Source organism: Gorilla gorilla, chromosome 8 (genome assembly GCF_029281585.2).
Source record: "Gorilla gorilla gorilla isolate KB3781 chromosome 8, NHGRI_mGorGor1-v2.1_pri, whole genome shotgun sequence".
Lineage (NCBI taxonomy): Eukaryota > Metazoa > Chordata > Mammalia > Primates > Hominidae > Gorilla > Gorilla gorilla.
In genome coordinates, this window is record NC_073232.2 from 109,735,598 (window position 1) to 110,017,147 (window position 281,550).

Below are 281,550 nucleotides of genomic sequence, written 5' to 3' on the forward strand. Positions count from 1 at the left end.
CGGCCTCCCAAAGTGCTGGGATTACAAGCTTTACAGGCGTGAGCCACTGCACCCGGCTCAAGCAATTCTTGTGTCTCAGCCTCCCAAGTAGCTGTGATTAAAGGCGTATGCCACCACACCTGGCTAATTTTTGTATTTTTAGTGGAGATGGGGTTTCACCATGTTGGCCAGTCTGGTCTTGAACTCCTGACCTCCACTGATCCATGCGCCTCGGCCTCCCAAAATGCTGGGATTACAGGCGTCAGCCACCATGCCCAGCCTAATTTTTTTTTTTTTTTAATTATTTGTAGAGATGGGTTCTTGCTATACTGCCAGGGCTAGTCTCAAACTCCTAGCCTCAAGCGATCCACCTGCCTCAGCCTCCTGAAGTGTTGGGGTTACAGGCGTGTGCTACTGTCCTGGTTACCCTGAAAAATTTTTGGCCAATCCCTGTCATTGTTATTCCAGTGACGCCTCTGGTTATATGAGGCATATGTGGGGTGGGGGAAATATCTGACAGCCCTATTACCAAAAGAAATCTTTATTCTTCAGCAGGTAGACAACATCTGCCAGCCCTGGTCCTCAGGCCCACACTCATATGCACTCACCTCTCAGCAGCATATCGCCCCTTTTCTGACATATAAATGCAAGAGACCCAGGACCCTAGATCTTTCTTCAAACACAAGTGTCTCACACACACTTATTTTACAAATCCACTAGAAATATGGACTCTTATGTTCCTTGTACAGCCATGCAACAGAGGCCTAGCATTTGTGCTGTGGGAAAGGCAGTCAGAGACCAGTGGTTTCCCTGCTTTGGGGAAGATGGCTCAACAGTTAGTAATCCCAGGTTAGATTGTCAGAACAGTCTAGGCCAGGACTGAGGGCTCAGCTGCCAGGGCTCCCCAACAGAAACCTGTAGGCAAAAAGAAAGTTGGCAGCATTAGTGATGAGGCTCATCTTGGTCCCATCTCTCCCCACGACCTAGAAACTCACCACTCCCCTCTGGCTGACACTGCTTCCTTGCGCACCAGTCTCTTCTTGTCATCCAGGGGTTTGGCTAAGGCCCGAATCACCTGTGGTTTGTACGGCAGCAGCTGTGGAGTCAGAGGATATAATCAACCTTGCTCATCCAAGGCAACTGAAAGTACCGCTTTTTTGATTCTGTACAACTAATATTCTGAGGAAAGCAAAACATCTTTAGTGATTCCAAGGGATGTTAAGTGGCAGGATGGCCATTCTGTTACCTTCTGGGCCCAAGGAAAAGAATCCTTGGGCCCAGAATTACAAGATCTGTACCTTGTAATTCAGATCTCAATTACACAGCAGGGTGGCCAAGCCCACCTGACTAAGGCAAAAAGGTACTTATGTGTCTCTTGAGATGTTCCCAGGCCAGGGAAGGACACCTGAGGTACTTACCACAGGGGTGGGCAGGCGAGTGAGAGCATGCATGCACTGCAGTGCGGCGATCCGGACAGCCTGGAACACAACCACAAGGAGGTGAGAGCATGCCCAGGGAGAGATGCTGGTGCCTAAGAGTTGCTGGGGCTCAACGCACCATGGAAGGGCTAGAGCTGAGGTTCAGAAACTTGGTGACGAGGGTGTCCACGTGAAGACTCATGACTTGGGGTGCTTCCAGTAGAAGAGGCTGAAGGCAGCTGAGGGTGGAGAGCTGCACCACACAGTCAGGGCAGGACAGGGCCTCCAGCAGCAAGGAAAGAAGCTAAGGGGCAATGGGCAAGGTGCTAAGGGGCAATGGCCACATCATGAAGATCCTGGTTCTTGTTCCCTCCCCTTTCTAGCCCCATCTGGGGAAGAATAGCTTTGTCCTTTGCTTAGAAGCTCTGCCTGTGGGACTTACCGTGGGCAGCTCTGGCAAGAGTACAGGCTTGGGCAGCCTGTTAAGTACATGAGAAAGACCCTTCAAGTAGTTTGGCTTCACATCTGTAAAAAATGGAAAGGCTTAGGGGAGAAATTGGACTTAGATATATAGCTTGAGAATTCAATTCCAATCTGTGGTGAGGCTGAGACATCAGCCTACAAAGGGGTGAAAGAGCCCTTCACGCTCAGAATAAGCAAGATACGCCCATCAAAGAAGAAGTGGGACAAGAATCTAGAAGTTTAGTCTTCTAGGCACAGACCACAATATAGCTCTAAAGAAGCAAGCGGGCCCTAAATTATCTTAGGGAATGTGGCCAAGCAAAGGAGAGATGTGTATATGTGGGGACCTTCTTTCAGACTCCTCACCTTGGGGAGCAGCATGGAAGCCCTGGACCAAAGCAGGCACATTATCTGTGAAGAACCGCTGGCGGAACATGATCCGCACTTCAGCATGGCCAGCACGAGTCAGCACATCAGTGCAGTCAGACATGAGCAGAGAGAAGCCATCAGCTGCTGCTGGACCTAATTCTGGGTCACTCAGGAGGCCCATGAGCTGGAGAAAAAAGAGCCTTTGAGGTACATCAGGGAAGAAGAATCTTAAGTGCCAAAGATGAGGATGGGGCCGGGTGTGGTGGCTCATGCCTGTAATCCTAGCACTTTGGGAGGCCAAGGCAGGTGGACTGCTTGAGTCTAGGAGTCTGGGCAACATGGCCAAACCCAGTTCTTACAAAAAATACAAACATTAGCTGGGTGTGGTGGGGTGCCCCTATAGTCCCAGCTACTTGCGAGGCTGAAGTGGGAGGATCACTTGAGCCTACGGAGGTTGAGGCTGGAGTGAGCTGTGATTGCACTACTGTACTCCAGCCTGGGTGACAGAGTAAGACCCTGTCTCCAAAAAAAGAAAAGAAAAGAAAAAACACACAGGGGAGGATGGAAGTCCTTGGGAGGAATAGGAGCAACAAGAAAGTTTGTTTAGGTCCTGGGTTCTTCTGTCTCCAGAAAGGACGTACCCGGGCTGTAAGGCAGGAGCTGAGAGGATGGTATCTGAGCACTAGGGCCTTTGTTACCTGTAATTGGAGACAGAGAGAGCAATTGGGGAATGACACTCAAACCTGAGAACCCTGAGACATAGATGTTTATGGTTTAGGGTCAAACAGGGACATTTTATTTAACCAGACATAATTGCTTCTCTGGCTAACCAGACTCCACTCCAACTCCTTACCCAGAGAAGAAGAGTGAAGGCCTGACTACGACAGGGCCCAGAGCCCAGGCCAGCCTCCACTTTGTCCACAGCCAGCTGTAGGAATTCATCCAGCTGCTGCCCTAAAAAGGAGAGAGGAAATGCTGACATAAAGGCTACACATTTTCCCTTTAACAATGAAAGATGCAAATCACTTTAAGTGCAGAGCTCCCTGAGAAGCTGTTAGAAAGGGAAAATATCATTTTTGCCTGTGGACAAAATGATTGGACACCTGCATAAGAGCCTGGTATTCTCATAATACAGAGGTGCTGCCATTTGAAAAGAGAGGGTCATCTACTTCCAATAAAGAATTATCCACACTAGCCCCACTGTAGGGAGTAGGATGGCAGAACTAGACTCTTTGTGCTCCCTTCTCTTAGGTACTATAAAGCTCTGCCCAACTGTGGTCTTGACGCTTTTCCCACGGGCAGTCCCAGGACAGTGGTTGAGCAGTTGAAACCCTATTAATGTTATTAGCAAGCTCCTTTTAAAAAGAGAATGAGTACTGAGCTATAAGATTTCATGGGTAGTTGATTCTAGGAGGCTCCTTACATAGTCTGATCTCAGTACCTGCAGGGTGCTTGTTGAGGAGTCCTGCAAAGCACTTGGCAGCAGCGGTGGAAGAAAAGGGGCAGCTGTGGCAGCAGCTCAGTTCCAAAAGCTCCCGCATGAGTTGGTTCAGCTGAGGGATTTCCACCTACAGAAAACCTGGCCATGTAATGGACCCAGAGAACACTTGAACTCCAAGAGAACCAGTACATAGTGGCAGCAGGGACCGGGACGGATGAGAACTAACTTCTCTGGTGGGGGAAGTAAAAGATCAGCTTAGCCTGTGGCAAATTTCAGCCCAGAGTCACCTTGTCAAGGTTAAATAACAGTACTTCCCAAATGTGCTCACTTACATTTCGAGGCAGGGAGCAGACAAAGGCCATAAGCAGTGCAATCAGCCGCCTCTGCCCTGAGGAGCCATCCTATAAAGGAAGGAGAGCCCGATCAAGCCTGCCAGCAATAAGCTTGTCTGCCCCTCTACCCATTCCAGATTAGCCCTAAAAAAAAACCAGCTTGAAGGATGTAAGTTCTAAGACTGTTACCTGGAATGGCTGGAATCTGCTCAGGAAGCTGTTTTCAGGCAGAAAGGAGACGTTGCCATCCAAGAAGAGGGGCACAATGTGTGTCACACTCTGGGCAGCTAACCTGGGGGCAGAGTACTAGGTATGACCAAGGAGCTAGGATTCTAAAGCAGCCCTCTCCTCCACAGACGTGCTTTTCAACCTAGGGTTCGAATTAGGATCACCACGTCAATGGGACATGCCCTGATCATTCATGCATTGAACAAATATTAATTTGGCACATATGTGCCAGTAATCATTTCCATTCAGGTTCCCATCTGGGAAGTCAAGGTATATTTTAAAATGCTCTACAGGTAATTCTTAAGCACATCTGCGGCTAAGAACCACTGGCCCTGGCTTCCCACCCTCACAGTCCATGGTGCTAAGAGCCCCTTCCTTTTGTTTTGTCAACAAAACTTACAAGACAATTAACTGCACCACATTTACATATAGGTAAAAGGACAGCTGACAAGGCAGCTACCTGTTGCTTCTTCCCAAGAATGCTATCCTCCCTGGGTTCAAGCCACATCCATGATTATACTTACTCAGGGCTCAGGTGGGTTGTAGCAGTGCCAATGACAGACACCATGGCAGCCAACACCTCATCCTCCAACAGTACTTTTCTCAGAACTGAGGGCTCCTTCTCTGCAAAACACACACAAATGCACACAATCACAAGACCATTGACGGGTTCAAGAAATGAATGATTGGGTTCTGTCAGCATCACTGACTCTGGGGCTTGACTCTAGCCACGACAGCAGTTCTTAATCTGGTCTCTGGTAGTGCTGTAGTCCTGAGAATCAGGGCACCAGAAACAGGAGTGGTCTGACCTGGGGCCACAGAGTGCTCTTGAGAACTCTGCACAGTCCTTAGACTAGGCCAACAGTGGGAAAGAGGGATAGCTAAGATGAACATTCTTAACATAAGAAATAGAAATGTTGTCCTGGTGTCCCTGGAGATGCAAGGAAAAAAAAATAGTAATGTTGGTCTCTGAAAAAATTAAAAACATAGATTTATCTTCATGGGTCCTTATTATTTATAGCAACTATCATACACTGAGTACTTCCTATGTGGCAGGTACTATACACTATCTTATTTAATCCTTACCAACTACCCTGTGAAACAGTTTTTTTTTTTTTTTTTTTTTTTTTGAGACAGGAACAGGATCTTGCTCTGTCACCCAGGCTCCAGTGCAGAGGCACAATCATGCCTCACTGCAGCCTTGAACTCGTGGGCTCAGGTGATCCTCCCACCTCAGCCTCTTGAGCAGCTGGGACTATAGGTGTGCACCACTATGTCTATCTGTAGAAACAGGGTCCCCTGTGTTGCCCAGGCTGGTCTCAAACTCCTGGACTCAAGTGATCCTCCCATCTTGGCCTCCTGAAGTGCTGGGATTACAGGTGTGAACCATGGCGCCAGCCTAGACGGTACTCTTTATCTCCATCTTACAAGTGAGGAAATTGAAGCATGGAAAGGCTGAATATCTTCACCTAAGTTAGCAAGTGGTAGAGTTGAGGATAAAATCCAACCAGGTGGGCTTGACTCCAGAGTCCAATTCTAAGTAAACTAATCACATAGCACTTCATGGGGAAAAGGTGTGCATTCTTTTGAATGTTGCTAACACTAGTGGATTTTGGTTCCTGCCATTGTTCAGGGTGGCACCCTTTGCTATGAAGTGAAATCTCACTCTGAGGACAAAGGATTCAAAATAAACCTGATGGTACAAAATACAGTACCACCAATACCCGGAGGGTGGTGCTGTTCAACACCAGCAGAGGGCAAAGTTCCCAAAGGCCAGGAAGGAGAGGTGGACAGTTACCTGGCATAGAGGCCTGCACAGCCAAGGCAAGCAGGCAAGGTATAGCTGTCTGGTGGAAATACCAGCAACTCTCAGGGTCCTGCTGACATTTTTCTGCCATCTGTCTGAGGCTCTGACAGACAGCAATAACGTCACTGGATTGTGCAACCATATTCCCTGTTGATGAGAAAGTGTTCTCTGTAAGGTTTGCTTAAAAGCACTTTCAGGTGTTTCCAATACACAGCAGATGAGAGGAACAAAGAAGAGTGACTGAAGGGACCAAGAGTGCCTTATTAAAAAGCTGAGTCACTTTATTCTCCTGGCTGTTCTTTCTGATCTATTCAGACTTCATAGTTGAGACTTGCTCTGTCCCAGGCTCTGCAGCAGAACCACTTGTATATATTCTCTCCTTATTTTTCATAACAACCTTAGAAGTATCATTTCCTTCACTCTATAGAGAAGGACATGGAGGCACAATGAAATACATGATCAGTGGCTTTTCCAGGGTCACAGGAAGTGCAAAGTCAGGAATCAAGCCCAAGTTATAATCCAAGTCTAGTATTCATTCTACTATGTAACAGCTGCTGGATCAACCACAGTAGGCCTGAATCTACCCACAGGGCAGGCTGCTGTCACTTTTGCATTGGAGCAGTGCTTCTCAAACTCAACGGTCTACGAGTTACCAGGGTACACTGTCAAAATGCAGATTCTGGTCAGTGAGGGCCTGAGATTCTGCACTTCTAACAAGCTCCCAGATGTCACCCATGCTGCTGGTTAACAGACCATCTTTTGAGCACCACGGCCTTAGGGTGATGCCTCTCAATTCAGATCCCACATGAAAATTACCTAGGTACTTTTTTTTTTTTTTTTTTTGGAAACAGGGCTTCACTCCTGTTGCCCAGGTCAGGCTGGAGTGCAATGGAGCGATCTCAGCTTGCTCCAAACTCTGCCTCCCGGGCTCAAAGTGATTCTCCTGCCTTTCTCCTGCCTTAGCCTCCCAAGTAGCTGGGACTACAGGTGCATGCCACTGCTCCTGGCTAATTTTTGTATTTTTTGTAGAGATGCGGTTTTGCCATGTTGCACCGGCTGGTCAGGTCTCAAACTCTTGAGCTCAAGTGATCCATCAGCCTTGGCCTCCCAAAGTGCTGGGATTACAGGCATGAGCCACCACACCCAGCCCGGCACTTTTTTTTTTTTTTTTTTGAGATAGAGTCTCACCCTGTTTGCCCAGGTGTGAGTGCAATGGCATGATCTTGGCTCACTGCAACCTCCGCCTCCCAGGTTCAAACGATTATCCTGCCTCAGCCTCCTGAGTAGCTGGGATTACAGGCGCCTGCCACCATGACCAGATAATTTTTAGTAGAGACGGGATTGCACCATGTTGGCCAGGCTGGTCTCGAACTCCTGACCTTGTGATCCACCCGCCCCAGCCTCCCAAAGTGCTGGGATTATAGGCGTGAGCCACTGCGCCCAACCCTTTTTTTCTTTTGAGATAGAGTTTCACTCTATTGCCCAGGCTGGCCAGGCTGGAGTACAGTGGCGCATGCGGGTTCAAGAGATTCTCCTGCCTCAGCCTCCCCAGTAGCTGAGATTACAGGCGCATGCCACCATGCCCAGCTAATTTTTTGTATTTTTAGTAGAGACGGGGTTTCTCCATGTTGGCTAAGTTGGTCTCAAATTCCTGACCTCAAGTGATCTGCTGGCCTTGGCCTCCCAAAGTGCTGAGATTACAGGCAAGAGCAGCGGCCCTGGCCGGGTACTCTTAATAGTACTGTTGCCTAAGTCCCATCCCTCCTCAGAGACTGATTCAGTTGGACGCAGGCATCAGTATTTTTTTTTTTCTTTTAAAAGAGTTGATTCTGTTACTCTTATGTATAGCTACAGCTAGAACCACTGCCTTAGAGACTACAGCTCCCTATTCAGCCCAGTCCCTTGGTGGTTATTCCTAGTAGTTACCTCTGTTCACTTGCCAGAGATGCTGCAGCAGCAGAGGCAGTGTCTCCTTGACGATGCTGGGATGTGTTGATACAGCTGACAAGGCTTGCAGACAGCACAGATGCCGGGAGCATTGGGTGGGCTCATCTCCATTAGTCAAATTTGACTCCCCTGAAAGCAACCCATGAGACGAAGGTTTACTGTGTGATAGCAAGCACGAAGGCCCCAAAGCCTTGCTGGAAAGGGATGGGCCACAGAGGATTAGAGACACATACCTACACGCAGCTCCTCAGCGAGCTTGGGTACGAGGTGGCTGCTGAAGGCCACAGGGTAGAGAGCAGCCAGGGTTCCTGATGCTTCCAATGCTGCCACCCTGCTGGAGGCGCAGAGCAGATAAGCATTGGCTGAGCCTGGGCTCACAGCTCTCTTGCCTACGTCTGATATTAGGCAGATTCAGGAGTGTGAGCTCCCAACGCCTCCTTGCTAAAGAGCAGAACTCAAGTACCTACACCACTGAGTTGGACAGGGCTTCTTAAAGCCTAAGGAGAGAGCAGTCCTACATCACTCCAACTGGTTAGCAGCCAGAGTCTAACACAGAGCTCACCTCCCCTAAGGAGAGCCAAGGGTCAGAAGCACAGAGCCCTGGTCCTAGCTTGATCTGTTGCTGCCAATACAGAGGCAGGGAACAGCTTGCTCTATCTCACTGCTTTAAATTCTCACCAACTCTGGGAATCCTCCTTCAGGAAGCTCAGTCTGTACAGGTGACCCACTGCCAGCTCCAAGTCCTCAGAAGATAGGAGATCTGTAGTTAGAAGGGAACATGAATCTCATCTTTCTTCCCCTGCAGCCATCACAACCCTTCTAAGCTCTTATTAGAAATCCCAAATCATCCAGAGTTGCAGTAAGAAGAGGATAGTAAGGCTGCTTTTCACCAAGGCAGTCTTACAAGAAAAGGACCAATATTTTCCTCTTCTCTCTTTCCCTTAAGATGTACCTGGCTGGGCACCCAAGACTGTGAGTGTACGGATGCCAACAAGCTGAAGCTGGGTGCTGGGGTCCGTTAGAGCCATGAATACCAGTGAGCACAGCTGGTCCTTGAAGCCATTCAGAGGCCTTTGATCTAGGGAAGAGACAGAGGCCAGGTTAGAAGGAAGCCACTGCATTCCATATCCCTGACTAAGCTGTGATACACAGCCAACCTGGCGTAGATTTTTTTTGAGACAAGGCCTCTGTTGCCCAGGCTGGAGTGCAGTGGCGTAATCTCGGATCACTGCAGCCTCTGCCTCCCAGGTTCAAGCCATTCTCCTGCCTCAGCCCCCTGAGTAGCTGGAATTACAGGCATGTGCCAACAGGCCTGGCTAATTTTTTGTATTTTTAGTAGAGACAGGGTTTCACCATATTGGCCAGGCTGGTCTCGAACTCCTAACCTCAAGTTTTCTGCCTGCCTTAGCCTACCAAAGTGCTGGGATTATAGGTGTGAGCCACCATGCCCCGCCTCCTGGGGCAGATTTAAAGAGCTTAATCCATTGGGTATCCAGAAAGCACACTGAGAAAAATAAACAGATCTCATCCATCTCATCTGTTAAGTGTTCTCTTGTGCTACAACCTCAGAATAGGACCACTGTTCTAGACTACTTTTCCACAGCACTCTTTGCCCTGCTATCCTTTATAGGCTGAAGTGTTCAACAGTCCCCAGAGCACTGCAATGGAAGGCAACCTCACCTTTGTCTTCATAGCTCCATTTCTGCTGCAGCTTCAAGAAACCCAGGAGCATTTCAAGGATTGTCCGCCGCTGGCTACTCTGTAATGTTTCAAGGGGTACTAGAGTCAAAGAATATTTTAAAGGATTTCAATCCTGCTACTCTGGATATAGGGAAAATCCTTTCTTTCTTCCAAGAGATGGGGGTTTTGCTATGCCACAGCCAGGCTGGAATACAGTAGCATGATTATAGCTCCCTGCAGCCCCGACCTCCTAGGTTCAAGTGATTCTCTCGCCTCAGCCTCTTGAGTAGCTGGGACTACAGATGCGTGCCACCTTATCCAGCTTTTTTTTTTTTTTTTTTTTGTAGAGATGTGGTCTTGCCTTGTTGCCCAAGCTGGTCTTTAAATCCTAGCCTCAAGTGATTCTCCTGCCTTGGTCTCCTAAAGTGCTGGGATTACAGGCATGAACCAGCATGTCCTGCTTGGCTAATTAAAAAAAAATTTTTTTTTTTTAAGAGATGGGATCTCACTTTGTTGCCCAGGCTGATCTTGAACTCCTGGCTTCAAGCAATCCTCCTGTCTTGGAAGAATGATCCTTTTATGTATGAGACAGGGAAAAAGTGAGTAAGGGAAGCAGCAGCAGCAGCTAATGGGAGCAAAACCCAAGGTCTACTATGTTGGCCCAAGCTAAAACTTAGCTCACTCTCTGAGAAAGGGAACCTAGCACACAGGTCCCATCATTTCCCCCAAAGATTCTGCTCCCTTACCTGACTGTGCTTGTGGAACTGTTCCAGCAGTAAAGGCAGTACATTGCTGGTGACAGAGTCACAGGCCCGGGCAGATGCACCTGCAGCTGCCTGCAACAGCTTGGCACTAGGCCACACCAGTTTCATGTCCGGTTCACACAGGTGGTGCCTGCAGTCTAGAGAAGCAGCACATCACAGAGCTGGGGAGGAGGCCAAATGGTGCCTGACTCCCCTACAGTCCACAGAGGTTGGAGACTGAGACCCATGACAGTTTGCAAGCAGTTAACACTCAAATTGTTTTCAATTCAAAGTAGGGCTATCACCCCCAAATCACCAAATATGTTGGGGCTAAACAATAAAGGTCACTGGCCCTTAAGGAATGTCATTTGTTTTTTTTTTTAGAGATGGAGTTTTGCTCTCTTTGCCCAAGCTGGAGTGCAGTGGTGCAATCTCAGCTCACTGCAACCTCTGCCTTTTCAAGTGATTCTCCTGCCTCAGCCTCCTGAGTAGCTGGGATTACAGGCGTCCACCACCACGCCCGGCTAATTTTTGTATTTTTAGTAGAGACGAGGTTTCACCATGTTGGCCAGGCTGGTCTTGAACTCCTGACCTCAGGTGATCCACCCGCCTCGGCCTCCTAAAGTGCAGGGATTACAGGCGTGAGCCACCGCACCCAGGCAAGGAATGTCGTTTCTATTGTGCTCACTCCCCTTCCTGGCTGCCACGGCCCCATTACCCTGTAGAATGTTGCTAAGGAAGGAGTCAAGGAGGTCCTCAGCATCAGCCCTCAGCACAGAGCGAGACAAACACGCAGTCAGGGAGTGGAGGGCCGCCAGGCCCTCTGCCTCCACCCGCTCACTTGCCGTCTGGAACACCTGTCAGGGAGGGATCCCATGGCTACTGAGGTGAGCCTGCACCAGATGAGACCCCACCAATCCACTGCCTATTTCCTTGTTGGAGAGGGGAGTGAGAACCTCTAGGACACAGAAATGGAAATTAACACCCCAACTGAGTGTCTTCTCAATTGGTGTGTTCTTACCAAGTCCTTAGTCACACTCAGGACAGAGACACATACTTTCTGAGAAACAAAAAGCCAACTCTGAGCAGTGGCTCTGCTCACCTTTCTATTCACCATGGTGCCAAAGGCACCATGACCTGCACTCCTTGCCACAGAAGGACAAGAAGTGGGTAATGTGCAAAGGTGATCAGCTGCTCTTACCAAGCAGCTGACCGTCACATAGGGACTCTCTCTCGTCATTCAACTAGAATTATGTCCCCCTACTTGCCTCCTGAATAACCAGGCATTATATCTTGGCCCTGGGGATGACAGAGGGAAAAGGACAGGATGTATTATTTCCCCTCATGCCTGACAATTGAAACTTAACAGTAGTGAGTTTATCTGAGTGACACTCACCTCTCTGCGGATAGAAGCCCAAAGGCTGGGGAGGAAGTCCTTCAGTTCCTTCTGTCCATACACAGCACAGCAAGCATTCTGCCAAGGAAACCGCTGCTATCAGTTATGTACACACTCAGACACCCTAGGATGTGCAGGTACCTCAGCATAATGGCACCTGAAGGAGCCCTGGTCTCAGCAGAAAAACCAGTTAAGATTTTTAACAGTCCTACTAAGGGAACAGAGAAGTAGGAGATAACTCTGGTTGATAAAATAGAAGCCTAAAGAGGGAGTCCTGGTCAGCCTTTCCTCAGTTACTATGGGATGGGGGATGGGACATGACGATTTGCAGCTGGGGGCTTCAGGTCGACACAAAGGCCCAAATCCTGGGTATCCTCTTCTGAGGCCCATGAACTGTTCCTTGGCTATCCTAGAATCTAGATCCTTTAGTACCCCTAACTTGTCAAAAGGTAGCTGGGTCCTGCAAGGAGAAAAATCACTCACCAGAGTCTGTAGAGAATCCAACTTGGCACTCAGAACCTCAGAATCCACTTTCTCAATCAACAGGGGCAGCAGAAACTGCGGGACAGAAGGAAGATCTTAAGCCTGAGATGGGTGGTGTGTCAGTCACATCAAGGTCAACCCTGTCCTTGCCATCAGTCCCCAAAAGCAGGTACTACATCAAGGAGCTGTACTCAAGTCAGGAGCTATGATTGTAAGCTAACCTTCCTGCCAAGCAGTGACCAGAGCCCCACTACCTCAAAAACAGTCAAGTTGACAAAGTTACAGGATTTTAAAAGACAGCACCATATAGGGATTGGGTTTATTTATTTTATTTTTTTGTGTAGCGGAGACGAGGTCTCCCTATGTTGCCCAGGCTGGATTTGAACTCCTGGGTTTAAGTGATCCTTTCCACTCAGACTCCTCCTGAGTAGCTGGAACTATAGGTGTGTGCCACTGAATCCAGCTCTGGATTATGAAGAGATGGTAAAGTTTTCTACATCGAAGGTCTGAAGATACCTGCCACACAAGACACTTGCAGGGTGTCATGCCCTAAAATGTATACCAGATCTTTTTTTCTCCATGCTTTTACTGCTCTTTCTTCAGAGCCTTCTATGGGCAGAGGCTATATACCCTAACCTTGGCTAGACCCACCTCAGCGAATCGTGGTGTAGAAGCCAGCACAGCTCGAAGACTCAGGATGAGGTCTTCTCTCTGGATACCATGGGGATCATTAGGTGGCTGGAAAAGGGAGAAGGGCTGTGGGTTTGTGTAACATTTCAGACCACCTTGAACACAGGCTCGAACCTGGTAAACCTGCAGAACAGGGTGATACTCATACCCAATCAGGGAAGATAGTAAGATAATGAGGCCCCAGCAAGAAGACTTGCTTGATCTTAGGTACTCCTTGGGAACTTTTGTCTTTAGGCATTTTTAAAAATCTGATTACACATTTTCTATCATTTCACCACTCAGAAATAAGCATGCTTAACTTTCTGGTGTATTCCTTTCTTCTCTGATATATATTGTTACTATGTGCTAGTATATACTGTTTCCATATAAAATATATATATACTTAAAAATCATTTTGTACATGTGGTTTTTAATTTTTTTCACTTAACACATTAAGAACATTTTTATGGTATTATTCTTTCATAGCATTAGTTTTAGTGGCTATGATTTCATTTTGTGGTTGTACCAGTTTATCTAAATAATTCCTTGTTGATGGACATTTCCATTTTTTTCACCCTTATAAAAAGCTGTAATTCTGAAAACAGAAAGCCTTGATGGTTTCTGTACCAAGACGACAGACTGAAAACATATATCAGGTTTTCCTTTTCCTCTTTGCAAACTCCACCAAAAACATAGTAAAAGAAGGGATTTACTATTTTTTTTTTTTTTTTTTTTTTGAGACAGAGTCTCACTCTGTCACCCATGCTGGATTGCAGTGGCTTGATCCTGGCTCACTGCAACCTCCACCTCCTAGGTTCAAGTGATTCTCATGTCTCAACCTCCCAAGTAGCTGGGGTTACAGGCGCGCCAACACACCCGGCTAATTTTTATATATTTTTTGTAGACATGGGGTTTCATCATGTTGGCCAGGCTGGTCTGGAACTCCTGACCTCGAATGATCCACCCGCCTCAGCCTCCCGAAGTGCTGGGATTACAGGCGTAAGCCACCGAACCTGGCCTGGTTTCTGTTTTCATGACTGGACTTTGATAGAAAAGATAAAACTGTGGAATTCTCTTATAAAGTAACAAAAAGACAGAGGTACAAAATAGAAAACAAAAGGTCAGAAAATCAGAGGTCCAACAGAAGATTAATGAGAGTTCCAAAATGAAGGAACAGAGAAAAGAGAGAGGAAGAAATCATCAATTAAAGAATTCAAGAAAAATTTACAGGACTAATGGACATGGGTTACCAGATTGACAGGGCCTACTAAGTACCCAACACAGTACATGAAATAGACCAATACTAAGGCACATCACTGTGAAGTTTCAATATATCAGGGTGAACCAAACATCAGTTTATAGAGAGGAAGAAAAAAATGGTAAATACAAAAGTTTATGAAACAGAAGAAATTCAGACTTCTCCACAGCAAATGAAAACTAGATAACTAGGCTTATTTATTTATTTGAGATGGATTTTTGCTCTTGTTACACAAGCTGGAGTGCAATGGCATGATCTTGGCTCACTGCAGCCTCTGCCTCCAGGATTCAAGCGATTCTCCTGCCTGTCTCCCAAGTAGCTGGGATTACAGGCTCACGCCACCACGCCCAGCTAATTTTTTTGTATTTTTAGTAGAAATGGGGTTTCACCATGTTAGCCAGGCTGGTCTCGAACTCCTGACCTCAGGTGATCCGCCTGCCTTGGCCTTTCGAAGTGTTGAGATTACAGGCATGAGCCACCACGCCCAGCCAATAACTAGATTTAAATGTAGCAATGCCTTCAAAATCTTAGGAGAAAATAATTTCCATTTTGTTTTTGTTTTTGGTTTTTTGGTGACTGAGTCTGGCTCTTTCTTCCAGGCTGGAGTGCAGAGGCGTGATCTTGGCTCAATGCAACCTCTGCCTCCCTAGCCCAAGGCATCCTCCCACCTCCACCTCCCGAGTAGCAGGGGCTACAGACTCGACCACCACGCCCAGTTAATTTTTGTATTTCTTATAGACAAGGTTTTGCCATGGTGCCCGGGCTGGTCTTGAACTCCTGAGCTCAAGCAATCCACCTGCCTCAGCCTCCCAAAGTACTGGGATTACAAGCATCAGTTACTGCACCTGGCCTCTTTCTCAGGTGCAATCATAGTGCACTACAGCCTCAAACTCCTGGCCTCAAGTGATTGTTCTGCCTCAGCCTCACAAGTAGCTGGGACTGCAGACATGTACAACTGCATCCAGCTAGAATTCCTTTTATTTATTTATTTATTTTTTTTGAGATGGAGTTTCACTCTTGTTGCCTAGGCTGGAGTGCAATGGCGTGATCTCGGCTCACTGTAACCTCCGCCTCCCAGGTTCAAGCAATTCTCCTGCCTCAGCCTCCCAAGTAGCTGAGATTACAGGCGCCTGCTACCACGCCTAGCTAATTTTTGTATTTCTAGTAGAGACGGGATTCCACCATGTTAGTCAGGCTAGTCTCGAACTCCTGACCTCAAGTGATCCACCCGCCTCGGCCTCTTAAAGTGCTTAGATTACAGGTGTGAGCCACTGCGCCCGGCCTAGAATTTCTATTCTTGAATTACATGCCCATAATGTCAAAAATGAGAGACAAGATTGAAGACATTTAAGGGTTACAAATCTAAAAAATTCTCACTTCTTCATACATTCTCTCAGGAAAATACTAAAGGAAGTACACCATCAAACTGAGGGGGTAAATAACAAAATGAGGAATATGTGAACTCAGGAAACAGGAGATCTGATCCAAGAAAAAGGGTAAGGGAATCTAGGATGACGGTGAAGGAAGATCCAATATCTACTCTGCATTAGGAGTAAAAATCAACCTGTTGACATTGTTTGGCTAAGAATGGTTTTAACATTTTTAATGTTTCAAACAAACCAAAAGAATATCTTGTGACAAGTGAAAATTATATGAAATTCAAAGTTTAGTGTTGATAACAAAAGTTCTATTGGGATATAGCTACTGTAGCTGTTCCTGTGTCTAAGGCTGTTTTTGTGCAGTAACAGCAGAGCTGAGGAGACCATATGACCCACAAAGCTACTGTCTGGCCTTTTATAGAAAAAGTTGGCCAGGCATGGTGGCTTATGCCTGTAATCCCAACACTTTGGGAAGTCGAGGCAGATGGATGGCTTGAGCCCAGGAATTCAAGACCAGCCTGGGCAACATGGCAAAATCCTGTCTCTATAGAAAAATACAACAATTAGTTGGGAGTAGTGTTATGTGCCTATGGTTCCAGCTACTTGGGAGGCAGGGGTGGGAGGATCACCAGAGTACCAGAGTCCAGGGAGGTGGAGGCTGCAGTGAGCTGTGATGGTGCCACTACACTCCAGCCTGCCTCAAAAGAAAAAAAAAGGGGAAAGAAAAAGTTTGCCAACCTCTTCTTAGAGTGAGCATATAAGCATAGTGAAGAAACTGAACCTTAAACTCATCAGATCCACTATGATGGCACACACTACTGATTTGTGGCTGGATATGTGGCTCACACGTGTAATCCCAGCACTTTGGGAGGCCGAGGCAGGTAGATCAGTTGAGGTGAGGAGTTCGAGACCAACCTGGACGACATGGCAAAACCCCATCTCTACTAAAAAATATTAAAAAAAAATTAGTCGGGCATGGTGGCACGTACTGTAATCCCAGCTATTCAGGTGGCTGAGGCACAACAATCACTCGAACCCTGGAGGCAGGGGTTGCAGTGAGCAAGGACTGTGTTACTGCACTCCAGCCTGGGCAACAGAGTGAGACCCTGTCTGAAAAACAAAACAAAACAGAATAGAACCAACAACAATAAAAACCCTGATTTGTAAGACAATAAAGAATATTTGTAACTCAAATAGTTACACTAAAGCCAAGTGCCTCTGTTTTAATTAATATCTTGATAAGAGCTTTCTGCTTCTGATAGACTGCAGTGTAGAACAACATACAAAAATCTGCTTGAATGAGAGAAATCTTCCTAATATTATCTGTAAGTTTATTTTGCCTAGATTATCTCTGTGAAAATAAACAGCTGTGAACAGTGATTGTTTCTAATGGGAAAATGGACAGTAGCAGTAAAGGGGTATGAAAGAAGTTTAATTATCTACCCTTTAAATGCTGAATCATGCTCATTGTATAACCTTTCAAAAAAATGGATGAAATACTGTTCCTCTCCCCCAAATTATAAATGCACATATTCTTTGACCTAGCGATTTCTTTTAGGAATTTATTCTATCATTATACTCATATGTGTGAAAGTTGTAGCACTGCTCATAACAGCAAAAGATTAGCAACAATCCACAGAGGACTAGTGAAATTAATTCGTTATTTCTGGCCAAAGGAATATTATGCAGCCATAAAGAATGAAAGAGCTAACTTATATACTGACATGGAACACTCTCCAAGACATAGTGTTCAGTGAAAAAAGCAAAGTACAGGAGAAGTGTGCGTGTGTGTGTACATGCCCGCATGTGCACACACTGATTTTAGGAGGGTGGTGGTAAAAGCATTTGCTTACATATAGATGAAAAAGCTCTGTAAAGATACAAACATAACTTATAACTTGGTTGATTATGGAGAAAAAAAGATGGTAGGGAGATTTCTCACCCTTTTGGACTTTGAATCATGTGAATGAATTATCTTTTCAAAACCAACACAAAACACAAAATAAAACAAAGTAAAGGCTGGGCATGGTGGCCCACGCCTGTAATCCCAGCACTTTGGGAGGCCGAGGCAGTTGGATCACGAAGTCAGGGGTTCAAGACCAGCCTGGTCAAGATGGTGAAACCCCATTTCTACTAAAAATACAAAAAAAATTAGCCGGGCATGGTGGTGGGCGCCTGTAATCCCAGCTACTTGGGAGGCCGAGGCAGAGAATTGCTTGAACCCAGGAGGCAGAGGCTGCAGTGAGTTGAGATCGCACCACTGCACTCCAGCCTGGGAGACAGAGCGAGACTCCATCTCAAAAAAGCAAAAACCAAACCAAAACAAACAAACAAAAAACACACACCAAAAAAAACCAAAGTAAAAACAGAAGAATGTGGGAGCTAAATCAGGATCTTTCAAGATTTCAAGGGCATAGGGTTAGAATAAGAATTCTGATTACGAAAGAGATGAAAAGATTCATTTCAGGAGACAGGTGGTCCCCAGTAACATAATGTCAACTGAAATAAGCTGGTAAGAAATTCCCTACAGCAAAGATGGTGGTGTCATTATAAAAGCAGTGAGAGTCAATATGCTGTTTGGCATGCTGCAATAGAATGCCTTTTATTTCTTTCAAACCACTAATGCTTGCAGCACACACACCCACACGGTGATGAAACTCTTGAGTATTTGGCAGTAGAAGGGAACTCAACTGCAGAGTGGGAGGAAGGCCCAAGAGGGTCAGAGCAAATACCTTCTGTACACTGTGCACAATTGTGCCTTCGTTTTGTCACTTTGTTTCTATAGCCTGAGATGCCCTGTCCAACTCCAGAATCATATCTTATGCATCCCTCACAAACCAGCTGAAATCCTATCTTAACTGTGAAGTCAGTTCCTGCCTACTCTAGCTCACACTGAACTTTTGTCTTCTCTGAACAGCTATAGTACTACTCATTTTCCTACCTAATCTCCTATTGTTACTTAAATGTTTCAGCCTTCAAGGCCAGGGACAGTGTTTTGCAATCCTGTAGCCTTCAGCACTAAATACAGTGTTAAGGAGCTTAAGAATTCCCCCCAATACATGCTGCTTTGAATCATTCCTCATATGTCAAATGCTTTTCCACTTCCTAGTTTATTAAAATATAAAATAATGAGGGCAGGGATGTCTATTTTGGTGACCTGTACCCTCAGTGCCCAGAACAGGGCTTGGCACATAGCAGATACTCAACAAATATATGATCAAACAATGAAGGTGCTACTTACAGGGGTAAAATCGATAGGGAAATAACAGGATGTCACTTCAAACAACTCCTCCACAAAGGGTCCTGTGGCAACAGAGAAAAAATGAGGTTGGTTTATCAGCTTCACTCATCTGATAAAGCTCCAATGAGCTAATCATGGCTACCACGATATACCCAGGCTATAGTCCCTGGAGATGAGGTCATGGACGATGCGGAAGGCCACCAGAAGATTACGGGGATCCTTTTCCCCATCCATCACCTGGATGAAGCCAAAGGTGAAGTCAGCTCCGAGGCTCTTTAGCTCTGGGAAGGAGAGAATAAGGTTACTATACTGTCCCACAGCACAGAAAGTGTGGGCTTTCTCCTAGCCTGTGTTCTCCCTCTGCTATCACTGCTTCCCCTTTCTCTTCAGGGCTGACCCTTTTTCCATTCCAAGAAAGTACTCAGTGAAGAGATGTGCAACAATATACACATTGCTGTGGAGGTAAGAATTTAAAACACTGGCTCAAACAAACTCTACCCTTTCTTTACTTCACTGGGGAGGGAGCAGACCCCCCCCTTTCCCTTTATCATTCTCTCTCAGGATACCAGCTCTTCTATATAACCCCAGGTAAAATGAGTCCTACTAATAGGAGGAAAAGTAGGATGTGCTTGCTTTTGACATTTCCCAGAAAGCTCTGTCTCTTACCTTCTTCCCGGGTTCGCATAAAATTGGTGATGATATTGTAGACTGTGTGTCGGTCCACCTGTGGCAGGGACTTGGGGGTGGGGGAGAAAGAAGTGAAGAAAATGCTCAAAGAATACCTCAGCTGACACAGCTAGTTCCTGCTTCATACTCTCTAAGTGAACAGTGCTCTTCATACCAGCATAAGATCAATCTAAGAGAAACTACAGAGAAAGGGTATGGATATTGACTCAGCAGCACAGCAGTGGTGCCAATAATTCAAACCTGCCTGACGGAGGGATGCCTTACTTTCTGTAGGTATAAGAGGACACAGGTCAGATCTAATGGCATGCACCCCTCTCCTTGTCCAATAACAAAGATGAGCATATAAACATGCTGAAGAAGAGCATAAAAACATTCATAAGATCCAAAAGAATTCAGAACTTAGAAGGCAATAATTTTTGCTATTGAATCCCAGTTATGTCAAGGGGTAGAGACAGAGGAGAATACCAACATGACTGTTATCCCTCACCTGTACATGCACTTCCTGGAAGATGGCTTTAAGCACAGAAACAGCCAGCCCTGGGGGCAGGGCCACACACAGGCTCTGGGGGAGAGGAGAAGGTATGTGAACGCTGAAGGAATTGCAGCATGGCCTCCAAGACACAACCCTATGACAGGCCTAATTAGCTACTGTAAGAATCACAGCATCCTGGTTGAGGAAGAAGCACTAATAGTGAGAATCTTTCTCAAGCTGATGAGTTCTCTGCAGCTCTTTCCAGATGGCTCTGGTCTCCAGTCCCCCAAAGTACACTTTAACTCTCTAGAGGGAAAACGGAAATAGAGCTGGTAACACTAATTTAGTCCCACACTTGGGCACCTGCTCCTCAGCATGTGAACCATCACACCCAAAGCGCAAGGAGAGAACAAGACAAGGGCTCCCTTGAACAAAGTTATGTAATGAAATGAAGGAGAACTCACAAGTGCCTTCAAACCCTGCAGGACAGATGGGATCACAAGATGATGGTCCTTCAGCCGGTTCTCATAGAACAGTATCAGGTGTACCACTGCACAAACCAGATTCAGCCATTAGTTGACATAGGCACGAGAAGGGCCCAACAGCTTTGTTCCTTCCCTAAGTCTATAACAGTTGTTTCTGTTTGGGTTCCACTACAAATTTTCTCTTTCACCAAAGAGACATGTCCTGTGCCTTCCCATTTGAAGGTAGACACCTGATCAGTCGGGAAAATAGGGGAACATTTCTTAATATCCATTCTCATACAGGTCCACAGTAAAACCCATTCTCAGCCCAAAACTGCCTTTCTACAGAACTAGAGTTCACAAATTTTTTCCTAAAGGGTCAGACAGTAAATATAGGCTTACAGGGTATGGTCTCTATCCCAACTACTCAACTCTGCTGTTTTAACAAAAAAGTAGCATAGACAACAGGGAAATAAATGAGTGTAGCTATGTTCCAATAAAAGTTTATAAAAACAGGTGTATGATGTGTTTTTTTTAATGTGTGACATCTTATACATTATTTTTTCTGTGTATCTATTTTTAAATTTATATAGATGATATTATACTAAACACAAATACCCACACACATATACCCCCAAACAGGCTGTAGGTTGGGCATGTGGTGCTTGCCTACAGGGAGGCTGAGGTGGGAGGATCATTTAAGCCCAGGGGTTTAAGGCCACTCTGAGCAACACAGTGAGACCCTGTCTCCAAAAAACAAATAAAAGGGGTTCCCTCTGTCGGCTTTGGAGCCCTCCCTCCCTCTGCCTCTATACAGGGAAGATTCTTCATTCTCCCTTCCTTCTTGCCCCTTCTTGCCTATTAAACTCTCCGCTACTTAAAACCACTTCATGTGTGTCGGTGTCGTTTTATCTAAACCAGCATGAGGACCAAGAACCCTGGTGTTCCTCCACTCATTGGAGCCATATCATTTTGGTGTGTTAGCTGGGAAAGGAAATTCGTTCATCAGACTGAAGCAATCAAATTCCAAATGGTACTGTAAACTGAACCACACATCGACACGCCATTCTTGTGAGGACCCTTAGATCAACCCCAGAAGGAGCCCTTGCTGCTGTTCCCCATTCGACGCCCCTTTTCAGTAGGAAGTAGCCAGAAGGAGTCATCACCCCAAACCCCGTAACAGCAGTTAGTGTGGCATCTCTACAGGGGGGAGTGTTGTAGGAGTTATTAAGAAATTATTACGTGCTACATTTGCCCCTTGAGCCAGGTGGACGTTTACTGTGTGTTATATAACTTCCTGGCTCCTTCACTGAACATGCCTAGTCCAACATTTTTTCCCAGTCAGTCACATCCTGGGATCCAGTGTATAAATCCAATATCATATGTCTTGTGCATAATTCTTCCAAAGGATCTTATTTTGTGAACTATATCAGTAGTGTACATTACCATATAACGTAAAAACATCTACATATAAACAATGCAACCAACTATCCAAGTGTTATACCAACTAAAACCCCCAATAAACCTTGAACAGTTAAGAAAAAAAAAAAAAAGAAAGAAATTATTTTAGGCAAATAGAGAGGAAAAGGGGTCCTTGGGAAGTTTTTGTTTTTAAAAGCATCTCCAGAAAAGTTTCCTGTAAAGCCCTGGCTCTTAGTGCCAGGCCGCAACCTTTGATATGCAAATGAAAGCCATTAGAAACTGGGTCTGGGTCCACCCAAATATGGCGATTCCCATGGCCTTCCTGCCCTTTCCCCACCTTCCTGGCAACATGGCTGCCCCCATGTATCCCCACATGTGTAGAATATCATGGTGCCCTCATTTGCATATTAAAAGGCTAGGGGAGGAGGGCCAGCTTTTTTGCCGGCTATGTGAATGACATGCCTAGTCAAACCAATCCCCCGAGCCCTATGCAAATCAGACACCGCCTCCTCCAGCTTCTGGATATATTACCTAGCTGGTATCTGTGGCAGGCGGAGTTCCCTCTCTTGGCTTTGGAGCCCCGCTCTCTCTGTCTCTGTACAGGGGAGCTTCTTCCTCCTCCCTTCCTTCTTGCCTATTAAACTCTCTGCTCCTTAAAACCAAAAAAACCAAAAAAAACAAAACAAAAAAACCAGGCTATAGTTTGCCTACCCCTGCTATACAAGATAAATAAGTTGTTGTCCTTTTTCCCCCTCAGGACCTCAAAGCATGCCGATATTTCATTACTTTTCATCTTTACCTATGAAATACTTCTCTGTTCATTTTACGGAGTGGGAAAAATACACTGAAAAAACAGTCTAAGGCTACATTTGAAATCCATGTGTCTTTCTTTTTTGAGATGGAGTCCCGCTCTGTCATCCAGGCTGGAGTTCAGTGGCGTGATCTTGGCTCACTGCAACTTCCATCTCCTGGGTTCAAGCGATTCCTGCCTCAGCCTCCCAAGTAGCTGCAGGCGCCCACCACCATGCCCAGCTAACGTTTTGTATTGAAATCCACGTGTCTTGTGTCTCAATTCTAATCATCTCTGCCACATATACCAGTGAGGAATGAAGACCTTGAATTAGTAGTTCATAGATACTTTAAGCCCTCCCTCCGTGCCTGTAAAGTTGGCTTGAATAGACATGGGAGACCTGGGCTCAGCAATCCAGGAAGACATTCCTATTAGTGACACCAGTACCTTCCTTCTCCAGGAGCAAGGTGTGACAGTGGAGTAGCACCTGTGACAAAAGCTGGATTCCTCGTGCCCGAGTTCGGGGTTCTGGATTCTCTAGAGAGGACCTGGGGGAAAACAGGATAGAGAGAGCCTGCAATTACCCAGTTCAAATGTTTGAAGAAATAAATATTTTACATTAGTCACACTCACCCCCTGGGCATGGAAGCAGAGCCAAGCCCTGTTAAGAGTAAAAACAGCCCAGGAAGGTGTTCCTGAGGTAACGGCATTACAGATACCAGTAAGGACAGAAGGCTTAAGAGCGATCCTCAGACTGATGTGGCATCATTTAGAGGCACACGTGACACCAAGAGCCAAGAGAGGTTTCTGCCTCCAGGTACCCCAGTTTGGCACCTAATAAGCACTGTGCTTACTCTTTCTCCCCAGTGGTATGATTGTGACATTCCTCTGAAATACAGCTTAGCAGCTACCCACAGGGTTTGAGAGATGACTGGCAGCTGCAGCTTCCACCAAAACAAGGAGAATACGTGTATTTTTGTAAATTAATGCTAAGGAAAAAAAATTGCTCAGAATCACCACCAAGTTCCTAGAGTAAAAGAAAACATGAAAAACCAAAACTTTATAACTGGAAGGTTACAAAGTAAGATGGCCAGAATATAGCTTTAACTAGTTAACTAGGTAGGATTATTGATATAGGAGAAGCTGGACTGAAGCAACAAGGAAGTGACTTATCCTCAAAATTGCTCTACGGAGATTATACTGAAACATACTAGAAATAATCTACGCAGGAACAAGCAGAAAGTGGAAGAGTTCTGGCCATGACAGTTGTATTGAACTTCAAGGGTAAGAGTGTATATAACTAAGAGTAAGGGGACAAAAATAAGGTCACTCTTAACAGGATCCCCAGGATAAAAACCTGTAGAAAGGTTTCTACTCAGGAAGTAGAAAACTGTGCATTCAGGTTGGGTGTGGTGGCTCATACCTGTAATACCAGAATTTTGGGAGACAGACGAGAGGATCACTTGAGCCCGGCAGTCGTGACCAGCCTGGGCAACATAGTGGGACCCTGTCTCTACAAAAAATACAAAAACTTAGCTGGGCATGGTGGCACAAGCCTGTAGTCCCAGCTACTTGGGAGGCTGAGGTGGGTGGATGGCTTGGGCCCAGGAGATCGAGGCTGCAGTGGGCCATGATCGCTCCACTGCACTCTAGCTCGATTAACAGAGTGAGACCCTGTCTCAAATAAAAAGAAAAAAAGAAAACTATGCATTTGGAGCATTTAAAAATGGAACAAGGCCCACAAATGCTCATAGCAGCATTATTAGGAATAGCCAAAAAGTGGAAACAATCCAGATGTCCGTCCACTGATAAATGATTAAATAAGATGCATATCCATAAAATGGGAATATTATTCAGCAAGAAAAGAAATGCAGAACTGATGCGTGCTGCAACATGGATGAACCCCAAAAACATGCAAGTGAAAGAAGCCGGCAACAAAGGTCACGTGTGTGATTCCATTTATAGGACATTTCCAGAGTAGGCAAAGCCATAGAAGACAGAAAGTAGATTAGTGATTGCTGAGGGTTGGGAAGAAGAGGGAAGGGGAAATGACTGCTAATGGGCATGGGTTTCTTTCTGGAGTAATGAAAATGTCCTCAAAATGACTGTGCTGAGAATTGCACAAATCTGTAAATATACTTTTACAAGCCACAGAATTGTACATTTTAAAATGGTGAACTTTATGATATGTGAATCATACATCAATAAGGCTGTGTGTGTGTGTGTGTGTGTGTATATATATATACACACACATATATTTTTTGAGATGGACTCTCGCTCTGTCACCCAGGCTCGAGTGCAGTGGCGTAATCTCAGCTCACTGCAAGCTCCGCCTCGCGGGTTCACGCCATTCTCCTGCCTCAGCCTCCCAAGTAGCTGGGACTACAGGCGCCCGCCACCATGCCCGGCTAATATTTTGTATTTTTAGTAGAGACGGGGTTTCACCGTGCTAGCCAGGATGGTCTCGATCTCCTGACCTCATGATCCGCCCACCTCGGCCTCCCAAACTGCTGGGATTACAGGCATGAGCCACCGCACCTGGCCTATATATATTTTTTGATGGGGGTCTCACTCTGTCACCTGGGTTGGAATGCAGTGGCATGACCTGTTTACCACAACCTCCACCTCCCAGACTCCAGTGATCCTCCCACCTCAGCCTTCCGGGTAGCTGGGACCACAGGCGCATGCCACCACGCCTAGCTAATTTTTTGTATTTTTGGTAGAGACAGGGTTTCACCTTGTTGCCCAGGCTGGTCTTAAACTCCTGAGCTCAGGCAATCCACCTTCTTCGGCCTCTCAAAGTGCTGGGATCACAGGTATGAGCCACTGCACCCAGCCAATACTGTATATATATTTTTTAACGGACCAAGGCCACCACAATGTGAGCAGAAAGGTCAAATAGTCTGTTATGTGGGAGAAATGTGTAACAGTGACTTTGTTTTTTAATTTCCCCCAATTTTCTAGTTTTCTATTTTAGAAGACATGCTGTCACAATTAACAACTCTTACTAATAAGACTTGTCAATTTAAATGGTCTATACCAATTATGAAATACGAGGAAAGTAGGCATTAGACTACAAGCACATACTTCCTCTAAATGCTTAGAATCCCAAGCTGTAACACTGCTTTATCAGCTGTTTCCCAAAGCCTTTCCTCCTAGTAGGGATCTGCAGCAGGGTCAGCCTCCTGGGAACTCCCCACACAGGGCCCACAGCTTGTTCTGAGTCAGGTCTAGGCAGGCTAGCATCCCATGGAGGTAGGTGGGTCTACAGATGCACAAAGGAATCAACAACAGCTGATGGCCTTCAACCACGTACCTCATCCCAAAGCCATGGGCTGTGCCAGGAGTTGATGTGGCCTACAGGCTGTGTGCTCCCAAATACTAAAGAAGCCTCAGCCAGACAGCATGAAACTTTTTTCAGGAGAAACAATTCAAACATATAGGCTTAGACTGAGGTACTAATATGGAAGGGGGCTGCTGGGCTACAGGACAAATTCAGGCTCCAGGAAAGCAGCAATGTGCAAAAGTAACTTTTCAGAATACACAGTCAGGGTTGGAGAAGAACATTCTATAGCAGAGGCTCTTACCCAAGGGCTTCCACAACTTGTAACACTGTATAGTTGCCAGATTTCACATCTGCAGGAAATAAAATAAATAAATATGAAAAAAAAAAAAAAAACCTACCAAAGGGTTGAATAACACTAATTATAATGTTTCCTGCCTGCCCTAGGCTTTGTACCTGGGGGCCCACTATATTTGCCAAGAGCCCTCCTAGATGAGAAGCAGCATTGCTGTAACACTTCAAATATGCAGCTTTGTATAAAAATTGAAAAGAAAATAAATATATCATTTGTGAATGACATGAGCGTATATCCTGAAAATCCAAGAGAAATAAAAAAATTACAAACAAAATAATTTGTTAAATTAGCTGGATACAAAATATTATGAAATTTAAAACCTTCATATATATACATATACACAACAGCCTGTAAAATGATATAAGGAAAAAGACCCTGTTTATAATAGCGAAAAAAGAAAAACCAAAAAAAACCTGGATATAAACTTTTTTCCTCATTTTTAAAAATCATGGTAAAATACACTACATAAAAACTTTTGTTTTGGCCGGGCGTGGTGGCTCATGTGTGTAATCCCAGCACTTTGGGAGGCGAGGTGGGCAGATCACGAGGTCAGGAGATCGAGACCATCCTGGCTAAAACGGTGAAACCCTGTCTCTATTAAAAATACAAAAAATTAGCCAGGCGTGGTGGCATGTGCCTGTGGTCCCAGCTACTCAGAAGGCTAAGGCAGGAGAATCACTTGAACCCTGGAGTGCAGTGGTATAATCACAGCCTCCCAGGCTCAGGTGATCCTCCCACCTCAGCCTCCCCAGTAGCTGGGACCAAAGGCATGTGCCACTACCCCTGGCTAAGTATTTTGTATTTCTTTGTAGAGATGGGTTTCGCCATGTTGCTGGTCTTGAACTCATGGGCTCAAATGATCCTCCCATCTCAGTCTCCCAAAGTGCTGGGATTACAGACGTGAGCCACTGCGTGCGACCTAGACATAAACTTAATGAAAAATGTGAAAATCTGAATGATGAAAACTTTATTTTATTTATTTATTTATTTTTGAGATGGAGTTCGCTTTTGTCACCCAGGCTAGAGTGCAATGGTGCGATCTCGGCTTGCTGCAACCTCTGCCTCCTGGGTTCAAGCGATTCTCCTGCCTCAGCGTCCCAAGTACCTGGAATTACAGGTGCCTGCCACCACGCCTGGCTAATTTTTGTATTTTCTTTTCTTTTTCTTTTTTTTTTTGAGATGGAGTCTCGCTCTTGTTACCCAGGCTGGAGTGCAATGGTATGATCTTGGCTCACTGCAACCTCCGCCTCCCGGGTTCAAGCAATTCTTCTGCCTCAGTCTCCCAAGTAGCTGGGATTACAGGTGCCCGCCACCACGCCTGGCTAATTTTTGTATTTTCAGTAGAGACGGGGTTTTGCCATGTTGGCCAGGCTGGTTTCGAACTCCTGACCTCGTGATCCGCCCGCCTTGGCCTCCCAAAGTGCTGGGATTACAGGCATGAGCCACTGCACCTGGCCCTAATTTCTGTATTTTTAGTAGAGATAGGGCTTTACAATGTTGGCCAGGCTGGTGTTGAACTCCTGACCTCAGGTGATCCACCCGCCTCTGCCTCCCAAAGTGCTGGGATTACAGGCATAAGCCACCGCACCCAGACGATGAAAACTTTAAAGCACTAGTGAGATATCACTTCATACCTGCTAGGATGGCTATTATCAAAAAGACAAGAGATAACAAGCGCTGGTGAAGACAGAGAGAAAAGGGAACCTTTGTACACTGTTGGTGGGAATGTAAATTAGTACAGCCATTATGGAAAACAGCATGGAGGTTTCTTAAAAAATTAAAAATAGAACTACTCTGTGACCCAACAATCCCACTACTAGGTACATATCCAAAGGAAATGAAATCAGTATCTGTAGAGATGTCTGTACTCCCATGTTCACTGCAGCATTATTCACAGTAGCCAAGATCTGGTAGCAACCTAAGTGTCACAGATAAATCAATAAAGAAAATGTGACGTGTGTGTACACATATACAACAGAATACTATTCAGCTATAAGAAAGAAGTCTTACCACTTGGTGTTTTTTGTTTGTTTGTTTTTTTCTGAGACAGGGTCTCTCTGTCACCCAGGCTGGAGTGCAGTGGTGTGATCCCAGCTCACTGCAACCTCCACTTCTCTGTTTCAAGCAATTCTCCTGTCTCAGCCACCCAAGTAGCTGGGATTACAGGCGCATGCCACCATGCCTGGCTAATTTTTGTATTTTTTAGTAGAGATGGGGTTTCGCCATGTTGGCCAGGCTGGTCTTGAACTCCTGACCTCAAGTGATCCGCCCACCTCAACCTCTGAAAGTGCTGGGATTGCAGGCGTGAGCCACTGTGCCGGGCCAAAATCCTGCCACTTGGGACAACACAAATGAACCTGGGTGAACATCTTGCTAAGTGAAGTAAGCCAGAAGAGAAAGACAAATACAGTATCCTATGATCTCACTTATATGGAGAATCTAAAAAAGTTTAATTCACAAAAGCAGAGAGTAGAATGGTGGCTGCAAAGTACAGAAGAAAATGGGGAGAAATTGGTAAAAGTGTTTTTTAAAACAAGCACTAATGAAGATCTGAAAAGGAAACTTTATAGAAAGGCATCTCATATCTTTGAAAGACTCAAGATGACAAATTTCCCAAATCAATTTATAATTTTAAGATAATCGCCATAAAAACACTAACAGAATACTTTTGGAAACTAGATAAGCTTATCCTGAAATTAAAGTGCCATATATATATATATATATCAAATTAGACAGGCAAGTTGTGAAAAAGAGTAATAGAAAAGCAGGGAGAAGGTAGCCCTTCCAGATATTAAGAGATTATTATATGGTCACATTTTAAAAGTGTACACTTTCAACAACAAAAAAGAAAAATAAAAAGTATACATTTTTGAATATACTTGTAATTTTCCATAATAAAAATAAAAAACAACCAGTGCAGTTTCAATTCATATTCAAAGAAATCAGTGGTGCAAAAATAGAATGGAAAGTCCAGAGACACAAATACATATGAGAATATGATTTTTAAAATCCTATTTCAGTTAATGGGAAAAATAAAGACTATTCAATAAATAGTGTTAGAATGATTGTCCTGGAACCAATTTGGAAAACAAACAAAAACATTGGCTTTAAATCTTTCACCAAAATACGTTTTTTAAATATGAGAAAATTTCTTTTTTTTTTTTTTTTTTTGAGACGGAGTCTCACTCTTTCGCCCAGGCCAGAGTGCGGTGGCGCGATCTCGGCTCACTGCAGGCTCCGCCTCCCGGGTTCATGCCATTCTCCTGCCTCAGCCTCCTGAGTAGCTGGGACTACAGGCGCCCGCCGCCACACCCGGCTAATTTTTTTGTATTTTTAGTAGAGACGGGGTTTCACCGTGTTAGCCAGGATGGTCTCGATCTCCTGACCTCGTAATCTGCTGGCCTTGGCCTCCCAAAGTGCTGGGATTACAGGCGTGAGCCACCACGCCCGGCCTAAATATGAGAAAATTTCTAAGAACAAGATAAAATTCAGAAGCCATAAAAGATTGGTTTTAAAAAGTCAGATTTTCTACAAGGCAAAAATAATGATCATAAGACAAACTGGGGAAAAAAATCGCAAGTCTTATAACAAAAGGCCAGTTTCCCAATATATAAAGAGTTCCCACAAATCAATGCAGAAAAGGGCAACAATTTAAAATGGGCAAAAACAGGCTGGGCACAGTGGCTCATGCCTGTAATCCCAACACTTTGGGAGGCCAAGGCAGGTGGATTGCTTGAGGCCAGGAGTTTGAGACCAGCCTAGCCAACACGGCAAAACATGTGTGTGGTGGCGCATGCCTGTAAATCCCAGCTACTCGGGAGGCTGAGGGACAAGAATCACTTGATCCCAGGAGGCAGAGGTTGCAGTGAGCCGAGATCGTGCCACTGCACTCCAGCCTGGGTGACAGAGTGACGATCTGTCTCAAAATAAATAAATAAATAAAATTAAAAAAACAAAATGGGCAAAAACAAAAAAATGAACAAGCATTCCATATAAAAGGAACTACAAGTATGTACGAAAAGGTGCTCAACCATATTTACAATAAAAGATGTAAATTAAACTACACAGAAACTTTTTAAGAAAATCTAACAGACTGGCAAAGACAAAAAACTTAGCAATATATTATGTTTGGTCATGATATTCAGAAACAGACATTCTTAAACATTGTAGGTAGGATTATAAACTGGTGCAACCCTATATTGAGGGCAATATAACATCTTTAGAATTCCAGGTACATATAGGCTTTAACCCAGGAAAGCTAGAAATTTATCCTCTAGCTATCTGGTCATCTTTTGGTATATACATGAGAGATTGGCTCCAGGACCTCCTGAGGATACTAAAATCTGTGGATGCTCAAGACCCTTATATAAAATGGTAAGAGTATTTGCATACAAACTATGCACACTCTCCTGTATACTTTAAATCATCTCTAGATTACTCATAATACAATCTAAGTGCTACGCAAATAGTTGTTACATTGTATTGTTTAGGGAATAATGACAGGAAAAAAGTCTATACATGTTCAGTACAGTTGCAATTTTTTTCTCCCAAGTACTTTTGACCTGCAGTTGCTTGAATCAAGGATGCAGAACACACAGATATGGAGGGCTAACTGTACTGTAAAAGTGCAAAATAATGCATGTATAACGTTATTCAATACAGCATTATTCGTAACAGTAAATGACTGCAAACAACACATGCCCATCAATAAGAAACCAGTTAAATGAATTATAGTACATCCATACAATGGAATTCTCTGTAGCTACTTTTATTTATTTTTTAATCTTTTTTATTTTTTGAGACAGCATCCTGCTCTGTTGCCCAGGCTGGATTGTATTTTTAGTAGAGATGGGGCTTTTGCCATGTTGCCTACGGCTGGTCTCGAACTCCTGAGCTCAAGTGATCCGCCTTGCCTTGGCCTCCCAAAGTGCGGAGATTACAGGCGTGAGCCAACACACCTGGCCTGTAGCTACTTTTAAAAAGACAAATGAAGAAAGACTGAAGCTATATATATACTGATAATAAGTCAAGATCTAAAATAACAGTGTGTATAAATAGTGTATATAATATGTGCATAGCATTGTTTTTAAAGGGAGAGGGGATTGTTTTTATTTGCATTTATTTACATCTCTGGAAGATATAAAAGGAACTAATAACATTTGTTGCCTTCAGGGAGGGAAAATGCATAGTTAAGGGTTGAGAGGTAGACTATTGTTTTAAAAGAAATATTTCATTTTGGAATAATTTTACATTTATAGCAAAGTTGCAGTGACAGTGCAGAGTTCCCGTATAGCCATCACTCGGTTTCTCTTAATGTTAACGTCTTACATGGCACACATCTGTGAAACTATGTACAAGTGTCAAAACTAAGAGATTAGGTTAGCACTGATACACACTATTAACTAAACTCTAGGCTTTATTCAGATTTCAATAGTTTCTCCACTAATGCCAAATTTCTGTTCCAGGATCCAATTAAGAATACCAAATTGCAGTTAGTCATCTTGAATTCTTAGTCTCTCCTGGTCTGTGAAAGTTTCTTAGTCTTTCCTTGTTTTTCATGACCTTGATAGTTTTAAAGAAGTACTTTATAGAAGGTTCCCCAATTTGCATTTGTTTGATGTTTCCCTCATGTTTAGACTGTGGTTATGGGTTTTAAAAAAGAATATCACAGAGGTGAAGTACCCTTCTCATCATATATCAGGGATATAAGATAGTAACATGGCTTCTCCATCACTGGCAATGTTAATGTTTATCACTTGGTTAAGGTATGTCTGCCAGGTCTCTGCACTATACAGTTACTACTTTTCTCTTTCTGGTACTCTTTTATTTGTAAGGTATTCATTAAGTCCAGCTCACATTCAATGGTGAGGGGAAGATTAAACTCCACCTCCTGGAGGGAGGAGTATCTACCTATATTATTTGGATTTTTTTTTTGAGGCAGGGTCTAGCTCTGTGCAGTAGTACAATCATGGCTCACTGCAGCCTTGACTTCCCAGGCTCAAGTGATCCTCTCACCTCAGCCTCCAGAGTAGCTGGGACTACAGGCATGCACCACCATGCCCGCCTAATTTTTGTATTTTTTTTGTAGGGACAGGGTTTTGCCATGTTGCCCAGGCTGGTCTCAAATTCCTGGGCTCAAGTGATCCACCCACCTTGACCTCTCAAAGTGCTGGGACTACAGATGTGAGCCACTGCACCTGGCCTTTAAATGCAATTTTAGCAGCACAATAGTAACTCACATATACCGAAGAGAAGCATCTTAGAATGTATTTTCAAGGGAGAAACAGGGTAAAAGGCTAACAATCTTCATAAGGCTTTGGTTCACATTGAACACTTACAGCTAAATAAGGTGTGACAACCAGAGAATTACTTCCAGCAGCCTGTTCTGGGTTCCTAATCCACCTACCTCTAAATGCAGAACCTTAACTAGTCAGCTTGTGCCAATGCTGGAAAAAGTGAAAGAGAGGTCTGAAGAAATCCTAAACTTCCAGTTCTCCTAAAGTCTGTGGTCTCACAGCAACAGTTATGAGCTGAGCTGGACAGAGGCTCACTCTAGCACCACAGTAAGAAGTCGTCCAATGAGACTGAGGAAAATGAGAGCTCCAGTTAGGACTTATAGCTCGTGACTGGCACCAATTTAGACATCAGGCACTCTTAGCCCACTTGTGCCAGGATGTGGAAGGCCCAGCTGCTGCCCCAGCTCCTGAGAAAGAGCCAAGGGAAAAAATGAGCAGACTGTAAGGGTGGGGGAAGGGGTAGCAGCCAGACTAACAGGCCAAACAAACCAAGTTGGGTTCTATACCCAATTCCTTAATGGCAACACTTACATGAACTGAAACACCTATTACTGGGTTACGAACCACAAAAGGGCATTGCAACATTTGGGAAGGTAGAAAAGGGTACTTTCTTGGAACAGCCTGGCTACAGTACAGAAAACTCTGCTGAAACAACCCATCTAAAAACTAATTTCAATAATGGGCACAGAAGGAGTTAACAATTGTACAGATGAAGCCATAGGGGACTAACAACTGTTAAAAGCAAAGGATATCAATGAACTGAATCATTTTTCTTCAGCAATACCATCAAAACCCTCCGTGGATGTCAGGCTACGGTCTATGTTTGGAACGAAGGCTCTAAGACAAGAAGTGCCAAATAGGGCCCATTCGGTACCTTCTATTTTTTCATTTTTTAAAAAAATTGAGGTAAAGGCCGGGCATGGTGGCTCACGCCTTTAATCCCAGCACTCTGGGAGGACGAGGTGGGTGGATCATGAGGTCAGGAGATCGAGACCAGTCTGGCCAATATGGTGAAACCCCATCTCTACCAAAAATACAAAAATTAGCTGGGTGTAGTGGCGTGCGCCTGTAGTCCCAGCTACTCGGGAGACTGAGGCAGAAGAATTGCTTGAACCTGGGAGGCAGAGGTAGCAGTGAGCCAAAATCACGCCTGGGCGACAGAGCGAGACTCCGTCTCAAAGAAAAAAAAAAAAGAAAAATGCTTCTTCGGCATTCTGCATACATTAATATGAAAATGGCTGCTTTATAATTACAAATAAATAGCCATTTGCATGTGATTCCTTGAATCCCAGTATGTGGGTGAACTCTCCTGGCAAAGCCCTTTAGTCTTCATATAGCTTTCACAAAATTCTTGAATTAATGCAGCACAAACATAAAAGTGAGTATAAGGCCGGGCACGGTGGCTCATGCCAGTAATCCTAGTACTCTGGGAGGCCGAGGTGGGCGGATCACCTCAGGTCAGGAGTTTGAGACCAGTCTGGCCAACGTGGCAAAAACCTGTCTCTACTAACACAAAAACTAGCCGGGTGTGGTAGCGCATGCCTGTAATCCTAGCTACTCCGAAGGCTGAGGCAGGAGAATCACCTGAACCTGGGAGGCAGAGTTTGCAATGAGCTGAGATCACGCCATTGCACTCCAGCCTGGGCTACAGAGTGAAACTCAATCTAAAAAAAAAAAAAAAGAGTATAAAAGTAGAAAAAATTAGAGAAAAATGAGGCCGGGCGCGGTGGTTCACGCCTGTAATCCCAGCACTTTGGGAGGCCGAGGCGGGCGGATCACGAGGTCAGGAGATTGAGACCATCCTGGTTAACACAGTGAAACCCTGTCTCTACTAAAAAAAAATACAAAAATATTAGCTGGGCGTGGTGGCGGGCGCCTGTAGTCCCAGCTACTTGGGAGGCTGAGGTAGGAGAATGGTGTGATCCCAGGAGGCAGAGCTTGCAGTGAGTGGAGACGGAGCCACTGCACTCCCGCCTGGGCGACTGAGCGAGACTCTGTCTCAAAAACAAAAGAAAACAAAAGAAAGAAAAAAATTAGAGAAAAATGAGATAATAAAGCTATTACAAGACAGTAAAAAAAAGTAAGGAAGATGGTGGCCAGGCATGGTGGCTCACACCTGTAATCCCTGCACTTTGGGAGGCCGAGGCAGGTGGATTACTTGAGGTTAGGAGTTTGAGACCAGCCTGGCCAACATGATGAAACCCTGTCTCTACTAAAAAAAAAAAAAAAAAGAAAAAAAAAAAAAAAGAAAAATTAGCTGGCCATGATGGCATGGGCCTGTAATCCTAGCTGTTTCGGAGGCTGAGGCAGAAGAGTCATTTGAACCCAGGAGGCTAAGGTTGCAGTGAGTCAAGATCGTGCCACTGCACACCAGCCTGGGCAACAGAGCAAGACTTCATCTCCAAAAAAAAAAAGCCACATGTTTGTTTTCATTCAACATTTACTGAATATTATAAATAGGGTACCATGTTAGGGCTTAAGATAGAAATATGGGCAGGGAGTTTTGGGGAAGTCCATAGTCTGTTGGAGCAGAAAGACAAACATTCATTCATTTATTCATTTTTGAGAGTCTTGCTCTGTCACCCAGGCTGGAGTGCAGTGGTGCCATCTTTGGCTCAATGCAACCTCTCCCTCCAGGGTTCAAGTGATTCTCCTACCTCAGCCTCCCAAGTGGCTGCGACTACAGGCACACCACCAAGCTGGGCTGATTTTTAAAGATTTTTGTAGAGACAAGGTCTCACTATACTGTACAGGCTGGTTTCGAATTCTTGGGCCCAAGCAATCCTCCCACCTCAGCCTCCCAAAGTGCTGGGATTACAGGCATGAACCACCATGCCTAGCCCAGAAAGACATTTAAAACAATCACAGCGGGCTGAGGCTGGAGGATCGCTAGAGGTCAGGAGTTGGAGACCACCTTGGGCAACAAAACAAGGCCCTGTTCGCTACAGAAAAATTAGCCAGGTGTGGTGGCATGGGCCTGTAGTCTCAGCTACTCTGGAGGCTGAGGCCGGAGGATCACTTGAGCCCAGAAGTTCTTCGAGGTCACACTGCACTCCAGCTGGGGCAACAGAGTGGACCCTGCTTCTAAAATAAATAAATAAATAAAACAATCACAGTGTAACAAGTTCTGTGTTACCACAGTGATATAAACAGAGATTGGGTTGGCATGAGAAAGAAGTAAAATTCCTGGGTTTATGGACCATGGGCCACTAACTTTAAGTGATTAATTCTTTTAATGGTGCAAATTATCCAAAATTAAAAATAACCAGGGTTGGCATGGTGGCTCACAACTGTAATCTCAGCACTTTGGGAGGCCAAGGCAGGCAGATCACCTGAGGTCGGAAGTTTGGAGACTTGCCTGACCAACATGGAGAAACCCCATCTCTACTAAAAATACAAAATTAGCCGTGCATGGTGATGTATGCTTGTGATCCCAGCTACTCGGGAGGCTGAGGCAGGAGAATCACTTGAACCCGGGGGGCAGAGGTTACGGTCAGCAGAGATCGCACCATTGCACTCCAGCCTGGGCAACAGAGCAAAACTCCATCTCAAAAGCAAACAAACAAACAACAACAACAACACACCAGTAATACCTGGAAATACTATTAATTATGCACTTGGACTCCTGGGATGAAGAAAGCTAACAGAGAGTTAATTTTCCTAAGGGTATTTTCGCTGGTATCAAGGAAAAAATCAGTGTAAGTTCATTTCCCTTTATAGGAGGGTCTAAGATTTTCCAACACGTTCAAGATTTGCTCTCTAAAAATGGACCTACTAGCACCTCCTAACTACCCACACTTTCCTTAGCAAGGCACCAGTTTGTGTGGGGGCACTGAGAAGTCAAAGGAGTATTTATGTGATCATTGACACAGAATGCACAAACAGATCTCTGTCTGATGGAGTTGAAGCCTCTTGAGAATCTGGACTAGCAGCCAAAGGGAAGTGAGGGGAAGCGGGTAGGGTGGGAGGATGAGAAGGAGCAGGAGAGAGAAAAATCCCAATCAGGACTAAGTTCCGATCAAGCTCTCAAAATGCCCTTTCTGCTGATAATGCCTCAGATATTTCACTAAACTGTACTTTACTGTTCTTTAATACTTTGACTTAAGGAATAGAGGTATTCTTAGGGAATCACAAACATGGAAAAACACAATACAATAAAGACTGAAATGAAGGAAAATCCAAATAACTAAAAGGAAAAAAATTATATCCATCACCTGCAAATTCAACGTGTTCAAAAATCACATTCTCTGAAAATCAGCTCTCGTCCTAATTTTGGACAAAGTATTTCTTTTCCTCATCCTCTGGTTCAAAACCTTGGGGTCTTCTTAGAGTCCTCTATCTCCTTCAAGCCCTATAATAACTAGTTAGAACTCAAATTCCAGATTCTTCCTTCAACATTTCTCATTGCATTCACTCAAGTAGTTTTTATTGTGTACCTACTGATGCCAATTTCAGGAGATTCTGGTGGTACAACTGGGAGGGTAGGATGCGGAGATGTATACAGCAACAGCTACTAAACTAGTCCACTAAATACATGAGTGGTTGAGAAATAAGTGCGTACTACAAAGATTCTGACGTATGAGATGCTGTCTGGCTGGGTTAATCAGGAAACACTTGGGGAGGGGTAGGGAACTCAAGGTGGGCCTTGACTCTCAGGTCTAACTTCGATTACACAGAGCTAGTGAAGGGAATTGGGAAGGAAAGCACTCAGGGAACTACGAATAAAGGTGGCTGCCTGAAATTAAATATCCAGGGAGCAGTGAGAAAAAAAGGCTGGGGCCAGCTAGTGGCAGGCTTTGAAGGCTTGCCCAAGAGGCCTTTAACCCTTAGGCTGCCAGGTTATTTCCCTCCCATCGCCTGCAGCTTCTTTACAGCTGACACTTTCACCAGGAACCCAGGTACAAAACAAAGGTGGCAGCAGCTGCTTTTGTGATCAAAGGGTGCTCCTTCTGCATTTAAATTTGCAGGCTGCTACTCTGAGCGACTGAACAGGAAGCTAGCTGGTCCCTTTAGCGCTAACAAAGCTTGATTTAGGCTGAAGGATTAGAAAGCACATCTTATTCTATAAACGCTTCAACACTCTGTTATCCTTCAACAACCCTAACTAGGGCTGTGATCTAAGATTGACAATATTAACTTAATCCTTGTCAAATTTGTTTTCATTTTATTGCTCCCTGGCTCAAGGATCTACAACAACTCTTAGTACAGATAATAGGTCATTCAAATTCCTCTGCCTGGAATCCAAAGTTATACATAATCCAACCCTACCAAACCTTTTCAACTTTTATCTGTTACTATTCCTTTGTACCAACTTTCTTTTCGTTTTTTTGAGACGGAGTCTCGCTCTGTTGCCCAGGCTGGAGTGCAGGGGCGTGATCTCCACTCACTGCAGCCTCTGCCTCCCAGGCTCAAGCGATTCTCCAGCCTCAGCCTCCTGAGTAGCTGGGATTACAGGCATGCACCACCATGCCTGGCTAATTTTTGTATTTTCAGTAGAGCAGGGTTTCACCATGTTGGCCAGGCTGGTCTCAAACTCCTGGGCTCAAGCAATCCGCCTACCTTGTTCTCTCAAAGTGTTGGCATTACAGGCGTGAGCCACTGTGCCCACCACCAACTTTCTTTTCTTAGGAGGGATAAATTACAACAGGGCTAGTGTTACAGTCTTAAATCAGTTGAGTTGAATTCAAATTAAGCAACAGTTTAGACCATTTTTTTTCAGAAAGAAACAAAAATATAAATTTTGCAAAAACGTTTGTAAGAATTTAGCAGTCCCAGTGGCTCATGCCTGTAATCCCAGCACTTCGGGAAGCTGAGATGGGAGGATGGCTTCAGTCCTGGAGTTAGAGACCAACCTAGGCAACATGGTGAAACCTCGTCACTACAATACAAAAATTAGCCGAGCGCAGTGGCACACTCCCTGTTGTCCCAGCTACTTCGGGAGGCTGAGGCAGGAGGATTGCTTGAGCCTAGGTCGAGGCTACAGTGAGCCATGATTTCACCACTGCACTCCAGCCTGGCAGACAGAGAGGGACCTTGTCTCAAAAAAAAAAAAAAAAAAAAAAGAGAAGAATTTGCAGTCCTTATTCAAGATAAGACATTCAAGATGTCTTTTCAAAATATGTTCTGAATCAAAAAAATCCAAAATTATTGTTTTCGTATCGCATAAATGTGAAAGACTCATCACAAATGACACTGATATAGTAATGTTCTATATCTTGGTAGGGGGTTGGATTGTATAGGTGCATGCATTAGTCAAAATCAGTGAACGTACACTTAAAGGTTAATATATTCCATTTTACACCAAAATAAACCGTCAACAAACTCTAGTCAATGACATGCATGCCAAAGTATTTAAAGGAAAGTGTACAGGTATCTGCAATTTAAATGGATGGATAGCTATATGATAAAGCAAGTAATATTAAAACGTTAATGGTAGGATAGATCCTAAATGATGTGCTCCTTATAAAATTCTTTATACTTGGCTGGATATTCGAAAATTTTCATAATAAAACATGAGGGAAAATGACATTGTTAAGACACTGTACTTGTAAATTGTAAACACTGATAACACACTACATTTCATAAAATTGTAAGATGTTAAGTTTGGTGGCAGCACCAGGTATTTCCTCCTTGATGCTTCCAAACTACGCTGCACACACCTCTTACAGAATGGTTGCCTCTCCCAGCATACTATAAGTTCCTGGTGGGCACAGATCTAACCTAATTTGTATTTATATTCCTATTGCTTTGCATCATGTTTGGGAAATAATATGTATTCAACAATAGTGGCATGATTGAATTAAAGTGGAATGCTGCTAACGAACAAAGTATTATATTTCTAGCAGATTCACTACTCTTTTCTTACATATTCTAAAGGTTAATATGCTCAATTTGCAAGAGAAATGTGTCCTTACTTCTCTCCAAGCATACGAAATTTCCAAAATTTTCTTTAAAAAACTACTCATTAGATAATTTTATATTGTTACTTAAACCCAAGATCTGAAGGCCTCCTAACATTCAATAACTTTTTAGTAGTTTTTTTTTTTTTCCTAGAAGAGCAAAGTCTCAGAACTCCACGGAAGCCTGGAAATCGTTTTATTCTAATTTTAGATAAGCTGTCTGAACTAAGAGATCTCTGAACTGGTCAAAAGCAGGAAAGTGGGGGTCTGGGAAGAAGACAAAAACAAACGCCACATAAAACGTCATGGAGCAAACTAATCAAGAACTTTAGCAAGAAACGGAGAGAAAGTCTTAAGGAGGACACCCAGAACATCTCCAGCTCCTCCTGGCCCGTCTCCTCGCCTCCTCTTAATTCCAGCCAGTCAGAGCGCGGGGCCATCCGCCACTCCCAGGATGCCACGCGACGGGAGCGGACGCTGCGAGGATGCACCTGCACACGTCAACCTCCCACAAACAGCGTGGCTTCGTGGCGTGAGCACCCGGTTCGGACCTGAACGCCTGGGTCCGAGTCCCAGCTCCCCCTCCTGCCTGGTCTGCAGCCCTGCGCAAGTCCTCTTGCCCTCGCTGAGCCTCAGTTTCCTCATCTGTAAAATGTAATGATTCCCTATAATTGGCTACAGGGAGATGAGAAGTGTAAATGGTTTTAAGGAAGACACAGGCAACTCTCTAACTTGTTACGGCTCTGAACCTCGCGGTGCTCACTAACCAGCCTTGAGACCAATCTCTCAAAGTCACCCCGCTCCTCCCTTCCCGCCCGGCGCCTGTACTGAGGCCGCTCCCTCCTGTTGGCCCCCATGCGGAAGGCGCGCGACGCCGTCTGCCGTACCTGCAGCCACCTGGTCAGCGGGGCCCTCTTGCTGACCCACGACGAAGTCGTGCACGAGGCCCCATAGGGCGCCCATAGGCGCCGCCGCCTCCACAGCCGCGGCAGCGGCCATGACGCGAACTAGAGACCGTGGGAGGGGATATGGGCGGTGGCACGAGACGGGCTCTCCGCGCATGCGCCTCCCGAGCCAATCGCCGGGAGAAGGGCAAGGGGGCGGGGCGCCGGGATCACGTGCCTGCCGGCTTCTGCCTAGGCAGTTCCAGGGAGGGGCGGGGCCTGGAATGGGGCGGTGGCACCGAGAGGGAAGGCTGCTGCTGGGCACGCAGCCGGAGGCCATTGAGGGCAAATAATTCCCAGCCCGGCTCCCCGGGAGACGGGCTGCGGGGCGGGCACCTGGCTGGGTGGGGAGAGGGGCGGTACGCACCACTGGGGAAGCCAATGAGAAAATCAGGCCCAGCCCGAGGGGGCGGTGCTGTCGGTCACATGCGCACCTGGGGCGGGTGGTGGCGGCGGCGCGGGCACCGCGAGCCGGCGGAAGGGAGAGGGGCCGGCCTGGGGCGGGGTTAGGCAGGTGAGTGACAGGCTCCGGGGGGCCGGCCCCTGCCTGGTGCCCCGAGCTAGCCGGGAGTAGCTGCGGCGGTGCCCGCCCCCTCTCTCCGCCCCTCCAGCGGAGCTGGTCTCCGGCCGGGCACCGTCGCGGGCCCCCCTGGCCCGGCCACCTGGGACGGTGCTGGGGAGTCTGCCACCTCCCTCTCTCCCCTGGCCCGCAAAGTTTTGGCGGAGCCAGCGCCGGGGCTGAGCGCGCCCCCGGGGGGAGATCGGGGAGCGCCCAATGCCGGGCAGCCGGAGCCATTGACCCGGGACGCCGCCGTCCGCGGAGCAGCCGACCACCCCGCCGCCTCCGGTGCATGGGGACTGGCTGAGGAGCCAGCATGGGCAACTGCGTGGGGAGACAGCGCCGGGAGAGGCCGGCAGCCCCGGGACACCCCCGCAAGCGAGCAGGTAACGATGGGGAAGGGAGCAGGGCCTCGGGCATCCCACCAGTTGTCCCCCTCCTCGCCCGAGTCCTGGGCTTACTGATGGACTCCCCACTGGTGCTGGCGCTTGGGTTTCCCCGATGGGCTGCTCCGCAGCCAGAAGGGGCCGCTCCCTAGCGCCGGGCGGCCGGGGGAGCTGAGTTGGGGCAACTGCGAGCACTGAGCCGGCTGCGCGACCAACTCTCTCCAACTGGGTAGCTCCTGGTGGGGGTGGGGGCAGGAAATGTTTGCAGACCGCAGCGGGGCCGACGGATCGGGAAGAGGCCCGGGGGCGAGGGCGCCGCTGGCCTGGCAGCTCCGGCCGGGGTCGGACGCCGGCCCGTCGGGGCACGGCGCGGGCAGCCAGGCGTCCCCAGAACTCGGAGCGAGCGAGGCGAGAACAGTCGCTCCTTCCAAAGACTGTGTCATTATCGGGCTGCAGATCGTGTCTGCCGGAATCCGACTTGCAAAGCAGCGCAGGACTCTGGGAAAGAAATCTTTATTTTTCCCGCAGGGGTTTTTAGAGTCTCTCGGCCGTCTGGGAGTCTATAAAAGATGCGGTGCGGGGTGAGAGTCACTCTCGGGATTGTTGGGATCCTTCCCAGCTTTGGGAGTGAGATCGCTCGCTGGTGATCCTCCAGGCCCGCGCAACGCTTTCTCACTTTCATGGTACACCCCGCCTGCCCTGGCATTTCGCCCCGGGAAGAGGTCTGTCGGTCATTTTTCTGGGTCTTACACTCACTTCCTTCTTTGAGGGTGTTGCAAGGACCCGCTGGGAATAATATCGTAGACTTGAGAGCTCAAACTTGTCTGGATTCCAGATGGTCCCATCTCCTACTCTGTGTCAAAGCCCAGATCCCGAGAGGTTGAGCACCTTGTCCAAAGTCACACAGCAAGTTAGGAGCTCAGCTGGGGCTAGAACTCAGCCTCCTCTCCCACCCCATTGCCACATATCCCCTTATGTAAGAGGAGCCACAGGCAGAGTTGTTAATGAAGTGGAAACTCTAGTTGGAGTTTCCTGTCTCCCTTGACACCGAAGGTGTGTTGCTTGGGTTGCGGAAACTGGGAAGGAAGATGGGGGAACCAGGGGAAGCAGGGAAGGATGTCTGCATGGTGGACAGGATGACTTGTGGAGGCAGAAATGTGTTTTTATGGGAAAGATGCAGTAAAACTTATTGAAATTCTCTTGTCTGAAGGTAACTCTGACCATTCTTCTGACTGAGGAGAGATGACTCTCAAAACCAAGGGCTGGCTTGCTTTCATTCATTCATTTGTTCAACAAATATGTATTCAGGCCCCATAATTGATTTTGCAACATTTTTTGCTGTTGACAACTCTCTCCTACGAGACATTCCCCCCATTCCTTTCTTGGCATCAGACTGTCTTGGTTTTCCTTTCTGAACACCCCTTTCCACCATCACCTTCTAGGTTGGGGGCACGCTGGTGCTTAAGTTTGACATTCTGTTTTTTCTCTCATTACACTCTCTCCCAGAGAAATCTTGTTCAGTCCCACAACTCTTTGTCCATTGGGAATACCCCTATGCTTAATCTTCAGCTCTTCTCTCTTGAACCCCAGAACCCCATCTCTAGATGCCCACTGGACACTGTGATATAGATATTCCCAGATTTAACACCTCCAAAACCAGGCTCTGCATGGCTCCCTGTCCACCAGCTTTCCTTCTTTACTCTTATGTTCTTCCAGCTGCCTAACTTTAGGCTGTGGAAGTTAGCCTAAACTCTTTCTCTCATGACTTTCTCTGCTTCCTTGTCGCCTGCCTCTCAGCCAGTCAGTCACTGGGGTCTGCTGGGTCTTCCTTCCGCGGGACTTGCAAACCTGCCCCTTGCCACCCTACTTTGTACCCTTCTCATCTCAAGTCAACCCTTGTCTCAGGCTGAAGTGAGGTACCCCCCAAAGGCAACTTCATCTTCAGTCATCATTCAGTCCTACACACAGTTGTCCCCACAGAAGACATTTGTTAAATTAACTTCTTCCAGATTTTATAGTTCTGTGTTCAGAATGTTTCTGTACTTGGCCAGGCGTGGTGGCTCATGCCCGTAATCCCAGCACTTTGGGAGGCCAAGACAGGTGGATCACCTGAGATCAGGAGTTCGAGACTAGCCTGGCCAACATGGCAAAACCCTGTCTCTACTAAAAATATAAAACTTAGCCAGGCATGGTGGTGGCAGGCGCCTGTAATCCCAGCTACTCAGGAGGCTGAGGCAGGGAGAATTGCTTGAACTGGAAGCTTCGCAGAGGTTGTAGTGAGCTGAGATTGCGCCACTGCACTCCAGCCTGGGTGACAGAGCGAGACTCCGTCTCAAAAAAAACCCAAAACAACAACAACAACAACAACAAAACACCTTTCTGCACTTTCCCACTCCTACAAGTACTTTAACTTTCAAGGCTGTTCAAATGTGGGCCAGTCCTTTCTTTTAAGTCCTGATTTCTTTCCCTTCTCTGACATTAAGACCACCAGTGTTTGCTCGTGCCATTTCCTTCTTATCGAGAGTCTTTAATCCTTTGGGTTCACTTCAAGTGCCGTACCTTGTTTGAAGCACCTTGCCTGACAAGTCTGCCATTTCCCCCTCCCTCCGCACCCCACCACACACACCCCATGGAAGTGATTGCTCCTTCTGAGAACTCCTGCAGACACATTATCTATGCCACTTACTTAACAATTATGTACTCTGTATTATTAGTCATGTCTTTGATGTTTACAGTCTTTTATCAGCAACTACATTGCAAGCCTTGAAGACCTGGGTTCTGTCTTATCCTTGTAGTATATGTCTCTCTCATGCACACACACACATTCAGCACTTAACACAATGAGTTGTACAGAAGTAGCGCTCAGTATTTGTTGATTTTAGAAAGCAAACTCAACTTCATCCTACCATCTACATTTTTCATATATCTGCATTTTTTTTTACCTGCTAGTTTATCATTGCTTTAGTTCTGTGGGTCCTACTATGAATAGCTTTATTCATAAAGTCCAAAGCCGAGGGGAACTCTGTAGGATGACAAATTTGGTACAAGGGAAGGAATCCTTCTTAACTCCACAGTGCACCTGGCATTCCTGTAACATCTGTGGCTTTTCCTTTGACAAGGACATAGTTTTATGTTGTAAGACTAATGCCTAAAACTTCCCCAGCGCTACTGTAACTCTTACCTTCCTTTGGCACTAATGTAATGGGAAGAAAGCCTCAACAGGGAGCTAGGACCTGAGTTCTAGTCCTGGGCCTATAACTCAGTGACCCTGGGCAAGTCATCTAACCTTTCTGGGTCACACTTTCAATATTTCAGGAAGGGGGAGGGTTATACAAGATCATTAGAGCTGTTTTATCATCTTCACAAAGGCAGCTGTTTAAAGCTAGAAAGTTATTGAGGTGAAATCTTTATGGCTTGTAATGTCACCCTTTGTCCTTAGTTCTGCCTTCTTAGTCACTTGGTAGATAAAGCAGAGACACAATACTGTCTGGTCAGGGATTCTTGCATTAGGGAGAAGGGAGAGGTCCTCTCGTCTCATCAAGTTTTGTGATTGTCACTCATATGTGTGTGTGTGTGTGTGTGTGTGTGTATATACATATATATGTATATATATATGTATATATGTGTGTGTGTGTGTATATATATATATATATATTTTTTTTTTTTCAGAGAGGGTCTTGTTCTCTCGCTCAGGCTGGAGTATGGTGGTGCAGTTATAGCTCCCTGCAGCCTTTAACTCCTGAGCTCAAGTGATCCTCTCCCCTCAGTCTTCCCAGTAGCTAGGGCTACAGGTGTGCATCACCATGCCCAGCTAACTTTTTATTTTTTGTAGAGATGGGGTCTTGCTATGTTGCCCAGGCTGGTCTGAAACTCCTGGCCTCAAGTAATCTTCTTACCTTGGCTTCCCAAAGTGCTGGGATTGCTGGCGTGAGCCACCACACCCAGCCTTAAAAATTTTTTTTGGATTGTTACTCTTAATGCATCCCCAGTAGGTTTGTGTTTTTCTCCTTCAGATGCTGGGTGGTTCTTGTATGCTTCGGAGAATACTTGGGGATTTACTCCTTTGGTGGGGGCTCTTGCCACCCCATACATATACATTAGGTAGATAAATATCTCTGCCCATGAACTGGGTGAAGCAGCCTCTCCCCCAGCCACTCCAGGGAGAGGTAGAGGTGGTAGAACAGGCAAGTCTCTTGCCCAGCTCCACCCTTTGAGAATGTGGCAGGGCTGAAACCCAAATATCTGACTCTGTGATGTGCCAGGCATATCCACTTACATTCTGGAATCTCAAGCTCGGGGTGGACAGACCCAGGGCCCTGTTTGGGGCTGGTTGGGCTTGGCACTGTGGTTGCAAGAGAGTCTGCTTCTTGTGTGGGCTGTGTGGCTATTCTTGAGGGAGTAATTGGGCAACTTCTCTATTTGCTCAGTAAGTATGTACTGAGTGCCAGGCACCGTGCTGGCTGTGAACAGACGTGGTCCTTGGCCACATGGAGCTTACAGTCTTGCAGGGGGCAGACAGTAAACACATAGTCATGCAAATTACACATGATCATACATAGAATTATGTAGTATTATATATGCTGGTGACTCCTCCCACATTTATAATTTCAGCCCATTCTCTGCAACTTCAGCCTTGGATATTCTGCTGCCTGCTCACCACACCTGCTGTCTAAAAGGCTTCTTAGTTTAACATGTCCAAAACAGAATGAACCCCCATCCCATCCCTGTACCTCCCAAAGTCTTTCCCATCCCAGTTCATGATGATTTCATCCTTCCGCTTGCCAAGGCCCCTAAAATTCTCGTCCCTGACTTCTCCCTTTCTCTCACACTTTACATCCATTTAATCAATAAATCCTGTTGGCTTTGCCTTAAATATGTCCTGAACCTGACTCTGACCATCTCCACCACTTTCACCCTGGTCTGAGCTACCACTGGCCCGTGAACTGACCTTCCTGCTTCCTCCCTTGTCTCCCGACAGACTATTTCCATCCCAGCAGCCAGCGTGATACTCTAAACTGTAAGTCAGATTTCATTACTCCTTTGCTCAAGCCTTCCTGTGACACTGCATCTCATTCAAGACTTCTTGTGTTGGTCTACAAGATATGATATGATTTTCACCTGCTTACCTTTCTTAAGCCATCTCATGCTCTCCATCGCCTTGTTCAACCCCCCATATCTGAATGGGTCCCTCTCTCTCCTTGTCCCAGTCTCCTATTTAAGGAGTCAAACCCTCCCAGGCCATTTCATTTAAAATTATCCCCTTCCCTCTATCACCTGCTCTCGGCATTATGTACCTCCCTTTCCTGTTTTATTTTGCTCCATTGCTTATGTCATCCTCTGATATTGGTTGTCTCCCCTTGCTCCATGTTGTCAGAGATTTTTATTTGTTCACTCTGTGATACCAAGAGCAGTGCCTGGTAAATATTTGTTGGATAAAACTAGAGTTGGTGAAATCTATAGAAAAGCATAAGTGAACACATCTGATTGATCTCCTACCTTAGATGGGTGTTAAGGCAGGTATCTCAATGAAGGGACTTAAACTGCACCCTCAGAGTGGTGTTCTGTCTCTGGGACTGGCTTCTCTCTTGCCCCAGGCTTGGGTAAGTTCTTAGATACCTGGGATATATATGACTCCTGTGGTTTGGGTGCCTCTTGCTGGGAGATACCAGGGCTGAAGCAGGAGGGCAAAGTGAAGCTCACTATTGGGGTCCTAACCAGGCAGTAGCACCTTCTTGCCATTTTATGTGTGCACCTGTGTCAGAGTGGACCCCCCTCTTCCAGGCACACATGATGTTTGTAGTCCTTTACTCGCAGGGCAGGGATAGGGTGGCCTAATAGACTACAAGGGAGGAAGTTAGGTGATGTGGATTCCAGGCATCTCTTACCCATCAACTTGCTGGAGAATTTTTAGAATCACAGAATTTTAGAGCTGAAAAGGAACCTAAAGATTTCTATAACCTCTTTTTTCTTACCCAGCCATTAGAAAGAGAACAAAGGTATGTCTGTCCCCTGCCTAGTTCACAGAAACATGGTGCAACCTACATAAAAACTGCATGTGCTCCTTTAAGTTGTGAGTGTGTGGAGGTCAAGATATTATAGGGAAGTGGTTGAGGTCAAGTGTATTCAAAGGAGAGGAGGTCTAGTCTCTGCCACTTTCTTGAGTGGTAATCTTGGGCAGGTCATTTGTTTCTTCCTCAGTTGATCCTCCATTTTAAAAAGATAATATTTCCAGTTTCCTTCACAGAGATGTTATGGAGATAAAATAAGCTAATGGTGGTTTAAAAATTACTTTCATGGCTACACAGTGTGCTCAGATATGAGGTCCCAACACAGAGTTTCATCTGGCATTGGTGGAAAATGAAGCCTGGGGTCTCTGCTCCTTCCTAGTTGTTTGTGTGACTTTGGACAAGCCTCTTGATCTCTTTGAGCCTCAGTTTCCCCATTTGTGCCATGGGGTGACTGCCACCCTGATCACCTTTCAGAGAGGTTGTAAGATTAAAGTGAGACGCTGGATGAAAAGAGATTTTGTGATCTTAGAAAGTTTCTATTATTCCAAGCTACCAGGATTTTTACACACAAAAGCCATAGCCAGTGATTTTTCCCACTAGATCATTGAAGCTTACTCTTTTTAAGGAGCAAAACTATAAAAGAAATGTTTAAAAACTATTTTTGGATGGGAATCTTTCTGAAACGAATGATATGCTTCTGAGCAAAATATTAATATACAGCTCAGAAAGAACCTCTGGTTTGGGACTAGGGGTTGTTGAGTTTATACCGGTGTGTACAGAGCGCCTGCTTGGTGAGAATGGGACCACAAAAGGTTCTTTCTCTCAAAAGTGTTACCTCCCAAAGCAGAGACCTGGGGTGGGGGAGGGACCTAGTGGTGGGCAGAGGGAAATTGCTGGGGGAGAGCCCATTCCGGGAGTGCCCTGCCTCAAGGTTCCAAGTAGCAACACTGGCGCTGCAGGAAGGCTCTTAAATCCTGTTCAAGGCTCTGAGTGGGAAGAGCCAGTCCTACCCGGTCAGTTACTGTGCTTATAGTAGTGTGAGGCCACGGGGCTTGTGAGACTCTAGGGCAGTGGGCCCCAAACTACGTGGTTCCCAGCTGTTGTGCTTTGGGGGTTCATGTTTCCACCTACAATCATTGCTGTGTCTTCTGCCTGGTAGACAGTAGTCACTTCTCTTTTTCTTTCCTTTTTCTTTTTTTTTTAAGTGATTACCTAGATATGACATAAAATTTACTTGTATGTAACAGCAAATTTTTCAGTCTATAGTTTTGTAGCATGAGTACATTCTTTGTACTTATTGTTGTACAACCATCACCAGTACCCATCTCCAGAACTTTTTCATTTTCCCCAACTGAAACTCTTTTACCCATTAAGCGCTATCCATTTCTTCCTCCCCCCAACCACTGGCAACTGATATTCTGCTTTCTGTTTTATGAGTTTGACTAGTCTGGATACCTCATATGAGTGGAATCATGTAGTATTTCTCCTTTTGTGGCTGGCTTGTTTCACTTAGCATAATGTTGTCAAGGTTCCATGGTATAGCATGTGTCAGAATGTCCTTCCTTTTTAAGGCTGAGTAATATTCCATTGTATGTGTATACCACATTTTGCTTATTCATTCCTCCACTGATGGACCCCTGGGTTGCTTCCACCTTTTGGCTATTGTAAATAATACTGCTGTGAACATGGGTGTGCAAACCAGGAGCAAAAGGTGAATGCTCTCTGAGTCTCTGCTTTCCGTTATTTTGTGTATATACCTACAGGTGGAATTTCTGGATCAAATGGTAATTCTATTTTTAATTTTTTGAATAACCCCCCATAACACTTTCCTCAGCAGCTGCACCATTTTATATTCTCACCAACAGGGTGCAAGAGTTCCTGTTTCTCTACATCTTCACCAACACTTGTTATTTTCTGCTTTTTGTTGATTAGGTTTGGATTGGTTTTATAATAGCCGTCCTAATAGGTGTGAAGTGGTTTATCATGTAGTGATCATTTATGCTGGGCTCAAAGAGCAGTCCCTCCAAATCTCTGGGAAAACAGACATCTGAGTGTGTTAGAATTGTGCATAGAGGCTGGGCATGGTGGCCTACACCTATAATCCCAGCACTTTGGGAGACCAAGGCAGGAGGATTGCTTGAGGCCAGGAGTTCAAGAAAAACCAGGGCCACATAGTGAGACCTCGTCTCTATTAAAAAAAAAAAAATTGGCCTGGGCACGGTGGCTCATGCCTGTAATCCCAGCACTTTGGGAGGCTGAGCCGGGCAGATCACGAGGTCAGGAGTTCGAGACCAGCCTGATCAACATGGTGAAACCCCGTCTCTACTAAAAATACAAAAAAAATTAGCCGGGCATGGTGGCACATGCCTGTAATCCCAGCTACTCAGGAGGCTGAGGCAGGAGAATCGCTTGAACCTGGGAGGCGGAGGTTGCAGTGAGCCAAGATTGCACCACTGCACTCAAGCCTAACGACAGAGCAAGACTCCGTCTCAAAAAAAAAAAAAAAAAGAGGAACCTGGCAGGAAAGGGGCTGGAACACCTTCTGCAAGGTGTGGGGAGGGAGACTGAGGGGACAGGGATGACTCCTCGTTTGTACCTTTTTCCTCTGGAAGTCTTGGGACCAGGAGCAAAGGGTGAATGGTGCCTAGGCAGCCAGTCACTAACCAAGTAGCCTGAATCTTAGTTTCCAGCCTGCGCACTTGGAGTTTTGTTGTTTTTAAAGGCTCAGAGAGATGTAATTAGCAGCAGCTCACCTTTGCAGGGTGTTTGCCATGTACTAGGAGCATCACATGCAGTATTTGGGTTAATTCTCACAACCACCCTATGGGTGGATTCTGTTATCACCTTTTCACAGATGAAGAAGCTGAGCCTTAGAAAGGTAATGTCTGCTGCCTAAGGTCACACAGCTTGTAAACAGCAGAGCTGGGACTGGAACCCAGGTGTCTGATCTCAGAGCCCACGCTTTGGGCCAGTGTGTAGTTTGTCCTCACGAGAATGGGAAGAAGAGAACGCTTTTTTGTTTTGTTTTGTTTTGTTTTTTAATGAGTTTATTATTGAGCACCTTCAGGCACCACTTTGCTGGATCCCTTGACAAACATCATCTCATTTGATTCTCCCTATTTTACCTATGGGAACATGCCTACCTATTTTACATATGGGAAAGCTGATGGCCAGGAAAGTGAATGGATTGCCAGTGGTTATGATGCTAAGAGACAGAGCTGGAACTCAGCCTGAGGATGTTGATTCATTCCAGTGCTCACAGCTCGTTCCATTGTGCTGTGAGCCCTGACCAGCTCCCACCCCACCCCCATGGAAAGAAGCTGGTAGGTCAGCTGTGAAGTCTGCAAAACTCCAAGGACTACAGCCACTGCTTTCCTTTCCCATTGCTGTCCCTTCCTCCTTTAATTTCCCCACCCCCAGACCACCACCTCCACACCTAGAAACCATGTGAGTCCATCATCTTGGATCAAAGTGCTTGGCACATAGTAGGTGCTCAATAAATATGCGTTGAATGTTGTTTGAGGGCTCGGTGTGCTAGAGGCAATAGAATCTCAGCCAAGATTGTGTTCCTAAAGAGAAACACAAGTAGAATGCAAATATTGTTGTTTCCTCCTCCTTCTCCCAGAGCAAACCTCCGCTTTCCAACACCCAGATGCCAGGGACTTGAAGAAAAGATTATCCTTCCTCTGCAAACTTTGAATTATTCCCAAATTCCCAAAGGAAAAGAGGCACAGAGAGTCATGTTAGCAAAGTGCTTGCAGAATCAGGTGTCACTCTTCGTAATTAATAAGATTAACAATCTCTTTCTTCTCTCAGCATTTTGTGGTTTTCAAAATGCTTTCTCAAGTATTAGATATCATTTGATCTCCACAGCCATCCTGTTAGATAGGCAAGACAGGACTCATTTTTCCCGTTTTATAGATGAGGACACTGAGACTTGGTGAGGATGTTAAGATACTCAAGGTTATTGACTGAATAAGTGGCAGAAGTCATAGAGAGGGCAGCGGTTCCACTACTTTCTTTGCAGAGCCTCAGTTTCTGCATCTGTAAAATGGGGTAAGCATACATCATTTAGAGTAGTGAAGCGTGAAATGTGATCATGTGTGTGTGATGTGATCAGCACAGTGCCCACACACAGCACAGCAGATGCTTAGATGGGGAACAACGCAAAGCTCATTGTTCCACTGATGACTTATATTGTACTGACCCTTGTTCCACCCCCACTTTTAGGGGGAGCATAGTATAGCCTCCCTAGTCCTCCCTGGTCACCTTCTGTTCTGGTCACTCTCTGGCTCATCCCTTGGAGTCAGAGTGCAATCACAAGGGCTGGCCATGAATTTCCTTTTTTTTTCCCCTACCCTGAGACGGAGTCCTGCTCTGTTGCTCAGGCTGGAGTGCAATGGCACGATCTCGGCTCACTGCAACTTCCGCCTCCTGGATTCAAGCGATTCTCCTACCTCAGCCTCCCGAGTAGCTGGGATTATAGGCGTACACCATCACACTCAGCTAATTTTTTTGTATTTTTAGGAGAGACGGGGTTTCACCATGTTGGCCATGCTGGTCTTGAACTCCTGACCTCGTGATCCGCCCACCTCAGCCTCCCAAAGTGTTGGGATTACAGGCATGAGCCACCATGCCTGTGCCTGGCCTTTTTTTTTTTCTTTTTCTTTATTTTAGACAGAGCTCACTCTATTGCCCAGGCTGGAGTGCAATGGCACAATCTCAGCTCACTGCAACCTCTGCCTCCTGGGTTCAAGTGACTCTTGTGCCTCAGCCTCCTGAGTAGCTGGGATTACAGGTGTCTGCCACCATACCCAGCTCATTTTTTTGTATTTTTAGTAGAGATGGGGTTTCACCGTGTTGGCCAGGCTGATCTCGAACTCCTGGCCTCAAGTGGTCCACCCACCTCAGCCTCCCAAAGTGTTGGAATTACAGGCATGAGCCACCTTGCCCAGCCATGAATTTCCTTTGATTTGTAAAATCTGAGGTCTGTCAAAGAGAATATCTATAAGATAGTTTTCCTTTGGTGACAGGTCATTATGACAAATGTTTTATTCATTTAGTACAAATTTGCATTTTATTATCCCAGCTCCTCCAACTCATTAGCTATGTAACCTTGGGTAAGTTATTTTGAATTTTGAGGCCTCAGTTTTCTTATCTGTGAAATGGAGATAACAGTATCTACTCCATAGGGTTGTCATAAGAATTAGATGAATTACTGCACATCAGGTCTTGAGAATGGTGCCTGGGAGATATTACCTACTCAGTAAGCATTAGTTATTATTTTTACTATTCTCGCCGTGCTTGATGCTATATTATAGCCAGCTGCCCCCAGCCTTACACTTCCCCCCACGTTGAGATATATGGCCAGTGAAGTTCATGTGCAAAACCTGACTTCTTCAGTGTGTCCTGGGTTATCTACTGTTCGACCCATTTATTCAGGAAGGCAAATCCGAAGCAAATTGTAAGATAGTGTCATTATCATAGAGATAGCCTTGAATCCAGCTTGAATCAACTCTCATTAGTAGCAAATCACTTGCAACACACCCTACATACAACTCTTGCTGATCTCAGCAACAACCAGAGGCTACTTTTCTAGGCTATCTCCACATAGATGGAAACATTTCTTGCCAGTAGGTCAAGGCTGTGAGTGCCCTCTGTGGTGGCCCATCTTCAGCTTGGCAGAACACCTCCGAGTCCCCAGGGCTTCCTTCCTGGAGCTTTGTGCATTTCTCTGATACACATTGTCAGCCGCAGATACCTCCTCTGTGAACTTCCAAGGCACCGCTGATAAACTTCCACATCAGAGCCTCTTTCACACTTGATGAGCATCCCCGCATACCTAGATTCAAAATTGCTGTTCAATTTCTTGTATACTGCTACTGATTGCACACTGATTGTGCAGCAGGCACTATAGTAGGTACTTACACACATCTCATCTAATCCTCCTGATAGTCCACTGAGGTAGAGATTCTCCTTTAGGGGAGAGGTTCAGTGATGTTAACTGTGTGTCTTGGGTGGGTGGGGGTACACACAGTGAGAATGAAATATTTGGGTCATCAGTCTCAGGTTCCTTCCATGCAATACCCACCTGACTGTCAGCTTCAACAAAGGACTCCCTGGGCCCTAAACAGGTATCGCTGGTTTACTGATGTCACTGCCACTCATGACTAGCAAATAGTCTACTTCTGCCAATTCTTGCACTATATATCCGAATGTGCCAGAAAGTGCACTTTGTGACAACTTTCATGGATTTGTCCCTCCTTCCACCTCTTCCTACCTCCCACGCAGTGTCTGGGACACAGACCACACTGTCCTCTGTTATATGGGATACTACACATGACATTGATTTTTTTTTTAACTTAGTGAAAGCGCTCTGTTCCCCCAAAATAGACTGTCACATGGATGAGCATTTCATTTCCCAAGCCTTCACAGCAGCTCCAGGAATTGCCATCACTGAAATCAGTATAATTTATTAATCTCCTACCATGTGTGTGGTAGGCACTCTACTAGATTCTTGACATCACTGTTTACAGTTTTCACATCTACCCTGTAAGGGCAGGCCTAATTTATGTCCATTTTACAGATGAGGAAACTGAGGCTGTGGGGGGAGTGTTGAGACACTTGCTCATGAGAGTGGAGGAGCTGCTATTTGAATCCTGGGAGTTGTATCCTGGAGGCTTACACCTTAGCCAGTATGGGAAGCTGCCTCTCAATATTTACTACATCGGCCTTATCCCAGCTACTGTGTTGGGGAGGGGAACACAGCATGGAGAGTCAGTTCATCTCCTCAAGGAGTTCAGAGTGACGGACTGAATAATACTGGAGTTTCTGTGGTTGGTTTTTATTTTTTCCAAATCTATTTCCACATGTCCCCATCCCTGGCCCCTGGCCCAGGCAGCAGATCCGTAACACACAGAGCCAAGGGCCCAGGGGAGCTGAGGAGGCAGTTCCCGGGGGGACAGCAGCACTTTGTACTGTGTGTTTACACCCCAGGCTGACTCCCCCATTTCCTCTTTGCCCTTCTCCCCTATACTCTCATATCAGATCCACAGAGCCAAGAGCTCATTTAGGTCTCGCTCAGTGTGATAGTCCTGCTGTTGCCTGGTCCATGTCTGGCTACTGAGGAGACAGGAGGCCTTATTTGGCCATAACTTATTGCTTGCATGACTTTTTATAAGGCCCAAATGACATTTCTTAGAAACCCACATGCTGTATGCACTGTTATTTATGATGTCTTCCTAAGGACAGAATGGGTCAGTCTTCAGGGTCAGTAGGCAAAAGCAAAGCTACATTGGGCCCTTGAATCTGCAGCTGACCCCTCCTGTTTGCAGCTGAGCCTAGCTGTGTCCTGCTGTGACACATGTCCCATGGAAGATTCAGGGCCTAGATGTCTGATCCATCACTGAGCACCAAGCAGTTTTTCTGCAGCCCTGGACAGAAGTGTTCAGCCTGCTGCTTTTGACAGTACCATTCCTTGGGCATTTGTCTGTGATGGGGCCATAGCCCAGAGCAAATGTGCAAGGAGAGACTTCCACCCAAAGGCCCTGTCCTTCATGTGTCTGGCCTACCCTCTGGTGCTAGTTTGGGTAGGGATGGATGGGGACCCCTTTTGTAGGCTGCACCTGGGGCCTCAATTCTAGAGATTAAATGATCTCTTTTTCAAAACTTGTGAGGTTGGCAGGCTTGCACAGAATCCTTCCTTGCCTTTTAGGGGAAGGGAATTGGTATTGCTGGGGAATTCAGCTGGAAGAACTTGGGACTGGTTCAGAGGGGTCAAGCCACTGTCTGTGGTCTGCTCTGCACAGAGGTGGTGCTGGTATCCGATCCAGGAAATCTGACTCCCTTTCCTGTGCCCTTTCTAAAATTCTACTCTGCCTCATTCCTGCAAATGTGTGTGCACATATTATACATGTATATCTCATCATCCAGATGGCTTATGGTCTACTTGGGAGAGGAAGCAAAGACAAATAAAGGTGTAATACCACTTCAAACAAGACAGCATGTAGACAAGTGCTAAGTCATACAGTGTAGACAAGTTGAGACAAAGGCAACATGTAGACCCTTTTAACAAGTGTTGGGATGAGAGAGGTCCCTGGGAACTCGAGTTACGGAGGGAAGATTTCTGAAGGTGGTGGGACTCAAGTTGCTCCTTGGGGGATTGGGATAGGACAGATATTGGGAGTAAGTGGGCATAGTTTGTAGAAGGGTTAGTGATTTGAGGAAGTGGTGCAGGTTGGAGAGAAGCAAGCAGTACAGTCTTCTTTATTGTAAAAGTTATGTGTGCTCATGTAAAAAATGTGAACGATATGAGAAAGCTCAAAGAAGAAAATCTTTGTACTCCTACCCAGACAGAGTCTCCATTCTCATTTGGTATTTATCTGTTTCTTTTTATTTAGAGATAGGGTCTTATTCTGTTGCCCAGGTTGGAGTGCAGCGGAGCTATTATAGTTCACTGCAGCCTTGAACTCCTGCGTTCAAGTGATCCTCCCACCCCAGCTCCTGAGTACCTAAGACTACAGGTGCGGACTACCACACCCAGCTAATTTCTGTATTTTTTATAGAGATGGGGTCTCGCCGTGTTGCCCAGGCTGGTCTCAAACTCCTGGCCACAAGCACTTCTCCCACCTTGGCTTCCCAAAGTGCTGGGATTACAGGTGCCTCTTTTTCTTTTCTTTTCTTTCTTTCTTTCTTTTTTTTTTTTAAAGGCATTGAGATCAAATCTATTGTGTCCACCAAGATTATGGAAGGTATCGAATAGTATATGGGGACGCTTAGGTCAAAGGGAGCCTCTGTTGGTTCTTGCTCAAGGGGTGCAGATGAATGTAGTTGTTTGAGAAGAGACACTCAACATCTGTGAGCAGGCAGGATGGGAGCCTGGGACGAAGCACTGGCTTTACCACCCCAGACTTGGGACTCTTTCATTACCCACTGCATGAGAGTCTCAGGTTTACCATTCTCCACTGCTGCCCCAGGGGCTCAGAGAAATAATTTCTCCTGAATTGTCTCAAAAGCTTGTTCCCCACCTGCCACCCTCATCCTTCCCCATCCCCCAAATTCCTCTCTTTTCCATTTACTGCCCAGTTTCTTAAGCATTTCTCCTCCCCTAGAGTTGTTGGGGACACAGCCGGTTTTGCCACACCGCAAACCTTTGCTGCTGCATGAGGTCATTTCAGGGGAGAAACTATATATAGCGGAGGACTAGCATCAGGACAGCTCCACGTTGTTCAGGCCGGTTAGCATCGCCCTTCCGCTGATGCAGGCAGGGTCACCTCGGATTCAGCACTCATCCAGTGGGGGTGTGGTCAGGAGCCCCGAGGAACCGGGGCAAGGTCGTCTTATCTTCATTGCCCTCTCTGTGTAAGTCCATGAATCTCTGGTTCCTCATCTGAGTGATGAAGGAGTTGGTCTGGGAGGGGAATTTTGCACCATTTTTCAAAGCTACTTGAACCCTTTCTGGGGTAAGCTTACAATGTAGCTTGATATGTACAACCAACTGGGTACTGCACTGGTTGAAGCCGGAGAGAATGGCCCCCCAAAGGGTTCCACTTATGTCCTGGGGGTCCTAGAGGGCACACAGTTTGAAAACCACTGAGCAAGCTGATCCTCTGAGGTTTCTTTCAGAGAGTCTGGCCTCGTGCATAGGATCTGGCATAAATAACACATAAGCAGGGTTGCAAGCTGTGTGACCTTTGGAGACATTGATGATCATCTTGGGTAGCCTGGGGGTGTGGCATAGGGACAGATCTCAGGGCAGAGTCTTTGGAGTTGGGGCAGCCAGGCCATAGCACAGTTTGCAGATGCAGTTGGACTTGCTGGCCTGCATGTTGAAGGGCTGTTTCTTTTTCTGCCTGCTCCTGCCTGCCTTTCTTTTTAGCACTGAGTTGCCCCAAAGAAGAGATGAAAATGAGGATTTAATGCATTTCAGGCAAGGAAAGAGCATTTAATTTAAGTTGCCTGTGGCTGAGTTACACATTTTATAGAGAGAGTATTTGTCGAGCACAGTGGTGCCTTTGGCAGATATAGGAAAGCCAGAATGTGGGGCCAGTTTTTCTTCATTCAGCAAGTATTTGTAGAGCGCCAGCTTTGTATTCCTGGAGAAGCAGAGAGGCGCAAGGGAGATCCCAGCTGTGTTAGAGCTCCTTGATTGCAAGTAACAGAAACCAACTGAATCCAGCTTAAGCAAAAAGGGCGATTTATGATAGGGCTTCATGGAGGACTCAGGACCCCACGGCAGGGTTGCTGCCTGGCCTTAAGCAGGGATTAGAAAAACCTTGTTAGATTCTCCCTCTCTCTCAGCTCTGCTTCTCTTTGAGCTTCCTTCACTTCTCTGCAGCCTGGCTTTCCCCTCCTGAGCCCACACGGTCCCAAATGTTCCTGCTGCAGCTCCAGCCACACTCAGATGTACTGAGATCTCCCAGTCCAAAGTCCATATTCCCATGGGAGAAAGACAGTCTGGTTGGCACAGCCTGGGTCACATCTCTACCCTCAGTCTACTCAGCTCCAGCCAAGGGATGGGGTCACACGTGATGAAACAGGTCTGGCAGGAGCCACTCCTGATACCATGCAGGTCGGAGGCAGCTCCAAACAGGGGAACTTTGACAGCCACAAAGCTGGGTGCTCCTCGAGGCTTTGATCAGGAGCTCTGGTCCCAGGGAGGAAACTGGGTTTATGTGGAACATTTAATAGCCACATAAGGAGACAATGAAAGAAGTGACCCTCAGCAGAGCCCACCTGTTGCCAAATACATGGCTTTTCCAGTTGGGGCTGTCAGACCAGCGGGGGCCAGGGGCTCCCCAAGCCTGGTGTCAGCAGGAGCCCCTCCAGGTTCGCTCAGGGGAAAGGGGCTTTGTTGGAAGGATTTTGGCAAGGCAGCCTGGCCTCCTGGGAGCTGGGGCTGGAAGGCAGTCAGGAGTGGAGGTGGCCCTGTCTTTGGGGAGCTGTGTGGCCTCTCTGCTTTTGTCTGAGCATCTGCTTCTGGCCTCCCTCTTGCAGAGGACCCAGGCTTCTCCTCTTACTTGTCGGCGTGTTCCATGGTTGAACACACAGTGCCACCGTGGATGGCTTCTCTGGGTCACAGGCAGCCAGTTGGGGGGCTGGACCTCGTTGACTGGGAGGCTGCCCCTTTCAGGGCTTTGGGCAGGGCAGACATTAGAAATCCATCTCCTCGGCCGGGCACGGTGGCTCATGCCTGTAATCCCAGCACTTTGGGAGGCTGAGGCAGGTGGATCACTAGGTCAGGAGATCAAGACCATCCTAGCTAACATGGTGAAACCCCGTCTCTACTAAAAATATTAAAAATTAGCCGGGCACGGTGGCAGGCGCCTGTAGTTCCAGCTACTCGGGAGGCTGAAGTAGGAGAATGGCCTGAACCCGGGAGGCAGAGGTTGCAGCCGAGATCGTGCCACTGCACTCCAGCCTGGGCGACAGAGTGAGACTCCGTCTCAAAAAAAAAAAAGAAACCCATCTCCTCGCATCTCCTACAGTCAGGGGATGCTGTGGACACTCGAGAGCAACGCCTTAACAGCTGGGGGGAGTGGGGACCAACCTGCACCAAAGCCAGGGTGCAGGGAGGGGAGGGCAGTAAGAGGTGGGGCCTGATGGCACCTCGGATGCTGACTGCGGGGCAGGGCCATGGAGGTGTGAGGAGCCACAGGGAGCCTGTGACCAGGGAGAGGCAGGGCACCTGGGAGGGCACTGCTGGACTCCAAGGATGACAGGGGTAGCTGGGAAAGGAGTAGGGCAGGATAGAAGACAGGGAGACCACCTGGGAGCCTGGTGGCACTCCAGGCAGCAAGGGAGGGTCAGGAGTAGAAGTGCAAGAGGTATGGAAGATGCTTTCAAGAAGGAGGTCCCGAACTTTGGCGACAGTCTGGCTGAAGCAGAGTGAGGATCCAGTGGTAGGGGCTCTGGGGAGGGGCCTGGCACAACTGGGACTTGAGGAAGGAGAGAGATGGGCAGCCAGAGGAGTGGAGCGCCACTGGAGAGCCTGGTGGTGGTGGCTGAGGGTGGAGAGATCTGGGGATGTTTACAGCAGGAAGGGAAGTCCCTGGGTAGAGGAGGAGCTGCTGGAGAATGGGTCCTGGGCCCACCAGCTCTGCCCCTCAGCAGCTGTGACAGTGGCCAAGTTGCCTCAGCTCCCTCATCTTCAACGTGGGGACAGTCTCTGCCCAGTCCCCTTGCCGAGGTGTGGGGAAAGGCTGAGGTTGTGCATGTCACAGGGCTCTGTGTACTGGAAAGTCTCGTGCGGATGCAGGCAGCCTTGTGACTGCGGTCACTCGTGGCATGGCACTGCCCGGTAGCCCTCTGCGGGATCAGGGAGGCTTCTTTTCTGGCCCTGGGATGTTACTGGACACGGGCTCCACTACAACCCATCTTCTGGGCATCTCGGGCCGGTGACCCTGCTGCCAACCATGTTCCCGGTCCCTGGGGGTGAGTAGAGAACAGCAGCTGCCCAGGCCTCATGTCTGAGGGTCTAGGAATGACCAACCGCGTAGGCCTAGGATCCCTTCACCCACACTGGCTTCTGAGATCCCTGGTGGTGCTGTGTGTGTGGAGACCAGCAGCAGGGCCGAGGCAGGAGGGAGGTGGCTGTGTTCTCCTTCCTGGGCAAGTGAAGAGGCCATAGGGGACGTGGTTGAGTGGGGACAGACACACCCCATTTACTTCCTAGTGTGGAACTGGAAGGGCCGCTCCGAGAATGGTGTTGGCCTCCTTGGCCTGTTTCCCAGAGAGAAAATCTTGGAGCACTTGTTTCAAAGATACCAGGAGAGTGGGGAGTGCTGAAACCTGCATCCTGTTTTGCTGCTGGCCTAGGGAAGAGAACCCAGATGGGGACAGTAGATGGTGGCAGAGACTGGAATACTGGGTGCATCCTGGGGCCCACAGAGCTGGGGGAAGCAGATGGGGGTTGAGGCGAGGACCTGAGGTCAACAGGGGAGAACCTGCGGCTTCCTGTTTGGTGCCGATCTTGCTCCATCCAGGACTGCCTGGCAGCCTGGTTCTTTCTCCCTAGCTGCCCCTCCCCGAGGACACGGCCCTCTATCCTCTGCAGCCCACATCCCACTTTTCCTGTATGAGCCATGCCTACCAGCCCGAGGCTGCCTCCAGCTCACCTGCAGCTTCCTTTCTCCAGGAAGGCCTGGCTTCTATGTGTGTCTTCTTTGCCCTCCAGCCCGTTCGGCTATTTCTGTTCATTTTCCCTCCACGGAGCCTCTGGCAGAGCTGCCTGCTCTCTCCCACCCCAAGCCAGATTTTGTCTTCTCCTGCCCGCTCGTTTCCAATCTCAGACCCCTTGGAGCATTATTTTTTCTAAAGTGCAGCAGCTGTGCATCTCCCTGGTCTGCCCAGCTGTTCTTGTCCTTGACTGGAGAGTTTATGTCACTTGTGACAATAAATAGGAAATGAGAATGAGAGGGTTGCCAGACTGCCCTTCCAGCTGCCTGAATTCCTGTTGGGAAACAAGGAGAGAAATAAGCACAATAAGGCTAACACTTAGAAGTACCTCCCATGTTCGCTTAATGTTTTCCAGATGTAGTACCAAACCTTTTCCATGTATTATCTCATTTAATCTTTGTAGTAACTCAATGAAGTAAGTTGTATGATCATCCTCTCACAGCAGGGGACACAGAGGCCTAGAGAGGTTGTGTAATTTGCCCAACATCATCAATGAGTAAGTAGCAGAACCAGACCAGAACCTGTATCAGTCTGACTCCCAGGGCACTCTCCTAACCACTGGAGGAGGAGACGGCCACGGGCCAGGCATCTCCGGAGCCCACTTGAACTTCAAGTTTTCCTTTTCTCTAGTTGTCTGTTGCAAATAATAACGTGCTCAAAGGAGACCTCATAGTGTCATTCTCAGAGCCATCCTTTGTTCTCCTTTCTCTGTATCCCAAACAACAAAAAGAACTTTTGGATGGTAGAGGTTGTAGTATTTCTCTTTGCTTGGAGTCCCCCTACCAGCATCCCATTTTATAGTCTTCCATAAAGCTTTAAGAACTTCACGACATTATCCTTGCAAATAAGGGGCTACAGAGGAAGAAATAATAGCCTAATCTTGACTTTTCTCTGATGATCTTTCCACTTAGATCATGTTCCCTTCTCTCCTGAACATGCTTGAAATGCCGCAAGATGCCTGTTCTACACATTCTGTATTGACAGGGAACATTTCTGCTCTTTGTGGTAAACCTTTTGTGTGCTATTATTGTCTGTGAGTGGTGATTGTCAACTGGGGAGAGAGAGGGAGAATGAATCACAGTCTCTGGGGATTGGGGCAAGTGTGAAATTTGAAAAGCATATTCAGGATCATAATCTCATTTTAGCTTTGGAAAAATATATTGTTTTTTAAATGTAGACAATTAAAGAAAGCGGACTTGCACAAAATCTTGCCTGATATCGCAGTAATTCTCAAGTGAGGCATAGCAGTTTTAGGTGGGGGTGTATATGGGAAGCCTGTATGTTGATTAAAAGGGGGTATGTGCTTTAAAAGGCTAAGAAACTGTCTCCCAACAAGAGACCGTATGTGTCCTGTCATTCTGTCTCCCACAGCCCTGCAGGTGTTTACTGGAGGCCTCTGAGGATGGTGCATACTATATGGGGCATCAAAAAAGACCCAAGGGCTTAGGGCTTGGGGCAAGTGCACTAAACACCACTGGTTTACTAACTGGGACCTTGTAACTTAGTGGTTAAGAGCACAGCTTCGGCTCAGACCATGGCAGAGCTTAAATCCCAGCTTTACTGCTTTGTGGTAGTATTCCTTAACCTCTAAATGTCTCAGTTCCTTCATCTGTTACATAGATAGTGGTAGTACCTACCCTATCATGTAACTGTGGTGATTATGTGGGATAATGCCTGGCACCTGGCTGGTAGTCAGTGATGGTGGATGCTGTTTCTTACCCATCCTACCTGCTTTGTCTCAGTTGGATCAAACCCTCATGGGGCTCTGGGTGGCTGACCCAATGGCTTTGTCGAAATGAAAGTGTTTTGTGGTCCTGGAGGTCCTGGTTCAAGGCTAATCTGAAGCATCTGTCTGCATAAAGCCCAGATGAGCATTGAGTTTCTCCATGCCCAGCGCCGTGCTTGATCCTGGGTGTGCAGCTGAGCAAAATAGATACGGTCCTTCCCTCCCAGGTCCCACAGAATAACGGGGAAACACATGATACTCAGGTAATCAAAATGTAAGACATACTACAAAGGTAAGAATAGGGTACTGGGAGAGAATTATGGGGTAGGAGAAATGAATTATTTTGGAATGGAGGGTCAGGAAGCCTTCCCTGAAAAAGAGACACCTACGCTGACACCTGGAGACTGGGACTGAGGGAGCCGTGTTTGTCTCACGTGTCCCCACCCCTGGCCAGGGCTGCCTGCTGGTCCATGTACCACCTTTGGGTGAATTAGAGAAAGATGCCTCCTCTGGACAGGGGCACAGCTGGAGAAAGAAAGGGAAAGAAGCAAGTGGCCACCCCGGTTTCTGCCCTCATGGGGTAAGGAGGTGTTTTCCCTTTCCAGGAGAAAGGAGAGAGAGGCCATGTCCAGGACACTGTCCGGAGCTGCTAAACTGGCCAGCAAGTGCTCAGAGTCTGGTTTTCATGGGCTGCAGTTGGTGACTGTCTGCTGTGACCTTCTTCCCATAGCAGATATCTCTTCCACAATGTTCTATAAAGAGAGAGGACCACTAGGAGGGCAGGAGGGAGAGAGGAGGGAGATCTGCTGGGGAAGCCGGGCCAGAGACTGAGGCCCTGGGCCTGCCAGCTCCCATCTCGCCTCCCCAGCACGAGTGCCTACTTCATGCTGAGTTCTGAGCTAACCTTGTTATTTAATCTGTAGTGTTTTGTTTTGCTTGCCTTCTCACCTGGGACCCGCCTTTCATTCCACAGGTAGGGGTGATGAACTCAATGCAAATGATGGTTGGTAAGGTGAGACTCTGCTGGGTGGGCAGCTCCCTGGCTGGCGGAGGGCACGCTTGAGGAAGTGGCATTTGAGTTCACTTCTAGGTGCTTGGATGCCTGGCACTCATGAGTGGAAGTTTCCAGGAAGTTACTTTTCTGTTCCCCCTAAGGGAGATCTCCTTTCCCAAAGGAGAGTGGTCTGACGTGGGAACGGGCTGCCTCTGAGAGCCCAGCCTCCAGGGGTGGTGAGGGTCACTCCCAGGGATTCTTGCGTCAGCTGGGGCACACGCTGCAGAGCCTTCCACGACCTCTCTGACTCCAGTGGGATCTGGCTCTGCAAAAGTTAAGCCCTTCTGCCATAGCCTGGTAGAGGCTTTTTCTAAATCAAGCTGGGAGGGCCACCCTGAGGCAGGCGGGAGCAGCAGCCTCCAGACTAACCAGATCCTGGAGCTCTGTGTTCCGGGTCCCTGATCTCCCTGAAGCCCCAGCTACGGAGTTTGGTCCAGATTTCCCCCAGCAGCAGCTGGGCAGCAGTGTGTGCCTGGCCCCCTCTGGAGTGGGTCACACACCCACCTGGCCAGGCTCTGGCATGGAGGCTGGCACTAGGATGGGCTTCAGGGATAGCATGCACCTGTTTTGTGCTGCTGTTGTCAAGTAGCTGGCCTTGGGCTTCTTGGAACTACAGATGTTTGCGTCATTGGGCTGATTGTCCTTTGACTTTTTCTTTGCCATACTGACTTTCTGTGGCCATATGGTTAGCTTTGGATACAGAGAGGTGTGAGGTGGTCCCAGAGTGCCTGCCACAACATCAAGTTTCTATAGATGGGAGCCCTTCCATAAACCTCAGAAGGTGGCAAGAGCATGTCTGACAGTGATTGGAATTGAGCTCTGCAAGACGTAGACAAGATCACCTCTTCAACTCCAGAGTGTTGTGGCAGGGCACCAGAGCTGGAAAAGCCTGAAAGGTCATGTCCCGCTGCCCACGCAATGTGGGGTCGCTCCACTTAGCACCCTTGCCAGGCATTCCGCCAGACTTTCTTTGGGCGAGGCTAGCTTTTGAACGCACTGAATGCCTTGGCCTGTCTCTCTGTAGAGTGAGTGCCTGTGCCCTGTCTCATTGCCCACACCATGGCCTTGTGAGAGCAGCTCCCTCCGATCAGTGTGAACTTGGCTGAGCCCAAGTGTGCTTCCTTTGTGTCTCTCACTCACTGGTTCTGCCTGAGAAGTTTGTTTCCTTTAGGTAAAGTTTTCCTGTTACAGCTCTTGGGGTTTGAATTGCGTGACTTGTCTTACAGAGTGGTGAAGATCGGAGACAGGGTGTGTAACTTGCCCAGGTCATCTCAAATTTGTGGCTAGGCGGGAAACACAACCCCAGAGATGCTTGATCTTGTCATTTTGCTGCTCAGACACATTCTGCCTCCTTTCTGACCTCCAGCATGTTTTATGAGCAAGATTCCGAGAGCCCTCTCTAAACAGCAAGTCAGAGCTTTTAGCTTCCTTTCTCTTTAGATTGTACCTGGCTGGTAGGTGAAGGTGAGGGTGGGGATGGACATGTAGGAGCCATCTGGTGCCAGGAATAAGACAAAGCAGCTTGGAAGAGGGGTCTGGAGGGAGCCAGGGTGTGATGGCTGAGTGCCACAGAGGAGGGCCATAGCTGCAGGGCCAGGGCCACCCTGGCCACTCCTGCCTGCGTCTCCTTTAGAGGCTTTCATCTCCCTGACTCCTTTCTTTTTCCACTGTCTCCTTTTCCTCTTCTGTTGAGGCATCCCTGTGCGTTCCTTCCCCTGCCTACCTGGAGATCTCCAGACCTTAAGATTTAGTGTCCTTGACACAGCGTATTTCTTTATAATGCCTTCCTCTTCGGGCTGTGCACCCATATCACTTCAGAGCCACTCCTGCCTGCACCTGGGAGCTTTAACATCAGAGCCTTAACCAGATGCTCTGGATGCTGCCTGCCAGCCGCCCAGAACACTTAATTATCTTTTGCGGGAAGTGACATCTTACCCCACCGGGACATTTTATAGACAGTGCCTTCACCCTGAAGGTGGGAATTTCATGAATTGTGGCAGGTCAACAAGGTGGCCATCTGGGAGCAATAGAGGGAAATGGGCATTTGCGGAGTGTCTTCCATGCTCCAGGCACAGACTATTATGTTCTCCCAGCACCTGGTAATGTGGCATCATTCATCTCCATTTTACAGATTGGAGAACTAAAGCTTGCTAGGGTCACCGGGCCAGTTACTGGTTGGGGTCAGAATGAGAATCCTCTTCTGCTTGGCTCCAGAGCCCAACTCCTCCTGGTCTTTGCAGCCTGTCTGCAGGGCCTGTCTTCTCCACTGTTTCCTTGCTAGCGCTGAGCCCAGCACCTGGCATCAACATGAAGCGATGGTTGTAGAAGGTGGGCTAGAGCTGGCAGGCAGGGACTTGAGCTTGGTAGAGCCAGGATAGTTGGGAAGATGATTTGGGCACCTGGGGGCTGGGGATGGGGGCGGTATTTGTCCTCTGTCTTTGTACCTTCTTTGGGTGTAACTTGATGGACACCAGAGTTCAGAGTTGAGGTGGTGCAGGGTGTAGCAGACCCAGAATTAAGGCAGGACTGTTGGTCTCTGTGGCCTCGTGAGACTGCTGAAGACCCGACCTCCCTTGTTCCTGCTGCTTCTGTGGCAGCTGGAGCCAGTGAGATGATGCCCCTTCCCCATTTATTGTTTTCTGCAGTTCTGCCTCCGTGACAGCCAGCAGGATGAGTGTGGGGAGACCTGTAAGAGGGGCTAGAATGAATGTTTGTATGCATTTGGTTTTGTGTTCCTTAGCCCTTCTTTAGCAGCAGGACTTGGCTTTTAAACCTGCCATGGGCTCCGAGGCTGCCCTCCCACCCTGATCACAGTGCCCCTGCTCCTTATGGGTTCCTCGCTCTGTCACCCAGGCTGGAGTGCAGTGGCGCGATTATGGTTCACTGCAGCCTCTACCTCCCAGGCTCAGGTGATCCTCCCACTTTAGCCTCTAGAGTAGCTGGGACCATAGGCATGTGCCACCATCCCTGGCTAATTTTTGTATGTTTTTGTAGGGATGGGGGGGTCTCACTATGTTGCCCAGACTAGTCTCGAACTCTTGGATTCAAGCAGTCCACCCACCTCAGCCTCCTAAAGTGCTGGGATTACAAGCATGAGCCACCAAGCCCGGTCCCCCATAGAGTTTTTACCCTGACTGGCACACCTCCTTCTTCTAGCCCCCTCTTCCTGATACTCCCAAATCGTAGGGGTTGGCTGGGAACAGGATTCACCATTCCTCCTGGAGGCACCAAGACAGGTTTTTGAGGACTATGATGACTTATGTCTCATTGATGCTCTGCTCACCCTGTGAAGGCAGGTGCATTTCTTTGTGGAAAGCTGCCCTGCTGCGTTGAAGGGGTCTAATGATACAGTGGCTTAAAGAATGAGGAGTTTGTTTTTCTGTCTCATGTAATGGCCCTGATGTCCTCAACATGAACAGACCAAATGAGGGGGCAGCTCGGCTCCTTGTGGTCACCTGGGATCCTGTTTTTTTGAAGTTGCCTCCACATCATAGGACACTGTTGTTTGCATGGTTGAAGTTGGGTTGCAGCCATGTCTGGGCTCCAGCCAGTGGAGGGGGAAGAAAGGGTGGAGGAGGCCTGCCTACCTTCCCTAGGCCCTGGTCCTCCATGGCCCGTGTGCAGCATAGTCACATGGCCTCCCTGGCTGCAAGCAAGGCTGAGAAATGTCGTCTGCCTGGGCTGTTGTGTGGCCATGAAGAAGGGGAAAGTGGCTTTGGGTAGGTAACTAACAGCCTCACTACAGAAGATGGAGAGTATTTTCACTTGTGTGTGCTGAGAGAAGAATATGCCTCCCTGCTAGTCATGTGCCCACACTCTTTGGCAACTTGCACACGTGCCCCCTTCCTTGGGAAACATCTGTGTGCCAGACTATGCTGCACCAACTTAGGGGACCAGAAGCCAAAGAAGGCAATTTCTGCCTTTTAGCAACTCACAGTGTAGTCTGAAGAGGGTGTGTGTGGAACCCAGACAATCTGTAAATGCCAAAACAGAGAATCTCTTTTGTTATATGCTGGGCACCACAGATAGAGAGCTAAAAGACCACCTGGGGCCTCCATATGCTCGCAGTTGGGCGGACTGGAAAATGGAATGAAGTGCTGAGAGCAGTGTGGCTGAGGAATTAGGAGGGCTTCACAGAAGAGGTGACATTCTAGCTGGGCGCCGACGTTTTCTATTTCAAAAGATGGGGTATCTTTGGGAGAGAAAACCAATAGCAAAGGCATGCAGACTTGGAAGCTCATGGAGGGCTAGTGGCTCAGGTGTGGTCTGAGCCTAGTGGAAGTGAGTGAGAGAACAGGTCCCAGCTGTCTGTGCGGCTCACTTCTCCCTCCACTGGCCTCTGCACCCATCTCCTAATTAGAGGCCTTCCCTGGTCCCCCATTCTCAATTCTAATCACTGTATTTTTCTGCTTAACTTGGGGATGACATGTAAATACCTGACATACTCTAGATGGCCTTGTGTGTTGTCTGTCTCTCCTGCTAGAATGTAAACTGTGGGAGAGCAAGGACTTTGTTTTGTATGGGTAAATACTGGGTCCTCAAATATTTGTTGAATGAATAAATGAGTTTATGGGAATGTGGTAATGTGGACTGAAGATCATATTTTTGGAAAGACTTGATTTCCATGCTAAGGTGTTTGGCTTTTATTTTTAGGTAGTGGGGAGCCATAGAAAGTTTTTGAGCAGGGGAGTGACATAATCACTATTAACAAGGTTCCTGGCAGCAGCAAGGAAGATGGTCAGAGTGGGGAGAGAGTGCCACTTCCCTGGCCCTAGGCCAGCTCCAAAGCAACTTACCCTGCAGACTGATGTGCCATTTGTGTAGTCTGGAAACCTATTCGCAGTCATTGTGTTTGGGGCCAAGCAGAGGATTCGATCTCTGGCAGGTCTTCATCCCTAAGGGTCTAACAAGCACTCTGGTGCACTGCTGGTGGAAGTGAAAATTGATAGTCTTTCTGGAAAGCAATTTGGCAAAAGGTAACAAGAACCTTAAAACTATCCCTGCTCTTTGACCTAGAAATTCCACAACAAGGACTTTATCATAGAGAATGAAGCCGAAGTGTGTGCAAAGCTTTATGCACTAAGTCTTGATTCTAGCGTGAAAAATGGAAAGTCTAAATGTGTGACTCAAGGACCTCTCAAATCCATCCTCTCATCTCCATCCCACTAAAACTCTGCCCGCCATGATAGACACAATAAAATCTGAGTCCAGGCCCCTGTTTTTTCGCTCCTCTTCTAATGCAGCAGCCTCTTAACTGATCTTCCTGCCTTCAGTCAAGACTCCTTAAACCCACTCTCCACATGGATTCCAGAGTGAGCAATCAAAAATGCCTGCCTTACATATCATTTGGGGTCAGGAGTTCAAGACCAGCCTGGCCAACATAGTGAAACCCCATCTCTACTAAAAATACAAAAATTAGCCAGGCATGGTGGCATGCACCGGTAGTCCCAGCTACTTGGGAGGCTGAAGCGGAGAATTGCTTGAACCTGGGAGGCAGAGGTTGCAGTGAGCCAGGATCACGCCACTGCACTCCAGCCTGGGTGACAGAGCAAGACTCCGTCTCAAAAAAAAAAAAAAAAAAAGAAATGCCTCTCTTAGGCCGAGCGTGGTGGCTCACACCTGTAATCCCAGCACTTTGGGAGGCTGAGACGGGTGGATTACCTGAGCTCAAGAGTTCAAGACCAGCCTGGGCAACATAGGAAAACCCTGTCTCTACTAAAATATGAAAATTAACCAGGCGTGGTGACAGACACCTGTAATACCAGCTACTCAGGAGGCTGAGGCATGAGAATTGCTTGAACCAGGAGGCGGAGGTTGGAGTGAGCCAAGATCGTGCCACTGCACTCCAGCCTAGGCAACAAAGCGAAACTCTTGTCTCCAAAAAAAAAAAAAGCCTGCCTTGGCAGGCTGCGGTGGCTTATGCCTGTAATCCCAGCACTTTGGGAGGCCAACGCAGGAGGATCACTTGAGTCCAGGAGTTTGAGACCAGCCTGGGCAACCCTATCTCTATAAAAAATTTCAAAAAGAAAAAGAGTGCCTATCCTTCCTTGGCTTTGCCCCTTCAGAGGCTCTCCCATCCCTTAGGGCATAATGTCCAAGTTGTGTCACTGGCCCAGAGGCCCTCACTGATCTGCCCTTCTTTGGCTTCATTCTGACCACCTCCTGCCTCGTGTGATCTACCTGGCAGCACTGCTTGCAGCTCCACAAACCTGAGCCCAGAGTAGGCTCACACTGCCTCCTCTGTCTGGCGAGCCCAGCCCTATTGCCCTTTTGCCTGGCTAACTCCAGCTTGTTCTTTGGTACTTGGAGCAAACTTTAAGACCTTCTGCAGAGGGGGTGAGACCACATTCACGTGTCCCCCTGATTCCTGTGCATATCACTCCCCTTGCATGTGTGCATTAGTTTCTAACAATCTCCTGACATGTCTGTCTCCCTCACTAGTTCTGACCTTGAGGGCCTTAGTGACTGTGTCCATGTTCCCCAGCACGGGGCCTGGTGCATACTAGAAGCTCAATACATGTTTCTTGAATGAATGAATGAATGAATGAATGAATGAATGGATGAATCGATGAATGAACGAAGAATGATGCAAGCTCTTTATTATAAGAAATGCATCCTGAGCTGGGCATGGTGGCTTACACCTTTAATCCCAGTGACTCAGGAGGCTGAGGCAGGGGGAATGCTGGAGCCCAGGAGTTTGAGGCTGCAGTGAGTTACAGTCACGCCACTGCACTCCAGCCTGGGCTACAGAGTGAGACCCCATCTCAAAAAAATTTTTACAAAAGCATACTTTATAGTGCTCAGCACATATTTGCTCAATAAATATTTATTAGATGATTCTGTGTGAAGTAAAAACAGGATTTTTTTGAAGTGTTATATTTATTCTAGATTTTCTTTATGTCCTGAGTTGATTTCTAAGGATAGAACCTAGGGAAGAGGGGGCACAGGTAAATCCGGCAAGCAGCAGGGGTTGAGAACCACTGGTCCAGCAGCTGGTTTCAGATTAAAATAAAAACAGGATCGTGGACATCATAATGGTGGAAGCTTGTACATGCCATATGATCTCAGCAATATGAATGCTAATTGAGAAGAACAAAAGAAAATGTCTCAACATATTATTGCTGGTTATTTGGGGGTGACAGGATATAGGTTACTTATGTTTTTCCTTTTTATGTTTTTATTATATAATTTTTATTTTTTAAATTTTTTAAATTTTTTAATTTTTTATTCTTTTGAGATGGAGTCTGGCTCTGTTGCCCAGGCTGGAGTGCAGTGGCGCGATCTCGGCTCATTGCAAGCTCTGCCTCCTGGGTTCATGCCATTCTCCTGCCTCAGCCTCCAGAGTAGCTGGGACTACAGGTGCCCGCCACCACGCCCGACTAATTTTTTGTACTTTTGGTAGAGACGGGGTTTCACCTTGTTAGCCAGGATGGTCTCCATCTCCTGACCTCATGATCCACCCGCCTCGGCCTCCCAAAGTGCTGGGATTAAGGCGTGAGCCGCCGCGCCCAGCCTATTTTTTTTTAATTTAACATATGCCATCTTTTTTTTGAGATGGAGTCTTGCCGTCACCCAGGCTGGAGTGCAGTGGCACAATCTCGGCTTGCTGCAGCCTCCACCTCTTGGGCTCAAGTGATCCTCCTGCCTCAGCCTCCTGAGCAGCTGGGATTACAGGCGTGCACCACCATGCCTGGCTAATTTTTGTATTTTCGTAGAGGTGAGGTTTCTGCCCGGCTAATTTTTGTACTTTATGTAGAGACGAGGTTTCACCATGTTGGCCAGGCAGGTCTCAAACTCCTGACCTCAAGTGATCTGCCTGCCTCAGCCTCTCAAAAGTGCTGGAATTCCAAGCGTGAGCCACCACGCCCGGCCTACTTATGTCATCTTTTAAATGTAAAAAATAAGAAAAGTGGTTGGACCAGAGACTCCTGACTGTGCTTGGGATCACTGGGTCATGGAGCCAGTCCCTGAGCTTCAGCCTTTGGTTAGCCCCCCAGGGGCGATTCCAGGTATCGGGTCCATTCCTGACCCTCTGGCCCTTTCTGAGCACCAGGATCCTGGTGCTCTGAGAAACTGTCTCGTGCCCTTGGAAACTGTGATAAACAGTTCCTAGGCCCACAACAGTCTCCCCTGTGGTTTCCAGGTCCCCAGGTGAGGGCGGAGCATGAGGAATGTGACAGACCATGGTGTAATGGGATTTTGCTAAGAATTTACCACCAGGAGGTAGTCTCCAAATGGGTCCCAGAATAGAAAAACTGGCCTGTGGTGTGATGAGGAGTGGGACCACAGACCTGGGGGCCAAGACCAGCAGGAAGACTCAGCAACAAGGCATTGTGATCCTGGGGGCTGGGTAGTTGGCCATCCTGGCAGGCAGTTGGAGGTGGGCAGGGACAGCCAGGTGGGACACTGAGGGTTAGAAAGGTGAGAGAGTCAAGGAGTAGATAGTGGGGGGCTGACTGGGCCGGGAGAGCAGCCAGTGGAGGGAGCACCTTGGGTCAAGGCGCTCTTAGTCTGCCATCTCTTGGCCCTGGAGCAAACCAAGCAGTTGGAGTTGTCTGCAGGGAGATTTGTAAGTTCACTTGTTTGCTGTTTCATGCCATCTTCCTCCCAAAGCCTTTCCTGAGTCTCTTCCTGTATATGTTCCACAGTTAAGGTGAGCTCTTTTTCTCCTCGAAAGCCCTGTTGGGCTGGGTGCAGTGGCTCATGCCTGTAATCCCAGCACTTTGGGAGGCCGAGGCAGGCAGATCTCCCAAGGTTGGGAGTTCAAGACCAGCCTGACCAACATGGAGAAACCCCGTCTTTACTAAAAATACAAAAAAATTAGCCAGGCGAGGCTGGCGCGGTGGCTCACGCCTGTAATCCCAGCACTTTGGGAGGCCGAGGCAGGCGGATCACAAGGTCAAGAGATCGAGACCATCCTGGCCAACATGGTGAAACCCTGTCTCTATTAAAAGTATAAAAATTAGCTGGGCGTGGTGGCGGGCACCTGTAGTCCTAGCTACTTGGGAGGCTAAGGCAGGAGAATCGCTTGAGTCCAGGAGATGGAGGTCGCAGTGAGCCAAGATCGTGCCACTGCTCTCCAGCCTGGGCAACAAGAGCGCAACCGCATCTCAAAAAAAAAAAGAAAGAAAGAAAGCCTTGTTGGTCTTTGGTCTTGCCTCTTATCACCTTCATCACTTTCTAATGTCGTGCTCTTATTTCCGGTGTGTCTCGGGTCCCTACCAAGGGCAGCCTGGAGTCTGGCGCATCTTCGCAGTCCATGTGGGTAGTACAGTGCCTGGCCCATGGTCAGGGTCCAGGGGAGGAGGAGTGCTTTGCATCCACTTTCCCAGCTGGAAAGCTCTGTTCCTGGCCTTGTGGCTGACTCCTGCATGGTGTTTCCCTGGGTCACCACGGCGACAAGATGCTCACTTGCAAGCAAATAGGATCCCCTGCCCAGGGCTGCCAGCCTCAGCAGTTCTTGACCTCCAGCTGAGCTGAAACTGAGAGGATGCCTTTTCCACCAGCTGGGAGCTGAGCCCATAGGGCTCCTTCCCTGACCCTTTGGTGACTGTGCTGAAAGCAGATACCTCCTGCTGCCCCGGGTTTGCTGCCTTCTCCTCCCCACCCACTGCTAGAGCCTGTCTGGCATCTATGAAGGGAGGACGTTTGGGCCAAAACAGGTGGTGGTCTCCTAGCACACAGCTACCAACTGCATCCTGTCTGCAAGGGAGACTTCTTCCCGGGGCTTTGCTTTCTCCTGGGTTTCAGCACCATGGAAGGCCGCCTATATTCTACGCCATGGCGGGTGGGAGAAGGGTACGAGGAGGCTGCTCTTGCCTGGCCTTGGGCTGGTGGAGCGTATCTGAGGGAATGAGGCCTGATCTGTCTGCCCTCCCTCTTCCCAGCATCCCCCTTTGCCCCCCACCCCCACCAAGTCTGACTCAGCCCTTGCTTGACACAGATCTTAAGCTCTGGGCTGGGTGTGGTAGCTCACCCTGTAATCCTGGCACTTTGGGGGACCAAGGCGGGCAGATCACTTGAGGTCAGGAGTTTGAGACCAGCCTGGCCAACATGGTGAAACCTGTCCCTACTAAAAATACAAAAATTAGCTGGGTGTGGTGGTGCAGACCTGTAGTCCCAGCTTCTCAGGAGGTTGAGGCAGGAGAATCACTTGAACCCGGGAGGTTGAGGTTACAGTGAGCTGAGATCACGCCACTGCACTGAAGCCTGCGTGACAAAGCAAGACTCCATCTCAAAAAAAAAAAAAAAAAAAAAAAATCTTAAGCCCTCATCAGACTCACCTTGGGAGGGGCAGGTGATGTGGGCCACAGCCCATCTGCCCTAGGCCGGCCGGGCCCTGAAGCCTTCTACTGCCTGGAAACCTTGCAGGCAGGACCAGCTGCGACCTTTTCTGACCAGCTTCTGCCGCCTTCCCCTAAGACAAAGGTCTGAGGACAGCTTGCCAAGGGTTCCACTGGTTTCTGCCTTTCCACAGGGCTCCTCTGTTGGGCCCTTTCCCACTTCACCCCCTTCCCAGGAAACCAGAGCTCTCACCACCTCCCATGTGGTCCACTCCCTGGTTCATTCTGTCAGCTTTTATTGAGCACCTATTGTGTGCCAGTCATTGGCCTGAGCCCTGGGACTGAGATGGGGAGGGCCCAGCCCTGCCCTTACAGCTTGTTTGTGGTACAGTTTGCACAAAGCGGCTTAAATGGGAGCTTTGTTTGATCCAAGGCAGCTAGAAACAGTCTTTCCTTCGAGGTACCTTGTAGAAGACACTCCAAGTCCTGGCTAAGCTTTCTCCACTTTGTCATGACAAGGATCTTTTATTGCGTTTCCCCCTAAGTCTCAAGATTTTCTACCACACCATATTCAAGCCAAAGCTTAAGGCACTAAGGAACACATGTGCGCGCGCGCGCACACACACACACACACACACACACACACACACACACACACCACCCTTACTCCTAAAAAAGCCAATACATGCACAAATATATATCCTAGAATGTGAAAGGTCCACTACCCCGCTTCTGGGGTAGAAAAGGTGATGTGTGTTCCTCCAGATTTTTTCCCTTGCAGATGCTAACACCGTCTTTACAAACTTGGGCCCATTTGGGAGCTGCCAGTTTGCTTGGGAGGCACACAGCCTCCAAGGGCCACCATCTGACCCCTGGCAGAGACTCCAGCCCACACCTCTGCCCAGAGTAGAAATGATGTCAAGCTCTCAGTCCTCCTTGCCCGCCTCCCCACCAAGCGGCACTCAGCCAGCCTTTCTAAAGCCCTCTGTTGAAAGCCCTCATTGGCCAGGAGGGGGCGGCCTTTCTCCCTGCCACCCCCTTGAGGCCCACACTCCTCTTTCCCTGGAAGAAGAGGGTTTGTGTGGGCAGTGCAGAAATCTCACCTGGACTCTGGAGGCTGGGGGCTTCTGGGCTTTTCTGCCCATTCTTCCTCACTCTGGCCATATCTCTCACCTCCTCTGTCTCATGGCCCCAAGAAACCAAGTCACAGAGGCATCACCATCCAGGTTGGCCAAAGCCTCCTTTCTGGACTGGCCTGCTACCAGCTCCGTGTGAACGGCTAGTTCCAATATGCTGATAAGACATATCAACAGCTAGGTCTTAGCATTTCCATTAAACAACAGCTAGGTCTTAGCATTTCCATTAAAAAAAAAATTATTTGGCCTGGTGTGGTGGCTCACGCCTGTAATCCCAGCACTCTGGGAGGCCGAGGCGGGCAGATCACGAGATCAGGAAATTGAGACCATCCTGGCTAACACAGTGAAACCCCATATCTACTGAAAATACAAAAAATTAGCTGGGCGTGGTGGCATGTGCCTGTAGTCCCAGCTACTCTGGAGGCTGAGGCAGGAGAATCGCTTGAACCCAGGAGGCGGAGGTTGCAGTGAGCAGACATCGAGCCACTGCACTCCAGCCTGGGCAACAGAGCAAGACTCCGTCTCAAAAAAAAAAAAAAGAAAAAGAAAAAAAATTACTTGCAGCTGTAGTGGCTCATACCTATAATTCTGGCACCATGGGAGGGTCACTTGAAGCCAGGAGTTTGAGATCAGCCTGGGCAACAAAGCGAGACCCCATCTCTACAAATTTTTTTTTTTAATTAGCCAGGTGCAGTGGTGCACTACTGTAGTCCTAGCTACTCAGGAGGCTGAGGTAGAAGGATCGCTTGTTGCCAAGTGTTCAAGGCTTCAATGAGCCATGACCGCACTACTGCACTCTAATCTGGGTGACACAGCAAGATCTTGTCTCAAAAAAATAAAATAAAAAATTAATTTATTACCTACATGTAGTTGGAGAGAAATTATTATTATTATTATTATTATTTCGAGACAGAATTTTGCTCTAGTCGCCCAGGCTGGAGTGCAGTGGTGCGATCTCAGCTCACTGCAACCTCCGCCTCCCGGATTCAAGCGATTCTCCTGCCTCAGCCTCCCAAGTAGCTGGGATTACAGGCTCCCGCCACCAAGCACAGCTAATTTTGTATTTTTTGTAGAGATGGGGTTTCACCATGTTGGTCAGGCTTGTCTCGAATTCCTGACCTCATGTGATCCACCTGCCTCCGCCTCCCAAAGTGCTGGGATTACAGGTGAGAACCACCGCACCCGGCCAGGAGAGAAATTCTTTAGAGACCTGAGTGAGGTGGTCATACAAGGTCTTCGTCATGACACAGTTGGGAGTTGTCCTTTAGTCCCCCAGTGGTGGCACGGCTGGTCAGAACAGGAGCCTGGCAGCCAGGGTGAAGGAGACTAGAGAAGAAGAAAATGGGGCAATCTGTGGGTACCCCAACTAGTGTTTGATTTTAAAATGACCCCTGCCCACCATACTGCAGACTTGTGTTCAGACATTTATGTAGACCTGACTTTGTCAATGCAGAATGAAGACCAGTGTCTCGTAGGAGGCCAGTGGGCCCAGGGGCAGGGTGTCCATCAGAACTTGCAGGGTCTGGGCCAACTTATGGGGCCTCAGCCTGTCCTGCCGGCCTGCACACTCTACCCAGCCTGACTCCAGGCCGTAGATGCTTCTGTACCTTCTACTGGGAATGACTCCTACCTCACCCTCTTTCAACGCCAGGATCACAATGTCATTCCTCCTCTAGGAAGTCTCCCCAAATTTGTGCCTTCCAAGCCTTCTGAATCTCCTTTATGCCACTTCCTACTTGTCCAGTGGTAGAGTCATTGGGTCATACATTCATTCATTCATTCAACTCACACAGGAGGAGGCACAGGGTGCAACTGTGAGGGAGAGACCAGGGCCCTCCCTTGGAGGGGCTGACCTTCAGAGAGGTACAGAGAAGTGAGGAAATGATGGCAGAATTGGAGTAGACGTGCATTCGGACAACAAGGGGTGTGGTGGGGACTGAGGGAACCCACTTTAGTTAGGCCAGCAGGGCAGGCCTGTCTGAGGAGGTGCTCTTTAAACCTTGAGACACACTTTAAGGTAATTAGAATTTCTCCCTCATTTTCTCAGCCCCTTGAGTGCCCGGCAGGATCTTAAACACAGTGGGTACGCAGGAATTGTGTGTTGAAATGAATCTAGGCCATGACACTTTTGTCTGGGCCTGAGCACCCTGGTAATCATCACCCTTTCCTGCTGTAGGGCCCCCCAGCCCCACCCCCAGCTGTCATTTGACCATGAAGAATTGGGTTACCTTGGGGGTCGGGTGGCAGGGGCTGCTCCCAGGCCAAGCCCATTAACACCAGGGGTAGGATAGCTAGAGAGCAGGGGCCAGCGATCTGCACATAGCTTGGAGGATACGTGTGACCTGTGCTCTTGCACCTGGATTCTTGATCAGAAATGCCTCACCTGCCCTGTCACCCTCATTATTGCAGAAGGAAACTGAGGTGCAAAGCTTGTATGCTGCCTCTCCCTCCAGCAGCAGCAGAGGCCAAAGCAGGGCAGGTCACTGTATGTGGAGAGGGTGAGTGAGGTAAGAGGTCTGAAAAGAGGGAGGAGGGTGAGGCTTGCTCCCACCTGGGCCCTCCCAGCCAGCCGGAGCCTATTTCCAGAGTCCTTGTCACACAGGGTCAGAGCTGGACATGACCTTAGAGATGAGCTAACCCAGCTCCCTCCCTCCCCTGCAGTAGAAGCAGAAAGGAGGCCTGGTCTTTCAGGGTGTGTGCTTGTAACAGGCTTTCTCTTTTTTTTTTTTTTTTTTTTTGAGACAGGGTCTCTCTCTGTCATCCAGGCTGGAATGAAGTGGCATGATCTCAGCCCACTGCAACCTCTACCTCCCAGGTTCAAGCAATTCTTGTGCCTCAGCCTCCCAAGTAGCTGGGACTACAGGTGTGTGCCACCACACCTGGCTAATTTTCGTAGTTTAAGTAGAGATGGGCTTTCACCGTGTTGGCCAGGCTGGTCTTGAACTCCTGGCCTCAAGTAATCCTTCCGCCTTGGCCTCCCAAAATGCTTGGATTACAGGCACCAGCCACCATGCTTAGCCCCAACAGACTTTCCACATACCTCTACTCTAGCGCATACCAGTTTGCCTGCTTGTTTTGCTTTGTTTTTAAAATTTACATATATTGGCCAGGCACAGTGGCTCGCACCTGTAATCTCTGTACTTTGGGAGGCTGAGGTGAGAGGATCCCTTGAGGCCAGGGGTTTAAGACCAACCCGGGCAACACAGTGAGACCTCATCCCTATTTTATTTTTAAAAAATTAAAAATAGAAATAAAATTTTAAAATTTACATATATTATTTATTATACATTTGTATGTTTTTAAAATGTACCACAGAGTAACAGATTACAAAGATTTCCTAAATTACACATTCAAGTATATTCAAAATAGTGAGCATGAACAAAATGTCTGAGAAAACTAAGGGGGATCCTTGTGTGTATCATTTGTGTGATTCAGCTTCAGCCCAGACAGTGATATGAGCTCGTCTGGTCAGGGACTTGTCATGCTCGTCTGGACATCCACCGTGCCTGGCACTGGTAGATGACAGTGAACATTTTATGAATGACTGTGGGAATGATCTGAGCAGTTTCTACTTTAACAGGGTCTCTGTGGGCTTATGAAAGTCTCTTCCCTCTGGACCTCAAAGCTTTTTTTGCACAGAATCTGGTAACCCTTCTGTGTGTATATGTGTGTGTGAGTGTGTTATTGCACATATGGTTTGCTTTGCAGTTTGGGGCAGAGGCTGGGGATTTTTGGAGGGCTAGGATCTTGCCTTAGCTGTCTTTGTGGTCCTCAGGAGCACTGCACAGGTCTTTCCACAAAGTAGATGTGAGTTGAGTCTTAGAGCTGGAACGGGCCCTGGGAACCATGTTACAGATGAGTGGCTCCAGGGAGAAGACCTGCGCAGATCACATGGTGCATTAGGGCCATGCCTGGCAGTGCTTCTGTTGCCCTGGGCCTGAGGTGTCCCAGTTCAGGCAGCTGAGTTGGGTGCTGCCCAGGAGGTGAAGGCTGTCTAACAGCACAAGCGGGTTTCTCTTGAGAGGCCTGGGATGGGCAGTGTCAGGTAGGAGCTGAAGCTCACATGTCCTCTGGAGCCTGGGGTTTCTGGAGGTGTCAGGAGGGATGGGCAGGGGAACAACAACCCCAACCCCGAACAGCTCCACTTTACCGGCCTCAGATAGGCTTCTTTCAAAGCCTTTCACTACCTTCAAAAAAAAGTTTTGGGCTGGGAGCAGTGACTCACAGCTGGAATCCCAGCCCTTTAGGAGGCTAAGGCGGGAGGATCACTTGAGCCCAGGAGTTCAAGACCAGTGTGGGCAACAAAGGGAGAGACCCTGTCTCTACAAAAATTTAAAAATTTGCTGGGTGTGGTGATGCACACTTGTGGTCCCAGCTACTCGGGAGGCTAAGGTAGGAGGATCTCTTGAGCCCAGGAGGTGGAGGCTGCAGTGAGCTGTGATTGTGCCCGTGCACTCCAGCCTGGGCGACAGAGAGAGGCCCCATCTCAAAAAAAAAAAAAAGAAGTTTTGCTGTTTTTTAAAAAAGTTCAAGACTGGTTGTTAACACCCAAAACAGGCCTCACCTGCCTACTCCCTCAAGCCTTTCTTGGGGGAGGGGACGGCCTGCATGGAGGGAGGTGGGGCTGTGTTTAGTTGGGGGTCCTGCTCTTGTGGCCTGGTGGGAGGCTGGGGATATGATGTGTGGGAGGACGAGAGGCCCTGTCTCTCCCTGCTCCCTGTGCAGACGCCAGGGCCAACTCCTAGAGGCGGCTCTGTCACCGTTAGCTCCCTTCCTTCCAGATCCACCTCCTTAAGCATTGCCAAATCAAATAGCTGGGATGCCTGTGCAGCCCCTGAGGCCCTTCCAAACAACCACCCCCAGAGGGTTGGGTGCAGCCAAAGCCTCTGACCATTTCCGCCCCCTCTCCTGAAGGGCTGACACCTCCCATCTGGAACCTTCTCTGAGGAAGGGGGAGGGGCATGGCACCACCAGAGTTGGGGTCATCCCCTCTCCTCCAGAAATCTGGATCCTGTTACCCTCCTATAGAGGGAGCAAGGAGGCTCTGTTCACTGAGGTCTTGTTTTTTCACATTTTTTTGTGGGTTTTTGCTTTATATTTCACAGGAACTTCAAATAACTCAGCTAGACTGTACACAGAATAGGACTTGTTAATAATAAGTGCTGGAAATGGAATTAGATGGAAAGAGGTTCATTCATTGATTCATCTTAGAACTGCTTCCTGAGCATCGGCTAGACTCCCACCTACGTTCTGAGCGCTTATGACCTACCAGGCCCCTGACACTCAGGAGACACAGTATCTTGTGGGGGTCAGGATGGGAGTTCCAGAGCCAGCCCACCACCCAGCTGTGTGGCCTTTGGATTAGATGATGTAATACATATGAAGTGTTTAGAAGACTGCCTGGCATATGATAAGCACTTAATAAATGTTAGCAGTTCTTGTTCATGTCATTCTTATTACCGTAGTGCTTGTGCTACTCCTGTAAGGTATAGTTATTAGCCCCATTTTCTAGATACGGAAACTGAGGTTCTCAGAGGTTGAATAACATGCCTAAGTCATGCACATAAGTGCAGAGCCAGGGTTCTCTCTCAGGTTTGGAATCTGAGCCTTTTGGCAACCTACTGGTACTGCTTATCTGGTTCCAGGCTAGGAGCTGGGTATCTAGACATCAGCACGAAGGAGACCACCTGCTGCCTTGATGAGCTCACAGCCTGGCATGGAGGCAGACGTGGGCATTGCCGAGTCAATTTCTGGAGACACCATGTGGGTTAGACCCCAGCCAGGCTGTGTGGGCGGTAGGGTAGGACTGGCCAATGGTGTCAGCTGGGCCATGTGTCCTGGGCTGGAGGCAGCGCTGCTTCTCTGCCTGTCAGCTGCGTGTGTGTCCACTAGGGGTTGGTCTTGCTGCCCTGGGGAGTTGGTAGGCATGACGGGGTCTGGAACAGGCAGCAGGCTGGGAGTGAGAGGACCTGAAACCACTCACTGGATTCCTGTCATTGCCTCAGTGTCCTCATCCGTAAAAGAAGAGTAGTCATATTTGCCACACAGGGTCGTTACAAGGATTAAGTGAAATGAAGCATGTAAAAAAATATCTTACCAGGCACGGTGGCTCATGCCTGTAATCCTAGCAATTCGGGAGGCTGAGGCAGGAGGATTGCTTGAGCCCAGGAATTTGAGACCAGCCTGGGCAACACAGGCAGATCTCATCTCTACAAAAAATCTAAAAATTGTCCAGGCGTGGTGGTATGTGCCTGTAGTCCCAGGTACTTTGGGAGGCTGAGACGGGAGGATTGCTTGAGCGCAGGAGGTCAAGGCTGCAGTGGCCTATGATCACACCACTGCACTCCAGCCTGGATGACAGAGCAAGACCCTGTCTCAAAAAAAAGACAAAAAACTCCTTATAATCATAAAACTGGTATTTCTACAACTAGTAAGTAACTGCTACCATTTTCAAGCTCCTACTGTGTGCTCCACACAGCACTGCAGTCCTCACTGCAGTCCCTCTAGGTGGATATTAGGATATTATTGCTCCCATTTTATGGATGTGGAAACTGGTCTAGAGGTTCAGCTGCTCCAGGTCACACCTGTGAGGGGGTGGAGTTGGGAGTTAGACCTAGGTCCTCTCTGATTTTTTTTTTTTTTTTTGAGATGCAATTTCACTCTTGTCATCCAGGCTGGAGTGCAGTAGTGCGATCTCGGCTCACTGCAACCTCCGCCTCCCTAGTTTAAGAAATTCTCCTGCCTCAGCCTCCTGAGTAGCTGGGATTACAGGCGCCCGCCACCACACCCAGTTGTTTTTTTGTATTTTTAGTAGAGATGGGGTTTCACCATGTTTACCAGGCTGGTCTCGAACTCCTGACCTCAGGTGATCCACCTGCCTCGGCCTCCCAAAATGCTGGGATTACAGGCATGATCCACCATGCCCGGCCTCCTCTCTGATTCTTAAAGCCACCTCTCTGTGTTCCAAAGCCTCTGAGTTGTCTTCCCTCCCAGCTCCGCCCCTCACTAATAAGTTCCTGAAGCAGCTGTGGCTGTTCCAGGGCAGGGGTCAGGCTGAGAGTGGTGCCCCAGCCAGGCCCACCACCCAGGCCCTGCATCTGGCAGTGGGCAGGATGCGTCCTCTACAGCCAGAGGGATGGAGGGATGGGCTTTACCTGCCCACAGCCCTGAGTTATGGTGGCAGCAGCAGGTTCCCCTCCCAACCAGTCTGGCAAGCCAGTTTTGTTGGCCTGTGAGTCACACCAGCACTGATGAGTCAGGTTTTTCCCTTCTTTGTGCCCAGAGCAGCTGGGGAGGGAGTGGGGGGTTTCTTAGGAAACAGGACCTCCCTCCCTCTGCTCTCCCACTCATCCCCTTGCCTTGGAGCTGCTCATTTTCTATCTGGAGGGCCCTGGCTCAGCCCTGGAGAAGGAGGCCTTCATGTTCCCACTAAAGAGAGTGTCCCATGGGCCACACTGGGCAGGAAAGACTGGGCCCCAGGCTGAGTTTAGTCAGGAGGCGGAGGGTGAAGGGGCCTTCCCTGTTGGGAAGGAGAGCAGGGCAGCAGTCCCAGGCTGTCTGACTCCGAAGCCTGTGCTCTTGGCCGGTCGGCTTGCCCTCTCCTGTCTATAAAGTGGGATTATCCTCTGGGCAGGGCAGCTGGGTTTCCCTAAGCAGAGGGTCCCCTGAGCCACCCACTTCTTGCCTTTTGACCACCCTGGCTATAAGGGCTGTCCATATGGTCAGCCTCATGCAGGCATAGCACAGGCATAGAACCCTCGCAGAGGCCTCATTAAACCCAGCCAAAGCAGCCAGCCAGCTGGGCAGCCTGGTTCTAGATCAGCACTTCTCGGCCTTGGCCATATGTTGGAATCACCTAGAGAGCTTTTAAACCTCTCTGCTGCTCCCAAACTCCAGAGCAAGTAAGTCAGAATCCCAGGGAGCAGGCTCCAGGAACCATGTTTTTGGTGGACCACACTGGATTGCCTCTCAAGAGCCTGCCCTCCCAGAGGTGACAGTGAAGTTGCAAGCACAGCACAACACCCAGGGAACAGTCATGCTAGAGTGCAATGCGGACCCCGAGGGTCAGAAGAGACACGTGGGGAGAGCGGGGAGCGCCTGATGGGAAGAGGGTTTCAGTCCTGCATCCTGACCAGGCATGGCTTGGGAAGGAAACCAGGGAGGATGCTGGTCTGACAGCTCTGGTGAGTCATGGGCCGAGGAGGAGGAAGAGGAAGGGATGAGTCAGGCACAGCTGCCTGCATGGCCCAAGCCTGGCTTGGGAGGAGAATGAACGTGCTTCTCTGTTGTTCCACAAACCCAGTGTTGTGGTCCTGAGCCATGCCACATGAAGGAGCGGGTGAGCCTTGAAAAGATGGGGTTCCCAGGACTCGGCATGTTAGGCATTTGTGTGTGCACTTCACACTTCGTACAGAAATTCCCTGGAGTATTTTGGCATTTCTGTAAGGCAGACTGATGAGTGGCATTTGCATTTGGCAGATGTGCTTGGACAGATGAAGCCCCGTGCCCCGGATCACACAGCAGGTCCTGATGGAAATGGACCCAGGTCTTCTGACCCCAAGTTCACCCCACTGAAGACACAGACCTGAAAGACAGAAAGACAGTAACCTAGAGCCTGTTGCTGGGGTGTGGACTAAATGAACTATAAGGCTTGCAAGAATTAGGAACCACAACCAGGGTGAAAATTATGTAATTATGAAAATTACGGGGTCTTTTCTAGCTCCAGCCCGAACAGTTGTGGGCAGATTTGCTGTGGAGCAGGGGGCTGGTGCTCAGATGGAGTATGCAGGAGCCCGGTGGGGCCTGGTGCTGGATGGGCCACATCTGGACTGTTAAGTTAGTTGAAACAAGGATGGGTGAGACGGTAAAGAATCTGGAGAAAGGCCAGGCACAATGGCTCATGTCTGTAATCCGAGCACTTTGAGAAGCCGAGGCAGGCAGATCACCTGAGGTCAGGAGTTCAAGACCAGCCTGGCCAACATGGTGAAACCCCGTCTCTACTAAAAAAATTTAAAAAAATACAAAAATAGCTGGGTGTAGAGGCCAGCACCTGTAATCCCAGCTACTCAGGAGGCTGAGGCAGGAGAATCTCTTGAACATGGGAGGCGGAGGTTGCAGTGAGCCAAGTTCACGCCATTGCACTTCAACCTGGGTGACAAGAGAGAAACTCTGTCTCAAAAAAAAAAAAAAGAAATCTGGAGAAACTGCAGGAGGGAATGGGGATCTTCAGCCTGGAGAGCAGAAAAGTGTCAGATAACTCCACAGAAGAGGCTGTGACTTGTTCTGTGTTATTCCAGAGAGCAGAGCTGATGGATTTCAGATCAAAATAATAATGTTAATAATAATGACAAAAGCGACTACAGTTGGCCCTTGAACAACGCAGGGTTAGGAATGCTGACCCCCATGCTGTTGAAAATCCATGTCAAACTTTCTACTCCTCAAAAACTTAGCTACTAATAGCCTAGTTTTGACCAGAAGCCTTACTAATAACATGAACAGTTGATTAACACATATTTTGTATATTATGTGTATTACATATTGTATTCTTACAATAAAGTAAGCTAGAGAAAAAAATGTTATTAAGCAAATCATGGCTGGGGGCAGTGGCTCATGCGTGTAATCCCAACACTTTGGGAGACTGAGGCGGGGGGATCACTTGCACCCAGGAGTTTGAAGCCAGCCTGGGCAACATAGTGAGACCCTGTCTCCAAATAATAAATAAATAAAATCATAAGGAAGAGAAAATATATTTACTATTCATTAAGTTGAAGTGGATCATCATAAAAATCTTTGTCCTTGTCTTCATGTTGAGTAGGCTGAGGAGGAGGAAAGGGAGGGATTGGTCTTGCTGTCTCAGTGGCAGAGGTGGAAGAAAATTCGAACCCATGTTGTTCAAGGGTCAACTGTATGATGACAGTAATAAGTACCTACTCTCCGGCCAAGCATGGTGGCTCACACCTGTAATTCTAGCACTTTGGGAGGCTGAGGCGGGTGGATCACGAGGTCAGGAGATCAAGACCATCCTGGCTAACGTGGTGAAACCCCATCTCTACTAAAAATAAAAAAATAAAAAAAAAATTACCTGGGCGTGGTGGTGGGTGCCTGTAGTCCCAGCTACTCAGGAGGCTGAGGCAGGAGAATGGCATGAACCCAGGAGGCAGAGCTTGCAGTGAGTTGAGATCCGCCACTGCACTCCAGCCTGGGCAACAATCGAGACTCCGTCTCAAAAAAAAAAAAAAAGACCTACTTTCTATTCTCTGGTAAGTATGGGGCTCGTGTGGGTGTGTGTGTGGGGGTGTGTGTGTGTGTGTGTGTGTGTGTGTGTGTGTGTCTTAAGCAAGAGCCTTGTGGGGCTTGGTGCTAGGACATCGCCTGGGCTGTTAGGTGATTTGTTCTGTGTAATAATATATAACACATATGTGTTAGGTGATTTATTAGGATAATCTTCTTGATTATATTTGTGTGTATCTTTAATCCCCCTAATCTCCCTTAGATGTGTGGCTGGGAACACTCCCTGCCTCCTAGAAGAGACTAGAATGCTTAAGGCATTTGCCCAAGGTCACTTAGCGCTTTAGTTAATGATGAAGCTGATGTTCAAGCCCAAGTCTGCCTGAGGACAGAACCTGTGCCTTCAGCACCTGTGTGTCTCTGTTCTAGGCCTGCCAGGTAGCTCAGTAAAGGGTAACTATAATTACTATTAACTTCCTTTTCTTTTTTTGAGACAGAGTCTCACTGTTGCCCAGTCTGGAGTGCAGTGGCGCAATCTCAGCTCACTGCAACCCTAGCCCCAAAAGTAGCTGGGACTACAGGCATGTGCCACCATGCCTGGCTAATTTTTGTATTTTTAGTAGAGATGGGGTTTCACCATGTTGGCCAGGCTGGTCTCAAACTCCTGATCTCAAGAGATCCACCCACCTTAGCCTCCCAAAGTGTTGGGATTACAGGCGTGAGCCACCACACCCAGCCACCATTAACTTTCTAACCATTAGCTTCATCCAACAGTGGAATAGGCTTCTTTGTGGCATGGTGAGCACCTCAGTTCAGGAGGTGCACAGAGGCTGAATTGCCCCCCAGCTGGGGTGACTGTGGGGTAGTTGGTGAGTCTCCATCACTGAGCTCCAAGCCAGCCATGCTGAATTAGAGTCTTGAGCTGGTGCCTAGGTGTGTGTTTCTGTCAGGCCACAGGAGGGCCAGGCATGGTGGCTCACACCTGTAGTCCCAGCACTTTGGGAGGCTGAAGTGGGCGGATCACTTAAGCTCAGGAGTTCGAGACCAGCCTGGCCAACATAGTGCAACCTCATCTCTACTGAAAATAAAAAAAATTAGCCGAATGTCGTGGCGCACACCTGTAGTCCCAGCTACTGGGGAAGCTGAGGTGGGAGATTATTTGAGTCCAGGAGATCGAGGCTGCAGTGAGCCTGATCACCCACTGCACTCCAGCCTGGGTGACCAAGTGTGACCCTGTCTCAGAAAAAAAAAAAAAAAAAAAAGCTGACAGAAGACCAGGGCATGCAGTCAGGTGTGGATAGCACTGGCCCAGCTGTCCTGGGAGGGCTCAGCTCTTAGATTCTGTTCCTCTCTAGTTGGCAATGGGAGGTTGGTAGCTCCTCCCGCCTTGCTCCTGCCACGTGTTTTCCTTGCTGCTTTTCCCATTGGCATATTCTTCAGAGCTGTGCATTCAGCTCCTGATATTTTCATATTCTAGTTATAATTCAGCTTCCACTGATGGTGGAGTAGTTTGGCAGAAAGAATTTACTGTGCCCCACTGCCACCTCACACACACACTCTCTCTCTCTCTCTCTCTCTCTCTCTCTCTCTCTCTCTGTCTGTCTCTGTCTCCGTCTCTCTCTCGGGAAACAGCTGTCGGGTCTGGGACAAGTCGCGTCACCTTTCAGCCTTGGTTTCCTTGTCTGTAAAATAAAGTGGCTAGGGCAGAAGACTTTAAGGTCGCTCCCAGGTTCAGGACTCTGCCATACTCGGGGGACATGCCCCCTTGGAGTGGTGCATGTCTGAGCGCTCGTGGCAGTTGACACCCAGTGGGACAGAGTCCCAGTGTCAGAAGTCAGGCTGTGCCGTTCGCTTCTAGGCACCTGGCTGCCGTGCTGGTGCCCGTTGGGTCCTCATCTTTACCAGCAGTGAGGGAGGTTGGACTGCTATGTCCAGCAGTAAAAAGCACAGTGGCTGAGAAAACCTACCTCCCCTTCCTGGAGTCCTGAGGTAGCAAAGGGAGCCAGCCAGATACAGGAGACCTTTCTAGCAACCTCTGGGGAGTTCCTGTTTTATTTATTAGCCACCATCCTCCCTCTTCTGCCCCAGGAAAAGTGCTGACCCTACGCTGTGCAAGCAGCACAAGGAGGCGGACATCCATCAAGCCCACTCTCTGTCCCTGTTGAGCTTGACCTCATTTAACCCCTGCATTCTGCTGCACCGCGAAGTAAAGACCAAGACATCCCTATGGCAGGAGTTTTCTTTTCTTTTCTTTTCTTTTCTTTTGAAACAGAGTCTTGCTCTGTTGCCCAGGCTGGAGTGCAGTGGCGTGATCTTGGCTTACTGCAACCTCCACCTCCTGGGTTCAAGCGATTCTCTTGCCTCAGCCTCCTGAGTAACTGGGACTACAGGCATACGCCACCACGCCTGGCTAATTTTTGTGTTTTTAGTGGAGACGGGGTTTCACCATGTTGGCCAGGCTGGTTTTGAACTCCTGACCTCAGTTGATCCACCTGCCTTGGCCTCCCAAGTGCTGGGATCACAGGCGTGAGCCATCACGCCCAGCCTCGCAGTTTTCATTTTTCAAAATCACAGCAACTTTATGAAAAAAAAAAAAAGTAACCTTTAATTGTGTAATGGTTAAAGCATTACTGACTCGGCTTGGTTACCAATGACAATAGCTACTGTCTTTTCAGCACTGGGCAGAGTGGTCTCACTTAATCCTTACAGCAGTCCCATGAGGTGGGAGTTACATGCTCTTTTTACAGATGGAAACACCAAAGCTTAGGTTGGTGAGGTCATCCACCCATGGTCACAAAGGTGGTTAGCAGCCAAAGAAAACCCCCACTGTCCATCTCTGAAGCCCACATGTGAGTAGCCAGATTGCAGAGAGAGGCTACAGTGTCTTTTTACACATACATAATTATCCATGATCCAGGTTGCCAGAAAGCACATGTAATCAGGGTTCCCTCCAGAGCTGCTAACGCTGGAACTGCTCGTATTCAAGCCAGGACTCTGGCTGCACTTGAGAGCAAACACATCAGTACGTGGCAAAGATGAGAGTGTGTTGACTGCAGGAAAGGGACATAGGTGCTTAAAACAAGGGAAGTGCGGTAATTCCCACCTATGTCTTACTCCGCTTGTGAAGTATAGTATTCTCTCCAAAGCAGCCTCAGAAAACATGTTAGTTGCATGGCAGGATAGAACCCTAGAGTTAGGCTGGGCGCAGTGGCTCACGCCTATAATCCCAGCACTTTGAAAGGCCAAGGCAGGCGGATCACTTGAGGCCAGGAGTTCAAGACCAGCCTGGCCCATCTCTACTAAAAATACAAAAACTAGCCATGGTGGCACACGCCTGTAATCCCAGCTACTTGGGAGGCTGGGGCAGGAAAACCACTTGAACCCAGGAGGTGGAGGTTGCAGTGAGCTGAGATTGCGTCACTGTACTCTGGTCTGGGCAACAGAGCAAGACTCCGTCTCAAAAAAAGACTAAACAAAAACCCTAGAGTTAGATCCTGAAGATTTGGGGGCTCTGTTTGTAATTGATATCAGATAGGCCAGTTTTCCTCTGGAAATGGGTCGGGGGATGGCTGGTCAGTGCCCAGCTCTGGGAGACCACCCTTCCCCGAGCCCGGCCAGATGTGGCCAGGGCCCCCAGGCTGGACTCACAGACCAGAGAGCAGAAAAAGGCCTGCTCTCCCTGAGCCCAGCCAGGCAGCCGACCCCGTGAATGTGTACGTTGTATGCAGCACCATCAAAGCACACCCTGTCTCACGCATGTGTGCCCCCTTGTCCGTATCTGTGGCTGCCCGCACACTGAGGCCTTGGGTAGGTCTGTTTCTCTTGGCTGCAATTTTGTCTCTCTCATGGCCACAGAGGATCCGGGCCTGCCTCCTCCAGCAGGTTTCCTCACTGTACACCTACCTCAGTGACTGGTTTTGTCCCTCCTGGACTCCCACCTCCACCCACTCCCTTTCTTTCTGCCTCTTCCTATTCAGTGAGGCTTGTTCACAAAACATAGTCCTCTGTTCCCCCTTTGCAGGGGTTTCTTGCAGACAGCTCTGTCTACTCTCCCATCTGATCTGTGCCTCCCCTCTCCAGCTCCTCCTTCTTTTCCTAAACTGCCTGCCCATTTCACTCGCCCGTGCAGCATGCCAGGCATTAACTCTGTCTCTAGGATCAAAAAGATGAACTGGAGGATGTCCCAGCCTCAGGCAGACAAACAAGATCATTGCAGAGAATTTCTGTTGCCATGGGCTGGGCATCATCCTAGAGCCGAGAAGGGGGCTCTCAGGGGTGCCACCCTGCCTTGATCCTTCAGCTCTGCTCAGGACCACCTGGGACCCACTGTACCTCTAGAGATGCCCGGTAAGAAGCCTGGCCCATCACTTAGCAACTGGCTCCACCCCTTTCCCTCCCTGAGCTGGGGCCTGAGAGGAGGAAAGGCCCACAGGCCTGTAAAGAGGCCACCAAATCCCAGAGCATGGGAGGCCCCAGCTGACCAGAGCTGGGCCAGCACTTTCCCTTCAAAAGTTACCTAGGATCTGAGGGTCATCTCTGCTAAGTCTAACTATAAATATCGCGCTTCCTGAAGGGATTACCTGGGCTCCACACCCCCTGGCTCCCCCCTCCCCGCCTGGGCTGATCCTTCTTCTGGGCCCTGTGTTCTTCCTGACCCCTTGTTCCTGCTGCCAGGTGGGACACTTCAGACTACCTGTGTTTCAGCTGTGACTGCTGGGGTGGGAGGAGAGAAACAAGAGATTCGAGTCTGTATCCTGGCCAGAGGGCCCTTGCCGGCCAGCTGTTGGGACAAGGAGGCTCTTGTTCCTGCCTTCTCCCGTCTGGTGTGAGAGCCGTGTCTCTCACACCAGCCAGAGCAAGCCCAGACTTGTCACATAATCGGTACATCTGGGAAGGACACTGTTGGCCCCATCCCTGGAGTAAGGGCCTGGGGACAGAACTTGGTAACCGAGTGTGGAACAGCTTGGGGATTGCCGCAGGTATAAATAGGGCTGTTTCCTGGCTTGGGTGGCCTGACTGGGGAAATCTCTGCTCCCCTTGGCTGATCTCAGATTTGGTGTCACATCCCAGTGGCTCACTTATTCCAGTCCCTGAAGTCACAAGAACCATCTCCTGGGGTCTGAGATCAAGAATTGAAGGAGGGGCCAGCCCGCTGCAGACCTCTCCCCTGCCTCCGCCTGCCTCCCTGCTGCTGCAGGAGCTGTAACTCCTCCACCCCTCCCCACCTGCTCACGGCGCCTCGGTCAGTTCCTTTCTCAATTCAGCAGGTACTTGCTGAGAACCACGCTGGGCCAGGCACTGTGTGAGGCAGTGGGATCTATTCAGCTAGGGTCTGCCATCCTTCCTTGTGTTTTTGGAATCTCCTTTTCTGTGTAGCCATCCTGAGTTCAGCAGTGTGAATTGAGTGGTGGGAGTAAACACACACACACGCATACACACTCACACTCATAGATGCACACCAGCTCTGGGCAACTTGGAGAGGACCTTAAATGCTCTGTCTCCCACTCTCCTTTCGGTGCCTTCCCTTGGGGTGATATCACCAGACACCATTCATTATTGAGGCCAAACCACAGCATCCACCATCATTATCCTCCTCCAGCCCAGACGTAGTGCCCTCTTGCTCTCTTCCCTCCCAAATCAGCTCTCAGTTGCACCTCTGGAGATCATGTGTTGAACTGTTTGTTAAGATGTGGCTGGGCATGCCATTTCCACTCCTTTTTTGCTGTGTTTACAAATAGGTTCTTAAGTCAGATCAAGTACATACCCCAGCCCAGCCCCTGTAACTGGTTCCATGGGTGTGAGGTGGGCCCTGAGAATCTGTCTTTTGAACCAGCACCCCAGGAGATCCTAATACAGGAGGTTTCGACAACTCTTTGGGACCCTAGCCTTTGCCTCTATACACAGACACGTACATTATCTGCTCAATCACAAATGTTGGCCAGGCATGGTGGCTCACACCTGTAATCCTAGCACTTCGGGAGGTCGAGACAGGAGGATCCCTTGAGCCCAGGAGTTCGAGACCAGCCTGGGCAACATAGGGAGACCTCTCTATTAAAAAAAAAAAAAAGTTTAAACAAACAAAAAATGTCTTTTGCTGTCCTCTGCCCAGCACAATTGCGGAAACGCATGCTTTTTGTGGGTGTGTTGCCCTGCTGCCTCCCCGTGCAGGTTGTATGCCTTTGTCAGCTTCGTTAAGGACAGGAACCATTTCTGTTACTCTGTCTTTGACCTGAAGCTTATCTAGGACAGGAGACGTAAGTAGAAGCTACTAAATGCTCCTGCTGCTGAAACCAGCAGAGCCTGCCTGGCCCTGGACAAAGCCTCCGGGAGCTGTCAGTAACTGATACCCTACAGGGTATGGGCTTAGCAAGTCACCACCACCATCGGCCCCCCAAACTCTTCCCACTTTTCCATGGCTGCACCCCAGAACTCCAAGTATCCTCTTTCCTTATTAACAACTTTTATGATATTATTCTTATTATTAAAGTAATACATTCTTATTGTAGAAAACTTGGAAAATATAAACCAAGAAGAAATCATCGGTAACTGCCAATGAAATATAACCACTGTTTACATTTTGATATAAATTCTTCCAGCCTTTTTTCTCTTTTAAAGACCAGGTCTTACTCTGTCGCCCAGTCTGGAGTGTAGTGGCATAATCATAGCTCATCACTGCAGCCTTGACCTTCTGGGCTCAAGTTATCCTCCCGCCTCGCTCTCCCAAAGTGCTGGGGTTATAGGTGCGAGCCACTGTGCTCAGCCCTCCTGTCTTTTTAATATATGTAATTATACAGCTGAGCACTTTGGGAAGCAGAAGAAGGAGGATCACTTGAAGACAGGAGTTTGAGACCAGCCTGGGCAACATGGCGAGACCCCATCTCTACAAAAAAAATTTTTTTAAAATTATCCAGTCATGGTGGTACATGCCTGTAATCACAGCTTCTCAGGAGGCGGAGGTGGGAGCATCGCTTGAGCCCAGGAGGTTGAGGCTGCAGTGAGCTATGATCACATGGCCTGAGTGATAGAGCCAGACCCCGTATAAAAACAAACAAAAAATAATAATTATACACCCCTTTTTTTTTTTTTTTTTTGAGACACAGTCTCGTTCTGTGACCCAGGCTGGAGTGCAGTGGTGCAATCTTGGCTCACTGCAACCTCCGCCTCCTCGGTTCAAGCAATTCTCCTGCCTCAAGCTCCCAAGTAATTGGGACTGCAGGTGCGCACCACCAAGCCTGCCTAATTTTTGTATTTTTGTATTTTTGTAGAGATGGGTTTTTACCGTGTTGTCCCAGCTGGTCTCAAACTCCTGACCTCAAGTGATCTGCCTGCCTCAGCCTCCCAAAGTTCTGGGATTACAGGGGTGAACCACCACACCTGGCCAATACATACTTTTTTTGAATCAAAAGCTGGAGCACTGTGCGCTTGCTGTTTGGGACCTTTTTTCACTGTATGGTGGACGTTTTCCCGTGTTAGCATCCTACCTCGCCATCACAGAGTGGCTGCTGCTGATGCCTCGAGTGGATGCCCATATTTTATGTAGCCTTTCTCCTGGCCATGTGCATTAGGTTGTTCCTAGCTTTAACCTGTTAAAAAGGTGCTGAGTTAAACAGCTTTGTAGATAAGTCTTCACCACACACTTGTGATTATTTTCTTCGAATAAATTATTAGAACCAAATAGGTGAGCCAAAGGGATGGACATTTTTAAGTTTCTCAGTACCTCGTGGAGGCGTGCACAAATTTGTGCAGCATATGAATGTTCACACTTTCCACTGCCCAACTTTTTTGACTCCATACAGTATCTTTTTGTTTTTGTTTTTCATTTTTCCAAGATGGAGTTTCACTTTTGTTGCCCAGGCTGGAGTGCAATGGCATGATCTCAGCTCACTGCAACCTCCACCTCCCGGGTTCAGGCAATTCTCCTGCCTCAGCCTCCTGAGTAGCTGGGATTACAGGCATGTGCCACCATGCCCGGCTAATTTTTGTATTTTTAGTAGAGATGAGGTTTCACCATGTTGGTCAGGCTTTCTCGAACTCCTGACCTCAGGTGATCCACCTGCCTCAGCTTCCAAAAGTGCTGGGATTACAGGCGTGAGCCACCGCGGCCAGCCAATATCTTTTTAAGTAAATGAAATTAATATGTTCATCATCGACTTGTCCATATGCTTAGATGAAAAACTTCCTTTTCTGTGTTTGTCTGTATCAGTGGCTAAGATTGTAAGCACCCGTGTATAGGGCTGCAAATGTTTGGGCATGTCTCCTATACACACTTACCTCTGGGCCTGGAGAACTTGGTGAGTTATTTTTGTACAGCGTTTGACCCACTGATGAAGAGAGCCAACACCAGCCCAGAGGTGCTGCGGCTGCCCTCTGCTGGCTCTGAGGTGCAGTGATGACTGGGAAGGCAACGGTTGGACTCCTGGGCTCAGCTTACATTAACCCTGCCTGCCCCCTGCCCCTCACCAGCCCATTGTAAGATTTTCAGCCACAGAGGCCCTACCTGGAGGGTGAGGAGTTTGTCACCGCTATATCCTGGGTCACTGCATTAATTAGGCGCTGTTAATACTTGCAGAGGCTCACTCACAGTAACTGTCAGTGGGAGAGAAGCATAGAAGTGACTGCTAGCAAAGCTGGCTGCTGTTGTGTAGCGGGGAGGGGACCCTGAAGGCTACTCTGGGGGAGCTCGAGAGGTTTGCAAGCCAAGGCAGCATGCTTCAGGCACATGTGTGTCCTCCTGAGGTGATGACTTTGAAAGGGGCCACCATGGAGCTGTGTTTATTTTAAAGGTCAGTTCTTTAGTCTTCTCAAGAGAAAATGAGATGCATGGACACAGTTACAGCTCAGGTGTCCTTGTAGTCACAGTCCAGCAACCTCACTTGTTGGGCATAGAGCCCAAAAGTGAACATTTTATTTTTTTTGTTTGTTTTCGTTTTTTTTTTTTTTTTTTTTTCTGAGATGGAGTCTCACTCTTGTCACCCAGGCTGGAGTACAGTGACATGATCTCAGCTCACTGCAACCTCCGTCTCTGGGGTTCAAGCGATTCTCCTGCCTCGCCTCCATAATAGCTGGGATTACAGGTGCCCACCACCACGCCCAGATAATTTTTGTATTTTTAGTAGATATGGTGTTTTTCCATGTTGACCAGGCTGGTCTCGAACTCCTGGACTCAAGCGATCCACCTGCCTCGGCCTCCCAAAGTTCTGGGATTACCTGCGTGAGCCACTGTGCCTAGCAATTTATTTATTTATTTATTTATTTATTTATTTATTTATTTGTGAGACAGGGTCTCACTGTGTCACCCGGGCTGGGGTGCAGTGGTGCAGTCATAGTTCACTGCAGCCTTGACCTCCTGGGCTCAAGTGACCCTCCCATCTCAGCCTCCCGAGTAGCTGGGACTACAGGTGCATGCCACCACACCCAGCTAATTTTTTTTATTTTTTGTAGAGACGAGTGGTCTTGCTTTGTTGCCCAGGCTGATTGTGACCTCCTGGCCTTAAGTGATCCTTCCACCTCAGCTTCCCAAAGTGCTGGGATTATAGGCGTCAGCCACCATGCTGGCCAAACAGTGAACATTTTTAAATGTCACAAAGCCTGGTCTCTTTCTTCTGTGGGAAGCCTCTTTTGTAGACAGTGCTGACAGCTTGGTCGTGCCCTTTCTCAACCCTCGGTAGATTAGGAGTGGTCCATGAGCTGGGCCTGCCCTCTCCCCATGTTAGGAGCAGCAGACAGACAGAGACCAGTAAGAAGTGCCATCCGGCAAAGAGGAAGGAGGCAGGGAAACTGTAGAATCAGCTCAAGAAGTTAAAATGCCATTGAAGCTAAACAGCTGTTTAGGGAAGAGGCAGAAGTCCCATACCCAGGGATCCCTGAGGGAGTCACTGTATAATGATTGTGACTCCTGGTGGATCAAAGCTCTCATTAGGGGGTCATCCCTGCTAAATAATGAAAGAGAAAAGGAGTCCAGAAATCATGAAATGGAGCACTTCCTTGGTCAAGGCATAAACACCTCCAGGCTAAACTTCATAAAAATATCTAGATGAAATTGTAACCTTCAGTTTCTTCAGTGTCTCCTTTCTGTCCCTCATACTTAAGCCTTTGATTAACCTGGTTTTGATTTTTGTGGCTCACATGAGGTGGGGATTGGAGTTCATGTTTCCATCATAGTCCCAGTGTAGCAGGACAAGCCACAGACAAAACCTCTCAGACACCGAGTTGTAGAAGGAAGGGCTTTATTCAGCTGGGAGCATCGGCAAGCTACTGCCTTAAAATCCGAGCTCCCCAAATGCACAATTTCTATCCCTTTTAAGGGCTCACAGCACTAAAGATTTCACATGAAAGGGTTGTGATTAATTTGAGCAAGCAGGCAGTACGTGACAGGGGCTGCATGCACCGGTGGTCAGAGAGAAACAGAAACAGGGCAGGGAGTTTCGCAGTGTTCTTCTATACAATGTCTGGAATCTATGAATGACATCGGTTTCTAAGTTATGAGTTGAGTTTTAACTGCTGGGTTTAGGCCAGGCAGGCCAGGCCTGGTTTCGGGCCTGGCGCTGGGCTGCCTGTCTTTGGTTTTACTTCCTTGTTGTTTTTTCTTAAAACAGGTACTGAGTATAAAACCATATAAAACAATATGAGAGGGTCTCTCTCTTCCCTCATTTCCCCCCTTTGAGACTCTCACTTTTTATTAGTGGGAGTTCTCACTCTTATTTTTGCTAGTTATGTCTTTTTGTGCAATAGATTGATAGTGATTTATATAGTATGCTTGTGCTGAAGCATTTTGGTGAACTAAGGTAGTGACGAAGTTTTTTATCATTTGGAGAAATACAGGTATCAGACAAGGGAGCAGTAAGCAGGTTCCTATTACTATTATTACTCTTATTATAAGAGTTTTAAATTCTTCTATTGCTGGGAACCAATTTCCAAACATGGCTCCCAGATTGAGTCTGTGCCACACTTGCATGGGGGCATGTGCCAGTTTTGTTATATCTTTAACAATATCCTCAACTACTTGCCTGTGATCATCTATGTGTAGACAACAATTAGTAAGGTTAAATTTTTCACAAACACCTTCTTCAGCTGCTAGCAAGTACTCAAGAGCTAGTCTATTTTGATAGATAGCATTTCTCATCAGAGTCCTTGCCAGGCAAGAACAGTCAAGGCTTGACCGGTTTTATTAGTAATAATTTCTAAAACAGCTTGTAATTGTGTGATTCGGTTGAGCATGTAGATGGGGGTTCAATATCCCCATGAGCCATCTTGTGCCAAAGTGGCTGGTCCATAGTATTGTATGATTTTTTCAGGGGGCCATTTATCATCTTTCCAATCACCTATGGCTATGCTTCGTTTTTCGCAGGAAGCATAGACTGGGAAGCCCAGAAGTTTACCTGTTTTTATGGGCAGTAAGAAGAAAGATGGCTTAATGGTGCCAATTACACAGCTACCTGTCCACTGATCAGGCAGCTTAGCATAAGCTCTGTGTCCACATATCCAGTATAACCCGGTGGGGGCTGTCCAGTCCCAGTGGAATTCTGGGTGGGCCCAAACAGTCTGCAACTTTGGAAATTTACTGAATGGATTTCTTTCTGTGTAATTGGAACTCCACCATGTAACTGTTTTTGTGGTACCATTTTACAGCTTTTGCCCAAGACAACTAAGCCGCCCTACAGGATGAGTGAATCCTTTTCCTTCTCTAGCTATGCAATACTGTCCAATAATTGAGACTTTTAGAACCCAAAAATTGTCAGGGTGGTTCTTTGGGGCTAAGAATTCATCAGGAACTGGGTCTGTAGGAACTAAGTCTCGGACTTCCCATGGCCATTGATCTCCTGTTACGGTTCCAACACAAACATAACATGAGGTGACTTGTAGAGACTGGGCTACATGTTCGGCTAATTGCAAAAATAAATTTTTAGTTTTTCCTGGAATCTCAAGTATTGGCACATTTAGTTCATCATAGAAAGTCTGAAATACTGTTTCTGGAGAGCGTTTTTGAACCTCTGTTTTTATTAGGATGCTTACACTAGGATCTAGTCCTTTTCCATCAATGCCTAATGTTGCATGTTTTTTTTTTAATTCCACTTTGGGTCTGAGGGGTTTGTGATTATCAATTCTAAAAGGTTGCAGCTCCCACTCGTGCAGGAGGGGCTGACTTTTCCTTTTTGGAGCCAAACAGGATCTTTTTTATCTTCTTTTCAAGTAGCCCAAATGACACAAGACCAGTACTGACACATCTCACATAAATATGATTCTTGACAGATATACTTATTTTTTTTTACTGTGTAACTTTTTTTTCCAATTTAGAGAACCGCATCCTATTCTATGCTGCTTACTATCAATAGTGGCGCAAGCATCAAATTTTAAGGTTACATTTTTGGGACCCCTCTTTCTTCTGTTCTAGCTGTTACCTTACTTGTGTCACCTAGAAAAGGACCAGTCCTTAATTTTATTTTAAAAACTGTGATCATGGGAGGCTTAAAATGGGTCATAACACGCATCAGGTTGGTTATTTCCTGGGCTACATACCTTGGATAGAATAGCATTATACAAACAAGTTTCTTTTAGAGTCCTGGTACACTTATAATAATCATAAAATAATAGGACTGTGGCAATCTTTTGTCTTACCTCAGTGACTTGATATATATACTGGAAACAGTTCTCAGTCTGAGAAAGGTCAGTTGAAGTCCTTACTGTACAAGTCTAAATTTTAAGGAAAATGAGTCCCACGATGAGTTTCCTCATGCTTCGGACATGCGTGGACCAGTCAGCTTCTGGGTGTGACTGGAGCAGGGCTTGTCGTCTTCTTCAGAGTCACTTTGCAGGGGTTGGCGAAGCTGCTCCCATCCACGTACAGCTCCCAGTCTACTGATGTTTAAGGGTGGTCTTGGTGGTTGGGCCTACTAGAATAAACTGAATCCAATACTTCTAAGCAGTTATGTTTAACTGGGCTCTCTGATACCAGGAGTAAGGTGGCGGGGTTAGGGTGTTGCAAACTTCAATGGTTATGCGGGGAACTTCACAGAGCAAGCTTTGGTATCTAGTTAGTCTAGCATTCGTTAGCTAATGATGTCCTTTGGTATTTATTAAAGTCACCACAGCCTGGGCATACTTTATGTTTAGGTTTTGCTTAAGAGTTAGCTTATCTGCTTCTTGTGCTAACAGGGCCGTTGCTACCAGGGCCTTTGGACGTGGGGGCAGCCTTTGGAAACCCCATCTAGTTGTTTTGAGAGATAGGCGCTTGGCTGGCCAGGACCCTACAGTATGGGTTAAAACTCCAACTGCCATTTTTTCTCTTTCTGACACATAGAGTGTAAAGAGTTTTGTCAAGTCAGGTAGCCTCAGGGCTGGGGCCGACATGAGTTTTTTTTTTTTTAAACTCATGAAAAGCTCTTGCTGTTGGGTGTAATAGATGTAGTTTATCTAATTTACTTTTTTATTGACTGTCATTTACCAAAATACTGACTTAAATCTTGTAACTATTTGATTTTAAGCTTTAAATTGATCTGGTATTCCTTGAGGGGCTTCGATTGCATCTAAATAGATGTGAGAGTTGAAAGACCTATAAGGGGCTTCTCTCGCTTTACGATGTCTTATTATTTTTTTTTCTTCCTCTGGTTGATGAAATGCCAGGGTGAAAGGGATAGCCAAATAGGCTAAAGCACAAGTGCCACTCTAGTTATTCAGCAGAGTGCCCAGTAAAGGTCCACCACAATACCACCACGCATCCGCTCGGGGATGAACAAGGGCTGCCTGATTGATAAGCTCTTGAAAATTCTTAAGCTCGCTGCATCCCTTCAGGTCTCCATGGAATGCTAAGTCTCCTCCCTGCCATGAGAGACACGAAGTGAACTTAGTGTTGGGAGACAGAAGCTGGATGGCCCTCGGGGGCTGACCCACAAGGACTTCGGGATATAGCAGAGAGAGCTTGGCGTGACTTATTACTCCAGGCTGTAGAATTCTGGAAAAGAGCTACCATGTAGCCCACGCCTGGTCGATTGGAGGACCACCTTAGTGGAAGGGGGACAATCAGGGTCTCTGGCCTGCCATGTGCACAAGCATAACAATTGTATTTGTTTAAAGTGCAGATGGAATATTTGATCCATTTCAACCATGCATTTGCATCTTGGTGTGCTGTCTTAATTGCCAAAGTTTGTTTTAAGTCTAACTTTTATGATCCTCTAGTAAAATGAATGTTTCCTTTAGCACCAATGTTTATTAGTTTTTAGACCAAAGAAAACTAAACACCATTTTATATTTAATAATATTTCTTGTATGATTTTTATACCAGATAAGCTAAATTTTATCTTTATATTAGTGTGTTATTAATATTAAACTTAATTTTAATAAAACCTTGTAGACATATTTATCCAATTTTTCATGTTTGACCATAAGGTAAGATTTTATAGACTCTTTTTAACCTTTTATAATTTTTGTAAAAGGGCAGGTTGATGCTTTAAGAAAAACCTGTTGCATTTTTACTTTAATGTCCAGTTCACAGAAAAACTGGACGATACCTTTTTAACTTTAGCTAATATGTTTACACACAGAATTTTCTTTATAATTAACGTTTTAAAACTTGCTTAAACTTTTAAAACATTAATTTTTTTAATCTTTTAATGTAGATAAAAATCCACATTTTTATGCCCCTTTATAATCTTTTTACCAAAAGTATATTTTACTTTTCTTATACACCTTGCACATAAACTGTTTTTTTTAATAGTCTTCAGGAGGCCTTATTACTTTTAAATTATACAACATTTTTTGCATAAATTTTTTATAACATTTTTTCTTTCATGACTTTCACCAACAATTCTTTAACATGTCTCAACTTTTTGACTTGTTACAAACATTTTTTTTTCTTTAAACAACCAGTTTATTTCAGGACAAGAATTTACCATATAACACTCTTTACATAAATTCTGCCTCTCCCTTTTTTTGAAGATAACCATTCCTTTTTTTAAAGCGAACTTTCTTTATGTCTTTGGACTAGACTGTCTAAGGCCACAAGATTAGAAGTTACCATAATACATGTTACACTGTTAACTTTTAGCAAACTTCAGTTTTGTTGAAAACCTTGTAAGTTTGGGATTTCAATCATCCTTTGCTATTAATAAGACCTCGTTTAGTCTAAATTAACTTAGAATTGGTATAGATGGCCTTTTTTTCTCTCTGCTGGTCTTTCCTTGCCTCTGCCAGCCGCTTATGCTGCTGTTCTTTTAACTACTGTGGAGGGAAGGAGGTCTAAAACCAGCTGTAACTATGTATGGAAACTGGTCTGGGTGCCTTGGCTTACAGGTTACCTTGTGTCATACCTTTGAAACAAGGGACCTGTCCAGGCTTCCTTCTGATCGCCAACCCACCTCTAATGCTGGCCAGTCTATTTCACACAAAGTTCTAAGTTTTCCTGGTGTCACAGTAGCACTGTAATCTCCCTTAAATTCTTCCTTGAAATTTTTTTTTTTAACATAGTTCCTAGTAGGGTGGGCTTATTTGTGCCTGGCCCATGCTTCTTCGAGACAAAACACCACGCTTAACACCACACACACCCCACAAAACAAAAAACAGGTAAAAAGGGCACACACACACTTTTGCAGTTTACACCAAACCAAAATCAGAGTATCCAGAAATCCAAGCCAGGTCAAAACCAAAACCAAAGTATCACACAATCTAAGTCAAGTCAAAACCAGAACAAAAGTACCAATGCAGGCACGTCGTGGGTGATCAGGCCACGCTTCCACTCAGATGGAGTGGGGCAAGTTCCAAAGACTAGTCTTACCAAGTTTCAGATGTCCGGACTCCAAGTACCAGTTCCTTCCTGGTGTTCATCCACTGTGTTAATCCTCCGTGGGGGCCTGCTACATGCTGCTCTGGTGAGGCGTTCCACCGGGTCTATTTCCTACCCGGGAGCGCTCTTTGGATTGCATCACTCAGGCTGGCCGGAGTTCCCCACAGGGATGCTCCACAGGGCAGGTCTAAGCCGCCTGAGGGGCTGCCTCGGCTGTCCGTGAGTTACCTTGTTTCCTGGTCAGGGAACCAAGAAATGTAGCAGGATGAGCCACAGACAAAACCTCTCAGACACCGAGTTGTAGAAGGAAGGGCTTTATTCAGCTGGGAGCATCTGCAAGCTACTGCCTTAAAATCCGAGCTCCCTGAATGCACAATTTCTGTCCCTTTTAAGGGCTCACAACACTAAAGATTTCACATGAAAGGGTCGTGATTGATTTGAGCAAGCAGGCGGTATGTGACAGGGGCTGCATGCACCGGTGGTCAGAGAGGAAGAGAACAGGGCAGAGAGTTTCACGATGTTCTTCTATACGTTGTGGAATCTATGAATAACATCGGTTTTTAAGTTATGAGTTGATTTTTAACTACTGGTTTTAGGCCAGGCAGGCCCAGGCCTGGTTTCGGGCCTGGCGCCGGGCTGCCTGTCTTTGGTTTTACTTCCTTGTTGTTTTTTCTTAAAATGGATACTGAGTATAAAACAATATAAAACAATATGAGAGGGTCTCTCTCTTCCCTCATGAGCATCATTTGTCACACATAGTCATCTTCCCCTCCCACCTGCAAGAGGAATGTTCCTTCTCACCACAAGCAAGTTCCTGTACACACCTGGATCTGTTTCTGGACTCTCTGTTCTCATTTGTCTTGTATACCAAAAATAAAATTCTAAGTCCTCCAACCAGTTGAATGGACCCCTCTTCTCAGCCAAGGGGATTCCAAAGAAATCTGAAAAACAAGTTCAGGCCATGATGGGAAGGGGAGTCAGGCCTCATTATACTCTCCTCCCTTCGGACTGTGTCTTCAAGCACAACTGACCAGCATTAACATTAAAACGGTCCAGGCGTGGTGGCTCACGTCTGTAATCCTAGCACTTTGGGAGGCTGAGGCGGGTGGATCGCCTGAGGTCATGAGTTCGAGACCAACCTGGCAACATGGTGAAACCCCGTTTCTACTACAGATACAAAAATTAGCGAGGTGTGGTGTTACACATCTGTAATCCCAGCTACTCGGTGTCACGCGCATCCATGTGAAGAGACCACCAAACAGGCTTTGTGTGAGCAATAAAGCTTTTTAATCACCTGGGTGCAGGCGGCCTGGGTCTGAAAAGAGAGTCAGCAAAGGGTGGTGGCATTATCGTTAGTTCTTGTAGGTTTGGGATAGGTGGTGGAGTTAGGAGCAATTTTTTGTGGGCAGGGGGTGGATCTTACAAAGTACATTCTCAAGGGAGGGGAGAATATTACAAAGTACCTTCTTAAGGGCAGGGGAGGATATTACAAAATACCTTCTCAAGGGTGGGGAGGGTGTATCGTACAAAGTAATTCACAAGGGCGGGGGAATATCACAAAGTACATTATTGCAAGGGCGGGGAGGGTGTATTGTCACAAAGTCAATTGATCAGTTAGGGGCAGGAACAAATCACAATGGTGGAATGTCATCAGTTAAGGCAGGAACTGGCTATTTTCACTTCTTTTGTAGATCTTCAGTTCCTTCAGGCCATCTGGATGTATATATGTAGGTCACAGGACATATGATGGCTTAGCTTGGGCTCAGAGGCCTGACATTCCTGTCTTCTTATATTAATAAGAAAAACAAAACAAAATGGTGGTGAAATGTTGGGGCAGCGAAAATTTTGGGGGGTGGTATGGAGAGATAATGGGCGATGTTTCTCATGGCTGCTTCGGGCGGGATTAGGGGCGGCGTGGGAACCTATAGTGGGAGAGATTAAACTGAAGAAAGATTTGGGGGTAAAGGGTAATATTGTGGGGTTGTTAGAAGGAGCATTTGTCATATAGAGTGATTAGTGATGGCCTGGATGTGGTTTTGTATGAATTGAGAAACTAAACGGAAGACACAAGGTCCAAATAAAAGAAGGAGAAAAACAGGTATTAAAGGACTAAGTATTGGGAGAACCCAGGACATCCAATTAGAGAGTGTCCAAGGGGGCTCAGTGTAATTATTTGCTTGGTTGGTGAGTTTTTGGGCTCTATCCTTGAGTTTTTTATGTTGTCATATACCAAGCCAGATTGATTTGGGTAAAAACACTCTTCATTTAAAAATATACAGAGTTCTTCTTTTTCAGCAGTGAGTAAATCGAGGCCTCGTCAGTTTTGGAGGAAAGAGAAATGCAAAGCCAGTAATTGTTTGTTAAAGAAGGATTAGAAATGGCTAGGAGAGAGTGAGTAGATTGATAGTGTGGTGGAGATAGGTAGGGAGAGGTAGAGAGTGACTGGAGAATGGGGGCAAGTGTAAGAGTGAGTAGAAAAGTGAAAAAAGGGACTTCATCAGAGTGAAAGTATTGGAGGGTACCCTGTCAGCAAAGATCATCTATCCACTCCAAGAGGGAGTCAAGAGTGGCGGATTAGGGGTAGTACTAGGAGATATCTGCTATGATAGTTTGGAGGAAAAGTGTAAACTGTCAGTGTAAATGGGCAGGGCATTTATGAGTAGTTAAAAATGGTGAATAGGAGTATGACTAGACAGAAGATAGGAGGGATGACAAGTTTTCGGGGTGCAGTCCAAGTGGGTGGGGGGTGACTGAATAAAGCCTGTTGTAAAGATAGGGTAAGGAAGAATAGACCTAATAAAAATGAAAGGATGTATTAGGCTTATAAGGATTACTGTTATCCTTTAGGAATGCAGGTGAGTTTAAGGAAGTAGGGGTGAGTACTTGTGACTTCCAGGAGGAAGAGGAGAGATCAGGCTGTCTGTCTGATGGACACAGCTTTATTCTGGAACGGTGAACCCAATGGGGAGGGTCCTGCAGGCGGATGGCAGTTGGGCTACTATAGATGACTAGGTAGGGTCCGGTCCATCGAGGTTGTAGAGTTTGAGGGGTCAGATTCTTAACAAGAACTGATCGTCCAGCTAGGGTGTCTTCATATGGCTGGGAATCTGAAGTAGGCAAGAGAAGATTAGCAGCCTGGCGAGTTTCCTGTCTAGCCTGCTGGAGGACTGGAAGATAGTCGCCTAGAGGGCTGGTGTCTGGGACAAGGTTGGGGCCGAGCAAGAAAGTGCGTCCATATAAAAGTTCAAATGGACTGTACCTTCAAATGGACTGTGACGTATTTTGAAATGGCCCTGCAAAACTGTCTCTTATGGGGGAAGTTTACATTTTCTTTATAGAATCCCGTTCCCTTTCCAGGTCTTTTTCTGATCCTGAAGAGATTAGCTAAAAATCTAGCACCTGTTAAAGGTCTGAATAGGAAACATTTGCCATCTATTGCCTCTAAGGGCGGCCACCTGTGAAATTTCATCTACATAATAAGAACCTTGGTCTCCACAACTCCTTATTATTATTTTTTTTTTTGAAATGGAGTTTCACTCTTTGTTACCCAGGCTGGAGTGCAGTGGCACGATCTCAGCTCACTGCAATCTCGGCCTCCCAAGTTCAAGTGATTCTCCTGCCTCAGCCTCCTGAGTAGCTGGGATTACAGGTGCCTGCTGCCATGCCCAGCTAATTTTTGTTTTTTTAGTAGAGATGGGATTTCACAGTGTTGGCCCGGCTGGTCTCGAACTCCTGACCTCAGGTGATCTGCCCACCTTGGCCTCCCAAAGTGTTGGGATTACAGGCATGAGCCACCACCCCCAGCCCACAACTCCTTATCTTAACCCAGACATTCCTTTCTGTTGATTCGAGGACTTAAGATAATAACTCTTTCAACCAATTGCCAACCAGAACATCTTTAAATCCACCTATGACCTTTAAGTCCCCGCCCCTTCAAGTTGTCGCTCCTTTCCACACAAACCAATGTATATCTCACATGTAATGATTGATGTCTTAAATCTCCCTAAAACATAAAACCAAGCTGTAATCCAACTACCTTGGGCACATGTTCTCAGAACCTCTTGAGACTGCATCACAAGTCATGGCCCTCACATTTGGCTCAGAATAAATCTCTTCAAATATTTTACGGGGTTTGGCTTTTTTTGTCCAACAGTCTGTCCCTGTTCCAGTACTGTGCCAACTGTAGCTTTATAATTAATGCTGATCATGGCAGCACAACTTCTCCCACCTGATTCTTTTCTAGGAGCATCTTTGTTCTTCTATATAAAATTTAGAATCAGTTTGCCAGGTTCCTTGGGAAAAAACTGACAGGAATTATATTGGAATTGTATTACATTTATAGATCAGTTTAGGGGGAGTGGACATCTCCATGATTTCTTTGAATGTTGCTTCCTTCCCATTTTCCCTATTGTATACTTCTGGAAATTCAGTTCAAAATTTTAGACCTAGCAGGGCATAGTGTCACCTATATAGTCCCAGCTGCTTGGGAGGCTGCTGGGGGAGAATACCTTGAGCCCAGGAGTTTGAGGCTGCAGTGAGCTATGATGACACCACCGCACTCCAGACTGGGCGACAGAGTGACCTTGTCTCTCAAAAAGAAAAAAGACATCCGAATCTCAATTATATTGTATTTTTCTTTATTTTTATTTTCTTTTTATTTTTTTGAGACAGGGTCTCACTTTGTCACCCAGGCTGGATTTGGAGTGCAGTGGCATGATCATGGCTCACTGCAGCCTCAACCTTTCTGGGCTCAGGTGATCCTCCCACCTCAGCCTCCTAAGTAACTGGGACTACAGCTGCACGCCACCATGCCCGACTAATTTTTTGTATTTTTTGTAGAGACAGGTTTTTGCCATATTGCCCAGGCTGGTCTCGAATTCCTGGGCTCAAGTGATCCATCTGCCTTGACCTCCCAAAGTGCTGGGACTACAGGTGTGAGCCACTGGGCCCGGCCTGTATTTTTAATTTTTAGAAGTTCTATATGGTTATTTTAAGATCTTCTTGGTTATACCTACTATGTACCCACAAAAATTAAACATTTTTTAAAAATCTCCTTGGTCATTCTTTATAATCTCTTATTCATATTTTTAAGGCCCTCATCCCTTAACTCAGTATTTCATAATCTGTCCAAAGTCTTTGCAAATCTGATTCTTTTGTCTGCTGTTTTTGCCAGTAAAGCTCGTACTGCCTTGTTTCCTTGCGTATTGAGATTTTTTTTTAAAAAAAAACTATTACCTTATTTATTTTTCTTGGAACTTTATCTTGGGAATTCTTTGAGGCCTGGTTTGAAGTTGTTTTCCTCCAAAGAGGGTTTGCCTTTCCTTCTGCCACCTCACCACCCCAGGAACACTTTAAATTAAATATTTGGCTTTAGAGTTTTCTGCCCCTACAGGTAACTGTGAATTCAGATGGTGAACTACAGGATTTAGTCAGACCTGAGGTGGAACCCTCACTCACTCACTATGTGACCTGGGGCAAGTCATTTAATCTCTCTAAATCTGTCGTATCACCTGTGAAATAGCAATACTAATACCTACTGCCTAAGGCTACTGCAAGAATGAAATGGGATCATGTATATAAATAAAGGCTTGCCTGGGGTTCTTTCTCAGCGGAGATTGTTGCCTGCAATTCTCTTCCTTGCTTCCTTTTGCCCCAGCCAGTGGGAGCAGCCTGGTGGTGGCCTCCAGCCTCAGTTCTTCCACTCACTGTAGGACCTGAGTTATAGTGGAAGCAGAGTGCTTCACATCTCACTCCTGTGGCTCACTCTGCCTTTAGTTTTGAGATGACTGAGCCTCCAAAAGCCTTTGAGAGATACCTCTGCCCTCAGTCTTGGCTGTGGTTTGGAGTTGTCTTGGAGGTCACTTGGAGCTGGGTAACAAGAAAAATGACATTTGACAGAATTGTTTTCTTTGTCAGATGCTGCAGGAATTTTTTGGGGAGTTTGTTGGTCATGATTGCTTAAAAAATCCTTTTTTTAAGTGGGACATTAGTAACAAGATGTTAAAATTGTTAATAATTTTTTTTTTTTGAGACATGGTTTCGCTGTGTTGCCCAGGATGGAGTGCAGTGGCATGATCACAGCTCACTGCAGCCTCAACCTCCCAGGCTCAAGTGATTCTCCCATCTCAGCCTCCCAAGTAGCTGGAACTACAGGAGCGTGCCACCATGCTTGGCTAATTTTTAAAATTTTTTTGTAGAAACAGGGTTTTACCATGTTGCCCTGGGTGGTCTAGAACTGCCGGGCTCAAGCGATCCTACTGCCTCCCAAAGTGCTGGGATTACAGGCGTGAGCCACCGCGTCCTGCCCCACATCATGTGGGAAGGGTGCGGTGGCTCATGCGTGTAATCCCAGTACTTCGGGAGGCTGAGGCGGGTGGATCACGAGGTCAGGAGTTTGAGACCAGCCTGACTAACATGGTGAAACCCCATCTCTACTAAAAATACAAAAATTAATCAGGCGTGGTGGTGGGCGCCTGTAATCCCAGCTACTCGGGAGGCTGAGGCAGGAGAATCGCTTGAACCTGGGAGGCGGAGGTTGCAGTGAGCCGAGGTCATGCCATTGCACTCCAGCCTGGGCAACAAGAGTGAAACTCTGTCTCAAAAACAAAAAACAAAAAACAGAAACAATGGTAGCATATGCTTTGCTGACACAATTATTTTATGTCCCTAGGTTGGTTATGTGAAGTTTTCTGACTCTTCCCTGCTATTTAGGAAGGGCTTCAGAGACCTGAATACTTAGTAGCCAGTGCAGCAGGGTTTCAGGGTCTGGCCTGGGGAGGGGAGGGGAGGGGGAGGGCAGGTTGCAGCTCAAGTGGCTTTAGAGATGCTGAGCCTCTCCTTCTGTCCTGCCCAGGACGCAATGAGCCCCTGAAGAAAGAGCGGCTCAAGTGGAAGAGCGACTACCCCATGACTGACGGGCAGCTGCGGAGCAAACGGGATGAGTTCTGGGACACAGCGCCTGCCTTCGAGGGCCGCAAGGAGATCTGGGATGCCCTCAAGGCTGCCGCCTATGCTGCTGAAGCCAACGACCACGAGCTGGCCCAGGCCATCCTGGATGGAGCCAGCATCACCCTGCCTCATGGTAAGTGGGCAGGGCCAGGGCTTTATCCCCGCTGGAGCTAGGGGGTCACCAGCACAGTTTGAGGGTGTTGAGGAGTGTGGAGCGGTGGGGCAGGTGGTTACTCACGTATTCATTCATTCAAGCACCGCTTGCTGAGCATGGGCCAGGAGTGGGTACACAAAGAAAAAGAGACACAGTCTATGCTTGCCTAATGACATGACAGAGAGACAACAAACCTGCAAAGCAGTGTCACAAATGCACTTTGGGACCCCAGAACATCCAAGGCACCGACCTTTTTATTTTATTATTTTTTTTGAGATGGAGTCTTACTTGTTCTGTTGCCTAGGCTGTGGCTCAGTGGTGGGATCTCGGCTCACTGCATCCTTCACCTCCTGAGTTCAAGCAATTCTCCTGCCTCAGCCTCCTGAATGCCTGGCTAATTTTTGTATTTTTAGTAGAGACGGGGTTTCACCATGTTGGCCAGGCTGGTCTCAAACTCCTGAGCTCCAGTGATCCACTGGCCTCAGCCTCCCAAAGGCACTGACCTTTTATTGGGTTATTATGTGCTGGACACTGAACTAGAAACTTCCACTGCATTAGCTCACGTAAGTTCATAGCAGTCTTATGGGGCCATGTAAAGCAGAGGGTGACAGTGGAGCCCTAGAATCACAGACTTGAGTTTCTTTTTTTTTGAGACGGAGTTTCGCTCTTGTTGCCCAGGCTGGAATGCAATGGTGCGATCTCGGCTCACTGCAACCTGCGCCGCCTGGGTTCAAGTGATTCTCCTGTCTCAGCCTCCTGAGTAGCTGGGATTACAGGCATGCGCCATCACGCCCAGCTAATTTTGTATTTTTAGTAGAGACAGGGTTTCTCCGTGTTGTTCAGGCTGGTCTCAAACTTCCAGCCACAGGTGATCTGCCTGCCTTGGCCTCCCGAAGTGCTGGGATTACGGGCGTGAGACACTGCGCCTGGCCACAGACCTGGGTTTCAATCTGAATGTTTCCCTTTCCTAACTGTCTTGGCTTTAGCAAGGAGCTTCTCGAATTTAGAGCCTGACTGCCTTACGACTGTAAAGGGGAGATGATTATTAGGATTCAATAAGATACACATAACATCATTTGGTCCAGTCCCAGCACTTAGTAGGTGCTCAAGAGACAATAAACATATTTCTCCATGCATTACATTTTGCCAGTAAGGACACTAAGGCCCATGGAGAGCAGAGCTGTGCTATTTCATTCGTCCCTGTAACCCCAGCACCTGGCACATGTGAAGAAGTGAAAAATAATATGCCAGGATGAACAAGCCAGTACCTGGTGGAGCTGGGATGCCAGCTCAGCTCTTCCTGACTCTAGCCCTGTACACCTGGTCATCAGGCTGTCCTAGGGAGATCTGACTGTGGGGTGGCCATGGCAGGTGTATTAGTCTGCTCAGGCTCCTGTAACAAAATACCACATGCTGGGTGACTTAATCGAGAGACATTTATTTTCCACAGTTCTGGAGGCTGGGAAATCCGGCATCATGGTGCTGGCCGGTTCAGGTTTTGGTGAGGACTCTGTTGCTGGATTGCAGGTGTCCGTCTTCTTGCTGTGTCCTCACATGGGGAGCGAGTGGAGAGTGAGATAGTGCTCTAGTGTCTCTACAAGAACTGTAAGCCAGGGCGGTGGAGCACACCTGTAGTCTCAGCTGCTCGGGAGGCTGAGGTGGGAGGATTGCATGAGCCCAGGAGTTCGAGACTAGCCTAGGCAACATAGGGAGATCTTGTCTCAAAAGAAAAAAAAGAAAAGAACCATTTTTCCCATCAAGGGGTCAGAAGGTCAGGGCCCCACGCTATGACCTCACTTAACTTTATTTATTTCTGTATAGGCCCCATGTCCAAATACAGTCACATTGGGGGTTAGAGTTTCACCATATGAATTTGGGGGGACCCAAACATTTAATCCATGATAGTGGATCCCCAAGCTGACTCTGACAGCCCTGCCTCTCCTACAGGCACCCTCTGTGAATGCTACGATGAGCTGGGCAATCGCTACCAGCTGCCCATCTACTGCCTGTCACCGCCGGTGAACCTGCTGCTGGAGCACACGGAGGAGGAGAGCCTGGAGCCCCCCGAGCCTCCACCCAGCGTGCGCCGTGAGTTCCCGCTGAAGGTGCGCCTGTCCACGGGCAAGGACGTGAGGCTCAGTGCCAGCCTGCCCGACACAGTGGGGCAGCTCAAGAGGCAGCTGCACGCCCAGGAGGGCATCGAGCCATCGTGGCAGCGGTGGTTCTTCTCCGGGAAGCTGCTCACAGACCGCACACGGCTCCAGGAGACCAAGATCCAGAAAGATTTTGTCATCCAGGTCATCATCAACCAGCCCCCACCACCCCAGGACTGATGGGCCCACGGACCCCTGGGAAGAGGCCCCGCCTGGAGCACTAGGCCCCCACCCTGCTGCTGCCTTCCAGTGCTGTCATTTTCTTCAGGGGCCCTCCCCTCGGTGTGGCTGGTGGGTGAGCCGTGAAGGGACCCTGCCTTTCAGGGCACTACGCGCCACCAGTTCCCGGTACCCAGGGAGCAGGCAGCCACACACGGGCCTTGCAACCTTGTCAGAGAAAAGGCGAACAGGGCCCTCACCCTGCCTGTCTCCCGAAGCAGGTTCGAGCCACGAGGGCCAACCAGGAGGCCCCTGGAGCCCAGATCTGTCATCTGGTGCTGCCAGCTGTGCTCACTCTGGTTTTCTGCTCAGGGTCTGAAGCAGCTGCTGTCTCCCTCCTCTGCCCCCATCCCCTGGCTCTCCCCTGGGCACAGTGCCACTCCCTTGGAAGGGAGGGAACCACCCGTGAGCCCCAGGGCTTGGGAAGCCTGAGGCGGGCCTCTGCCTCTCCCTGCCCCCAGCACAATTGGCAGAGATGAGGCGGGTGGTGGACGGCTGGGCTGTCATGGCAGGGTCTGCACAGGGCCATGTCCTGGCTGTAACCCAGGCAGTGGGAGGTCTGCAGCCTGGTCATGGCCTCCACAGCAGGTCCCTGTGGACAGACATATCTGCATATTTATCAATAAAGCCTTTTGCTCCTTCTCGCTTGCCTGGCATTTGACTGAATTCTCCTGCAGCTCTGTGGGGCCCCTGGAGCTGTTCTGGTATGGGAACAGGTGGATGCCTGGCCTCCCCAGCTGCTCTGGGCATGCAATCTCCAGCAGAGTGAGCCTCGAACTGCCAGTCTTCTGGGCCCTGATCCCAGCTCCCCTGGTGTCCTCATGAGTCCTCAGGAAAAGCCACTTAACCTCTGCTTTTCTTTAAAGCAGAGCCATGCTGCCTGCCCTGCCTCCTCCATCAGTTGCTGGGAGGATTAAGCAGGAAGACAGATGTGAAAGTGCTTGCAAGGCGAAGACAGCACCTCAGGAAAGTGGTCTGCTCCTGCAGCAAGAGGGGCTAACTTCCGGCCCCTGGAGACACTGTAGCCATCGTGATGTTAAAGCAAAATCTCTGACAGATTTAGATCGTGTGTCAGAGGTTTGTGTCAGCTTCCCAGCAAGGGAACCAGAAAGGAAAAGGAACCAGTTCCTCATGCTTCCTAGGGGAATGCATGCATATCTGAAGAGAAGGGAATCTTATATAAGGCTGTTTAGCTAAGGGCAGCCACCAGCCAGGTGAGCCTTACAGAAGCACAGGGCTGGGTGTCTGCAGTTCCCTAGCAGGTTAACCTGGGTCACAGTGACTCAGAGCTCCAGCATGCGAGTTCCAGGTGTGGAACTGAGCAAGTACAGATCTGCTTTTGCTCCAGTTGGGAGTAATTTTCCTTCTTAGTGAGCATGGGCAGCCTCCTGGCCAGGGAAGTCTGGCACTGTCTGGGCCTGACAGGGAAACCCTGGGAGGGTAGAAGGATCCAGAGTAGCTGCTGTTCCTCGCTAGCTGGGCTTAGTGCTTTCCGGAGACCCCTTTCTTGAAGCAAGACTCTGTAAGCCCTGCAGAGGTCCCCTGAGCACTTACCAAGAGAGGAGACAGATTGGATAAGGTTTGTTCATGACTAAGTCACCCAGCCAAATGCAGTGATGCTTGACGGGGAAGCACGTGGGACCCCGGAGAGCCGAAGGCCAGCTTGAGCTGTGATCAGAGAGGGAGACAGCTGCCCTTCCTGCTACCACGGCCCTGGCCTGGACAAGTAGAGTGTGACCCTCCTCACAGCCAGCAGGGTCCCCCGTTTGGTTTTCAGGCCCTCTTCCTGGAGCTGGCTGAGCAGGGTTTCCAGGCATCCAGCAGGTGGCACTGTCATCTGGGCTGGAGCATGCAGCCAGCAGTTCCCTTTTGCAACTCAGTTGCCTTGGCTGAGGCCCAACCAGTCCCAAGTGCTCAGGACAGAGGCTGGACGGGCTCCTTCCTGCACCCCTGCTCTTGGGACACAGTGCCCTCCGGCTCTAATAGGCCAGGAGTTGGGGGGGCAACTGGCTCTGCTCCCTGGCCCTGGCTCCCCCTGCTCCCTGGGGCTGCCCGAGGTGAAGGTGACAGGTGGGGGAGGCAGGTGGAGAATTGGGCCAGTGAGCTCATGGCAAAGGCGCCCAGCTGGGCAGGGGTGGGTGCTCTGGCCTATAAAGCCCCCGAGGCCCTGTGGCCTGCAGAGGCGGTTATGGACGGCACCATGGAGGACTCCGAGGCGGTGCAGAGGGCCACGGCACTCATCGAGCAGCGGCTGGCACAGGAGGAGGAGAATGAGGTGCGTGCAGGGGTGGAGGTGCCCAAGGGGGTCTGAGGAGATCCAGTTCTGCTGTCAAGGGGAGGGAGATCCTATCTGCTACACCTGTGGTGGGGAGGGGGGCAGATGTCCCCAGGGGCCGAGTTGGGCCTCATTCCTGTCCCAGGGTATTACTGGCAGGGGGTATTGCTGGCAGCAGAAGACTGAGGCTTCAGCCTTCAAAATTAAGTCAGTGAGATGGGGAGCTGGGCTGGGCTTCCTAAGACTGCTCACCCTCCTGGGCCTTGAGAGACAGTGGGCTGTACAAAGCAGACAGCTGGGTGCTGCCTGGGACTTTCAGGAATGTGTGGCCCTGTGATGCCCCAGTGACTGAGTGGGAGGCTGGGGCAGGGGAAACTCCAGTATTTGGCCAGTGAAGAAGAGAGTGAGGAAGGGATGCTGGGAAATGAAGCATGGATTTTGCCAGCCTGCTGGCCACCCTTGGGGAGGCTTTTGGAGTGTGGTGTTCTGGGCAATTGCATTTTCTCTGGGATAAGGAAGTGGAGCGGCGGCAGGGGGTGCTGGCTTGTCCTATTCTGCATTTTTTTTTTGAGACGGGGTCTCCCTCTGTTGCCCAGGCTGGAGTGCAATGCATGATCTTGACTCACTGCAACCTCTGCCTCCTGGGTTCAAGCGATTCTCCTGCCTCAGCCTCCCGAGTAGCTGGGATTACAGGCATGCACCACCATGCCTGGCTAATTTTTGTATTTTTAGTAGAGATGGGGTTTCACTATGTTGGTCAGGCTGGTCTCAAACTCCTGGCCTCAGATGATCCACCCGCCTTGGCCTCCCAAAGTACTGGGATTACAGGTATGAGCCACCATGCCTGGCCCCTACTCTTCACTTTATTTAAACTAATACTTCATCTAGTGTTGGCTCTGCCAAGAGCCCAGAGCTGTAGAAATGGGTGGACCAATAAGGCTCAGACCCTGCCTTCTTTTTACCAACCCAGCATTCATTTTAGCCCATTTGTTGGTTTCATAGTCAACTAAGAAACAAGGCAAAGGGAAGAAATGACTAAATAGAGGTGTGAGTCAGAAGTGGAGGAACACAAGGGGCTCATGAATTGTTCTGAGGGCCTTCAAGGACTCCTCTGTGGACAGGGCCAGGTGCAGTGGCTCAAGCCTGTAATCCCAGCATTTTGAGATCTGAGATCCGAGGTGGGCAGATCACTTGAAGTCAAGAGTTCGAGACTCGCCTGGCCAACATGGTGAAATCCCGTCTCTACTAAAAATACAATTAGCCAGGAATGGTGTCAGGCACCTGTAATCCCAGCTACTCAGGAGGCTGAGGCAGGAGAATTGCTTGAACCTGGGAGGTGGAGGTTGCAGTGAGCCGAGATTGCACCACTGCACTTCAGCCTGGGTGACAGAGGGAGACTCCGTCTCAAAAAAAAAAAGGGGGGGACTCCTCTGTGGACAGGAGGATACCTGAGCTGGGCCTTCAAGGGGACTCAGTGGAGTTCAGGATGGTGGAGGGTATTCCAGCCTCAGGAAATGCAGGAGCTGAAGTTTCCATGAGTGAAAGCGTGGCTGTCTTGAGAAAGTCTGGTAGTAGGGGCTAAGGCTGGAAAGACAAAAGCCAGAGAGGGCCATGTAAAAGATATTTATTCTGTGGGCAGTGAGGAGCCACTAAATGTTATTGAGTGAGGGAGATTGGTGTCATCTGACCTATTTTAGGAAAGCAGCTCTGATGGCCCTGAGAAGGACTTGTTGGAAAAGGCTGGCCCTAACAGGAATGGAGGGGAGGAGATAAATCAGGTTGGAGGTAGATGCCATTCAAAAAAAGGAGTGTGACTGAATGAGGGGTGAGGAGGAAGGAAGGGTCAAGACCCCAAGGGAAGAAGGGATGAGGTCAGGAAAGAGCTTGGAATGAGCCCTGGCTGGGGCAAGCATCCCTGGATCTCTAGGAATCCCACTTCTCCCTCCCCCAAGGGCGTGTGCCTATGGTCGGCTGGTGCCAGGCAGGTGAGTCATGCTGCTATGCCAGTTCTGGAGTGCTGCCAATAGACACACGGACCTTCAGCAAGGGGACGCAGAGCAGTGTCTTCTGTTCATTCATCCAATAAATATAGCTACAGAGCTGTCAGGACACCAGTGCCAGGCCCTGTGCTAAGCATTTTACAGGCATTCTCCCATTTAATCTGCATAGCAATCTATGACGTAAAGTGGGAGCTTTGTGTGTTTCATGAACTCACATTCAATGCAGCAAACAGCTACTGAGCACCTACTGTGTGCCAGCCCACAAAGACAAACCTGAAATGAAGGGCTGTAGGGTCTGAGGAAGATGTGGGTGAGCATTAGAGTCCCCAGTTGTCTCTACCAGGCCCCAGCCTGGCAGGGTTTTTGGAGGAGAACCTGTGTCTAGCCTGTGCCCCATCCCCAGGGTGGGAGGGGAAAGAGGGCCCCAGAGGCCAGTGCAGGGGCTGGAGTTCCACTGTGGCGAGTTTACTGGGTTAGGTCATCACTGAGAACTTAAGGGTTAGCAGAGATGCTGAGTCTGCTTGCCATCATCCATTCGATCATTCATTCATTCACCAGTCACTAAGCACCTACTATGTGCTAGAGCCTGTCACAGATGCTGGGGACACCAAGATGATTAAGACACAAGCTGGGGAGCCACAGTGGCTCAGGGCTGTTGTTCTGGCGCATAAGGAGGCAAGGCTAGGCATTTGAGGCCAGCCTGGACAACATGGAAACCTCTCATCTATGTGACAACAACAACAAAATTTATAGCCGGGCGCAGTAGCTCACGCCTGTAATCCCAACACTTTGGGAGGCCAAGGTGGGCAGATTGCTTGAGCTCAGGAGTTCAGACCAGCCTGGGCAACATGGTGGAACCCTGTCTCTACTAAAATACAAAAATAATTAGCCAGGCGTGGCGGCATGCGCCTGTAGTCCCAGCTACTCAGGAGGCTGAGGCAGGAGAATTGCTTGAACCTAGGAGGTGGAGGTTACAGCGAGCCGAGATCACACCACCGCACTCCAGCCTGGGTGACAGAGTGGGACTCCATCTCAAAAAAAAAAAATACACAAGCTGGCCCTCTGGATGCTCCCTGAGGAGCCCAGCCAGAGTCCCACATGCAGCAGTAGCTGCAGCCCCAGGTTATCTTTCATTCTTGGAAGAAGATGCAGTGTTTCTGATTAGGCCAGCACTGAGACCTCAAACCATGAAGCCCAACATGAAAGGGAGAAAGCAGTGGCTAACAGAACCTTCAGAATGAAGACCTGGGAAATCGGCTCTCAAAACCACCCTGAAGGAGCAAATGCGGGAGCTCAGGGAGGAATGGGAAAGGGGCCTGAGTGCTCTGTAAGGGTGGCCTCCTTCCCAGCTGCCACATTGACTCAGGACCCTCCAACCTGGGCAATTGTTCCTGGACTCATAGCCACACAAGCTGCCTGGTGGGGACTGCAGAGATGGGAGTGCCAGCACATCACAAAGAGAGAAGAAGCAGTCCAGGAAAATCAGAGGGCAAATGCGGAGAAGACCTGGCAGGCAGTTGGACCTGGATTACAGTGAAAAGAAGGTTAAGACTTAGAGCCCGTTTCAGGCTGAAGGCTGAGGAGCTGCTGCTCCCATCGCCAAGTTCCCCTGAAAGCAATAGTTTCCAAGCTCTAGACTTCACAGATCAGTGAAATCTGAGAGAAAAAAAAATAGTATCTAACAAAGAGTTGCCAAATTTTATATTGCTGAGTAAGAACATTTAAGAAATAATCATCTCTCATCATAATTATTTCATCAAAGTGAATTATTTATTTTTAAAACTTATTTTATTTATTTATTTATTTATTTATTTATTTTTTGAGACCGAGTCTCACTCTGCCGCCCAAGCTGGAGTACAGTGGCACGATCTTGGCTCACTGCAACCTCCACCTCCTGGGTTCGAGTGATTCTTGTGCTTCAGCCTCCCGAGTAGCTGGGACTACAGGTGCGTGCCAACACGCCTGGCTAATTTTTGTATTTTTAGTAGGGATGGGGTTTCACCATGTTGCCTATGGCTGGTCTCGAACTCCTGGGCTCAAGCAATCCACCTGCCTCGGCCTCCCAAAGTGCTTGGATTATAGGCGTGAGCCACTGTACCTGGCCTATTTATTTTTTGAGGCAGGGTCATTCTCTCTCTCTCTCACTGTCACTCAGGCTGGAGTGCAGTGGCATGATCTTGGCTCATTGCAACCTCCCCTTCCTGGGCTCAAGTAATCCTCCCACCTCAGTCTCCCAAGTAGCTGGCACTACAACAAAAGCTACTACGCTTGGCTAATTATTTAAATTTTTTGTAAAGATGGGGTCTCACTATATTGCCCAGGCTGATCTCAAACTTCTGGGCTCAAGAGATCCTCCCACCTCAGCCTCCCAAAGTGCTGGGATTATAGATGTGAGCCACTGTGCCTGGCCTATTTATTTTTAGAGACACGATCTTGCTATGTCCCTGGAGCTGGTCTCAAACCCCTGGGATTGAGCAATACTTCTGTCTAAGCCTCCCCAGTAGCTGGGACTAAAGGCCGGCACCACCACACCCAGCCAAAGTGAATTTTTAATGCCAAAAAAGTAAAGAAAAAAATAATCTTGGTGCTTGAAAGAGTGAATATATTTAATCTCATGAAAAACTCAACTCTGGTGGCCTTTAATGTTGTTTTGCAGGGATCCAGGCCAGTTAGTGGGCAGGTGTCTGAGCTCAGGGTTGGGACTGGGGCTGAAGCTGAGGTGGGGAACTCACTCCTTTTGGGGGCCCCTCCAGGGGCCCTGCTCTTGCTGGGGGCTCCCCAGGATCAGCCGGAAGGGCTCTGAGACCACCCAGGAGGATGTCCCTGTGGGGTGTCCTTGGTGTGGTTGGGGGAGAGGCTGCCTGTCTCCTCGGGTCCTGGAGAAGGTGCCCTCCTTGGATCACCAGAAACTCCGAGGAGACGCACGCCAGAAGCTGCCCATGGACTTGCTGGTGCTGGAGGATGAGAAGCACCACGGGGCTCAGAGTGCAGCCCTGCAGAAGGTGAAGGTAAGCCCGGGAGGATCCAATGTCTGCACCCAGGGGACCAGCCAGGTAGCCATGGCCTGTCTGCACCTCTCCCCACGTGGCCCATGGACCAGCAGTTCAGCACCCCCGGTAGAGCTTGCTAGCCCTGCAGAATCTCCGCCCCGCCCCAGAACTACTGAGTCAGAATTCCCCCAATCTGAGAGCCATCCAGGCCTGGAAGGAGGGATAGACCTTGGTTCCTTCTTTCTTAAGAGGGTCTTCCTGCCCACCCCACCCTCCCCACCAGCTTAGCTCAGAGGTCTCCCAAGCCCCCCAAACTCTCTGCCCAGCCTCGGGGGTTGATGGGCCATCCCGCGCAGGGCCAAGAGCGCGTGCGCAAGACGTCCCTGGACCTGCGGCGGGAGATCATCGACGTGGGCGGGATCCAGAACCTCATCGAGCTGCGGAAGAAACGCAAGCAGAAGAAGCGGGACGCTCTGGCCGCCTCGCATGAGCCGCCCCCAGAGCCCGAGGAGATCGTAAGGGTCCTGGGGAGGACACCGCGAGGGGGCGGAGGCGGAGCCCGGGAGGCTTCGGATCGCTGGGACGGCCCGTGACTGCTGCGTCCACATCTGCAGACTGGCCCTGTGGATGAGGAGACCTTCCTGAAAGCCGCGGTGGAGGGGAAAATGAAGGTCATTGAGAAGTTCCTGGCTGACGGGGGGTCAGCCGACACGTGCGACCAGGTGATGCTCCTAGCCGCCCCTGACCAGCCTCCCTGTCAGTTGCCACCCCCACTCCGTTCAGCTGAACGGAGTCAGCTGTGAGCCCATTTGAGAGGAGGCACGGGTGTTCTTTGGATGGGTGGGTGGCTGGGGCGCTCAGAATGGGTGTCCCTTCCCCGTACAGGAATTGACCTAAATCCTTAAACCCTTTTCCAACTTGAATCACCTGCAGAGCAACAAATGTCACATGTTTGTTTAGGAAAGAAAGAAAAATAGAATCAAATAAAAATAGACCAGGACCAGAAGATGTGGGCTCAAATCCCATCTCTCTCACTCACGAGTTGTGGGACCTGTGGCTGGGTCGGTGCCCTCTCCATGCCTCAGTTTCCTCCTCTGTAAAATGGCCTACTTCCCTCACAACATGTTACGGTGATCAAATGGAATATTAGGCTGGGCACTGTGGCTCACGTCTGTAATCCCAGCACTTTAGGTCAAGGTGGGAGGAGCGCTTGAGCCTAGGAGTTCAAGACCAGCCTAAGCAACAGAGTGAGACCCTGTCTCTATACATATATAGATAGAGATATAGATTTTTTTTTATTTTTATTTTTTTTGGTAAAAGGAAAAAAGGAATATTAGCACCTCAGTAACTCAGTAAGTATTCACTGAATGAATGAAGAAACTATCAAGCATGTGTTAAGATATGATATTTTTGTTTCTCATGGTATAGTACTGTACTTTTTTTTTTTTTTGAGACAGAGTCTCACTCTGTCACCCAGGCTGGAGTGCAGTGGCGCAAAATCAGCTCACTGCAACTTTCGCCTCTCGGGCTCAAGCAATCCTCCCACCTCAGCCTCCCAAAGTGCTGGGATTACAGGCTTGAACCACCACTCCTGGCCTATTTTTTTTTCATGGTAAAACATAACGTGAAATGTTCCACTTTAACCATTTTAAGTGTACAATTCAGTGGCATTAATTACATTCACAATGTTGTGCAGCCATATTTTCTTTTCTTTTTTTTTTTTTTTGAGATGGAGTCTTGCTCTGTCCCCCAGGCTGGAGTGCAGTGGCGTGATCTCGGCTCACAGCAACCTCCGCCTCCCAGGTTCAAGTGATTCTCCTGCCTCAGCCTCCCGAGTAGCTGGGATTACAGGCGCCCGCCACCACACCCGGCTAATTTGCTTATTTTTAGTAGAGACAGGGTTTCAACATGTTGGCCCTTGACAACAAGCTGGTCTTGAACTCATGATCTCAGGTGATCCACCCACCTCGGCCTCCCAAAGTGCTGGGATTACAGGCGTGAGCCACCGTGTCCAGCCTCTTACAGCCATATTTTCTAAATTTTTCATCACCCATCATACTTCTTTTTGTTTTGCCTGAAACTGCCTCTTTCACACTTCCCGGGGTGCTTTCTTGCTCTCGTATCCTGGGATTTGGCACATTAGTGGTTTTCCACCTTTGGCCTGCATTATTGTAGACTTCGACCACATGTCCTTTCTGTTCTTTAGACTCCAAAGTCTTCATCCTCTCAGTCTGTCCAACTACCTCCTACTTCCGAGCACCATGCTAGGTGCCAGAATACAAAAAAACAAAAAGCAAAACAAAACAAAACAAAAAAACAGACCAGGGTTTATTCCTTGGGGAGACTGACATGTAACCAGATCATTAGAATATGGAAAGATACTCACTGTGTGTGGCCTGTAACCAGATCATGAGAATATGGAAAGATATTGTGGCTTGAGCATTTCAAAAGTCCAAGGCAGAAAGGAGAAGGGGAAAAGGTTATTCTTTCTTTGAATCAGTGATCAGTGTCACCTGTTCATTCTGGCCTTGTGCTAGGCACTTGGGGAGTCCAGCAAGACTTGACCTGCCCTCGAACACACTCTCACAGTTAAGGGTCATCTGGGCCCTAGGGAAGCCCTGGCCTAGAGGTTTCAAGGAAATGATGACATTTGAGCTGCATCTTGAAGGAGTAGCAGATTTCATCAAGCACTCCCAGGAAGTGAGGGCAAAACAGGCATGCTTGGCAGAGGAAACCACCTGTAGAGAGGCATGGCTTGATGTGCCTGGGGGGCAGTGAGAAGGTTGGGTTCCCTGGGGCAGAGGGCTCCCAGGCTGGTCTGGATAGAGCATAAGGGAGCTGGCAGAACACAGAAAACATGGGGGCCAAGCACAGGGGTGAGAATCAAGCTGGGGGGAAGGCCTGGGCCTCAGCTTGGGTGGGAGATGGGCTCAGGCCTGGAGCCAGAGGCCAGGCCCTGACAGCCTCTCTGGGGACAGTTCCGTCGGACAGCACTGCACCGAGCCTCCCTGGAAGGCCACATGGAAATCCTGGAGAAGCTTCTAGATAATGGGGCCACTGTGGACTTCCAGGATCGGGTGAGTGAGAGGGCAGGTATTCAATGGGAGACAGGAGGTGGGTCCAGCACTGACAGACACCCTCTCCCTGCCACCTGTGCCAACCTGAAGCATAAACAGGTTGCTCAGGTGCCAGACTCCACCTCAGTGGCTTATGTGACCTTGAGTAAGCCCCTTCTCCTCCCTAAGCATCCTCTGTGAGTCTGGCTTGGACCAGATGGGCCCTGAGTGTTCTTCTGTTCCCCTTGGTCCATTGCCCATGCCCAGGCCTGCTCCCTGTACCTTTCCCCTAGATATCCCTCTGCCTTCCTGGCTGGGGTACATTCCCCCTGAATACTTTCTTCCCTGCAGCTCTGTAGTTAGACCCCATCATTTCCTTCTAGCTGGACTGCACAGCCATGCATTGGGCCTGCCGCGGGGGCCACTTAGAGGTGGTGAAACTTCTGCAAAGCCATGGAGCAGACACCAATGTGAGGGATAAGGTGAGGCAAAAACGCTCAGAAGCAACAGATATTGGGGTGGCTGTGGGGAGAAAGGCAGGGGTCCAAGGGCAGGAAAGCCTAGGGGGCAGAAAGGTAGTGAGCTAGTCTGGTTTCTGGCTGCAGAGCAGGGAAGCTAAAACAGTGTCCTACTGGGCCTCCCAGCCCAGGGATGGGTCCCTGCCATCCACACAGGCCCTTGAGGAACCACCATCTGAGGACAGGAGCAGGAAGAGCAGACAAGAAGGGAAGACAAGAGACTCACTGTCTTGGGGGCTTTGGGACCACTCAAAAGATGCAAGATTTGTTCATGTTATCTGTCATTATCCTTCTATCTACCTATCTATTCATCTATCCATCCATCCATTCCTCCATTTATTCATCCCCTCATTCATTTATTTATTTATGCACCATCCTTCTATTCATTCATTGTTTCACGTACAACCTTGAACAAGTGACAGCCTCTGAGCTTCTGTTCCTCATCTGTAAAATGTCTCGCAGAGTTCTTGTGTAGATTAGGTGGGAAAACATATGTAAATGAATTATTTATTCAACATAAGGCAAATGTCTTGTAAGCTTTTGCCATGTCCATTACATAGTCATCTCTCAATAAATGACATCTATTATGATTATTAAAAGAAGGGTAGAAGAGTGAGCAGCTGGGAGAGGGGAGAATCATAGAAGGCTTCCCAGAGGAAGTGGCATTTCAGGCTTTAGAGTTAGGTCATTGTTAGGATTGTTAGGTTAGAGTTAGGATGGTAAGAAATTGTACCATTCTCTGCCCCTCCAAGGCTCAGGCCTTGGCACTAGGACTTGGAAGAGGGATTAAGCTGGAGTTAGGACAGCCCCCCCTTCCCAGGGGTACCACAGTTCAGGCCCCGTCAACCAGCAGTTCCTGATTCCTCCCACCCAGCTGCTGAGCACCCCGCTGCACGTGGCAGTCCGGACAGGGCAGGTGGAGATTGTGGAGCACTTTCTATCCCTGGGCCTGGAAATCAATGCCAGAGACAGGGTGAGTGCTAGCCTGTCCGCTGCTCACCCGCCATGGGTGTGTGGGCAGCCTGCGGGCCCCTACAGGTGGTGTCCTTCCTCCTGGGGCCTTCAGGACTTGGCTCCTGAGCAGGGTCTCCAGCCCACCTCCCATCACCCTTGCCTCCTCCCACTGCCCACAAGGGCCATAGTGAGTGCCACACTGACTCTAGGAAGGAGATACTGCCCTGCATGACGCTGTGAGGCTCAACCGCTACAAAATCATCAAACTGCTGCTCCTGCATGGGGCTGACATGATGACCAAGAACCTGGTAAGCTCATTCCCTCCCTGATTCAGTCATTGGCGTGAGCACTCATACAGTGGAGGTGCTGTCCTGGTCCCTGGAGCAGCCCCCGCCTAGGGACATGTATCATTGGCTCTGGCCAGCACCATAGTACATAAAGTTGTCCTCTTCCAGAGCACCATTCCAACTGCCCGCCCCATTCTCTATGTGTGTCTATGTCCAGAGTGCAAGTGCAGAGAGACAGTAGGAGGGGCAGCAAGAGGACTTCCCAAAGACCCCCAAGTAGGCCAGAGGGGGTCCTCAAGTGCTGGCCCAAGGAGGCCAGAATCATGAAAGGCCAGAGCTGGAAGGGACCGAGCACTCAGCTGGCATGACAGTTCCTAGCACCCCATGTCAGCTCCTGTGGTCTTTGAGTTTTCTTAGGATCTAGGCAGGAAGTCCTTGGAAGGGGAAGGTGCCCAGGGAACACCTTGGACTAGGGAACACTTAGTCCAAGTTCTTCTTTGGGGCCCAGAGCATTCACAAAAGGAGGGCATGGGAGAGTCCCTCGGGCTCAAGAAAGGCTAAAGGGATAATGAGAAAAGCAGGAAAATATGGAGAAGGTATAAATGAGGGGTTTTCACCCTCAGCATTATTGACATTTAGGGCTGGGTGATTGTTTGTTGTAGGGGACTATCCTATGCCTTGTAGGATATTTAAGCAACATTCTTGGCCTCTGCCCACTAGATGCCAGTAGTACCCATCCCCTAGTGTGACAACCAAAGTATCTTCACACAATGCCAGTTGCCCTCATTTGAGAAGCACTGGTGGTGTCAATGAGGGTACCTTCTGTGAAAGCCTTCAGGACAGTTAACAGATTTTCTCTTGCCGAACCCCCCGCCCCGTCCCGCCCCCCCAGGCAGGAAAGACCCCGACGGACCTGGTGCAGCTGTGGCAGGCTGATACCCGGCACGCCCTGGAGCATCCTGAGCTGGGGGCTGAGCATAACGGGCTGGAGGGGCCTAATGAGAGTGGGCGGGAGACCCCTCAGCCTGTGCCAGCCCAGTGAATGCATGCCCCAGCCCAGCCAGCTACCCAGCTCCTCTCTGTGTGCAGCCAGAGGGTCCTAAGAATGGCTCCCAGAGCTAACTGAGGACCCAGCCTTTTTTCTGCATGATCCAGGAGCACCCACAAACTACCACAATAAAAAAGCTGTTTTTGCTAATTGCGATGTTCATTTCCACTTGTGTCTGAAATCTTTGGGAATGAAGGAAGACTGGGGACAAATGCTGGTTTGGGGAGGAGGGAAACTGGGAGCCGGTTGGCCCTCTGAGCCAGCCCTGCAGCTTCTTTACTGTGGTCTCTTTTCCTTTCCTCCCTGCCACTCAACTTTTCCTGCCCCTTCTCACGTCTCCAGGGCCAGGCTTGGCCCCTGCATGGATTGACTTGGTAATACACTCATCCTGGCCCCCTTCCTGGTGCCTGCTGTCCTGTGGGGCTGTGTGTGGCTAGCACAGGCTTGTCACGTGGCTGCCTTGGCAGGAGGAGCCTGGTAAGGGAGCGGGGCAGGGGATGGACAGCCTGTCACAGGCAGCTTCTTGCCCAGCCTTGCCACACCTCCCACAGGGCAGGGCCTGCTCGGCCAATCAGCTCCACCAACCTCAGAACTGCCCGTGGAAACCTGGCTGGGCTTCTGGCTTCGGAGCTGGGAATTGTGGGAGGAGGGCCCAGATCCCACTGGAGATACCGAAGGAGATACTCTTTAGTATTGGGATCCCAGAAACCAGTCCTGCATCTGGCCAGAGGGACACTGGGTTGTGGCATCTCTCCAGCTGCTACCCAGAAGGAACAGGGCCCCCTGGGGCCTATAGGCCTTGCCCCTGACCCTGGGAACACCCAGCTCAGGCCTGCCCCAGTGGCCACAAGTCAGGGAGGCCGCAAATTTTTAACTAGACACATTGATCATTAATAGGGGGTTAGAAAGAGTTCAAACTAAGTCTCACTCTGGGACATAGACCAATTGTGCCTCAGGCCTCCTGCAGAGATGCTGGGTCCCCAAGTCTGGTCCTCTGTGAGGCAGGGGCTAAGCAGGAGCTTGTCCAGGAATGTGGGGGTCTGGGCCTCAGGGGAGGGGAAGAAGGTGGACATTGCGGGTATCTACCCCCCTGTGACCACCCCGTTCACTGCCACTGCAGAGGTGGACTATGGGAAACTGGAGGAGAATCTGCACAAACTGGGCACCTTCCCCTTCCGAGGTAAGTGGGGCTGTCCTCTGTGGGACCTGGGGAGATGTGAGTGGCCCTTTAGCCAGAGACCAAGGGAGGGTACACAGGCTCTGTCAAGCTGTCCAGGGATAGTCTGGTACTCAGTGGGTCATTTTATTATGGGAGAGGAACAGGGGAGACTGGTCTGGAGTCAGGAGACAGGCAGGAAGCTCCACGCTGGCCTGTAACCTTAAGCTAAACCTCACCTGCTTTAGTTTACCCAGCTGTAAACTGTTAAAGTGCCTTTGTAGCTCCCAGAGTGATTCTGGGGTTGGACTGGATAATGGGTGTGAAAGTCCTTGTCAACCTTGTCACTTGGTGCAGATGTGAAGGCATGTGGCTGGGGTCACGTGGCAGCCCAGCCACAGTCCCAGTTCCCTCCAAAGTTTGTTTGTACATTCTCTTCTGGACAAAGCCTCCTTGCCAGAATTAGTTCTCCTGTGACCCCTTGGCTCCTGTGACTCCTGTTGTGGCTCCTGTGACCCCATCTCTCTTTACGCATGGGTCTCCCCAACTCTGAGATTAGGGACCAGATGATATTTGCGACAATCAACATGTAACAGAGTCCCAGGCGCAATAAATGAAGGTAGAAGAAAATGTCAAATTCTGCCTGCCCTGCTCTGCCCATCCCCATTCCTTACTGCACAATCCCCTGAGGCAGTGCCCTCTGTAGGACCATCCCACAGATGGGAATCTGGGCCTCAGAGTGACATGGTCACTGCCCAAGGTCATTCGGCTAACACATAGCTGAGCTGAGGTTTGCACCTCGTCTGACTGCATGGCCCATGCTCCATTTTACTCCCTCGTTGACTCTCATTATAAACCCTTTGGAGCTGCTAGGCCACACTATTTCAACAGAGTGTCTGGTCAGCACTAGCTTTGTTGTGGCTGCTATTGAGGCAGTATTGTGTAGACTGTGGACTCTGGTTTCAAATCACAGCTCTGGAGTGAGCGCCTGTAATCCCAACACTTTGGGAAGCCGAGGCGGAGGGATCACGAGGTCAGGAGTTCCAGACCAGCCTGGCCAACATAGTGAAACCCCGTCTCTATTAAAAATGCAAAAATTAGCTGGGCGTGGTGGTGTGTGCCTGTAATCCCAGCTACTCGGGAGACTGAGGCAGGAGAATCGCTTGAACCCGGGAGGCAGAGATTGCAGTGAGCTGAGATCATACCATTGCACTCTAGCCTGGGCGACAGAGCAAGACTCCATCTCAAAAAAAAAAATCAAATCACATCTCTGGCACTGACTTAGTGTGGGATGATTGCTGTCCCTATCAGACACATGGGAGTGATAATGCTCATATTATGGGATGGTTGGACAAAAAAATCTGAGAGAATGCAAGTGAAATCGTGTTATAAATTGTGGAGTAATATACATTGGAAGGTACTGATTCCAATGGTAATAATGATTAAAATGACAGCGTGATTGGCATTGCAGCAAAGCTGCTTTGTGACTGTGACCCCTGGCCTGATGGACACGTTGATCATTCATAGCTCAGTACTGAGGGAATGTGCCCCTTCCTTGGGGACAATGAATGCCCTGTGGAGGCCCACGTTGAGCAGGGACACAACTCTTAAGTTTCTGCTGGTGCTTGGCTCGTGGGGCCTGGAGGTTTGGTGAGGTCCTGGTTCTCCTGAAGTGAGAAGCATTTTGAGCCTCTAAGTGAAGACCTTGCTTCAGCTTCAAGGTTCAAGGACGCTCTAGTTCAGGGTGGGGAGGGTGGACTTTGCATCTGGTGTTTGCCTGACACCCAGAGAATCCACAGAGACCCCCAGACTCTTCTCTGGACCCTCCCTTCTGGGCCACCCACCCACTCTTGCAGAGGGCATGGGGTGCCCAGGAGCACAGGCTTCCGTGGATTTAGCAGGCTGTGGGCTGCACATACCCACTTGTCTGTCTCCCTCGCAACCTATGCAGGCTCCAGCTCCCATGTGATCACTCACCCACACACCAGAGAGCCAGCGGGGTGTGGTAGGAAGAGCCCAGCATCTTGAGTTAGAGGACCTGGGCAAGAATCCTGCCACTTCTGCCAGTTAACAGAGACCTTGGGGAAACCACTTAACCTTTCAAATCCAGTCCTCATTTTAGAATAGGAACTGAGCCTTCAGGCTTCTAGCCACAGGGTCAATATAATCCTCCCAAGGCACTGTCACAGAAAACACAGAGATAGAGGGTCCCTTCCCTGCTTCCAGGGTGCAGCCAAAATGCCCAGGAAGGAAGACACAAACAACTTTAGCTCTGAAATCTGTGTTTCTCTTGCCCTGTCCTGGCCCCTGAGGTAGACTTTGCAGCCCAACACTCAGGCTGAGGAGGGAACGTATCACATTGTAAGGGCCTCCTGCAGCCAGTTAAAGGTCCTCTGAAGAGGAGATGAGGGCCAGGCACAGTGGCTTACTCCTGTAATCCCAGCACTTTGGGAGGCCAAGGCAGGAGGATCTCTTGAGGCCAGGAGTTGGAGACCAGCCTGGCCAACATAGTGAGACCCTGTCTCTATTAAAACAAATAAATAGGAGGTAGAAAGCTGCCCCGGATGAATCAGTGAAGAGTTAGAGATTCTTCTGGAAAGCACTCCCTGAAACCGTGTAGCTTTTTTTTTTTTTTGAGACAGAGTCGTGCTCTGTCGCTCAGGCTGGAGTGCAGTGGCACGATTCGCCTCACTGAAACCTCCGCTTCCCGGGTTCAAGCGATTCTCATGCCTCAGCCTCCTGAGTAACTGGGATTACAGGTGCCTGCCACCACGCCCGGCTAATTTTTGTATTTTTAGTAGAGATGGGGTTTCACCATGTTGGCCAAGCTGGTCTTGAACTCCTGACCTCACGGTCCACCAGCCTCGGCCTCCCAAAGTGCTGGGATTACAGGCGTGAGCCACCGCGCTGGGCCTCTTATTTATTTATTTATTTATTTATTTATTTATTTATTTATTTTTAAGATGGGGTCTCAGTCTGTCACCCAGGCTGGAGTGCAGTGGCACGATCTCGGCTCACTGCAACCTCTGCCTCCTGGGACTAAAGCAATCTGCCCATCTCAGCCTCCCGAGTAGCTGGGACCAAAGGTGCACACCACTATACCCGGCTAATTTTTTGTATTTTTAGTAGAGATGGGATTTTGCCGTGTTGCCCAGGCTGGTCTCGAATTCCTGAGCTCAAGTGATCTGCCTGCCTCTGCCTCCCAAAATGCTGGGATTACAGGCGTGAGCCACCATGCCCGGCCCCGTGTAGCTCTTTTTAAAAAATCTTTTTAGCATTGCTAATTTGTACTGATTATTTGAATAGAGAGCATTCTTTTTGTTTTTTCTTTCTTTTTTTTTTTTTCTGTGACGGAGTCTTGCTCTGTCTTCCAGGCTGCAGTGCAGTGGCACGATCTCGGCTTACTGCAAGCTCTGCCTTCCAGGTTCACGCCATTTTCCTGCCTCAGCCTCCCGAGTAGCTGGGACTACAGGCTCCCACCACCATGCACGGCTAATTTTTTCTTTGTGTATGTGTATTTTTAGTAGAGATGGGGTTTCACCGTGTTAGTCAGGATGGTCTCAATCTCCTGACCTCGTGATCGTCCGCCTCGGCCTCCCAAAGTGTTGGGATTACAGGCGTGAGCCACCGCGCCCGGCCAAGAGTATTCTTTTTAAATAAAAATTATGACCAGAGACTAGAGGAAGGGGTCATTACAGAAGGGCTCTATGGCCCTGAACTCACACCCATAAACACCCTCAAAGATGGACTTTGAATTGTTTTTTCCAAATGAGGTTAGCCAACCACAGAACTAGTCCAGCAGGACTGGGAAGATGAGGTTCTCCATAAAACACTTGTGTCCTATTCCTTCCATACATAGAGTGGACCATGCTTTCTTGCAAAGATATAATATTTTGTATATATTAAAACCATTACTCTGTTAAAGAAAATATTTTGTTTAAAGCATCACAATGTTTACAACCCCATTTTGGCATTTCTTATTTTTTTTAAATGGGCTAGATGCTTTTGAGGGGAAAAAAAAAATACAGTGGCCCAGGCCTGTTTATACCCTGAGAGGCCTTGGAGATTAATTAGGCTTTTAGTTGTCTGCACCTATGGAAAGCCTGGCCAGCCAGCCCACCTGCTCACAACCCGAACCATGCCTATTTATGGGGGGGCAAATTCTGGGTTTGTAGGTACCTCACTAAGGCAAGAGGTAGCAGCTACCATCCCGGAGTGGCCCCAGGGATCTAGACCCGATGAAGTCTCCTGTCCACTCTGCCTTCTCAGCCCACTGCTTGCCTCCCCGCCCTCAGCCCATTGTGACCTCATGTTATTCCAGAATGAGCTCCTTCCTGGGTTCTTTTCCCTCTGAACTCTGCCCTGTAGTGAGGCGAGGGGCTGCAAATGAGGATGGAATATGCCAGGCTGGCAGCAGACATGGGCACTGGATGGAGGTGCACTGGTCTCAGATGGCTAGGAATGGATACCAGCCCAGTCAAGGGGATCCTTCTGTCATGGCCAGCCTGACCCAGCATCCTTTGCCCCCTGGGGGCCACCAGATGGGGAGAGAGAGAAACCAAAGATTGGAAGATACAAAGGCCTAAGTTGTAGAATGGATTCCAAGCAGAAGGCAGAAGGACTCAGAATTGGAGAAGCGGCCCTTTCACTGAGCTTGGGGACAGCTGTCAGGGTAGGAGACAGGACCCAGGCCTCAGGCAATGCCTGCCAGGCTAGACATGAGGGATGCTGCGGCCTCTCCCCACCCCACTCTCCCCACCCCACCCGCAACTGCCTTCCTCACAATGGGGTTCATTGTTGAGGTGGTGGGGGGCACCTAGGGAGGGTGCAGCAGGGGGCCTGCCTGTCAGACATCCTTGGGGAGCCTGCCCTTTCAAGCATGAACCATACCACCAGAGATCACCCAGCGTGCTCTTAGCTCTGCCTGCCTGGTGTAGGGTCCTGGAGACCTTCTTGGAGCTCATCCAGCAGCCATCATGCAAGGTGGTGCTGGGGACTGCCCTCTTGCTAGGAGGTGGAGGTCTCATGCTGTGGGTTCAGAGAAAGAGGAGAAGAAAGGAAACCTCTGAGTGTCCACCAGACAAGGACAAGTCACCAGAATCCCATAAAGCAAAGAATGAAAGCTGGATTAAATCCCACTTTAGCCGCCTTTCCGAAGAGAAGCTGGCCCTCGACAACAATGCCAGCGCTAGTGGCAATGCTACCCAGACCGAGAGTGGGAGTGAAGAGGCCAGCTCCATGGTTCACGTAGAGACCTTCACCACGAGGCACGGAGAAGTGGGCTCTGCTCTGCACCAGGAATCCTTCACCAGCAGGCAGAAGACATCTGGGCCCTCAGTGATCCAAGAGATCCACCAGGAGTCTGGAAAAGCCCCATCCACTGATGAGGCCACGTGGGCCGCTGTGGCTGCCTGCACCAAGGAGATTGACACCCAGGGACGGCACCTGGCTCACTCCATGCTGCAGCGGGCCACAGCTTACCAGCACTCAGGTCACCTGGAGTCCAAGGACATCAACCAGGAGGAGCTGAGGGCCCTCGAGGAGGTGGAGATGAAGCTGCAAAAGAATTTCCTCACCCAGCAAGAAAACACCATAGCTGGTGCCAATCACACACACACTTTCTATGGCCACAGTCACCACAGTCACCATGGCCACCCAAGCCACCAGAGCCACAGCCTGCCTAATCGCAGACACTAGATCTGTGACTTCTTGGAAGCCACCTAACCATGGATGGAGACGCCCCTGCCCCCAGCAAGTCTGGCTCACACACACGTCTGTTTTCTCTCCTATGGGGCCATCTATGCAGCCCAGGGTGAGATGCTGTGCCCAAATCCCTACTTTCTTAGGCTCCTCACGGGGATTATGGGCTCTTTAAACTCCATGAGTGGGGTCTGCCACAGAAGATGGCCCCTGTTGGAGGGAGAGCTGGGAGGACACAGCGCAGGTGAGACAGACCCTGAGGCCCCTGAAGACCCACCAAGAGAAGACAGATGGGAGCAGGCAAGAGCCCCCACACTGATGTCATTGCCTGGAACGGAGCCAGTAAAGCTTTGTGTGCCTTCACTCTGAGTCCAGGGGCTCTGTGGGCAGCGTAAGGTCTGGCAGGGATGGAGGGAGGGGGCTCCCTCTCCAGCAGTCCTCTGGAGTGGAGTGGAGAAAAGGCCCCCGACCTGGGGCCTTTTCACTGGGCCTCATTTAAAGCTCCATAAAACAGCTACCCTGGTCTCAGGTTCTGGAAAAGGGGTACCTCCAGACGTCTCAACACCCCCAATCTGATGTTGCCAGGGAAGAGGGGAGCAGCCAGGTATTGGGCTTGGAGGAGAAACAGGCTTTCAGAGGAGAGTAACTAAGCCAGGTGGGAATGAGGGCCCCTGTCGTCTTGGTGCTATCTTTGCTCTCAAGTCATGTGGCATCCTACAAGGCAGTTCTCTCACCAGCCCCACGTGCTTCCTGGGGCCCCTTGGGATCCATGTTAGTACCTCCCCACCACCTAAGTCTACAGCTACTGAGTGAGCACAACACTCTCTTCTTGTTTGTTTTCTCTAATTTAATTTAATTAATTTAATTTAATTTAATTTAATTTTAAGTTCTGAGTTACATGGGCAGGACGTTCAGGTTTGTTACATAGGTAAACGTGTGCCATGGTGGTTTGCTGCACCTATCAACACGTCACCTAAGGTATTTAGCCCTGCGTGCATTAGCTATTTAACCTGATCATCTTCGGTTTTTTTTTTTCTTTTCCCTTTTTTTCTTGTTTTTTATGTATATATACTTTGAGACAGGGTTTCACTCCTGCTGCCTAGGCTGGAGTGCAGAGGCATGATCACGGCTCACTGCAACCTCTGCCTCCTGGGTTCAAGCAATCCTCCCACCTCAGCTTCCCAAGTAGCTGGGACTGCAGGTGTGTGGAACCACACCTGGCTAATTTTTCTTTTCTTTTCTTTCATTTTGTGTGTGTGTGTGTGTGTGTGTGACAGAGTCTCGCTTCATTGCCCAGGCTGGAGTACAGTGGCGCGATCTTGGCTCACTGCAACCTCTGCCTCCCGGGTTCATGCGGTTCTCATGCCTCAGCCTCCCGAGTAGCTAAGGCCAAAGGCACACACCACAATGCCTGGCTAATTTTTTTTGTATTTTTAGTAGAGATGGGGTTTTGCCATGTTGCCCAGGCTGGATTACAGTGGTGATATCATAGTTCACTGCAGCCTCAGACTCAAACTGGCAAAATTCAAATAAAGTCCTTAGTTAATGACATTGTACCAGTGTTAATTCTTTGGTTCTGGTCATCATATTATAGGTAGGTAAGACATTATCATTGGTGGAGGCTGGGTGAAGGATGTACAGAAAATCCCTGTACTTTTTTTTTTTTTTTTTGAGACAGAGTCTCGCTCTGTGGCCCAGGCTGGAGTGCAGTGGTGCCATCTCGGCTCATTGCAAGCTCCGCCTCCCGGTTTCATGCCATTCTCCTGCCTCAGTCTCTCAAGTAGCTGGGACTACAGGCGCCCGCCACCACGCCTGGCTAATTTTTTCCATTTTTAGTAGAGATGGGGTTTCACTGTGTTAGCCAGGATGGTCTCCATCTCCCGACTTCGTGATCCGCCAGCCTCGGCCTCCCAAAGTGCTGAGATTACAGGTGGGAGCCACCGTGCCCAGCCAGAAAATCCCTGTACTATTTTTGAAACTTTTCTGTAAATCTAAAAGTAATTCAATATTTCAAGTTATAAAAAAAGTTTTCAGACAATTTGATTATGAGTGTGTGTCAAAGTTTGATTATGGTTGTAATGCAAGCAAAATGACCTGTAAGCAGCTAACTCAAATATATACTCTTGGTAAGAATATTTTTATTAAAAAAAGAATGGCCAGGCTGGGCGTGGTGACTCATGTCTGTAATCCCTGCACTTTGGGAGGCCGAGATGGGCAGATCACTTGAGGTCAGGAGTTTGTGAGACCAGCCTGGACAACCTTGTGAAACCTCGTCTCTACTAAATATGCAAAAATGAGCTGGGCATGGTGGTGCCCACCTTAATCCCAGCTGCTTGGGAGGCTGAGTTGGGAGGATTGCTTGAATCCAGGAGGCAGAGGTTGCAGTGAACAGAGATCGCTCCACTGCACTTTAGCCTGGGCGACAGAGTGAGACTCCGTCTCAAAAAAAAAAAAAAAAAAGAGAGAATGGTCAGATCACTCACTGTTAAGACTATGTAAAGACAAAGAAGAGTAGTTAACAGCTTCTAGGCTCTTGCCTGAGAGTTGGCTGGGAGGGTGGCTAATTTTCCAGATCAAGTCTTAATTCCATTAAAGTTCATTGGGGGCCGAACACGGCGGCTCACGCTTGTAATCCCAGCACTTCGGGAGGCTGAGGTGGGTGGGTCATCTGAGATCAGGAGTTTGAGACCAGCCTGGCCAACATGGTGAAATCCCATCTCTACTAAAAATGCAAAAAATTAGCCGGGTGTGGTGGCGGGCACCTGTAATCTCAGCTACTCGGGAGGCTGAGACAGAAGAATTGCTTGAACCTGGGAGGTGGAGGTTGCAGTGAGCCGAGACCATGCCACTGCCCTCCAGCCTGGGCAACAGAGCCAGACTCTGTCTCAAAAAAAACATAAAAAAGAAAAAAATAAATAAAGTTCATCACGAAAATGCTTAAGCATTTCATCAGGAATGTAATTTATTTCCAGAGGGAGGTTATGAATTATGTCATGCAAAAAACTTTGGCCGCAGACCAGGGCAGAAAAAAATAAAGAACTTCTTTTTCTTTTGCACAACAAATTGTCAACACACACCTCAACACCTATGCTAGGCACCACACAGGAGGCCAGAATGCATCCAGGCAAAGTAAGGCAAGCACTGGGCAAGGAAAACAGAATGCTGGGTAGCCGACTTGAGCTTGTTGGCCCGCATTTGGAAGGTGTTCCAGGCAGAAGCGAACAACACAAGCAAGGGTGCAGAGGGAGGGAAGTGCAGTGTGTCTGGGGAACCATGGCAGTCAACTTGTTTTTTTTTTTGAGACCGAGTTTCACTCTTGTCACCCAGGCTTGAGTGCAGTGGCACGACCTCGGCTCACTGTAACCTCTGCCTCCTGGGTTCAAGCGATTCTCCTGCCTCAGCCTCCCAAATAGCTGGGATTACAAGCGTGCACCACCACGCCCAGCTAATTTTTGTATTTTTAGTAGAGATAGCGTTTCACCACGTTGGCCAGGCTGGTCTCGAACTCCTGACCTCAAGTGATTGGCCTGCCTTGGCCTCCCAAAGTGCTGGAATTACAGGCATGAGCCACCGCGCCTGGTCTTTTTTTTTTTTTGAGACAGAGTCTCACTCTGTCACCCAGGCTACCGAGCAGTGGTGTGATCTGGGCTCACTGCCAACCTCCACCTCCCAGGCTTAAGCACTTCTCCTGCTTCTGACTCCCGAGTAGCTGGGATTACAGGTGCGCGCCTCCATGCTTGGCTAATTTTTGATTTTTAATTTTTTTTATTTTTTTAAGACGGAGTCTCACACTGTCGCCCAGGCTGCAGTGTAGTAGCCCAATCTTGGCTCACTGCAACCTCTGCCTCCTGAGTTCAAGCAATTCTCCTGCCTCGGCCTCCTGAGTAACTGGGATTACAGGTGCCTGCCACCATGCCCAGCTAATTTTTGTATTTTTAGCAGAGACGGGGTTTCACCATGTTGGCCAGGCTGGTCTTGAACTCCTGACCTTGTGATTCGCCTGCCTCGGCGTCCCAAAGTGCTGGGATCACAAGTGTGAAGCATCGTGCCTGGCCTAATTTTTAATTTTTTTTAGTAGAGATGGGGTTTCACCATGTTGGCCAGGCTGGTCTCGAACTCCTGGCCTCAAATAGTCCGCCCGTCTTGGCCTCCCAAAGTGCTGGGATTACAGGTGTGAGCCACTGTGCCCGGCCCAATTTCTTATTTTATAGGAGAGGTCAGATTGAAAAATTGTGTCTAATCCCACACATGGGGGTGGGGGTGGGGGATTGAAGAGTTCTGGGGACCTTTGTAGATGGGTGCTGTCCATGGGGAAATATTATACAAGGAACAGGTAACGGAAATGCAGAGCAGGGAGGCCCAGTGGAGAGATCCCAGGAAGACTTCTCAGAGGAGGTGGCAATGATGATGGACTAAGAACGCATAATAATGTCTGGGGACACTCCTTATGTGATTCTTTTTAGCCACAGTAAGTCACCATGTTGCTTATGTGTCCCCAGCCGCGAACGCCCACTCCCCTCCCTGCCACCCCAGCTCCCAGAGCAGCAAGTGTAATCGTGGGGGCAGGGGAGAGTATCTTCCTTTGTCTTACAGCTGGAGGGGGCCTTGTACACCCACTCCTAATATCACAGTAGGTGTATAATGAGAGGTCATTGAGAGCAGCCTCCCCTTCAACACCAGCCACCCTCCTGATTTAAGGTTTGAGCACTTTCTCCTGACTCCATAAGAATGACAGCTAACACTTACTGAGCACCAGGTTCTATTCGAAGTACTTTATACATAGTATCTCATTTAAACTTCAAAACAACTCTGAGAGGCTGGGTGTGATGGCTCACGCCCATAATCCCCAGCACTTTGGGAGGCCAAGGCAGGCGGATCACCTGAGGCCAGGAGTTCGAGACCAGCCTGGCCAACATGGTGAAACCCTGTCTCTACCAAAAATACAAAAATTAGCCGGCATGGTGTCGGGTGCCTGTAATCCCAGCTACTCAGGAGGCTGAGGCAGGATAATTGCTTGAGCCTGGGAGACAGAGGCTGCAGTGAGCCGAGGTCGCACCACTGCACTCCAGCCTGGGCAACAGAGTGAGACTCTGTGTCAAAACAAAACAAAACAAAACTCTGAGAAAGGCACTAATATCATCACCATTTTTTAATTGAGTTAGCCTGGGCTTCTCTGACTTCAGGGCCTGTGCATCTGACCCCTCTTCTGTGAGCCCTCTGCTTTTCTGCTTTTTCCCCAGTCCCCGCTTCATTGGAGATCCTGGCCTTTTCCTCTCCTCTGGCCCCCTCTCTACACTAACAGGGACACATCAGGCTCACACCTGGACATCTAACCAGGGTGAAGGAGGGGCTCTTTGGGGTACCCACTCACAGATATCTGGGACATTTTCTTATCCTTTAAAACAGTCCTATAAGCTAGGATTGAAATGATTTCACTGTCATCCCATAGAAAAGGAAACAGACTCAAAGATGCGATGTGACTTGTTCAATATCCAGAGGTGACTCTTGAGTCTAGTGCTGCCCTGACTACGCCACACTCCCTCTTCTCCAGCCAGGCACTTCTTCCTTCTTGGGAGTCAGGCATGAGTCAGTTGCCCCCTTCAATGAGACAGAAGAGAGGGCTGTCATAGAAGCTTTGAGCACAGTGTCTGCTTCTGACTCCCAGAGTGCAAGCCTCAGCTGTCCTGCTGTTTAGACCAGCTCCACCTGTAGGGCCCCTGGAACTGACCAGCAGGATGAGAGGTGAAGGAAGAGGGTGATGGTGGCTGAATCAGTGGCCGCAGCAAGAACCTGCCCCAGCCCAGGATGGCAGGCAGGGTTGGGGAGGAAGATGACTTTGGTATTGGAACAGAGAGAGTGGCAAGAGTTTGATCTTTGACTCTTTAGTCAGAGGGTGCTGGTCCAATCGTAGCTAGATTGGAGTCCTCATCCAGGGCTGGCAGCTTTTACGGAGAGCACTGCAGCCCCATGTAGCAAGACACAGGGAGGCCCTTCCTTGGGCTGCTAGCCTGACACACAGGAATCAATCCCCCAGAAGCAATCCCACAGGAGCGAGAAGCTGTGTGCCTCCAGACGTTCCCTGCAATGTTACCAATGCAAAATAACTACCAAAAAAAAAAAAAAAAAAAAAAAAAAAAAAAGCAGCTAAATATCCAATGAGAGATATCCTGATATCCTGGCAACTCACTCTGGAATCTGACGGTGTAGTGAACAACATGGAAAAAGGTTGGTGGAATGAAGTGGAGTCTACATCACACAGTGTCCCCTGAAGGATGACTCACAGGAACAATTTCTCTTGGTCCCAGTGCCAGGAAACTCTGTGTTTCTCCGGGGCAGTTGCTTTGCTTTTATCTTTTGGGTTCTACATGTCTGTTAGCTGACCATGTTTCCCTTTTAGCTCTGGCTATCGGGAAACTCCACATCGAATTTCTGGCTCATTTCTCACAACTATATGGCAGGAACTTTGTATACCAATACTGCTTGTGGCCTTATTTTCATTTCCTTCTCCCAATAGCCTCCAATTTTTTTTTTTTTTGAGACAGGGTCTTGCTCTGTCACCCAGGCTGGAGTGCAGTGGCACAATCATAGTTCACTGCAGCTTCAAATGCACCTGGTTTATTTATTTTTTATTTTTTTGTAAAGTCAGGGTCTCACTTTGTTACCCAAGGTGGTCTCGAACTTCTGGCCTCAAGTGATCCCCCCATCTTAGCCTCCTGAAGTGCTGGGATTACAGGCCCAAATATCCTTCTATTAATTAAGAATCCTGTTGTATTGTACTCTGTGTTTGTAAACTACTTCCATTTTTTTTTTCTTTAATGGAGTGGGATGGAGAGGAGAAAGAAGAAGAAAGAGAAAGTTAAGCGGGCTGGGCACTGTGGCTCACCTGTAACTGGTACAGGTATACTGGTTAGACATATCCCAAGTAAATGATTGATAAAAACAGGAAAACGCAAAATAAAGCAATGAGATTCACTTTTCACCCAGAAAGTTGGCAAAAATTTGTTCTGACAATACCATGATTTGGCATGTATGACATTCTATGCTGCTCCTGAGGTCTACACTGATTGATTAGAAATGTGGCGCACAGTCAGGCATGGGGGCTCATGACTGTAATCCCAGCACTTCTGGAGGCTAAGGTGGGAGGATCACCTGGGCCCAGGAATTCGAGCCAGCCTGGGCAAAATAGTGAAACTCCATCTCTACAAAAAAAACTACACAAATTAGTTGGGCATGGTAGCTCATGCCTGTAATCCTAGCTGGCTAAGACAGGAGGATCACTTGAACCCGGGGGGCTAAGGCTGCCGTGAGCTGTGATTGTGACACTGCACTCCAGCCTGGGTGACAGAGTGAGACCCTCAAAGAAAAAGTAAATACATAAAAAATGTGTCACAGATGAAGGTGCACATAGATATGACTCAGCAATTAACACACCAAAGTATCTGAACTCTAGAGGAACTCTTAGACATATGCACAGAAGACTTTACAGAAAATGTTTGTTTCAGCATTGTTTGCAATAGCAAATAGAAGAAAACATTCTTTTCTTCTTTTTTCTTTTTTGGTAGAGACAGGTAGGCCATTTTTTGGTAGAGACAGGCAGCCATGCTGCCCTGGCTGGTTTTGAACTCCTGGGCTCAAGCGATCCACCCACCTTGGCCTCCTAAAGTGCTGAAATTATAGGTGTGAGCCACCAGGCCCAGCCAAAAGAAGGAAACATTCTAAATGCTCTCAACAAGAGAATGACAAATAAATTGTGTTCTAACCTTACAACAGAATACTATACAGCAATTAAAATGAATGAATCAGGGCTACGTGTGCTTTTATGAACAAAGCTCAAAAAATAGTATTAAACAAACAGCAAACTGCAGAAGGCTATTTAAGCTTAATTCCATTTCTACAAGGCTTAAAATTGTAATAACCTTATTACATAAGGATCACTTGAGCCCAGAAGGTCGAAGCTGCAGCAAGCTATGGTTGAGCCACTGCATCCCAGCCTGGGCAACAGAGTGAGACCCTGTGTCTAAAAAAGAAAAATGATGTGAACAGTCATTGCAGCTGTGTGGGAACTTTCTGCCTGCAAAGATGGGAAGGAAATGTGTGAAAGATTATGGTGTCGTAAGGTAGGAACACCAATGTCCTGGTTGTTCGGTAGAGGATGGGAAGGAGTTGGTCAGCTGTGTCTCTTGCAGGCTTCGTGGTCCAGGGCTCCAATGGCGAGTTTCCTTTCCTGACCAGCAGCGAGCGCCTCGAGGTGGTGAGCCGTGTGCGCCAGGCCATGCCCAAGAACAGGCTCCTGCTAGCTGGCTCCGGATGCGAGTGTGAGCCAGAATGCCCTGGGCCCTGGGGGTGGGTGGATGTGCAGGATCCAGGCTCCTAGGCCCTAGCTTGGGTCCTGTCTCCTTGTTCTGCCTCTTCTGGGACATGCTGAGGCACCTTCGCTTGGCCCAGTGTCCTGGTCCAGGCCTCCTTCTGCCTGCTCTCACCTCTCTCCTTCCTCTGGCAGCCACTCAAGCCACAGTGGAGATGACTGTCAGCATGGCCCAGGTCGGGGCTGACGCGGCCATGGTGGTGACCCCTTGCTACTATCGTGGCCGCATGAGCAGCGCGGCCCTCATTCACCACTACACCAAGGTGTGTGTGAGGCCTGAGACTAAGAGGAGGCTCTGCCCAGGGAGAGGAGATAAGGGAAGCTGGGAATAGGGTGGTGCTTCACATGAACGGCAGCTATAGGAAACGGGTGGACTGCCACCATGGATCAGCTGCACGACATTGGGAGGCTTACCTGACCACTCTGTGTTACTGCTTTCTCCCCTCTAAAATTGGAGGAATGATGTCATCTGTCTCATAGGGTTGCAGTGAGCATTAAATGAGGTCAGGAACATAAAGGCCTTAGAACTGTGCGTGGCATATGGAAAGCACTCCATAAATATGACCCACTGTGATTGCTTACACTCGGGGCACGTAGCATGGGAGGGGGGCCTGTCCAGGTGGCCCTGTAGTGAAGCAGGCTGGGACCTGTGGGTGGGCAAGTCTCTGGCTCTTGGGACCTGGGGCGGCTGCCCTCTCCTGCTTTTCTCTGCGCCCCCCTCCCCAGGTTGCTGATCTCTCTCCAATCCCTGTGGTGCTGTACAGTGTCCCAGCCAACACAGGGCTGGACCTGCCTGTGGATGCAGTGGTCACGCTTTCCCAGCACCCGAATATTGTGGGCATGAAGGACAGCGGTGGTGATGTGAGTGGCAGCAGCTCCGGGGCTGGGGTCCTCTCCTCCTTTTCTGGGTCCTAGCACTTTTGCTCCCGAGGGCAGCTCTGAGATCTGTTTCCAACCTTGGCTTCTGTGTGGATTCTCTCTGTCGTGCGGGCTCTCTGGGACTTTCTTGAGGGCATCTCTTTGAGCACTGGGCTTTCATTCCACCACACTTACCCAGCCCTCATCCAGGATGAGGCTCTGGGCACAGCTCTCACACTACATTTGCTGTTGCAGGTGACCAGGATTGGGCTGATTGTTCACAAGACCAGGAAGCAAGATTTTCAGGTGTTGGCTGGATCGGCTGGCTTTCTGATGGCCAGCTATGCCTTGGGTAGGCCGCCCACTGCTCTCAAATTGTCATGGGTGACCGAGAGATACCCAGGCACCTGGGTCTTCTGGGAGAGATCGTGAGGGCTGGGGCTGGGTCTGCAGATGGTGGTTTGCCAGCCTGCCCACTCTGAAAACTCAGAAACCTGGCCACGCCGCTTACCTGTCTGAATTCGGGATGCTGTGAGTAACCTTGTTGGCTGAAGGAGGATGGCCGTGTACAATCCCTGGCCTGTAGTAGGGATGCCTGCAGTTTGTTCTGAGTCCTAAGCTCCATGATTAGATGACAAACTTAGCTGCTCTAATCCCACCTTGTACATCATTCTCTGAGGGCAGAGGCCTTGGGGCCCTCCTCTGTAGTTCAGGAGTCCATTTTCCTCTCCCCTGTCCCAGGCCAGAATGAATTGTCAGATCTACATAGTTGAGCCAGGGATCTTCAGTTGCCTGATCAGATTCTGTTCCAATCCAGGATCCCTAGGAATGTCACTTAGATCAACTGCTCTTGTCTGTTTGGGGTCAAGGTCCTTGGGTTTGGATTAGATTTGAGCCCTGGAGGGAAGGGAGAAGAAGGGAAGCTGTTCCCTTCAGCTGAAGCCCCAGTGAGTAGAGATTTGAGTGACTTTTCCAGCACTGCAGGGGAGAATGCTGGTTCCTATTCCATCTGGTCCCTCCAGACTTCGGCTGGTTGTCTAGGCCCTTGTACATCTCCCCTGCCATGTCATGGCCTCTACGGTGAAGGGGAAGAAGAAGGGATCCATTTCTCCCTCATTCCTGAAAGTGGAATAGATTAAAAATAAAAAAAAAAAGTACAGGCTCTGGAGGCTGGGGGGAATCTCAGCTCTGCAGTTTATTCACTGAGTAATGCTGGGCAAAGCATTCACCTCTCTGGGCCTGAGTTTCTACTCTGTGTACAGAGGGATCATGAGGATTAGAGAGCATCAGGGCCATGCTGCTGTAGCGCGCCTGGGACACATAGTAGGTATTCCACAAACAACAGCTCTATTAGCTCATTCTGAATTGCCTACTCTCTCTACGGTTTTGAGGCCACTGTGCCTAGGGTTCCACTCCTATCTAGCCTTAGAAGCATACTTACAGGCTTGCAGAAGTGGCGGGGGTTTCTGAGATCACAGCCAAACCCATTTTCATTGCCCCGATGGGCACAAAGAGGACTAGAGAGGGTCTCATTCAGGTTTATGCAGTCAATGGGAAGACATGCCTGGTGACCTGACTCTGTCCAGAGTGCTTTCCATGCCCACTGCTGTCTCTGGTTGCATCCACTGGGGGGAATAAAATTTCAAAAGATTAAAGGCTTCCCATCCGTCCTACCCTCTTACAGGACTGATGAGTCAGGGGGCTATTGGAGGAAGCTGGAGGTGTCAACTGTCAGATGGGATTTTATTCCGGGAGGGGTTCAGGGAAGGAACTGTCCTTGAGTTCACTTTCAGGCTCTGCTCCCTGCCCCTCACAGATCAGCCCTGAGCAGTGCTTGACCTGCGGGATTCTATTTTGAATATGCAGGCAGCTCTTCTCTCTGGAAATGTATACTCTGGACTCACAGAGCATGCCTTTGATGTAGCCAGTGACATAGAAATCTGTATCTAATGTCCCCAGGCTGAAGAGGTGCTGGGACCAGGGCTTGGGATGCTTGGAGGGGAGAGGCTCTGGCTGACGTTCTGCGTCTTACTTCGTGCAGGAGCTGTGGGGGGCGTGTGCGCCCTGGCCAATGTCCTGGGGGCTCAGGTGTGCCAGCTGGAGCGACTGTGCTGCACGGGGCAATGGGAAGATGCCCAGAAACTGCAGCACCGCCTCATTGAGCCAAACGCTGCGGTGAGCCAGTGGCAGTGGGGGCGCGGCGTGGCGGGGGGTGGGCAGTCTGTGTCCTCATTGGAGCAGGACCCAGGGCTGGCACCAGGCCCCACTCAGTCTCTTCCTTTCAGAAAATCCTTTGAGAGAACATCCCAGTGTGGGAACTCCTTGTGACTCCCAGAAAATCCTGACTTCGGACAAAGTCGAGCACTACTGATTGTCAAACTTAAGTGTGCATTAAAATTTCCTTAGGGGTGAATTAAAGTTCCAACTTTTGGGCCCAAGAAGATGCATTGAAACAAACATCCTCTGTGATTGTGACAGAGTAACCCTAGGACCACACTTAGAGATGCCTGGAGAGAAAGAGTGTAAACCAGGGGCCTCTAGATCCACGCTATCGGGGGCCAGGTCCTGAAAAAATAGGAATGATTGGGGCTGGCAAAGGAGTTAGAAGGCAGGAGAGTGTTGTCTTCAAATAATCGGTTCTGTGGTCAGACTGTATACCCCAATTCTTTGTTGGGCAAGCAAAGGAGAACTTCAGAGAGAACACCCATCAAGTTCAGGGTCATTCTGAAGTCTGAGGCAACAGAAAAATATGTGCCCCTGTATTCAAGTTTTAATGTACATTTTATCCTTTCTTTCCTTCGTTCCTTCGTTCCTTCCTCCCTCCCTCCCTCCCTCCTTTCTGTCTTTCTTTCTTTCCTTCTTTCTTTTTTTAGACAGAGTCTTGCTCTTTTGCCCAGGCTGGAGTGCAGCAATCTCAGCTCAGTGCAACCTCTGCCTCCCAGGTTCAAGCAATTCTTGTGCCTCACACTCCTGAATAACAGAGATTACACGTGTGCACCACCATGCCCAGCTAATTTTTGTTTTTGTTTTCATTTTTCAGTAGAGATGGGGTTTCACCATATTGGCCATGCTGGTCTCAAATTCCTGGCCTCAAGTGATCCGCCCACCTCAGCCTCCCAAAGTGCTGGGATTACAGGCGTAAGCCACAGTGCCCGGCCTATTCTTTTTTCTTTTCTTTTCTTTTTTGAGACATAGTCTCGCTCTGTTTCCCAGGCTGGAGTGCAGTGGCACAATCTTGGCCCACTGCAACCTCCACCTCCCTGGTGCGAGCAATTCTCCTGTCTCAGCTCCCCTAGTAGCTGGGATTACAGGCACGTGCCACCATACCCGGATAATTTTTTTGTATTTTTAGTAGAGACGGGGTTTCACCATGTTGGCCAGGCTGGCCTCAAACTCCTAACCTCAAGTGATCCTCCTGCCTCGGCCTCCCTATCTTTTTTCTTTTATTTTTTTATTTTCGAAACAGGGTCATTCTCTGTCACCCAGGCTAGAGTACAGTGGTGTGATGACAGCTCACTGCAACCTCAATGTCCTGGGCTTAAGCAATCTTTTTTATTTTTTATTTTTATTTTTGTAGAGATGGGGGTCTCACTATGTTGCCTAGGCTGGTCTTTATCTCCTGGGCTCAAGCAGTCCTCCCACCTCAGCCTCCCAAAATGCTGAGATTACAGGCATGAGCCACCATGACTGGCCTACTGTATATTTTATATTTAACTTTTTATTTTATTTTATTTTATTTATTTATTTTGAGATGGAGTTTCACTCTGTGCCCAGGCTGGAGTGCAGTGGCACAATATCGGCTCACTGCAACCTCTGCCCCCGGGTTCAAGCAATTCTCCTGCCTCAGCCTCCCAAGTAGCTGGGATTACAGTTGCCTGCCACCACACCTGGCTAATTTTTGTGTTTTAGTGAAGACGGGTTTCACCATGTTGGCCAGGCTGGCCTCGAACTCCTGACCTCATGATCCACCCGCCTCGACCTCCCAAAGTGCTGGGATTACAGGCATGAGCCACTGCGCCTGGCCAAACTTTTTATTTTTAGATAATTATAGATTCCCATGCAACTTTAAGAACTAATACAAAGGGATCCCATGTACCCATGAGTCAGTTTTCCCCAATGGCAACATCTTACAAAACTGTAGAATAATTTCACAGTCTGGATATTGACCTTGATACAGTCAAGACACAGAATATTTCTGTCCCTACAAGGATCCCTCATGTCATCCTCTTATAGCCATGCCTACTCACATTTGCCTTCACAGGCTCCTTAACCTCTAGCAACCACCCATACATTCACCATTTTATAATTTTGTCAGTTCAAGAGTATACTATATGGAATCACATGGTATATAACTTTTGGGGATTGGCTTTTTTCCACTCAGCATAATTCTCTGGATATTCATCCAGGTTGTTTGTTGCATGTATCAATAGTTAATTCCTTTTTATTTCTGAGTACGATACCATGGTATTGCCGTACCACAGCATGTTTATTTATTATTTATTTACTGAGACAGGGTCTTGCCCTGTCACCGGGGATGAGTGCAGTGGCAGGATCATTGCTCATTGCAGCCTCAACCTCCTGGCTCAAGCAATCCTTCCAGCTTATCCTCCCAAGTAGCTGGGACAACAGGTGCACACCAACACACCTGGCTAATTCTTTTTTATTTTTAGTAGAGACAAGGTCTCGCTATGTTGCCCAGGCTGGTCTCGAACTCCTGGTCTCAAGCCATCTTTCCTCAGCCTCCCAAAGTGCTGGGATTACAGGCATGAGCCACCACGGCTGGCCCCCCACAGCATGTTTAACCATTCACCTGTTGAAGAACAGCTGGGTTATTTTCAGTTTTTGGCTATTAAAAGCTGCCATGGGAAGGGAGCAGTGGCTCACACCTGTAAGGCCGAGGTGGGCAGATCACCTGAGGTCAGGAGTTTGAGACCAGCCTGGCCAACATGGTGAAACTCCGTCTCTACTAAAAATACAAAAATTAGCTGGGCATGGTGGTGCATGTCAGTAATCCCAGCTGCTCGAGTGGCTGAGCAAGAGAATCACTTGAACGCGGCAGGTGGAGGTTGCAGCGAGCCGAGATTGTGCCACTGCACTCCAGCCTGGGTGACAGAGTGAGACTCCGTCTCAATAAATAAATAAATAAAAGCTGCCATGAACATTCATGAACAGGTTTTCGTGTGTCCATAAGTTTTCATTTTTCTGGGATCAATACACAGCAGTACAAATGGTGGGTCATAGGGTAGTGGTATGTTTCATTTTCTGAGAAACTGCTGGCTGGGTGTGGTGGCTCACGCCTGTAACCCCATCATTTTGGGAGGCTGAGGGGGGCCGATTGCTTGAGCCCAGCCTGCGCAACATGGGGAGACTCTGTCTCTACAAAAAATACAGAAAATTAGCTAGATGCGGTGGCATGCACCTGTGGTCCCACGACTCGGGAGGCTGAGGCAGAAGGGAAGATCCCTTGAATCTGGGAGGTTGAGGCTGCAGTGAGCTGTGATTTTGCCACTGCACTCCAGCCTGGGCTACAGGGTGAGATCCTGTCTCAAAAAAAAAAAAAAAAAACCAAAACAAACAAAAAACAAACCCGAAACAAACAAACAAAAACCCAGAAACAAACCTGCTAAACCTTTCCAGAGCAGCTGTACTATTTTAAATTTACACTGATGTAAACGTATGAGTGATCTAGTTTTTCTGCAGCTTTGCCAGCATTTGGTGTTGTGATTATTTTTTATTTTAGCCATTCTGATAGATGTATAGTACAGATGTATGGTACAAATTAAAACCATCTCATTGTGGTTTTAATTTGCATTTCTCTGATGGCTAATGCTATTGAACTTTTTTTTCATGTATTTATTTGCTATCTGTATATCCTTTTCAGTCAACTATCTATATTTCTTATGCATTTTAAAATTGGATTGTTCTTTTGACTGTTGAATTTTAGTTCTTTATAGCTTCTAAATACTAGTCCTTTGTTAGATATGTGGCTTGTAAATATCTTTTCCCAGTCTACAGCTTGTCGTTTCATTACCTTAATAGGTCTTTTGCAGAGCAAGTTTTACATTTTGATGAAGTACAATTTATCAACATTTTCTTTTACGGATCATGCTTTTGGTGTCAAGTCTAATAACTCTTAAAGAGTTCTGGGCATGGTGGCTCACGCCTATAATCCCAGCACTTTGGGAGGCCGAGGTGGGTGGATCACGAGGTCAGGAGTTCAAGACCAGCCTGGCCGAGATGGTGAAACCCCGTCTCTACTAAAAATACAAAAAAAAAAAAAAAAAAAAAAATTAGCTGCGGGTAGTGGCAGGTGCCTGTAATCCCAGCTACTCAGGAAGCTGAGGCAGGAGAATCGCTTGAACTCGGAGGGCAGAGGTTGCAGTGAGCCAAGATCATGCCATTGCACTCCAGCCTGGGAGACAGAGTGAGACTCCATCTCAGAAAAAAAAAAAAAATCTTGAAGAGTTCTTGGAAGATCATAAAGATTTTCTCTTACTTTTTTCTTTTAAGTTTTATAGTTTTATGTTTTATAAGTCTGTGACTCATTTTGAGTTAATTTTTGTATAAAGTGTAAGACTTAGGTCAAGGTTTTGTGTTTTTTTTTTTCCCTAATGGATATTCACTTGCTGTAGCATCTTTTGCTGAAAAGGCCATCTTTCCTCCATTGAACTGCTTGCGTGCCTTTGTCAAAAATCAGTGGGGCATATTTGTGTGGGTCTATTTCTGGGTTCTCTATTCTTTCCATTGATGTATATGTCTATCTCTCTGCAATACCACACAGACTTGACTACTGTAGCTAAGTCTTCAAATCAGGTAGACTGATTCCTCCCACTTTGTTCTTTTTTTTTTCCTTCAAAATTGTTTTAGTCTAATTTCTTTAACTTTCCATATAAATTTTACAAGAATCTTGTTTATATCTACAATAAAATCTTGCTGAGCCTTTGATCGAAATTGTGTTAAGCCTGCATACCAATCTGGGGACAACTGACTTCTTTACTATATTGTCCTCCAGTCCTTGAACATGGTACATTTCTCTGTTTATTTAGATCTTCTTTGATTTATTTCTTCAGCATTTTGTAGTTTCCAGCCAACAAGTCCTGTACATATTTTTAAAAACTGACACCTAAGGATCTGGTGCAGAGTGGCTCATGCCTGTAATCTTAGCATTTTTGGAGATAGAGACGGCAGTGTTGCTTGAGGCCAGGAGTTTTAGACCCACCTGGGCAACATGGCCAGACCCCATCTCTTAAAAAAAAAAAAAAATACACCTCTGCACTAGGATCTGTACTAGGCATCTATGGACATCCTGCTGCCTGGAGGGTAGAAGAGCCCCCTGGCTGCTCCCTACACACTGCCTCCACTGCATTGCCTGTGTGTCTGGCAGCAGGTGGGGTGGGCTCTGGTGGCCTTTTGAAGATGAGCAGTGGTGCAAGTCCTGACTTCCCTCCACCTGGCCTGCTCTGACACCACCCAGCTGGGAGCGGGGGTGGCAGTTCAGACTCCTTCACTCAGTCTTTGCTGGCCTGCTGGTTTTCGGCTGGAGTAGAGCAGTTACTGTCTGAAAGTTTCCATCTTGCTAGGCAACCCCTTTTCTGGTCCTCTGGCTAGAGAGAACTGGCTTCTGTTAGTGCGTGTATTGTCTGTACCCATTGGCACTGCGTGCTTGCTGACTTCTTCAGCTCCAAGTCTGGGCCAGGGTACGTAGCACTGTGTTACTTCTTGGGTCTCTAGGTCCCTTGTTGGTCTTCCTTCTCTCTGCCTTCCAGAGTCTTCTTATGTCTTTTATGTAATGTCCAGATATATATATATAATTTTTTATATAATGTCCAGATAATATTTTTTATGTAACGTCCAGAGCTTTTAGTTGTACTTATTGGGAAGAATTGGGACAAGTACATCTACTCCATTTTCCTGAAAGTAAATGCTCTAAGTATTTTTCTAAATGGTGATTTTTTTCCCCCTAAGAACATTAAAGTGGGTGAAAAAATATTGAAAATTGAGAAGTAGGTATGTTAAAACTCACAGCACTATTTTAGGCTTAAATATTTCATATACCAAAAACATGATTTATTATAATTTTATTTTCCTGGCTTTAATGGAAGCAAACTCATCAAAACATATTTTTCCAAGTCTACTTCTAGAGAAAGAATAACCGTTAAAAAGACACCAACAGGGCACAGTGGCTCACACCTGTAATCCCAGCAATTTGGGAGGCTGAGGCAGGAAGATCATTTGAGCTCGGGAATTTGAGACCAGCCTGGGCAATAGAGTGAGATTTTGTCTTTAGTAAAAATAAACGAAAATTAGCCAGGTATGGGGGTGTGCAACTCTAGCCCCAGCTACTCAGAGGCTGAGGCAGGGAGATTGCTTGAGCCCGTGAGGTCGAGGCTGCAGTGAGCTATGATCATGCCACTTCACTCCAGCCTGGACAAAAGAGCAAGACCCTGTCTCAAAAAAAGAAATTTAAAAAATACAATAAATAAAAATGAAAAAATACACCAAAAAATACATGGGGCACACATGATTACTTATGCATGAGCCTTCTATATGGTGGGGCACAGCTCTGTTGGATCCTGTCTTTATTTAAAGTTTCGTTCATTGTGGATTTTTTTTGCATTAATTTTGATTTTTAAAAAATATTGCATTGAAATATTACTTATTTTGGCTGGGCGCGGTGGCTCACGCCTGTAATCCCAGCACTTTGGGAGGCCGAGGCGGGCAGATCGCCTGAGGTCAGGAGTTCGAGATCAGCCTGGCCAACATGGTGAAACCCTCTCTCTATTAAAAATACAAAAATTAGCCAGGCATGGTGGTGGTCACCTGTAATCCCAGCTACTCGGGAGACTGAGGCAGGAGAATCACGTGAACTCAGGAGGCGGAAGTTGCAGTGAGCCGAGATCGTACCACTGCACTCCAGCCTGGGCGACAGAGTGGGACTGTTTCAAAAAAAAAAAAATTGCATTGAAATATTACTTATTTTGATGATTGAGGTTTTTGGCCTCCCCTTAAGTTTTGCATGCAAGGTAAGGGCCTCCTGGGCCTGGCTGCAGTCCCAGGCTGAGCTAGGCACTCCACAATGTTTTGTTTGGATAAAGTGGTGGGTGGGCTCTAGAGCTCCCTCACAGCTGTATCCTTACCTCAAAGGGGCAGATTAACTTAGATTTACAGAAAGGACAGCTGAGGAGGTAAATCTGAGTCCCTCTGGAGGTGAAGGTGCTTCTGAGATGGGACCTTCTATAAATAGGTTATAAGAACTTGCAGAAACGAGGGCCCCGTTGGGCACAGGCCGTCCTGCACATACTGAACATTCCACTGGGGTGGGGCCTCTGCTCTCCCACTCCCAGTGCACCTCTGAAAACGAAGGTCCCAGAACCCGCATGCCACCGGGACAGGAAAAGGAGCGGCTTCCAGGGCTCATGGGAACTGGTCTAATATTAGCGGTGTTTTTCTCATCTGGCCCTTGGGACGTCTCTATGGGGTAGGTGTTGTTATCACTCATTTCACAGATGAAGCAGCTTGGGCTGCCCCTGGGGAAGAGTGGATGCCTAGCTGTCATCCCAGATTTCTGCATGTCATCCCGCCCTACCCCATCCTGCCTCACCCTTCATTCTGTGTCCTCTCCTGTGCCAGCTCTGGGCACATACCCAGGAATGCCTGGAACACCTTTCTGCTGCCTAGGCTGTAGGCTCAGACACCCCGAGAACAGCTTGATGTCACTCTATTGCCCATCCCTGGTCAAACACAATGTCCTTCCTCCACCTTCCCACCAGCCTGCCTCCTGCCCCTGGCTATATTTAGGACTTTCTACAGTCTTTGCCACCAACCCCTTCTTAGGGTTTGAAGAGGGGCCACATCAGATATCTTTGGAAACCCATGGCAGGAGTGAGCTTTTCTCTGGGTACCTCTTATTTCCATCCTGTATCCTGAGTCTTTCCCACCTACTCAGGCTTTGGGTAAAAAGGCCAGGCTATTAGAACATCATGGGGGTGGCGAGGCCTGCAGGAGGGTGGCTTACCACCCATTCCAAGAAAAAAAATCCATGCTTGATAAAGCCTCCGGGACTCAAGTGGTAAAGTTATTAGTCAATCTTTCATCAGTGGTTCCTGGCCTTTTTATCCCAAACAACCTTTTATTTTTATCCTCCTAAGGTTTTAGCTTCTCTCCAAATAAAACTTTCTTAAGGACTACTTTTGTAGTTTTTAGGTAGTGAAAGATTCATCTAATATTTCTGATCAGCATGAAATAACCAGTTGCTATACCAAAAGCAAGGAAATTTGATGCTTCATTTATTCTGTAATATTCCATACATGATTTTAAATTATAATAGGCCAGGCGCCGTGGCTCATGCCTGTAATCCCAGGACTTTGGGAGGCCAAGGTGGGCAGATCACTTGAGCTCAGGAGTTCGTGACTAGCCTGAGCAACATAGCAAGACCTCGTCTCTACAAAAAATGCAAAAATTAGCCAGGCATGGTGTCATGCACCTGAAGTCCAAGGTGCTCTGGAGGCTGAGGTGGGAGAATCGATTGAGCCCAGGAGGTCTAGGCTACAGTGAGCCATGATCATACCACTGCACTCTAGCCTGAGTGGCACAGTGAGACCCTGTCTCAAAAAAATAAACATAAAATAAAAATAAATAAATAATTACGGGTGCAGTGGCTCATGCCTGTAATCCTAGCACTTTGGGAGGCCGAGGCGGGCAGATCACTTGAGGTCAGGAGTTTGAGACCAGCCTGGCCAACATGGCGAAGCCCTGTCTCTACTAAAAATACAAAAATAAAATAAAATAAAACGAGCTTGGTGTGGTGGCAGGTGCCTGTAATCTCAGCTACTCAGGAGGCTGAGGCAGGAGAATCACTTGAACCCAGGAGGCAGAGATTGCAATGAGCTGAGATCAGGACACTGCACTCCAGCCTGGGTGACAGAGCAAGACTGTCTCAAAAAAATAAATAAATAAAAATAAATGAATAAATTATAACAATAGCTTTAGGTCCCCCATTATCATGGAAAAGCCTTTAGAGATCATGTTGTCCAGCCCCTTCCTTTTTTAGACAGGAGAACTTACTCAGAGATAATAAGTAAATGACATACAGTTTATACAACAAAACTTCCTTGGGAAATGATGCTTTGCTTTTCCTGGGAGACCATTTAGTGTTAGGGTCAGGAGGAGCTATGGGGAGGTGAGGGCAGCCAGATGCAAGGGGAGTAGAGGTCTGGGCTGTGCCTGAGACTCTCACAGATCCTTCCCCTTCCTGACTTCCCAGGTCTGGTGTGACCTGCGTCAGGTTTCAGGGAGCTGGGCTGCAGACTGCTGATGCTCTAGTGCCTAGACCTGAAGCCTTGCTGTCTTCTCCCACCCCAGCTTGAGGACCAAATACCACTCTCCTCTCTGTTGGAGTGGATTTTTCTCCTAAAACCAAAGGAGGCACTCTTCTTCCTCAATCTGAAGTTTTTGTATTTTGCTATTACAGACCTGCTCTCTGGTCTCTAAATCTGGATTCCCAATGTACCCTGGGTGCCATAGAGTTGGCAGTTACTTTCCTGGGGGAAGAGGGTAGGACTTCAATGTTCTGAAAGTGACAGATCTCCGAGTTCCAGATGTGGGTGTTCAGCAAATTTCTCAGTCTCTTCTAACAGGCCCTGCTTTGCAGGTGACCCGGCGCTTTGGGATCCCAGGGCTGAAGAAAATCATGGACTGGTTTGGCTACTATGGAGGCCCCTGCCGCGCCCCCTTGCAGGAGCTGAGCCCCGCTGAGGAGGAGGCACTGCGCATGGATTTCACCAGCAACGGCTGGCTCTGAGGGCAGGCAGGGTCCATGGCTGGCCTGAGCCCATCTCAGCCTCCTGCCTTGCACTTGCAGCCTGAAGCGGAGAGCACAGGGGGATGAGGATGGCAGGCAGCTGGGAGCCGGGGAGCCGATAGAGGCTCCTTTGCCTGCTGTGGTCCTCCAGGCAGCCTTTCACAGGCACGCCCATGCATATCTCCTATTCTAATGGCCCCTGACCTCTCCCTTTTGGATCCTAAACTGTGTCTCTGGTCTGAAGACTGGGAAGGAGCAATTTCTCAATTTATCTTTCTACTGTGGATGCTTTCCTACGCCCTGAGGCACATGAAGTCAGAAAGGAAGGGCAGAGGGGCAAGTAGGCACAGTAAGGGAATTTTTTTTCTTTTTTTTTTTTTTTTTTTTGAGACAGTTTCACTCTTTCACCCAGGCTGGAGTGCAATGGCATGATCTCGCCTCCTGGGTTCAAGCGATTCTCCTGCCTCAGCCTCCCGAGTAGCTGGGATTACAGGCGCCTGCCACCACACCCAGCTAATTTTTGTATTTTTAGTAGAGATGGGGTTTCACCGTGTTGGCCAGGCTGGTCTCGAACTCCTGACCTCAGGTGATCCAACTGCCTTGGCCTCCCAAAGTGCTGGGATTACAGCTGTGAGCCACTGCACCCGGCCAGGAATTTATCAAAGGGGGGACTACTTAGATTTGGGGCTTCAAACCTGAGTCTAGCACAATGCAGCTGGAAGCCAGGGCTACTCCTACAAACCCAAGTTCTGACTCCTTCCAGGGAAGTATCAGCTTAAGAAACTTGATCAGGAAAGTGACACTGGTCTTTCAAAGAGCCCTCTTTACCCTCCCATCCCTGCCCTCCACACTGCAAGCTGCATTCCAGCCACAATGCCCTTTTCTAAATCTATTTTCATTCATCTCCTATTCTGGTCTCTAGCCTTGATTCCAACCATTGAATGCAGGGAGACAGCCCAGTGGCTTGTCAGATTGATAAATAATGACACCTGGTGGATAAATGTTACATTCTAGAAGACTATTCTGGCCAGCCTAGGTCTGAAACACTAAGGGGACTTAGCCTGAGATAGGGCCATCCACTTGCCTACAGACACTCTGCTTTTATTATTAAAAATAGTCACTTTGTGACTATAATAAAATTTAACAGATAAAATTAGTGTGGCTATGTAAAGATGGACACTCTATTGCTATGCAGATCTTAGGTTTCCTGGCCAGATGTCAAGAACCTTTCTAAAGGCAAAAGAGCTCTGATGGTCTGCCTTCTCCCAGCTCTAAGAGTGTCCCCAACAATACTGAGCCAACAGGCATTCACTTACTGGAGACCTGGGGAAGGGGTAAGAGGCAAAAGAGAGCAAGTGGGCTATTTAGAAACACTTAGCACTTTTATTTTATTTTTTTGAGACAGAGTCTGGCTCTGTCATTCAGGCTGGTGTGCAGTGGCACGATCTCGGCTCACTACAACCTTTGCCTCCCAGATTCAAGCGACTCCCCTGCCTCACCCTCCCGAGTAGCTGGAATTACAGGCGTTCACCACCATGCCCAGCTAATTTTTGTATTTTTAGTAGAGACAGCGTTTCGCCATGTTGGTCAGGCTGGTCTCGAACTCCTGACCTCAGGTGATCTTCCTGCCTCGGCCTCCCAAAGTGCTGGAATTATAGGCGTGAGCCACTGCACCCAGTCAGCATCCTTTTTGATTAAAGTGCTAAGTGTTTAGGGCCAGGCAGCACTTTAGGAGGCGGAGGCAGGAGGATCACATGAGGTAAAGAGTTTGAGACCAGCCTGATCAACACGGCGAAACCCCATGTCTACTAAAAATACAAAAATTAGCCGGGCGTGGTGGCACACACCTGTAATCCCAGCTACTCAGGAGGCTGAGGCACAAGAATCGCTTGAACGTGGGAGGCGGAGGTTGCAGTGGGCCGAGATCATGTCATGGCACTCCAGCCTGTGCCACAAGAGCAAAACTCCATCTCAACAACAACAACAAAAAAGGATGCTTTCTCCAAAATATTTAACCTTTTTCAGTGGTAATATTTGACTAGTGGCAGAAAAATGGAGATACATTGTAAAAAAATTACTCCTTAAAAAGAAAGTGTAAGGTTAAAAAGAGAGGTAAATAGATACTTGTTTAGGGCAGAGGCTAAAGGAGAGAAAATAAAAGATCTCAATCTTCAACCCAAAACCAGGCTCTGAATGGCACTACAGCTTGGGGCTTAGTGCCTGGGGTCCTCTCACAGGCAACTTACAGAGGAGCAAGGCTCAGAGGAGAATCAAGTTTAGGACTTGGGGGAAAAGTTAGGGCTAGGCAGGCAGGGTAGTGCACTGGGTAAGAGCTCAGCCTCTGGGCTTAAACAGGTCTGGGTTTAAGTTCTGGGATCTGCCCCTTAGTGTCTATGGGACCTTGGAGAAACTGCTTAACTTCCCGGAGCCTCATCTGTAATACAGGGATAATAATAGTACCTTCCTCCAACAAGGACGTGCATGTAAAAGGGTTAGCGTGGGGGTCAATGTTCCACCACTCTCCTGTTGCAGAAAAAGGGAAACTCCGGCAGGAGTGGACCTGCCAGAGGTAACCCAGCAGGTGTGGCTATAACTAGTCTCAGGACTTAAGTACTCTGACGCTCAGGGTGAGAGAGGTCCAGTAAAGGGAGTTGGAATCAGAAAGGCTCGGTTACAAATCTCACCCAGCTGTGCCACCTACTAGTTGGGACAGCCTGAGATTGTCTGATTTAAATAAGAAAAAAAAGTTCATACGTCCTCCTCTGTAGAGGCTGAGAAAATTAGATGACTTGATAAAGTGTGCAGGGTCAGTTCCAAGGGCTAACCCGATTAACTTTTACAAACAGCAAATGGGTTGATATTCATGAAGACGCAGGGCCAGAAAGTCAGGAGAACTAGGTATAGGCAGTTCTGGTGATTTCTTTATTCTTTATAAACACCTTTTTCTACAGTACAATTCAGAGAATAAATAGAGGCACACGGCTAGAACTTCCACCACAAGCTGCTGTTGAAGAGACATTCAGTGTGAGGCTAGGGGGCTAGAGGTGGGGGACGTATTTGGGTACCAGGGTAACGGGAGGCCTATGTAATAAACTGCAGAGATCCCATCAGTAAGGTCTGATTGCGGCCTGACGGTCAAGGCTCATGATAGAAGAGCTACAGTGAGCCAAATGCTCCTTTACTTCCCCACAGTCCTAGAGTAGGTCCAGTTCTACCAAAACCCCAGGGGTTCGGGTGAGTCTGATTTATTGGTCCACTGGGAAGAAACTGTGTCAGCCCAAGCCATCCCTATGAATTCAGTTCACTCCATGGTAGTGCCTGAAGTGGCCTAAATATTCTACCCTTTTCCCTGGAGTTAGTCACAAATACAAGTAATAAGATTACTGTTTACATGAGTTTTTTTCTTGATTGTCCCAAAAAGGGATCCTGTTCCCCATCTAAGGAAGGAGAGAGGCACACATGGGGATTATCTGCTCTAAGTTGATGAAAGAAGACAGCCTGTCTTCTAAAGGGAGGAGGAAATAGCACTCTTACCGAATCCTTCACGGGGACATAGGCAGGAATGAATACCAGTCTGATCAGACCAAGTGGAAGCCTGCAGCCATGATTCCAACCAGCATGAGGAGTAACATATGGAAAAGCTCTGCCAGCCAGGCACAGTGGCTCACACCTGCAGTCCTAGCACTTTGGCAGGCCCAGGCAGGAGGATCACTTGAGCCCAGGATTTTGAGACGAGCAACATAGCAAGACCCTGGCTCAATTTTTTATAATAATAAAATTAAAGGCTGAGCGTGGTGGCTCACGCCTGTAATCCCAGCACTTTGGGAGACCGAGGCGGGTGGATCACGAGGTCAGGAGTTTGAGACCAGCCTGGCCAATATGGTGAAACCCCGTCTCTACTAAAAAAAATACAAAAATTAGCTGGGTGTGGTGGCACGCTCCTGTAGTCCCAGCTACTCAGGAAGCTGAGGCAGGGGAATTGCTTGAACCTGGGAGGCAGAAGTTGCAGTGAGCTGAGATCATGCCACTGCACTCTAGCCTGGGCGAGAGTAAAACTCCATCTCAAAAATAAAAAATAAAATAATAATAATAATAATAAAATTAAAAAAGAAAAGCTCTGGCCTTGACTTTCACAGGGCTGCTGTACTGAGCCACCCCTATCTTTTCCCTATTTCTCCAGAGTGGCACAGAGCACTGGCCCTAAGCTGGGGCTAGGATCACCTGCCCCAAAAGCAGCAGAACGAAGGTTCTGTATCACTTGGCAGAAAATGAAGCAGAAGGGTCACAGCAGGCTACACTGGGTAACCTGAGGTCTTAGGAACAGTGTATCAACCAGTGAGAAGAGGTGGCTCCTCTGTCCTCCAGCACATAAGGGTCAGGGAAAGACAGAACCACCAATGACTGCTGCAGGGTCTGCTGGCCAGCATCCTCAGCACTTTTCTGTGGTCCAGTTCTGGAATGGCAGGTGACAGGGCACATACAAGCCCTCTGCTCCACTGTCATTGTCAACTCATCTCAGCTCTGATTCATTTGTTCACCTCGAATCAACAACAGGGGCACTGGCTTTACCCAATACTTATCAGCTGGTGCCCACTGCACTGTCAGGCAGTGAGATTTCTGGCTGACTTGGAGGCGCTCTGGGCCCGCTGAACAATGGCAGAACACTTCTCACGCCGCAGCAGCTTGTTGTTCTCAAAGAGACCTTCATTGCGGGGGATTCCATGAGAACCATCGGGGAAAGTCAGCAGGCCTTTGAGGAGGGCAGAGAAAATATGGGAGTGACAATGGCATTAATGTCTCAAAGATGAGGCATATCTTTGGCCTTGATATGTCGAGGCCAAAGAAGAGAAAAACTCCCAGCTCTACTCAGGAGTACTCTATTGATGAGTTCAATGGATAGGTGTCAGGGACGGCCACTGTGGATTGCTGGACACCCGCAGGATTAAAACTAAACAGGTATATTTCCACCCATATTATGCCCACCTAAGTCAGCCATCCTGCTGGGCTGCAACTTACCAAAACCATCTACTCTGCCATTTTTAAATTCCCCCTCAAAGGTCATGTTGTCATATCGAATGAAGACTCCGACGCCATTAAACTTGCCCTGGGCAAACTCCCCCTCATACCTGCAGAAACACCAAGAAGTTAGCCTTCAGTGGAAAGTTAGCTGTCCAGATGAATGGAGTCGAGCAGCTGCTGATCTCTGTTATTTAATGATGCTAAGGAGCAAGCCGATTCTACCAGTCACATAGCTCCACCTACCCCACCTATTCCCAAGGAGCAGAGAGTATATATGACATGAAGCCCTGATCTCAAGGAAAGAAGATAGGATGTGAATGGGAGTGGGGTGGAAAGTCACTCACTTGGTTGACATTTCAAATTTTAGGTCCACTTAAAAAATAGCTAATAAAAGAACTACTTATTCCTCATCTGTGTTCTGCAGGGAGTGAGACAAGGTCAGGATTGACCAGATATTTACCAGAGTCCCATTTTTATGTCAGACCCTCCCTTATTTAAGGCTAAGAAAGGAATGACCTCATACCCACCTTGAACCATCTGAGAAGGTCAATACCCCAAAGCCATTAAAGAGCCCATTCTCAAAATGACCCAGGTAGGTGCCACCATCTGCAAACATCAGTTGACCAAAACCATGCCTGCGGCCTGAACAAAGAGAAGGATAGGTGTCAGGTTGGAAGGAGGCAGCTTCAGGGTCCCTTCTTACTCTTGTAGCATCCCTTATCTGCCATCACCCTACCCACAAAGAAAACAAGAGAAGCAGTGACATTAGCAGGGCAGAGGATTATTAGCCAGAGTCAGGCACTGGGAAAACCTGGCTCCTGGGGCCTTCCCATCTTATCACTACAGATTAAAGCAGGTCTACCCAAGTATGAATAAGAGAGCACTTAAAAATAACAACAGCTGACCAGGCGCGGTAGCTTACACCTGTAATCCCAGCATTTTGGGAGGCTGAGGGTGGATCACGAGGTCAAGAGATCAAGACCAGCCTGGCCAACATGGTGAAACCCCATCTCTACTAAAAATACAAAAATTAGCTGGATGTAGTGGCGCCTGCCTGTGGTCCCAGCTACTCGGGAGGCTGAGGCAGGAGAATCACTTGAACCCGGGAGGCAGAGGTTTCAGTGAGCTGAGATCGCGCCACTGCACTCCAGCCTGTCAACAGAGTGAGACTCCGTCTCAAAAAACAAACAAACAAACAAAAAAACAACTGGCTGGGCGCAGTGACTCACGCCTGTAATCCCAGCACTTTGGGAGGCCGAGGAGGCGGGTGGATCACCTGAGGTCCAGAGTTCAAGATCAGCCTGGCTAACATGGTGAAACCCCGTTTCTACTAAAACTACAAAAAATTAGCCGGGCATGGTGGTGGCGCGCTCCTGTAACCCAACTACTCAGGAAGCTGAGGCAGGAGAATCGCTTGAACCTGGGAGGTGGAGGTTGCAGTGGGCCGAGATCATGCCATTGCACTCCAGCTTGGGCAACAAGAGCAAAACCCCGTCTCAAAATAAATAAATAAATAAATAAATAACAATAGCTAACATGTGTATTTATATTGCCTTTACTATGTGCCAGCCTCTCCTTTTTTTTTTTTTTTTTTTTTGAGACAGAGTCTCACTCTGTCGCCCAGGCTGGAGCACAGTGGTGCGATCTTGGCTCACTGTAACCTCCGCCTACTGGTTTTAAGTGATTCTCCTGCCTCAGCCTCCCCAGTAGCTGGGATTACAAAGTGTTGGGATTACAGGCATGAGCCACTGTGCCTGCCCTAAAGTCTTGAGCCTTGAGAGAAATTGTACAGGTGTGATGTGACCTTGGCTCCTTCAATCCCAAGCCTTTCTTCCTGGCTTTCAAATACCTGGTGTCCCCTTTAATGCGGACTGTTAGAGGAGAGACTTCCTGAGGCTCTGCTGGGTGGGCTGTATCCACCACAAGAACTCCCTTGAATTCTGTTTGAAAGGCATGATTACTCCTGCAACATCTTGCAACATCACATCAGTTCAGAGAGTAAGCACAGCCCTGTTGCTATAATGAAGCTGAAACCAGTGCTGCTAATCAGGCTGTTAGATTTGCCCAGTAGCTTTAAGGTGCTAAAGGGATACTGGTTGTTGTTTTTTTTTTTTTTCCTCAGAGAGGAAATGTAGTTAGATTTTGAGGACACCGAGTCAGGCTGCCTGCTGTGTTTGCCTTCTTGCTCTACCACTTAGAGTTCTGTGATCTTGAGTAAGTTACTTAGCTTCTCCTTGCCTCAATTTCCCCATCTGTTAAATGGGAATAATAATAGTATGTGCCTACCTCATAAGGTTGTCATGAGGATTAAATAAGATGATAAATACAAAATGCTTAGAGGAGAGGCTGGCATGGGCCGGGCATGGTGGCTGATGCCTGTAATCCCAGCACTTTGGGAGGCCGAGGTGGGCAGATCACCTGAGGTCAGGAGTTCGAGACCAGCCTGGCCAACATGGTGAAACCCCGTCTCTACTAAAAATACAAAAATTAGCCAGATGTGGTGGCAGGCGCCTGTAATCCCAGCTACTTGGGAGGCTGAGGCACGAGAATCGCTTGAACCCAGGGGGCAGAGGTTGCAGTGAGCTGAGATTGCACCACTGCACTCCAGCCTAGGCAACATAGTGAGCGAGACCTCATCTCAAAAAACAAAACAAAACAAAACAAAAACAGAAGCAAAAAAAAGAAAGATATAACTCATTCCTGGAGGTTGAATTAACAATAGCATTTTCAAATTCCTTTATTTAATCCTAAAATGGAATAAAGGAAAGGCAGGCACTATATGGAATTAAATCCTGGAGTTGAAAATGAAGATCCATAAAGTTGGCTATATATCCTGATGTATTTGTCCTCCAGCAAATGAAGTGTTCATCATGGATACTTCCCAGGGGTCCTTCTCACCCTCCTTCCACTCGCCACGATATTCCTCCCCACTGGAGTAGGTGAAGGAACCTTTTGTCAGGGTCATGGTGACAGATTACAGGATAAAAGGATGAAACTGTAGGAAATAAGCAAAGGAGAACCAGTGTCATGGAATGGCGGGAGGAAAGGACTGCAAGGCAATTTTGTAGATACATTCTAAAGGCCACCAGCCTGGTAAGTGTACACTGCCTTAGGTGCATTTAACCAAAATACCCCTATCTCCAACCACCACCAGCACCATCATCTCCACCTCTGCCCAAGTGCTCTTATCCTCCTGCTTATCTTAAAAGTTTTCAGCCAGTTGCTATTTTCTATGACCTGGGATGGAAATCTACAAATATTAATCTACAAATATTTATTTGATACCTACTATGTGCTCAGTTGATGTATAAAATACAGTATCTTCCCTTGATGAGTTTATAATCTAGTTAATAAGACTAACAATTTAAACACTGAATTATGCCAGAGATAATGTGATTAAGTGCCAACTTGGATGGCAGAGATTAACAAAGACATGAGATGGCCAGAATTCAAAACAAGCAGACAAGCAGTGGAGAAGGCAAAGAGCAATTCCAGAATCAGAAAACATAGGGAACAGGCCAGGGGCAGTGGCTCATGCCTGTAATCCCAACACTTTGGGAGGCCGAGGTGGGTGGGATGACCTGAGGTCAGTTGTTTGAGACCAGCCTGGCCAACATGGTGAGACCCCGTCTCTACTAAAAATACAAAAAATAGCTGGGCGTGGTGGCAGGAGCCTGTAATCCTAGCTACTTGGGAGGCTGAGGCGGGAGAATCACTTAAACCTGGGAGGCGGAGGTTGTAGTGAGCTGAGATAACACCACTGTTACCCCAGCCTGGGTGACGGAGCAAGACTCTGTCTCAAAAAAAAAAAAAAAAAAAAAGAAAATATGGGGAACCAACACTCAAAGGGCAAGGAACACTCTAAGGGCAATGTGAACACGAGATGTTCCATGGCAAAATAAGAAGCCTGGTCTCATTACAGTTGAGGGTTTATTTGGGGAGTATTAGGAAATAAGCCTGTGTAGGTACATGTAGCCACAATCTTAAATTTGAAGAGAGGCCTGGTGCAGTGACTCACACCTGTAATCCCAGCACTTTGGGAGGCCGAGGTGGGAGGATCTCTTGAGCCCAGGAGTTCAAGACCAGCCTGGGCAACATAGCAAGACCTCATGTCAAAAATGTAAAATTAAAAAACAAAAAATAGGCTGGGCGCGGTAGCTCATGCCTGTAATCCCAGAACTTTGTGAGGCCGAGGTGGGCGGATCACGAGGTCAGGAGTTCGAGACCAGCTTGGCCAACATGGTAAAACCCCATCTCTACTAAAAATACAAAAATTAGCCGGGTGTGGTGGCGGGCACCTGTAATCCCAGCTACTCAGGAGGCTGAGGCAGGAGAATTGCTTGAACCCAGGAGGCAGAGGTTGCAGTGAGCTGAGATCACACCACTGCACTCCAGCCTGGGTGACAGAGCAAGACTCTGTCTCAAGAAATAAATAAATAAATAAACAAACAAATAAATCTGAAAAGAATCTCATGGATTTAGCCCAACCTCTCATTTTATAGGAGAAATAGAAGCCCAGAGAGGTAATAAAGTTTGTTGACAGCCTCCCCTGACTATGCTAGTCCTTTTTTCCTGTACAGCACAGCCTCTGCTTTTAGCTCAGGCTAACTTAAAGACACCTTTGAAAGCTGGGCATAAGAGTTTACAGCACATGAGGGAGGAAAAGAGGCGACCTCTGCGGGTTTGTGAACCAGGATGTAATACGAAGGCAGTGTGTAAGGAAAATGAATGTGGTAGCATGAAGTGGGATGAATTGGAGCAGCAAGTCCATAGTCAGAAAAGCTTGCAAGGAAGGGAAATATGATAATGCAGCAAATTGTAAAAATGGGCAGAGTTATTCTCCCTCCGTTCATGACCCTACAATGTGACAAGGCAGATCCTCCCATTAAGAGGCAGAGTTAGCCGGGTGCGGTGGCTCACGCCTGTAATCCCAGCACTCTGGGAGGCGGAGCGGGTGGATCACCTGAACCAGAATGGCCAGCATGGCGAAATCCTGTCTCTACTAAAGATACAAAACATTAGCAGGGCGTGGTGGCGGGTGCCTGTAATCCCAGCTACTCGGGAGACTGATGCAGAAGAACTGCTTGAACTCGGGAGGCAGAGGTTGCAGTAAGCCAAGATCGCACCACTGCATTCCAGCCTGGGCGACAGAGTGAGGCTCTGTCTAAAAAAAAAAGAGGCAGAGTTTATTTATTCCTCCACCTGCTGGACCTGGGTTGGCTGTGTGACTTGTTCTAGATAATGGAATGTTCGCAAAGGTGATCTAGCAGAGGTCTGCAAAGCACCTGTGCACTGGGCTTGCCCTCTTGCTACACTTGGACCTGTTCTGCCCCCACGTAAATAAGCCCAATCTAGTCTACTGGATGGTGAGACCCTGTCCCAGAGGGCCACAGATGAACAAATTGCTCAGGCAAGACTAGAAGAACTGCCCTTCTGAGCCCGGCCCCAAACTAGCGACCACAGACTCACAGGATAAATAAATGGTTATTGTTTCAAGCCACTGTGTTTTCTGGTGGTGTGTTATTACCCAGAAAAAGCTAACTGATACGTTCAGGCATGAGTCTGGGAGATCACAGTATAATGGGAGCAGAAGGAACAACTTGGGGGATACATCATAGGAAAACAATCAGTAACATTTGGGGACTGGCTAGATATGGCTTCACATTAGTGGTAAAAGGATGTATTGAAGGATATTCTATAAGAAGGGAACTGCACGGTGGCTCAAACCTATAATCCCAGCACTTTGGGAGGCTGAGGCTTGCGGACCACTTGAGCTCAGGAGTTTGAGACCAGCCTGGGCAACATGGTGAAACCCCATCTGTACCAAAATTACAAAAAATCCAAAAATCAGCCGGGTGTGGTGGCGCGTTCCTGTAGTCCCAGCTACTTGGGAGGCTGAGGTGGAAGGATCGCTTGAACCCAGGAGGCAGAGGTGCAGTGAGCCAAGATCACACCACGCCACTCCAGCCTGGGCGACAGAGGGAGACCCTGTCTCAAAAAAAAAAAAAAAAAAAAAGGGAAGAAGAAGGGAATTAAGATACCCCCCAAAATCATTAAATATAAACAGAGGCAAATAGTACGTCATTTGATGGACTAAAAAATACAAGCCCTATTTCTTCTTTAATTCCCTAGGTCTCTTCATTCATCCCTTCATCTTTCATTTATTTATTTATTTATTTTTTAGAGACAGGGTCTTGCTCTGTCACCCAGGCTAGAGCGCAGTGGCACGATCATAGCTCACTGTAACCTCAAACTCCTGGATTCAAGGGATCCCGTCACCTCAGTCTCCTGAGTAGCTGGGACTACAGGCGCACACTACCACATCTAGCTACCTCCTCATCTTTTCCAGATCTAAGCAATACAATGTTTTCTCCAGTAATTTTGACAATGCAGATTCCTAGGCCCAAACTCAGACTTACTGAATCAGATTCTGTATAGTCAGAGCCTGGGAACCTGCAGTTTTAATAAGCACATCATTAGATCCTTACTTCAAAGCTTGTGGCCTACTGCTACAATAAATGGAAATACTGTGTGTGAAAAGTTCTCTGAACTATAAATCACTATTGAAAAGTCCTCTATCAACCAAGCATGGTGGCTCATGCCTGTAATTCCAGCACTTTGGGAGGCTGAGCAGGGACAATTGCTTTAGCCCAGGAGTCTGAGGCTGCAGTAAGTCATGACAGTGCCACTACAGCCTGGGTGACAGAGCGAGACCCTGTCCCCCCCCAAAAAAAAGTCCCCTCTGATTAATAAGTAACCTAGAGTCTGACCCTCAGGCATCTGACTGAGTTCCAACAGGACAAGGACACATTCTCCTCAGAGTACTGGGGCCAGACCTGGTGGAGAAACAGGAAAGAATTCTTTTTTCTTTTAGAGACAGGGTCTCATTATGTTACCCAGGCTGGACTTGAACTCCTAGGTTCAAGAGATCCTCCAATCATTCCCTCTTAGCCTTCTGAGTAGCTGGAACTACAGGTGCATGCCACTGCTCCCAGCTCAAAACAAGACGGGATTCTTTTTTTTTTTTTTCTTTTTTTGAGATGGAGTCTCACTCTGTCGCCCAGGCTGGAGTGCAGTGGCATGATCTCGGCTCACTGCAAGCCCTGCCTCCCGGGTTCATGCCATTCTCCTGCCTCAGCCTCCCGAGTAGCTGGGACTACAGGCGCCCACCACCACGCCCCACTAACTTTTTGTATGTTTTAGTAGAGATGGAGTTTCACCATGTTAGCCAGGATGGTCTCAATCTCCTGACCTCGTGATCCGCCCGCCTTGGCCTCCCAAAGTGCTGGGATTACAGGCATGAGCCACCGTGCCTGGCCGCAAGATGGGATTCTTAAATCTCGGGGGCCTGGCGCCAACAGCTAGCTTCCTTTTTCCTTCAAGTCCCAGGGAAGCCAAAACCTCATCCAGTCAAGATGGAGTTCCAAAGAGTGGGTTGCATAGTTTCATAGCACAAAAGGGGTCTGGTATATTTTATGCAAAAGTGATGCTTTAAATGTTCAACTAAAACAACCCATATGTTAAATTTGCTTTCTCCACAGTGTCATGGTGGACAGTGCTAGATTATTTATATTTCAATTCAGGTGGCACAACCCTCTCTAATAATCAATTGCACTAACCCCAGAGAAGCTGTCTGAAATACCTTTATAACAGAAGCTAACATTTACTGACCTCTTACTGTGTTCCATCAGTGTTGTTTATTTGTTTTGTTTTAAGAGATGGGGTCTCACTCAGTTACCCAGCCTGGAATGCAGTAGTGTGATTGTGATTATAGCTCACTGCAGTCTCAAACTTCTGGGCTAAAGTGATCCTCCCGCTTCATCCTCTCCAGTAGCTGGGACTAGAGGTGTGTGCCAACACACCCAGCTACTTTTCAAATTTTTTGTTGAGATGGGTATCGCTATGGTGCCTAGACTGGTCCCGAACTCCTGGCCTCAAGTGATTCTTCCTCATCAGCTTCCCAAGTAGCTGGGATTACTGGTGTGAGCATCAGTGTTTTTTGTTTTGTTTTGTTTTTGAGACGGAGTTTCACTGTTATTCTTCCCCAGGCTGGAGTGCAATGGCGCGATCTTTGCTCACTCCAACCTCCGCCTCAGCCTCCCAAGTAGCTGGGATTACAGGCATGCACCACCACGCCTGGCTAATTTTGTATTTTCAGTAGAGATGGGGTTTCACCATGTTGGTCAGGTGACCTCAGGTGATCCTGACCGCAGGTGATCCACCTGCCGCGGCCTCCCAAAATGCTAAGAATACAGGCGTGAGCCACCGCACCCGGCATGAGCCATCAGTGTTTTTAAAATATATTATCTAATTTCATCTCACAACAACTTTTTGGGGTGGGTATTATTATTATTTCCACTTTAGGGATGAGGAAACTAAGGTGCAGAGAGGATAAGTAAATTAACTAAGGTCATACATTAACATGTGGAAACTAACACGTGAAAGTTAGAATCAGAGCTCTGACAGCTGGCCTTGCGGGCACAAGTTCTTACAGTAACTTGCTAACTTATACCATCCTATCCTATCTGGCCTCCCAGGATAATATGGTGGTGTTGTAGACTGTGAGCACAGGAGGACTTGAGTTCAAATCCGAGTTCACTGTATGATTACGGGCAAGGTATTTAAGTATCTCTAAATCTCAGTCTCCTCATCTGTAAAGTGGAGATAATATATGTATTTCACATAGTTGGCAGGTGGATTAAATTAAATATCTGAGAGTCAGTGGGTGACAGAAAAGAAAAATAAAAGAAAGAAAATGACACACACGTAAGTACCTAGAACACTGCCAGGGCCCGTCCACTAAATGTTAGTTTCTTTCCTCTTTCAAAGTTTTACACTTAAACTCACACATATACTTACTGTAATGAAAACTTCTCTAGGTCTTTCCTCAGTAAAAACTGCTACCAATGTAATTCAAACAACACTTTGAAAAAGAAAATCTCAGCAATTTTGACTAAAGAGCTGAATACTAAGTAGAGGAAAAACAAACTATAGTTGCCACCCATCCGCTCTTTATCAACATCCTACAGGATATTTTTATTTTGGCCTCATGTCATAACGATTTTTTGTTTTTTAAGGAGAAGTTGTGTCACTCTTTTGCCCATGCTGGTGTGCAATCGCTTGATCATAACTCACTGCAACCCTGAACTTGTGGGCTCAAGCAACCCTCCTGCCCCAGCCTCCCAAGTAGCTAGGACTATAGGCACACACCACCATGCCCAACTAACTTTTTTGTAGAGACCGTGTCCTACTATGTTGCCCAGGCTAATCTCAAACTCCTAGCCTCAAGCAATCTCTGGCCTTGGCCTCCGAAAATGCTAGGATTATAAGCATGAGCCACCACACCCAGCCTCATGACTTTTTTTTTTTTAAGAGAACAAGCGGGCTGGGCACAGTGGCTCACGCCTGTAATCCCAGCACTTTGGGAGGCTAAGATGGGTGGATCACCTGAGGTCAGGAGTTCGAGACCAGCCTGGCCAACATGGCGAAGCCCTGTCTTTACTAAAAACACAAAAATTAGCCAGGCGTGGTGGCACATGCCTGTAGTCCCAGCTACTCGAGAGGCTGAGACAGGAGAATCACTTGAACCTGGGAGGTGGAGGTTGCAGTGAGCCAAGATCATGCCCACTGGTCTCCAGCCTGGGTGACAGAGCCAGACTCTGACTCAAAAATAATAAAATAATAATAATAATAATAATAATAATAATAATAATAATATGTTCTGATGCTTGTTCTCTCTCTCTTTTTTTTTTTTGAAACGGAGTCTTGCTCTGTGGCCCAGACTGGAGTGCAGTGGCGCAGTCTCGGCTCACTGCAAACTCCACCTCCCGAGTTCAAGTAATTCTCCTGCCTCAGCCTCTCGAATAGCTGGGATTTCAGGTGACCGTCACCATGGCTGGCTAATTTTTGTACTTTTAGTAGAGACAGGGCTTCACCATGTTGGTCAGGCTGGTCTCGAACTCCTGACCTCAGGTGATCCTCCCGCCTTGGCCTCCCAAAGTGCTGGGATTACAGGCGTGAGTCACTGTGCCTGGCCTGATTTTTGTTTGTTTGTTTGTTTGTTTAATGGAGATTGGTGCTGCTGACTTTGCTGAGTAGCTTCAGCAGAGGGACCTGAACACCTTTTTTTTTTTTGAGACACTCTCACTCTGTCACCCAGGTGGAAGTGCAGTGGCTCGATCTCAGCTCACTGCAACCTTCGTCTCCTGGGTTCAAGCAATTCTCGTGCTTCAGCCTCCTGAGTAGCTGGGATTACAGGTGTGTGCCACCACACCTAGCTACTTTTTGTATTTTTAGCAGAGACAGGGTTTCACCATGTTGGCCAGGCTGGTCTTGAACTCCTGGCCTCATGTGATCTGCCCACCTTGGCCTCCCAAAGTGCTGGATTACAGGCGTGAGCTACCACGCCCAGCCAGAACATAATGATTTTTGATACAGACACCAAAAGCCCAGAAATGGTCTGATGTGAAAACAGCTAGGCCTGACCAGAGCAGGGTTCAACGACATCTTCTACGCCCTGGCTCTGTCCCAGCCATGAGGACAGACGAGTTCTAAGAATCCCTGTGCTCTCACCCAAATAAGAGAAAAGATTCATTTCTCGCCTAAATGAAGGGAAACCTTGTGGAGACTCTTCTAGAGATGTTTGGGGGCCACTCCCACAGGACTTTCTCCTTTCTTCAGTTATCAATCAAGCATTCCATTTCCAGTATCTCTCACACAGAAGATATCCGAGGCAAGGACCATTATCTTCTTGTAGTAAACTCCCTCCAAACCTCTGGGAGCTATTTTCTGAGACGTGATGCTGGTACTTGCCATGTCATCTCTGTCCTATCAATGTCCCACAAGGTCAGCATCCAATTTCAGGCTCACAAGCCTCTTATCACCAGCCCAGCATCAGAGTGTGCTGGGGTAGAGGCCAACATGACTCCATTGCAAATATAACATTAATGAGAGCATGAGAATTAGTTTTCCATCAGAATAGCAGAAGAAAACACTTTCCAGTACAGATGGGCATTTTGATCAGGCAATCCTCAGCTCTTCCCAGAACTAAGTTACAGCACTAAAAGTCAGCTTATGGTTGAAGTTTCATTCCTTCAAAACACATCAGTTAGAATCTGAAGGGCTGTATCTTCCACTAAATCTTATAATTAAACAACCACTCCAAAACCTAAACACAAAATCACTATTTATACAAAAAGATTATAAGAGCATTTCCTTTAGATGTCTGGCAGCAGTTAACCAACTTGTTTTCACTCAAAATTTGGAAGGAGTTATTGCAGTGGGATTTGAGGAGTCATATTGACTACACAGGGACTCAGGGAAAGTACTGCCTTGTATTTATTTACTTTTTCTCAAGGCTACATGAAACTTCCAAAGAGTGGCATTCTACCTTGTTCCAGAAGGAACAGTATAAGATTGCTGAAAGAAGGGAACATTTCTCCAGTTTGAGGGTTATTTACAGACAAAGTACTAGTTTTCAAGTTGTACACCTAACCACTTTTTTTCTTTTTTTTTTTTTTTTTGAGACACAGTCTCACTGTGTCACACAGGCTGGAGTCTAATGGCGTGATCTTGGCTCACTGCAACCTCCGCCTCCCAGGCTCAAGAGATTCTCGTGCCTCAGCCTCCTGAGTAGCTGGGATTACAGGCGTGCCAGCATGGCCAGCTAATTTTCATATTTTTAGTAGAGATGGGGTTTCACTATGTTGGCCAGGCTGGTCTCAAACTTCTGGCCTCATGTGATCTGCCTGCCTTGGACTCCCAAAGTGCTGGGATTATAGGCATGAGCCACCATGCCCAGCCCCTAACCACTTTTTTAGTATGCTGTTAGCTCTTGGGGATTATACCCTAAATATTTTAAGGAAGCCAATGAAACTGAAAAGGTTACCTTCTTATTACCAAATGTGGCGGACTGTATTTCCAAGATGTTTGCAACAGTATCTTCTGTCTTACATGTTTGTCTACAATTTGATCTGGCCATTGATCCATTAAAAGGTGAAATCTACCTCCCCTCCGTTGAATCTGAGTAGGCTTGTGACTGCTTGGACCAAAAGAACACAATGAAAATGATGGTGTGGGCCGGGCGTGGTGGCTCACGCCTGTAATCCTAGCACTTTGGGAGGCCGAGGCAGAAGGATCACCTGAGGTCGGAAGTTCAAGACCAGCCTGACCAACATGGAGAAACCCCATCTCTACTAAAAATACAAAATTAGCTGGGTGTGGTGGCCCATGCCTGTAATCCCAGCTACTTGGGAGGCTGAGGCAGGAGAATTGCTTAACCCAGGAGGCGGAGGTTGAAGTGAGCCAAGATCACGCCATTGCACTCCAGCCTGGGCAACAAGAGTGAAACTCTGTCTCAAAAGAAAATGGTGGTGTGTTCTGAGGTTAGATCATAAAAGGTGATGCAACTTCCATCTTGTCACTGATACACTCACACTTGGAGACCTGAGCCACCACATAAAAAGCCTGACTACCCAGAGGCTAACACTGAAAGCCAAGCCACACAGAAAAGCCATATATTGGTGTTCCAGTTGGCTGCCCTTACCTTTGAATCATCCTATCCCACGTACCAGGCATCAGTGAAGGAGCCTTCAGATGATTCCAGCTCTCAGCCATTGAGCCTGCATTCCATCCCATATCAGGGAGCAGAGAGAGGCCTCCCCATGGTGCCAGGTCCAAATTCCCTCACCCACAGAATCCATGAGCATCATATGGGTGTTTTTTTTTGTTTGTTTGTTTTGTTTTTTGAGACAGAGTCTCGCTTTGTCACCCTGGGTGGAGTACAGTGGTGTGATCTCGGCTCACTGCAAGCTCCGCCTCCCGGGTTCAAGCAATTCTCCTGCCTTAGCTTCCCGAGTAGCTGGGACTACAGGTGCTCGCCACCACGCCCAGCTAATTTTTTTTTTTTTTTTTTTTTTTGAGACGGAGTCTCGCTGTCTCCCAGGCTGGAGTTCAGTGGCACAATCTCGGCCTACTGCAAGCTCCGCCTCCCAGGTTCTCGCCATTCTCCTGCCTCAGCCTCCTCAGTAGCTGGGACTACAAGCGCCCGCCACCATGCCCGGCTAATTTTTTTTTTGTATTTTTAGTGGAGACGGGGTTTCACCATGTTAGCCAGGATGGTCTCGATCTCCTGACCTTGTGATCCGCCTGCCTCAGCCTCCCGAAGTGCTGGGATTACAGGCGTGAGCCACTGCGCTCGGCCCCGGCTAATTTTTTGTATTTTTAGTAGAGATGAGGTTTCACTGTGTTAGCCAGGATGGTCTTGATCTCCTGATCTCATGATCCGCCCGCCTCAACCTCCCAAAGTGCTGGGATTACAGGCGTGAGCCACCGCGCCCGACCACAATATGGGTGTTTTAAGCTGCTAAATTCTGGGGTACTTTGTTACACAGCAATAATAACTGGAATACCATGTTTCAACCTAACCCTCCCACCATCCTCTCCCATTGGTTTTCAACAGTACATACTACAAACTTCCATTCCATTTTGACTTAGGCACATATAGCAAATTCCCTTCAGCAAATGCTTGCCAAAATGATGTCCATTGCCAAGACCACAGTCAGAAGTGCTAATGAAAGGGAATGTGTGCAGAATCCATGAGTCTCAGGCCATGGTTGAATACATTTGGCTAGAAACTGCCACATGTGCCCAAACAGTTGATATTGTCACTATTTGGGACAGTGTCTGGATTTTATGACTTTTATAATTAACCACGCTAATGAATAGCTTTACAGCTACTGACCTAAAAAGGAATTTCACCAGCAACCATGGTCATTAAGACAAACCTAATTTAACAAAGTATAGTCAGTGCCAATGAAGACTGAAAGCCCAATACTTTTTTTTTTTTGAGGCAGTCTGGCTCTGTCATCCAAGCTGGAGTGCAGTGGCGTCATCTCAGCCACTGCAACCTCTGCCTCCTGGGCCCAAGCCATCCTCCCACCTTAGCCTCCTGAGTAGCTGGGACTACAGGAGCATGCCACGACACCCTGCTAATTTTTGCATTTTTTGGTAGAGACAGGGTTTTACCATGTTGCCCATGCTGGTCTTGAACTCCTGGGATCAAGTGATCTGCCTGCTTCAGCCTTCCAAAGTGCTAGGATTACAGGTGCGAGCCACCATGTCTGGCCCAATACTTTAATAAGGGATGCAAATCAGTATTTCTATCAGTTATCCAAATCATATTTTTAAAGAGAATATATGGCTCAGGGGTTTAGGCTACAGATACACCCATGGAATCCAGTCACAAACCAAGATGATTCACACTTCTAAACAGACACTCACCCTTTCTGCACTCCTGATAGATGGGTTGCAAAGGATCAGTCCAAACATTTACATAAAAGAAAATTACTATTCTGTCCCTGTAAACCAACACACTATTAGTCTGCACTATATACCATATTCCTGGTATCTTCATTTTCTTCTGTCCCAGACATTTCTTTTTTATTATTATTATTTTCTTATTTCCAAACAGAACTCTGAGACAATAACGAGAATTTTTGTTTCCGTTCTTTTTATCTTTTTCTAATTTTAAGAAATCAACGTATTAAACAACATTTTTGTATTCACAGTAAACTGTGAATTAAAGAGTGATTAAAAAATTAAATTAAAAAATTAAAGAGGATTAAAAAAAAAAAAACTGACATAAAGAGGAAAAGGGCCGGGCATGATGGCTCACTCCTATAATCCCAGCACGTTGGGAGGCTGAAGCAAGAGGATCGCTTGAGCCCAGGAGTTCAATACCAAGCTGGGAAACGTAGTGAGACCTCATCTCTACAAAACAATACAAAACTTTGCTGGGTGTGGTGGTGCATGCCTGTAGTCCCAGCTACTCAGGAGGCTGAGGTAGGAGGATTGCTTGAGCCCACAATTTGAGGCTGCCAGGGTGAGCAGTGACTGCACCACACCTGTACTCCAGCCTGGGCAACAGAGCCAGACCTTGTCTCAAAAAACAGAAAAGAAAAGCAAAACAAAACAAAAGGTTGGGGCAGTGGGGGAGATCCAGTTAGAGAATACTGGGTGGAGGCAGCCACCCTAACTACCCACATGTACCCCCAGAACCACCCTTCCCAGGGTACAATAGTCTTGTCAAATTATTTCAGTAATAAAGAAAGCAGTTCATAAGCTTTTAGAATCCTAAAGAGAAGAAAATGAAGGCTTTGATGAACAAAGATTAGCCTTGTTAGGAACCTAGAACAAAAAGTCAAATAATACTCCCTTTTTTTTTTTTTTTTTTTTTTGAGACGGAGTCTTGCTCTGTCCCCCATGCTGGAGTGCAGTGGCAGGATCTTGGCTCACTGCAACCGCCGCCTCCCAGGTTCAAGCAATTCTCCTGCCTCAGCCTCCTGGGTAGCTGGGATTACAGGCGCGTGCCACCATGCTTGGCTAATTTTTGTATTTTTAGTAGAGACGAGGTTTCACCATCTTGGCCAAGCTAGTTTTGAACTCCTGACCTCGTGATCCACCCGCCTCGGCCTCCCAAAGTGTTGGGATTACAGGCGTGAGCCACCGCGCCCGGCCTAAATATTTTTTTTTAAGTGTTTTAAAAGGAGCTCGAAATAACTGTTTTTCATTATAAGTCTAACCTCCTCTTTCCTCATGTGAAAAGTAAATAAATGTATCGTTGCTATATGAAGGGTTCGTTTAGGGAAGACTGTGGGATGGTTAGATTGAAGAAAGTGGGAAGAAAATACTGGCGCCAAAAAGATTTTTTTTTTTATTTAAAGGCGATGATGACCTGGGGGGTGATTGGGACTAGGGAGTAATACTGCCAGAATACTATCCTATTTCACGGGAAAGGGAATGCCAGGGCTGGACTCCGATATAGCAGTTATTCCTGCTGGTACCTAAGCAGTTCAGAGATGCTAGAATGCAGGGATACCACCCATCAACTAAATGAAGCATCCCATTCCCCAGGCTTCCATATGTGGGAGTTCTCTCCACCAGTGAGATAAAGGCGGGCCCAGGGAAAACAAAGCCCTAGACCACAACAAGGCAACACCTTCTCGCACCCCATTTTCACCTTCCAGGCGCGTTCCTTCCTGCTTTCCGGGCCGGCTCTCCCGCCCGGCAGGGTCTAACGCTCACACAGGTCTGCCAATTCCCCTGATGCAACCCTCCACTCTCTGCTCGCTAACCCCAGTCCAGTCAGCTCTCCCGGGCCTCGACCCCCGCGGTGGAGACTAAAGGGTTCAGGTTTGGGTCCCCCACAGGCAACCGCCCTCAGGTCAGCGTATCCGAGGTGGAGCCGCGCCCCCGAGCCGGGTCATCTCGTGCTCCGTTCCTCAGTGCCCACCTGACCGATCACACTCTTTCCCGGCCCCCTCCCTCCTGCGCCTCCAGCCAACCTGGGGCCGGCCTTTCGGGATGACCGTCACTCCTGGACGCAGGGTTCCAGCGCCTCGGACTTTTCCTCTGATGGGCTCCCGGCTGCCACCTTGCTCTCCGCCACCTCCACCAGCGATTGCCCCACTTGACGCCGCCATCCTGGGCCACCGCACTGGGTACAATTCCGGCTGCCCATTGGCTGTTACCTACGCAACCGGGAGCAACGCCACTCCGCATTGGCCCAGCCCGGCTCCACGCCATCTTTGTGCGGGGCCGAGTGTTTGCGAACCCGAGCTGACTATGTGAAAGAGGGGTGGTCCCACCTCTGCAACGCAGATAAAGACAGAGGATCCAGATCTGGCCTACCCAGAGGCCGTCTAGTTGAAATGGCAACCCCAAAGAAAACCAAACCTGCGCCCGAAGCAACAGTGACCATCAACGCGAGCGGCTCTGATCTTGCTCCAGTCCCCACTGCTGTCAAGGGCCCCGCCGCGGAGTTTAAGGCAGATCCTAAATCCAGCTTCAGAGAGGCAGCTTTGTAAATTGTAACGCGCTAGGCAGGATAGCCCCCAATAACTCTGTGCTAGACATTGTGATATCAAGACACTTTTGCATTCATTATAGGAATTTGTGCTGTCCTTGTCATTATCTAGATCCTTTTTGTTTAAAATATAGTACCTGGCCAGGCGCAGTGGCTCACATCTGTAATCCCAGCACTTCGGAAGGCCGCGGCTTGAGGTCAGGAGTTCGGGAGGCTTGAGCCCAAGAGTTCTAGATCAGCCTGGGCAACGCAGGGAGACTCCATATCTACAGAAGAAAAAAATTACCCAGCCTAGTGGTGGGTGCCTGTAGTCACAGCTACTCAGGAGGCTGAGGTGGGAGGATCCCTTGAGCCCAGGAGGTTGAGGCTGCAATAAGCCATGATTCTGCCACTGTACCCCAGCCTGGGCGACCTAGCAAGACCCTGTCTCAAATAAATAAATTGCAAACCAAAAAGTATCTGAGACAGGTCTCAATCAATTTAGGAGTTTATTTTGCCAATGTTAAGGACATGCCCGTGACACAGCCTTAGAAGGTCCTAAGCATGTGTGTCCAAAATAGTCGGGACACCACTTGATTTTATACATTTTAGGGAGACATAAGACATCAATCAATACATGTAAAATATACATTGGCTTGGTCCCGAAAGTGGGGGTGGGGGTGGCAAGTTCCAGGATGTAGGTGGATTCAAAGATGTCCTGATTGACAATTGGTTGAAAGAGTTTAAAGACCTGGAACCCACAGAAGGGAATGTCTGGGTTAAGTTAAGGAATTGTTACTAAGATATGCACGCGCGCACACACAGACACACACAGACACACACACACACACGGAATTGTGGAAATCAAGGTTTTTATTATGCAGAGAAGGCTACAGGTAGCAGGCTCCAGAGAGCATACATTGTAAATGTTTCTTTATTTTTTGTTTTGTTTTGAGACAGGGTCTCCCTCTGTCACCCAGTCTGGAGTGCAGTAGCTGGATCACGGCTTACTGCAGCCTTGACCTCCCAGGCTCAAGTGATCCTCCCACCTCAGCCTCCTAAGTAGCTGAGACTACTGGTTCATTCCACTATGCCTGGCTTATTTTTGTATTTTTTGTAGAGATGGTGTTTTGTCATATTGCCCAGGCTGGTATTGAACTCCTGGGCTCAAGTGATCCTCCCATCTCTGCCTCCCAAAGTGCTAGGATTACACGTGTGAGCCACCAAGCCTGGCCAGTGTTTATTATCAGATTTAGAAAGGTATCAGACTCTTAGTTAGTTCTCCCCTGGATCAGGAAAAAGACCTGGAAAGGGAAGGGGATTTTCTACAGAATGTAGATTTTCACCACAAAAGACACCTTTGCCTGCTATTATGACAGATGGGGCCTGCTATCTGTCAATGTTGGTATCATTGCTACAAAGAGTCTGCTGTGTCAACCTTAAGATCTCTGCTTTAATGTTAAATGCTGGTCCTGAATTCCAAAAGCAGGAGAAAATAATGAGGCATGTCTGACTCCCACTTCTCATCATGGCCTCAAATAGTTTTTCAGGTTAATTTAGGAATGCCCTTGGTCCAGAAGAGGAGGCCATTCATTTGAATGGGGGGCTTATAATTTTATTTCTGGTTCACTAGATAAATAAATAAATAAATAAAATATAGTGCCAAGATTGGAGCAAATCTTCCCAAATACCACTCACATCAATCTGTGTATCCATATGTTTATTTCTTAAACAATGTGAGTACAGCATGATGCTAGGTTCTGTCAGGCTTGAAAAGCCATGATTGCTACTCTTATGGCCTTTATAATTAGCTGAGTATGGTGACAAGTGCCTGTGGTCCCAGCACTCGGGAGGTTAAGGCAAGAGAACTGCTTGAGCCTGGTTAACAGAGACCCTGTCTCAAAACATAAATAAATAAATAAATAAATAAATAAAATGTAGTTTCTTGGCCAGGGGAATGACATACTACAAGCAGTATTTTTATGAAAATTAATCTGACAGTGACACTCAAAGATGACCAGTGAGAGATTGGAAGCAAAGTAACAAACTCAGAAGTTATTGTAATAATGCAACTAACACATCCTGAAAGTTTCATGTGGCATCAGTGGAGATGAAAGAAAGGGGGTAAATATGAGACATATTTCATACGGATATTTAATAAGAATCAACATAGTGTTAAGAGCATGGAAACAGTCTGCCTGGATTTGGATCCGGCTCTGCCATTTACCAGCTGAATGACCATGGGCACATTACCTTTACCTCCCTGGGTCTCGGTTTCCAACATCACAGGATACTATAAAGCTGGTTTCATGAGTTAATCCATGTAATGCATTTAAAACAATGTCTAGGCCGGGTGTGGTGGTTCACGCCTGTAATCCCAGCACTTTGGGAGGCCGAGGTGGGCGGATCATGAGGTCAACAGATCAAGACCATCCTGGCCAACATGGTGAAACCCCGTCTCTACTGAAAAATACAAAAATTAGCCGGATGTGGTGGCCCACGCCTGTAGTCCCAGCTACTCGGGAGGCTGAGGCAGGAGAATCGCTTGAACCCGGGAGGCGGAGGTTGCGGTGAGCTGAGATTGCGCAACTGCATTCCAGCCTGAGTGACAGAGCCGGCTAATTTTTGTATTTTTAGTAGAGACAGGGTTTCACCATGTTGACCAGGCTGGTCTTGAACTCCTGACCTCGTGATCCACCCGCTTCGGCCTCCCAAAGTGCTGGGATTACAGGCGTGAGCCACTGTGCCTGGCCAAAAAATTTTTTTAGATAAAATAAAAGACTCTAAGGGGTTTCTGTGGAGAAAAAACTCAGAATTCCAGGGAGAACTCTAAATCTGGGACCTTTCCTTTACCATAATTTGAAGCTTATGTGCTAAATGAGATGAATGATACCAAAAGATTATCTATGTGGCTACAGACCCTGGGCCACAAGAGCCAGGCATCAGTTGATTATTGAGGTCTAGATAGGAAAAGGAAGTGCATGTATTATAACTGAAAGGGGCAATTTAACCATCTGTACGACTTTTGTTTAGAATGGTTTGTTTGGCCAAAAATGTTTAAGACATTCCCATACATATAATTAAACAATAGTGCTTTCAATTTGGTATTTCTAGTTAGCAGTGGCAATAATTTGATTCAAGAAAGAATGATTATGAAATATTGGTGACTATGTGACTGGCCATGATTCGTGAAAGCCCATACCTCTAGTCTGCTGGTGACTTTAAGCATAAAAACAAAAACAACACCAACAGTAACATCAGCAGTCATTTTTTTTCAAAAAGCTACCATATGTTGAGTGCTCTTTATGTACAAAACACTATGCTAAGTGCTTTATTTTTATTTTTCCTATTAGAGAGTCATGCTTCATATGCTAAGTGCTTTACATAACATTATATTGATTCTTGATTCAGTAATCATGGGGATGATTATTCCCATTTTATAGATTAAGGAACTGAGGCTTAGAGAGGTTATATAACTTGTCTAAAACAACTGATCATCATGGAGACTGGATTCAAACTCAAATGTCTCTGATTTCCAAGCCCATGCTTCCAACCATTACATTTTACACTTTTTTTTTGAAACGGAGTCTGGCCCTGTTGCCTAGGCTGGAGTGCAATGGCACGATCTCAGCTCACTGCAACCTCCACCTCCCAGGTTCAAGCGACTCGCCTGCCCCAGCCTCGGGAGTGGCTGGGATTACAGGCGCCTGCCACCATGCCTGGCTAATTTTTTGTAGTAGAGACGAGGTTTCACCATGTTGGCCAGGCTGGTCTCGAACTCCTGACCTTGTGATCCACCCACCTTGGTCTCCCCTAGGATTACAGGTGTGAGCCACCGAGCCTGGATGTACATTCTACACTTTTGAAGGTAGTGTTTGCATACATTTTTTTTTGAGACGGATTCTTGTTCTGTCGCCCAGGCTGGAGTGCAGGGGTACGATCTCAGCTCTCTGCAACCTCCACCTCCCAGGTTCAAGCGATTCTCACACCTCAGCCTCCCAAATAGCTGGGATCATAGGCGTGTGCCACCAAGCCCAGCTAATTTTTTCTTTTTTTTTGTATTTTTAGTAGAGACAGGGTTTCGCCATGTTGGCCAGGCTGGTCTTGAACTCCTGACCTCAGGTGATCCACCCGCCTCAGCCTCCCAGAGTGCTAGGATTACAGGCGTGAGCCATCGTACCTGGCTTGTTTGTATAAATTTTAACTGAAACAGTATTCCATGGATTTATTATTATTATTTTTTTTTTCAGATGGAGTTTCGCTCTTGTTGCCCAGGCTGGAGTGCAGTGGCACAATCTCTGCTCACTGCAACCTCCTCCTCCCGGGTTCAAGCAATTCTCCTGCCTCAGCCTCCCGAGTAGCTGGGATTACAGGCATGTGCCACCAAGCCCAGCTAATTTTTGTATTTTTAGTAGAGACGGGGTTTCACCATGTTGCCCAGGCTGGTCTCGTTCTGTTCTACTTTCCAGGCCCTTGGTAACCCAGTTTAACTCTGCTTCCCCTCGAATCAAGAAGGTTGCTCTCTGTTCCCTATATGCCCTAGCCTTCCTCTTTTACTCAGGTAACTCCTGCTTGGTGTAACATTTTTTTCCTGTCTCCTTTTTTTCCAGCAATCTAATTACTCCTTCTTTAAGACTCAGCTCATAGCACATGACCCACTTAAAGCCTTTGCTTGATCCTTGAGCATTCTTGTTGGAAAAAAAAAAAAAAATGAGAAAAAAAATAAAGCCTTTGCTGAGCCTGCAGCCTGCCTCAGTTAATTGGTGAACTGTTACGGAGTTTTGAGCTCATTTTGCTTTTTTTTCTCCTACTGCCTCAGAAAGCCACATGCCTTCAGCTTGAGGGCAGGGACTCTATCTTCCTTCCCTTTCTCATGAATAATAATGTACTGAGCACCTACTGTGTCTAGACACTGAGATTTTACAGTGTGAATAAAAGCGATGGACTCTTACCTCGTGGTAAGAACTTCTTAGGCTCACGGGACCATATTTTTCTTCAATTAACAAATAAGCATTGAGCAGCTGGGCCAGGCACAGTGTAAGATATTAATTGGTTATGCATTATTCTTTGTATCACAAGTTTGTATCTTCACAGGAACTTGAAGACAATGGGTGAGGCAGCGAGTCAGGAATAAAATGTCTTAACAATTGCCCCTGGGTTTTCCTAGGAACTCCTTAAAAAAATTAATTTTTTAAAAATAGATGGAGTCTTGCTATGTTGCCCAGGCTGGCCTTGAATTCCTATAAGGTTGAGAAGGAAAGATAGCTTAGAGCAGTCTGAGCTCTGTGTGATGTATGCACAGTTTATTGACTCAAAGACATGAGTATGGGACTTCAGTCATGCCTTCCACACCCACACTCTGGGGCAATGGTTTCTTTCTTTCCTTCTTTCTTTCCTTTCTTTCCTTCCCTTTCTTTTCTTTATTTCTTCCTCCCCCTCTCCTTCTCCCTTTCTTTCTTTCTCTTTCTCTCTCTCTCTTTTTCTTTCTTTCTTGACAGAGTTTCTCACTGCAACCTCTGCCTCCTGGGTTCAAGCGATTCTCCTGCCTCAGCCTCCCGAGCAGCTGAGATTATAGGCATGTGCCACCATGCCCGGCTAATTTTGTATTTTTAGTAGAGACAGGGTTTCTTCATGTTGGTCAGGCTGGTCTTGAACTCCCGACCTCAGGTGATCCGCCTGCCTCAGCCTCCCAAAGTGCTGGGATTACAGGCGTGAGCGGGTTTTTTTCTTTTAAAATTTTTTTATTTTTTGGCCGCACTGTGGGTGGTTCACACCTGTAATCCCCCAGCACTCTGGGAGACTGAGGCAGGAGGATCGCCTGAGGCCAGGAGTTCAAGACCAGCCCAGGCAACATAGAGATAACCTAACTCTAAAAAAAAAAATAATATTTTAAAAAGAAATCTTCAGGGCTTCCTAGGAAAACCTGGAGGCAATTGTTAAGACATTTTATCCTGACTGGCTACTTCACCCATTAGCTTCAAGTTCCTGCGAACTTGAAGTGTAACATGACATTGTTACATCTACATTGGAAGTATGTTAGGTCAACTGAGATACGAATTTGGGATACAAAGTACAATGTATAGCCAATCTATAACTTGTTATTTTAATGTAAATTCTTGGTAAACAAGTTAGGAACTGTCTCTTTTCCTTTAAAAACCTACTTGCAGGCCAAGCGCAGTGGCTCACACCTGTAATCCCAGCACTTTGGGAGGTCGAGGTGGGCAGATCACCTGACTTCTGTCGTTTTTTTTTGGAGACTGATCACTCTGTCTCCAAAAAAAAAAAAAAAAAAAACCCAAAAAACAAACCCCCCGCCCCAAAAAAAACGTTTCATCGAGGTAGAGCAGCAGCTTTGTTTCTTTGCTTCACTGCTGTCTCCCTAGCACTTAGAACATAGTACGTGCTCAATTAATGAATGAGTGCCTGACTGAATGAATGAGGATACATAGATGAGATTCCTCCAATCTCACAGCCGGTTCAGAGTAGGCACTCAATGAGTGACTGACAGGATAGTTGCTGTTTTGAAAGCGCCCAAGTCCAGTAAGCCAATTGGAAGCTAAGCGCGGCGCTGGTATAGTAGGGGCAGGGGGCGTGTCTGACCCAAGGTTGGGTCCTGGAGCATGCGCAGTCTTCACAGAAGGTGACGGGGAGAAAAATGCGGAGGCAGCGATTGCGTAGGAGCAGGTTCTGATTGGCTACTGTTCGCGCGCGAGGGGCCGTGCCTATTCGTAGCCAAGTAAACAGGGCAGGTTAGAGGCGGGGCCAAGGAGGCGTCGCGACCTGGTTGGCCGGCAGGGGCCTAGAGGATGTCACGGATTGGTCGCGGCCGCGAGCGCAGTGGTGTGGAGCGCGCCGGGTCCCGGAGCCGGCTGTCTGAGGGATGGACGAGACGAGCCCACTAGTGTCCCCCGAGCGGGCCCAACCCCCGGACTACACCTTCCCGTCGGGCTCGGGCGCTCACTTTCCGCAGGTGCCCGGGGGCGCGGTCCGAGTGGCGGCGGCGGCCGGCTCGGGCCCCTCTCCGCCGGGCTCGCCGGGCCACGACCGCGAGCGGCAGCCACTGCTGGATCGGGCCCGGGGCGCGGCGGCCCAGGGCCAGACCCAAACCGTGGCGGCGCAGGCCCAGGCTCTGGCCGCTCAGGCCGCGGCGGCAGCCCACGCCGCTCAGGCCCACCGCGAGCGGAACGAGTTCCCGGAGGATCCTGAGTTCGAGGCGGTGGTGCGGCAGGCCGAGCTGGCCATCGAGCGCTGCATCTTTCCCGAGCGCATCTACCAGGGCTCCAGCGGAAGCTACTTCGTCAAGGACCCTCAGGGGGTGAGTGCGGGGGTGGGGACCGCCGCCGCGGGCTGAGGGCCGGCGGCGCTCCTGGGGAGTTGGGGGCTTCGCACGGCCAGAGGGAAAAGGGAGAAACTTCACCGTACCAGCCCCTGGCAGGATTTAGGGATGCCACTGAGGACTGGAGCTGTAGACGCTCTGCGGAATGGAGAAATAAATCAGAACCTACTTGGTGGGGGAGGAGTGAGCGGAAAATGAAAAGAGGAAATTGACCAGATAACGGGCCGGGGGCTCAGCGGTGTGGTGGGGCAATCCGCCGCTGGACAGAGACTACTTTCTAGTAGGGTACTTAGCTTCACACTACTGGGACAGCTATTCGGCCGCCGACTTGCAGATTTGGAGCTTTAGGCCTGTTCTCTCTTTTTGGACCGACCGAACCAGTGTGTCGCTGTTCACGGAGGAGGATGGGTGACCTATCAGGGGATCTGAGAATTCAGTTCCAGCCTTCTATGTTGTGGGGGATGTCCCCTGCCACCGTCCCAGCTCTTATTAACAGACGTTGAAGAAAGAATGGGCGGACTCACCAGTTTCATCTGCCCTGGTTATTGCTCACTTCTGGGAAAGGGTTCAAATACTTTTTGACGGCTCCAAAGTTTAGATAGAACTTGGAGTTTTAGAAACATGGGGCCATCAGCTACTTTTTCTTTCATTTCTCTCCCAGGGCTATCAACAGTCTGCTTTTCAACTAAGGCAGAGCGTTTGCCGACCTTTATTTTGTCCCCTGCCTGTATATAAAGGGGGATGGTTATAGGATGGGGCATGGAGTGACCAGGGTATCTGAGAAGTGACCTTTATCCTTTTGAGAACTGCAGAATTTAAGAAATACCAAGTCTTCCCTGTTTTCAGGGAAGTTTCAGGGAAATTTTCAGGTGCGCTGCAATGGGTCTTTGGAAAGATGTATTGTTATTTAAATTATGGGTGTCAAAGTTTCCTCAGATTTTCCCTGACATCTCTCCTGTGTGAACTCTTTAGATGGCCAGGGTGCTGTTTTAATAGGAGTCCTGAGTGGCCAGGACGGGCTGTTACTTGTAGCTCTTGGTTCGGCTCGTTGAATGATCTAGTTATTCACTCAGAGTTTGAGTTGTCCCTGAATTAATCAAGAATTAGAGAACAATTCTGCCATGAACTCAGTTTCTCAGTTTACATAAACTGAGTTGGGGAAAGCTTTGCGAGTAATAAGTCTTTTGAAGTTTCTTTTTCTTTTTTTTTTCTTTTTTTTTGAGACAGAGTCTTGCTCTGTCGCCAGGCTGGAGTGCAGTGGCGCGATCTCAGCTCACTGCAGCCTCCGCCTCCCAGGTTCAAGCAATTCTCCTGCCTCAGCCTCCTGAGTGGCTGGGACTACAGGCGTGCACCACCACACCCAGCTAATTTTTGTATTTTTAGTAGAGACGAGGTTTCACCATGTTGGCCAGGATGGTCTCGATCTCTTGACCTTGTGATCTGCCCACCTCGGCCTCCCAAAGCGCTGGGATTACAGGCGTGCCACCGCGCCCGGCCTCCAAGTTTCTTAAATAAAAGAGCTTGCAAGCTCAAGTGGGAACCATCATTTCTAGAAGCAAAGAAATGTGAGTGCCCTGAGGTTTAAATGTCAGCCAGAGGCTTGCTTGCTTGCTTGCTTGCTTTCTCTCTCTTTCTTTCCTTCCTTCCTTTCTTTCTTTCTTTCTCTTTCTTTCTTCCTTTCTTTCTTTCTTTTCTTTCTTTCTCTTTCTTTCTTTCATTCATTCTCTCTTTCTCGTCTTTCTTTCTTTCAGAGAAGGTCTCACTCTGACACCCAGGCTGGAGTGCAGTGGTGCAATCTCACTGCTCACTGCAGCCTTGACATCCCGGGCTCAAGGTCCTCCCACTCAGCTTCGGAGTAGCTGGGACTACAGGCACGCACCACCACACCTGGCTAAAAATTATTTTTCGTAGAGACAAGAGTCTCGCCATGTTGCCCTGGTTGGTCTCAGACTCCTGGCTTCAAGCAATCATCCTCTTGCCTCAGCCTCCCAAAGTGCTGGGATTACAGGTGTGACCCACCATGCCTGTCCTTTTTTTGTGGGCAGAGGGTATTTTTAGTTTGTTGGCAAATGTAAGAAGGGGCTAAGATTATCTTTGATAGGTACAGGAGAAGGAGGAATATTTTTGTTTTTCTTTCATGATACTGTTAGAGCTGCATTGGAAGTGGGTTAGGTCAGCTGAGAAGTGAGCTGGTGCTTTGACAGATGGAAGTAATACGATCTCTTAATTCTACCTGGCAGGTAAAGTACTACCATCTCAGTACATAGGCCACAGAGAAGGACAGACCATAGGTATGTTACTTGGTGATTTAGGGATTCCAGTCTCTAAAATTTCCTGGCCACTATCCTTTCTCATAGGGGAGGTCCAAACACAGATGCCCTGACAAAACTTTTTGATGTACTCATACTGCTTCCAGTGAAGAAAATGTGATTCAGAACAAAGGGCACTTTCTAAATGCTTGCGGTGGGTTAGACTGGCCCACAGACTTACTGTAGTTGGAATTGTCATCTTTGGCTCTCCTCCAAATGTATTTACTTTGTTAAACAAATACTTACATAGCATTTACTATATTCCTTTAAGTGCTTTACAAATAATAACTCACTTAATCTTTATAACCACCCTTGGAGGTAGGTACTGTTATTATCCCCGCAGGTGACAACACAAGCCCATGGTATAACAAATTTTTCCAAGGTCTCACACCTAGTAAGTGGTAGAGGCAGGATTGGGCCAAGGCGGGTTGGCTGTGGAGTTCATGTTCTCACCACTATCCTTTGCTCCCTCAGAGTCAGTCATCAGAATTTCCAGATTCTGGCCAGGTGCGGTGGCTCACGCCTGTACTCCCAGCACTTTGGGAGGCCGAGGCAGGTGCATCACTGGAGGTCAGGAGTTCGAGACCAGCCTGGTCAACATGGTGAAACCCCATCTCTACTAAAAATACAAAAATTAGCCAAGCACTGTGGCAGGCACTTGTAATCCCAGCTACTCGGGAGGCTGAAGCAGGAGAATTGCTTGAGCCTGGGAGGTGGAGGTTGCAGTGAGCCGAGATCGTACCACTGCACTCCAGCCTGGGCGACAGAGTGAGACTCCGTCTCAAAAACAAAACAAAAGAAAAGAATTTCTAAATTCTCTTCTCAGCTACTATATTGGTTAGTATTGAATTTGACTATATGTGACAGATATTTTAAAATAATGATGACTTGGAAAAAGGTTCATTTACGCCTCATGTAAAAGAAGTCTATAGGCTAGCTGCTCAGGCATGCTCAGGGCTGGCATGACATTTCACTTTATTGGAGACATAGGGTTCTTCCTGCCAGCTGATCAGCCATCTTTAGGATATGGCTTCTACTCCATGGTCCAAGATGGCTGCTCAAGCTGCAAACATCTTGTCTGCTTTTCAGCCATTTGGAAGAAGGAAAGGGAGAGGGTGAATATGCCCCCATCCTTTAAGGCACTTCGTAGAAGTTGTAGGAGACTCTTCTACTTACATCCCATTGTCTAAAACTTAGCTGTAGTAGTGGCTGGGAACTATAGTCTTTTTTCTTTTTTCGCCCGGGTAAAAATCATGGGTCTTGTGTCTAGGGAACAAGGGGGAACAGAGATTGGGAGAACCAGCACTTTCTGCGACAGCCACTTTTGGATCTTAGACAGTCTGAAAGATTCTTGAAGATAACAGCCCTGGTCCCATTTCTCAATTTTGGATAGTTTCTGTCTCAGTGGGGTCCAAGAACAGATGGAAAATGTTAGAAGTCATGGGGAGAGTATACACATTACCCCCCTCACTTACCTCCTTGTGCTTCAGGTCTCATGCTCACTCAACTGCAAAAGGATTTTTTGAGCTTTTTCTCTTTTGCGTGGAGTAATACTAGATTTTCACATTGCCAAGAATCATAGGACAGCATGTGACTCACTAGGTTAAGAGGATTAAATGACATATCACACATGAAAGCCCTGACGTAGTTCCTGGCACTTAGTGGGGGCAGCTCAATCAGATTTTTAAAAACATTCCTACTAACTGCTGAATTAGGGTTCTTGGGGTACATGGCATCGAATAAGGCTATAAGAGTTGGTAGATGGGGCGCAGTGGCTCACACCTGTAATCCCAGCACTTTGAGAGGCTGAGGCGGGCGGATCACAAGGTCAGGAGATCGAGACCATCCTGGCTAATATGGTGAAACCCCATCTCTACTAAAAATACAAAAAATTAGCCGGGCGTGGTGGCGGGCACCTGTAGTCCCAGCTACTTGGGAGGCTGAGGTAGGAGAATGGCGTGAACCCTGGAGGCGGAGCTTGCAGTGAGCCAAGATCGTGCCACTGCTCTCCAGCCTGGGCGAGACAGCAAGACTCCATCTCAAAAAAAAAAAAAAAAAAAAAAAGTTGGTAGATGTTGCTTAAAATCTCGAGACCTACATGTATGACAAACTTGACTGCCTCTTAACGTTTTAGTAAAATAATTTTATTATATTTTATTATATATGTATTTTTGAGACAGTTTCTCACCCTGTCGCCCAGGCTGGAGTGCAGTGGCACAACCTTGGCTCATTGCAGCCTTGGCCTCCCAGTGTTGGGATTACAGGTGTGAGCCACCGTGCCTGGATGGTTTTATATATTTCAACAAGCCCTTCCCTTCCTTTTGTAAGAATGAACTTGTAAATAAGGCTTCTCTACCTAAATAGCTAAATCAAGGACTACTATTTTCCTCCAACCTATACCATAGAATACAGCAGTTCTTAGAGTGTGGCCCAGGGATCTTGACCTCTGGGAGTTCCTTTTTGGGGTCCACAGGTCAAAATTATTTTCATCATAATTCTAAGACTTTATTTGCCTTTTTCATTCTCATTTACTTAGGAGTGGAGAGTGGAGATTTCCAGAGACTACATGATGTGTGATATTGAAACAGATTGAATACTAAGATATGAGATATAGCCTTTACCCACATTAACAAATGCTTTTTGGAGTCCTTAATAATTTTTTTTTTTTTTTTTGAGATGGAGCCTCACTCTGTCGCTCAGGCTAGATCAGGCATGATCTCCACTCACTGCAACCTCTGCCTCCTGGGTTCAAGCAATTCTCCTGCTTCAGCCTCCCAAGTAGCTGGGATTACAGGTGCGCCCACCACCATGCCCGGCTAATTTTCGTATTTTTAGTAGAGACAGGATTTCACCATGTTGGCCAGGCTGATCTCAAACTCCTGATCTCAGGTGATCCACCCGCTTTGGCCTCCCAAAGTACTGGGATTACAGGCATGAGCCACCACACCCAGCCTAATTTTTAAGAGTTTAAACTTTTTGAGACCAAAACGTTTGAGAACTATCCACTTAATGTTTATGAAACTTTAAAAGAAGACTTTTATAAAAGGTAATTTCTGTATATTTCACTGTGCGATGTGAATGATATGCTTGAACTGTCTTACATTTTAGGTTCTTGGAGAAAGGATCTCTTTTAGCATAGCATGACACCCTCCTCCTTGTCACTGCTGATTAGATATAGGAACCCCCCTGGGTTCCAGGTTCCAGCAATTTTTTGTTGTTGTTTGTTTTGAGAGGGGGGTCTAGCTCTGTTGCCCAGGCTGGAGTGCAGTGGTGTGATCTTGGCTCACTGCAGCTTCCACCTCCTGGGTTCAAGCGATTCTCCCGCCTCAGCCTCCTGAGTAGCTGGTACTACAGGTGCATGCCACCATGCCCGGCTAATTTTTTCTATTTTTTTTTTTTTTTTGTAGAGATGGGGTTTCACCATGTTGGCCAGGCTGGTCTTGAACTCCTGACCTCAAATGATCCACCTGCCTTGGCCTCCCAAGTGCTGGGATTATAAGTGTGAGCCACTGCGCTGGGCTCAGGTTCCAGTAATTGGTTGTGGGTTCTGACACCAGCTGGTGCATGGCCTCTTGCTTTCTTGTGTGATTTGGTTTTTATTCCCAACTTCATGGACTGCTACTGCTTAAGCTATCTGTACCTCACCCCTCCTTTGTTAAAAGGGGAGATTAGTAAATGGGTGTTAAGAAAAGTTGTTTTTATAATATTGGCATCAAACTGAAGCTCTCTCCTAGATATAATAAAGGAATTGAAAATCTATTAAGAGAAAAAAAACACAAAATATTAAAGAAGAGAGTGGATGGTGAGGAAAAATTAGGCAGTAGTCATTTTCTTTTCCAGCTAAATACTGGTGGGTGTCTTTCCAGTTTGAGTGGTTTTAGAGTTTGTTCTCCATGAATGAGGAGAGTGTTCTTGATTATTCAGTAGCATAGTTGATTTTATGAAGTGAACATTGGAAATTAGGCCAGAGGGTATTTTACCTCTCTGTCTAGGAAAGCCACCAAATGCCTGCAGAATGCTTGCACATCGTTCTCCACAGGCTAGGTCCTGAGCAAATGCTAACATAATTGAATTGAACTGAGGCCTACACTTAGTCCTGAAAGGCACTTGTCTCCCCTTCTGTCTGAATGCCCTTTTGTTCCTCCATTCTTCATACTCTAACATTCCCTCATTGATCTAGTCCAGGCAGTATTCTTTAATGAAACCCCTGTACTATTGCATAACCATAATTACTCATGCTTTTGGAGTCATTGAAATGCTTCTTATTCTCCTTATGGTAGAAGGAAATCAAGATGTTTGAGAGGTCAGTCTTTAAATGACACTTGACTGCAATCTTGGCCTTCAAGTTCTGCTTGCTTTTTTTTTTTGTTGTTGTTGTTTAATTTTTCTTTTTTAGAGATGGGGTCTTGCTCTGTCACCCAGGCTACAGTGCAGTGGCATGCTCCTAGCTCACTGCAGCCTTGATCTCCTAGGCACAAGGGATTCTCCCCGCCGAGTAGCTGGGACTACAGGTGCATACCACCACACTTAGCTAATTTTTTTTTTTTTTTGAGATGGTATTTCGCTCATTGCCCAGGCTGGAGTGCAATGGCATGATCTCGGCTCACTGCGACCTCCACCTCCCAGGTTCAAGCGATTCTCCTGCCTCACCTCCCGAGTAGCTGGGACTACAGGCGTGTGCCACCATGCCTGGTTAATTTTGTATTTTTAGTAGAGATGGGGTTTCTTCATGTTGGTCAGGCTGGTCTCGAACTCCTGACCTCAGGTGATCCGCCTTCCTTGGCCTCCCAAAGTGCTGGGATTACAGGCATGATTCCTGGCTAATTTTTAAAAATTAGTGAGAGTCTTGTGGTATTGCCCAAACTGGTCTCAAACTCCAGGCCTCAGGCAATCCTGCCTCATCCTCTGAAAGTGCTGGGCTTATAGGCATGAGCCACCATGCCCAACTTTTTCTGTCTTTAAGTAGAAGTATTTACCAGTTGGCCTCAGCCCTGGCATTTTTCAGCCCCCAGTAGTAGTAGGAGTGTCTTGGCCTCCCTTTCATTGAGGACCAGCTTACTGAACTCCATAATGTGCCTCAGTTGAACTGACTGTTGCATTCTGGGACATGCTTCAAGTTGCCTTTTGGTTTCCCTATCCAGGGTCCGGAGGGTTACAGTGGACTCGTCAGTCATTCTCTGAGTTGTGAGCCTGTTGCTACTGCTGCTTTGTTATTCAGAGGCTGGGGTTCCAGGGGAGCAGAGACAGAGAAGACTGCTGAGGCCTCTAGCTAGCTGCTTTGCATAAGAAAGTAATTCTGAAGACTTATGATGTGAATGTATGCATTTTGCATTTGCCAGTAAATAAGTTAGTTTGTCTTTAAGAATAAATTGATTCTTTTTGGAGGGAGAAGGAGGAGTTCTGTATTTTTCTTGTCCTCTCAAATCCTTGGAAGGCATTTTTAAAGGAGCTGGCTTCAAGATCAACCAGTTATTGTTAGCGACATGGACCTAGCCAGTTCCTAATATGAGTACTGAGTTGGTAAAAGCAGATGGGTGTATGTTGTCTGCTGTGACCTGCCATTCAGGAAGTGACACCCACAGGAAAATGTCTTATGACCCAGACTAGCTTGAGTAGGCTGTGGGGTGAGGGGACAAGGAGAGTCATATGATATGAGGATGAATCACTTGGATAGCATATTTGCTTTTTTCCTTTGAATTACCAGTTTGGGGACTGGAGGGAATTAGATGAATGTAAAACAACCTCAGAGGGCTGACTGGCCTGTTGAAGAAAACACTCAGGAGGGAGGGCCATAGTTTCTAGGCATCCCATATTTCCAAAGACCTTAGAAGATTAAGTTACTGTCTGCTATAGAAGATGGATTTAATCTTCTATGTGTGGCATCTCATGTCCTGGTTTCTTGCCTATCAGAATTACTTAAGAGAGCTTCATTCTAACCAAGTGCAGAGTCTTTTTCCTGCTGTGATTTTTCTCTTTGGATAATAAGGCTGCGAGAGGAAATCTCTTCATCATTGATGAAGGAATTTCCTTAACCTCATTCCATAATAGATTTTTTTTTTTTTTTTTTTTTTTTTTTTTTTTGAGACAGAGGCTTGATCTTGTCACCCAGGCTGGAGTGCAGTGGCGTGATCTCAGCTCACTGCAACCTCCGCCTCCTGAGTTCAAGTGATTCTCCTGCCTCAGCCTTCCGGGTAGCTGGGATTATAGGTGCATGCCACCATGCCCAGCTAATTTTTGTATTTTTAGTAGAGACAGGGTTTCACCATGTTGGCCAGGCTGGTCTCGAACTCCTGACCTCAGGTTATCTGCCCACCTTGGCCTCCCAAAGTGCTGGGATTACAAGCGTGAGCTACCATGCCCGGCCCATAATACCTTCTTTACTTCCTTCCAGTTGGTAAAGTTTTTAGTCTTTCTGTAATTGGTGCAGAACAACAGTGTGCATAATGTAACTTCGGAAATTAGAGTTTATGATGTTAAATTTCTGGCATACCACATCCAGAAAGATCCCGTAGGATAAATAGGGCAGGGGTGCATGCAAAAAAAGAGAACGTATAACCTGTGATAAGTTAATTCCTCATTTTTTGGGGGAAAGATTACTTTAGAGCCCTCGATATGTGCATTAGGATATTGTATCTTTCTGGAGGGCAGGAAGCAGTACCGTATTGGCATTAGATGCTGCCAGTGACTCAAGATCTACCACTGAATTGGCTTCTGTACCTTTTTTTTTTTTTTTTTTGTAAGACAGGGTCTTGTTTGGTCGCCCAGGGTGAGGAATGCAGTGTTGGCAATCTAGGCTCACTGCAACCTCCGCCCCATGGGTTCAAGTGATTCTCCTGCCTCAGCCTCTGAAGTAACTGGAATTACAGGCGTGCACCACCGCACCCAGCTACTTTTTGTATTTTTAGTAGAGACAGGGTTTCACCATGTTGGCCAGGCTGGTCTCAAACTCCTGGCCTCAAATGATCCACCCGCCTTGGCCTCCCAAAGTGCTGGGATTACAGGCATGAGCCCTTGTACCTGGCCTGCTTCTGTGTCTTGCTCCTAGAAATGTAGCAATCCATTCACCTTGTTTGTTTGAAGCACAAAGTTAGAGGTAGGTACTTATATGAGGGAAAAGAGATGGAGAAGAGGGATAAAGGAGCAAGGAAGAAAGAGAAGACTTAAGATGTTCTTTGGCCACAACCCTTTCTAGCAGTGGGTCTCTTAGCTGCACACACGAGCTGGTGTCTTCCCCTTACCAATTGGGAGAAACCTGAGTCTGACTGTAAGTAGGAATTGTCTGCCTATGCCCTGTCATTTCTTTCCAGATTCCTGCTGACTTGGTCTGTGGGCTATTTTGGTCAACTCGGATTTAACATCCTCTTTTTCTTTTGTCTCTGTAGAGGATCATTGCTGTCTTCAAACCCAAGAATGAAGAGCCCTATGGGCATCTTAATCCTAAGTGGACCAAGTGGCTGCAGAAGCTGTGCTGTCCCTGCTGCTTTGGCCGTGACTGCCTTGTCCTTAACCAGGGCTATCTCTCAGAAGCAGGGGCCAGCCTGGTGGACCAAAAACTGGAACTCAACATTGTTCCCCGTACAAAGGTCAGTGACCCATCTCCAGGAAGCCTTACTGCTTGGCCACAGTTTTCCTGGGGCCTAAGCCCTGCTACATGTTAGTGGGACCTTGGGTCCAGTGGGGTCATTTATACCCTAAGTCTGGGTTCTTGATCTTTTTTCGGGAGGATGGCAGGATTAGGCTCATGATTTGATCACCTGATGAAGGCTATCTTTTGAAGGATACACACACAATTTTTGCATACAATTTTAGGAAATTCACAAACTTCTACTGCATGTTTATGGCTCCCTTGGTCTTTGAATCCCAGCTAACCCCAAGCTAGTTAGAAACCTAGTGACTTTGTGGCTTACTCTCAGACTTCTGAGCCATCCCAGCATTTTGATACAGTCTAGGACTGGCTGATGACAGCTAAGCACTTCTGCAGGGTCTGACAAGGAAGACTTTAGGACAGGCTGAGGGTTAGAGCAATGGTCTGGCCTGAACCCTACAGGGAACTGACATGGAATATTTCTAACTTATCTTTATGCTGTGGAATTTTGGGATTTGTCTGAACACATCAAAATAGGGGTGCCAGATCTAGGCAGACTCACACTCAGAATGGATTCAATACACATCTTGTATGTGTTATAGACATAGTTGAGGTCTCCCCCCACCCCCACCAATATGCTTGAATACAGAATTGATTGCATACAATTTCAGGGAGTTTACTGACACCAGGCTAAGAACCCCTGCACTACAAGGTATTCCATGAAACTCACCAAAGGTTATGAGGGGAAGGAGTCTACTGGTCAGCATATGAACATGTCCGGACACATCATTCACTGAGTACGTGGCTACCTGGGGTTTAGTAACAACTTAGGTGGAACTCTCATCTGATGCCCTGAGGCTGCTGAGTCATCTAAACAGTCCTGGCTCCGTGCTTAGTCTTAACTAGTCTATGCTAGTTTATTTAGTTATTTACTAAATAACTAAAACTAAATTTATTTAGTTATTTAGTAAATAACTCTTTGAGAATCTGATGAAACCTATAGACCCCCTTTCCAGAAAAAGTACATATATTTGCAATTATTGTTTTGTGTATAATTTTAGGGCAATGGTTCATAAACGTTGCAGTCTATCTGTTGACACCCCAGGGAGCATGTCTCTAGATTAAAATCCCTCTGCTTAAAGTTTTCTTTTCTTTCTTATTTTTAGAGACAGGGTCTTGCTCTGTTGCGCAGGCTGGGGTGCAGTGGCACGATCACAACTCACTGCAGCCTTGACCTCCCAGGCTCAAGCAGTCCTCCCACCTCAGCCTCTCAGGCTGGGACTACGGGCATGTGCCACCATGCCTGGCTAATTTTTTTTTTTTTAATTTTTTGTAGAGACAAGGTCTCCCTGTTTTGCCCAGGCTGGTCTTGAACTCCTGGGCTCAAGCTATCCTCCTGCCTTGGCCTCCCAAAGTGCTGGGATTACAAGTGTGAGCCACCACACCCAGCCTTGAAGATGTCTTCTCAGGTTTAGATAGCAGATTCTATGAGCAAAGAGATTGATCAGCAGTAGAAACTTCCCTTCCGTTTGGGAGGAAAATGTGACTATTGTGGATATTTAACCATGTCTGCTCCTTTGCTACTAAACTCCAAACAATTAGCCAATTAGTTTGTAAGTTATAGAAGTCAGAGACCACTTCTCAAGATTTCCTCTCTCATTCTCAGCACCTAGCAAAATACTATATTTATAGTAAGCATTCATGAAGTACCAGCTGAGTCAGTAAATGAATATCAAATCATGAGAAACAATACCAAAGTTCTCCCAACTTCAGGTCTAGCGAGAAAATGTTTGACCAGGCTTCTAGTTCCCATTTCACATCTAATTCACTGCCTGGCTTTGTACAGCTCATTCCTTCTCTTTATGCCTTACTTTTCCCTCTCTGTGCAGATAGTTTTACAGCATGCTTTGAACATCTTGTATGATAATTAATGTTCTTAAGTCTCCTAACCTGAAATGCTTCTACTAGGCTCCTCTTAGACTCTAGAAACTTTTAAATTCTCCTTGCTTATCACTCTGTAGTTTTCTTCCTTTACTAGGCAAATAGCAGACCGTGCCTGGCTCTATGCCTGCCTGCTCTGTTGGTGCTTCTGGAGTGTGGTGCCCAAGAATCAGAGGACTTGAGTTTGAATTCTTGCTCTGCAGTTTTTGATTTGCTTAACACTTGGGCAAGTCATGTAACCTCCCTAGGCTCAGTTTCCTTACTGTAAAAATAGGGATATAAATAGTTCCTACTTTGTAGAGTGGCCATCAATATTACACAAGACAGCCTATATGAAGCACATAGCTGAGTGAGTACCAGGCACAACGTAAACCCTCCATATGTTAGCCTGTGATATTTTTATCAGCTATTCTAATCGTTAGTGTCACCCCCACAATCCCTTTCGTCCCTATCTTTGGTCTTCCTCTTTCCCTGTTAGAGAACCTTCATGAGGCCTGAGGATCTTTTGCGTCAGAAAGTCAGCAACAACAAAAATACTTGTCTTGGCTGGGCTCATTGGCTCACGCCTGTAATCCCAGCACTTTGGGAGGCCTAAGTGGGTGGATCACCTCAGGTCAGGAGTTCGAGACCAGCCTGGCCAACATGACGAAACCCTGTCTCTACTAAAAATAGAAAACTTAGCTGAGCATGGTGGTGTGTGCCTGTAATCCCAGCTACTTGGGAGGCTGAGGCAGGAGAATCGCTTGAACCTGGAAGGCAGAGGTTGCAGTGAGCTGAGATTGTGCCACCACACTCTATCCTGGGCAACAGAGCGAGACTCCGTCTCAAAAAAAAAAAAAATACTTGTCTTCCATGAGACTGAGATGAGACAGAACTTTGGAAGCTTAACATATAGCTGCTGGAGAATAGTAAGAGGACTCCTCTCCCTGTCTCCCCAACTCTTGTGACAGGACTCTATCCAGTTGATCAGAGCATCTGTCATTATAGAAACAAGGTTCACATTGCATTGGAACTTCAAATGGTAAGGCTCTAATTCTCACTCACTGGCTGTCTCTGCTCTCTGCTCCTATGAGGTTTCAGGTTATGATAGTTTCATTAGTCATGGGGAAAGAGTGGTTTATTAGGAAGAATGATAGAAAATAAATATGATGGGGGCAAAAGGGGATTTATGGCTTGAGAGAGCCAGGAGTTTCACTGTGGACACTGGCAAGGTAGCCTTAGGAAAGCTCTTTTTCCTTCATTCCTATGCCTGAGTTTTCTGATTTGTAAGGCAGGGAGTGCCTACTACAGTACCATGCACATCCGTTTTAGGTGCTCTATTAATACTAGATGGTAGCATGGAGCAATAGATGAGAGGCAGTTATTTTGCCTCTCAGGTTCATGGGAAAAAAATAGTTATTTGTAATAAAATTTACAAGGCTTAGGAAAATACCTTTCTTATAAGTTTGATTTTAGGTATTTATATGCTAAAACTCACTTGTTGCTGTCTCTGAAAGAAGCTTGTAACTCATTCTTCATTCACTTAATAAATATTTAATGAGCATATGCCAGCTACTGTGTTAGGTACTGTGGATGCTAATATAAATAAGATGTTCTCCGCTTCCTCAAATCTCATTCATTTTAAAGAAGGAGTTAGATATACAAATGGATAATTACAAGACAATGTGATAAGTGTGACAATAGATGCATATGTGGATTACAATTATATCACTGCAATTTGACTTAAATCGAGTATAATATTGATGGCCCATAAAAATTTTTTTTAGAATAAGTAATGCATGCATCTAGTACAAAAATCAGAAGGCACATAGGGTAAACAGAGAAAAGTAATTCAGACTCCCTGCTACCCCTATCTCCTGGCCATTCAGTTTCCTTCCTCAGAGGCAGCCAGGATTACAGTGTATAGCCTATACATAAAAATAGCAGTTAATTAAAATGAAAACCAATTTTAATGTTTATGTTTTGAATATGAGTAATTTCACAAAGTAAAAAAATTCGAAAGGGCCTGGGCACAGTGGCTCATGCCTGTAATCCCAGCACTTCGGGAGGCCGAGGTGGGAGGATCACCTGAGGTCAGGAGTTCAAGACCAGCCTGGCCAACATGGTGAAACCCTCTCTCTACTAAAAATACAAAATTAGCCAGGAGTGGTGGCACACACCTGTTGTAATCCCAGCTACTTGGGAGGCTGAGGCATGAGAATTGCTTGAATGCGGGACTTGGAGGTTGCAGTGAGCCGAGACTGTGCCACTGCATTCCAGCCTGGGCAACAGAGTGAGACTCTGTCTCAAAAAAAAAAAAAAATTTTTTTTTCAAAAGGAAATGAAGGGGTACAGAGTAAATTGCAACTTGTTTGTCTCTGGAAAGAAGATGGGCATTTGGCCTAATCTAACCCAGGAGATGACAGTGTTAATCCTTGTACTTCATACTAGCTGCTGTAACAACCCTTAAATCTAAGTGGTTTAATACAATTGGATTGTATTTCTTTTTTTTCTTATTTTTTTTGGGACAGAGTCTCCCTCTGTCACCCAGGATAGAATGTGCAGTGGTGCTATCTTGGCTCACTGCAACCCTGCCTCCAAGGTTCAAGCCATCCTCCCACCTCAGCCTCCGAAGTATCTAGGATTACAGACGTGCACCACCATGCCTGGCTAATTTTTGTATTTTTAGTAGAGACGGGGTTTAACCATGTTGGCCAGGCTGGTCTCGAACTCCTGACCTCAAGTGATCTGCCCACCTCGGCCTCCCAGAGTGCTGAGTTTACAGGCGTGAGCCACCACGCCTGGCCAGGAGTGTATTTCTTGATTACATCTCAGACTCATGCCAGATAGGCAGCTCTCCTAGATACCACAGCACTCATGTAGTTACAAGGTATCCGAGGTTCTTCTATGGTGTGGCTCTGCTATTTCCCAGCCCTTTCCTAGCTGCACAGACTGGAGAATGTGAATTAAGGATTGTGGGAGATTTTAGTTGCCAGCAGTGGAAGTGTTGTACATACATAATTTTGTCATTATTTCATTGGCCCAAACTAGTTATCTTCCCTCTCCTAGTTGCTGGGAAGGCTGAGAAATGTATTCTTTCTGTGCCCTGGAAGAGGAATAGGATTTGTGAACATCAAGCTATTTATTCTCTGCCAGTCTTCTGGTTCCTTAAACTTGACTCTAACCTTAGTATCTCTTCTCTTTCACTGTAGGTAGTATACCTGGCCAGTGAGACCTTCAACTATAGTGCCATTGACCGAGTGAAGTCCAGGGGCAAGCGGCTTGCGCTAGAGAAAGTGCCAAAAGTTGGACAGCGGTTTAACCGCATTGGGCTACCACCAAAGGTATAGACGCACCTCTGGCTTATCAAGGGTCATGATTTATAGTGACATAGTCATCCAAGTGGTGAAGCAAGGTGCCTACAACTCAAATATGGGCACGTGAATAATCTGCCCTGAGGATCCTGTCTTCCTCATTTCTGTCAAGTGGCTAAGGTTTGAAAAGTTGAGACCTAACTTTTCACTTTACTCCTCTGGTTCATTGGATAGGTTCTTTAATTTGGATGGATGATCACTGTTACATCTCTTTTCTCCTGTACTTCCAAGAAATGATGAAGTAAAGATCTTGAAGTTTTCCTTCTCTGATACAAACTCCATAGGGCCTTAATGGGTATCTGGCATATACTCCAAAGGTCTTTGGATTTGGGCAGTAGGGAAAAACCTTTGTTCCTTCCTCTTGGTTCCAGGTTGGTTCATTCCAGCTCTTTGTTGAAGGCTACAAAGATGCAGACTATTGGCTGCGGCGTTTTGAAGCAGAACCTCTTCCTGAGAACACTAACCGGCAACTACTGCTCCAGTTTGAGCGGTTGGTGGTGCTGGATTACATCATCCGCAACACTGGTGAGCAGCTGCAGGTGGTCCCATGCCCTGTGCCAGACTGTGTTGAGGCATGGGGAGGCCTGGAGGCTTGCAGGGCTTGGGAGTCAGAGTACCTTGTCCAGACACATCATGTGTAGTTTTCAGAAGTGGTGAGGCCTGGAGTTAGTATTTGCATTTTATCTTACACTCTTTCCTGGTTCCAGACAGAAGACACTTAGCTCTTCCAAAGCACTGTGAAGAGTACTCTTATCCTTGATCCCTAGTCATTCTTGTAGCCTCAAGACCTGTAACAGGACAGTTTTGTCTTCCTCTAACTTCTTGAGGTAGATGTTTAGATCATTGATATTTAAAAAAAATTTTTTTTCAGTGCAATTTAAATTCAACTAACCTGGTAAAATGTACATGTATTGAGGACAAAAGTCTTTAAATTCAGGCTGGATGCGGTGGCTTATGCGTGTACTCCCAGCACTTTGGGAGGCCAAGGTGGACAGATCATTTGAGGCCGGGAGTTCCAGACCAGCCTGGACAACATGGTGAAACCCTGTCTCTACTAAAAATACAAAAATTAGCCGGGTGTGGTGGCGTGCACCTGTAGTCCCAGCTATTGAGGAGGCGGAGGTGGGAGAATCGCTTGAACCTGGGAGGCGGAGGTTGCAGTGAGTCAGAATTGCACCACTGCACTCTAACCTGGGTGACAGAGCAAGACTCTGTTTCCAAAAAAAAAAAAAAAAGTCTCTAAAGTCACCTTATTGGAGCTATATTTTGTCCGATATTTTAATCATAGTAAAATGCATGTAACATAAAATTTATTATCTTAACCATTTTAAAGTAGTATGAAATACATTCATATTGTTGTGCAACTGTCACCACCATCCATCTCCAGAGCTCCTTTTTGTTGTTGTTGAGACCGAGTCTTGCTCTGTCACCTAGGCTGGAGTGCAATGGTGTGATCTCAGCTCACTGCAACCCCTGCCTCCTGGGTTCAAGTGATTTTCTCACCTCAGCCTTCTGAGTAGCTGGGATTACAGACACCCGCCATCATGCCTGGCTAATTTTTGTGTTTTTATAGAGATGGGGTTTCACCATGTTGGCCAGGCTGGTCTTGAACTGACCTCAGGTGATCCACCCATCTCAGTGTCCCAAAGTGCTGGGATTACAGGTGTGAGCCACCATGCCTGGCCTCCAGAACTCTTTTCATCTTGTAAAACTGAAGCTCTATACTCATTAAACAGTAACTCTTCATTCCCCCTCCCCACGTCCCTGGCAACAATCATTCTGTTTTCTGTTTCTATGATTTTGACTACTCTAAGTACCTCGTGTAAGTGGAATAGTACAGTATTTGTCTTTTGGTGATTCGCTTATTCACTTAGCATAACGTTCTCAAGGTACATCTATGATGTAGTATATATCAGAATTTCCTTCCTTTTTAAGGATAAATACTGATCCATTTTATGTATATACCACATTTTGTCTATCCATTTATCTTTCAGTGAACACTTGGGTTGCTTCTGCATTTTAGCTATTATGAACAATGCTACTATGAACATGGGTGTACAAATATCTCTTCAAGACCCTGCTTTCAGTTTTTTTGAGTATATATCCAGAAGTGGAATTATTGGATCATATATGGTAATTCTATTTTTAATTTTTTGAGGAACCACCATACTATTTTCCACAGCAGCTGTGCCATTTTACATTCCCACCAACAGCACACGAGGGTTCCTTCCAATTTCTCGCCAGCATTTACTGTTTTCTGTTTTTTCCTTTTCATATTTAATCTGCATTCTGCTGAATGTTTTCTGTTGTTTTGATAGTAACCATCCTAATGGGTGTAAGATGTTATCTTATAGTTTTGATTTGCATTTCCTTAATGATTAGTGATGTTAAACATCTTCTTATGTGCTGATTGGCCAATCATATATCTTCTTTGGAGTTGTCTATTTAAGTCCTTTGCCTATTTTTGAATTTTTTTTGGTTGTTATTGTTGAGTTCTCTATACATTTGTTTAAAGTTCTCTGTATATCTGGCTATTAATCCCGTATCAGATATATAATTTGCAAATATTTTCTCTCAATCTGTTGCCTTTAGTTTTATTTTTTAAAGAGACAGAGTTATGCTCTATTGTCCAGGCTGAAGTGCAGTGGCACAATCATAGCTCACTACAGCCTCGGACTCCTGGGCTCAAGTGATCTTACTACCTCTGCCACCCGAGTAGCTGGGACTACAGGTGTGAGGACCACGCCTGGCTAGTTTTTAAATTCTTTGTAGAGATGAGATCTCACTGCATTGCCCAGACTGGTCTTGAATTCCTGGGCTCAAGCAATCCTCCTACCTCAGCCTCTCAAAGTGCTGGGATTACAGGTGTGAATGACTGCGCCTGGCTTGCAACTGATTTTTTTGTGGATTGACTTTGTATGCTGCTACTTTCCTGAATTATTAGTTCTAGTAGTTATTTTTTTGTGTGGAAATTTTAGGGTTATGCACCTACACAATCATATCTATGAACAGACATAGTTTTCCCTCTTTTTTTTTTTTTCCAATTTGGGTGCTTTTTATTTCTTTTTTCTTGCTTCAGTGCTCTAAGACTTCCAGTACTATGTTGAATAGAAGTAAAAGCAGGCATCTTTTCACTGTTCTTGATTTTAGAGGAAAACCTTGCAGTCTTTCACCATTATGATGTTAGGGTCCTTTTTGCCCACCTTGGCACCCTCAAGCTATTTGCAAGCTGCTCCTGGAACTTGTGCACATCTGGCTGCCATGTGGCTGAAGGGTGGGGGATGGGTAGCTGCTTGTGGGGCTAAGAGCCAAAATTGAATGAAATTAACCACAATTTACTGTCCAGGCTTTCCCCTGCAAGTTGCAGGCCCTCCATAGACTCCAGAGCTCCAAAATAATTACATCAGACAGATTTTTGCCACTACAATTGTTGTCCACGTGGGGAGACAGATTTCTGTTGTTTCCTACTCCACCATCTTCCCAGAATCCTCTCTCTTAGAGTATTGATTTTTACCTTTTCTCCTTTCCCTTCCTTTTCTTTTCTTTTTCTTTTTTTTTTTTTTTTGAGATGGAGTCTCGCTCTGTCACCCAGGCTGGATTGCAGTGGCGTGATCTTGGCTCACTGCAACCTCCACTTCCCAGGTTCAAGTGATTCTCCTGCCTCAGCCTCCCAAGTAGCTGGGACTACAGGTGCATGCCACCACGCCCGGCTAATTTTTGTATTTTTAGTAGAGACAGGGTTTCACCATATTGGTCAGGCTGGTCTTGAACTCCTGACCTCGTGATCTGCCTGCCTTGGCCTCCCAAAGTGCTGGGATTACAGGTGTGAGCCATCGAGCCCGGGCTCTTCTTTTCTAATATATGCACTTCAGACTTTAATTTCATCTTAAGCATAGTTTAGGTGTATCTTACAAGTGTTTTTTTTTTCACCATAATCAATCATTATAGAATATACTGAAATTTTTTTTTATCCTCTCAGTTTATAGATGGAGACTGTATTTTCTAATTTCCATTGTTCATTTCTTCTCTGACCCATAGTTTACTTAAAATAGTTTTTTAGCTGGTTAGTAGGAAAATTTCAAAATACACAAAAGTAGAGAGACTGGTATAATAAACCCCATGTACTTGTTACCACCTTCAACAGTTATTATGTAAGGTCTCACTTCCTGCTACCCCCATCCCTGCTGGATTTTTTTTTTTTTTTCAACTAAGGCTTTGACTGGAACTGCTGGGATTTTTTAAAATTTATTTTTATTTTATTTTTTTTGGAGACGGAGTCTCACTCTATCGCCCAGGCTGGAGTGCAGTGGCCCAATCTCGGTTCACTGCCAGCTCCGCCTCCTGGGTTCACACCATTCTCCTACCTCAGCCTCCCGAGTAGCTGGGACTACAGGCGCCCGCCACCACGCCCGGCTAATTTTTTGTATTTTTAGTAGAGACGGGGTTTCACCGTGTTAGCCAGGATGGTCTCGATCTCCTGACCTCGTGATCTGCCCACCTCGGCCTCCCAAAGTGCTGGGATTACAGGCGTGAGCCACCACGCCCGGCCACTGCTGGATTATTTTAAAGCAAATCTGAGACATCATTTTATAGCATCCATAGATACCTCCATATGTTCTTGAAGAGATAAAGACTTTTTTTTTTTCAGTATAATCAGTATTTAATGTCCCATCAGTGTTCGGATTACCCCAGTTTCATAAAAAAAGATTTTTATAATTGGCTTGTTGAAATTACGATATAAAGGTCCACATATTACATTTGGTTAATATCTTTCTTTTCTGTTTTTTTTTGGAGATGGGAATCTCACTATGTTGCCCAGGCTGGTCTTAAACTCCTGGGCTCAAGCAGTCCTCCCACCTCAGCCTCCCAAAATGCTGAGATTACAGGCATGAGCCACTGTGACTGGCCAGGTTAATATGTTTCTTAAATGTCTTCAATTTAGAGAAAGTTTCACATCTTTTTTTTTCCCTTGCGTTTTATTTGTTGAAGAAACTGGATATTTGCCCTATAGAAGTTCCACATTGTGGATTTGGCATCCTCAATTCTCTGTGTTTCCTGTAAATTTACTGCTTGGGTTTAAAGGCTTGATCAAATTCAGGTTTGATTTTTTTTTTTTTTTTTGAGGCAGGGTCTCACTCTGTTGCCCATGCTAGAGTGCAGTGGTATGATCATAGCTCATTGCAGCAGCCTCCAACACTTGGCTCAAGCTATCCTGCCTCAGCCTCCCAAGTAGTTGGGACTATAGGCACGTACCACCACACCTGGCTAATCTTATTTACAATTTGTTTAGACATGGGGTCTCGCTATTTTGCCCAGGCTGGTCTTGAACTCCTGGCCTCAAGTGATTCTCTGCCTCCTCAGCCTCCCAAAATGCTGGGATTTCAGGTACAGCCTCTGCTGATACTCCTAATCTTGACTTTTATCTTTTTAAACATATTAAGGATTTTGTTGTGAACATTTTAAAGTCTGTATATTTTTATTGTTTGGAGCCCCTACAGATCTGTTTTAATTTTCAGTTGTTTCTCTTTTATTCCTGTCATCTTGTTTCTTTGTGTACCTGGTTGTTTTTCATTGTCAAATACTGCCTATCAGAAATCGTAGAGCTGTATGAAGGCCTAAGATGTCATTGTAAATCCCATCTGGAGGAAGATTTCTTTTGGCAAGCATCTAGGGCAATAGCAATCCAGTATCACTTTAATTTCAGGTGTTGAGGGGAGCTTAGTGTATTTCCAAGGTGTAGTGCTTCAGGTCATAACCCAAAGCATAGATGATATATGAGGGTCCCTTACCCCTTATCAGTCACTGGATTATAGTTTTTGTCTCTCTAGCTCCACAAGGCTCTTATAATTGTTCTACCTCTCAAGCTCTTAGCCAGCTCTTTCCAAATTGGCAGGTGCTCTAGGGGAAAAGAAGCCACAGTGCTGGGCTCCACGTCCTCCCATGGATTTCCTTTCTCTCCCATATCTTCACTCTTAAATCCTTTGTGGTCTTGTTAAAATCTCCAGTACCTTAAAAGAGATCTAAAAATATTTTATCCAGCATTTGTAGTCATTCTCAGTAGAAGGGTTAGTCTGAGTGTCCAGAATACCTAGTCCACCATTACAAAAATGGAAAATCATCCCCCCTTTTTCTGCTAACTTTATATTTCTGTTCACAGATCGAGGCAATGACAACTGGCTGATTAAATATGACTGTCCAATGGATAGTTCTAGCTCTCGGGTAAGAGACTGAGATAAATCTTAAAGAGAATGAAGAGTATTTGCATAATATAGAAACACATAAAATGGTCAGAGATGTAGTTCATACAAGTTCAGAAGAATCGGAGGGCGCATATGTTTAAAATTAATAGGTTAATATTTGGTAAAGTTTTTCTCAATATGTGTTTCAAGGACATCCTACTGACACATGTTAATAGGAATAGCATGAAGAAAGGGTCAAGTAAATTTGGAACATATTATGTACTCTGTTCCTTTCTTTGAGCTTCATATTGCACAGTAGCATAGTAAAGGTGTGAGAAGTACTACGTTAAACAAACCTATTTAAATTTGATTTCTACCCCTTTTAAAGCATGAGCCACTTTTCTCACAGCAGACCGCAAGTCCACAGAACATAAGTTTAGAAAAAGCTGCTCCTGCAACTTTCTTTCCTTTCTCATTCCTCTCATCCTCCACCATACTTCTCTATCACTGTTCAGTCTACATGTTTTACAAAATTAGCAGAAGGCTGCCTGGGAGAGAGTGAGATTGGTTTTATTTATTTTTTCTTTTCTTTCTTTCTTTTTTTTTTTTTATAAGAAACAGGGTTGGCCGGGCATGGTGACTCACGCCTGTAATCCCAGCACTTTGGGAGGCCGAGGTGGGAGGATCACCTGAAGTCAGGAGTTCCAGCCTGGCCGACATGGTGAAACCCCGTCTCTACTAAAAATACAAAAATTAGCCAGGCATGATGGCGGGAGCTTGTATTCCTAGCTACTCGGGAGGCTGAGACTCGAGAATGGCTTGAACCCAGGAGGCGGAGGTTGCAGTGAGCCAAGATCACACCATTGCATTCCAGCCCAGACGACAGAGCAAGACTCTGTCTCAAAAATTAAAAAAAAAAAAGAGACAGGGTCTTGCTCTGTTGCGCAGGCTGGAGTGCAGTGGTGCTATCCTAGCTCACAGCAGCCTTGGACTCCTGGGCTCAAAGCAGTCCTCTCACCTCAGCCTCCTGAGTAGCTGGGACTACAGGCGCAAAAGTTGTTTAATTTTTTGTAGAGATGAGGTCTTGCTATGTTGCCCAGGGTGGGGTTTTCATTCCTTATAACTTTTTTACTTTCTCTAATAGTGGCTCTCAAATTTTGTGCCTGAATCTTCTGAAGAGTTATTTAAAATAGTACACAGATTCTTCAGGCCTTTCCCTTAGAAATTGATTCATCAGGTCTGGAGTAAAACTCAGGATTCTGCACATTTAATAAGGTATCTCAGGGGATTCAGATTCAGGCATCCTGGAACCACAGTTCTTGTTCCTGTGATGGCACCCATGAACCTGAAGCATGGAGCCACATAGTCAGTGATTGTCTCTGACATGGGGTGTCACAGGTGACATGCCCACTCTTTTTACATTCATCTCTTGTCCTTTTCCTTTTCATGCACCACTGAAGCAGGAGAACAGACTCCCTTGTGCAAGAGCAGCCAGCTGTTATCTTCCGAGGCTCTGTTTTCTCGCTGGATAATGTAGTTGTCACCAGTGAAATAACATCTGAGTCAAGGTCCACACAAAAGGACCTTGGCCAACTGATATGGATTTTATTTCTTCTGTTCTGCTTTCAGGATTCTCATTTTCTTTCCCTAGGAGGAATGGCTTATAGTTATCTTTATTATTGTCATTTCCTTCTTACCAAGGACTGTAGCAACTCTTGGGGAAGTGTACCTTTTTTAAGATAAGAACAGGACTCTTGAACTTTGAACAAGAGCCAGGTCAGAGGCACCAAAATGTGCTAAGTTCAGATAACAACATGGAAGCCAGTTCAGAGAGTAGCTCAAGATAAGTTCAATAAGAATTCTTCTCTTGAGGGAGTTGGGATGAGTTGCTTTGCTACTAATTGGAAGGGCCTGAGGGAGATGGGTTTCCTCAGTCATTAGTCTTTCCTTGCTCTTCAGGATACAGACTGGGTGGTGGTGAAGGAGCCTGTTATCAAGGTGGCTGCCATAGACAATGGGCTGGCCTTCCCACTGAAGCATCCTGACTCCTGGAGGGCATGTAAGTCTCCAGACAATGGTGGTCTGGCTCTTCCCTTGCTCAGTATATTTTCTCACTGTGCAGTGGAGATGATAATGTCTCTATCATAGGATTATTCTAAAAATTAATGAAATAATGGAGTTCAGGCACTTTAACACAATGGCTGGCATATGGCAACTATTTCATAATGTAAGCTGTTTTTCTAATTTTTGTCTTCTATGATTCCCATTACAAGCATAAAGGTGATTAGAAATTAGAAGCATAAAGATGAGTTTTCTCATTGTCTCTTTGCATTCTTCTCGTTCTTTCTGAGGACTGTTTTTTTTTTTTGGAAATGGAGTTTCGCTCTTGTTGCCCAGGCTGGAGTGCAATGGTGCGATCTGGGCCCACTGCAACCTCCACCTCCTGGGTTCAAGCGATTCTCCTGCCTCAGCCTCCCAAGTAGCTGGGATTACAGGCATGCGCCACCACGCCCGGCTAATTTTGCATTTTTAGTAGAGATGGGGTTTCACCATGTTGGCCAGGCTGTTCTCGAACTCCAGACTTCAGGTGATCTGCCTGCCTCAGCCTCCCAAAATGCTGGGATTACAGGTGTGAGCCACTGCGCCTGGCCGAGGGCTATTTATTTTTTATTTATTTATTTATTTTTGAGACGGAGTCTTGCCCTGTCGCCCAGGCTGGAGTGCAGTGGCGCGATCTCAGCTCACTGCAACCTCCTCCTCCTGGGTTCACACCATTCTCCTGCCTCAGCCTCCCGAGTAGCTGGGACTACAGGTGCCCGCCACCATGCCCAGCTAATTTTTGTATTTTTAGTAGAGACAGGGTTTCAGTGTGTTAGCCAGGATGATCTCAATCTCCTGACCTTGTGATCCACCCGCCTTGGGCTCCCAAAGTGCTGGGATTACAGGCATGAGCCACTGCGCCCGGCCCTTTTTAAATTTTTTAATTTGTTATTTTATTGTTTTAGTGTATATTTCCTGAAATATCTTTTTTTTTCTGTTATCTGAGGACTGTCTTTCCATAATTTATTCTAATTGTGCCTCTAAATATAAGCTGCCTATCAGTGTTCTGTCTTCCTTGTTCCATCTCCTACCCTGTTGTAACTGAGAAGCTTCTGGAAAGGAGGAGAAATAAACGAAGGGAGTCAGTAGCCCCTTTTGCAGCATTAGTCTTCCTTTTCAGAAGGACCATCTCAGCGTCTCAGTGGCAAGTAGTTGCTTCTAGACCTTGCATCTTGGAAGGTCATGTAATGTCTGAGAATGAGCTCTGACATTAGGCAGCCCTGGGTTTGAACCCTGGTTCCTCTACTGACTAGCTGTGTAACCTTTACAGTTAAGAGCACTTGTAAGTTTTTGTTTCTGTTGTATATCAGGGAAGAGGGGTTCTCCTTTAGAAAGTGCCTTGACTGGTGGAGGACACAGATGAGCAGGGACTTTTCCAACACCAGCTTTGCCTTTGACTTTTCCTCTTTTCAGATCCTTTTTACTGGGCCTGGTTGCCCCAGGCGAAAGTCCCATTTTCTCAGGAGATCAAAGATCTGATCCTTCCAAAGATATCGGACCCTAACTTCGTCAAGGACTTGGAAGAGGACCTGTATGAACTCTTCAAGGTTAGCCCTGGGAACCTCAGCCCTATTATCATATGGGAGAAGGAATTTTTAATGGTTTTTTTAATTGGTCCTGACAAAAGCCAAGAGGAAATGGCTAACACCTTTCTGACTTGAGTTAGCCAACGAATAGCAAGATTTCCACATGTGGACAGCAGGACCTGGTTTGGATGGGTTTGAGAGAAATGGGCAGGGGTGAGAAATCACACTGATGTGTCTCTCCTGTGCATCATGTGGCTGCAATGTATCTGCAGGGCTTTCATTTTAATATGGAGCACTGGAGCCTAGAGTTTGAGATGCAGAGGAATATATTGACTTGTTTTCTGTTTCCTCATCTGTAAAGCAGGGAGTTCTTGTGGGAGTAGTTGACTTCACAAAGCTGCAGAAGCCTTATGCAGGTTTTCCTTCTTAGAAAGTTTCTAACTGGGGGAGAAAATGGGTTCCTGTGAGGCATTCACACAGGTTCCATCTCCTTCTGGTCTTCTTTTGCAGAAAGATCCTGGTTTCGACAGGGGCCAGTTCCATAAGCAGATTGCTGTCATGCGGGGCCAGGTAAGCCTGGGACATCCTCCCAGTATCTTTGGCGTCTCTGGGAGTGTTGTGTGCTCAGGTTGAGCAAATGTTTGAAGTTTGTGTTTTATACCCCCCCCGCCTTTTTTTTTTTTTTGAGACTGAGTCTCACTCTGTCACCCAGGCTAAAGTGCAGTGGCGTGATCTCTGCTCACTGCAACCTCCGCCTCCCAGGTTCAAGCAATTCTTGTGCCTCAGCCTCCCAAGTAGCTAGGATTACAGGCGCATGTCACAACGCCCGGCTAATTTTTGCATTTTTAGTAGAGACGGGGTTTTACCATGTTGACCAGGCTGGTCTCGAACTCCTGACCTCAAGTGATACACCTGCCTCCGCCTCCCAGAGTGCTGGGATTACAGGCGTGAGGCCCTGCGCCCGGCCGTGTTTTACACCTTTTTTAAGTCCGTTCTGTACATTATTTTTGGCTGTACCTTAACACCTAGGAGAGGAAAAGTGGCCCTCCCAATTCTCCCACCTCTTCCCTGGTATCCAGTGCTTGTTGAAGCACTTAGTGTGCACTCATCTCTATGCTAGTTGCTAGGTAATTCATTGGTAATTAAACTAATGCTCTCTGTCCTAGAGTTGCTCAAGGCAGGCTGTATGTTTTGGTGGTTAAGATCTGGGCCCTGGAGCCAGACTGCTTCACTACTTGGAAGCTCTGTGGCCTGGGGCAAAAGCCTCTGTTTTCTTGTTCATAAAACAGGATAGTAATAATACATTGCACAGTTGGCTGGAGGATTTCATGAGATAATGCTTATCAAGCGTTTAGTAAAAAGAGTACTGGGCACATGAAGCACTCAGATATTGATTATGGTTATAATTTTGTTGTTATAGGTGCAACTTACATTATTCCTTCTCCTTCCACTTCACCTTCAAAGGGAGCTAAGGAAACCAAGGGGATTGTTGATCTTCCAAAGCATAGTAAAGAAATGCTTGAAAAATGGTTTGAAAACTCTGTAGGGTACTGGTATTATGCCTATCACTTTGAAGTCTTCTTAAAGAGAGTTGGGATGACCTAGTGGTTAAGGGTGCAAACTGTGGTCACAGTGCCTGGGTTTTTGAAGCCTGGCTCTGCCATTTACTACCTGTGAGATTTTGGGCAAGTTACTTAATCTCTCCTTCCCTTAGTTTTCTCATGTTTAATGTGGGATCAATAATAGTAGCTGAGACCAGGCATGGTGGCTCACACCTGTAATCCCAGCACTTTGAGAGGCTGAGGTGGGCAGATCACTTGAGCTAAGGAGTTGGAGACCAGCCTAGGCAACATGGTGAAACCCCATCTCTACAAAAAACACAAAAATTAGCCATGTGTGGTGGCGCACGCCTGTAATCCTAGCTACTCAGGAAGCTGAGGTGGACGGATTGCTTGGGCCTGGGAGGTCTAGGATGCAGTGAGCTGAGATGGCACCACTGCACTCCAGTCTAGGGGACAGAGTGAGAACCTGTCTCAAGATAATAATAATAGTACCCGCCTTACAGAATTATTATGAGATAAATGATTTGAAACAGTTAGAGTAGTACCTGGTATACTGAAATACTCAATTTGTAGTATTAATAGCTGTTAGGATTATGATTTTTGTATACAGAAAATTCAGCTTCTCTCATCTTTAAAGGGCAAGAGGATCTTCTCAGCCTTAATTCTGCATTTACTTCTTCCTGCCATTTATCTAAAGACCTCTGATGACAGCACCTCCTGGGTTTGCTGAGCCCATTTTTCCCTGGAAGGGGGTTGGACAGAGGTTTTTTTTTCTTTTGAGACAGAGTCTTGCTCTGTCACCCAGGCTGGAGTGCAGTAGTGCGATCTTGGCTCACTGCAACCTTCACCTCCCAGGTTCAAGTGATTCTCCTGCCTCAGCCTCCCAAGTAGCTGGGATTACAGGTTCATGGCACCACACCTGGCTAATTTTTGTATTTTTAGTAGAGATGGGGTTTCACCATGTTGGCCAGGGTGGTCTCAAACTCCTGATCTCAGGTGATCTGCCTGCCTTGGCCTCCCAAAGTGCTGGGATTACAGGAGTGAGCCACTGAGCCCAGCCTGGACAGAGGTTTTAAGAACTACAATTATTGTAGCTGTCTGAATACCAGTAACATGGTATTCCTACATTTCCCAAGTAATGTAAGGGCCCAATTAGGCTGGCAGAATTTTTGGAAACATTAAAAGCCACGTGATAGACTCAGATGTTATGGAACTCAGCATAAAGGAATAAACTGGCTTCTCCAGTTGATATAGGCTGTGCCTCTGTCCGTATTGCAATGTCTTATCTAATTCCATCCCAGCTCAGTCCCTTGCCAACCCTTCTCCCATTACTCAGATAGAGCCATTATTCAGGATGGTAGGGGAGGTTGGGGTAGTGCAGTTTTATTTCTCTCCATCTTGTGCTCCTAATGTCTTCAGAGGAGCTTTTGGTATCTTGTAACCTAGAGTGTCTACTACCTTAGGGTGACCATCCAGCTCCTTCCAACATGCACATGGCCAGTATATCACTCATGTGCTTACTTGTCTACCATTCACACATCAAAGCAAAATGGTCCTCTGCACTACAGAAATCTGACAGAGCACAGAGAAAAGAGGTCATAACCCTGTCTACATAGCTGAGCCATTATTGCAGGATGGGCTGTAGTACAAGGGCCCTGAGATGTAGGGAAAGAGTGAAGAGGCCCCACAGGGACACAGTCAGGTGATAGAAGTTGTTACTCAACTTAAAGGCTTCTCACCAGGAGTTAAAGAATCTAGGGTCTGAGAGAAAGCCTCTGTAACATTTTCTTCTTTTTTTTAAAGACAGGGTCATGCTCTGTCACTTAGGCTGGAGTGCAGTGGCCCGATTGTAGACCACTGCAGCTTTGAACTCCTAGGTTCAAGAAGTCCTCCCCACTCAGCCTCCTGAGTAGCTGGGACCACAGGCATGCACCACCATTTCTGGGTAATTTTTTTTTAAGAGGTGGGGTCTCGCTATGTTGCCCAGGCTGGTCTCAAACTCCTGGCCTCAAGCAATCCTCCTGCCTTGGCCTCCCAAGGTGCTGAAATTATAGGCATGTGCCACCACATCCAGCCCAACATTTTCAAAGATAGTATTTATTCTTTAGTATTATGTGACTGCTATAATTTTTCTTCAACTTTAAAAAATAATTTTTCTTTTTAAATTCTTTATTCTCCTTTCTTTTTAGTCCTGGTTCCAGGCTTATCTTCAGCTTTTTAATTTGGAAATTTTCAAACCTCAGTAAAGTTGAAAGAATGGGATCTTCTAGATTCTTCAGTTGTTATATTTAGCCACATTTATCTCATATGTCTACATATTATCCATTGATGTAACTGAATAATATCTATTTAATTTCTCTCTCTCCCTAGATATTCTCTTTTGCCAAATCTTTTGAAAATAAGTAGTAGACAATTTGACATGTTTACCCCAGATACTCCCGCAATCTCCTTTCAGTTCTTCACCCCAATATTGTGCTTCAGACTATTTGGAACAGTGTAGGATGCTGGCAAGTACCAAAACAATTAAGTAAAAAAGAAATTTGTTACCGATAGGGTAACAAATGACCCCTGTTGCAGTTGTATCTCTGCTCCTTTATAGGCAGCAGTTGTGTAAGAGGATATTTGTGGCTTGAGGGCTGTGTGTCTGTGTGATTTCAGGGTGCAGCCTAGCTTACCCCTCCATGTTCTGTGACCTGGCCATGAAATCTTCAACATCTAGTGTTTTAAAGAAGATAGGGCCAGGCGTGGTGGCTCATGCCTGTAATCCGAGCACTTTGGGAGGCCGAGGTGGGTGGATCACCTGAGGTTGGGAGTTCGAGACCAGCCTGACCAGCATGGAGAAACCCCATCTCTACTAAAAATACAAAATTAGCTGGGTGTGGTGGTGCATGCCTTTAATCCCAGCTACTCGGGAGGCTGAGGCAGGAGAATCGCTTGAACCCAGGAGGTGAAGGTTGCTGTGAGCCGAGATTGTGCCGTTGCACTCCAGCCTGGGCAAGAAGAGCGAAACTCCGTCTCAGAAAAAAGAAAGAGAGAGAGAGAGAGAAGACAGGACACCTTCAGCTTTTATACTCTCCTACCAGAGAAGATAAATGGTGGTGATACTAATTTTGACAAAGAGGAGAAACTGTGTCCTCATGGACACATAACTGAAATACCTGTAAAATACTGACAAAAGATGGTGAGGACTGGACTCAGTGGCTCATGCCTGTTATCCCAACACTTTGGGAGGCCAAATTGGGAGGGTCATTTGAGGTCAGAAGTTGGAGGGTGCAGTGAGCTATGAATGTGTCACTGTACTCCAGCTTGGGTGACAGAGTGAGACCCTGTCTCAGAAAAGAAAAAAAAAATTAGGGGAAACTGGGCAAATGCTATATAGGAACTCTCTGTACGATCTGCAACTTTTCTCTAAATTTAAAATTATTCCAAAGTAAAACATTTATTTAAAAAAAGGTGATGAAGAGATAGTGTTAGAAGGAGAATCCAAATAAAATGTTGGCTTTTTACTTTTTGTTTGTTGTTTTTTTTTTTGAGATGGAGTCTTGCTCATTCGCTTAGACTGGAGTGCAATGGCACAATCTCAGCTCACTGAAACCTCCGCCTCCCGGGTTCACGTGATTCTCCCGCCTCAGCCTCCCCAGTAGCTGGGATTACAGGCACTCGCCATCATGCCCAGCTAATTTTTGTATTTTTGTAGAGATGGGGTTTCTCAAAATTTTTGTATTTTTGTAGAGACAGGCTGGTCTCAAACTCCTGACCTCAGGTGACCCGCCCACTTCGGCCTCCCAAAGTGCTAGGATTACAGGCATGAGCTACCACGCCCAGCCAGCTTTTTACATTTTACATTTATATCATCTTTGTAGGAAAATCATAAAATAGGGATGAACAACAATAAATAATTAAAACCACCTATAATTTCTTTCTTTTTTTTTTTTTGAGATGGAGTCTCGCTCTCTTGCCAGGCTGGAGTGCAGTGGCGCAGTCTTGGCTCACTGCAACCTCCACCTCCTGGGTTCAGGCGATTCTCCTGCCTCAGCCTCCCAAGTAGCTGGGATTACAGGCATGCGCCACCATGCCTGGCTAATTTTTGTATTTTTAGTAGATATGGGGTTTTACCATGTTGGCCAGGCTGGACTTGAACTCCTGACCTCGTGATCTTCCCACCTCGGCCTCCCAAAGTGCTGGGATTACAGACGTGAGCCACTACGCCCAGACCAAAACCACCTATAATTTCTTGAGACCCCAGAGATGACCAGTGCCAACTGCCAGACTTTTTTCTACACTATAGGTAGATAGGAAGATCGAATTTAGAAAGTAAAAGTGGGGTCACAATCTAACACTGGTTCCTTTTCTGCTTTCCTTTGCATCTAACACAACATTGTGATCGCTTCTTTGCCAATACATTTATGTATATATTTGATAGTTCCATGGTTAAATTTCTATATATTTTAGGATAATTGTTTCTTATCCCTTAAAGTATTAACTAGTTTACATCTTTTCACTGTTATAAACAATATTACATTTGTTTTTGGAACTAAATGTTTTATGCATATCCATTAGTGTTTCTTAAAAATGGAATTGCCGAGTCAGAGGGTCTGTTCTTTTTTTTTTTTTGAGACAGGGTCTTGCTCTGTTGCCCAGGCTGGAGTACGGTGACATGATCTCAGCTCACTGCAACCTCCACCTTCCAGGTTCAAGTGATTCTTATGCCCAGCCTCCCAAGCAGCTGGGATTACAGGTGTGCACCACCCCACCTGGCTAATTTTTTTGTATTTTTAGTAGATACAGAGTTTCACCATGTTGGCCAGGTTAGGATCTGTTCATTTTTAAGTGTTTTTTGTGTTTTTTTTTTTTCTTTTTGTTTTTTGAGACGGAGTCTCTCACTCTGTTACCCAGGCTGGAGTGCAGTGGCACGATCTCGGCTCACTGCAACCTCTGCCTCCCGGGTTCGAGCAATTCTCCTGCCTCAGCCTCCCCAGTAGTTGGGACTACAGGCGTGTGCCACCATGGTCGGCTAATTTTTTTTGGTATTTTTAGTAGAGATGGGGTTTCGCCATGTTGGCCAGGCTTGTCTGAAACTCCTGACCTCAAGTGATCTACCTGCCTCAGCCTCCCAAAGTGCTGGGATTACAGGCGTGAGCCAGCGTGCCTGGCAAGTATTTATTTTTTTGAATTCTCCCCAACTCTGCGTCGTTCTTTTGTATCTTTACTAACTGGAGGGCAAAAAAATAAAGGATTTGTTTTCATTTGTATTTTTTAAATGATTAGAGAGGTTTCCATTTTCTGTTTTGCTAATTTTTACTTTTGTAAATAGCCTATTTGCAGGATTTTCCATTGGTATTTTTAAAAATTGATTTGTAGGCGTCCTCTCTACTGATCTCCTTTCAGAGGCAGATCTGGAATGCTGAGGCCTCTCCCTCACCCATCTCCTTTTTCCCACTGCAGATCTTAAATCTGACCCAGGCCTTGAAAGACAACAAGAGTCCCCTGCACCTCGTCCAGATGCCACCTGTGATTGTTGAGACGGCCCGTTCCCACCAGCGGTCTTCTAGCGAGTCCTACACACAGAGCTTTCAGAGCCGGAAGCCCTTCTTTTCATGGTGGTAGCTCCAGAGGCAGGCAGAGGAAATATTGTCAGAGACTGGTGGGAGGAAGCCTGGGGAGTGGGGTGCAGGAAAAGCCAGAGAAGCCGGTGGAGAGCAGCACCTTTAAGAGCCCTCTCTCTCTGCTTGCCACCCTGCTCAGAGCTTTCCACCCACAGGGAGAAGCACAATCAGGAACAGTGAGTGCTCCTCACCCTTCTGAGTGTGGGGGAGGCTGGAGCTCCATGCACGTAGTCCAGATGCCTGGGAAGGAACATCTGTCTCCCTTCCAGCATCTGCTGGTGGCAGGCTGGGGCAGTCCCTTCCTTCCCTGACACCCTGCTCTATTGCAATTCCCTATTATATTCTGCATCAGAAAAACAAACAAAACAAAAACAACTTTAAATGCTTGTAGCAGAACCCCGGGTCATCTCATGTCAGAAACCTTTAATCCAGGCCTAAATTTGTATAGACCTGACATTCAGCTGCCTTGCAGTTGCTTCCTCCCATGAGCCAAGGTGGTGTCAGAGGGCAACTGGATGACTCGCAGTACCACAGCACTGGGACAGACAGAAGCCACACCTTTCTTTTGGGTTTTTGCCAAGCCTCCTCCATCTCCCACCAGTGCTGTGGGCTGGCTGCAAGCCTCGAAACAGTTCTCCTGGAAGGGAGGTTTTTGCTTTACCCCCGCTAGCACTTCCGCACACAATCATAGAGAACCTCTCTGCTCTGTGCTGGCCTACAGCTTGTCTGTTTCTCAAGCAGAGGCAGGAAGAGCTAGTCTTAGCATTTATATTTTAATAGGAAGTTGACTCCCAGCATGTAAAAGTGATCCATGCAGCCGGAGTGTATGCCGGGAGCTAAGTGGTCTGTGGGTGAACATATCCCACCTTGCTTCCTGAGTCCTTGGTCCCAATCTTCTCATTTGTTCCTCTCGTTTTAAATTTTTTCCCCCCAACTCTTTTGATGTAAGAGTTCAGTTTGTCTTCTGGAGTGGGTCTCTGCAAGGGCTCTGGGATGAGTCTTGGCTTCTAAGAGGACAGGCTATTAGGTTCTTGGACTTTTTTCTGTGCTACTGCTGCTGCTTGGTGGAAGTAACAGGACGTGGATTCTGCCTCATAAGTGGCAGTTTCCCTTTTCTCTCTGACTTGTCCTAGGCCGATTTCTCTATGGCTTCCCTGAGAAAGGTGGGGCCCAAAGGAGAGAGGCCTTCAAACTGTCCCAGGTCCTGCCCAGCTCAGTGCGTATCTTCTTGCTTCCATGTGTCTTTTCCCCTGCTGCCTCACTCCCCACCCCCACTTGCCAGGTGTTTGAGCCGTTTCTACACCAAAGCAAAGTACGGCCTTAGGAGGGAGTAAAAAGGGTGCCATCTGTGTCTGGAGGGGCAGCTGTGTTCATGCCCTGTGCTACTGGACATTTCACAATTCTGGCACCTTGCGATTGGTCAGTCAACCTCAGAAAGTAACTATCTTGAAGGTTTGAAAAACAACCAAAGAAAGGGAGTGAGGACCATGGCTGCGTGTCCTCTGCTTGCCCGGCTGCAGAGCAGAGATGTGCAGCCCTCTGGTCAGCTGGTCCAGGCTGGTCCCCGCCGGTCCCCTTCCAGTCCAGCCACCAGGAGTCCACTTGTCCCGGGCTTCCACCTGGCTGACAGGAAGAATTTCTGAGAGCCGGATGTGCATGCCCTGTGGACGAAGGTACAGCTCGCCTGCCTGCCCCAATCCCAGCCCCGACAATCACATGCAGCTGACTCAGACACTGGCCTTGGGAACAATGTTCCAGAGAACACTTGCCCCTTGACTGTAGGAGCCAGAAGGGGACCCAGGTGTGCATAGCTCTCTGTAGACATTTTTACCCAAACCTGTTGGTAAAGTGCCCATCTGGTGCTCAAGAGGGCCTGGGGGTCTAACAGGGAGCCCGGCTGCCTCACCTGGCCACAGCCTCCACACCAGATCTCCACATTGTCTTGATCCAGACCAGCTCTGTGATCAGAAGGAAATTGGGTCCAGTGTAGGAGCGAGCTGGTCCTGGGCCTGGCAGGCAAGAGTGTGGGCATCCTTTCCTGGCCTTTCTCCACTCTCCCTCAAGCCTGTGCTCAGGTTGCCTTGAATGTGGACTCTGGAAGAGCCAGGGGCCCAGAATGCCGGGGGAGGCTTCTGGGTGGCACTCATGAAACACCGTCCCTCTGCCAGCCATAGGCCCTGCCTCCAGTGTCAGGGAATGGAGGCTGGGCTGCGAGAGTGCTGCTGCCCCCTGTGTCGTTCTTCTAATCCACTGTAGAAATTGTACGTAATGTATTTAAATCAACGCAAATGTATGAATAACAAATCCAGTTCTGACCTCTTTTGTCCAGTTTCTTTGGGGGAAGGAAGACAAAGAAGGTAGGAACGGAATTTTGAGGGCAAAGAAACCTGTGTTTCCATGGAGTTGCTGAGACATGGCTCCTGGGACTATTTCTCCCTAATAAAGGATGATTCAGGTCCTCATTTCCAAAGTCCTGATGCTCTGAAAACCAAAAGTATTTTCATAACCCATTTGAAACCAAACCTGACCTGAACCTACACTGATAGGAAGCTATTGGTAATTATGATGTGTTCCTTTTAGTGTGATTCTTTGTTGCAGAAATGTCAATATATTTTATGACATGGTTCCCTACTAGGGATTATACAGTATTTGCTGACTACTTCCTAAGAGCCAAAAATAAAAAATCTGAATTCCAAAATAATCTAGTGCCAAGGGCTTGGGATAAGAAATGTGGACCTACAGGCTGGGTGCAGTGACTGACACCAGTAATCCCAGCACTTTGGGAGGCTGAGGTGGGTGGATCGCTTGAGGTCAGGAGTTTGAGATCAGCCTGGCCAACATGGCGAAACCTCGTCTCTACTAAAAATACAAAAATTAGCTGGGTGTGGTGGCACACGCCTGTAATCCCAGCTACTTGGGAGGCTGAGGCAGGAGAATCACTTGAACCCGGGAGTTGGAGGTTGCACTGAGCCGAGATCGCACCACTGCATTCCAGCCTGGAGTAAGACTCTGTCTCTAAGTAAATAAAAATAAATAAATAAATAAATAAACAATAAAATAAAAAAGAGGACCTACCTAACTCAAGGTAGTAGTGGTTCCTCCTCTCGGCCACCAGAGGGCAGCCCTGCCCTGTGTACATCACTGCCCCACTTCAAACCCTGAATAATCAAGCATATAGGGTGGGTGGAGAGGGAGAAGAAAGCTAATAAGCACAGAGTATGCCTCTCTTGAGGTGGAGCTAGAACTGTGGGAAAAGCCCTGCCTTCAAGGGTTTCCAGGCCATGGGAAGCCTAGGATATAACGCAGGCAACTTCAGAATCATCAGTCCACCTTGGGATGGTCAGCCCATAAGGATGAAGAAACCAAATGAGGATCTGGCACCACTAGTTTGACTACAGATTAAGCCAGCCCAAGGCCTCAGCCTACTGTGCAGGGCTGACCATGACAGTCTTCCCCCTTCTCCTGATCCTGTGGATCAGGACTGCTGCAGAGACTCCCCTCTTTACTCCCGATCCAACAGACTCTGGAAAAGGAGGCTGTGGTCCAGGGGCTCAGCATGGGGGTGAAAAAGGAGAGGGAGGTGAAAAGGAGAGAGGAGGCCAGCCCTGATTTTTCCTTCCTGGGGACACTCTTGCCCCTCCCACTCTGTTTCAGTTCCTCCCCTTCTGTGACAGACTCACACAGCTCTTGATGCAAATGTTTTTATTTGCCACTTAAACTACAGTTTCCCTGTGCTATCCTGATGGTGTGGGGGTGTGGAACAGGCTGCTGGAACCATGGTTTACAGTAGTAGCAGGTAGATTAGTAGCATGAGTGGTGAAATGCTGCATCTGAGTGCCTGTCACTTTGCTCCCAGGGGAATATCGTGCAGCCCAGGAATAGTGTTAGATTGGGAAGGACTGTGGCAGGAACAGTCACTGTCTCCTCATTTTGGTGAGGAATGGGTCCCACATAATGGAGAGCTCAACAGAAGCATCCAGTCTTGTTCTGAATGGAGCAGGTCAGTGGCAGCAGCCTCTTGCTTTCATTTACCCCTTTGGGCTGCCTGCCTAAAGTCTCTCTTCCTTCACCTCCCCAGGCCCTTTGGCAAGAGGGAAGACACTGCCATTCCTGGCTCTTTCCCTGGATCAGTGTCTGATCTGGTGGAGGTAGCTTGTGGGGCCTGACTTCCTCCAGTTCCGGCGGATCCTGGCACTTTTCTTCCTAGAGTGCAGATACTGCTCACTGGAGGCTGTCTCTGTGGCACTCTGTGGGTCGGCCAGTGCAGAGTGGGGCTCCAGGATTCTGCAGAGAACAAGTGTATGATTAGCCAACATCAATAGGGAGAATGGAATGGGGACTTCAAGAGATTTTGTCATGGTGGACCATAAAACATATGATTTGGAGCAAAATGAGACCGGGGCTCTGCTCTGGTCTTTCCCCCTCTGAGAACTGTCTGACTAGACAAAGTTTACAGATTTCTCTGCAGTAGAAAGGGTTGGACCAGATCAGGTTGTGCAAAACTCAACATTTCTCCATCCTCATCCTGTACTCATGGCAGATGTCATTAATTAGTCATGCTATTAAACTGGTTTGATAAGCAGTGACTACTAATTAACTGGAGTTAAATACAAGCTATGACACTGACTTGCCATCTCAGGACCTGATGACCTGCAAAGGCCTGTTTAGGTCTGATGTTCTGATTGTGGGCCCCAGAGAAGGCAGCAGAGAGATGAAGCCCAGAGTATCACCCATAGTGATTGGTTGAGGCCAAGTGGTTCAGCTCCATCCCTTTGGGTTCACTGTTCCTGGGCTGGCAGTGGCCTAGGCAAAGAAGTGGCCGACCAGGGAGACTGGAGAGAGATCTCAAGGTAAAAGTTTTTCAACAATTTTTAACCCATAATGCCTCGACAGTACATTCCTAGGCTATATTCTCTGTAATCCCCCAGCCAAGATTTTAATTAGGCTTTAAAAAAAAAAAAAAAAAAAGAGAATCTCACTCTGTCACGCAGGCTGGAGTGCAGTGACAGGATCATAGCTTACTGCAGCCTCAAACTCCTGGCCTCAAGTGATCCTCCTACCTCAGCCCCTGGAGTAGCTGGGACCACAGGTGCATGCCACCATGCCTGGCTAATTTCTCTTTTTTTTTTTTTTTTTTTTTTGGGTGTGTGTGTGTGTTTTCAGAGACAGGATCTCGCCATGTTGCCCAGGCTGGTAAGCTGAGAATAATGGCAGAATGAGGTGATGCTACTAGGACTCAGGCATCTCTTTCCATGGGAGTTCACGGGGTTGTATATGACTCCAAAAGTAACAGCAATCTTTTTTTTTTTTTTTTTTTTTTGAGACAGAGTCTCGCTCTGTCACCCAGGCTGGCTGGAGTGCAGTGGCGCCATCTTGGCTCACTGCAACCTCCACCTCCCAGATACAAGTGACTCTCCTGCCTCACCCTCCTGAGTAGCTGGGATTACAGGTGTGTGCAACCACACCCAGCTAATTTTTGTAATTTTAGTAGAGACAGGGTTTCACCATGTTGGTCAGGCTGGTCTCAAACTCCTGACCTAGTGATCTGCCTGTCTCGGCCTCCCAAAGTGCTGGGATTACAGGGATGAGCCACTGCACCCACCAACAGCAATCTCTTAAGTGCCAACCAAGTGGTGACACTGTGTAGACCTTATAACCACCCCAATGGTGGGCAGGCACTTTACAGTGAGGCCAAGTAACTAGCTCCAGGCCACACAGCCATGCAGTGGTGGAACAGGCATTGGTGCTCTTCCCTCAGCCATCCAGTTCTAGGAACCTACCTGAGGCGGCTGCAGTGGTGTAGCGAGTGGCCCAGGGGTTTCTGCCTTGGGGGCCTCTTCCTGCGCAGCCTCTTGAGGGCCTCAGCCACACGGTGGTCCCCTGCACATTCCCAGATGATCTGTGCCCGTTCCTCGGCCAGCTGGTCCCTGCTGCGTTGAAACAGGCCTTGGATCTGCAGCAGCTCAGCGTCCTGGAAGATGTTGGCCGAGGCCTGCTTGCGGCCCCGGGCCTCAATCGGGGCCTGCCAAGGGGGTGGCTCACTGACCACCGAGGCTGGGGTACCCATTGTGGATGCTCTGAGGATGCAAAGCATGGAGACATCATCAACTCAGCTGGTCCTTCCCAGACCTGGGGGTCCTGGCTAATCCTAGGGCTTCTGATATTTCCATTCTCCAAGAGCTAAACTGGAGGAAGTCTCCTGCCTTAACATCACTTAAGCACTTATGTGTTAGACCCCCATATTATCTCATTTAGGATTCAAAGCAACCCGTGAGGTAAGAATTATTGTTTATCCTCATTTTACCGATGAAGAAGTGCAACTCAGAGGGGTTAAATGACTTGCCAGCGTCACAAAGCCACGTGCACATGCAGAGCCAGCAGTTGAACCTAGGTCTGTCTAGCTGTAGATTCCATGCAGACACCAGGATGCCCAGTAGCAGCTCAACTGTGTTGAGTACTTATACCAGGCACCTGTAAGAGCTTGCTTCACATAGTATCAATGAGATGTAACAAGCACAACAGCCCTGTAAGGCAGGTATTTTAATCCTCCTCATTTCACAGATGAGGAATCTGAGGAAAGGTTAAGTCATCCATGGTTCTGCAACTAGGATGAGAACCCAGGCCTCCCTGATGCTAAGGCCCAGGTGCCGTAGCACACAGGTAAGAGAGGAGTTGTGGAGCTGGGCTACCCGAGTTGGAATCCCACTTCTACCCCCTCCACCACTTACTGGCTGGGCATCCCCCCTGCCTCAGCTGCCTCCCGTGTCAAATCATCACCTAGTACTACTACCTACTTTGTAGGATTAATTTGAAGATTGAAGGAAGACAAAGTATATAGAATAGTGGTCAGTGTTTTCAATCTATAAAATTGAGACATCATCCCACCTCCTATCTTCAAGACCTTGGGGATGAACCAAATCCGTATAATTTAGCAAACATAGTATGAAATGAGCCAATCAGACCTAACCACAGTCCAGTGGACCTAATGAGCAAGAGGTGGAGGCAGAAGAGGAGGCTACAAGGGTTAGAATATACTGTCAAGGGCAGAGGCTGAAACTTACAAGAAAGTTCAATAGAAGTTAGACTCTGTGTCAATGTCTCCCATCATATCCAGGAAGTAAAAATTAAAGGATCTCCCTTGATTCTAGATAGTTCACTTTGAATAATAAAGGCCTAAGAAGCTTACCCACCCATCCTTGTCTCCAGCACAGCCTGGAAACAAGGGAAGCCTGGCATTACATAGAACAGGTTTTGAGTCCCAACTCTGACACCTTAAGCAAGTTACCCAACCTCGTCTCTGAGCCTGTTTCCTTAACTGTCAAATGGGGATAAGATTACCCACTTCTTAGGGTTATAGTAAGGATAAATGAGCCCAGTATATCAGTTACCCAATAAGAGCTAAATAAAATTATATCAGTTACCCAATAAGAGGATAAATAAAAAATTTAAGAATACAAAGATATGGCTGGGCGTGGTGGCTCACACCTGTAATCCCAGCACTTTGGGAGGTGAGGTGGGCGGATCACCTGAGGTCAGGAGTTCAAGACCAGCCTGACCAACATTGAGAAACTCCGTCTCTACTAAAAATACAAAATTAGCTGGGCGTGGTGGCACATGCCTGTAATCCCAGCTACTTGGGAGGCTGAGGCAGGAGAATCACTTGAACCCAGGAGGCAGAGGTTGCGGTGAGCCAAGATCCCGCCATTGCACTCCAGCCTGGGCAACAACAGCAAAACTCCGTCTTAAAAAAAAGAATACAATGATACAACAATTAAAAAATACAAATAAAAAATGGATACATTGTAATTACAAAACATTCACATTGTATTAGGTATTATAAGTACCCTAGAGATGATTTAAAGCATGCAGGAGGATGTGTGCAGTCTATAGGTAAACATGGCATTTTATGTAAGTGACTTAAGCATCCCACAGAGGAGCCTGGAACCACCCTCCATGGATAATGAGGAATTTATAAACGCAAATCCTTCTCTGTTGGCCTCTGTGACCTTTGTACCTGGGTCAGGGGTACAGGTAAACCCTCCTCTTTCCTCCAAGCTGTGTGGCACAGCCAGCTGATGACAGGCCTGTGCTCCCACCCGTCTCTCCCAGCCCCAGGCCTGCTGGGGAGAGGAGGAGCAGGTCCTGCTGCTTCCCCAGGGCCTGGCTGCCTAAGTCAGACCTCATTCCACAGCCAGCTACAGAGACAGCTGTCAACAGCAACCAGCTTCCAAAGGGGGAAAAGGAACATTAAAATATTTTTAAATTAAAATATTTATATGCTCATCATAAGAGGCAAACAGTACAAAAGCTTATATATAAAAACTTTTCCAATTTCCTATCAACCCACTTGCAGAAGTAACCCTTCCCCTAACCTGCCTTTTGTTCTCTGTAAGAGTTTGAATTGTCTCCGCCCCACTCATACTCCCAAAATATGACTCCCTCCCTTGCCCTGGCCTTCTCCGCTCCTCACCTCAATAGTCACCCTCATTATTCCAATCATTTCTATGCTCACTCTGTCCCAGTTTCCAGGCCTTCTATCATAAAAACTCCACCCTGTTTTCAAAAGATTTAACAACTACAATAAAGCTGCAGAAGACTTCCAGATGAGTTAACGTCATGAAAATTGTATTTTATTTGGAAAATGGAAATTTAAAAATCTGCCTCTCCTTAGGTGCTATTATGAAAATCCAGTTAAAACCTAATCTATATGGTAATTAAGCCCCCGGAGCTGGATGACATAAACACACTGTGACAAGAAGACAACAGTCACCAAGTAACACTTTTAGGCTGATAAAAAGAAAAGCTAACTATGGGATATTTACTCTGGATCAGGCAATACGTATGATATCCTTTAATGCTCAAAACAATTCTAGGAGTTAGGGACTGTTATCCCATTTCACAGGGAAGTAAAGGGAAGCTAAGATGCAAATATGAGTACCAGTGGCTTAGCCGAGGCCAGAGGTGGTTCAAATGACGGCAGCCCATGCTTTTATTTTTATTTTTTTTTTGAGAGCGAGTTTTGCTCTTGTTGCCTAGGTTGGAGTGCAGTGTTGCAATCTCAGCTCACTGCAACCTCCACCTCCTGAGTTCAAGTGATTCTCCTGCCTCAGCCTCCCGAATAGCTGGGATTACAGGCGTCCCCCACCACTCCCAACTAATTTTTTGTATTATTAGTAAAGACGGGGTTTCACCATGTTGGTCAGGCTGGTCTTGAACTCCTGACCTCAGGTGATCCACCCGCCTTGGCCTCCCAAAGTGTTGTGATTACAGGTGTGAGCCACTGCGCCTGGTCAGCCCACGCTTTTAAACCCCCGAGCTGGCTTCACAGCCAGGCAACTTAAAGAACACTTCACATTTCTATGAAGAATGCTTTCCTATTCCCACCTAATTCATGAAGGGGAAATCCTACCAATGGAAAGGGAAGGACAATGAATTATCCCACCTGGTGGAGGCAGGGGTGGAGCTGTGGAATTTCGTTAGTCTGTTCTCTAGGGTCAGGGCTCTTTACTGGGTGACAGCCCAGCCTAGAGCCGTAGCACTGTAAAGAGGAAGAGCCCAGCTTCCACAGAAGAAATCAAGAACTGCAACCCAGCCCAGTGCACAGAGCCCTGGCTTACGAGTCAGAGGAGTGGGTTCAAGCCCTACTTCTGCCACTCACTGGCTGAAAAGCCTCAGGCAATTAACATCCCCTCTGTGGGTCAGCTTCCCTGTTACTGCTATAAGAACAGCTTGATGCTGTTTGTTTCTGAGGGCCTGCACCAGTGCTGAGAGTCAACAATTCCACCCATAGGTAAGTCTGTACAGAAGGAGGAACGGAGCTACTTGTCTGCCAAAGCCTAGGGGCAACGTGTGGACAGGTCTGGCTAACTGGGTGCTAGGAAATTCCCCAGCCAGTAGCTCCCTTTCTCCTCCCTACTCTATGTTGTTTTGCTGCAGTGGGCCCTGGGGTTAGCATCTGGTAGAAAACAGAACTCACAGCTCTAAAGCTCCCTAGTGACCTCAGCTGGCAATGACCAAGCCCGGGGCAGACGCCTAGGCAGGTCTGGGGTAGTAGGAGAAAGGGTGATATCTGGCCTCACCTCCCCAGGAAAAGAAGGGCAATAAGGATCATGTAGCAGCAGCTGCCTCGGGGAGGAAATGGCTTGGAGCCTGACTTCCCAACAACCTCTCCCAGGACAGCAAGGCTTTGACTCCACAGCTTCAGCGAGCTGCGAGTCACAAACATACCAAGAAACCCCCAGGGAGAGTCTGAGCCTCCAGCCTCAACCCTCCATGAACCTTGGGGAGGGCTTAGCACCTCCAGATTTTGAGGCCCCTCACTCTTTTTACTCTTTTTTTTTTTTTTTTTTTTTTTCGAGGCAGAGTCTCACTCTGTCACCCATGCTGGAGTGCAGTGGCACAATCTCAGCTCACTGCAACCTCTGCCTCCAAGGTTCAAGCAATTTTCTTGCCTCAACAACCTCCCAAGTAGCTGGGATTACAGGTGCCCACCACCACGCCCGACTAATTTTTGTATTTTTAGTAGAGACAAGGTTTCACCATGTTGGCCAGGCTGGTCTTGAACTCCCGACCTCAAGTGATCCACCCACCTCATCCTCCCAGAGTGTTGGGATTATAGGCGTGAGCCACCTGACCGGCCAAGCCCCTCACTCTTGGCTCTGTCTCTTATTCTGGGATTCAGACAGCAGAGTGAGGCTGGGAATAAAACTAGGCTGATTCCAGGTAGGATTAGATGGTTATGTTTTGGGAAAACCGATGAAATGTCGAATCAGAACACTTTTATTATCAAAAGAAACTTTTCCTGTCTCATTCAATGTGTTCAATAGTTATTTTCCCTCCAATTTCCTGGAGAAGACCTTAGTCCAGGAAAAGTCAGTGTATACTTGAACAATAGTACTTTTGAAAACTAGAAAATGAAACCATGGGGCTATTAAAAGATTACAAATGGACCTTTCATTTCAGAGCTGACATAAAAGAAGGTAAGTATGGGTCTGTGTACAAACGAGTAAAGACCAATTGCAAAATACTTCAATTTGACACAAACTAGGTTGAAAGTGAACCCCAAAGGAAATACCAAACGTTGAAAATGACAAAGTTCAACTTGTTCTGAAACAGGCAATAAGTGAAGAACTGTGGAACCCTAACAAAGAAATATATTTAAAAAGTGACTCACCATGCAATGAATTTGCAATATATAAATATGGCGCACAATTGAGCACTCTTTGCAATATACGAAGTTCAGTTCAGACAGCTATTCTAGGAGAGTATCTCACTGCAGTCCCAGGGAGGCACAGGTAACCACGAGAGGCAGAACACATTTGGGTGAGCTGGCAACTCCTAGGTCCTCATGCAGGAGGAGGCCCCCTTCCAATAACCCAGGTGATAGCAATAATCTCTGTAATCAGGGGCCTAGGGGCTCTTAGAAAAATTACCGGAGGCTCTGGCCCAAGGCCTGAATCAATACTTGGGACCCTGGCCTGCTATCCTATACAGACATGCCACTGGACAGCAGCCAAAATCGGTGGCTCCTCAAATGGGAAGCCCAGTTCAAATGGCTGTGTGGGCTTCCCCACCAGCAGGGCCTAGACTCAGGGAGGTATGCCTAGAGAACTGGATATACATTGGCCTCCAAATCCATGGCCCTGGAGGTGGAGAAAGGAACTGGGCCCTTTCCCCAGACCAGTTCTCATATATGACCTGGAAATAAACTGCTACTAGATCTAGGGATAACCCTTTCAAGATTTCTAGAACCCTGAATTCTGGCTGTGCTGCTAACTGGGTGACCTTGGATAAGTCTCAGTTTCCCCTGCCACAAGTTGCTCGTCATCAAAATAGTGAGTATAAGGCCGGGCCTGGTGGCTCATGCCTGTAATCCCAGCACTTTGGGAGGCTGAGGTGGGAGGATTGCTTGAGCCCAGGAGTTCGAGACCAGCCTGGTCAACATAGCAAGACTGCCTCTACAAAATTTTAAATAAGCTTTTTAAAATAAATGGTGAGTATAAATAACCCTTAACAGGAAAAGGGAGATTAAGTTTGTGACGGCATTCCTTCTAGTACCTGGTATACCACAGACATTCTATGTATGCTGGTTGAATGAATAAATGATGAAGGGAAAGGCTGTTTGACTACCAGGGGCTATAGAATCATTGTCATTTTCATCATCACAGCCATCAACAAATCTGTGTACTTTTAAATCATAGCTTTACGATTAAAATCATAGAGGCAGCTTGTTCAGTGTCAAGCGCAGAACAGAGCACGTTCAGATGGGTGCTTTCTTTCCTCCTCACTTGAGGTGGCACTATTGTTATACCCATTTTACAGATGAGAAAGCTACACCCAAAGTCACACAGCTGGCAGGTGATGGAAGCTGGGACATGAACCCAGGCAGTCTGACCCCAGCACCTGGGCTCTCAAGCCACTGTTATTTTTGTTCCTGCCAGATGGCTGAGGAGGTCTTCTGGGGAAGGTCGGTCCCAGAAGCCTTTCGGAGGCTATCTGCTTCTGTAGATTGTGGAAGGAGCAAGGAGGGATCCAAAGTCAGGACTCCCAAGCTAGCCTCTGTACCCTCTGCACTCCACTGCCCGGTGGAGAATTGGAGCAGGTACTCACCACACTGAAGGGCAGCTCCGACAGACCTCAGATTGGGATGGGGCAAGCTAAGATGCGCCCACTCCAACCTCTTCTACAGCCTTCAGAAAGGGCAGGCGCAGCTCTGGGCTTCCTGCTGCGAAGGTGCTTACAAGGGCCAGTCGGTGATCACGGGCAGCACAAGAGCATGGCAGAGGGTATCCTGGCAGAGGTCCTAGGGCGACATCTGCAGCACGAGGGGGCCCCGGGGCTCAGACGTGGCCGCTTCGCAGAACGACGGGGCCCTAAGTGGATCTGGCGGTCGCGTCCCGCTGGCACCCCGGCTCTGACTGTCGCCCTCCGGCTCCCAACGCAGCGCCGAGCTGGGCCGCCGACCTACGTACCTGGTTGCTTGAGGCAGGCCGCACGCAGCCCCAAACTGGTCCGGGCCACTTGGGTCACAGCCGCGGTTCCCGGGAGAAAGCGCTCCCTAGCCCCGGAACAGCCAATCCTCGGCCCGAGCCGGGTATGAGCTCCCAGGCGAGCCTTCCAAACCCAAGGCGGAGTTCCGTGCGCCAATCATCGGTGGGAGACAGGGAGGGGGCGTGTCCATCCCCGCCCCCCCGCCTCCGCTGGCCTCGAAAGCCGAGTGCGAAGCTTCCTCGAACCTAATCGGCGGCGGAGCGGCGGTGAGGGGGCGTGTCTGCCCGGGCCCTGCCCACCGCCCTCCCCGCCCCCGCGCGGCGCCCGAGGCGCCCCCTTCATTGACGTCAGTCCCCAGGGCCAGCGCGGTTTTGCTGGCGCGGGAGCTGGGCGGGGCTGCATTCCTGCCCCAGGGTGCGGCGAAAGCTGGCCCTGCCGGGTACACGTGACGGATGCCCCTTCTCCTGGGCCCGAGGCCAGCGCGCGCGGCACTGACTGCCTTGCAGCGCGTGGCCCTCTGCAGATCCTCAGACTGCCGCTCAACTTCCCTCCCAGCCCACCGTTTGGCTCCGGCTTTGAGGGAGAGGAGGGGGCAGTCTGCTGCAGTCAGACCTTGGGCTTCAAAGCCAGAATGTCGTGGGTTCAAATATTGGGTCATTTGTGCGACTTTGGGCCGGTTACCTAAACAAGACCGTATTTTAAAGTTTGTATGCATTCGGAAATGTTCATTAGTGACCTATGCTGTCCGAGTTCCTTGATAGGCCGTAAACAAGAGAGACGGAAAGACCTATAGCCCTTGTCCTGGGGAGTCTACAGCCTAGTAAGGGAGGCAGGCATTAAACAACCTAAAACATGGAGTATGTGATTACAGTTGTGATCAATGTTATGGCTATAAGAGGATAAATATGGAGGAACCTAAGCTTCCTCTGGGAGGTTCAGGAGGGCTGAAGAAGCAGCATTTAAGCTGAGATATAAAGAAGGAGTTGAAATTGGTCAAATGAAGAGGAGTGGATCTGGGGAGACTGCTTTAAGGAAAGAGGGAAAGGCATTTGGTTGGGCCAGGAGGTAGCTTGGCTCCGGAGGAATTAAATGCGACCCGGAGTAAGGCTAGCAAGAGAGAGCACGGTGGGAAGTAGAAGGCAGAGGCAGGCAGAGAAGGTTGCATGTGATCCTTGGAGGGGTTTAAACAAGGAATGGCATTATATGTACTGTGTTTATGTAACGGGCATTTTATAGTACTTACCACGTACCAGTAGTGTCAGTCAGCACTTTGCAGATTTCATCATCATGACAAGTTTGCGTTTTTAGAAGGTCACTCTGGCTGCAGTTTGGAACTTGGATTGGAGGGGGCAGGAATGGAGGCAGGGTGTCCAGTAGGCCTCTGATAAATGCTTGTTTTGTCCTTGGAAGATGAAGTGTTCGTGCACTTGTTCAGCAACGCTCAGGAAAGGCTCCTGGGTCTCCCTGACTTCCTTTTTACTTCATAGCTGACCTCTTATCCATTTAAGCTTGATTTTTCTTCTGTAAAAGTTCTGGGTGGGAAGGGGAAGAGCCAGCACATGGGGCTTTGTGAATTCCTTGTTGCAGGGTGAAGGGGATGCTTGGGAGCTATTCGTCCTCACCCCATGATCTCCAGTTCCTCTCTCTGTCCTTCTGCACAAAAACAGCGTCAGTAAGTGTTGTTGTGCTGTGGCTAAAAGGGTTTTTTGTTTTGTTTTTTTGAGACAGAGTCTCACTCTGTTGCCCAAGCTGGTGTGCAGTGGCACCATCTCAGTTCACTGCATCTTCTGCCCCCTGGGTTCAAGCGATTCTCCTGCCTTAGCCTCCCGAGTAGCTGAGACTACAGGCACGTACCACCACACCTGGCTAATTTTTGTATTTTTTAGTAGAGATGCGGTTTCACCATGTTGGCCAGACTGGTCTTGAACTCCTGACCTCAGGTAATCCACCTGCCTCGGCCTCCCAAAGTGCTGGGATTACAGGCGTAAGCCACCATGCCCGGCCGCTAAAAGGTTTTTTTTTTTGTTTGTTTGCTTTTTTTGAGACGGAGGCTCACTCTGTAGTCAGGCTGGAATGCAGTGGCACGATCTCGGCTCACTGCAACCTCTGCCTCCCGGGTTCAAGCGATTCTCCTGCCTCAGCCTTCTGAGTAGCTGGGATTATAAGTGCAGGCCACCATGCCCGGCTAATTTTTGTGTTTTTAGTAGAGATGGGGTTTCACCATGTTGGCCAGGATGGTCTCGATCAATTGACCTCGTGATCCTCTGGCCTCAGCCTCCCAAAGTGCTGGGATTACAGGCATGAGCCACAGCGCCTGGCCCGTTAAAAAGGTTTTTACAGTGGCTTCTCTTCACTTTTCCTCAAACCCTGGGGAACTGTTAAAAAGAACAAAGAAATCAGCGATGTTCATCTCCAGTGGAAAGTATTGGTGCAGAGACTTTCAGCCAACTACTTGGCTAAGGAGGGGACTGTGCAGGCTCCTAAACCAAAGCCTGAGCTTCTGAGCCGGTGACTCCCACTGGCCCATTCTAACCAATGGGGAAGCCAGACTCTTGGCATATCAGTGCTGGGTGAACCTAGGAACTCTGATGCCATGAGCTTAGATGAGCATCCCGAGGTAGGAATTGGGAACTTGTGGTTTCTGGCTCAGATGTGACTAAGGCTGGGTGGAGCGTATCTGGTATCTCCAAACATTTTTGCAGGCATGTGACCATGTGCTTACCACACAGTGGAACATTTCTATTGTTACAGCTTTGTGATTCAATACTTCTGGCGAGAAGGTGGGGCACTCCACAGTTGTGTGGGCCATGTAAGCCTTACCAGAAGTGGAGTCATCTGAGACCCACAGAATGGTGCTGGAGACAGTAATCACCCCAGACGCGGCCCTGTTTAGAGAAAGTCAACTCTGGGGAATGGAAACCTCATGAAATTCAGGCCCAAACTTGAGTTTACCCAGGGCCTAGATTAAAGTGAGTTTAGTGAGGAACTCCCTTCAGGCATAAAATTTAAGAGGGCACCAAAAAATTCAGGAAACCCAAGATAAATAATATCTTAACACAATATTTTTAAAAATCGAAATTAATGCAAAAAATCCATGATGAACAGAATATCAACATTTAAAATCTAGGCAGACTATTGTTTATGACCTTGCATTATTTTGCAATGGGAACAGTCATTACCAATCAGCCCATGGTTCCCAGGCAGACTGCCACTGCGTGTCCTGACAAGTGGCTTTATGAGAGTTGACAATAACATGTGAACAGATTGAATAACATGGAACTTTATATGTAGTCTTTTTTTTATTGGAATGCTTTTATCCACTTGTTCTATTTGGTTCAAAATATGGAAGGTAAGTGCATATAGGACATATATTTTTTCTTTTGTCTTGGGCTCGAATATGGTTCAACTCAGTACTGGTTTTTACCCTCAAAGGAAGTAAAGTCTAGGAAGGGGGTTCTAGCTGTTTTACCTTAAGCAAATGACTTAATTCCTCTGCCTATTTTCTTGTCTTTTATTTGAGACAGAGTCTTGCTCTGTCACCAGGCTGGAGTATAGTGGCCCAATCTCAGCTCACTTCAACCTCTGCCTCCCGGATTCAAGTGATTCTCCTGCCTCAGCCTCCTGAGTAGCTGGGACTACAGGCGTGTGCCACCACGCCCAGCTAATTTTTGTATTTTTAGTACAGACAGGGTTTCACCATGTTGGCCAGGATGGTCTCTATCTCTTGACCTCGTGATCTGTCTGCCTCGTCCTCCCAAAGTGCTGGGATTACAGACGTGAGCCACCCAACCTGGCCTATTTTTCTTGTCTTTAAAATGAGAATAATCACACCACTTTTCAGTGTTGCTGTGAAGATGAATTGAGGTACTGTAGGCTGAGTTCTTAATATACACCTTGCTATAGACACTAAACCAGCATTGGACTCCTTCCCTCTTTCTATCCTGCAGGAATGGTTCAAGCAGCTGGACAGTTATGGTTCCCTAATGGGGCTGACACTTATTCCCATGGGTTTCTTATTGCTATTTGTCCTGTTCTGGGCAAAGCAGAGAGAACTTTTACACTCAACTGACATGCAACAGTGCAACTTTTGAATTAACTCTGATTTTCTTGATAAATAATCATGGGCATTCTAAACTTTTTAAGAAAGCCCCTTCTGCTTATGACATTACACAAGGCAACTAGACTATAGCCCTCTTCTATCAACTGACAATCTGGACAGGCAAAAAATAGCAAAGTCCTTATAGAAAAATGGTACATGCTGGGCGCGGTGGCTCACGCCTGTAATCCCAGCACTTTGGGAGGCTGAGGCGGGTGGATCACGAGGTCAGCAGTTCGAGAACAGCCTGACCAACATGGTGAAATGCCATCTCTACTAAAAATACAAAAAAATTAGCTGGGCGTGGTGATGGGCGCCTGTAGTACCAGCTACTTGGGAGGCTGAGGCAGGAGAATCGCTTGAAACTGGAAGGTGGAGGTTGCAGTGAGCCGAGATTGTGCCACTGCACTCTAGCCTGGGCAACGAGAGCAAAACCCTGTCTCAAAAAAAAAAAAAAAAGAAAGAAAAGAAAAGAAAAAAGAAAAATGGTACATTATAGAAGCACTAAAAAAGTACACTATTCATGTAGATTAGAATTAAAGGTCAGTATTGTACTAGCCTGCTGTAACAAAATACCGTAGACTGGGTGGCTTAAACAACATTTATTTTCTCACAGCTTTGAAGGCTGGGAAGTCCAAGCTTAAGATGCCAGCCAATTCCATTTCTGGTGAGGGCTCTCTTCTTGGCTTGTAGATGGCCACCTTCTCACTGTGTCCTCACATGCTGAAAGAGAGACAGAGAGAGCATTTGTGAGTAAGCTCTGGGGTCTCTTCTCTTCTCACAAGGACATTCATCCTTATCTTTTTTTTTTTTTTTTTTCTTTTTGAGACAGAGTCTTGCTCTGTTGCCTAGCCTAGAGTGTAGTGGTGAGATCTCGGCCACTGCAACCTCTGCCTCCCCGGTTCAAGTGATTCTCCTGCCTCAGCCTCCCAAGTAGCTGCGATTACAGGTGCGTGCCACCATGCCCTGCTAATTTTGTATTTTTAGTAGAGACAGGGTTTCACCATGTTGGCCAGGCTGGTCTTGAACTCCTTTCCTCAAGTGATCCGCCTGCCCCCGCCTCCCAAATTGCTGAGATTACAGGTGTGAGCCACCACGCCTGGCCAAGGACACTAATCCTATTGAATCAGGGCTTCACCCTTACAACCTCGTTTAATCTTAATTACTTCCTTGTTCCCAGTGGAGTCACACTGGAGGTTAAGGCTTCAACATATGAATTTTGAGGGACCACAATTCAATCCATAGCTAGTATGAACTCATGGTTTTAAAGATATTGATAAATAGATACAAAAATAAATATAGCTGGGTGCAGTGGCTTGTGTCTATAATCCCAGCCACTCAGGAGGCTCAGGTGGGAGGATTGCTTGAGCCCAGGAGTTTGAGGCTGCAGTCAGCTATGGTTGTGCCACTGCACTCTACCCTGGGTGACAGAGCAAGACCCTGTCTCTAAAAGTAAATAAAACCATAAATGTATATCTATATCTCTCTCTCTATATATATATGTATATATATTCACATACATGTACATATATGCATATGTATGTATATGAACAATCACGTTCACACACACACGTGCACTCCCCAGCTCTGTTGGTGAAGAAGGCCTAGAAACAATGATAGTCTAGTGGGAATAACCACACTTAGCACCCAGATATTGACCTCTCAATCACCGTTCTCTACAAAAAGGGACTATGGATCCTTGGAGAAATGGTTGATTCTAGAATGAAGTTGAGAAAATTCAAGATGAACCTGGAACATCTTGTTGTGCCAGAAAGTAAGGAGGTTCTCAAAGAATAATGCAGACATGTCAAAGGACCAGGAGTCAGGTTAAAAGGGCTCCCACTGGCCAAAGGTGGGGCAATTAGGCATCAAAATAAAATATAACAGTAATAAATTATAATGTAATAAAATAAGAATGCTTAAGTCCACAATAATATCAATCAGTAAATAAACAGGGGAAAGAAGAAAGCCCTTCCTTACAGTAGAATGCTCACTAGTAAATGTAGAAGGAATGACATAGTTAGAAAATCATCAGTGGCTACTAGAATTAGTGGGTGAAAGTTTATTGATGAACAGGATACTTATATAGTCTAAAAAGTATCTCTTCACAAATTACTTATTAATTCTAAAGAAAAAAGTAGTGACTACAGTGGAGAGACCTAGCAGACACCAAGTTAATCAAAAATCAAAGTTAACATCACCAATGCTGGGGCAAGTGATCATAATGTGCCTCCTGATACAATGCACTGGGAAAGACACAGCACCACTTCTGTGATATACCTGCTAAAAAATACATAATCAGTCAGGCTGGGTGCGGTGGCTCACGGCTGTAATCCCAGCACTTTGGGAGGCTGAGGCAGGCGGATCATGAGGTCTGGAGTTCGAGACTATCCTGGCCAACATGGCGAAACCCTGTCTCTACTAAAAATACAAAAAATGATCCGGGTGTGGTGGCACGTGCCTGTAGTCCCAGCTACTCAGGAGGCTGAGGCAGGTGAATCGCTTGAACCTGGGAGGCAGAGGTTGCAGTGAGCCCAGATCGCACCACTGCACTCAAGCCTGGGTGACAGAGCGAGACTCCATCTCCAAAAAAAAAAAAAAAAAAACTATAATCCATCTGGATCAAATCAGAAGGAAACATCAAACAAATCCAAACTGAAAGATATTCTATAAAAGAACTGGCCAGGCAGCCAGGCATGGTGGCTCATGCCTGTAATCTCAGCACCTTGGGAGGCCAAGGTGGGCAGGTCACCTGAGGTTAGGAGTTCAAGACCAGCCTGGCTAACATGGTGAAATCCCGTTTCTACTAAACATACAAAAAATTACCCCGGGCTTGGTGGCGCACGCTGGTAATCCCAGCTACGAAGGAGGCTGAGGCAGGAGAATAGCTTGAACCCGGGAGGTAGAGGTTGCAGTGAGCCGAGATTGCACCACTGCACTCCAACTTGGGCGACAAGGGCAAAACTCTGTCTCAAAAAAAAAAAAAGAAAAGAAGAACTGGCCAGCCACAATGGCTCATGCCTGCAATTCTAGGACATTGGAAGGCTGAGGCAAGAGGATTGCTTGAGGTCAGGGGTTCGAGACCAGCCTGGGCAACAAAGCCACACCCTGTCTCTAAAAATAAATAAATAAATGCAAAAGAACTGGACTGTATTCCTCAAAAATGTCAAGGTCAAGAAAAACAAAAGAAGACTGAGGAATAGTTCCAGATTGAAGGAAACTAAAAAGACATGAAAAGTAAATGTAATGTGTTATCCTAGATTGGGCTGGGCAAAAAGAAATAGCAACAAAAGACATTATTTGACAATTGTTGAAATTTGAACATGGACTGTGAGTTAGAGAGTATTATATCAATTGAAATCTTCTGATTTTGATAATCATGCTGAAGTTCTGCAAGGGAATGCCCTTGTTCTTAGGAAATACACACTGAAGTATTTGGAGTTAAAGGACGTGATGTTTCCAATTCAATCTCAAGTGGTTCAGAATGAAAGATAGCCTGCTCTGAAAGAGAAAGAAAGGGAAAGAGAGAGAATATCAAAATAATAGTCACATGGAAATTTCTTGAATCATTCTTACAACACTTTTGTAAATTTAAAATTATATCGGCCGGGCATGGTGGCTTACACCTGTAATCCCAGCACTTTGGGAGGCCAGGGCAGGTGGATCACCTAAGGTCAGGAGTTCAAGACCAGCCTGGCCAACATGGTGAAACCCCATCTCTACTAATAATACGAAAATTAGCCAGGTGTGGTGGGGCACACCTGTAATCCCTGGGGAGGCTGAGGCAGGAGAATCAGTTGAACCCAGGAGGTGGAGGTTGCAGTGATCCAAGATCGTGCCATTGCACTCTAGCCAGGGCAACAAGAGCGAAACTTCATTAACATGGGCAGCCCCTGATTATTATTATTATTTTTTTTTGAGACAGAGTCTCACTCTATTGCCCAGGCTGAAGTGCAATGGCTCAGTCTCAGCTCACTGCAACCTCCGCTGCCCGGGTTCAAGAGATTCTCGTGCCTCAGCCTCCCAAGTAGCTGGGATTACAGGCGCCTGCAACTGCACCCAGCTAATTTTTGTATTTTTAGTAGAGACAGGGTTTCACCATGTGGGTCAGGCTGGTCTTGAACTCCTGAGCTCAGGTCATCCACCTGCCTTGGTCTCCCAAAGTGCTGAGATTACAGGCGTGAGCCACCATGCCTGGCTGACCCTGAATTTTCATGGGGTTTATCTCCTACCCTCCAGGTCACGTAAGTTTTACTAAGGCATCTAAAGTATGCGTTATTTTCAGCTTATCAGACCAACTTAGCATAATTTTGTCAATGTAATAGACCATCGTGATGTTTTGTGGAATGTCAAAATTATCAAGATCTGCTAGGGCTATTTTCTGTTTTTTCGTTTTGTTTTGTTTTTTTTTGAGACAGGGTCTGGCTCTGTCATCCAGACTGGAGTGCAGTGGCACGATCTCGGCTCTCTGCAACCTCCCCCTCCTCAGCTCAAGCCATCCTCCTGCCTCAGCCTCCCGAGTAGCTGGGACTACAGGTGTATGTCACCATGCCCAGCTAATTTTTGTATTTTTTGTAGAGATGGGGTTTTCCCATGTTGCCCAGGCTGGTCTTGAACTCCTGAGCTCAAGCAATCTGCCCACTTGGTCTCCCAAAGTGCTGGGATTACAGACTTGAGCCACCGTGTCTGGCCTGCTAGGACTGTACATGACAGAGAGCAGGAGAATTGACAGCATGCTCTAGATGTCTGTCAGCCCCTTTCTCTCGCCTCCCAAGTTCTTGTGCAATGAGCCCATAAACAAAGTGGCCATGGTGGCATAGATAGAGGCTGCCCAGGGATTCAGTTATGTGAACTTCATCTTTCCAAAGCTGACCTAGATAACATCACTGTTGAGTGCCTAATCTGCCAACAGCCGAGGCCCATACAAAGCCCTCCAATATGACACCACTCACAGAGGGGACCAACCAGCCACCTGTGGCAAGTTCATTACACTGCACCTCTTTTATCATGGAGGGGCTGAGATTTGTCCTCATTGCAATAGACACATATTCTGAATATGGATTTGCCTTCCTTGCCCATTATGCTTCTGCAGGAACAGCACCCATGGACTCACAGAATGCCTTATTTACCATCATGGGATTCCCCATAACAATACTTCTGGTCAGATAACTCATTTCACAGCAATGGGTTCATGGCCATGCAATTAACTAGTTGTTGTTGTTGTTGTTGTTGTTGTTGTTGTTGTTGTTGTTTTGAGATGGAGTCCCGCTCTGTCGCCCAGGCTAGAGTGTAGTGGCGCAATCTTGGCTTAGTGCAACCTTCACCTCCTGGGTTCACGCCATTCTCCTGCCTTCAGCCTCCCGAGTAGCTGGGACTACAGACACTCACCACCACGTCCAGCTAATTTTTTATATTTTTAGTAGAGACGGGGTTTCACCATGTTAGTCAAGATGGTCTCGATCTCCTGACCTTGTGATCTGCCCGCCTCAGCCTCCTAGAGTGCTGGGATTACAGGCGTGAGCCACCACACCCGGCTGCAATTAACTAGTTTTACCACCTACTCCATCACCTGAAAATAGCTGGGCTAGTTAAAAGGTGGAATGGAGGGCCCAGCACGGTTGCTCAGTCCTGTAATCCCAGCACTTTGGGAGGCCGAGCTGGGCGGATCACCTGAGGTCGGGAGTTTGAGCCCAGCCTGACTAACATGGAGAAACCCCGTCTCTACTAAAAATACAAAATTAGCTGGGCATAGTGCCACATGCCTGTAATCCCAGCTACTCGGGAGGCTGAGGCAGGAGAATCACTTGAACCAGGGAGGTGGAGGTTGTGGTGAGATCACAGCATTGCACTCCAGCCTGGGCAACAAGAGCAAAACTCCATCTCAAACAACAACAACAACAACAAACAAACAAACAAAAAACAAAGGCAAAGGTGGAATGGTTTACTGAAGACTCAGTTACAGTGCCATTCAGGAGACAAGACACAGAAAGGATGGATTCTGTCTTACGACATGCAATATATACTTTGAATCATTATTTGACGCTATCTCTTCCATAGCTAGAACTCATGAATCCAGGAATCAAGGGTAGAAGTGGAAGGGGATCCACTTACTACTATCTCTAGTAACCCACTGGCAGAATTTTTTTTTTTGAGACAGAGTCTTGCTCTGTCACCCAGGCTGGAGTTCAGTGGCACGATCTCAGCTCACTGCAACCTCTGCCTCCCAGGTTTAAGCGATTCTCATGCCCCAGCCTCCCGAGTAGCTGGGATTACAGGTGCACGCCACCATGCCCTGCTAATTTTTGTATTTTTAGTAGAGATGGGATTTCACCATGTTGGCCAGGCTGGTCTTGAACTCCTGACCTCAGGTGATCCACCCGTCTCGGCCTCCCAAAGTGCTGGGATTACAGGCGTGAGCTACTGCACCAGGTGAGTTTTCTACTACTGTGTAACAAATTGCCGCAAACTTACTGGCTTAAAACAATACCCATTTATTGATCCACAGTTTCTGTGGGTCAGGAAAGTGGGCAGGGCTCAGCTGGGTTGTTTGCTCAGGACTCACAGGCTGTAATCAAGGTGTTGGCCAAGGCTGCACCTGGGAGCCTGGAGGCCTGGCAGGGGAAGAAGCCTCTTCCAAGCTCATTCAAAGTGTTGGCAGAATTCATTTCCTTGCTATAGGACTGGGGCCTGATTTCTCTTCTTTTTCTTTTTGAGATGGAGTTTTGTTCTTGTTGCCCAGGCTGGAGTGCAATGGCGTGATCTCAGCTCATCGCAACCTCTGCCTCCCAAGTTCAAACGATTCACCTGCCTCAGCCTCCCGAGTAGCTGGGATTACAGGCATGTGCCACCACGCCTGGCTAATTTTGTATTTTTAGTAGAGATGAGGTTTCTCCATGTTGGTCAGTCTGTTCTCGAGCTCCCAACCTCAGGTGATCCGCCCGCCTTGGCTTCCCAAAGTCCTGGGATTACAGGCGTGAGCCATCGTGCCCAGCCATGATTTCTTGCTAGCTGGAGGCTGTTCACAGCTCCCTGGGGGATTCCACAGTTGTTTGACAGATGGGCTTTCGCTAATGGCCGCTTACTTCATCAAGCCAGCAAGGAGAGTCTCTAGAGGAAGTCTGCAAGCAAGACAGAATCATAGACTAGCATAACATAACCATGGGAGTATGACATCACATAACATAACCATGGGAGTATGACATCACATAACATAACCATGGGAGTACCATCACCTTTGCCGTGGCCTGGGCTCCTTCTGGTTAGCAGTCACTCTCAGGTCCTGTTCCTACTCAAGGTGTGGGGAACACATAAAAGTGTGAATAGCAGGCCGGGCGTGGTGGCTCATGCTTGTAATCCCAGCACTTTGGGAGGCCAAGGTGGGTGGATCACTTGAGGTCAGGAGTTCAACACCAGCCTGGCCAACATGGTGAAACCCCATCTCTACTAAAACTACAAAAAATTAGCCAGGCGTGGTGTCATGAGCCTGTGATCCCAGCTACTTGAGAGGCTGAGGCAGGAGATTAGCTTGAATCCAGGAGGTGGAGGTTGCAGTGAGCCAAGATCTCGCCACTGCACTCCAACCTGGGCGACAGAGCAAAACTCTATCTCAAAACAAAACAAAACAAAACAAAACAAACAAAAAACAAAAAAACCCAAAAATGTGAATACCAGAAAACAGACATAGTGGGGAACTACCTTACAGTCTGTCTGCTACATGTGAATAGGAGGACTATGTCTGGAAACCAGAGGATCCTCAGGGTGTACCAAGTGGTACCTCCATGCCCAGTAGTAAAGGTCAATGGGAAACTAGTAGCCAAAAGAAGGCAGGAAGATTGACATCTCAGGCCTTTCAGAAATGAAACTTTAGACCGGGTGCGGTGGCTCATGCCTGTAATCCTAGCACTTTGGGAGGCCGAGGTGGGTGGATCACTTGAGTTCAGGAGTTCAAGACAAGCCTGGCCAACATGGTGAAATCCCATCTCTACTAAAAGTACAAAAATTAGCCAGACATGATGGCACGTGCCTGTAGTCCTACTCGGGAGGCTGAGGCAGGAGAATCGCTTGAACCTGAGAGGTGGAGGCTGCAGTGAGCCAAGATCTCACCACTGCACTCCAGCCTGGGTGACAGAAGGAGACTCCATCTCAAAAAAAAAAAAAAAAAAAAAAAAAGAAATGAAGGTTTGGGTTACTTCAACAGGTAAAAAAATTCACTCATCTGCGGTTCTAGCTAAAATTAGGGGAAATAGGGAATGAGTAATGAAAGAAGGAAGGCATAGATATCAATTACGGCCTTGTGACTGATTACTAGCCTGGTCTTGTGACCGGGCACCTGGACTATAGTAGTAGTTTTGCATATTTTCTTTCTGTTTGTTATGTATATGTGGGACTTTTTTACATGCTGCCTCAGTCTGTTCAGGGGCTGCTATAACAAAATATCATAGACTAGGTAGCTGCTGCTGCTAATGCTGCTGCTTCTTTTTTTGGGGTGGGGTGGGGTGTAGAGATGAGATCTTGTTCTATTGCCCAGGCTGGTCTCAACCTCCTGGCCTCAAGCGATCCTTCCACCTTGGGCTTCCAAAGTACTGGAATTACAGGCCTGAGCCACTATTCCCAGCCAGCAGGTAGCTTCTAGCTTCTAAACTGTAAGGAAAAGAAAGATGAGACTGTTACTGTGTCTATATAGAAAGGGAAGACATAAGAGACTCCATTTTGAAAAAAGACCTGTACTTTAAACAATTGCTTTGCTGAGATGTTGTTAATTTGTAGCTCTGCCCCAGACACTTTGCCCCAGCCACTTTGACCCAACCTGGAGCTCACAAAAACATGTGTTGTATGAAATCAAGGTTTAAGGGATCTAGGGCTGTGCAGGACGTGCCTTGTTAACAAAATGTTTACAAGCAGTATACTTGGTAAAAGTCATCGCCATTCTCTAGTCTCAATAAACCAGGGGCACAATGCACTGCGGAAAGCCGCAGGGACTTCTGCCCTTGAAAGCTGGGTATTGTCCAAGGTTTCTCCCCATGCATAGTCTGAAATATGGCCTCGTGGGATGAGAAAGACCTGACCGTCCCCCAGCCTGACACCCGTAAATGGTCTGTGCTGAGGTGGATTAGTAAAAGAGGAAAGCCTCTTGCAGTTGAGATAGAGGAAGGCCACTGTCTCCTGCCTGCCCCTGGGAACTAAATGTCTCGGTATAAAACCCGATTGTACATTTGTTCAATTCTGAGATGGGAGAAAAACCGCCCTATGGTGGGAGGCGAGACATGTTTGCAGCAATGCTGCTTTGTTATTCTTTACTCCACTGAGATGTTTGGGTGGAGAGAAACATAAATCTGGCTTATGTGCATGTCCAGGCATAGTACCTTCCCTTGAACTTAATTATGACATAGATTATTTTGCTCACATGTTTTTTGCTGACCTTCTCCCTATTATCACCCTGCTCTCCTACTACGTTCCTTTTTGCCGAAATAATAAAAATAATAATCAATAAAAACTGAGGGAACTCAGAGGCTGGTGCCGGTGCAGGTCCTTGGTGTGCTGAGTGCCAGTCTCCTGGGCCCACTGTTGTTTCTCTATACTTTGTCTCTGTATCTTATTTCTTTTCTCAGTCTCTCATCCCACCCGACTAGAAATACCCACAGGTGTGGAGGGGCAGGCCACCCCTTCACTAAAAAACAGAAATTTATTTCTTACTATTCTAGAGGCTAGAAGTCCAAAATCAAGGCACTGTCAGATTCATTGTCTGGTAAGGGCCTGTTTCCTAAATCGTAGATGGCACCTTCTTGCTGTGTCCTCGCACAGTGGAAGGGCAAGACATCTCTCTGGGGCCTCTTTTATAAGGACATTTATTCCATTAATGAGGGTTCTGCCCTCATGACATAATCACCTCCCAAAAGTCCCTGCCTCCTAATACCATCACCTTGTGGGGTTACGATTTCAACATAAGAATTTGGAGGGACACAAGCATTCAAATCATAGCACTAATTTTTTTGTTTCTCTTTCTCTCCATTTTTATTTCCTATGTAAGTTGTTGCGTGCAAGCTAATGTTACAATTTAGTCTTTAGGTAAAAAATAATAGAGACTATGACTGCATTTGATAAGTATTTAGTAAAGCCAGTGATGCAATGATTGTTGGGACTGTGTCTTCTCATTTTGGAGAGAGGATGAGAACTTCTTCATTTATAAGAAAGACAGTTGGTCTTCTTTAGGCAGAAATATGGAGTTGTTTCAATATTGCATGGAAATTCAAATGTATATAGGAGTGGATATGGAAGCTGAGTGTTGATCCACTGTGCCAGTTATCAACTTGTTGCCTCTCAGCAACAAATGCACCCTCTGTTGTACAGTTCCATGATCCTGGAGAGGAGCCCTGTACTTTTTCTTTTCCAGCTAACACAATGCTCAGCTTTGTCAGTAGAGGGAGCCAGCGGGACACTGTAGGAGGCAGGGGTTTAGGAGTTTCTCTCCTTGGTTCTTGTGTGCGCCTCTCACTAGGCTCCTGTGGGTTTTTTTGGTTTGTTTGTTTTTGAGACAGGGTTTCACTCTGTCACCCAGGCTGGGGTGCAATGGTGTGATCATGGCTCAATTCAACCTCAACCTCCTGGGCTCAAGGGATCCTCCCACTTCAGCCTCCCAAGTAGCTGGGACTACAGGCGTGTGCCAACATGCTCAGCTAATTGTGTGCTGGGATTACAGGTGTGTACCACCATGTCCGGCCTCTTGAAACGTTTGAGGTTCCTCCATGGCTGGCCCCTGGAGCACATCTGGTTTTCCAGCCCAGGCTCCCACAGCGTGGGCTCCTGTGGCGTGAGCAGCTTCTTCAGTGCCTGGGTCCTACAGCGCGTGGCAGTCAGCAACACACCATGGCTAGGAGCTTCCCTCGGCACCTCTTTGGGTGGCTTTGCAGCAGGTTTTGAGATGCAGTACCTCCCTGTGAGCAACTTCCCCAGCACACCTAAATGGCAGATTTCTAGCAAGTTCCACCGGTGCAGCACCACAATGACTTCTTTGCCTTCCAGTGAGCCACAGCCCCATCCTCTCCAATGAGGTCTGGATTTCAGCCCTGGAGGAAGGGTGGGGAAGGAGCTCTTTTTTGGGTGTCTATCTCAGCCCTAGGGCCTAGGAGCTGCCCCTTATATCTTCTAGTCCTTATTCTTTAGCATTCTCCTTGTCTTATGAGCCAATCCCTCAGTACTCCAACTCCTGGTTACAGTGAGTCTTTGTATCAAACTTTCCCTGTCCAAATGACTGTGTGGAGACTGGACTCTGAAAAAGTGGGGAATGACAAGACTAGTAGGAAGAAGGATGAAGAATCTTAAGACAGCAAGTTTTATCTTGCAATCCAGGGATGCCCTGGGAACCAGTGACCTGGGTGTCAAAGCTCTTTTAGAAAACAATATTGATGGCCGGGTGCGGTGGCTCATGCCTGTAGTCCCAGCACTTTGGGAGGCCAAGGCGGGCAGATCACCTGAGGCCAGGAGTTTGAGACCAGCCTGGCCAACATGGTGAAACCCAATCTCTACTAAAAATACAAAAATTAGGCTGGGCATGGTGGCTCATGCCTGTAATCTCAGCACTTTGGGAGGCTGAGGCAGGCGGATCATGAGGTCAAGAGATCAAGACCATCGAGGTCAACATGGTGAAATCCCGTCTCTACTAAAAATACAAAAATTAGCTGGGCGTGGTGGCACACACCTGTAGTCCCAGCTACTTGGGAGGCTGAGGCAGGAGAATCGCTTGAACCCGGGAGGCAGAGGTTGCAGTGAGCCGAGATTGTGCCACTGCACTCCAGCCTGAAAGAGCGAGACTCTGTCTCAAAAAACAAACAAACAAACAAACAAACAAATTAGTCGGGTGTGGTGGCACATGCCTGTAATCCCAGCTACTCAGGAGGCTGAGGCAGGAGAATCACTTGAACCTGAGAGATGGAGGTTGCACTGAGCCCAAATTTTGCCACTGCACTCCAGCCTGGGTAACAGAGTGAGACTCCATCTCAAATAAATAAATAAATAAATAAATAAATAAAGAAAGAAAGAAAGAAAGAAGTACGGGGTCTTTCTCAGGCCATATTTAGTTTGCTTTAACAATCTCTAAGCACTTACATTTCATTTAATTCTTACTGGAGCTCTATATGAGGCAGTGTCATTGTTGTTCATCTTATTATACTGATGAAAAGGCTGAGGTGAAGAAATTTGCAGGATATCATGTAGCTGGGAAGTTATATGTTCCAGTTACAACTACTGCATAACAACTTATGCCCCAAAACTTAGTGGCATAAAACAACCATTTTAATACACTCATGGGTTTTGTGAGTCAGGATGTTTTAAAATGTACTTGAGATTTTGGGTTTATTTAGGAATGGTAAGCCCAACAGCTCAGGAGATGACTACATTGAAAATATAGTTTGTTACTCACAGTTCCTGTGAGGAGCAGGCACCCCACATCACACAGGACACACGGGGAAGCACCAAGGTTGGCCAGGAGGCAGAAGGAGCAAGGGAAAGCATTGCGGGTTTTTTCGGAAGCAATGGGTGAGGCAGAGTAAACAGGCTAGGTAGGTTTAGGATTGGATACTCTGAATAATTCCAGTGGGCTCTGGGGTATAGGGACTGTCTCTAATTGCTCAATACCTGGGCCTGGGATGATTGAGGCAGAGGAATATTGCCTGGTGGAGTGTAAGAGCCAGATAGAGGAGGCGGTTCAGAGTATGGACTCAGGGTTGGTTGGTTTGCAGGTCAAAGGCACGCTTACAAGCAAGTTGTTTGCCATCTCCAGAATTTAGCTGGCCTAGCTGGGTGCAGGGACTCATAATCCCAGCACTTTGGGAGGCTGAAGGGGAAGGATCGCTTCAGACCAGGAGTTCAACACCAGCTTGGGCAATATGGTGAGACCTCATCTCCACAAAAAAACAAAAAATAAAAAATTAGCCAGGCATGGTGGTGCACACTTGTAGTTCCAGCTACTTGGGAAAGTGAGGCAGGAAGATCTCTTGAGCCCCAGGAGTTAGAGGATGCAGTGAACTGTGTTTGCACCACTGCACACCAGCGTGGGTGACAGAGCAAGACCCTGTCTCTCTAAAAAGAAAGGAAGGAAGGAAAGAAGGAAGGAAGAAAGAAAGAAAGAAGAAAACAGAAGAAGAAAAATAAAAAGAAATTAGCTGGCTCTGGAGGGGGCAGTCCCTTCCCTGATCTGCCAGGCCCCAAGATGTCAAAAATACATCTTAAAATACAGAAAATAAAATAAATGCATTATAAAATACAGAAACAAACAAACAAACAAACAAACAAACATGATCGCTACACAGGAATTCAGCCAGAGCACAGCAGGAGGGGCTTGTTTCTGCTGCACAATGTCAGGACTTCAGCTGGGAAGCCTTGAATGCTGAGGTTGACTTGATAGCTGGAGGGGCTGGAATAATGGTTTCTTATCCCTTTGGTGCTTAGCCTGGGAAAACCTGAAGACTAGAACTGTTGACTGGAGTGCTTCAGTGGCTTCTCAATGTGACCAGAAGCATGGTGGCCTCAGAATAGCCAGACTTCTTCCATAGTGGCTCAGGGCTTCAAGTGTATTTTTATTTTGGCAAATAGGGCAGAAGCTGCATTGCCCTTTTTTTTTTTTTTTTTTTTTTTGAGACAGGGTCTTGCTGTGTCATCCAGGCTGGATTGCAGTGGTGTGATCTTGGCTCACTGCAACCTCTGCCTCCCAGGCTCAAGCTATCCTGCCACCTCAGCCTCCCAAGTAACTGGAACTACAGGCTCACGCCACCACACCCAGGTACATTTTCTTTCTTTTTTTTTTTTTTTGTATTTTTGTAGAGATAGGATTTTGCCATGTTGCCCAGGCTGGTCTCGAACTCCAGCCTGGCCAGGGTGATCTGCCCACCTCGGCCTCCCAAAGTGCTGGGATTACAGACATGAGCCACCATGCCCAGGCTGCATTGCCTTTTTTGACATGACCTAGAAGAGATATAGTGTTGTTACTGCCATTAGTTACAACTGAGTCATCAGCCTGCCCAGATTCAAGAGAAGTAGACATAGACCCAACATCTTGATGGGAGGAGAGCCACAGAATTTCCAGCTATTTTTTAAAACCCACCCATGTGGAACTAGGATTCAGATTCTGGCAGTTTGGCTCCAGGCCCTCCTTGCGTAACTACAGGGTCAGTGTAAGGCACAGAAATCTGTTTAAGTTTGCCCAAGAAGTGGGGAGAAAGGTACTGTGAAACTGAAGTGTGTTCACAGCTATGAAGTCCAGCTGAATGACCTGGAGCAAGTCACAGGCAGCTATTTTCTGTCTCTCACTATCCCTCGTCTCTGCATATCTGCCTGTGGTAGTTAACTTTATGTGTCAACTTGACTGGGCCATAGGATGCCCAGATATTTGGTCAAACGTGATTCTGGGTGTTTCTGTGAGGGTGTTTGTGGACAAGATTAACATATACATTGGTAGACTGAAAGCCAATTGCCTCCAATTGTGGGTGGGGCTCATCCAATAGGTTGAAGGCCTGAACAGAATACAAATCAGCCAGTTTACAGGCTGTCGTGTGGGGTAAGGAGGTCATGCAGATAAACACTCAGCACAGAGCATCATCCAACACTAGCCCAGCCCTCGGGGGCCATTCTCCTGCATTAAAGCTCCTGCTGCCGGGCTCAGTGGCTCATGCCTGTAATCCCAACGCTTTGGGAGGCTGAGGCGGGTGGATCACCTGAGGTCAGGAGCTCGAGACCAGCCTGGCCAACATGGTGAAACCCCATCTCTACTAAAAATACAAAAATTAGCGGGGCGTGGTGGCAGGCGCCTGTAATCCCCGCTACTTGGGAGGCTGAGGCAGGAGAATCACTTGAACCTGGGAAGCGGAGGTTGCAGTGAGCCGATAACACACCATTACACTCCAGCCTGGGTGACAGAGTGAGACTCTGTCTCAAAAAAAAAAAAAAAAGGAAAAAAAAAAAAAGAAAGCTCCTGCTGTGGTTAGGATAGGGAGTTAGGGGGCAAATCCCCCATTCCAGGGGCGTAGCAGGGGAGACATGGAAATAGCAGGCAGAGTCAGGCTCCCAAGTGCAGATCTTAGGGACTGCAGCAACCACACCCACTCTCACGGTCTCTTGCCTGGCCCCACTCACTCTTGGGGCCTCTTGCCCAGCCCTCTACCTCCTGACCCTCCCTACAAAATCGGGACCATTCTCCTTCCTGCCATTCAGGGGCAGTCCTCTGATGTTTTGTCTCCCCCTAGACCAAGGCTGAAGCCTCAGATATATGCAGTGGTGAAAAGCTCCGATTTGGAATTTCTATTTCTACTAGCTGTGTGACGCTGGATGAGCCACATAACCTCCCTGTGTCTTGGGCTCAGTTTCCTCATTTTAAGGTGAGGATTTGTTTTGTTTTGTTTTGTTTTTGTTTGTTTGTTTTGAGATGGAGTTACGCTCTGTCTCCCAGGCTGGAGTGCAGCTGTGCAATCTTGGCTCAGTGCAACCTCCGCCTCCTGGGTACAAGCAATCCTCCTGCCTCAGCCTCCTGAGTAGCTGGGACTACAGGCATGCGCCACTGCCTGGCTAATTTTTTTTTTCCTTTTTGACGGAGTCCCACTCTGTTGCCCAGGCTGGAGTGCAGTGGCGTGATCTCAGCTCACTGCAACCTCTGCCTCCCGGGTTCAAGCAGTTCTCCTGTTTCAGCCTCCCAAGTAGCTGGTACTGCAGGCGCACGCCACAACACCCGGCTAATTTTTGTATTTTTAGTAGAGATGGGGTTTCACCATGTTGGCCAGGCTGGTCTCGAACTCCTGACCTCAGGTGATCTGCCCGCCTCGGTCTCCCAAAGTGCTGGGATTACAGGTGTGAGCCACCGCCCCGGCCTAAAATGAGGATGGTTTTAACAGTTCCTACTTCACAGGGCTATTGTAGGAAGTAAATGAGACAAATGCAGACAGCACCTGGCATAGTGCCTGGCACAGAGTAGGTGCTCTGCAAGTGTTAATTATTACTGTTGAGCCAGCCCCAATTCTATCCAAAGTGGGACTGTCAGAGCAGTGCTGATTACCCAGTCTGTCCTGGCTCAGGGCGTCCAGTCACTCAGATGCGGCCCCACTTTCCCCCAGAGTGTGGTCTTCGGGGGTTTGCACATCCCCATCATGGGTCCCAGCAAGGGCACCTTCAGCACCTCATGGGCAGCCTCTTGATGGCATGGCCTCAGGAGCCCCTACCATAGTTGCCCACAATTACTTAGCCTAAGGGTCCCAGCCTTGCCAGCCAGTGTCCTGGGTGGCTTCACACAAAAATAAGTCTGGGTGGTTTGGGGTCTGATCCTGGCCGGTGTTCCCTGAGGGGTGAGGGCTGAGTTCTGCCAGAGTCAAATGCCTTCACCAGGTCTGGACTGTGAAGGTCAGATCAGGTCTGGACCGTGGCCCCTGACCCCTGCCGCTGCAAACAACTGTCCAGAGTCCAGGCTGCCTCATGGCTCAGGCAAAGGCCCAGGTACTCCCTGGGGGCTGGATCAACAAGCTCAAGAGCCACCCAGAGTCCCAGCCAGCACCTCCCAGAGGGGACCTCACTGACTACTCCAGTAGCCTCTGTTCCGACAGCCCGGTGGGAGCCATCCTGGAAAGAGGCCAAGAGGAGGGAGCCTCTTGGCCCAGAGATGTGAGTGTGTGTCCTGGGCCTGGCTCCACGGTGCTCCTGAACAGAGCCCCCTGCCCTACAGCTCCAGGGAACTTCCTGTTTGGGTGCCATCCTGATGGTGTCAAGAGTATTGTGGTAACACACCATATTGTGTGTCAGGAGACCTAAACTCCCATCATCAACAGAGCAGTGTGACCTGGGGCAAGTCGCATCCCCTCTCTGGGCCTCAGTTACTCCCTCCATAAAATGAGAAGCCTGGAGCAAATGATCCTTAAGGCCTCTTCCAGCTCAGGCATCTAATGGTAGCGTTAGCCAGGTACACAGTAGCTGTTCAGGGAATGGTTAGTAATTTAATCATAAGATTCAAGGCAGGATTCCGCAGGTCCTGGCACCCATCTGCTTTCTTGCTTTGCATTTTGCCTCTGCCGTTAGCTGATTTGTGTCCGGTGTCAGTCCAGGGCCTGGCATATAATAGATGTTAAAAAAATGTGAGCTGAGTCTATATATGCAGTACTTTTACAGTAGCCTAGAGACAGAACAGGATCTGACTGTGAACTGCAAGTGCTGATCACGGGGTCATAGCATGGGCCACACATTTCTTCTTGTTACAAGTTTCTGGCCTTCTTTTCTGGCCAATTGAAAGTCATTGCACTGAGGCTCAGATAATCAACCAAGCAGCACTACCCTGTTCCCTGAATAGTGCAGGCACTGCTTTTGCTCACACTGTTCCTTCTGCCTAGAACACCTGTCAGGGGCTGGGATGTTACTCCACCAATAAGCTAGCCTGGTGTTGTTTCTTAGATGCTGGTAGAAGACACAGGATTCCTGAGACACAGATAAAGCAGCCTGAGCATCCTAGTTATGTCTGTTCCCCTTGTCCTCAACTCTCATGGGAACAACAACAGAGGGGTGCAGGTGGACATTACACCTGCAGTGTTTGTGACACAGCTGAGAAGCACTGAACTTGGGGAACCCACCACTGTTGCCACCACCACCACCACCTTTTTTTTTTTTGAGGCAGAGCCTCACTTTTTTGCCCAGGCTGGAGTGCCGTGGCATGATCTCGGCTCAGTGCAACCTCCGCTTCCTGGGTTCAAGCAATTCTCACACCTCTGCCTTCCGAGTAGCTGGAACTACAGGTGCGTGCCACCACGCCAGGCTAATTTTTGAAGTTTTAGTAGAGATGGGGTTTCACCATGTTGGCCAGGCTGGTCTTGAACTGACTTCAGGTGATCTGCCTGCCTCGGCCTCCCAAAGTGCTGGGATTACAGGCATGAGCCACCACGCCTGGCCACCATCTCATTTTTATTGTAAGCAAGCCTGCTCTTTGGGAGATGTTCCCTTATCTCTTAAGGTTCCTGGCTGCAGACACGACCCTGAGGAATGGCAGGGGAAAGAGCAGTCATAGCCTCGCATTCATGGCACGCCCAGCCATAACATCCAGCCATGCTCTGGACCCATGGCGGGGTACCGCTCCCAGCAACTCTGGTCTCCTACCTCTGCTGGTCGAAGTTCTATCCGGCCTCCAATGACACCTTCTGCTGAAAGATTCCCCAGCTCTCCCCTCACATACTCTCTCCTTCCCTTTTGTATTTCCTTAGAACCCTCATCTACACCTCTCTTTTGTGTCCACAGTGATCCCTCCCCTACCAGCAGAGTGCAAACGCTTTGAGGGCAGAAGTTGGTCCTTTTCATTCCTGCTTTCCACATCCAGATTGTTTGCAGCTAGCAGGTGCCTAGACCATATTTGTTGAGTTGGTCGGAATCATAATTTTTCTGCATGTTATGCTTTTTCTAGAGAGTCTGCTGGACCGCCCCGTGGAATGTGAAAACATTCCAGAGGCTAAAAATATCGCCCCAAAGCCGCTGCAGGAGCTTCCTTGTAAGGGGTGATGTGACTCCAGAGGCTGGAAGTTTATATTCACCAGGTGGCGCTCTGACTCTCAAGTTTCCCAATGCCTTTTTTAGAAAGGAAGGATTATGTTCCCTCTTTTAAAGTTTGTTCACTTAGGTCCCCCCCTCACATTAATTCCCTGTCACCAGCCCAGCACCTAGATTCAGATCCCAGCTGCCCATCTGAGCCTACGCCCTATTCAAGACTGGCATCTGGAGGGCACTGAGGATGTCCCCCCAGGGCACAGAAGGATGCTAAGGGATGCTGAGGGGAAAGCCCTGAAACTGGGATCTGAAGACCTAGGTTTGAGTCCCAACAATGACACTTACAAGTTGTGTTTCTTTGGGCAAGTCACTTAGCCTTTCTGGGTCCTTGTGAGTGTAGTCAAGAATAAAATGTGGAGATTATATAAACGCACTTTAAATTTGGTGTGGAGTGAGCTCCCCTGGGCTGGTGTGTGAGGTGTCACCACCTTCCTATGAACATGGTCAGCTTCTTTTTTTTGAGATGGAGTCTTGCCCTGTTGCCAGGCTGGAGTGCAGTGGCGTGATCTCGGCTCACTGCAACCTCTGACTCCCTAGTTCAAGCGATTCTCCTGCCTCAGCCTCCCAAGTAGTTGGGACTATAGGCGCATGCCACCATGCTGACTAATTTTTTAATCTTTATTAGAGACGGGGTTTCACCATGTTGCCATGTTGGTCAGGTTGGTCTCAAACTCCTGACCTCATGATCCGCCCGCTTTGGCCTCCCAAAGTGCTGGGATTACAGGGGTGAGCCACTGTGCCCAGCCATGGTCTGCTTCTTTAACCCTGTAAGCCCCAGTTTCCCCATCAGCAAATCAGAGCTAATAACAATCATTTTATAGGGTTGGTGTAAGGATCAAGTAAAACAACGAATATAAAGTGCTTGTCATAGTGCATAGAATACAGTAAGCATTCAATTAATAAAAATCACATGTATATTGGCCAGGCATGGTGGCTCAAGCCTGTAATCCCAGCACTTTGGAAGGCTGAGGCAGGCGGATCATGAGGTCAGGAGATCGAGACCATCCTGGCTAACACGGTGAAACCCCGTCTCTACTGAAAACACAAAAAATTAGCTGGGCATGGTGGCGGGCACCTGTAGTCCCAACTACTCGGGAGGCTGTGGCAGGAGAATGGCATGAACCCAGGAGGCAGAGCTTTCAGTGAGCCGAGATCATGCCACTGCACTCAAGCCTGGGTGACAGAGCGAGGCTCTGTCTCAAAAAAAAAATAAAATAAAATAACATGCGTATTATGAATCCCTGGCCCCTAAAACAGTGCCCAGCATTTAATAGGTGTTCAATATCTATTTGCTGGTAACAGGATTTTACAGATGAGGAAACTGAGGCACAAAGAGCTCAAGCCTACCCTCCCTGCAGGTTCCAGCACTAAGGAGTAGTGAAGCAATGATTCATAGCCAGGCAGTCTGACTCCAGGACCTGCACCCGTAGTCTCTACACCATGCTGTCGCACACAGACAGAGGTGTCATACATCACCATTTGTTCATTTAAAATATGCATTCAAGCCTGTAATCCCAGCACTTTGGGAGGCCGAGGCAGGCAGATCACTTGAGGTCAGGAGTTCGAGACCAGCCTGGCCAACATGGTGAAACCCTGTCTCTACTAAAAACACAAAAATTAGCCCGGTATAATGGTACACGCCTGTAGTCCCAGCTACGTGGGAGGCTGAGGCAGGAGAATCGCTTGAACCTGGGAGGCGGAGGTTGCAGTGAGCTGAGATCCTGCCACTGCACTCCAGCCTGGGTGACAGAGTGAGACTCCAACTCAAAAAAAAAAAAAAAAAGAATATATATATATATAATATATATATGCATTTATATATGTATGCATTATATATATAAATGCATACATATATATGCATTTAGGCCAGGTGCAGTGGCTCATGCCTATAATCCCAACACTTTAGGAGGCCGAGGAGGGAGGATCATTTGAGCCCAGGAGTTTGAAACCAGCCTGGGCAAGATGGCAAGATTCTGTCTCTATTTTTTTTTAATGCATTCAGAGCCTTCTCCAAGTGGGCTGAGTTGGCAGTGAGAGCATTACCCGCTGAGAAGCCACATAGCTTTTCTCTCCCAAGGGGAGCCAGCCTGCTGGAAGAGGACCTGCTCAGCCAGGCCAAAGGCCAGAGGACTCATCTTATAACCGGGAGATGAAGACTAGCTCTGCAGCGTGGGGTCAGCTGTAGGTCTGAGGTATGCACTGTCCCCAGGGTAAGAGGGGCACCCTCAGTTCCATTGCTGCCCCTGCAGCCACTCAGTCATCTGCTCCACGTGTTTTACTGAGGGTCTCCTATGAGCCAGGCACAGGCAAAGATGGATAAGACATGATATCCAATAGTTATGATGTAGCCGACTCAACACTGCTGCAGAGGGATGGTCCAACTGGGGGCCTAGAAGAGCAGCCTCAGAGGCTGGACCAAAAGGAAGCAGCATTTAAACTGAGCCTTGAAGGATAAATAGGAGTTTTGCTGTCAAGTGGGGTCTGGGAATGAGGGCATTCTGAGCTTACTTGGGAAATTGGAAAGGATTGGTGGGTTGTATGCTGGGTGACAGCATGGGAAAGGGAAGGAAGTGGCAAGCCAGGAAGTTGGAAATTGGTTGGGGACAAATTGTGAAATAGGCCACACAGAAGAGACAGCTTCTGTCCTGTCTCAGTAGGGGAAGCAGTGTAACAAACATCAGGTCTGTCTTTTAGAAAAATGTCATGACCCGGCTTGGTGGTTCACGCCTGTAATCCCAGCACTTTGGGAGCCAAGGGGGACAGATCACTTGAGGTCAGGAGCTCGAGACCAGCCTGGCCAACATGGCAAAGCCCTGTCTCTGCTAAAAAAAATACAAAAATTAGCTGGGTGTGGTGGCACTCGCGACGGTAGTCCCAGCTACTTGGGAGACCGAGGCAGGAGAATCACTTGAGGCCGGGAGGCGGAGGTTGCAGTGAGCAGAGATTGCTCCACTGCCCTCCATCCTGGACGACAGAACAGTACTCTACCCCACCGCCCCCCACCCCACCCCCCAAAAAAAAGGAAAAAGAAAAAAGAAAGATGCCATGGGCACAAAGGTTGAGCATGAAGGAGAGAAGAGAGACTGGCGGTAGTTACCAGCTTCCTGGTCTGAACCCAGGTAGGCTTCATTCCTCCTCAGCAAAATGAGGGGAGTTGCGTGTATCTCTGTGGTTGTTTTGAGGGTTAAATGAGAACGCAGGTAAAGCGGTCGCACGGAATAACAATAATGTAAAGCATCGTTAGCCTCCATCACAGGCAGTTCGGCCTAGTAGTTAAGTCCGTGGGCTTTGCTTCCTCTTGGTCCTGGGTTTGTGTCCCAGCCATGTTAGGTAGCGTATTTTGAATGTGGGCAAGACAGAAGGATGGCAAGGAAGGGTTGGATAAAAGAGGGTGTGGACAATAAGCTTGTGCCAAGTGGAACGAGTGGCGGTGCCTCTGGTGGGTGATGGACTCTTACTCCGACATGGGTAACTTGGACAGCTTTGGACAGGACGAGGCGGGCCCTGGCAGGAGACTGCGGATGTCCAGGTGACAGTGGATGCCAGTTCAAAACCAGCACTGCTCTCCTCCCGCGCCCAGGAAGAGCCCAGAGGCCCGGGGTGGGCGCTATGGCAGGAAAGAGGGAAAAGGAGGAGGCAGGGCGGGTAGGGGCGGCCCCAGATGTTGCAAACTTGGCGCAGCAGCGCACGGGCGGACAGGGCGGAAGGCCCGCGTCGGGCTGGGAGATGCGCCCTGCCCTGGCCCGAGGACGAAGGAATCCGAGCTGGGGGCCTGGCGCAGAGGGGAAAGGGGGGCGCCAGGGTGGTGAGCGAGATGGAAAGAGAGATGGCAGGAAGCCGGGAGGAGCGCGCGGGGGAGGAGACAGCCGAGGGGAAGGGGAAGGGAAAGGGGCGGGTGGGAAGGGTGGAGAGCTGGAGACAGAAGGCGAGGAGGGCCGAGGGGAGGAGAGAGGAGAGGAAGGGTGGGGAAAGGAGGAGAGGAAGAGAGGACTAAGAGGGGAGCAAGGCGAGGAGGCCGCGGCGGGCGCAGCGGGCACCTGGGCCGTGCTGCCCCCGCGAGCAAGGCGCCGCCATTCCGCTGCTCGGGGCGCCGCCGCCGCCGCCACCGCGCCCAGGGGCCATGCTCCCGCCGCCCCCGCGCCAGCCGCCGCCCCAGGCGCGTGCGGCCCGCGGCGCGGTGCGCCTGCAGCGGCCCTTCCTGCGCAGCCCGCTGGGCGTGTTGCGGCTGCTGCAGCTGCTGGCCGGCGCTGCCTTCTGGATCACTATCGCCACCAGCAAGTACCAGGGCCCCGTGCACTTCGCGCTCTTCGTGTCCGTGCTCTTCTGGCTGCTCACCCTGGGCCTCTACTTCCTCACGCTGCTGGGCAAGCACGAGCTGGTCCCCGTGCTGGGCTCGCGCTGGCTCATGGTCAACGTGGCGCACGATGTGCTGGCGGCCGCGCTCTACGGCGCCGCCACCGGCATCATGAGCGACCAGATGCAGCGCCACAGCTACTGCAACCTCAAGGATTACCCGCTGCCCTGCGCCTACCACGCCTTCCTGGCGGCCGCCGTCTGCGGCGGCGTCTGCCACGGCCTCTACCTGCTTTCGGCGCTCTATGGCTGCGGGCGTCGCTGCCAGGGCAAGCAGGAGGTGGCGTGAGGCCGCCCGCGCCCGCCGCGGCCCCGATCGGGGCGGGGGAATCCCCGGAGACCAGCCTCCTTAATCCCTTCCCCCGCCGCCGCCCCGCGCGGGTGCGCCCTGGCACCCTCTCCCTGCCCTCCAGCGTTTCCACTGTCGCCCGCGCCCAGGGACCCTGACGCTCAGCTCCCGCCCGACGGCAGTGCCGCCGCCGCCCAGAATCCCAGCCCAGAATCCCGACCGCCGCGCCGGACGCGCCGTCTCCCGGGACAAGCGCAGACTGCGATCCGAGGGGCGGACACACACTCGCAGACTAGCCGCCCCGAGGCGAAACCTCGCGGTTCCTCTTCCCTTCCTTGCTGAGACTAAGACGTGGACAGGCGCCGCGCAGATCCGGGGGAGGCTCCCAAATTGGAACCAGGCTTCTGGCTGCCCCCTTCCCTCCCGCCCCGTGGTCGGAAGAGCACTCCCTTCCCTGGCCCCTCATCCAGCCTCCGGTGCTGTAAAACGCAGGCGCTGGGCCGCGGGCGGAGCTGAGGACAGGCCTTGGCTGGTCCCAGGATGAGCGACGAGTTTGGTTTTAGCTGGGGATTGTGCTGGCATCCTGCGAAGCTCCTCCCAGCCGGTCTCTCTGTGCTCGGTTGTCTTGGGGTGGGGCCCATCCGCCGAGGTGGGGACCGATAGGAGAAGCCGGTGGGTTGTACCCTTACACTGGTGGAGTCTCCTCTTGCCTCTACCTACTCCGCCTTTGTCCTTAAGGTTTTTGCAGGCCAGTGCCAAACACACTAACTGTCCTGGCCTCTCCGTGACACAAGTCTCTTCCCAGCCTTCCTCACAGGCTTCTGCCGCCCCCCTTATCTCCACCCTCCCCCATATCTGTTTGCATTAGGAGTTCCACGACCATGGTGGAATGTTAAGGTGAACCCCACCCCTTCTTACAGATGGGGACCCAGAGCCTGCTCTTGGGAACAGCCAGAGTAAGATTGGAACCCAGACTTGCAGTCCAGCGCTGTTTGCATTAAAAGGGTGGGTGAGTCAGAACCCCTGGCTCAGGAGCCGCCTCTCCTAAAAGAGGGTTTCAAGGCCAAATGGGTTTGTCAACGGTGCTGTCTCCCTTTCTTGGAGATGCTCATTAGCTTATCAAAGACTGAGAAGTCCCGCTGTTACAGAAATAATTTAGTTTGCTGTATTAACTGCTCCTGGGCCTGGAGCAGTATTCCCACCTTAAGATTCCCAGCATCCCTGTGCTGTCCCGGCTCTCATTCATGCCGAAGGGCCCAACCCATTGGCTGTGTTCTGTTTGAAGATTTGGGGGGCGCCTTCTCTTTCTTCCCCAGGGAATTCTCTAGCAGAGGGAGGGGACCCACCCCAGTGAGGAAGTAGATTGCTGCCTCTAGCCAGAGACCTGAACTGGGGAATTTGAACATTCCTTTACATTGTTGGAGAAATGAAGCCAAAGTTATTCAGATGGTTTTCCCAGGCTAAAGGAAAGTCACCTGCAAGAGATCCCGGCACTGATCTGGAGCAGCTGACAGGGTGGGTCTCCCTTACCAAAGAGAAGAACCACTCTCTGGCACTGGGGTGACCTGCTGGCTGGGCCTGTAAGGTAAGACGCTTCTTGGTTTTCTGGAAGGGGTCCTGGGCATTTGAATAAAAAGCACAGAGCCTACTCCTTTTCCAGAAGTTAAAGGGTTTTTATTCAGAGCAAGTTGGAGAGGTGACGGTAATAACCACAATATCTACGGAGTTGTGAAAATTCAACCTTTTTGCTAAATCCTTCAATGGTCTGCTCTTTTATTTTTTCTTTCTTTTTTGTTTTGTTTTTGAGGCAGTCTTACTGGGTCACCCACGCTGGAGTGCAGTGATGTGATTATGGCTCACTGCAGTCTCGACCTCCCAGACTCAAGCGATCCTCTCACCTCAGCCTCCCGGGTAGCTGGGACTACAGGCACATACCACCATGCCTGGCTAGTTTTTAAATTTTTGTAGAGACAGGGCCCCATTGTATTTTGCATGCTGGTCTCGAACTCCTGGGCTCAAGAGATCCTCCTGTCTCAGCCTCCCAGAGTGTTGGGATTACAGATCTCAGCCACTGTGCCTGGCCAGGTCTGCTGTTTGAAAAGGCTCAACCTTCTCTGGATTAGAAACTAGAAGAGGGGAGGCCGCGTGTTTTTGTGAGCTTGTTTTTAAAGCTTAGGTGCACAGGTGTTAGCTTTCTCTGTAGAGGTTGCAAAGGTGTAGTTTCAGGGTGTGTGAAGCATGAATGTAGTTCTAGATATGTTGCCATCAGAGCACCTATGTAGCTCTATTATGTGGTTGGCACGTCTCAAAGCATTTTACAGGTGTCCATTGATTCTCTCAGTAACCCTAATGAGGTGGGTTCTAATGTCATTCCCATATTCCAAATGAGGAAGATGAATCCCAGAGAGGTTAAATACCTTGCCCAAGGTCTCCCAGCTAATGAGTGGTAGAGGTAGGATTTGAACCCTGGCAGCCTGGCCTCTTCATGACCAGGCTATACTCTATATAGTAGGGTATCAATACATGTTAGATACTGTTAATGTAGCTATTTTTAAAATTGTGGTAAAATATACATAAAATTTACCATCTTAACCATTTTTAAGTGTATAGTTCAGTGGCATTAAGAACATTCACAGCTAGTCGCAGTGGCTCATGTCTGTAATCCCAGCACTTTGGGGGGCCAAGGCTTGAGACTAGGAGTTCCCTCAGCCCCAAGTGCTGGTGCAGTGAGAGCCTGGGGTGAGACACTTGGGGTGCCTTGGAAGCCCTTTGACTTTGGTTCTCCTGTTGCAGGTTTCCATGTTGCTGAGGCCATGGAGATTCCCAGAGCTGGTCACACCGACTGCTCTCAGGGCCCGCTGCCCTGGGCTGGCAACACCATTCTGGCCTTGGCCTGCAGAAGTTTTCAGAGTCTTCACTGGCAGTAGGGGGAGATGGGGAGAGGAATGACCTCTGCCCAGCCCCTTCCTTTCCAAACCATGCAATGGAAGAGCCCAGATGGGTGAAGATTGATTTTGCCTTAACTCAAGAGAATTCCTGTTCTCCTTGTGCTATGATTTGGACACAAGATTCTGGATACCTGGAACTTAGCTGTGTACTCCTGTACCCTAAACAGTGGATTTGAGTTCCAGCCTTTATTCTTTTTTCCTTTTTTCAGATCACCATCTAAGTTACATCTTTAGCTCAGGTCCATCCTTCTCAAGATCTCCTTCTTAGCCCCCCAGCCCCTGGTGCTGTCTGTGGTCAGGTGACCTTACTCAGGAGCAGATATCTCCTTGGCCACCATGGAGCCTCATCCATTCACACGTGCCTGTAGCATTCCAGAGCTCACTGCTCTTCTAGATGTGCCTTCCCGCTTGGCTTCCAGCGGCTTGTGCTCACTTTGTCTGCCAGGTATGAGAAGGACATGTAAGACCGCTACCACACGCACCCTCCCTCAAGGCCCTGTGCCATAGGGGTGGCCACCCGACCTGCCCCCAGAACTTTTGGATACTGGAGGCAGTTGCATAGGCCTCCCTCTCTGGGCAGCAGGACTCAGTCCAGCCGAAGACTACTCTGGGCAGCTCCCATCCCAGTCTGGGGCCATTTGCAGACTCAGGAAAGGATTTCTACAGTGTTCTATAAAAGCCAAAAGAGAGAGTGGGTTTGGGAAGAGTGAGGGTGGTTGGGGAGAGGGGACCGATGTGCCTCATTGTTTAGTGGTGATTACAAATATGCTTTTCTGGATAAAGTTTGGTTGTTTGCTCTTGGTGTGTGTGTCTTCTGTCCTGGTCCTCCGTAGCGTCCCTCCATGTGAGGTCCTCCCATTCTATCTCATTGTGCCTCACGCCCTGCTGCTGGCCTCCTTTCTGCCTCTCTGGCTTCCTCTTTCCTTCTAGGAGGGAAAGAGAGTGAGTTCACAGATCTCTAGTGCAGTTAGGAGCCTGGACCAGGGGTTGCCTGAGGACAGAAACCAGAGGGAAGAAAACTGCCTGTGTCCCTGATGGAGGCTGGAGGGAATTCCAGAGGCTTTTGTCCCTGCTCTCAATGGGCCCTCTGTTAGGGAGCTCCACTGCCTCTCATTCTGTGCGCAGAAAGACCGTGGTTGTGGAGCTAGAGGGTCCTGTTCTAGTCCAACCCCATCGTTTTACAGAAGGGGAAATGAAGTCCAGGGTGTGGTGGCAACCTGCCTGATGCTACACAGCTGATTAGGGGCAGAGTTGGGGTCTCCCGTAGCCAGGCCCTGTTTTTTTCCCTGCACACCACTGTGGCCTGCTCTGGTGTTGCCTCCTGGACCACACCCCACCTGCCTTTCACCCGATTCCCCAGAGATTCTTTGTCCAGCCAGCTGCTGGCTGCTGACGGATGCCCTGGAAAGGGTGTGAGGGCAGAGTTAAGAGGCTTCCTCCCAGGCTCCTCCTCCCTGTGCCCCGGGCGTGACATCTGCAGCCTGGAAAGAGGATTTTTCAAAACTCACCTTGAACATTCCTTCTCCCTGTGCCCTGGGCGTGACATCTGCAGCCAGGAAACAGGAAGATTTCAAAACTCACCTGGAACAGCTCCAGGCTGGGATCTGATGCCACGTGTGTGTGCCACACCCACTGTCTTCCAAAGAACCATTCCAGTGCCTGTGCACACAAACATACACAGGCACACACACTCTCTTCATAATTTGGTTTGTGACTGGAGAGTGGGCGGAGGAAAACACCATCAGCTGCCAAGGCCCCTCCCCTACTCCTCTCTTCCCTCTCCTGTCTGTTAGTGAATTTCAGGCAAAGTAAAAAGTGGCTCTGCTTTCTGCAAAAGGCTGGTAAGCCCCTGCTCTACTCTATTTTAGCAGTGGAGCGTTTTGCAGTTGAAAATGTGCTTCCCCCTGCATTACCCTATTTGATCTTCTCTGTAGTCTTTTGTTTCTTTTGAGATGGAGTCTCGCTCTGTCACTCAAGCTGTAATGCAATGGCATGATCTCAGCTCACTGCAACCTCCATCTCGCAGGTTCAAGCAATTCTGCCTCTGCCTTCTGAGTAGCTGGGACTACAGGCGCGCACCACCACGCCCTACCAATTTTTGTATTTTTAATAGAGACAGGTTTTCACTATGTTAGCCAGGCTGCTCTCAAATTCCTGACCTCACATGATCCACCCGCCTCGGCCTCCCAAAATGCTGTGATTACAGGCGTAAGCTACTGCACCCAGCCCCTTCCCAGTAGTCTCATAGGTTGGCATTGTTGCCCCCCACATCTGCCACCTCATTCAATAGAGGAAATGGAGCCCAGAGAATGGAAAGGCCTTATCCATGGTCACAGAGCTGGCTAGCGGCAGGGCAGGGACTGGAAGGCAGAGGTTTCTTTAAGCCCTGTGGTCCTTTGGCAGGCTCTAGAGAGTATAGGGAGTTTGGTTTTCCTTTCAGGAGACCAGGTGTTTAGGAATGGCCTAATCTGGCATTTCCTGCTTAGTGCACTTTTAAATAAGACACTGCTTCTCAGAGACATAATGAGCTCCTATGAGTGGGAAATCTCAGGGTTTATGTCTATTACTTTTCCTGCTTTTCTAGGGTTGGAGGTGGGGTGGTCAGCGGTAAAAAACAAGAATTAATAAATGAACATTTTCAATGATAAAAGGAAAAAGCAGGAATATGAGAGAGAAAAGTTTGGTTAGCATGATTTATTTACGTGTTTTTTGTTTGGTCACAATAGTTATTTATAAAATAAAATAGCAATATATATCCATGAAAATATAATACCAATATGCACCATCAAAAAATGTAAGCAGTATAGATTTGTAAAAAGTAAAAAGAGAAGCTGGGCCAGGCGCAGTGGCTCATGCCTGTAATTCCCAACACTTTGGGAGGCTGAGGTGGGCAGATCACTTGAGCTCAGGAGTTCGAGACCAGCCTGGGCAACATGGCAAAACCCTGTCTTGACAAAAAATATGAAAAAAATCGGCTGGGCATGGTGGCGTGTGCCTGTGGTCCCAGCTATTCAGGAGGCTGAAGTGGGAGGATCTCTTGAGCCTGGGAGGTTGAGGCTGTAGTGAGCCATGATTGTGCCACTGCACTCCCACCTGGGCGACAGAGTGAGACCCTCAAAACAACAACGAAAAAAACAAAAAGTAAAAAGAGGCTGGGCGAGGTGGTTCACGCTCTGGGAGGCCAAGTTGGGTGGATCATTTGAGTTCAGGAGTTCGAGACCAGCCTGGGCAACATGGTGAAACTCTGCCTCTACCAAAAAATACAAAAATTAGCCGGGCATGGTGACACGCACCTGTAGTCCCCAGCTACTCGAGAGGCTGAGAAGAGAATTGCTTGAACCTGGGAGGCAGAGGTTGCAGTGAGCCGAGATCGTGCCACTGCACTCTAGCCTGGGCAACAGAGTGAAACTCAGTGTCAAAAAAAAAAAAAAAGTATAAAGAAGTCATTTGACCATCCTAATCTCTCTTTTCTTTTTTTTTTTTTTTTTTTGAGACGGAGTCTCGCTGTGTCGCCCAGGCTGGAGTGCAGTGGCGCGTTCTGGGCTCACTGCAAGCTCCGCCTCCTGGGTTCACGCCATTCTCCTGCCTCAGCCTCCTGGGTAGCTGGGACCACAGGCGCCCACCACCATGCCCGGCTAATTTTTTTTTGTATTTTTAGTAGAGATGGGGTTTCACCGTGTTAGCCAGGATGGTCTCCATCTCCTGACCTTGTGATCCGCCCGCCTCGGCCTCCCAAAGTGCTGGGATTACAGGCGTGAGCCACCACACCCGGCTTTTTTTTTTTTTTTTGACGTGGAGTCTCACACTGTCGCCCAGGCTGGGCTGCAGTGGCGCGATCTTGGCTCACTGCAAGCTCCGCCTCCCGGGTTCACGCCATTCTCCTGCCTCAGCCTCCCGAGTAGCTGGGACTACAGGCCCCTGCCACCACACCTGGCTATTTTTTTGTGTTTTTAGTAGAGACGGGGTTTCACCATGTTAGCCAGGATGGTCTCGATCTCTTGATCTTATGATCTGCCCACCTCGGCCTCCCAAAGTGCTGGGATTGCAGGCATGAGCCACCATGCCTGGCCTTGACCATCCTAATCTCATACCCTAGAGAAAAATCATTGTGTTTTGTTGTTGTTGTTTTGTTTTTTTTTGTTTCGAGACACAGTCTTACTCTGTCGCCTAGGCTGGAGGACAGTGGCATGATCTTGGTTCACTGCAACCTCCGTCTCTCAGGTTCAGGTGATTCTAGTGCCTCAGTCTCCCGAGTAGCTGGGATTACAGGTGTGTGCCACCACAACCAGCTAATTTTTGTATTTTTAGTAGAGACAGAGTTTCACCATGTTGGCCAGGCTGGTCTCGAACTCCTGATCTGAGGTGATCCATCCACCAAAATCATTGTTAACTATTAACTCTCCTTCCTCTTTTTTTTGAGACAGGGTCTTCCTCAGTTGTGCAGGTTGGAATGCAGTGGTGTGATCATGGCTCACTGCAGCCTCGACCTCCTGGGCTCAGGTCACCCTCCCACCTCAGCCTTCCAAGTAGCTGAGACTACAGACACATGCCACCACACCCAGCAATTTTTTTTTTTTTTTTTTTTTTGTATTTTGGTAGAGACAGGGTTGTAACCAGTTGCCCAGCCTGGTCTTGAAGTCCTAGACTCAAACAATCCGCCGACATGGCCTCCCAAAGTGTTGTGATTACAGGCATGAGCCGCCACACCTGGCACCTCATTCCTTTTGAACTGGGTGGCTGTTTGGGATCTGGTAGGCACCAAGGCTGTGCCATTCCTTCCGCAGCACAGATGGGGACAGGAAGCTGCTGGAGGCTGGAGGCTGACCCTCCAGGCTTCATACTTGCCTGTCCCTCCAGCTAGAGGCAAGTTATCCTTGCTGCCATCTCCAGGATGCCTGAAGGCAGTGCTCTGACACGCAGTTGTGAAGCACTTCTGAGTCAAGGCTGGGAAGAGGGAGAAAGGGAACTAGCTTTAGGAAGGACCTACCATGAGCCAAGAACATAATGGGTGCCTTATATGATATCTCTTATCCTCCGATTTCCACGAAGTAGCAAATACCCCCATTTAACAGTCGTGGAAACAGGCTCACAGGGGTAGGTTGATGTGGCCTGGCACTTGAATGCGTACTGACCGAAACAAGATTCAAACTCAGGTCTGTGCCACCATGCCACCATGCTGCTTCAAGGATTTCCCAGCAGACAAGCTTTTTCCCAACCATCTGAATACTTCATCCAAACTTCATCCGAGTTTTGAAATATTTACATCTTGAGCTAATGCAGGAAAGAAAGACTAAAGAATAGGCCAGGAGGCCAGGCGCAGTGCCTCACGCCTGTAATCCCAGCACTTTGGGAGGCTGAGGCAGGTGGATCACTTGAGGTCAGGAATTCGACACCAGCCTGGCCAACATGGTGAAACCCCATCTCTACTACACACACACACACACACACACACACACACACACACACACAATTGGCTGGGCATGGTGGCGGGCATCTGTAATCCTAGCTACTCAGGAGGCTGAAGCAGGAGAATCGCTTGAACCCAGAAGCCAGAGGTTGCAGTAAGCTGAGATGGTGCCACTGCACTCCAGTCTGGGTGATAGGCTGGGCGTGGTGGCTCACACCTGTAATCCCAAAACTTGAGGAGGCCAAGGCAGGGGGATTGCTTGAGCCCAGGATTTCAAGACCAGCCTGAACAACATAGCAAGACTCCATCTCTACAAAAAATAAAAAAATTAGCTGGCCATGGTGGCATGCAGCAGTAGTCCTAGCTACACGGGTGGCTGAAGTGAGAGGATTGCTTAAGCCCAGGAGGTTGAGGCTGTAGTGAGCTATGAGTGCACCACTGTACTCCAGCCTGGGTGACAGAGCAAGACCCTGTATATATTTAAAAAAAAGTTATTACAAATCTGAATTATGTCACTTCTCTCTTCCCAGGCTATAATGAAGTTAGCTAGTTACCTTTAGGTATAATCAGCTTATTATGCCGAGGTCACTCTCCCATTCCCTGGAGACCATCCCTCTGTCTGCAGGATGTGAGAAGGATATGTCAGAGGGCCTCCCAGCCCCTCCTCCCTCTCATGGCCCTGTGCCAGAGGTGTGGACACCTGACCTGACTCCAAACTCTGGGTACTAAAGCCTCTGCCTTTTGCAATCTTGTCCTTGTCCTGTACTCTGTTCTGTCTCCTTTTGTGTCTCCCAGGCAGTTAGCATGACTCGTTCTAATTTTTGGGTGAGCTCAGGCTGTGACGTCAGAGGTGAGCTCTATCTCTTACTAGTTGTCCAGTCTTAGGCAATTTATGAAACCTCTTTGCCTCTTAGCTTCCTCACTTAGTAAACGGGGATAATATTAGTACCTACCTCACTGGGCTGTTGAAAGAACTTCATGAGATGAGGCGTGCCTGGCAATTTCATCAGTGCAATTCAGCCCTCAGCAGTATATGTTTGTTGGGAGGATTTCATAAGATATACGTAAAATGCTGGGCTCAACGCCTGACCCACAGTCATAGTTAGTGCTCATAAATGTGAATTTCCTCCTGCCCCATTCCACTCTGGGTCTCCCTGCACCTAAGGAATGATAATCTCACCAGCCTTGGCTGATCCTTCTTTCTCATTGGTGTCTACTATTCTTTCTTGAATTCTTTCTTGTGTGTGTGTTGTTGTTCTTTTTTTTTTTGAGACGGAGTTTCACTCTTGTCACCCACGCTGGAGTGCAATGGAGTGATCTCAGCTCACTGCCACTATGGAGGCTGAGGCAGGAGGCTCACTTGAGCCCAGGAGTTTGAGGTTGCAGTGAGCTATGACTATGCCACTGCACTCCAGCAAGACCCTGTCTCAAAAAAAAAAAAAAAAAAAAGAGAAAGAAAACATATTCATAATGTCCAAAAGCTTCCCTGTGCTCTTTGTACTCCCTCTTCTTTCCTTCCCATCTCCCCCACACCAGGGAACCACTGATCTGCTTTCTATGATTATAGAATTCTAGAATTTTATATAAATGAAATGTATAGTATGTGCTCCTTTTGGGAGAGGGCGGTATCTGGCTTCTTTCACTCAGCTTAATTATTTTGAGATTCATTCATGATGTTGCAGTAACAGTAGTTCATTTTCATTGCTGAGTGAATATATAGATACACTATAATTTGTTTAGCCTGTTGATGGACATTTGTGTTGTTTCAAATTTTTGGTTATTGCAAATATAGCTGCTTCAAACGTTCATGTACACATCTTTGTGTGGACACATATGCTTTAATTTATTTTGGGTAGACAGCTAGCAGTGGAATGGCTCATTTGTGTGGTAGGCTTATTGTTTTTATTATTTTAAAATTGTCTATAACCCAGATGAAATCTGGTGTGTGTGTGTGTGTGTGTGTGTGTGTGTGTGTGTGTGTGTGTGTTCTTGCTTGGGATTTGTACCAGAGGGGGTGATTCTGGACTCACAGACTAAATTAGGAAGTTTTTCATACTGTTCTATGCTCTGGAATAGTTTAACTATATCATTTTAAAAAATGGGTTCTAGCCGGCACGGTGGCTCATGCCTGTAATCCCAGCACTTTGGGAGGCCAAGGGGGGCAAATCACCTGAGGTCAGCAGTTCGAGACTAGCCTGGTCAACAAGTGTTCAATAAATACATCTTTATGTGTTTATTTACTAGACCATTAAGTTTAGTAGAGACCAACCCTGCCTCTCCAAAAAGCAGAAAAATTAGCTGGTTGTGATGGTGGGTGCCTGTAGTCCCAGCTACTCGGGAGGCTGAGGCAGGAGAACTGCTTGAACCCAGGAGGCAGAGGTTGCAGTGAGCCGAGATTGCACTGTACTCCAGCCTGGGCAACAGAGAGAGACAGACTCCGCCTCAGAAAAAAAAAATGGGTTCGATAAAATTTGTCTATGAAATAAATCTGGGCCTGATGCCTTTTGGGTTTTACATTTTTATTTCTTTTTATTTTTAATTCTTTCAAGTTTGTAAATGATAGTTGGTGTATTCAGGTTTTTTGGTGGGTCATGTACTGCTCTCCCATTGGTGGTATACTTATTCAGGGTGTCTGTCCCACTAGGCTGTAAGCTTTTCAGGAAAGAATTCCAGGCTCTTCATCTGTATAATCCCATGAAAGGCACATGATACGTAGTCATTTGGTGGAATGAATAAATGCTGATGGCTAGCTGCTATAACAAATACACCTCAGCATTTCAGCAGTTTCATATAATGAAAATCTATTTGTTATTCATATACAAATCTATTTCTTCCTCACATAATTGTGCACTGTGGCTACTCTGGGGCAGAGGGAGACGCTCCACCATACGGTGACTCAAGGACCCAGGCTCCTTCCACCCCGTGGCTCGGCCATCTGCTCTGCACTGAGCTCACAGGTGAGGGAGGAGAGGCAGGAGAAGGTTTCCTGCTTCCTGCATACCTTGATCTAGAAGTAACAGTCAGCGCTCCCACTCACCTCCTTGGGAGTAACAGGACCTGACCTATAAGCAGAGGATGCTGGGAAATCTAGTCCCTAGCCAGGCAGCTGCTGCTTAGCAACAACTCTATATCATGGTAGGGGGCACAGGAGTTTTTGGTGGACAGTTAATCGTCGCTTTCAAGGGAGGCACAAGGTTTTATTGCTGAGGTTTTCATTGCCTTGCTCTGTGAGACTCTTTTAGTGCCAGTGTTTGATGAATGGTTGTTTTCATGGCTGCCAAGAGCTGTTGAGTAAGAATGTAACTGCAGACAGTCATTTCCTTGCTGTGTTTGTCCAACAACCACTGTCTCACAGCTGGAAAACTCATTACTCATGAGTACTTCTTTCCCAGGTACAAGAACATAAAGATGTATTTATTGAACACTTTTTAGGGCAATGACACTGAACTGTTAATCCAAAAATATACACTGGTCAAACGATAAGTTTAAATACTAGAGAAAATCCAAATATTAAGGAGACTTTAAAGATACATACCAGTCAAATATTTCTTTCATTTGTCTATTCATTTTTTCTTTCTTTTTTTGTTTTGTTGCATCTATTCATTTTAAAAATGGAAACCTAATTCATATACCATATTTCACATAATATGACATAAAAATTCCCAGTTTTATTTTTATTTATTTATTTAGAGACAGAGTCTTGCTCTGTTGTCCAGGCTGGAGTGCAGTGGTGCGATTTCAGCTCACTGCAACCTCCACCTCTCGGGTTCAATAGATTCTCCTGCCTCAGCCTCCCGAGTAGCTGGGATTACAGGCACCCACCACCAGGCCAGGCTAATTTTTGTATTTTTCATAGAGATGGGGTTTCATCATGTTGGCCAGGCTGGTCTTGAACTCCTGACCTCAGGTGATCCACCTGCCTCAGCCTTCCAAAGTGCTGGGATTACAGGCGTGAGCCACTGCACCTGGCCAAAAATTCCTAGTTTTAAAGTGTACAATTCAGTGGTTTTCAGTATATTCAGAAGGTTGTATAACCATCACCACCATCTAATTCGAAGACATTTCCATCACCCCAAAGAGAAACTCTGTACCTATTAGCAGTCACTCCCAGTTCCTCCCTCCTTCCAGTCTCTGGCAACCACTAATTTACTCTGTCTCTATAGATTTGCTTATTCTGGCTGGGTGCGGTGGCTCATGCCTTAATCCCAGCACTTTGGGAGGCTGAGGTGGGAAGATCACCTGAGGTCAGGAGTTCAAGACCAGCCTGGCCAACATGATGAAACCCCATCTCTAGTAAAAATACAAAAAAATTAGCCAGGTGTGGTGGCGGGCGCCTGGTAATCTCAGCTACTCAGGAGGCTGAGGCAGGAGAATCGCTTGAACCCAGGAGGTGGAGGTTGCAGTAAGCCAAGATTGTGCCACTGCACTCCAGCCTGGGTGACAGAGAGAGACTCTGCCTCAAAAAAAAAAAAAAAAAAAAGATTTGTTTATTCAGGACATTTTACATAAATGGAATAATATGTGGCTTTTATGTCTGGTTTCTTTCACTTAGCACAATGATTTCAAGGTTCATTCATGTTGTAGCATGTATTAATAACTCATTTCTTTTTTTGTCTTCCAATATGATCTCAAGACTCATTTTTTATGGTGAATAATATTCCAGTGAATGGATAGAATATATTTTGTTTATATCATTCACTAATTTTTAATTTTTTTTTTTTTTTTTGAGATGGAGTCTTGCTCTGTCGCCCAGGCTGGAATGCAGTGGCGTGATCTCAGCTCACTGCAAGCTCCGCCTCCCGGGTTCATGCCATTCTCCTTCCTCAGCCACCCGAGTAGCTGGGACTACAGGCGCCCACCACCATGCCCAGCTAATTTTTTGTATTTTTAGTAGAGACGGGGTTTTACCGTGTTAGCCAGGATGGTCTCGATCTCCTGACCTCGTGATCCACCCACCTCAGCCTCCCAAAGTGCTGGGATTACAGGCGTGAGCCACCGTGCCCGGCTTTAATTTTTTTTTTTTTTTTTGAGACAGAATTTCCCTCTGTCACCTAGGCTGGTGTGCAATGGCGCGATCTCAGCTCACTGCAACCTCCGCTTTCCAGGCTCAAGCAATTCTCGTGCCTTAGCCTCCTGAGTAGCTGAGATTACAGGCAAGCGCCACCATGCCTGGTTAATTTTTGTATTTTTAGTAGAAATGGGGTTTCGCCATCTTGGCCAGGCTGGTCTCGACCTCCTGGCCTCAAGTGATCCGCAGGCCTTTGCCTCCCAGAGTGCTGGGATTACAGGCGTGAGCCACACCACCCAGCCTCTTAAAATTTTTTTAATTGTAGTAACATACACATAACATAAAATGGACCATTTTCAAGTGTACAGTTCGATGGTATTAAGTCCATTCATATTGTTAAACAACATGGTCTATACTGGCTGTTGTGCAACCATCACCACCATCCATCTCCATGGCTCTTCTCATCTTGCAAAACTACAACCCTGAACCATGAAACAATAACTCCCCATTTCTTCCTCCCCACAGCCCCTGGCAACCACCATTCTACTTTCAGTCTCTGAATTTGACTACGCTAGGTACTTCATAGAAGTGGAATCATACAGTACTTATCTTTTTGTCACTAGCTTATTTCATTCAGCATAATGTATTCAAGGGTCATCTATGCTGTAGCATGTGTCAGAATGTCCTTCATTTTTAAGGCTGAATAATGTTCCATCTTCTGTTTATACCTCATTTTGTTTATCCATTCATCCACTGATGGACACCTGGGTTGCTTCCACCTTTTGGCTATTGTGAATAATCTGTGAATGAACATGGGTGTACAAATATCTCTTTGAGACCTTGCTTTAAATTCTTTTGGGTATATACTCAGAAGTGGAATTGCTGGATCAAATGGTAATTCTATTTTTTAATTTTTAAGGAACTGCCACAATGCTTTCTATACCATTTTACATTTTCATTGACAGTGCACAAGGGTTCCGATTTCTCCACATCCCCAACTTCTTTTTTTTTTTTTAAGACAGAGTCTCACTCTGTCGTCCAGGCTGGAGTGCACTGGCACTGCAACCTTCTGCCTCCCAGGTTCAAGCTTTCTCCTGCCTCAGCCTCCTGAGTAGCTGGGATTACAGGCGTGCGCCACCATGACCAGCTAATTTTTGTATTTTTAGTAGAGACGGGCTTTCACCATGTTGGTCAGGCTGGTCTCGAACTCCTGACCTCATGATCCGCCCGCCTTAGCCTCCCAAAGTGCTGGGATTACAGGCATGAGCCACCATGGCCAGCCCCCACTAACTTCTTATTTTCCATGTTATTTATTCATTTTTAAACAAGCATTCACTGAGTACCTACTATGCCACAGCTCTATACTTGGTAGAAACTGAGGCTGCCAAAATGTTAAATCTGTTTCCCTGCTCTTAGAACTTAGGAAACAATGGAGAAACAGTCATGTTCAAGAGACAGAGTGAAATGCAAGGTGATAGGTGCCTAATAGAGATGGAATCAATGGTAGATTGGATAAAGAAAATGTGGTACAGGCCGGGTGCTGTGGCTCACGCTTGTAATCCTAACACTTTGGGAGACCCAGGCAGGTGGATAGTCTGAGCCCAGGCATTCGAGACCAGCCTGAGAAACATGGTGAAATCCTGGCTCTACAAAAAAAATACAAATATTAGCTGGGCTTGTTGACGCATGCCTGTAATCCCAGCTACCTGGGAGACTGAGGTGGGAGGATCCCCTGAGCCCAAGGAGGTGAAGGCTGCAGTGAACCATGACGGTGCCACTGTACTCCAGCCTGGGTGACAGAGTGAGACCCTGTTTCAAAAAAAAAAAAAAAAAAAAAGAAGAAGAAGAAGAAAATATGGTACATATATACCAAGGCCGTAAAAAGAACGAGATCATAGCCTTTGCGGCAACAAGGATGGAGCTGGAGGCCATTATCCTAAGTGAGCTAACACAGGAGCAGAAAACCAAACACTGCATGTTCTTATAAATGGGAGCTAAATACTGAATACACACGGACACAAAGAAGGAAACAGACACCAGGGAGACACCAGGGCCTACTGGAGGATGGAAAGTTGAAGGATGCTAAGGATTGAAAAACTACCTATAAATACACAGATACTATGCCTGTTAACTGGATGACAAAATAATATGGACACTGAATCCCCATGACATGGAATTTATCTATGGAACCAACCCGCACATGTACCCCTAAAACAAAAATAAAAGTTAAAACAAAAAAAAAGAGAGAGAGATGGAGGCTGGGCGTGGTGGCTCGCGCCTGTAATCTCAGCACTTTGGGAGGCCGAGGTGGGTGGATCACCCGAGGTCAGGAGTTCGAGACCAGCCTAGCCAACATGGCGAAACCCCATCTCTACTAAAGATACAAAAATAGTCGGGCATGGTGGCGGGCGCCTGTAATCCCAGCTACCTGGGAGGCTGAGGCTGGAGAATCACTTGAACCCAGGAGGCAGAGGTTGCAGTGAGTCGAGATCATGCCACTGCTCTCCAGCCTGGGCGACAGAGTTATACTCTATTTCAACAACAACAACAACAAAAAAAAAAAAAAGAAAGAAAAAAAAAAGAAAACGGTGTGTGATTTCTGAGGATGCATCAGAAGAGACCTTTGGCTTCCTTCCTGGCTCCCTGGTGGATCTCTTGTTCTGGGTTAAGGCATCCGCCATGTCAGGAGGACACTCAAGAAGCGCTCAGGAGAGCCCCGAGAGAGGACCTGGCACCTTCTGCCATCTTGTCACTATTGGAGAGTGACAGCATCACCTTGTCAGCTGTGTGAGGAAGCCACCCTGGGAGCCGATCCTCCAGCCCCACTAAGCCTTCAGATGATTGCAGCCTTGACCAACATGTGACTGCAACCTTATGAAAGCGCCTGAGCCAAAACCATCACCAAGCTGCTCTTGATTTTCTGACTAAAAACACCCAGAACCCAAAAAACTGTGAGATAATACATGCTTATTGTTGTTTTAAGTAATTACGTTTTGAAATACTTCATTACACAGCAAGAGATAACTAATGCAGCTAGAAGCATGAAAATATCTGGCATAGTGTGGAAATGGCGAGAAATGCATTGAGGCTGGCACGAGAGGTTAAAGCCAGAAACTTGGAATTGAGAGATGCTTCTGAAACGCCATGTTTCTCCATAAGAGTGGGCAAGGGAGCCATCTGGTGGAGGAGACATGCTTAGACATTCCCTTCTCTCTTCCCTGATTTCTCCAGCCTGTTCTCCTCAGCATTTCCACCTAGTATTTCTCCAAGGGCCACAGTGAGGTTTATGAGTCAAGTATGTGGGCCATAAACACACTTGCTTATTGAAGCAAATACTAACCTCTGCAAAATGTCAAGGTAAGATATTATCTTCAGTGATTATTTAATTTTCTCCCTTAGTCTCTTCTACCTGTCTGCTACCGAGGGGAAAACATCAGCAGCACCAGGAGTTGAGGCAGAATGCTGCAGGAGGGAAAGAAGGAACTAGAACTTGATTATGGAAAAATCAGAATTAGACTCGAGAGAGCACAGTCAAGCTGGTCCGTCTCTTAATTATAAGGGGAGGCCTTTATTCATCGCTACTGGCCACGACTATTGTCCCTTTCTGGTTTTTAAAGCCTTCTTGTATCCTCCAATGTTCCCTCCAGATAATGTCTAGAAATTCTTGAATAATATCCCTCAATTCTATAGCTGCTGGAAGAGAAAACAAATACTATTACTCTCCACTGTCAGACTGAGGCCAAGGAGGAGGAATTGCAAAGAAACTAAAATTTACCTTTGGAGTAAATTACCAGAGTGAGAATTTCAGGCACTTAGGATATATATATTATTATTATTTTTTCGAGACAGAGTCTTGCTCTGTCACCCAGGCTGGAGTGCAGTGGCACAATCTCCACTCACTGCAACCCCCGCCTCCTGGGTTCAAGCAATTCTCCTGTCTCAGCCTCCTAAGTAGCTAGAATTACAGGCACGCGCCACCACACCCGGCTAATTTTTATATTTATTTATTTATTTATTTATTTATTTTGAGACGGAGTCTAGCTCTGTCGCCTAGGCTGGAGTGCAGTGGCATGATCTCGGCTCACTGCAATCTCCGCCTCCTGGGTTCACGCCATTCTCCTGCCTCAGCCTCCCCACTAGCTGGGACTACAGGCGCCCACCACCATGCCCGGCTAATTTTTTTGTATTTTTAGTAGAGCCCAGGTTTCACCGTGTTAGCCAGAATGGTCTCGATCTCTTGACCTTATGATCTGCCCGCCTTGGCCTCCCAAAGTGCTGGGATTACAGGCGTGAGCCACCGCGCCCGGCCTAATTTTTATATTTTTAGTAGAGATGGGGTTTCACCTTGTTGGCCAGGCTGGTCTCAAACTCTTGACCTCAGGTGATCTGCCCGCCTCAGCCTCTCAAAGTGCTGGGATTACACGTGTGAGCCACTGTGCCTGACCGGTACTTAGGTTATTAAAGAAAAAACATTTATTCTTCTTAAGAAGGGTGGGGACTCCTTAGCTTAAATACTACATTGTTGAACAGAAAACTTTCCCCATCCTCTCACTTAGATTAAGTCTGCCTCTTCTCTCTGCTCCTATGGTTACAGTAGGATCCCCTGCTTTGTATCATGGCTCAGTCAAGTCAGCGTCTTCTGTTGAACTGAGAGTTCATAGAGGGTAGAATTTCTGTCCAGTTCATTCTTGCTGGTTTCACAGTCATTGTTTTAAGAAATGATTCATGACCAGCCTGGGCAACATAGCAACACCTCATTCTACAAAAAAAAAAAAAAAAAAAAAAAAAAAAAAAAAAAATTGGCCAGGCACGGTGGCTCACACCTGTAATCCCAGCACTTTGGGAGGCTGAGGCAGGCAGATCACGAGCTCAAGAGATCGAGACCATCCTGGCCAACATGGTGAAACCCCGTCTCTACTAAAAATACAAAAATTAGCTGGGCGTGGTGGTGTGCACCTGTAGTCCCAGCTACTCGGGAGGCTGAGGCAGGAGAATCGCTTGAATCCGGGAGGCAGAACTTGCAGTGAGCCAAGATCGTGCCACTGCACTCCAGCTTGATGACAGAGTGAGACTCCGTTTCAAAAAAAAAAAAAAAAATTAAGTAGCTAGGTGTAGTGGTGTGCACCTGTAGTCCCAGCTCCTCTAGAGGCTGAGGCAGGAGGATTGTTTGAGCCCAGGAATTAGAGTGAGCTATGATTGCACCACTGCACTGCAGCCTGGGCAGCAGCAGAAGACCCTATCTCAAAAATAAAATAAAATTACATTAAAAAAAGAAAGAAAGACAAGAAAAAGAAAAAAGAAATGGGCATTGTTCTGGGGCTTTTGTTGAAAGAGATGTGAATTCTGTGCTCCAAGAGGAAATTGACACGCATGCGCTCATTCAAGGAACATTTGTTGGTACCTCCTTTGTGCTAGATGCTGGACACACAGAAATTATAGGCAGTTCCCTCAGGACTCTCACTGTCTAGAGAGAGGAGGAGGCACCAAGTGCTGGGGTGGGGCAGGCCCACGGAGCCAAGTCAGAAGGGCACGTAATCCAGACAGTGGCTGCTGATGGGGAAGGTGTCAGAGAAGTCTTTCTTCAGGGGTGAGATCTGAGCTGAATTTTGGAGGAAGAATAAGAGCTGGCCAACTAAAGAATATGGGGTGCGGTGGCTCACGTCTGTAATCCCAGCGCTTTGGGAGGTCGAGGCAGGTGGATCACCTGAGGTAAGGAGTTTGAGACCAGTCTAGCCAACTGGTGAAACCCCATCTCTACTAAATACAAAAAATTAGCCAGGCATGGTGGTGCATGCCTGTAATTCCAGCTACTTAGAAGGCTGAGGCGGAAGAATCGCTTGAACCTGGGAGGCAAAAGTTGCAGTGAGCCAAGATTTCTCCATTGCACTCCAGCCTGTGCAACAAGAGCGAAACTCTATCTCAAAAAAAAAAAAAAAAAAGGTGAGAGTAGTCTGTAGAAAGGTACAGTAATGGGAGAAGGTGTGACACATCCGGGAACTGCCAGAGTTGAATACACCAGGCTTTGGTTTTATCCTGGAGGTCACAGGGTGCCACTGAAACTATCCACCAAGAGAGTGGTCTGAGAAAGGTACAGAGGGGTGGACAGGGTGGGGGATGGGAGTGGGTGGGGAATGGCGATGGCCTATCCTGGAATTCAGACCTGAGGCCAGGTTAGGAAACGAAGAAGAGGGGCCTTCAGAGGCTATCTGCATGACAGACCCAGGAGCTTTCGGGGAAAAGACCCATCCTAAGGGAGGAGAGGCAGAGTCCAGCAGATGGGCCTGGACCACCACAAAGCTCAGTCCATTTCTCTAAGGGGTGGTGAGTGGATTTCTGTATATGGCTTAGTGATATGTGTGGGAATTGGATCTTTCTACATTTTGGCCTTTCGTGGATTCTTGTCTGATTTTTGGGCTAGGGGTGGTGGTGGTAGGGCTTTGAGTAAAAATAAAAATCACAATGATTGCTAACGATTTTTGAACACTTATAACATGTCAGGAATTTACATACTTTAGCTCATTTAATTCTCATCACAGCCCCACACTGAGGGTACCACTATGGTTATCCCCATTTTACAGCTGGAAAAACCAACCAAGCAATTCATCTGAGGAGAAGCCCTCCTACCTTACTTATGTTGGGACTGGCGCATGCCGGGTAATTGACAAAGTCAACTAAAGCAGGGAGCTTTGAGAAAAATACCTACACAGGGTAAGCATTTACTTTTGGGACAATCGTCAATTTATACATAGTTATAAGAACTAACACAGGGTGATCCCACAGACTACCCCCCAATGGTAACATCTTGCAACTCTTCTTAACAGAATGCCTACTATGTGCCAGGTACTGCTTTAGGTGCTGGAGACATAGACACGGGAAACGAAACATTAGCCGACAGAAGCCACAAGAGTGAATGAGATCCTCACGGAGTGTCTGGAGTCAGAAGAAAGAAGGGTAGCAAAAGGAGCCCCAGCATTTGAGGGGTAGGAAGAAAAGCCCTAAGGAGACCTTGAAGGTCGGAAAGAGAGGAGAGGGTGGTGTCATGGAAGCTAAGGTGGACAATGGTGCCAAGAAGGAAAGAGATTCCAGTGCTTCCGAGGTCATCTGCAAGGAGGACTGGGAAGTGTCCATTGGATTTAGCAGCCAGGATGTCACAGGTGAGCAGGCAGGTAGCCCAGAAATATGGAGGGGAGCAGGACCACAGTGCAGTGAGGAGTGAATTGGGCGAGGAAGCAGCGGTAGAGAGCACTTCACAGTGAGTCTTCCAACTCATGTAGGAAAGAGGGGGTAAAGTTAGGCTAAAGGAGAAATTTTCCATGAATTTTGTCTCTAGAATGATGATTAAGAGTTAGCGAGAGTCAAGATTTCAGGCCTGTTAGAGCAAAGCCCTAAGGAAATAAGAGTTGGACCCTGGAGCACAGCTGAGTCCTGGCTGGAGGGACGGGCCTGTCTTTCTGAAAGGAGATAATGGAGGAAGAGGTGCAGTTAAAGCTCTGTGGCTACTTGAAGAGGGAAGTGATTACTTCCAGCTGGGCACTCAAGGAAGGGATACAGACATTTGTGTGCCAGGGGCATTTGAGGGTAACAGTGGAGGGGTTCAGTTGGCCAAAGTTAAAGGCAGCTGAAAGATGGCAGGAGACAAGACCAGGAAATGCAGACCAAGGTGGGTGGTGGTATGGTTGGGGCGTTGGGGTCAGATGACACATAAGCTTCAAATTCCAGCTCCCAGTTGCTTCTTAGCTGTGACTCTAAAGAAGTTCCTTAACACGTCTGAGATTCCCCATCCGTAAAATGGCGACAACCCTAATAGGGTTGTTGGAGGAGAACTAGATAATGTCTAAAAAGAGCTCAGTCCGGTTCAGTGCTTGGCTCCTCTGTACCTGAGCGCTAAGTCACTAATATAAAGCCAAAGGATGTGTGCTTTAAGGGAAATTAACTGGGCCACACGGTGTGAAGTGAACTGAGCGGGAGAGCCCTGCACAGGACCTTGTACACACTAGCTACTCTGGAAACAACTGCATGCTCTGCTGGGCATCTCATACAGGATACGGTGTCTTTCCTGGGCTCACACACAGTCCCCAGTTCAGTTCCAAAGTTGGAAGGAAAGAGGATGAAGACGTAAATTCTTCATTTAAGCCTCTCGCCAACTGTTCCCTGCGGCAAGGCAGGGCAACGAGCTGCAAGGTCGCCAAGCACGTGCTTCCAAGGGTCCTCAAGGCTTTGTGAACGGCGGCCGGCCAAGGACAGAATTAACTCCAGCCTGGAGCGCGTGGGAAAGGCGCGCAGGCGCACTGCTGGCAAGGGTGCTCACCTGTGCTGGTGTGGGCGGAGCTAAACCCAGAGCGGGATGACGTCATGAGGACGCAGCCGCAGAGCGATTCGCGTCCCGGAAGCGGCGGCGGCGGTGGCGGCGGCGGCGGCGTAGGCGGAGGAGATTTTCGGACCTGCGACTTCCGAACAGCCCTGGCAGGAGGAGCGGCGTTCGGCCGGGGCAGGCCTGAAGAAACGCTCCGGGGCCCAGTGGCTCTACCCCTGCTCCTGCCCGACCCTGCCGCCTCCCTCACGGAGCCAGCGGCCGGGAAGGTGAGGTGCCGTCCTCCCGCGTCCCAGTGTCTCCTCAGGCTGTGTGTAGTTGGGTGCTTGGGCGCAGCGGGGGCCGCCACATGCTGGCCCCACGACCTCGGGCATGGCCTTCCCTGTCCAGCCTCACGGGCTCCATCAGGCCCCCCTGGCTGCAGAGGTGTTGGCCAAGGCCAGTGCGGGCGTCGATATACCTCTCCCCTTCCTGGGCTCCTACCTGGCGCCGCTCTGTGCCCTTTCGCCTTGGCTCGGCCTGCGGGGATTTCGGGGTCCCGTTGGCCCCTTTGTCCCGTCTCCTCACCCTCCCATCAGGTCGCGGCTAATTGCCTGGGACTGGTTTATGTTGCTCTTCCCCGAGGTTCCGCCCCCTCGTTTGCTGCTTAGCGTTCAGGATAGGACTTTGAACTGGGAAAGACCGTAAAGGCTCCTCGGTTTCCTCATCAGAAACGGCAGACGGGAATGGGGCGTTCTGATGCCGACTGCCCTGGGGCAGAGATGGCCCAGGAAGTTGTTGGGAACCGAAGGGAGTGGGAAGAGTTAGAGGATCGGGCGAGAGTCCTGGAGCACGGTATTTCATTCACTCATTCAGCAGGCATTTGTTAAGCACCCACTGTGTACAGAAACAGTCGTGAATGGAGGCCAGTTAAGAGCAGGGAGTTTTACTTTGACGTGGTCAGTGCTCTGCACTTGATCTTAGCCACAAGGCCAAGAAGCGATGTGATGTGTTAAGTGCTCTGTTAGGGTGAGTACGTGATCCTTTGGGAGCATCGGAGAGGGTCTCCCAGTCCAGAGTTGGGGGTGTTGGCAGAGACTTCCCAGAGTAAGGGAGTGATGTTTAAGCTGATACCTGAAGGATGAGTAGGAATTAACCAGGTAAAGAGTGGGAGAAAAATGTTCCAGGACATCATTTCATTTGAGCCCATGGGCTGCCTCGCTGCAGCGATCATTTATGCTTGGTTTTTATGATTTTTAGTTTTGATGGATCTTTGGGGAAAAGAGCATTGGATGGAGAGTACAAAGAACAGGATTTTAGGTCTGAATAGTTCACTTTCCCTTGCTCACAGGTTTACTGTGGGCACCACCTGAAGCAGTAGGTAGAATTGTGTTGAGGACTAGACGTGCAATGCAAATGTTGGGAATTATTATGGTTACAGGATGCAGACATCAGAACGTGAGGGGAGTGGGCCGGAGCTGAGCCCCAGCGTGATGCCCGAGGCTCCCCTGGAGTCTCCACCTTTTCCTACCAAGTCCCCAGCGTTTGACCTTTTCAACTTGGTTCTCTCCTACAAGAGGCTAGAGATCTACCTGGAACCCTTGAAGGATGCAGGTGATGGTGTTCGATACTTGCTCAGGTACAGACTTTGTGGAGTTGCTCTGGTCTGCTCTGCCTTCTGCCGTCCTGCTCTGTAGTAACTAACACTGACCATTTAGGCAGTGGGTGGGCTGTCCTTTCTGCCCTAGTGAGGAGCAGTTCTGGGAGGTCTGTTCGGCCTCTGGGTTTATCTAGGCCTACCCTGTGTCTCAGGCCCAGCCCAGGAGAGGCAGATACTGGGAATGATCCTGCCTTTCAGCAAGGTTCTTCTTTGTGACTGAATAAGCTCCTTCCTCTGGACTGCTGGACAACCTTGAACATCACGCCTTCTACAGCTTAGAGCAGGCTTAATTTTTCTCCTTTGCCCCCAATATTAGCATAATTAATATTAGAAAATTAGGGTATAATTTTGAACAAAAATTAAAGAAATACAAAAACCTGTGAATAAGCAGATATACCATTTTCACTATTTTTTTTTTGGAGACAGAATCTTGCTGTATTGTCCAGGCTGGAATGCAGTCGTGTGAACATGGCTCACTGTAGCCTCAACCTCTTCAGCTCAAGCGATCCTCCTACCTCAGCCCCCATGCCTGGCTAATTAAAAAAAAAAAAAAAATTGTAGAGAGGCTCTCACTGTGTTGCCCAGGCTGGTCTTGAACTGTTGGGCTCAAGTGATCCTCCTGCCTCAGCCTCCCAAAGTGCTGGGATTACAGGTGTGAGCCACTGTGCCCAGCCCATTTTTACTAATTTATTGAGATTATGGATCTTAACTTTTTCCCTCCTATCCTGCTTTGATTTTTATTCTCTATAATTTTCATTTTGTCTTTTGACTCATTTTATTATGTTAAAATTATTTTAAATTACTTATATGGCATTCTACTCCCTAAATATGTCAGTTTTTATCTCTAAATAAGGACATTTCTTTCAAGATCAAAGTAACACCATACCTAAAAAAATTAATAACTCCTTGATATCATCCTATACTCAGTTCATATTCCATTTCCTCAGTTGTACCATCTATTTTGGCTAAATCACATTTCAGTCCAGGAGTATGCATTGTTTGTAGTTATTATGTCTTTTAAGTCTTTTTTCAGTCTAAGACAATCTCTCTCGTGACATTGATTTGCTGAAGAGACTGAGCCTGAACTGACTTTCCTGGAGAATTTACTACCGAGATTTGTCTGGTTTCTTCCTTGTGGTGCAGACTAGAAGTTAGATTTAAAGGTTGGATTTAATTCAAATTAGAAAAGTGTTTTTTTTTTTTTTTTTTGCAAAGGTAAATGTTGTGCCTCTGGTGTTGCATTGCATCAGGAGTCACACAAAACCCTGATTGTCCTAAAGAGCAGAGGTTTTTAACTTGGAGCCTATGGGTGAGTTTTAGGGATCAGTGAATCCCCTGAAACTGCATGTAAAATTATGTGTCTGCACATGTGTATATTTCTAGGGAAAAGCTTCTAGTTTTCATCAGATTCTCATAAAGACCCTCAGTCCTCTGAAATACATGAGAGAGACTGGTAGGAAGCAGGGTGAGTGGAGTTACGTTAACCTCTGAGGATGCCATTGAGTATTTATCCATGCCTCAGTCTGGAAATAGTGGATGTTTTGTTACTGGTTCTCTGGCAAAGGCCCTACATTTTTCTCGTTCACCTAATTTATGTCTGTATCCGTAGAGGTGAGCTAGTCAGTGTTCCAGAGCTGTGTTCTCTACTGTAAGATCACTGTTCTCTTGCCACAAGGGGTAGGGAGACAGTATGAGGAGAGGCTGTTTTCTCCTTTTATAATCTCAGCATGATGTGAAGTTTGGTCTTCTTTAGGAGAGAGGCTGTGCCCCCGGCACATTCTTTGTATGTGTGTGTTGCTCTTTGTGGCAAAGTACGAAAGTTAAGTGTATCCTGTCCTGCCCGTCTCCTTTTCCTCTACTAGTCCGTAGTGCGTCTTAGCACACTAATGTGTTAGGGTTTTTCCATTTTATGGAATTAAAAATTGGAGGTTGTGGTAGGATTGGTTAAAGCTGGATGCAGGAGGAGCATTGGACTTAAAAGCCCCCAGGAGCCTGCAGTTTCTATGCTGCTGGGAGAGGGAGCACTGGTCTGTGAAAGTGGCTGTCACATTAGTTTGTGCTTTTGATTGTTCTTTTCTTAGTAAAGAGGATTTGACTTTGAAGAGGGACCTAATCTTGGGCTCTGGCTATTAGGTCTGAAGCCTAGAGCTGCAGTAAATTGTTAACAGACTCTCTCCTGGGATCAGCTACTCTACTGCTTGGGTCTCCTGGGACCAAAGTGTCAGTAAAGACATTTTATAGAAGGGAAGAGGCTTTAAAATGAAAGTGACTTGAGTGGTGGTGTTTTTATTTCCAAAATGGGATTGGCTTTTATTTCGCTTTTACCCTGGTAGCTGCCACTAGAGGTTCTGAGGCATAATTAGGGTGGTACAGGTGAAGTGTGTTGAATTTCAGGAGAAAGACACAGATGTCATTTCATTCCCTTACTCATAAATTTCATTAAAAAGTAAAAGCCCCTTTACACTGTTGGTGGCAGTGTACATTAGTTCAACCATTGTGGAAGACAATGTGGCGATTCCTTAAGGATCTGGAAGCAGAAATACCATTTGACCCAGCAATCCCATTACTGGGTATATATCCAAAGGATTATAAATCATTCTACTGTAAAGACACATGCACATGTATGTTTGTTGCAGCACTATTCACAATAGCAAAGACTTGGAACCAACCCAAATGTCCATCAATGATAGACTGGATAAAGAAAACGTGGCACATATACACCATGGAATACTATGTGCAGCCATGAAAAAGGATGAGTTCATGTCCTTTGCAGGGACATGGATGAAGCTGGAAACCATCATTCTCAGCAAACTAACACAGGAACAGAAAACCAAACACCACATGTTCTCACTCATAAGTGGGAGTTGAACAGCGAGAACACATGGACACAGGGAGGGGAACATCACACACCATGGCCTATTGAGGGGTGGGGGCTAGAGGAAGAATAGCATTAGGAGAAATACCTGAGGTAGATGACGGGTTGATGGGTGCAGCAAACCACCATGGCACGTGTATACCTACGTAACAAACCTGCACGTTCTGCACATGTATCCCAGAACTTCAAGTATAATAATAAAAAAAAGTAAAAGCCCTGCATGAATTAGTTAACCTCATTCAGTAACTCTGAAATACTCCAATTAGAGCACAAGAAAATATATGTAGCCCCAGCACGGTAGCTTACGCCTTTAATCCCAGCACTTTGGGAGGCCAGGGTGGGCAGATCACCTGAGGTCAGGAGTTTGAGACCAGCCTGGCCAACATAGTGAAACACCCCATCCCTACTGAAAACACAAAAACTGGCCAGGTGTGGTGGCGTGCCCCTGTAATCCCAGCTGCTAGGGAGGCTGAGACAGAATCGCTTGAACCCAGGAGGCGGGGGTTGTAGTGAACCAAGATTGTGCCACTGCACTCTAGTCTGGGCAACAGAGCGAGACTCTGTCTCAAAAGAAAAAAAAAAAAAGAAAATACATTCAATGCTTGCCAGCAATTTACCTGTTTATTTTTCTGATGTTTGTCTCTCTCCTAGTGGCTCACCTATATATTGACACTGCCTTTAGAATTTGGGTGTCGTAGCTTCATTATTGCATCTGTGCTCCTCTTTCCCTACTAAATATCCTTTATCAGGGACGGAGCCAGCAGCATTTGCTTGTTCTCAGCAATCTGAGTCTCTGGTCTTCTTTGTTCCCTGTTTGGGGGCTTCTGCATTGCCATTTGGTGGTGGTGGTGGTGGTGGCAGTGATGTATCTGTGTTTGCTTCTGTCCCAGCTCACTTAAGGTGTGATTGCTAAGTGAATGCTGCACCCTACTTTCATCTTGATTTTTAATATGTTAAAATAATATCTTTACTATTGTTTCTCCTTTTGAATTAATAGGTATTCAAAATAAACTCTCAGATAAACTCTCAAATTTTCAAAAACATGGACATAAGAAGATAAAGGCACAAATGGGGCCAAAGAAATCCACAATTTGTTTTTTCTTGATTTCTGTATTAGTTGAATCTTGTGCAATGATTATATATTCTTATGAAATTATAAAAAAAGAATAGAGGAAAATATTAAGAATATTTGTCAATGTCACCTCTTAAGGAGAATACAACCTTACAAAACACAGGTTAAATGGTATTAACTGGGTTTCTTAACTGATATTTTATAAATTCTTCTTCCTTTTGGGAGAAAGCACTACAGACCTACCAGTTTCCTCACCCCAGGTGCTAATGTGTGACATCTTACCGCCTCTCCTGGTCACCAGTCCAAGTGAGAGGCCCCCTTTTCGTTTCTCCTTGACCTTCTGTGTTCCAGGCCTCCTCTTCTGGTTTGATGTCCCATCTGTGCTGCCTGGTCTCCCCTCCCCAGCTGGAGGAGTGACTCTCTGTAGTGATCAGGACTCTCTGTATTGTAGGTGGCAGATGCCTTTGTGTTCCTTGCTGACCTGCCTGGGCCTCAACGTCTTGTTCCTCACTTTGAATGAGGGTAAGAACTGCCTTCAGGGGCCAGTGGTTTTTGTGAATGAATGTGGGGGAAGAACACCTGGATGCAGCCCCACCCTATGTGTGGGAGCTGCTCTTGTTGCCCTGGAGTTAGTGTTCCTCTGTGTCTGCTTGGAGTCAGAAACAGGCTCCAGAGGGACGATCCAGGCTGAGCTGCCTGCTGTGACCTTGGGCAGATTATTGAACTTCCCTGTTAAGGCCTAATTTTCCTTACCTCTAGAGGGAGGATAAAAATGACGCTTTCCTCCTAGAGTATTTGTGAGGAATGCGGCAGTCTAGGCATAATACTTAGCACAGTGCCTGGCGTGGAAGAGACAGCCAGTGCATTATAGCTGCTCTCAGTATTATCGTTGTTTCCTTCTTGACTTCCTGCTGAGGATGCACTGACCTTTTTCCATTTTGGTTTTTAAGCTGATTCAAGGGTCATCTGGGGACATGGCATGGGTAAAGGTACTGGGATGAGGAGCTGATAAGGGATTTTTGCCATATCTGTTGCTTTTCTCTGGTTCAGCTAGTGAGCCTAACGGGAGCTGCTGGGCAGTCACCAGCAGTGAGGAGTGGCATGAAGCCTTTGAGATAGAAGTGTGGACACATGGGTGTATGTTGGGGTCATGGGTAATGTCTCCTATGAACCTCTTACTACAGTGCATACCGTGACCCTACCCTATCCGTGGTTGGCGCTGGCAGATGGCCACATAAAAAGCCAAACCCCTCAGGGTGAGAATAAAGAGTCTGGGACAGAATGTTTGGAGGAGCTGGGCCATTATTCATGTTTTTTTTCTTATACTTACCTTGTATTTCTCAGGTGTCTTCTTTGTTTCCTCTGGAGATAGGGATTGAGTAGGTTGAAAATAAAT

The 281,550-nt window shown here is 47.6% G+C and overlaps 10 protein-coding genes and 1 long non-coding RNA gene across 36 annotated transcripts in view; 7 read left to right on the plus strand and 4 right to left on the minus strand.

Moving 5' to 3' along the window:
* Positions 1-504: 504 nt before the first annotated feature.
* Positions 505-40,817, minus strand: MMS19 (MMS19 homolog, cytosolic iron-sulfur assembly component). Of its 7 annotated transcripts, none has more exons than XM_019034531.4 (31): positions 40,388-40,817; positions 26,255-26,303; positions 23,115-23,215; positions 20,456-20,541; positions 20,007-20,081; positions 19,499-19,568; positions 18,985-19,113; positions 18,833-18,894; positions 12,937-13,023; positions 12,286-12,360; positions 11,803-11,880; positions 11,125-11,263; positions 10,410-10,564; positions 9,664-9,742; positions 8,936-9,061; positions 8,662-8,743; positions 8,217-8,314; positions 7,963-8,112; positions 6,028-6,183; positions 4,754-4,853; positions 4,191-4,293; positions 4,002-4,070; positions 3,670-3,796; positions 3,082-3,182; positions 2,870-2,926; positions 2,226-2,412; positions 1,840-1,922; positions 1,537-1,701; positions 1,398-1,457; positions 975-1,075; positions 505-894 (listed from the first exon to the last, which is right to left on the minus strand). In XM_019034531.4, exons 1-31 carry the CDS (start codon positions 40,722-40,724, stop codon positions 867-869), a joined length of 3,315 nt encoding a protein of 1,104 aa, XP_018890076.3. In that variant the 5' UTR covers positions 40,725-40,817; the 3' UTR covers positions 505-866. The 7 variants fall into 7 exon arrangements, with proteins under 7 accessions (XP_018890076.3, XP_004049938.3, XP_055208612.2 ...); XM_004049890.5 differs by having other exon boundaries at positions 8,217-8,317; positions 40,388-40,724; XM_055352637.2 differs by lacking the exon at positions 1,537-1,701 and having other exon boundaries at positions 40,388-40,642.
* Positions 40,818-40,926: 109 nt separating this feature from the next.
* Positions 40,927-110,890, plus strand: UBTD1 (ubiquitin domain containing 1). Of its 3 annotated transcripts, XM_055352643.2 has the most exons (4): positions 40,995-41,389; positions 46,368-46,406; positions 107,628-107,855; positions 109,824-110,890. In XM_055352643.2, the coding sequence occupies exons 3-4, from the start codon at positions 107,681-107,683 to the stop codon at positions 110,207-110,209; spliced, it is 561 nt and encodes a 186-aa protein (XP_055208618.1). In that variant the 5' UTR covers positions 40,995-41,389; positions 46,368-46,406; positions 107,628-107,680; the 3' UTR covers positions 110,210-110,890. The 3 variants fall into 3 exon arrangements, with proteins under 3 accessions (XP_004049943.1, XP_055208618.1, XP_018890079.1); XM_004049895.4 differs by lacking the exon at positions 46,368-46,406 and having other exon boundaries at positions 40,927-41,389; XM_019034534.3 differs by lacking the exons at positions 40,995-41,389; positions 46,368-46,406 and adding an exon at positions 77,258-77,279.
* A 1,032-nt stretch (positions 110,891-111,922) lies between these two features.
* ANKRD2 (ankyrin repeat domain 2) lies at positions 111,923-123,526 on the plus strand. The gene is made up of 9 exons (XM_004049882.5): positions 111,923-112,523; positions 117,430-117,531; positions 117,870-118,028; positions 118,128-118,235; positions 120,492-120,590; positions 120,953-121,051; positions 121,962-122,060; positions 122,251-122,349; positions 123,221-123,526. Exons 1-9 carry the CDS (start codon positions 112,098-112,100, stop codon positions 123,368-123,370), a joined length of 1,341 nt encoding a protein of 446 aa, XP_004049930.3. The 5' UTR covers positions 111,923-112,097; the 3' UTR covers positions 123,371-123,526.
* A 426-nt stretch (positions 123,527-123,952) lies between these two features.
* Positions 123,953-151,514, plus strand: HOGA1 (4-hydroxy-2-oxoglutarate aldolase 1). Of its 3 annotated transcripts, none has more exons than XM_004049904.5 (7): positions 123,953-124,556; positions 138,419-138,547; positions 138,733-138,860; positions 139,324-139,458; positions 139,711-139,807; positions 141,497-141,630; positions 151,106-151,514. In XM_004049904.5, exons 1-7 carry the CDS (start codon positions 124,346-124,348, stop codon positions 151,253-151,255), a joined length of 984 nt encoding a protein of 327 aa, XP_004049952.2. In that variant the 5' UTR covers positions 123,953-124,345; the 3' UTR covers positions 151,256-151,514. The 3 variants fall into 3 exon arrangements, with proteins under 3 accessions (XP_004049952.2, XP_004049953.2, XP_018890428.2); XM_019034883.4 differs by lacking the exon at positions 151,106-151,514 and adding an exon at positions 141,741-143,217 and having other exon boundaries at positions 123,968-124,556; XM_004049905.5 differs by lacking the exons at positions 138,419-138,547; positions 138,733-138,860; positions 139,324-139,458; positions 139,711-139,807 and having other exon boundaries at positions 123,967-124,556.
* On the plus strand, positions 128,901-130,595 carry C8H10orf62 (chromosome 8 C10orf62 homolog). Its single transcript, XM_004049903.5, has one exon. The coding sequence runs from the start codon at positions 129,258-129,260 to the stop codon at positions 130,227-130,229; it is 972 nt and encodes a 323-aa protein (XP_004049951.2). The 5' UTR covers positions 128,901-129,257; the 3' UTR covers positions 130,230-130,595.
* On the minus strand, positions 137,712-141,489 carry LOC134759235 (uncharacterized). The gene is made up of 2 exons (XR_010135275.1): positions 140,897-141,489; positions 137,712-140,574 (listed from the first exon to the last, which is right to left on the minus strand). It is a non-coding gene; the product is annotated as an uncharacterized lncRNA (long non-coding RNA).
* Positions 151,515-154,154: 2,640 nt separating the features above from the next.
* MORN4 (MORN repeat containing 4) lies at positions 154,155-172,865 on the minus strand. Of its 2 annotated transcripts, XM_004049898.5 has the most exons (5): positions 172,618-172,759; positions 159,173-159,269; positions 156,802-156,916; positions 156,272-156,381; positions 154,155-156,005 (listed from the first exon to the last, which is right to left on the minus strand). In XM_004049898.5, the coding sequence occupies exons 2-5, from the start codon at positions 159,237-159,239 to the stop codon at positions 155,857-155,859; spliced, it is 441 nt and encodes a 146-aa protein (XP_004049946.1). In that variant the 5' UTR covers positions 159,240-159,269; positions 172,618-172,759; the 3' UTR covers positions 154,155-155,856. The 2 variants fall into 2 exon arrangements, with proteins under 2 accessions (XP_004049946.1, XP_018890429.3); XM_019034884.4 differs by lacking the exon at positions 159,173-159,269 and having other exon boundaries at positions 172,618-172,865.
* A 7,059-nt stretch (positions 172,866-179,924) lies between these two features.
* PI4K2A (phosphatidylinositol 4-kinase type 2 alpha) lies at positions 179,925-214,929 on the plus strand. Its single transcript, XM_004049906.5, has 9 exons — positions 179,925-180,432; positions 190,145-190,345; positions 195,480-195,611; positions 196,013-196,166; positions 201,799-201,860; positions 203,780-203,879; positions 205,334-205,467; positions 205,957-206,016; positions 212,454-214,929. The coding sequence occupies exons 1-9, from the start codon at positions 179,998-180,000 to the stop codon at positions 212,613-212,615; spliced, it is 1,440 nt and encodes a 479-aa protein (XP_004049954.1). The 5' UTR covers positions 179,925-179,997; the 3' UTR covers positions 212,616-214,929.
* A 1,372-nt stretch (positions 214,930-216,301) lies between these two features.
* Positions 216,302-225,719, minus strand: AVPI1 (arginine vasopressin induced 1). 2 transcript variants are annotated; one of them, XM_055352646.2, is made up of 3 exons: positions 225,586-225,719; positions 218,395-218,691; positions 216,302-216,898 (listed from the first exon to the last, which is right to left on the minus strand). In XM_055352646.2, the coding sequence occupies exons 2-3, from the start codon at positions 218,679-218,681 to the stop codon at positions 216,742-216,744; spliced, it is 444 nt and encodes a 147-aa protein (XP_055208621.2). In that variant the 5' UTR covers positions 218,682-218,691; positions 225,586-225,719; the 3' UTR covers positions 216,302-216,741. The 2 variants fall into 2 exon arrangements, with proteins under 2 accessions (XP_055208621.2, XP_004049950.2); XM_004049902.5 differs by having other exon boundaries at positions 225,224-225,711.
* Positions 225,720-252,193: 26,474 nt separating this feature from the next.
* MARVELD1 (MARVEL domain containing 1) lies at positions 252,194-256,644 on the plus strand. The gene is made up of 2 exons (XM_004049907.5): positions 252,194-254,479; positions 255,688-256,644. Exon 1 carries the CDS (start codon positions 252,373-252,375, stop codon positions 252,892-252,894), a length of 522 nt encoding a protein of 173 aa, XP_004049955.1. The 5' UTR covers positions 252,194-252,372; the 3' UTR covers positions 252,895-254,479; positions 255,688-256,644.
* A 17,955-nt stretch (positions 256,645-274,599) lies between these two features.
* ZFYVE27 (zinc finger FYVE-type containing 27) overlaps positions 274,600-281,550 on the plus strand; it is a 23,834-nt gene continuing 16,883 nt past the window's right edge. For 6 of the 14 annotated variants that reach the window (XM_055352649.2, XM_019035100.4, XM_055352650.2 and 3 more), the window contains exons 1-3: positions 274,629-274,837; positions 275,989-276,186; positions 280,606-280,676. In XM_055352649.2, the coding sequence (XP_055208624.2) occupies positions 275,990-276,186; positions 280,606-280,676 (268 nt within the window). In that variant the 5' untranslated portion in view covers positions 274,629-274,837; position 275,989. Of the gene's footprint in view, positions 274,838-275,988; positions 276,187-280,605; positions 280,677-281,550 lie in introns of those variants that run through there. The other 8 variants (XM_055352657.2, XM_055352656.2, XM_055352654.2 and 5 more) reach the window with 5 other exon arrangements.

What these genes read in the sequence shown, in the direction of transcription:
- PI4K2A (XM_004049906.5), top strand. Translation starts at nt 179,998, where the DNA reads ATGGACGAGACGAGCCCACTAGTGTCCCCCGAGCGGGCCCAACCCCCG. An exon ending in ACCTGTATGAACTCTTCAAG is followed by an intron (nt 205,468 to 205,956) that starts GTTAGCCCTGGG and finishes CTTCTTTTGCAG; the next exon opens with AAAGATCCTGGTTTCGACAG. An exon ending in TTGCTGTCATGCGGGGCCAG is followed by an intron (nt 206,017 to 212,453) that starts GTAAGCCTGGGA and finishes TTCCCACTGCAG; the next exon opens with ATCTTAAATCTGACCCAGGC.
- AVPI1 (XM_055352646.2), bottom strand. Translation starts at nt 218,681, where the DNA reads ATGGGTACCCCAGCCTCGGTGGTCAGTGAGCCACCCCCTTGGCAGGCC. An exon ending in CACCACTGCAGCCGCCTCAG is followed by an intron (nt 216,899 to 218,394) that starts GTAGGTTCCTAG and finishes TGTTCTCTGCAG; the next exon opens with AATCCTGGAGCCCCACTCTG.
- HOGA1 (XM_004049904.5), top strand. Translation starts at nt 124,346, where the DNA reads ATGCTGGGTCCCCAAGTCTGGTCCTCTGTGAGGCAGGGGCTAAGCAGG. An exon ending in AGCTGGCTCCGGATGCGAGT is followed by an intron (nt 138,548 to 138,732) that starts GTGAGCCAGAAT and finishes TTCCTCTGGCAG; the next exon opens with CCACTCAAGCCACAGTGGAG. An exon ending in TGAAGGACAGCGGTGGTGAT is followed by an intron (nt 139,459 to 139,710) that starts GTGAGTGGCAGC and finishes TTGCTGTTGCAG; the next exon opens with GTGACCAGGATTGGGCTGAT.
- ANKRD2 (XM_004049882.5), top strand. Translation starts at nt 112,098, where the DNA reads ATGCAGCCAGCAGTTCCCTTTTGCAACTCAGTTGCCTTGGCTGAGGCC. An exon ending in CACAGGAGGAGGAGAATGAG is followed by an intron (nt 112,524 to 117,429) that starts GTGCGTGCAGGG and finishes TTGGATCACCAG; the next exon opens with AAACTCCGAGGAGACGCACG. An exon ending in AAATCAATGCCAGAGACAGG is followed by an intron (nt 122,061 to 122,250) that starts GTGAGTGCTAGC and finishes CACTGACTCTAG; the next exon opens with GAAGGAGATACTGCCCTGCA.
- C8H10orf62 (XM_004049903.5), top strand. Translation starts at nt 129,258, where the DNA reads ATGCTGCGGCCTCTCCCCACCCCACTCTCCCCACCCCACCCGCAACTG.
- UBTD1 (XM_004049895.4), top strand. Translation starts at nt 41,320, where the DNA reads ATGGGCAACTGCGTGGGGAGACAGCGCCGGGAGAGGCCGGCAGCCCCG. An exon ending in ACACCCCCGCAAGCGAGCAG is followed by an intron (nt 41,390 to 107,627) that starts GTAACGATGGGG and finishes TGTCCTGCCCAG; the next exon opens with GACGCAATGAGCCCCTGAAG. An exon ending in CAGCATCACCCTGCCTCATG is followed by an intron (nt 107,856 to 109,823) that starts GTAAGTGGGCAG and finishes CCTCTCCTACAG; the next exon opens with GCACCCTCTGTGAATGCTAC.
- MMS19 (XM_004049890.5), bottom strand. Translation starts at nt 40,724, where the DNA reads ATGGCCTCCGGCTGCGTGCCCAGCAGCAGCCTTCCCTCTCGGTGCCAC. An exon ending in TATGCGAACCCGGGAAGAAG is followed by an intron (nt 19,114 to 19,498) that starts GTAAGAGACAGA and finishes TCTCCTTCCCAG; the next exon opens with AGCTAAAGAGCCTCGGAGCT. An exon ending in CTACACCACGATTCGCTGAG is followed by an intron (nt 12,361 to 12,936) that starts GTGGGTCTAGCC and finishes TCTGTCCCGCAG; the next exon opens with TTTCTGCTGCCCCTGTTGAT.
- MORN4 (XM_019034884.4), bottom strand. Translation starts at nt 172,858, where the DNA reads ATGGCGTGGAGCCGGGCTGGGCCAATGCGGAGTGGCGTTGCTCCCGGT. An exon ending in TCCCGAAAGGCCGGCCCCAG is followed by an intron (nt 156,917 to 172,617) that starts GTTGGCTGGAGG and finishes CTCTTTGTTCAG; the next exon opens with GCCGCAGGCATGGTTTTGGT. An exon ending in TGGCAGAGTAGATGGTTTTG is followed by an intron (nt 156,006 to 156,271) that starts GTAAGTTGCAGC and finishes CCCTCCTCAAAG; the next exon opens with GCCTGCTGACTTTCCCCGAT.
- MARVELD1 (XM_004049907.5), top strand. Translation starts at nt 252,373, where the DNA reads ATGCTCCCGCCGCCCCCGCGCCAGCCGCCGCCCCAGGCGCGTGCGGCC.